General features: G+C 41.7%; 6 protein-coding genes across 11 annotated transcripts; all 6 read right to left on the bottom strand.

Annotated features, from left to right (window-relative positions):
• Positions 1-164,899: 164,899 nt before the first annotated feature.
• On the bottom strand, positions 164,900-207,927 carry arhgef12a (Rho guanine nucleotide exchange factor (GEF) 12a). 2 transcript variants are annotated; one of them, XM_083985470.1, is made up of 42 exons: positions 206,983-207,927; positions 206,573-206,792; positions 191,741-191,761; positions 190,812-190,903; positions 188,780-188,845; positions 184,283-184,381; positions 182,927-182,976; positions 182,655-182,712; positions 182,382-182,548; positions 182,109-182,186; positions 181,613-181,732; positions 181,008-181,115; positions 180,114-180,248; positions 179,823-179,924; positions 179,557-179,667; positions 179,347-179,445; positions 178,941-178,983; positions 178,600-178,705; positions 178,326-178,463; positions 178,200-178,232; positions 177,488-177,602; positions 177,282-177,393; positions 176,990-177,193; positions 176,765-176,903; positions 176,646-176,678; positions 174,777-174,928; positions 174,382-174,528; positions 174,045-174,130; positions 173,108-173,233; positions 172,676-172,790; positions 170,473-170,573; positions 170,154-170,231; positions 169,900-169,975; positions 169,609-169,776; positions 168,932-169,019; positions 168,751-168,828; positions 168,560-168,654; positions 167,598-167,804; positions 167,271-167,507; positions 166,889-167,115; positions 166,312-166,387; positions 164,900-166,201 (listed from the first exon to the last, which is right to left on the bottom strand). In XM_083985470.1, the coding sequence occupies exons 2-42, from the start codon at positions 206,602-206,604 to the stop codon at positions 166,191-166,193; spliced, it is 4,329 nt and encodes a 1,442-aa protein (XP_083841596.1). In that variant the 5' UTR covers positions 206,605-206,792; positions 206,983-207,927; the 3' UTR covers positions 164,900-166,190. The 2 variants fall into 2 exon arrangements, with proteins under 2 accessions (XP_083841596.1, XP_083841597.1); XM_083985471.1 differs by lacking the exon at positions 188,780-188,845 and having other exon boundaries at positions 166,889-167,118.
• A 2,876-nt stretch (positions 207,928-210,803) lies between these two features.
• Positions 210,804-215,098, bottom strand: tlcd5a (TLC domain containing 5a). Of its 3 annotated transcripts, none has more exons than XM_083984405.1 (3): positions 214,893-215,098; positions 213,270-213,473; positions 210,804-212,976 (listed from the first exon to the last, which is right to left on the bottom strand). In XM_083984405.1, exons 2-3 carry the CDS (start codon positions 213,463-213,465, stop codon positions 212,444-212,446), a joined length of 729 nt encoding a protein of 242 aa, XP_083840531.1. In that variant the 5' UTR covers positions 213,466-213,473; positions 214,893-215,098; the 3' UTR covers positions 210,804-212,443. The 3 variants fall into 3 exon arrangements, with proteins under 3 accessions (XP_083840531.1, XP_083840532.1, XP_083840530.1); XM_083984406.1 differs by lacking the exon at positions 214,893-215,098 and adding an exon at positions 213,641-213,749; XM_083984404.1 differs by lacking the exon at positions 214,893-215,098 and having other exon boundaries at positions 213,270-213,705.
• A 548-nt stretch (positions 215,099-215,646) lies between these two features.
• oafa (OAF homolog a) lies at positions 215,647-234,662 on the bottom strand. Its single transcript, XM_083985481.1, is given in 5 exon segments — positions 215,647-217,617; positions 218,451-218,631; positions 218,742-218,876; positions 233,268-233,551; positions 233,554-234,662. Coding segments are annotated over 5 exon segments (888 nt in total). The 5' UTR covers positions 233,567-234,662; the 3' UTR covers positions 215,647-217,342.
• A 13,857-nt stretch (positions 234,663-248,519) lies between these two features.
• pde9ac (phosphodiesterase 9ac) lies at positions 248,520-258,102 on the bottom strand (the record flags this gene model as incomplete). Of its 3 annotated transcripts, none has more annotated exons than XM_083984569.1 (18): positions 248,520-248,573; positions 249,652-249,747; positions 250,019-250,147; positions 250,260-250,364; positions 250,644-250,757; positions 250,935-251,091; positions 251,389-251,471; positions 251,684-251,788; positions 252,592-252,678; positions 252,763-252,837; positions 252,920-252,998; positions 253,108-253,195; positions 253,315-253,385; positions 253,623-253,677; positions 253,819-253,862; positions 254,147-254,224; positions 254,970-255,040; positions 257,998-258,102. In XM_083984569.1, 18 exons carry the CDS (start codon positions 258,064-258,066, stop codon positions 248,520-248,522), a joined length of 1,560 nt encoding a protein of 519 aa, XP_083840695.1. The 3 variants fall into 3 exon arrangements, with proteins under 3 accessions (XP_083840695.1, XP_083840696.1, XP_083840694.1); XM_083984570.1 differs by having other exon boundaries at positions 248,520-248,570; XM_083984568.1 differs by having other exon boundaries at positions 248,520-248,570; positions 254,147-254,216; positions 254,962-255,040; positions 257,998-258,066.
• A 4,498-nt stretch (positions 258,103-262,600) lies between these two features.
• Positions 262,601-274,039, bottom strand: hepacama (hepatic and glial cell adhesion molecule a; the record flags this gene model as incomplete). The annotated part of the gene is made up of 7 exons (XM_083985758.1): positions 273,893-274,039; positions 268,781-269,128; positions 267,219-267,500; positions 265,269-265,359; positions 264,930-264,997; positions 264,406-264,476; positions 262,601-262,963 (listed from the first exon to the last, which is right to left on the bottom strand). The coding sequence occupies exons 1-7, from the start codon at positions 273,987-273,989 to the stop codon at positions 262,601-262,603; spliced, it is 1,320 nt and encodes a 439-aa protein (XP_083841884.1). The 5' UTR covers positions 273,990-274,039.
• Positions 274,040-278,268: 4,229 nt separating this feature from the next.
• nrgnb (neurogranin (protein kinase C substrate, RC3) b) lies at positions 278,269-281,637 on the bottom strand (the record flags this gene model as incomplete). Its single annotated transcript, XM_083984697.1, has 3 exons — positions 281,462-281,637; positions 279,829-280,030; positions 278,269-278,324 (listed from the first exon to the last, which is right to left on the bottom strand). The coding sequence occupies exons 1-3, from the start codon at positions 281,474-281,476 to the stop codon at positions 278,269-278,271; spliced, it is 273 nt and encodes a 90-aa protein (XP_083840823.1). The 5' UTR covers positions 281,477-281,637.
• Between the last annotated feature and the right edge of the window lie 6,721 nt (positions 281,638-288,358).

The raw sequence follows: 288,358 nt of genomic DNA, 5'->3' as shown, positions 1-288,358 counted from the left end.
ATATCTTTAATATTGGGTCTATGTCTGGCAAGAAGAAATGTGATTTTTTTTTTTCATTTGATCCTAGATCAGGGTCTCAGGACACTGAAGATCCTTCTGATGTGATTCAGGATCATGTTTATCTGAATGGCTGTGGGCTCGGCGGTTGGTTAAAATGACTGCTGGTCAGAGGACACTTCTTTCTTCTTTTTAGTTTGTTTTGTTTTTATGAGTTGTTGCTATGTGACATTGTTTCCCCCTAAGGTGTGTTTACATGAAGGTCCGCTAACCAATACCAACTTATGGAGCGCCTCTGGGCTTTAATTTGAAGCTGGCTGCCCTGTTCGGCGTCGTGTAATAAATCACATCTAACGATCTCGCCAAGTGTGGTGCTGGGAATTGTTTATGAAGCCTGTCAGTCATACTCAGAAATCATTAGTGGAAATGAGACGATATTTGGCACCGACTGCAGGTTGGTGGACAAGTTTGGGGAAAATAGATTGTAGGAGGAGGAGGAGTGGGGGGTGGGGAGGTGAGGGGGGCAGCGGCCTCCCAGTTGTAAATAGTTGTGGCACTGTTCAACTACATGATTCATTGTGACTGCAAACTGTTTTTGAGATCATATTAATTTAATATTTTTGCAACAATAAACATGTTAGGGTGGCTAATGTGAGCGATATTTCGTAAATTGCAAAAATGCAAATCAGATACTATATCATATTATTGGGTATACTTTAAATAGAAGCTATTTGCTGCTGCAACATGACTGATAACTATTGCCCATTAGTGCTTTTGATTAACCACTTGTGCCGTGTAAGCCAAGTAATTTGTCTATAATAAGACCAAAGAGGGAACTCAGTGGGGGTGAAAGGCAGAGAACATACTCAAGCATGATTGTGCCGAAAAAGGAGACAGAAGGTTGAAGCTTGCTGTGCTCTACATTTTAATTGAGAACAAGCTGCTGATTTAATCTCTCTGTCCCCTGTCTGCAATAAGAGGTAGCCATGTGTAAAACGCCTGTATCTTTACTATTATGTAATGCTCTTTCTTTGCAGATAGTGTTTACTAAGATGGGATTTATGCGACGTACGACAGTGTGTATATCAGCGTGGTTTGCTCGCACATATATCTGTCTGTTCTCCTTTTCCCGAGCTCTCCGGGGGTGAACTTGCTTTGTCTACCGGTGTCTTTTTCCCCAGAGGTACTATACGGTTGCATTGTAGCGTAGGAGGCGACGGGGGAATTCACAGCAGCTGCAGCCCCTTTATTAGATATCACTCTGCAGAAAAAAAAAGCAACTTGACATAACAGTTCCCTACAAGACACTTTCTTTTGTCTGAAGAACAAAGCCATTGGATAGATGGTGTTCTACTCTCTCTGGGACTTTGGATATTATGTCACACAGAAAAAGACCATACACAGCAGGAGAATAGGAGTTCAAGTCAAATACAGTGTTGTTGCAATGGCATCTGCAGAAAAAGAGTCGTCTGTGTGTGGGCTGGAGCCCTCTGTGATGTATTAGATTGTCATAACAATACCAAATTTTGCCAATTAAAATCCAATTAATCACTACAAGTAGGCAAACTCATCCATGACAAAGTCCTTGGCAACGTGTCCCCCCCTCTGTGTGTATTAGATTTATCGGTTATTTTGACAATATCAAAGGCTGTGCCAAGAGAGGGACAAAGGGCTTGGATAATGAGATCTCCACTTCAAGGCCAAGTGGCCTGTCCAACAACCCTGACTGTCGCGCAGCCCCCGAAACAACCACTAAAAGCTCTTTTACGCTGCACTGTACCAGCTCGACTTGACTCAACTCCACTTTACTCACCTTTAATGGTTTTCTATTGGGCAGAAAGAAGAAGCAATAAGGCCCTAGGTGCATAATAAGGTGACATGAAAACACTTCAGGCTACTGATTGGTGAGAAGGATCCGGTCAGAACAAGATGTTCTGGACAAACGTACCAATGACTGTAGCCTGCAGTGCTTGCTGCAGCCTGTCACATTTCTGTAAAGGAGAATTCCGGTGATTTTCTAAATAACGCTCCACAGCTCTAGGTCCCCGAGTGCTATCATAGCAAAAGACCCGAGAAAAATATGTGCAGCCCGGACCTACAGTTGCTCTCCTCCTGCTAGCTGCACAACACTGCAGTTAAACAGCTAAGTAATGGGGGCAGAACTTTAAAACCGTAACTTTGGCCTCTATTATGCTCAAAATATCACTACACATGCTTTGCAACATCCACCAGTTCCTTACCACACAACATTGACTGTGTATAAACTCCATTAATATGAGAGAGCAGCAGTGCTACATGTGTGTTTTTGTCACGTAGCTCTGTTCATGCTGGCTTCCTTGGTAGACCTGACTAGTCGACTGTCGAGCTCCGGACTGTTTCCATATCAATGAAGAAAGACTGGTCCTCATCTGTATATTCTTCGAATAAACACACATGACAATCAAATCAAAAATGTTCCTCCATCTCTTCAACATCGGATCCGGACATATTCTCCTTCTTCTACTTTCTGCACCGATGCAGACTGGGCATGCACTTGACAGTCGACTAGTCAGGTCTACCAAGCCAGCATGAACAGAGCTACGTGACAAAAACACACGTAATGTAGCACTGCTCTCTCATATTAACGGAGTTTATGCACAGTCAGTGTTGTGTGGTAAGGAACTGGTGGCTGTTGCAAAGCATGTGTAGTGATACTTTGAGCATAATAGAGGTCAAGGTCACGGTTTTAAAGTTCTGCCCCATTACTTTGCTGTTTAACTGCAGTGTAGCTCAGCTAGCAGGAGGAGAGCTACTGTAGGTCCTGGCTGCACATATTTTTCTCGGGTCTTTTCCTATGGTAGCACTCGGACCTAGAGCTGTAGAGCATCATTCAGAAAATGACTGGAATTCTCCTTGTGCTACACTTATCCTCCATTTTCATCTAGTATGTGTCATGCATAAGTTCTGTGTGTTGCATAGTAATGACGTGGAAAAAAGTACTTGGTACCAAAAGCAAAAAGTGGAGTCGAGTGGAGTGGAGTCGAGTTGAACTGGGAAAAAAACACTACTCAGGTTCATATCAAAGTGTGTGTGTGAGAGAGAGAAAGAGGGAGCGAGAGAGCGCAACCGAGAAAAACAGAGATATGTGTTTCCGAGGATCCATCTGTGCAACTGTCTGCATTAGAATGGGAAATGATCAATTTAAGCAAAGGTTTGCACAGAGGGGGGAAACCAGACCCAGTCTTGGCTCGGTTACAGATTGAGTCAATATGAAAATCAGTAAGCTGCTGGGAAAAAGCTACCCCTCTGAATATTTTTTCATCCAACTGAAAAAAAAAAAAAATGCAGCTGCGGCATTTTCTGAATATATCAGGCCTTCTTTTCACCAGGATTCAGCACATCCATAATGCACTTAAAGCAAGGACGTAACCGGTGATGGCAAAGCCTTCAACGGGCCACACTAACTTTGTCAAAAGGTAGGGAATATTAAGCGAGCGCTCGTCTAAGAGACTATTAAAACTTAGCACAATCCAAACGCTAAAATGTGACTGGGGGAATGTCACCATCTCTTCTAGGACATGTGGAATTCTTCCAAAGAGAAGAGATGAAGGGACTGTGGTTCACCACAGCGCTGTTAAGACTTGAGTGCACGTTGAATCTTATTTATAGTTGTTTAGAGCCCTTTAGGCCAAACATCATACTGAATCCCGGAGTATACACCCCCCCCCCAAAAAAAACCCACCTCTGCACATCAAAACAAAGATCGTATCTCTAGATGTGGAAGCATCTGCAAAAATTATACGTGTGTACTATAGGCTACACTCATTATAGAAGACAGGCATCTTGGATATCCCATGGGGCAGTGCTGCACAAAAGAGGTGAGAGAATGGTGCTCCTAGTGATCTTGCCATCTGTTACACTGGGATTGATTTCTGCAGCATCTGGCTGAATGCTTGTCTACATTTCAATGACCTGCATCCCTCCATGCCTCTCAGTCTCAGTCTCTCTCACCCACACGCACAATATGCTCTCACACAGAGTCCTGTCCGTATACGGACCTATACACCCCCACGCTTTTTATTCATCTATTTATTCTTTATCAGATAATGTTTTAGAGAAGATGCAAAGGATATCGCTCATTATATTCATTAGGGCACAAATAATTAACAAACAATACATGTATTAGTGGCCACATTTACTACGCTTCCATTAATCTAATGAATCACTCATGAAACAATTGCAGAAATAACAAATCCCAACAGTTATAAATTCTTCAGTCGATACAGAAATATGAATCAATTTGACTGTTCACCCAAGCTGTTGAAATGCCAGGCCAAATGACAGTTACAACAACACTTCGGGACGAGTGACACAGATGCCTGTACAGTACTGTATGTGTGAGCTCTGCCAGGCAACAACGAACTAAGTAGGAGCCACTGAAGATGAGAGAAGAAAAAAAAAAAACAAAGAGAGGGAGTCGTAGTGCCTCAGTGATACGGAAACAATTTGGTTTCTCAAGGTTGCACGCAGCGCAGACCGCCGCGCTGTGTAAAGTTTGTAAGAAACCACATTAGAGCTAAAAGTGGGAGCACAAACAAACCTGTTTCAGCACCTGAAACAAAAAGCACACTATGTGTCTCTTTTACCGCCGAGATAGGTTGTTGTTGTTACTGCGGTTTGTGGATACTGCACATGTAATTATTTTTGAATCATGTTTCGTCTACAGGAAATGTAGAGAGAGAAATACATCTCCATCATTTATATAATACATGTACTATTATATAGATGATGATGATGCCTTTCTGTGCAAGTCACACAATATTAAAGCAGAAGTGAGTGATATATTTGTGTTAATATAAGTCTTAAATAGTTATATCTTCCGACAGCAATCACTTACATAGAGTGTTTGGACTGAAACACGGGTCTGTCAGTCCCTCTGCTCTGCTCTGAGCCGAAGAGAAAACATTTATCGTATCCTACAGTTTTTATCCAATGAGGAGAGAGAACGGCATGCAGGGCTGTGTGTGCAGCCAAGGAACGCCGTGAATGTGGTGACGTAGTGACGAGGACTGTTATGGTGCGTTCAAGGAAACTCGTATTTTTCCGACCGTGAAGTGGTACCAGTTCGATCTGGTACGAGTTCACCGGTCGGAAGTTACGAGTGGCCGTTATAGTGACTTTCACCGGTAAAACAGGTCGGAAAAACACGAGTGGGTTGCCTGGAACGCTACAAAGTCGTAAGTTGTGACTTGAAGCTGTAATTTACGATTTCAAAAGCCTGCCTGGAACGCAGCATTAGCGAAAACGACCGGATCACTCACTTCTGCTTTAACACAAATGAAGACCTCTGGGTCATCCTGTCTATCAGTGCAAATTGATTTCTAACATGACTCACTTCAGGATAACATGATAAATATCTCTTTTAGGGAAAATTAAAACAAAACTGTGAGGAAATCAGGGTATTTATGGAACAATCCCAAGGCTTTACAAATACCAGGGGATTAAGAGAGTCTTCCTCTGTGATAAACCCCGTTTTGACAGCCAAATGGTTAGCGTTGCCCCCATCTGCACAGATACACCACTGCTCTGCGTCGGTTCCAAGCTTTGGCCGCATGGGAGAGCGTTTGAATGCCGATCTGAAGGAGCAGGAATGTGCTGTGTGGGATATCGAGTTGCACATTGTTCAGGGGCGTCCAATTGAAGTCCTACTTCAAACACCATGTTACCACATTATGTGGGAGTGTTTGCACATGGACTCCTCTGCATGTAGAGCTATTTATTTGTTTGCTACATTTTTTTTTCCAAGCCTATCTCATCTGAAAAGGAACACACAGGAGTGCAAGCAAAACAATCACTGCTCTCAGAGTTGGGACGGGGCTGAGGGAGAGAAAGGTAGCTTCAAGTGGTAAACAATCCTTGACCTGACATCAATCTAGAAGAAGAGCCTGCAATCAGCCCCGAGCCTGTGAAAACAAAATGATTGGGATAACGGGGTGTAGAGAAAGTTGAACAGGATGTTTCACAACAGGCTACAATGGAGAAAAAAAACGAAAACATTGACATTTTAACACAAGGGACATAACAAAAAGGACTTAGCAGTTATTCTCACACTTGCATGCGCAGTGCCCCTCACTTGCCAGTCAACCAACTGTAAGAGTGCTCTTGCCTAGAGCACCGCCTTGGGCCAGAGCCAGCAGTGGGGGTACAAACCACCAGGGGAGGATCATGGCTGCTCATTCATTTGAGTAAAATGAAGGCAATCAAACATAAATGAATTTAAACAGTCCAAAGAAATTAGACACTCTAGTCCTGCAACTTGATAGTGTCCTTTTCTACTCTACTCCCATTTGGCCTTTGTCATAGAAAAAAACAGGATTGAGAAAAAATAGACAAAGACTAAATTCACAGTGTCAATACAGAGCCATGGCATTTTGCCCAAGTCAACATTTCCCGAGCATGGCATTTAGATGTGCAGAGAACACTCTCACCCGTTCTTCTCCTCCTCATCATTGCTATTACCTTGCATGAGATGAAACTACACTGGCTGCACAAGTATTTCGTTTTTTTTTTTTTTTATGTTTTGGATGTTGATTTATTTTTAATGACTGATGCTAAGCACCTGTTCAAAACCAGGGATAATAATATGAGATCCACCCAAGAGTAAGCCTGAGACAGCGAGGATTAAGACACATTCAATATTGATGTTTGAATTGGAGCTACGATGAGTAGTCACTGCTGGTACAAAAGTTTGTGCTCTTTCCTTTCTCTTTGATTGAAATATATTAGATAAATGAGATGAAGCTTTCAGGGCATGATACCACTATAATCCCACGTAAATATCAAAAGGTGGCTTGTGAACTGTGTGTAAGGCCATGGTGCTGTCTTCTCTACTCAAGGTGCTGCATATTTCACACATGCCAGGTGACGTGGGAAGTTGGAGGGGAAATTGGTGAAGTGAAGTGCTGTAAGTGTCCAGTTCAGAGTCAGTACAACTCTGACCAAACAACCAAAACAATGGATGGTCACCCTCCATTTCCCCGCAGCTGTCAGATAATCTGCCATCTAAAGTGACATCTTGTCATGTCACTTTAAATTTGTATCCATCTGTGTTTTCTGTTTCCTGTTTTATTTTGATAGTCTTATTCTCACCATGTTTACTTCCTCCCTTGTTCTTTTCCCACCTCTGTGATTACCTCTATATTTCCTAATGTGTTGGAAACTGTGTCTCATTGATTGTGTTTACATGGACTTGAGTGTCCCCGGTTATGATTCAGGTTTTTGAGTATCCCCTTTTTGTGTTTGTGCACGTAAACATCCCATCCCCAATTCAGGTTTTGTGAAACCCGGTTCTGCTACCTAGAGAACTACAGAAGAAAACTGGATGGTTGCGAGTATCTGCGCAAGTGCAAGCGATATATAAAAAAAACAAAACACATCTCATATGTGATATTTGTCACACAGTCAACTACAGATGCCCCAAAAGTTTTCTCTCCACTCGAAATCCATAACTGCATTAACACAATCCTGTCCCACCGTTCACGGCTGCGTATTTTCATCCACCTCTCCCTCGCCCTACGCGGTGGCAGTGACAGCCAATCAACGGTCTGAGGTGAGGATTTGCGTTGTCGCTCTGTACCTCTGTTGCTAAACTGACTAGATGCCGCCTTCTGCTTCTCAGCGTACGTCAATAGCGCCGCCATCTTGGTCCGGGGTTTCTGACCATAGACATAATATACGTCTGACCAGCAGTCAGACCCGGTCAGACCCTTGTAGAACACATTTCAGTGTATTTATGCATGTGGGTGTGTGATTGAGTATGTAAGTATATGTTTAATACATTAAAAACGAAATTATAAAAAAAATTCAAAAAAATATTTTTTGTTGTTGTATCATAAATATATGTCTGACATTTATAATAAACCAAACGGCTTGAAAATTGGTTGAATATTCGGTGAATTATGGCGATTTTAATGGTTGATAGACCTCTGCCTCTGTTGACTAGTGCAGTAAGTAGACGCGGCTTCCCCCAGACCAAGATGGCGGCCGCCTTGACGCATTCCACTCAATAGAGTTGCCTGACGCGGCATCTAGTCAGTATATATATATCTATGGCTAAATATAAGATGAATAAGCTGTATTTACGATGCAATCAGCGTTTAACAGTACCAGACCTGCTAAACCAGATTTCAAAATTGCCACAATTTGCGTTGTAAAAAATAAACATGCGCCTGCACTAATACTGTAAGATACAGTAATCAGAAAGCGGGATGCTGGTGTGGCAAGGTGAAGAGGGCCCAGGCGGGGATTGAACCCACACCTCCCGGGTAAGAGTCATGCGCGCTTGCCAGTCACCCAAAGGGACATCCCCTTGGCCAAGTAGCCAGGGCACATGATCAATTGGAGGCATAGTGACAGGACCACCACTGTCACACTGGTATGATGTAAACAGTGATATTATGAATAGACTATTCTCACAGTGGCTGTTTTGACATGTCATTGCAGGGTAAACACAGGTGTAATTAATAACATTAATTATGTTCCAGCCCCAGGGCCTCGTAGTGTGTCTGCTGTCTCACAGGAGTAACTGTGACACACCTAAATGGAATACAACCACAATTAATGTTATTGGGTACACCTGTGTTTATCCTGCAATGACAAGACAAGATGGCTGCTGGGAAAAAATGTCTATAATCAGGGGCCTGTTGTTCGGAAGTAGAATAAACATATCCAGGATAAGTGGAAAAGCCAGGTTGGACAAAGTCTCATAAGTCCATCCTGGTTGAATGGGCTCTATGCACAGCTCCACTACTTCCTGAACTTAATGCTGCTCCTTTGTTTCCTGTCTTACATTGCTGGACAAACTGATTAATCAGTTTGTCCAATAATGAAGGACAGGAAACAAAGGAGCAGCATTAAGTTCAGGAAGTATTGGAGCTGTGCATAAAGCCCATTGGTTGTTCGAACGCCGAGCCAGGCTGAGGAGGGGCGGCTTTGTCAAGCCAGGTGTAACTTATTCTCTCGTCAGTAGACCACAGAGATTGATCACAGATTCACCGATGAGAGGACAGGTGTGGCTACTTTCCTCCAATCAACAGCGGATCTTGACGTAAGGTGACACACCTCTTAAAAAAAAAAAAACCTCCGCTGTCGTAAAGCTCAGAGAGAGCGCGGCAGACAACTGTGGACTCACTGAATAATCTAAAACTATGATCACAACACAAGTTCTTTTCACAAATTAGGCTAACAGTTGTGCACTTTGCCTTAATGAGCAGTGGTTGATACATTGCACAAAGCTAAAGTAAAATTCATACAGCACAAATAGAAGTGGGCAAAAGTGCAACAGGTGAAAATTAATTAATTAAGAACATTATGCAGTCTGCTGATTCAATACATTTCTGATAACAATCGAGTGTATAAATTATTATTAAGGTGCCTGCCACACTCAATTTTATTCTTGTTTTCTTACCTCAACCAATATAGGCCAATATATTTTATATATATAAAGATTCAGTGTGAGAAACACATGAATAGTCCTAATTATGAAAAAAATAGCCTAATAGATATTCTAAATGTTTCATGATTTTTGATATTTGTAAATGTATTTTGTTTGTTTAGAAATCAGGCCAATATGTACATAAGAACATGGAAGAACTGTATAAAACACTGATTTCTGATCAGAGTGACTGCTGACTTCACAGATCAAGGCAACAGAATCAACTAAGCCTGGCTGTTAGCCTGGTCTGGAGCAGGCTAGCTGCAGAGAATAAATCACCATAGTAACTTGACCAGGACAAAGGTATCCAGCTTTTGAACAACCGACTTGAGGCTAAATTCAGCCAGGATAACCAACATATCCCTTATCTAGGTTTCGAACAACAGGCCCCAGGTTTCTCTGTGTGCATGTAAACGCAGTATCCCAAATATGATCATAAACGGGATATTGCTCATAACCAGGATACTCAAGTCCATGTGAACACACTCATTGTCTCCCCGTCCTCTTGTCCCCCTTTCCCTCCTCTTGTTGCCACAACATCTTTGTCCAAGTCTTCCTACATCATTTCTGTGTTAGTGTTTTTTAAAGCTTTCCCAGCGTTTTTGGAAACCTCTGCCTTGTCTGAATGCCTTACCGTGTACCAACCTCTGTTAAGCCGGTGCATATTCTCATTTGCCCAGGTCATAGTATTTCAAAGGAGGTTAAATCGAAAGCAACTGGACTTAGTTATTTGTCTAGGAAGACGTTTCACCTCTCATCCAAGAGGCTTCATCAGTTCATGTAGCATCTGACCAGGCTGGGACTGGTCCAACTATCTGGTGTGGAGACTCACTATTTAACCTCTTGTGTGGGCGTTCACAAGGGTGATGATGTCACTGTTGTGCTCCAAGTGCCAACGACAGTCGTTAAAATGACTGTCTTTGATGGAAAGTGGTTTCGACTTCGTTAGTGCCCTATGTTGTTATAACGACAGTCGTTGGAGTCACTTACCACTTGTGAACAGTGGTTGTTCTTTGAGGCTAGATCTAGCCTCAAAGAACAACCACTGTTCACATGAAGCCTCTTGGATGAGAGGTGAAACGTCTTCCTAGACAAATAACTAAGTCCAGTTGCTTTCGATTTAACCTCCTTTGAAACAACCTCTGTTAAATAAACCACCTGAACTTTTCGTCCTGTGCAAGTCTGCTTCAGTCCTCCCTGCCTTAACTCTGACACATCTCCAATTAGGTATTGAAAGCCTCTGATATATAGGTTTGTGTGAAGGTATGGAATTCTAACTGTGAAATACAGCTACTACGTACAAGACTGCACATACACAGGGCTGTTATTTTATTCCATAATAGGTAAGACTAGGTTGAAATTGTACCATTGACGATCCAACGTGTGCAGCATACAAACCCACACACCACAGCCCTTTAAACGAAAAATTTATGTGACTGGGGGAGCAGCCTTAAAGGGGTGGGTATAATTCATATTTTATTATGATATTGGACGGTTCCATCAATGTATAGAGCAGGCAGAATTTAAGGCACGCTTGTTCGGCGGGGAAAAAATGATAATAAATTGTAAAAAGGCCATAGAGATGCAGAGTAATTTCTCATTTTGTCATGTGTTTCCACTTCTTATTAACTAATGTTGATTTGTGTGTGAGACAGCAGAGCTCATTTTCCTTTTTTATACGGAAGTCAATGCTACTTACATTATAAAATGCAAGAAATTATTACATTTTCATTAAAAAAGTATTTCCTTCAATCCCTCATCCATCCTTCATGGCAGAAATTGATACTAACCATTTATTTTAACACACACATTACATTGGGGTGGTTGTAGGTTGTAACTTTATGTTTAACATAATGTATATGATCTCAGGGTTACACGGTTTGTAAGCAACACGAGTTGTGTGGGCAGGACATGCGTTTAATTGTGTGCTGTGCTGCAAAGCAAAAGATAAAGAGACAAAAAGCCATAACATAGGCATGTGCAGGGAGAGGAGGTCCCAACAAGCTCATTAACATTCTGACCACATGGCACATTGGGCCCAGGTTTGTTCAATACATCTGTCCGGCCTTTGGGCTCTGCAGACACAACTCAGAACGGCAAGCAGGGCAAGTGAAGCAAGAGCAGTGATCATACTTGAACCAAACTGCAGGTTTAAGGGATAGCCTCAGGCCAAAAAGTATTCATTAACACTAACACTATAAACTGGTGTAAGCTGCAAATGAAACCAAAATCAATACTTCACAAAGAATACAGAGAAACCATAAAGAATAACAACAAGTTTTGGGCGAAATTGGTTATTGAAATTAAATAAAAGGAAGCCACTCAGGCTAAATCACTATACACATGAGGCCATTAAATATCAGGGCCCGTAGAATTAAGCCTCAGACTAAAAGTAGCTTTTATGCTGCGTTCACATGGAGTCTGGCAGACGGTAAATGGCCATTGCCCTGGATGGGACGGTAAAAACAAACAAACAGTCCAACGGGATGGCACAACGGCAAGATGCGTCACCGTACGTGTGTTGCTATGGCAAAGTCATACTCATACCATGTTCGGTTGAGGATACCGTCGCGGCAGGCGGCAAAAGTTAAAATATTTGAATTCGGGACGACATTAGTGTTTGCCGTTGCTGTCCACGGTATTTTTTGCCGACCTTGTGGTGGCATTTTTTATGAGAAATGACAGATGGTCCTGACAACAGCAAGACCAATGAAAAGAAAGTTATGCCACCTTTAAAGACTGAATGTGAACTGTGTTATTATGTCATTAATAATCACATTTATGTTACTATGTGTTGATTTAAATAATTAGAATACACTTATTTCTTGTGTTTTATGATGTTTCACTCCACCATAGCTTTATCATCACTGATGGGCCTAAAATCACCCCACCATGGCTTTACCTTCACCGATTGGCTTACAAAAATCATACCATGCCCTTTTGGAGTGAAAGTCAAAAGTGCAAAGTCATGAGACAAGAGTGAACTATGTATGACCCTACCATCTGGTGTTTTGCTGAAAGTTGTTATGCTAATGCTAACGTGGCAAGGCTAACCATGCTAAACGGGATTGCAAAATCCCATGTATGTGTATGGGAAGCCTCTCCGAATGCATTGGGAGAAGGGCTTCATTTGGAAAGGATGTTAGCAAAAATCACGGATTTAGCTGAAGATAAGGTCGAGCCATGGGAAAGTACCCGACACACACTCACACACACCAGTATATAAGCCACACTCAGATGATATGAAAACCAGTCACTTCTACGCTCCTGTCGACACTTTTTCTTTTTCATATACTTTGTATCTTGTAGAGTGACTCGGGGCGTTAACTTGTATCTACTTTGTCTGAGAACGAATAAAAGACAACCCTGCTTCGGATCCATTCCTTTCCAGCGTTTTATTCGAGTCTTCAAACCTATTACAATAGAGTGATGCCAAGTAAGTTTAAGGCCCAAAAGATATAAACTTATTTGCTTCATTATTTGGCGAGAATCCAGCCAGGAGGAATCTGAGACGAGGACAACTGGGAGTGGGACCACGCTTTCTCCAAAATTACACAAAAAGGTAAGCCCGGCCGGCTGTTTTATTTGATTGATATTTGAAAACATGAGAAATGCGTGCCTGCTCTCAGGTAATCCTCTATACCTCACTTCCAAAAGTACCTAGAAATGATTAATGTGAAGCTGTTAAGGTGGATCTGATGTAGTGTCTTGTTAACGCCTCTCTTTTCCTACTAATCTCTTATTTCTAATCTATTAAGTACTAGTCTTGCAAGTAAATTAAACTGGTACAAATTTTCACTTGAGTTGATGGGTGAAAATCTATAGGCATTTTGTAGCCTTCGTTGAGTAGAAGACGATTAAATACAAATTTCACTTGAATTGATGGGTGAAAATCTATAGGCATTTTGTAGCCTTCGTTGAGTAGAAGACGATTAAATACAAATTTCACTTGAGTTGATGGGTGAAAATCTATATGCATTTGCAGCCTTTGTCGAGTAGATGACAAGTAACATAACAAACTAATCCTTGTTGAGTTGATGACAAGTGATAATTGTGGCCATACTGTACATACATGTAAAAGTAGATAATTAGTTAACCGTATATTGTGTGAATTCAAATAATCTCTGTATATAGTGTGGCAAATGTGTGTGCGCTACTGGGTGAGAACGAATGGTCGACATGTGTGTGTGTGGTGTGTGAAACCTGAGAGGATGACAGAGGAGTGAAAGGAGGCGAGTGACGGATGATAAGGATAAAGCATAAGACTATAGTATAAATTCGATTGAGAAAAATAACAACATCAAATGTAATAAATAACTTTGGATGTGGCATAATTGGTGTATTATATAATTATAGGATCTACGAGAAGCTGTGTGAAACTTGCGAGTGCATGGATATCTGTGTGTCATGAATGGGTGTATTGTCTCAAAAGGCTTAGAAAAGATAAATGAAAAGAGAATCTTTGGGAATTTGTTACTTCCTTTTTTAGGATACATTAGCACAGATACTGTTGGCGGGGATTGGATGGTGTTTTTGGGTTTTTTGTGAAGAAAAGTACACAGGCTGCTGAGCGGATAAGGCTGTCTGCCGTCTGCCAGTAGTGGCTACTTAAAGGTCATTGTTGAAAAATAAGTGGCAAAACTCACAATAGTTGAGTCGAGATGCAAAAACAATAGATTAAACTCAGTCATAACAAAATTAAAGTAAACTAATTATTTGCATTTGTTGAATTTTGATTAGTGGCATTCATATGGATTATTAAGATAAAAAGTGTAATGTATTTAATGGTTTTATTTTGAAGAAGTGAATAATAAATAGTCAAAGTTTCCATGATTAATAAACAAAAATCCAGTAATGAAACGTTAAATATTTGAGGCGATGATATAGAAACTCGAGGGATAATAACTCATTTTTGTTCTAGAGACCTATAAAGATAAAGACGGGATCATACACGGACAGACTGAGCAGCAAGCAATAAATCAGAAGCTGTGGCAACTAACAGCATTTAAAAACTTACATTATTATCTGGACTTGTAAGAATTTTTCTTACTTGTTGGACCAACTCTGCAGAAATCCTAAATCTAAGGCGTATGTGTGTGTTTGACTCCTCGCTTGGGTATTCCGGAGGAGTTAACAGATAGTGGCATAAAAAAGGAGTGGAGCTATAAATCCAAGTTTGAGTATATCCATTGTTCCCAGGCAGTTTGGAATCCTTAATAAAAATCTAATATCTATTAATGATAAATCAGCAGACAAACAAACTTTATTTACGTACAATAAAATAATAAAATACTGCACTACAGCTGGAAAGATTATTGTTTTAATAAAAAAACCTAAAAAACACATAGCATCTTGATTTGAATTTAAAAACTGAATCACAGGTTATCATGGGTGATGAAGTGGCAAAGGAAGATAAGGTGTTAACGCCGCTACAGTTGGTAATAAATCAACAGCCAGATCATGCAGGTCAGATACGTCTCTGTATGAAAAAATGGCACAAACATGTTAACGGGACATTACCGTGGCCAAAAGAAGGGACCTTTAACACTGCCTGTTGCAATGAGGTAGAAGTCGATATTAAAAAGAGGGAAAGCGAGTGGGAGAAAGAAAGAGAGGTTTTGCGATGGTTTAGACAAGCGGGCAGACAACATGTTTTGAACACTACACAACTACCTGTTATCACAAAAGATGCCAACAGGAAAGCAAGGGAGAGATGCAGAGTGGAGCTGTCTGTTCCATCAGCTCCGCCTCTGTGCTCAGAGCCCCCACCCTACCTGACCAGTCCAAAGGAAACACCCACTGGACAACTACCGGTAACAAGAGCAAGGGAAGATGAGAGGAGTGGACGTAATGGAAAATTTACAGTGTCATGGGCGGAGCTACTCTCTGACGAAGGAAAGGCGGATGCCACTGAGTCAGATGACGAAAGCATCATGCAACAACACCGCCTCTCCACACAAGCAGCTGTACGGAAGAAGAAAGGTGACAAGCCTAAGCAACAAGCATTCAATACAAGTTCAGAAGATGAAATTCAAAAGGACATTAAAATGTATCACCAAGCAAAGACACCACAAGAACAAAAACAAGCAGCAAGAGAAGTCAAATGGTCACCTGTGACACAACAAAGAAATTATCTTCAAAGATTACAAACATATGAAGCTGCTGTTGACAACACTGATCAATTAAATGGAATAAGGAAATCAACTGATGAACAATTGAAAAGAATAAAAGAAGAAGACAACATCATGAGAGAAACTCAACGAACTAAATTAAATGAAATTCAACGTTTGAGAAGCCTTCAAATGGATGAATTACAAGAAACTCTCAACGCTTTAAGATACGGCTGTCTGCGACCTTGGACGGCCGAGCCACAGACTTGTATTGACGCTGAACAAGAATGCTTGAATATGGAGTGTGAACAACTGCAAGCAGCTGCACCTCAAGACTACCCTGACACCACCAGTAAAGAATTATACGGAACCAACAGCCCAAAGATACTGGAAGCCACAGCACAGAGTTGTCCTGAAGACAATAGTCTCAGAAGACAGCCCGCTCGTAGAGCGGGGCCACCTCGTCATGGAAGAAGAAAAATGGCCCCAATACAGCGATACCAACCCCGCCAAAATGAAGGAGCAATCTCCTTCAGGTGCTGGGGCTGTGGTTCAAATGAACATATGAGAAGAAACTGCCCGATAAAGCCATGGCCTGTGGACATTCACCAATAGGGGGGCCCAGAGAAACCAGAGAGGAACTTAATGACACCAAATTATATCAAAACGATCCCAAGATGAACCAATCATAATAGTAAAAATATTTAGCGAAGATCACACCTTTATGATAGACACGGGTGCAGGATTTTCGTGCGTGGGAAAAGCCGGCATAGACTTTCCTCTCTCGGATTCATCGGTTAAAACTATAGGTTTCTCTGGGAAAAATCAAATAATACCATTAACTCAGCCGGTTTCAATGATAATTGAAGGGAAAACAGTATCTGTACCATTATTGTATAAAAAATCAAAACAAACTCCAATCAATTTTTTAGAAAGAGACATATTATGTTGTCTAAAAACCCCTGATGGGTTGAGAATGGACTTTCCAAATGACACTATGACATGTAAAATGATTGCGCAACTTCAACAAACACATAATCCTTTGCAAACCCTGCACAAACCATCTGCTGTGTATTGGCTGCAATTAGACTCTGATTCAAATCTAGAAAAAAAAGGGGAAATATGGAAAAGTTCATTTAGGAATAAAAAACGAAGCTCAGTTACCACTTCATTGTACGTTGTTATATGATCAAGAACAAAATAATGTGGACTATGAGGCCTGCTGGAAAGCACTTATTAATAACAGAACATTTTGTCTCATTAGCCATGTTATTCATGTGGGAAAGGAGGGAGTAGCAGCCGTGAAACTTCCAGCAGACCTTTTGCAGTGGTTTCAGGTTACAAACGCACCACCTCACATATTTCTATTAGTGGGAGAAAACCATGAATCTTATCAGCTGGGAGAGATGGTGAAGGTCACATCACAGATAACTGAATGGGAGCCGACTGGGGAAGGAAATATGCATGTTACACCTAATAAACAATATCTAAAAATAACTATAGATGCTTGTGATGTGAGTTTTACGCAGAATATGGATACATAACAACACAATTAAACAAATGATACTCACAACAGAGCACAAATAATATTAACACAGGTTCCACAAACATTGTAGTCAAAACACAAAACTGATGTAGGTTTAGTGAAGTCAGCAAAACCAACACGTGTAGTGCTTAGGACAGATGTTGTATTGCCATACAAACGACAATATCCTCTTAAGCACCAGGCAGTGGAAGGCATCCGACCCACAATTACAGGTCTGATGGAAACTGGAGTATTAATAACTAATAATTAAGAGTCCCTGTAATACTCCAATCTTCCCCATTAAAAAGCCACATTCTAAATGATTAGCAATTAATGCCATTGTGAACGCCGAGACACCTGTTGTTCCTGACCCACATACATTACTCTCTAACATACCTGCTGATTCTAGGTACACTGTCATTGATTTATGTTCTGCATTTTTCAGTGTTCCAGTATATTCTGACTTTCAGTTTCTATTTGCCTTCACTTACTGTATGAAGGACAACAGTACACCTACACACGACTACCCCAAGGGTTTGTGGATAGTCCCACAATTTTAATAGGGTGCTGTTTAATTATCTAAATCATCTGGATCTTGATAGCACTTTGATACAATATTCCATAGCAGTACTGACTGCCCTTGCAAAGGGAGGTCATAAGGTCAGCAAAGAGAAACTACAATTTGCAAAGAGGAGGTTGAGTATCTTGGCAGGAGATTGTGTGGAAATAAAAGACTTATTACTCCTTCTCGATTATGAGTGATAGTTAAATCGCCCAAACCGCAAACGGTGGGGCAAATGTTGTCATTCCTGGGCACAACGGGTATGGCAGACCTAGGATCTTTGAATATGCTCTTAAAGCAGCTCCATTACAAGCACTCATTTGTGCTGCAGGGCAAAAAGATCGCTCTGCTCAATCACAATGGACTGAAGACGCTGAGGCGGCATTTGAGGCCTTGAAAAAGGGATCTGCGGAGCTGCTCCACCATTAGGAAAACCCAAACTATTCTAAAACCATTTCATATGTTGCAAAGAGAGCTGGATCATCCAGTCACACTGTATACATCACACCAATTACATGCTCTGCTTACAAATCCAAGATTTGTTTTGACACAGACTAGAAAGACAGGATATGATGGTATCTTGTTTGCACCTGAATTTTCAATCCAACATTGTAACACATTTTTGAAACTACGTGATGACCCATATAACGAACTAATTGTTGCTGACCTCACTCTGTTTGTGGATGGATTCTGTCTTAGAGATGCAATGGGAAAACATGCGGGCTATGAACTTAAAATTTATACTCAGTTAAAGTACCGCAGCATGTGCATTACAAATAAAATGTATTATTATTATTATTATTATTATTTATCAGTCTTGTTCAGCACAGCTGGCAGAAATTAAAGCTCCGATAGCTGCATGTGTATTAGTCCAGAATAAGCATCAACATACCGACTCACAGACAGGACAAGGCTGAACCATATGAACTGTCTATTTGAATTAATCGTGGAGCAATTAATATTACTCACAACGGTCCCGATAAAGGTTTGTGGAGAAGTGTTCATAGACATTTTTTGTTACCAAGTGCACTGTTGAAAATTGCTATTTCAAGATGCGCATGGTGATTGACCATTGCGCAAGGAGGGAGAGGATAAATAGCAAAATTAGCAAAAATCATAGCAAACAGTCAGTACAAACTAACTTGGATGGACTCTTTGTCTCTAGCACTAATGTTTATGTGAATGCAGACTAACAGACTAACGCATTTAACACCGCATGAAATGCTCATAGGGAGACCGATGCCGGTCCCCTTCTTCGCCCCATTTGAACAATGTAAAAAAGAATTGACATGTTACTTACAACAACTAATTCGAACCTATGAAGTTATATCTCAACAGGTCAAAGGCGCAGTGGAAAACAGAGAAGCAGTCATTCCAGAACTGCTTCGAAACACTGAACCAGGAGACTGGGTGTATTTGAAAATTTTCAAACGCAAATGGAATCAGCCAAGAAAGGAGGGTCCTTACAAAGTTACCATAGTTACATCTACTGCTTTGAAAGTGAAAGGTAAGACCGTCTGGTACCACCTTAATAACTGCTGTAAAACAGCAGGGACAGAACCAATCACAAAGAAATCGAAGGGAAGGCCACGCCTCCCTGCAGGACATCAAACAGTCCAAAAAACTACAGAAAAACTATGTTCTCAGAGATTGGCACAGAAAAAACTCACTGGGAGCAATGCAAAACCAAAACAAAATGAAACAAATAGTCAAAGGAACAGACTGTCGTACTGTTGTACCTTTACATACAGGCGAGAATGGTAATTCGACCCGAATATTGAAAATAATGAAAAGACTTAGAGACGAACATGTTGTAAATTCTAATTGGAACACAAAACCTGTCATTATAGAAGAAGATTTGTTAGACAAATTGTCCTGAAAAAGATCTTGCAGATATCAGGAATAATAAATGGAATCTTGATGATTGATAACTGCCATCGTATTGTGTTGTGCACTTCCAATAGTCAACATTACGGTAAATAAGAAAACTAAGGCAATTACGAGAACATTTCTAATAAGAATTGTTAATCAAGATTATGAAGACATGGAAGTGAATCTGCAAAATGTATAAATATGAAACAAACCAGATGAAGAAATAAAACAAAATCAGAAAAGAAACATAATACAATTTGTAGCCCATCTTGAATCAATTGCCCCTATAGGACCGATTCTAGTAAACAAACGAATAAAAATCCTCATACAGTATAGTCGTAGATCAGTACATTTTGAAGGCTATCCTTTCATATTACAGCCGTATGAAATTTACCTGAAAGATATGAAATGTGAAAATTGGAGTACTAACATTCATAAAATAAATGAAGACTTTACTGTACATTATAATCGGCTTGTTAGATATAATCTTGTCAACCTAGAGAAAAAAACATTGCAATGACTTTGTTCACTAGAGGTAAAGTAGAAATAATATTAATACGCTATAAAGAAGCACCAATATTTAGCATTCACAAAGTTGTGTCTAAACATGGAACAGAAGCATTTAAAAGATATTGACGAATATAAAGAAAGATCAGACTCTATAAGAAGGAAAAAAGTATGTCGTACAAAAAGGAGGATTATGCAAATAATCCTAGAAGGTGGAGTGATGTCTTAAGCAATCTTTTTGTGTCATCCATATAGATTGACGTGGCTGATAGAGTATCCAGTGCGATGCAGTCCATCAAATGCATCAGAGTGGCCAAACCAACTACCATTGGACGGATGCGTGTACAATGAGGGTCCACCCGCATATGACCAACCGGAGTCTTCAACTGGCTGGGATCAAGCGAGACCTTCAACCTCCCATGCCGAGGAGAACCACCTATGCCAGGGGAACGCTGGACCAAAATATGCACGGAAAAAGGTTACTGGATGAAGCAGCCTACGGAGAGACATCATCCACACTGTTTGATAACAACAGCAGTGTGGGATCTGAAGGGCCATGCCCATCAACTCTATCAATTCATGAGGAAGTCGCTGAATTTACAACTCAGAAGATGACTGCTTGCGAGAAGGCAAACCGTGGAGAGAGTGAGAATCAAGAAGCAAATTAACATCACCAAAAAGGAGGGCCGACAGGCTCCAAAGAAGCAATAGAGTTCTTCAGTGAGGGTTGATATTCTCAAAATTGAATGCAAGGCATGTTTAGAGACGTATTTTGTAATGTTGCTCGTGCTTTTATTTTGTCTATACTTTTCTATACAGATTTCAACTACTATATTGTGCTTGCTTTTATTGAAGGATTATAATCTTGTAACTAAATTTTGAGAGCCCTGAGGAGAAACATGGAAATGACATCATGCATCATGTTTTGATGAGTCTTGTATTTTTTGCATGTTTGACGTGTTAGAATTTCACACTTATGTTTCAATTTTTAGTGTGCACTTTTAGTATTACCTGTGTGATTATATGTAGCAGGAGTAGCAATGGTTACATTTTACTGATTTAGGGAAGAATCCATGTCTACACTTAGACTGACATGTCTGACTCAACTCTGGTCAATCATGTATTATTAGATGTGACTTATCCAGTCACAAAGGAGGGAATGTGGTGGCATTTTTTATGAGAAATGACAGATGGTCCTGACAACAGCAAGACCAATGAAAAGAAAGTTATGCCACCTTTAAAGACTGAATGTGAACTGTGTTATTATGTCATTAATAATCACATTTATGTTACTATGTGTTGATTTAAATAATTAGAATACACTTATTTCTTGTGTTTTATGATGTTTCACTCCACCATAGCTTTATCATCACTGATGGGCCTAAAATCACCCCACCATGGCTTTACCTTCACCGATTGGCTTACAAAAATCATACCATGCCCTTTTGGAGTGAAAGTCAAAAGTGCAAAGTCATGAGACAAGAGTGAACTATGTATGACCCTACCATCTGGTGTTTTGCTGAAAGTTGTTATGCTAATGCTAACGTGGCAAGGCTAACCATGCTAAACGGGATTGCAAAATCCCATGTATGTGTATGGGAAGCCTCTCCGAATGCATTGGGAGAAGGGCTTCATTTGGAAAGGATGTTAGCAAAAATCACGGATTTAGCTGAAGATAAGGTCGAGCCATGGGAAAGTACCCGACACACACTCACACACACCAGTATATAAGCCACACTCAGATGATATGAAAACCAGTCACTTCTACGCTCCTGTCGACACTTTTTCTTTTTCATATACTTTGTATCTTGTAGAGTGACTCGGGGCGTTAACTTGTATCTACTTTGTCTGAGAACGAATAAAAGACAACCCTGCTTCAGATCCATCCCTTTCCAGCGTTTTATTCGAGTCTTCAAACCTATTACAATAGAGTGATGCCAAGTAAGTTTAAGGCCCAAAAGATATAAACTTATTTGCTTCATTAACCTCGCCCAAGTTTTACCATCGTTTTCTCGTCCACTAGAATGACATCCGGTCGGCCGCCTGCTGTCTGCCAGACTCCATGTCAACGCAGCATTAGTGACGTAATTCTAAGAAAAATCTTGGAAATCCTTGAATTCTAAGATTTTTCTTAAGCTGCGTTCACACCGGACCTTTTGTTTTTCGAACGAGCGACGAGTTTACATGTTAAGGTGCGTTCACACCGGAGCTTTTATTTTCGTCGCTGTCGCTCGTATCGCTCCGAAAAAAACGCTCCGTCGCTCAGCTGCAGCCGCTCGTCAATTTGGCACAGAGCCACAGACTCGCATTTTCGCTTTGATGACGTCATGCCCACTGCCATGTGTCTCTGTTTACACCGGCACCACCGGGATCACGGCAGCCAATCAGCACTGAGCGACGAGCGACTGATGGCCGGAGAGTTGGGATTTCTCATCTCGAGCGACGGGAGCGACTCGAGCGGAAAAACGCTCCGACGCTCCGTCGCTGTCGCTCCAAGCCCCAGCGTTTTTTCGCCTGGGCGATTAAACGCTCAATCGCTCGTTTGCATTGACTTAACATGTAAACACGTCGCTCGTTCTAAAAACAAAAGGTCCGGTGTGAACGCAGCTTTAGGCGAATGCAAACGAGCGATAGAGCGTTTAATCGCCCAGGCGAAAAAACGCTGGGGCTCGGAGCGACAGCGACAGAGCTACTGAGCGTTTTTTCGCTCTGTCGCTCGAGATGAGAAATCCCAACTCTCCGGCCGTCAGTCGCTCGTCGCTCAGCGCTGATTGGCTGCCGTGATCCCGGTGGTGCCGGTGTAAACAGAGACACATGGCAGCGGGCATGATGTCATCAAAGCGAAAGTCTGTGGCTCTGTGCCAAATTGACGAGCGAATGCAGCTGAGCGACGGAGCGTTGTTTTCGGAGCGATACGAGCAACAGGGACAAAAATAAAAGGGGCAAAGAGAGTACTCTGAGAATCTTTGTGAATACGGGCCCTGGTCTTTACAGTTTTATTACAAAACAGGGAAAAGTGCTTAGCTGGTAAAATGCAACACATTAAGTATTGGACTATGACAGGCAGAAAAACCAACTCATTAAAACTGTGCTCTCATCTAATCTTACGATATGAATCCATCCTTTTGTTTCACTGAGCCTGAGAAACGGGCTCCTTGCTACATTGCCAAAAGGAAACTTCATTCTTTGACGTATCCATTAAAATGCAGCGGTGCACCACAGCTAATAAAAGGAGACAGAGGACAACACCATGACCACCTAACGGCATCATAAAGTTAGTGAGGGGAGCATAAATAATGGAATACTCATTTTCTCAAACCGTCTTGGTCTTGCTGCTAGTGCTTTCTCTGTAGCACGGGTTTCTGCCGGGCAGCATGGAAATCAGTTTAGAATATTGGTAGAGACTCAGATGGAAAATGTACGAACCCCCGTGCCACTGACTATATAAATTAGGTGCATTGGAGCTGTAAAGTATTTCTGTCAGAAGGAAAGATAAAGTATAGAACTAACAGCGAAAAGACATGTGGGAATGGACTACAGTCACAGTGTGATGCAGGTTAGTTTCACCCAAACGGACACTCAGACAGATGATATAAATTTCATAAAATCAGACTTCTCTTCAGTAGACGGTCCTTCTCACGTTCACTGAGGCCAAAAGAGATGTTAATATTGCAGTGAGTGTGACATTAATATTCTTCTATCCCAATGGTTAAATGCCATTGTATGTGTTTTAAATAATACCTGTGAATGCTTATGACCTCAGTCACTCTGTATTTGTATCATGTAGAGTTAAATCCAGTTGTAGTGTGGCTTTGTGACATCTATCCAGGGACTACAGAGGAAAATATAATAGGCATCAGACATGGATGTACCAAATTTCACAGCAATCCATCCCACAGTTATTGAGATCAAATATTTTAGGGGATCAGAGTATGAAAGTCAGTGGGATTTATCCTCAGGGGATTACGAATGTCTGTGCTAAATGTCAGGGCAATCCATCACAAAGCTGCAGACATGTCTCGGTCTGGACGGAAGGTGGTGGATCCAACCGACAGACAGACACAGAGCCATGCCGCTAGCATGCCTAAAAAAAACTAAACACTGAATCAGTTTGTTGAGATGATAGATTTCAAAGCATCTGTGTACCGCTTGTCAGTCGATCTCCTGCAGTGCAGCGGCTGCTGGGTTCCCACAGCCCTAACTCTGTCAACTATTCAACACAAGTAAACAAGACACTGTGCAGGGACCAGCGCATCCTCTCACTACAGCCTCCATCCCAGCACACACACACCATAGTACCCAGGTTTTCCATTTCCAACCCCACCCACTGATCCAATCCCATACAACATGAGCCACAAAGTCACATGGCTGGTCAATGACCATCAGCCCAAGCTACAGTACTGTACAGCCATAAAAACCCATTAGAGAACTAAAGTCATAATAATAAAGTCTAATATCTGCCTTATACCTTTTTTTTCTGTGTGTTGGAGCTGAGGTTGTTCCCCCACAGTGGAGTGCCACTGGCACACTGATTGGAGGAGGGAGGGGTGGTGAGGGGGGTCAGGGGAGTTGGTGAGGCTAGTGAATGGTGTTGCATTGGCGAAAGTAACAGCCGGGATACATCTGGTCTGTGTGAAAACGAAGCAGGGGTGCAATTGCACAGAGATACGAGGGACAAAGAGATGGGAGTTTATTTGCCACAGCATGGACACTGCGGCTCAGCCAGAGTGAGAATGGAATCTATTTGCCACAGAGAAAGGAGACCTCTCTCGCCTTTTTCTGTCCCTTTGTCTCTCAACATGTCCCTGTGCTGCGCCGCCCCGCAGGCTCCCACACTCCACTGTTATGGCCTCATTTCCTTCCAGGACACTTCTATCCTCTTATAAATGACGAACCCACCGTACAATCTTTCATGTAGTTCTTCATGTCTGAAGGTCAGCGGTGGGCTGACATGCACTCAGAGGAGAGATAACCCGGCTCAGACAGATGACAAATGCTGATTCACGTGTAGAGGAGGAGAAAGCCCAATCAATTTCTAAATTGGTTCTATATTGGAAACACCAATTAATCGAATCTGAAGGTAATGGCCATATGTAATGTTCATGAAACACTCCCTGGATGTCTTCATTTAGACTTTATGATTCAACCTGCAGTACAACATTGTCTTCTTTCTAATTTTACAAGGTGTAAATGAAATGAAAATTTAATCTGCTCTTAGTCGAACAAGGAAAATGGTTTCATTTGTGGGGAAAAATTCATAGAAGGGATGTACAGTAGAAATTCATATGTATTTAGATTTAAAAAAATGTATATATACAGAGTGACATGAGGCACAGTGTTAACATTAAATGGCAACAGTGACACATTTAAAAACTGTCATGAACAAATTAAATGACAGAGAGGTCTTCTCATTGTGAGTGATGACACTATTAAGCTTTTCACTGTAGCCTAGATTTTCTCTAATGTCATTTGGTGAAAGGTCAATTAACTTTCTTTAGGGCTGACCGATTCATCTTATTTTCGTCATTGTGATATCAACATGCAGGATAAACACATTACAAATATTGCCTGAAATGCAATGAGTAAATTTTATTTACGGGCAACACGCCCTCACACTCACTTCACACTTCCCACAGAAACGCGTCCACGCGGCATCGATCTGCAAATTGTTCTGGCACTACTTCTTGTGTTAAGTCGACTTATTTAGTTCATTAGTTTATTATTATTCAATGTCATTGCAGTACTGAACAGTGTCAGCGCACATCAGATATTTTGCCGATATCATGCAGGCCTACTTTCTTGTGAAGTTTTAAAGGAGCATTATCGCAAATCCAAATTCTTAATTCGGCCACTAGATGGAGCCAGGCGGAGCTTATCAGATATAAACAAGTGGGCAGCTGTCAGAGATTGAGAGGAGCCTCGTTTAGTCCTCCCCTTCTCCCCCTCCTCCTCCCTCCTCCCCCCTCCCCCCTCCTCCCTCACCAGGCTGAATGAACGTGCAATCGCGGGAAAGGAAAAAGAAAACTCGCTAGTGGAAGCGGCAGCTCTACTCGCGCACAACCACAACAACGGCAACAACAGCAACTGCAACTTCCTCCTACAAATGTATGATCGTTGGTGTGACGTGCAGACCGCAGTGGGACGATTCAGTGACTGTGAGCACCCTAACACTGCTACATTACAATTTACTGTTGCATTTTTCCGGTTCGGAGGTCGGATTTGCGAGTTCCGAGTGCAATTGAACGCAGCAAGCGCCAGGCCGGCTTGGATCATAACAAAGACAAATGCTGCATTTGCCCCACGGACACTATACTGTTGGCGATTTTTTTTGTAAATTTAGTTATGGCTCCCCCCGACCTATCTTTTGCATATTTCAGCTTGTTTTATGCTATTACTGCTGTATTTGCGATAATGCTCCTTTAAACTCACGATTTACTGTATGTTTGAGCTTTTTTTTTTTTTTTTCAAAAATACCATCAACCTTACCTTGAACGTCTATCTCATGATTCAGTTTGTGTCCTTACATGTGTTTTTTGTTTTTGTTTTTTTTGTTTCGTTTTTTATCCACTTTTTGCTTTTGCAAATAAACGGCTTTGATAATTGGACTGAACAGGGGATTTGTTTAAAACCTGCCTGGTTGTTTGGATCCTTGCTCTCCGGGGGGAAATCCAAAATTAAAGCCGAGTGTCGTGTCGTCGCCACATCCTCAGATCTCTGCAATATTTGATGGGTGTCGTGTTACAATAACCAATAGAAATGACGCCCAGAGCTATGAGAATCAGACAAACATTGTGCACAACACATTTCTCTCTTGATGTGTAAGGGTAGAGGTGCAGCTAAAGCAACACAGTGCTCTTCTCTTTTAATGTACAAAGAATATTGCTATTTTTAGGCAGAACAGATTGTTGTAATATTTTAGAGCTCTCTAAAATTGGATTAAAAAAAAAAAAAGTTCATTTGCAGTGCAGTTGCCATCAGCTGGAGTGGAGGCACTCACCTTCCTGCTACTATTACAGAGTGCTTAATGCAGATATCTCAATATATTTCATGTATCTTCATTTAGTGATGTGACCAGACCGCCATGAATAATCATCAATGATCACCCACAGCAGAGAAGAGCTGGTTGTTATGGAGACAAATGTGCTTTTCGGGCCTCTTTATTTTATTATGAAAACAAAATGTGGTTAAAGCAGTGTTCCTTTGGCATGTTGTGAATGTGTGGTCGTAAAAATAAATTAAGTGTCTTACTAAATAAATGCAGATACTCCATAATAAAGGATTAGGAATCCTCTCAGAGCTCTGAATTAATGGCAGGGTCTTTGTGCCAATGTAGCGTGTGGTGATCGGAGTGCCAATTCCCTAATGTTTAGATACTGAACGCTAAAGAAGCGGTGTGACAAATGTAATGGTCCTAATTCATTCTGTCAGCTTAATACTGTAGACACAGTACGCTGTGGATAGCGCTGAAAAGCACCTTTTCAAATTCTGTCATCCAAGGTACATTGTAATTGTAATTATGCAGTTGTGTTACTGATGAATAGATTTACTGCATCTAAAATGTGTAGAAAGGTATGAGATTTTGGAAGCTCAAGGTGCTGCCGGTTATTAGCTGGATATAATAATAATAATAATAATAAATTTTATTTGTAAAGCACTTTTCATAAAGTAATCTCAAAGTGCTACAGAAACCAAAAAACTAAATAAACAAAGGACTAAGAGAAAAATCAGACACGATTAAAAGCAGACACGATTAAAATCAGCAGAAGGAAGAATAGCTAAAGGAGGAGAAGAAAGTGCAGAAAGAGAATAAAAACATCTAGGAACGACCTAGGAAAGCCTGTCTGAACAGAAAAGTTTTAAGCCCTTTTTTAAAGGCATCGACAGACTGGGGTTGTCGTAGGTGTTCAGGGAGGGAGTTCCAGATGTGGGGGGCAGTGGAGCAGAAGGCTCGGTCTCCCATGGTGCGGAGTCGTGTGCGGGGCTGATGGAGGAGGTTGGTACTTTGGGACCGGAGGTTACGGGTGGATGAGTGAGGGGTAAGGAGGTCTTTGAGGTATTGCGGGGCGTTGCTGTAGATGCAAAGGTGGGTGATGAGGGCGATTTTGTATTGGATTCTTGAGGTTATGGGAAGCCAGTGTAGGTTCTGAAGAATGGGGGTGATGTGGTCGTATTTGCGGGTTTTCATCAGAGTTCGGGCAGCACAGTTCTGAATGAATTGAAGTTTCTGAAGGTGTTTGTTGGGTATACCGATGAGCAGGCTGTTACAGTAATCAAGCCTGGAGGAGATCAGGGCGTGGACGAGTTTTTCAGCATCAGAGAAGGTGAGGAATGGGCGGAGTTTAGAAATGTTCTTGATATGGAAAAAGCAGGTTTTGTACAGATGTTTGATGTGGTTTACAAAGGTAAGTTGTGGGTCCAGCTTCACACCGAGGTTGGTAACTGAGGTAGAGAGGGGGATGTCTTGACCAGAGAAGGAGATGGTGGTTATGGGTGATGACTGGACCTGATGAGGGGTACCAATTTGTATGGCTTCGGTTTTGGAGCTGTTCAGCTGGAGGAAGTTGTGACTCATCCACGCCCTGATCTCCTCCAGGCAGTTGGAGAGGGCTAGAGTAGGTGATGATGAGTGGACCGGGGTTGAACGTAGGTTGGGGTCAGTTCGGAGGTACAACTGAGTGTCATCGGCGTAGCAGTGAAAAGAGATGCCGTGCCGGCTGATGACACGACCCAGTGGCAGCATGTACAGGATAAAGAGGAGGGGTCCTAGGACAGATCCTTGGGGGACACCGCATGTAACAGGGGCTGTTTGGGACCTGGCAGAGCCCAGGCTGATGTACTCTGTCCTGTTGGCGAGGTAAGAGGTGAACCAGTCCAGTGTGGAATGATGGAGACCAATGTCAGTGTGGAGGCGGCTTAGGAGGATATGGTGGTCGACAGTGTCAAAAGCCGCTGAAAGGTCCAGAAGGATGAGCAGGGAGGGGGATCCAGAATCGGCAGAGATGAGAAGGTCGTTGGTAACTCTCAACAATGCTGTCTCTGTACTATGGGCAGTGCGGAAACCAGATTGGAATATTTCAAACAGTGAGTGGAGTTGTAGATGTTCCTGTAGCTGTGCGGCAACAGCTTTTTCAAGCACTTTAGACAGGAATGGAAGATGGGAAATGGGCCGGTAGTTTGAGAGACATTCTGGGTCGAGGTTGGGTTTCTTCAGGAGAGGCTTGATAACGGCAGTTTTGAGTGAGGGCGGGACATGGCCGGAGTTTAACGAGTGGTTTATTATTTGTGTGATAAGAGGGCTTATGACAGACAGGTTTGATTTGATGAGTGTTGTAGGGATGGGGTCCAGGGGGGAGGTGGAAGGCTTCATCTTTTTGATGAAACCCTCAACTTCGGTCTGTGTGACTGTAGCAAAGGTGCTGAAAAGTGCAGGTTGAGGGCAGGCAGATGGCAGAAATGGAGCTGGGGAGCCTGAGAGCTGGGACCGGATGGAATTTATCTTGTCTTTGAAAAATGCAAGAAACCTGTTGCAGTGTTCTACTGTGGGTTCTGTATGGGTTTGGTTTTTGGGATTAAGGAGATAGTTTATGGTGGAAAACAGCTGTTTTGAATTTCCTGGACTGTTATTGATGATGTTGGAGTAATAGATGGACCGGGCTTCTTTAAGGGCTGCTGCATAGGCCTTCTGGTGGTTTTTGTAGGCCAGCTTGTGTACCACCAGGCCAGATGATTTGACACGCCTCTCAATGGCACGGCCAGCAGCCTTCATCTTGCGCAGTTCTTTCGTGAACCAGGGGGCAGTGCGGGAGAAAGACACAGTTCTTGTTTTGAGAGGGGCATGTATATCCAGGAGGCAGCGAAGAGAATGGTTGTAGTGATCGACCGATTTGTTGACTGATGGAAGGTTGACTGAGGCCAGCAGTTGGAGGTCAGAGTGCAAGATGGCAGGGTTGATGTTTTTTATGTTGCGAAAATGAATATCGCGTTTAGGCTGGGGGAGGAGAGATGGGCAGGAAATGTCCATGGAAATGATGCTGTGATCAGAGACGCCCAGGTCATATACTGACAGATCTTTGATGGAAGGAGAGTCTGTGATGACCAGGTCTAAAGTGCGCCCTCTGGTGTGTGTAGGTGCATCAACGTGCTGTGTGAGGTTGAGACAGTCCAGTACATGAAGGAAATCAGCTGCCAGGGGGGAGGAGGGATTATCAATGTGAATGTTCATATCACCAAGTATGATGTTATTGGAGGATAGAGAGCAGAGCGAGGTGAGAAGGTCGTGAATCTCTGTGATGAAGGATGGGTGTGGTTTGGGCGGCCGGTAGATCAGTACAGCATTGATCTTGGAAGGGGGTTTTGATTTGAAGGCCAGATATTCAAACGAGGACACATCAGGTAGAGACAGAGGAGACAGCTTGAGTGTGTCGCGGTAAATTACTGCCAGGCCACCACCTCGGCCAGTGCAGCGAGCCCTCTGCAGGTAACTGTATCCAGGGGGACAGGCTTCATTTAATGATGAAAAAACCTCAGGTTGGTGCCAGGTCTCAGTGAGGCACATCAGGTCTATATCTTTATCAAGAATGTGATCATGAACCAGGCTTGATTTATTTGACAGGGACTGGGCATTAAAAAGTTCAGTTTTTATGTGGGATTGATCAGTAGACCTCTGGATGGGACAGAGCAGGCTGGGATCCACACCTCTCTTACCATCACGCACAGCATGGCACAGTCTCGCGATGTTCCCGGCGATATTCCTTACCGCGGTGGCGGCACTCTGATGACGTATCCGCGATGCGACAGGAAGAGCGGCGAGCCAGGTGGATGAGATGGAGCCGGTGTCGGGAGGCTGGATGTAAATAAACTTTCTCCGCGAGCTTCCAGCTTTAAGCTGTGCCAGGGTGGCGGGTCCGTTTACCGGAGTAATGAGCGGCGCTGGCTCCGGGAAGATAGGACGGATCCATCGGCTGCATACGAACCGGGCAGGGGGAGAGGATCCTAGGTGCAACTCAGCCGAGGAAAAGACTCTCAGGTGAGCTTTGAGACGGGCAATCACACCGGCACGTTTCCCACGTCTTCTAGAGCGCTTTCTCTGGGGGAGAGGGCATGACAGCCGGCATCGGTGTTTGGAGCCGCAGGGTCCGTTGGAGCGGGACTTTTGGTCACGATCCCTCCGGGGAGAGACAGTAGGAAGTCGGCGCAGGTGATCGGGAATGTCCGCCAGCACCGGTGTTTCCTGATCGAAAAGTGGGCGATCAGATGGCAACAGGGACTCTGACCAAGCCCTGAGGTCGAGGAGGGTTTGGCGGTCGTATGCCAGCAGAGCAGAAACATATCCGAAAGCAAAAAGCAGTAGGAGCAGGAAAACAGACATAACAGCGAAGGAGCGAGGCGGATATGGGTTATACTCAAACTAACAGTGACACCTTTAAACGCTACAGGAGAAACTTTTTTTGGGGGGGAACACAAACTCTCTAAAAATAGCACTGGAATGTGAAAACAGAACAGGAGAGAACAAAAAAGAGACCTGACATGTCAGAGAGAGAGAGTGAAGGGAGAAAAAAGGCTAAATGTATCAGAGGGATCTCTCTTGCCTTTGTTCACCTGAGAATCTTTTGGAGTTTAAGGACATTGTATGTGCGTTGTTTGGCAGGAAACACACTGATGGGAATGAAAAACTACTTTTAAGAGACGACTCGTCTCTTGTTTCTGGAAACACTCCAATGTCGAAGGAAAAAAAAAAAAACCGCGAAATGGGCTCCGGCGCTAATCTGACTCTTCATTCGGAGAACCAGGGTGAGAATGCTCCATCAATTATGTACACAATGTGCAGCTGATGGAAGTGGTAGAAATTTGGGAAATGATGGACGTTTGCGAGTTGTCTCTCTCTGAACAGCAACTTTTAAATCATTTCTGATGTAACTAACAGAAACGTACAACTGGAAGAGCACAATTTCTTCCCTGACTGCTCCTTTTATTACTTCTTATAAGCCACAGCTCATGTATACAATCCATTCATACACTTTGCTATTTCTCGCTCTCATACTATCAGTTCAAATCTGAGAAGTAACTCTGCCCTCACTCCAGAATATATACTGTACATAACTAACTGAGAAAATCAAATGTCTAATTGTACCATGCTGTTTCATTATTCAAGCTATAACCACTCCCTGTCTGAAAAGAGAGGCATACTAAAGAGTTTGCAAAAGTAAAACTCCACATACAACAAAAAACATGTTTTTTCTCTCATATTACGCTGAAACACATGCAGGTGAGTAGTGTTCACTTTTGCATTGCAATATCTGTGACTGGGTTTTCATAAAAAGTGATGCTACCTGCGTGAAAGATTTACTTTCAACAAAAAAAGTAACACCAGTAAAAGCTGTTATCAGATATATAGTCAGAACCTGGGAAGATGAGTCATATATTATGGATTACTTCACCTCTGAGCTAATGTGGATATGAATATATGAAAAAGAGCATGGTAGCTGATGCATTAGCACATTTCTTTGATAAGGATGTTGACACTAATAAGGGCCTCGAGCAGAGCCTTTCAGAACATATAGTGTATGAAGTATCAATAGAGAGTGGGTACACCCGAGAGAGGGTGAAGCATCAAATCCCAGAGTTAAGCCTTGGCCTCAAAGCGCTGCCTCCCGTCTCCCTGAGGATCGGCTCCCCGAGCTGGATCAGCATGCTGAGTGAGAACCTGTACAGTCAGAGTAGAACCCACAAGAGCCCCGGCAGCTCGAGTGTCCACTCCTGTGTGAATAGTCAACAGCAGCAGTGTAACTCCAACACTCAGCCACTAATGGGTCAGAGGGAAAAAAAAACACACAAAAAAAACAAGCAGAGCACTAAGTTCTCTGAAGGCATAAATGAAAGCTCTGTTGTGCACAAATAATCATCCAATTTGAATTATAGATAATAAATAAATCAGCATTAAGCATTTTATTCAATTCATTATCAGAAAATTGGTAATTGAAATAAATAATGTAGTTTAATTCTGTTTCATTCAAGCGGTGTCCATGTTGATGCATTGAATACCCTGTTTAAACTGTGAGTGCTGCAGCAGGACAACACTTCATTAGCCTGAAGCTCATCCAGTTGATAAACTCCACCGTGGTCACACAGTGGTCCACAGGGTCCTTCTGTTCCTCAGTAACAGATGTGAGCAGCTTTGTTGATGCTCCGGTGGAAAATACACTGAGCTCAGTAGAAATCAGTCCTGAAGAGAACTTCATTCATCACTTCCTTATCCACTTAGCCTATATACTGTACATGGTGTATATCAATTAATTAGAATATCATGGAGGACAGCAGCTTTCTCCATGATGGCGTATTCAGACCTGGCTTGTTTGGAGCAGTTGTTTCAAAATAGCGGGCGTTTAACCAAAGATATTCAATATACGGAAAGATACTCCAAGAGAGGCTGCTCCAATGATAGAAATGGTTTCACTTCCTGTCTCTCTAAATGGGCGTGGCCAACCGTCACCCCACCTCGTCTGTGAACGTGTGTGTGGATTTATACAATTTGTAGGTAGATGAAAGTGAGATATTTATATGTTCTTATGATAACATTAAATATTTACACTACTAACAGTCATATTTAGCATGACAAAAATAATTTAAATCATTTTCACGGGAGTTCGCGGCCGTTTGTTTGACGTTGCCTAGGAGATCTGTGCCAAATCTGGCGAGAGTGTGTCGTAGAGACAGAGACAGGTCTGGAACAAAGTGGATTTTCTCCTGATGTGTCCGTCTGACAATCGCCATTTTCGTGTCAAACTGTTCAGAAGAGATGCGGCTTGTGAAAAATGAGTCCAAAATTTACTTCAGTGACTGTGGGGAGAAAGAATCGACCATAATCTGTGTTCACGTTAAATTGTCCCATTGAGTCAATACACTCTATGCTGCCTCTGGTCTCCCTAAAGGGGCGTGGCCTTGCAGAAGCCCACGTGACATCATACAGGAAGCTGACTCGTCATGGAAGGTCTTGGTTTATAAACCGTCTTTGGTTTAACCACAGAGATCATTTCTTTTAGGCAGATGTGAACACAGCAATCGTGCACAGATGTGGGATGAAACAAGTGGGCCAAGATCACCAAGAGGGGGTGGTCTCAGTAGCTGACTAAAAAAAACAGAGCAAAACAAACTATCCACTTCCATTGTGGTTGTCTTTCCCTCCTTCCAGGTAAGATTTCTGACCAATGAGAGAACAGTTGGTTTGGCATTTGTTCTCAACTTTGTAGCGATTGGGACTGTTACCTTGTAAACACAACACACTGAAAAAAGTGATACTTTGGATCAACTTAAAAAAATTGCTGTAATTTGTTACACCTAAATTTATTAGTTCTTCACAAATTAAATCTTTGATTTGGTTGAAAACATAAATTTTGATTTAATGTAAATACATTTTCTACTTTGAGAAAAAGCCAAAATTTTGTTTTCATACAAAGTAAAAACATAATTCATTACAAATACCATAAACTATTTTTATTCTTTATTACAACTTATTTTTTCAATTTGAGAAAAACTAATATTTACCATTATATCTAATTAAAGATTTTACTTTGGATAAAACTAATTAAATTGCTGTAATCCTGTTACATGCAATTTTTTTAAGTTTTCTCAACTTAAATTTCTGATTCAGCACAAAGTTAATTTTTTACTTATACCTTAATCAATATATTCCCTTAAATCACAAGCCAAAATATTATTTTGGTCAATATAATGACATTTTTCACTTTGTACAACTGGAATTTTACCATAAACAAAATATATTTCCCTATAATATAAGACTAGGATTAACTGAACTGATTCACTTAAGATAAAACTAAAAACAGGAAAATTCTCTTCAAAAGACCATTTATTTTTGATTACTCTCAAATAGGCATGTATTAACACTTGAGAAAAACAAACAAACAAAGTTGCATGTAAAACAAAATACACTGTGGTCTTTTCATTGTGTTTTTCTTTAAACCTTATGGAACTGTAAACGCATCAATTGAGAGATTCAAGGTAACAGCATAAAGTATAAAAATAGAGCATCTAACAGTGTTAAATCTTTGCTATCCTTTGACAAAATTATCAGAATGTATATCATTATTTTTGATCCATTAGAAAAGCAAGGGACCACCCAAAAAAAACAATTATGAACACAGTTGCTATGGAGTCAATGATGAACAAGGGCAGTTCAAGAAAAAAAAGGAACTATTCGTGCTCTCACTGATCATTCAGAATTTTAGCATTGTTCACATTTTGTTAATATCAGCGCTACTGAAAGAATATCAATACAGAATATCAGAAATGAAAGCCTGTTTTGAATCAAAGCAGTTTTTTCTCTTATTTACAAAGACCCTTAACATTATCCTGGAATGTATTTGAACACAAGCAATTAAAACAGATCAACATGCTGTATCCAAATGTCTTTCCACATATCTAGAGCTTGACAGTCAGAGCCAAAGAAAATGACACTCAGAGTGTGCAGTCCATCTCCATGAATATTTCCTGCTGTGCATCAAAAGTGTGTTTGAGCTCACCTGGACAGCTCAGGTTTAGAGCATAGATGAGGCCAAATACGAGGGTACATCCATGTGCAATTGATGACAGTTCATTTTTGAAGGTGTGGAGGTGCTCATGTCATATGGTGGCTTTAATGGATCCTCCTGATGACAAACACTGCCATTGTCCACTGCTGAAGCTCTCTTTCGGCACCATCCTTCTCACCAACCTGACAAAAGACAAGACATTTATTGTTTAGAAGGCTGTTACTCTGTAAAAGCGCATAAGTCACTCTCTACTTTGTGTAGCAGGAAGTGATGTAATCATGCAGCAGAAGACCAGAAGACTACCCTCTCAGTTGTAGTAAACTTGTAGCAGACAGTTAATCAGTTTCTAGCTGTGATTTTAGTTATTTTCCTTTGGAATGGTGCTCTTGTGATACTCCGAGTGTCAAGAGAAGAAAAGTAAGTGTCATTTCTGTTGTATTGTACTTATATTGTGTTTTTTGTGTTGTATCTCATTAAATTCCATACTTGTATTTCTTCACTGATTGATAAAAGATATTAGTTATCATTCCATAGTCTTATGAGATTATGATAAGTGGCTTGTGTGTTTGGTAGGATGAAAATGTTACTGTTTGTGATGTCGGCGAGTTTTGCAGTATTGAGCTGTACATACCTGACCAAGAACTTTTCAGCACCTAACCGGTCTTCTCTCTGACAGCTCCTCCCTTGTTCCTGATGATCTCTGATCAGCTTGCTGTGGTGCTTATCCAAGGAAGCCAGGAATCGTGGTTGAAGTGGAACAGTAGTCATTCTCATCAACTCAGCACTGATCTTTATGAAACAAAATATCACAATCAAATGTTATTACATTACATATCGCATTAAAACTCTGTGGTGTAAAAGATCTGCTTCATGAGATTTTTGTGACCTGAAATTACTTACTTTATCCACTGTGAACAATGTAGGCCATCACTCTTTCACCTCTTCCACTCCTGGTGACTGTAGAAGATCCTACTACTGCCAAACTCAGGTGAAGGGCATCAGACATGCTGAACTCTTGGAATGCTTTGGCTATCATCACTTAGTGAGATCATCTTGATTGTTGTGCCAAATCTTCAAGTTCAGCAGTGCATCACACTGTCTCTGGAATTCCACCAGGCAGAATTAGCTTCTGTCTTCAGGACACAGGATAACCCTCAGCTCAGCTGGTCTTCTCTCCGCCATGTCGGTCCATCAAAAAGTATCTACGGTAGTAAAAACATGAATACAATAGTGTTAGTTGTAGTACATAATTGGCCATAGCAAAGATTCACTCATATTCACATTTCTGGTGAAAATAATAGGATATTCTTGGCAAACTGTGTGTTGTTTTTTTCTTCTCACAATTAAATAGTCTGATAAAACAAAAGCTACTTTTGAAAAAGTTTTCAATTTCCTAGAGTACACACATTAATATACAACCTTACCTTATGCATCTCTTCAGAGAGATGATGTGGCAGCACCCAACGATGTAGTAAGCCAGAGGGTAGGGATCGGTCAGTTCTTGCATCCCAACAAATCTACAGACACTGCAATAATTCAAAAGCTGTAGTAAGTGTAGTGTATGAGATACAAAAAAACCTATGATTATTTCTGCTTTAATATTTGGCTACTTTTAACATTATTTAAAACTGCATGAAATTATTTGAATGAATCATGAATCGTATTGTTATTGTCTGATACATTTTAGATTATATCTGGTTGCAATTAATGAAATATAAAAAATGTCAATGACACTTATGTCACTTAAAACGAACATGTAGATAACTTCCACAGTTGTTCATTTAGGGACTTACCAACTGTGACCTTTTCAGGAGCAAACCTGTAAACAGAAAAAAGATTTCACATTTAGTTTTTGTTGGGACAAATAGCATTATCCATGATTGTCACTGCAGAGTGCAGACTCCAATTTATTAGACCTTCTACATTCTGGTATTGTATTATACTGAGATGAGAGAATGGATCTTTATTACTGGATTGCACTAAATGAATAAAACATTAATTGCCTGCGATTTATATACAATTACTCTGCATGGTATTTTATTTTAGAAAAAATGGCTTAAAATATGCCTGCTCATAAACTGCCTATCACACCCTTTGACAATTGAGTGACACTCAAACTGCCAATAATCTGAGATAGTCCCACGTGTGCTCCCTGCCTTGGTTCATTGACGGGCTAAAGGCCAATCATCTAACAGCTGTGAAATTTGGTTGTAGCACCAAGCCATGTGAGTTTGTTTACAACAGAAAAGTGCGTAACAAGAACATGAGCGCTGACTGAGAGTAAACAAAAACGACATGTGGTATTAACGGGTAGAGTAACTATTTTCATTCTGCCCCAGGACTGTAATAACCTAATAAGTGCCAAACACTGCGTCCTGCAACTACCTGCCTTCACACACCTCCACAGTAACTCAACGTCCCCCTAACCCACCGCGGAGTTTCACCGTCTTCCCCTCACTCTGCTGCAGAGACAGCCGTGTGTGTCCGTCTGTCCGTCCGTGCGTGTGTGTCCGTGCGTGTGTCTGTGACGGGGACCTGCCTGCAGCCCATCTGGAGGGAAAAAAAAACGGTGGCCAGGCAGACCCGTTTCCCGTTTCTACTTTACTGTATTCAAGCCGTATCACAATAACTTACGCACATTGTTTCATAATACCACTGTACAACAACATCGGCAACATTAACGTTGCACAATAAACAGAGGCAACGGACACTTTGTTGTTAAGGAACGGTTTAGCTAGCGCTAGCGTTAGCACCGTTAGCACACAGAATACCAAGCCGGCCGTGACGATAATGTCAGTTGTCCATTCTGCCACTAGCATTAATGTGCACGGAGAGCCAATGTTGCATTAAAACGGTACAATTTTGAATTCTTACCTTGTTTAAAAGAGTTTCCAGACAGAACAGACGGTCCACACCCGAGGTCGGCACTTGATGCGAGGAAACAACATGGCGGATTTCAATTTTGGAAAACAGCGCTCTGAGGTGACGTCACATGGTCACGTGACAGGAAAATCTCTGGTTTAAAGTGAAAATACCATTTAAGTTGAAGCGTTTCTTTTAATTTAGTTCACAGGGAGTGACATTTGCTTTGAAGCAAACAAAAAAAATCAGGTTTAAAGAGGAAACCATAATTTTTCATTAGACCAATTTAAAAATACACTTTAAAGGAATGACACACTGGTTTCACTTTTTTCAGTGCAGAAAAATGCAACAATTGTGTAATTTTAGCCCCTGAATCAGAACAGAACGAATGAGCTACGTGTCTGAATTCACCCTGAGAGACCATTTAAAGGCTCAGGAAACCTTTACAGGTTTTTGGAGTTCATTAGCTGATCAGAGTGAGACATCATTAAGTTACAATAGTGAACTTTTTCCACAATATTCAAATTTTGGGTTTCCATTAAATGTGAGCCATAATCATTACAATTAAAAGAAATAAAGATATTCACACTCCAGTCTGTATGTAATGAATCTATATAATGTATGAGTTTCACTATTTGAATTGAACTACTGAAATAAATTAACTTTCCCGTGATATTCTCATTTGCACCCGCACTTCCCTGCTTCGTCCAGTTATCCCGTCACTTTCAAATAGAAAAGGCAACACCTAATAGCTTCACTTCACACCACCGAGGCTGACAGGTTGTTGACGTCGTTGTTACAGATTAAGATCATAAATGACGCTGGACTGCTGCGTATATGAGAATGAGTTAAGTTTTATTTCTTCAAAACTCCTCATTATCTTCTCTCTTTTCAAGTTTTTCCACCGGCTTTGCCATTTGTTGCTGTCGTGCTGCTTATCTGACTCAAAACTTAGCACACAAGTGTAGCGTGCTACGTGATTTATGATACAAATTGGAAAGAAACATGACTAATCTGCGCTTTATATAAATTATACCTAATGTCACAGGTCATATAGGAGCTTCACCCTCCATGCAGCCCGTCAGTTCCCTCGCCATCTGCGATCTCATCCAGCTCCGACGCAGGCCATTCACAACTTGAAATAGAAAATGACAGCGAGGCGGAGACGACGCTTCTCTCAATCACTAACCACAATCCCTTGTTATCAGCGCAATTACTGTAGCTGCTTCTATTGAGCTCTGCTCGCAGCTGCTGAAGGTGATGCCAGCCTCAGACCTCCACCCACTCCACCATCGTCAGACTGCATCTAGAAACAGAGTGGTGATGAAGTCTTGAGGGTAATGTTACCGACTATCAGCCTCCTGCACCAAACAATCTACAAATCTACATTAGTACATGATTTTCATTGTTTTATACGCGCTAACTGAATATAAAACAGCCACAGGCCAGAACTGGGTGTCCAGGCTTTAAAAAAAATGTATAAATAGACTGAAATATGAAAATGAAAATCGGAAATGTCACAGTCTGCGTGCATTGACTGCATTCAGATAAGTGCTCCAGAGCTGCACGCATGCACTACTATTACATCTGATGTAATCTGCTGGCTCTGTGGCTTGTCCACTGTGAGCTATTAAACTGCTGCTGCCTTCACCTCCAGGAGCTTCACCCCCCCCCCCTCACATCACTGCTGACCTGAGAAGCGATCAACCAAGTCCTGATTAATGGGTCTCTAAGCCTCCTTGGAGGCAATCGCACTCAGAAGGCTGGGCCAAACAGTAACAAATGGAACATTCAGCAATCATCCTTTATGGCATCAATAACCTCGGTTATCGATTAATCAGCATTAAAATTTTAGAGGTGAAACATGGCTTAATTGCCGTCGCGTGGCACATCTTCATTTGTACTCCCGGCTTGCATTTTCAGAAAAGAGAAAAAAAAAAAAACCAACAACAACGTTTTAATACGTTTTTAGACAACTGGGCTCAGAGGAGGAAGATGTGCACAGATTTTACCCCAGTAGTCCGGGGTACTGTAGCATTGGGTTGCCGTGGTGATCAGCATGTGCAGAGGCAAGCAGTGACTGATGACATTAAGAATTTGAACTTTTAGGTGAGCAGCACAATACTTAAATTGATTTTGTCACTTAAAGCTGAGGTGGTGGGGAACAGATTTCCTCCCACTCTTCTTTTTCCCCCTCTCTCTCCTTAAAGCTCTCCAAGGAAGTGACATGGGTCATTTGGGCTGAGAGGGAGTGACTTGTCTCTGTCTAAACGGTGCGGTGGTTGGTGGAGGCACTGGTGTAGCTCAGGGACACAGGCAAAAAAGATTGCCCTCATCAATCTAATGCCTCTCCTCCTGAGGTAATCATTTCCACAGAGCAACATGGCATCTCATTAGGCTGATTCGCTCTCGGTGTCAGTCAGCCTCAGACACCTTCACCACTAAAACTCCAGCGTGAAAGAACACACACACTTAGATTATTAGACAACCTGATGGCACAGGCTCTCACACCTAGACTTCATCGGAATTATTAGTTGAGTGTTATTTTCTATTTTTGAGCGCTACTTCGTGGAAGTTCAACATCCTCTTCATCACTATACTGAATGACAAAGGATTGGAAATTTATTTCTAAAGACAACAACTTAATTTGAAGCCTCTACAACAGTGTTTTTCAACCTTGGGGTCGGGGCCCCATGTGGGGTCGCATGGAATTCAAATGTCTAATTGGAAAAAAAAAATCTGATAAAAATATTTTTTTAACTAATTATTATTCTTTTTAAAACACGACCCACAATTCTATACTTCTATACTTTCACGTTCTCAAATATAAATCGAGTTCAAATAAAATGCAGCATATAAAATATCTGAGCTGGTGCATCTTGATTGACATGACTGCACATGAACGCGGGGTCGCCAGAAATATGTGATGTCAAAATGGGGTCACAAGCCAAAAAAAGGTTGGGAACCACTGCTCTACAAAATGGAAATCATAATATGAATATTGCAATGTTTTCACTTGGCTTCCAAGACTAAAAACAGGATAAAAGCCACAGACCACAGAGATATTTCATATCTCATTCTAGCAGAGTCAGTAATACCCTTTAGCTTAGATTTTTCCTGACTTGTATGTGAATGCATCACTTGGTTCCAAAACGCCCAGAGTGCCAACTGTGTCCTGAGAGACTATAGCGGATGTACGCGGTGGGGTCTACACAGTAGATCTTATCGTGACCTTTGCACTACCCAAGAAAACCGCCTTAATTCTCTTCGCTCACACACAAACACGTGAAAACATACACCATCAACCCCAGGGACTCTGTTCTCCAACAGGCTGTGAAAATGGGAGCTTTGAAAAAGGCCATGCCACAGAGACAAAGTGAGAGCAGGCTGAAAACAGAAAAGGCCTTTTATGAATGTCCCATTACATGCTTTGCTTCCTCGCCTGGGGCCCGGTTCTATCCATCTAAAGCAATCTGCTCACAGGTGAACACACTGCTACCGAGCCCATGCCAAAACCATGTACTCACATCACATGCAGGTGGGGCTTTTAAACCGAGATATCACACACACACACACACACAACAGCACATCTTTGATTGAGACACTGTTAAATAATCTATCCCCTGGTATCAGATACAGTTCCAATTGTAGGATAGCGCACATTTGATTCTTTTTCCTAGCTTCTCGCACATCTCACCTCTCTCTCTGTGTCTCTCCAACTGCGCTCAAGGAGATAAATGAAATGAGGGCTGGCATGTTCCCTGGACATTTTAATTAGCTAGTCTTTAATTCATCCTGACCCCCTTTCAACTTTGATCAGCCAGCGGGGGCTGTGATAAGGACCCGTCACTCACATGCAAACACCGGGGTTACTCAACAGCAAATTGTCTCTTTGCCACTCGCCGATGCTCTCTACCTGCGCTGTCACGGGAGAGCCGTTCACGCCTCAGTGAAAGCTAAAAGCCCAACGAGAATGGAAAATATGGCGCGGGAGCTGTGCTCGTTCATCCCGGCTCTCTATTCACGACGGCGTGGACGGTGACGGAGTTGAATGCAAATTCGCTCCTTGATTATTAGGAGTCGAGAGATTTCTGGGGGCAAAAAAGGAACGTGTAACAGTTTTCAGCTTGCAGTTCCATTGACATATGCTTTGTGTTTCATTTAGTCCTGAAGTGGCATGAAACCTGGGCTTTATGAGAGTTACCTGGAAGTGAAAGCCATGATAAAACTAGAGATATAAAACTTTCTGCGGGTCCTGAATGAAGTAATCTAAATAGTTCAGTATGCCCTGTCAAATCAGAACGATAATAAATCAAAGCTGTTACTGTCGATTAAGAAGTATGCTGCACTTTTTTTTTTTTTTACTTGCAGAGGTCTTCAACAGGGTTTTTTTTTAAAATTATTATTTACCCTCATAATTTCTTTTTCACAGATTTGAATGTCTTTTAATACACGTTAACATGAATCCAACATATTATAGTGAAGGCAGAAGACGCTATCTCTCAATCTCTGTGTATTATTTGAATAGCTTATTTATAAAACATAATATCTGAATGCATGGCATTATGTCCAGTTTAATATAACACAATTTTATAGAATATATATAGTAGGGGGACCCTGCTCCATCTCTCCATCAGTTTCGGGGTCCTTGGCCTGAAAAACAATAAAGACGCCTGATATAGAGTATTTCCAATGTGTTTATAGTACTTACTGGCATTATGCCTGTGTAGAAACCAGTAGTAAAGTGTGCATTGTGTTACAACCAGCGATTAGAAAAAGGCAATTACATCAGACATCTTGAATCATGTTGGGATCCCAGTGTCGTCTTACACCAGACTTAGGGCCTTTGGAGTACCTGCTCCCTATAATACCAGAGGAATCAGCAGTGTAGCTCTAGATCAGCTCTAGTTATAACAGTATGCATCCTCCGACATAATCAAAGTCACAAGACAAATCCCCCCGCTGCTTTGTGTGCACTAAGCTGTGCCTGGCTACTCTGCATCCTCCTTTTTCCCTTTACGGCGCGGAGCACAGCCGACCGAAATCCCCTGTTCGCTGTTGTCTCGTCGTATAAGAGAGACTGCTTTAAATGGTGCTTTAGCAAAATGTGTTATTTAGGAAAATAATTATAAATCATGCAGTGATTTCCTAAACATGCAGCTCCGTCGTTATGTGACAAGTACAGATGATATTCTCTACTAAAGCAGCAATTTTCTGGCTGGAACCTGAATAAGTTTAACCTAGTGTTAAATAGGCATTATTGCATATAAAGCATACTCAGTGTCCCCTTTGGACATTTCAGAATAGGCCTGGGCTTAGGATGTGTATCCAATTTTTGGATCCATTAATACCCCTAACCAGCCTTAACCAGTCAATTATCTATCAGCAGAGTGAAATGAAACCCAGTGGTTTTATAATGTGGAGGCCGGCATACTGTCAGAACCACTGTCACAATCCAGCCCCGACCTCCTCTGCCCCATTATCATTAGATCTGCCAAGCGATGTGGTCCCATCCATCAGACAGCTTACCCAGTGACAGCAGCCAGTTTCTGTGCGACTGGCGGCCCTTCCAATTTGTAAATGGGATCGGAGAGAGCGTCGACAAAGACTGAAACAATACCACCCCTCGCCACACACGGCTGGACCCAGCTGTTGCGTCTGGCCTCTCTTCCCGCCCGCTGCCCTTCATCCTTGCTCTGATCCTATCCGGAGACGCCACGGTGACTTTGCCCGGTTTCACTCACTCAACTCACTTCCTGTCTCCTCCTCACACACCGTTTCTAATATCTGAGCTACCGTGTCCCTCACGATGCCTCGGCTCCTCTCTCTCCTCTTATTATCTCTTATTCTCCTCCGCCGTGCACATACCGTCTTTAATTTTTCTCCCACTCGGTTATTCCTTTCTTCTCTATCTCTTATCGTACCTCTCCTTGAAACTCCCCCCATCGCTGCCCTTCTCTCTGCCTGTGATCCCAGCGTACCTGTAGAGGATATCCAACCGCCATTCAACAGGCCGTACGGTGGCCGACAGTGAGAAGCTGAGAGACGCTGCTATCGACTCGACTTTGCAGAAATACGACCCTTTAGAAAACTAACAAAGCCAGTGAATTACGACAGCAGATTTAACCCACAGAGTTTAACAGTGAATCTTTTATATACTTCCGAGAGCAGATAACAGAAATTACAGAGCACATTCATAAATAACAGCCATGCAGGTGGTGAAGAAGACGGTATGGAGGGTTATGTTTCATGGGTCTGGATTTTCCAATTATGCACTGCAGTGCCCAGATAAAACCCAACAGCAGTTAATAATGCTGACAAAAATCACTGCTCCATGTTTGCAGGCTGCACAGCAGGATATACAGTGAATTACCCAAAGGTGAATCTTGAAGAAACACAGTTTTGCCCCCTCCTTTTTTTTTTCTTTTAACGAAAAGTACTATATGTGTGACTGAATGCAATGAAAAGCCTCTATCATCACAGTCTAGGACGAGTAACCTGCTGCATTTGCTGTTTTTCCAGCCGCGACTTCTGTAGTAAAACAAAAACAAACCCAACTCAGATTTTTTGGGGGCTAAGCTCGCTTCAATTAGAATATATTCACAGCATCCATCTCTTACAAGTAGCCTATCCACTGAATAGCTCATCTCATTCCCATTAGAGAACAGTCTATTGAAACACTTGCAGCTCCACACTGTGCTACTTCTGACTACTGTTCACTGGCCAGATGCTTCCAACCGACTGCAAGCTGCCCCCAGCCCTCACCCATATGTTACTTAAGTCTATCTGAGACGGCTTGTTATTAATACTCACATTAGATCGCAAATAAAACCGATATCCTTACATCAAGTGTACAGTACTGTATGTCAGTACTGTCATCCATACTGAGCGTTTCATGGTCGAAGGTGGAGGTTAGCTGGTTTTTTTTTCATATCCAGAATCCTATACGACTTCAAAATGCAAAATACTTCAGAGCCGTTTTTTTTTTTTTTTTTTTTTACATAAATCATTCATCAGTCATTCTGCTGATCTGTCAGTCAGAGGTTCTCAGTAGTTGTTACACTGTCTAATTCACTCTGAGCTCCCCTCATAAGCTATACTTCACCTTGTAAAAGTCTGCCTCTTAACTCTTTCTAAACCCTTAGATCCCTCTCCACGCTAACTCCTGCATGTATATTCGATGTGTTACACAGCCAAGGCTTACTGCATGTGAATCATGTATCATCCCTTGTCCTCTGCTCCTGCTCCGTGTTGTCTCTGCTTTCCCTCTAATTTCATTTTCCAGTAGAGCTGTCAAGACACGTGGAAGGACCTGTCTACCGCATGGCGCGGCGGTGAGCAATGAACAATTTATATCCGGCATCTTCACAATTGGCCACATAAATATTGAGACAACTATTTAAACAGCTCTGATCAAACACGCGAGTCACTCAGACTGAAACAACGCGAACAAAGAGTAAAAACTGTGCACGTGTGAGAGAGGTGCACAGAGCTGAGCATGACAGCACTTATCAGCCAACTCTGGAGTTTTTAAATAACATCAGCAGCCGCAGTTGGCCACTTTGTTATGAGCTTATGTCTGAAGTACTTATTTAGGTAACAGACCATCAAAAAAGCCTATGATCCATTTATAATCCCTGTTTCACACTCTAACCTCCTCTCTTCATTCTCATTCTCACCTAACTCACCTGCTACATTATCTCTCTCTTTTTATGATCCATGCCCCGACGCACATCAACCAGTCTATGATGTTTTTTAACACTCTCAAACACCTTATTATTTTCTTTCGAAACACAGTTTTGTGGTTAAAGGTTATAGCTACAACTTTTTCATCAAAACAATTAATTTTTCAAAAATAATACATCCATGGAACGTCTAGAGGGGTGCAGAATAAAAGTATTAATTTTACAGATTTTTTTTAATAGTAAGCTATATAAATAATTGTTTTATAAATTTTGACGGGTCCAAAATATACAAATATGGGGGGGCAGATCCTGATAGCTCTGTGGAGAAATGGCATCGTGCTAATGCTAATGCTAACTAACAATTCAATTCAGTTTTATTTGTCACTTTCATGAGAAACCATTTGTTTAACATGGGAGCGAGAAGCTGTTCTCCCTGTAATGTTGTATGCAAAGATAAAGGAAAGATAAAAGAGATTAAAAAAAAGAGGCATAAGACAATAATTCTAAAACTAACGGTCAGCTGGTACTGTAACGTTTCCGGTGCAGGCGTGATGCTGCGGGTTTGTCGGGTTCGTCTGCAGACCTGTGAGTTAGTGTGAAATGATTCAGATGTGTTTCCAGTCCGCTGTCAACATCAGAGCTGCTGCTCGTTAAATACAGTTAGCGTTAGCTTAGCTGTAGCTACTGGCCGCTCCCTATAGGCGTACCTGGCAACCCATAGATATATATAAGAACTAGATGACTCACCCACAGCTGTTTCCCAATGACACGGCGTAGCCAGTACGGCGGCCATCTTGGAACGGGCAACTCTCTCCTTCAGAGCATTGAGCCTCTGCTGCATGTTCTGCTATAATGCTCACAACTTGCTCAGTTTTTGTCCGATTTCAAAACGGTTTGATTTTTTATGAACGTCTATGCAGTTATGATGCAGCATACTTAAAATCACGGATCATTTTAATCATGTACTTTTTTTGGTAAAAGTAACATTACAGTGACATTATGCAAATAGTTAAAGTAATAGCTACATACTGATTTATTTTTCACAGAGTTATGAATCGTTTTTTTAATGAAGATGAGTGGATCACCTATCTACTGCACTGTAACTGCAGCCAGAGTCAGAGTAATTTGCCCGTTCAAATATGGCCGACTGTGAGCTGCGCCTGCGTGTAGTGCGATCTACCCCCTTGTGGCAACCAGTACAATTAAAGGTTGGAGTGAGAGTGGGCGAGTGTGAGTGCGACACCTACTGGCCGGGAGGAATTAAACTTATAGCTAACACCTTTAAGAAAACACAGTGCAACATTGTTCAGAGGCATACAGTAGATGTACGATGCATGATCTCGTTAGCAACCAGACCAGGCTTCCCATTGAAACCGTTTTAGCTCTCTTCACTCTCTTAGCCTCTCTGCCCCCTCTGCCTCAGTGGATAAAGTGAGGGGAACAATAACATTCTCTCCAAGAGGCCTCTGAAATGTTTTTCACAGAAGCAGAAAAGGTCTAATTAGCCACTTCTCCACTGACCATATGCTTTAATCATGCGCTCACAGCCTGCTGCTGTAAAGGAAAACATACAAAAGGCGGCCGCACACACTCACACACACACACAAACATAAACACACCTCATCAACACCTCAGAAAGCTTCTGCTAATTGATCACCCTCCCACATGCTACTGAACTACCTCCTTCTTTATTTTTTAAATGCCTACTCATGACCATCAATTAAAGATGCCACAGCGAGAAACCCCAGCCAGATTCCATTAGTAATGTTTAAACACAAATGAGCATCCAGTGTGGCGATTAGCTACAAAATTAAAGCTTTTAACTGTGACTTAAACAACACTGTACGCCTTCATTCTAATCATTTCAGTGCAATGAAGCGCTGGCAACAACAACGACAACAACAAAAAAGAAGAAATGTTTAATCTTCATGGGTCATTTAGTCAATTGTTCATTCCGTTTGTCTTTTATTAAAACAAACAAACTGTATCTACTCAAGGAAATCAAAAACCACTGTGATGATTACCATTATCAACTGAAAACGTCTATAATGTGTTATAAACAGTAAAATAAAAGATGAAATTAACATTTAACGTCTCATACGAAGAAGGTCAATAGAGGAAATATCATTATTCAGCTCTGTTTTTCCAGTGTACTGTATTTATTGCCGTTCCTGTACTGTGTATCTCTGGAATATCTCTGATGACCCTTTGGCTTTAATTACATTCATCATTTACGCAATTATGGTTTACTGATTGCATTTCAGTGATTATCAATTAACGGGAAATCGCTGAGATTATGCTCACTTATCCGATATCACTTATGGATCCTAGATCAAAGAAAGCGTGCGGATACTTCCCTCCTTGACTTGCGTGTTTCTCTTTGAACAGTAATTAGCAGCAGCAGCAGCAGCAGCAGCAGCAGCAGCAGCAGCTCATACAAAGCAGCCAGATGGCAATGAGAGCTATGGTCAGCTTAGGCATCCCAAGCAAGTTCTCCTTTGGCCTCCAGTATACTGTAGCTGTCTGCCAGAGTCCTTGTACCTGTCTGCCTCAGTAATCTGCCAGGGAGCAGACAAACATCAGTGGGCCTTATCTCTACTTCTCAGGAGCAGCTGGGGGAGGAGGCAGGAGAAAAAAAAAAAAAAGGCAGGTGGCCCAGCGGCAACATAGACAGACGCATACTGAGTCAGACTCATGAATACAGTCAACACACAAATACAAACAGTTCATTAAACACATGCATGCACAACTCCACAAAACCCACATCAAACTTCCTCTGTAAAGAAAAGGAGTTCATCAGATATGCGCTGTGTTTTTTTGTTTTTTTTTTGCTAAGCAGGTAAAGAATTAGCCACGGGCTGCGGCGAGAGCATCAACGATGCAGTCAACAAAGCGCGCCGGCACGGATGATTCTTAAAGGGATAGTTCACCCAAAATTCAAATTTCACTCATTATCTACTCACCCTCATGTCGACTAAGGGCTGGGAGAAGTTTCAGAGTCCTCCGTGGCTTCTCTGAGTTACAGGGGGTCTCGGCGTAGCAGTGCATGTCCATATAACGATTGCAAATGGATACCAACCGTCTTCGTAAAAAAAAGACACACCAAAAAACATCAAAATACCTCCATGCTGCTCGTATGTAATGTCCGTCTTGTATTGAAGCCCCGAAATGCGAAATTGTCCCCCCCCCCAAAAAAAAAAAAATATTTCAAGCTTGTTTGTAGCTGAAGCTTCTCTTCCCGGTTCGTCAAATTTGGACGAACCAGGGTCTGTCCTCAACCCAGTTCGTCCAAATTTGACGAACCGGGAAGAGGAGCTTCGAGAAGCTTCCGCTACAAAACAAGCTTGAAAAATAGACTTATTTAATTTTTGGGGGGACAATTTCTCATTTCGGGGCTTCAATACAAGACAGACATTACATACGAGCAGCATGGAGGTATTTGGATGTTTTTTGGTGTGTCTTTTTGTTACGAAGACGGTTGGTATCCATGTGCAACCGTTATATGGACATGCACTGCTACGCTGAGACCCCCTGTAACTCAGAGAAGCCACGGAGGACTCTGAAACTTCTCCCAGCCCTTATCAACATGAGGGAGAGTAGATAATGAGTGAAATTTCGATTTTGGGTGAACTATCCCTTTAATGAGTGTGGCTCACCAGAACCAGTTCATCATTTCCAGTATAAGGCTGAAACGGAGGAATTTACCCAGTGGCGATACCGACTGCTGCGGGTTGACACATACCGAGAGGCCATAATACAGCATCTGCACCAAAGTGATATCCAATACTTGCATCCCATGCAAGATTGCACATGTGGGCAATGAATTTGAAACCATGTCCTCGAACCACTTTCCTTGAGCCGAAAAGTCAGTAAAAAACGCAAATTCTGTCAGTAGTAGATTTCACAGGGCACTGGTGCCTCAGAGAAATCCAATGTCTTTACAGCAAAGTGTGTGTTCTAGTATTTGTATTCACAGCATACTGGAGCCGCCTGTGGGGGAATGTGGTGGCTTAAAAAATATGAAAAGCGTGTTATCCCGGATATGAATATGAATTGGGGTTTTTCCATCACTGGCACACTTAGACTTCGTAATATGACGAAATAAGTAGGGCTAAATAAGAAGTGTTATGTTATTTATTTCTGTGTGTGTGTGTGTTCATACATGTATGTGTGTGTGTGGGTGTGTGTCACGGTAATTGAAAAGTTCCTGGTGGAGATCCATCACTCTTTGTCCATGCTGAACATTTCTATCACACATGCAATACAATCAATTTAATATGGATTTAAAGGAGAATTCAACAGCGCCGTGGAAAAGACAAGAATTCACAAGGAAAATCTGAGCTCTGGGAAAAACTAGGGTATGCATAAAACCCTGCTCAATCCAACACCCTGTTTGATTCTATAAAAACATGCTGAGCTGAATGTGGACGGTTTGGGAAAATCCATATACTCTCGACATTCAACCGTAAGCCTCCCCATGACGCTTGCTGTTTGTGTTTTTTGCGGTTGGGAGCACAGCAGGTGGCAGGCGGAGGGAAGCCTCCAGATGACAACGCATCCTGTCCTTTAAATAAAAGGCACTAAATAAACAACTGTGGCACACTCTGCCATTTGCTATAGGATCTAGTCTGGCGCCTTTTTGTCTAAAAATACAACATTTCTGCAGCTTTTGTGAGCTCAGAAAACAAATACATGTACTGTAAGCTAGGTCACAGAGGAAGTAGAGAGGTGGCCGTGGGAGCGCTGCTCCACTTCTCAGTCTGTTTTCATGCTGTAGATAAAATAAAAGGTTACATCCAAGTCAGCGGGACATTGTCATCTGGAACTTTGTTGTTTTGTCGGCTATAGTCAGGGTCTGAATGTCTGAACTACAGCCAGTCACATGCCCACAGTGCACACACACACGCACATTATCATCACATCCTGGAAGAAAAACTGAAATAGCTGTTTTTAAATCTCTATTGATTGCTTGAACTAGAAGATTAGCCTGAGAGAAGCAGAGCTCTGACGTTCTGCTCAGACGCTTCTACAAATTCATTCTATTCATCAAAGTCTGAACATGAAATACTTCAAACTTTTTAAAAACTACACGTAGTTTTAGCCTAATGTGCAGTCGTACCCATAGCCCAGGCAGGTTTTATTAGTCATCTATCAGCCGCCTTTTCTTTTCAACTGAAGTCTATTGATTATGTTTCATGCACATAATAATAAAATGCTGATTTTTTTTTTTTGACAAAAAAAATGAAGGTATGACTACAACAAGTCTGTCCTCATTGAGAAATATTATTTATGTAAGCTAACTACTGTATAATGCTGCAGAGGAAGAGAAGAAGAGAAGCTCTGCAAAATGATTGACACTCACAATGGCTGTCAGGAAAATAAGCAATCAAGGAATTGTGCTCATTTAAAGAGAAGAAGGAAACTTGTGCTTAACATGAGTCATCTTGAAAATTGCCGGGTAGAAAATGGAAGAAGGTAACTGGAGGTAAAAGTTCATCCTCCAGGCTTGTTGAGACCACTTAACAGAGAGAGGCTGTAAAGAAAAGAGGAAATGCATTTTCCATGGAGCCGTTTTACACGGACTGACAAAAACCTCTCAGAAGAAATCGCAATAATATAATCCCCTTTTCACACAAATAGCGCTGAATTATAGTCTGAGAAGCATCTTTTGTTGTCATAAGGAAAGTGCTGTAAAAACGACTGGCGACGACGGAAGAAGTCAGCTTTTCCTTTTACGCATCATAGTGGTCAGAAAAATGAAGGATTGTGTGTCAGTGTGAGGTTGCAGTAAGCAGTGTGTCTCTTTTTGTTGTTGTTGTATTTTCAAACAAAGGGACATAGTAATTTGGCCTTGCAGAAAAGAGCTTTTTATCCCCTTGATTACATCAACCATAATCATTACCGCTCCAGCTCCTACGTCTCAAGCAGCTCAAAAGGAAAACTGGACCGCTGGAATTCTTATTAAAATGTTTTTTAACACAACATTATCAACAGTCCGCGATGTTAAATGTTTTCTATTAAACCGTCAACCTGTCTCATCTGCTTCTGATTCAGTTAACGTTTTCCTGCATTTCCCAGCATTACTTTCAACAACTCCCAGAGAAATTGCTTGGACTTGTTGCCTTCACCAGTGCTTTTATTTATAGATGGAGCGAGCAATACAGCATACTAATCACAATGGTAGATGTGTGTGTGTGTGTGTGTTTTTTTTTTCCTGGCTCGGTTGTTTCTCTCGACTCTAAAGAGCAGCACCAGACCTGCCGGAATTGCTGACAAAATTGGAGACGTGGGCAGCAATTCAGAGATCTATCCTGATGTTTACGAGTGATGCTTCTGGACCGCTGCTGGTGTTTTTCCACTCACATTAACCTCTTGAACCTAGATATTCCCCTTAAGTAGCATCACCATTTTAAAACTGTTTTCCTACTAAAGCAGTGTCAAGACTAGATGTTCTCTCCGCTGCTTGGTTTCAATGGTGCTACAGTTTTGTATAAAAGGCTCACTTTTAATGGAGTATCTAAACTTATGGTGCCATGTTTTCATGAACGTACATTTGTATTGTCTGTATTGTGCTGTGTATCATTTGATATGTGTCTCCATCAGTCTCATTGTGATATACTCTACAATCGGGTATCTTTCACTCACTGCACACAACACAAAGGAAGTTACAGAATGTCAAGGAGTTTTAATTCTAGGTGTTACATAAAAGTATTGAAAGTAGTTTACATATTAAAAGGACTACGATGAGTTTTGGAAATCAAAGTGTTTTCACACTACATTTCCCATGAGCCTCCGCGCTCACAGTGAAATTATTGGACCGGCGCAAGATGGACGAAAGCAAAAACATTTGCCAAGTTTTCATTAATCAAGAATGAAAGTCAGAGATTCGAAGGCGATCAGATAACGCTATAGTTCCAACCATAAACAACGATCCGGCGGCGTTATTCCTGAATGGAATTAATCAAACTGAATGAAATAGAAATGGAAATGAAATTAATTGAATATAGCTTAGCAGCTGATCTACTGTACAGACAATGCAATGCACATCTTATTTATATTATTTAATATTATATATTATAAAGTGGATTAACTTGAAACTTCTCGAAGATAATTCATCTGCAGGGATAGTTAATCGTGCTTTACTCCCATTCGTGCGACTAATAGCTGCGTCGAGCCTCAGCGTCTGAGACTATAGCACACAGGAGGCAGAGAGACTTTAGCCTAAACTCATTGTCATTCATTATTTTCTCTCTCTCTCCTTCACTCTCTGCATGCGTCATTGAACAGGGCAGGTGAGTGGCGGCTGATTACCAAGCATCTTCCCCCTACCTTTGATCTCCTGAGGTGCGGGGCTCTAATCCATCTTGCAGCACAGGAGGCTGTCTGATCTGGGTGGTTGTGGTAGCCACTTAGCTTCTCCTCATCTCACAAACACATATAGCATGTGCCCCTGGCTCTCGCAGGAGTGTGTATGCACACACACACACACCACACCACACCACACACGGTGTTTCGGCTCTGCACGCTGCGTGGCTCTGTGCTGTAAGAAGAAAAGAAACAAGAGAAAACCTGAGTTAGAAAAAACACAAAAGTTGATGAAAATGATTTTACAAGGCACTGACATACTGTTTTATCAAGTACAATCGTTGTCTCGATGTGCATTGTTTTAGTAATCAAAGACATAAAGGTATTCTCTTTGTGGATCTCTTTATATGAGCACAGAGGAAATCAAAAGATACGGTATATAAAAGCCTGTTTTTTCCCTGCTTACTACCCTGAGAATAAAATACAATTTTTCAATATCAACTCCACAACAGTGGTACTGCATTATAAATAGCAAACCTCTGATCTGGGGTCAGCAGCCCTACTACAAACACAGAGGACAGCCATTTGTCCAACATATCGTAAGTTTGGAATCTGCACCGTAAATCAAAGTTCCCAAAGTTTTGCTGATGGTCTTGGTTTTTATTATTTGTCCCTTACTCAGCTAGATACCCTTCCTCTTCGTGCAGCAAAACTCAGCATCCAACTTTCATACTGTCCCCGTGTGTACCTCTGAAACTCATCAGCATTCAAAACAAGGTCCGGTGCACAATACTGTGAGACAATTTCCACAGTAAATGAGAAAGTAAATGTCACTTACAAGATGAGCATTAATCTCATGTCATTGCATTTTAATGGCATCCTTACTCAGAGGAGAATTAAACTTCTCCCCAGAGATCGACCTAATCACTTAGCACCACGGTGAAAGCACCGTCCGGGCCCTCCGCACTGCAGACGCACACGCACGACCTCATATGTGGCATCTGAACTACAAACACACAGCATGTTTATGTGAACACACAAGCGTGCACGTACACAAGTGACCTTGTTAAATGCTAATTTCCTCGAATCTAAGCTGTTACATCATCGAAAATTAATACTCAGCTTATAACTCAGCTATTAAGATAAGTTCAGACCGTATGACTTCAAAGGCATCGGATCACTGTACAGTTCACGCTACACAACTTTCTGACATGTGACCCGGCAGCCTTAAAAGTCATCAGGAGTTCATCGTACACAACTGAGCCGTGACACAGAGCCACATACCACACACTTTCACCCCAACTGGTCTGTCTGCTCACCAGAACAACTTGGTCACGGAAAGATCCACAAGAGGTGCAAGATATGTCAGAGGAAGAACAAGCACTTGTGAAAAAATAAAGTTGTATTTATCCTCCTTAATAATACCAGATGGTGTTATATGATAGTATGTTTGGATAGTCTCATTAGTCACCTTTACAATCAGGTACAACTTGTACAGCACACCCAAGCTGATCCCACAAGTGTTCAGTTGGGTTGAGGTCTGGACTCAGGGCAGGCCAGTCATACACCTGTGACTGGCAATGATGAATAAAATGAACAAATGGTAAATACCAAAACAGGGGAATATTGTAGGGGATTTTGGCACTTTTTTTGGATGGCGCTGACCACATGTTTATCTGTGCTGCTCATTTCAGGAGTGCACCATCCAATGCACCAAGTTGTACCTCATTGTAAAGGTGACTAATCAGGCTTGCCAACGATATAAAATACAACACCAACTGGTATTATTAAGAGGTAAGGGACAAATGATTGACTGAAAAAATGTTTCCAAACTTTTTTTTTTAGGTGTTTATATAGTAGAACTACGGATTGTTTGTTCTAAAAGGAAGAGTTGAAGGTAAGTGATCTGATTTCTTTTAATCATGAAAAACATAGATATTGTAGCTGCTTGAATAGGTAGTATCCTGCGATTTTATTTGCTATAGTTATAGTGACTCAGCCAGATATTTAGTCTGTGTGATTTATTGTATGACAGCTGTCATACAGGAGCCTGCTCCAATTTTTTACTTAATAGGTCACAACTGGACACATTTAAGATAACAACCCCCCAAGCCAGCATCTGTCGGAAATGAGTGACTCTAACCAGTTTGGAAAACCCACCACACACAGTGACTAGCCAGGTGGTGTATGTGGGCAAGAGAGAAAACACTTTGAACCTCTCTCTTGTTCTTTGTACACATATTTTTGACACTGGTCATAGGAAGTGGGGCTGCACAATTTATCACAATGTAACCGGATTTGCAATACTGTATAGCCAAGAGCAATATCCAAATTGCAGTGGCAGCAACTCTTCTGATAAAAAGGTAAAATGTGTCACAACATTGTTGTGCATTGTCAGCACTACAAGTGTTGTACTGCTACAGACACCCCCTGGCCAACAAATCATATTCTCAAGACTTACTGTAAAGGGATGTGTTTGTTTGGTACAAGACCCAACAGAAATCACATCAATCTTATAATTTCTCATATGAAAATTGAAAGCAAAAATGACCATTACGACTGAAATCACATCGCAATATCTGCCCGTGTAATTGATATGATTATTGCCGCTCATCCCATGAAATATTACCCACCTTTTTATCCTAGACCCCCCATTGTTCAGAGAGCCTTTAACTTTCCAGCCTGGTTGGATGTGCTGTACATTCAAGGCCTTTTCTAGCAGACCTCCACCCTACTATGCACACTGATATGGTGACTTGGATCAAGCCTGTCTGAATGAATACACTAACTTCAGTGAACCGGCATGTCTATCAGGAAACGAAGGTAATTAGTTATTCTGTTTAAACATCATTTAACTAACTCAGCAGAAGGGGAAGGAAGACGAAAAGAAAGAGAACTCAAAGATGAAAACGGTTTTGAAGAATTTTTAGACAATTTAAAGTAGGCAGAGAATAAAAGGTTAGATCAAATGAATATTTGACGTTCTTGGAGGGGTTGTGAGATAAATAATAATGGGGAAACTTTTGAAGTGCTGACATATGTAAAGTTTCAGCAAAAAGGATATTGTTGCTGAATGCTCCTTCTGCCCGCTTTCCTCTCAAACTCATTTCCTCCCCTCGTTCTCCTTCCTTCCCTACATCTCTCCAGGCTCCTGTATATAAGCCAAAGGTAGAGATTCTATTTCCTGTCAAACACTGGCCAGATGACTAAAATTCCTATTGTATTGCTCGGCTGTACCATTAAAAATACACCACATTCACATCTTCTAAGCAGTGACATTGCATGGCAAGCCTCAAGGGCAGCCCCGACACATCAAATAAATTGCACTGTTGCTCTTAAATGTCATCATGTGGATCTATTTCATATCATGTAAGACTCTGATTGGGATTTTACAGTTGTAGAACTGCAATAAAGAGGATCACATTATGGAAACTGTAGTCATGAAAGTAAAAATGTCAGACCATATGCTGCTTAGTTTCCCGACAGTCAATCTGTTTAAAAACAAGACATTCCCATTTGGTTTTTAATCCACTGATTATCCCATAGGTGCTGAACAGCTTCCAGTAGCTATACTACTGTATTACTATATTGTACAGAAATAGCCCATTATGCTTTGGTTGAAAAATATCTACTATTGGTATGTGTTTGATGCTGTTAGAAAGAAAGAAAGAAAGAAAGAAAGAAAGAAAGAAAGAAAGAAAGAAAGAAAGAAAGAAAGAAAGAAAGAAAGAAATTGTTTCATGTGTTTTGGACCATCAATATGGAGAAATATTTCATTTGTATTATTTATCATTATCATTATTATTACATGGTTTGCCTCGAGCTTAAATTTTTCCTGTAAACCCTTAAACATTCTCAACAGGAGTTTAGCTTGTAATTGCAAAGCCACTGGCCACGGTGGGAAATAAATCAAATCAACCATGGCTGAATTCCATTTAGCTGGTTCGGTTTCAGGGTCATCATTGGGTTTTGTCACAGTGTTAAAACTGTTATGAAGCTACTTGGAAGGTTTTTCATTGTCGTTCCTATTACAGTATATCCTTATATCATGTTATTCTGAATGAAAGTGTTACCATTAACTGAAAATGTATTAAGAAATATGAATCATTTCATTGATACTGCAACACTCATCTGAAAAACTCATTGCTGATTTTCTTTTTTTCTTTACATCAACCCTCTTCAGAGTAGAGTATCAAAGTAAGGGTGTATTCACACCTGTTTAGTGCACCCTGCTGCGCACCAAATGTTAAAATGATACATTGTTTCATTTTTCAGTTAGTGCGGTTGCGTTCACACCTGCTTTTTGTCACTCGGGACCAAACTTGGAGAGCGTCGTGTCTCCGTGACTACCGGTTGGAATCTGGAAGCGCTGATTGATAAAACTTTCATGATGGAGACTCAAGAGCCGGTTGTTAGTAGCTCTGGTCATTTATTGTTTGTATGTATAACTCTTGGCAAACGATAGTTCCGATCTACTTTTCTAGTTTGGTACTTCCGGCTGGTTTCCGGTTGCGTTCACCCAGCTCGGTCCCGTTAGTTCCCGGTTAAACGCTAAACACGGGCGGACCTCTGCTGCTCGGTAACCAGCTGCTCCGCGGACCCGAGGGACGGACCCTCCGACCTGTCCAGTGTCTGAGCGGACTCAGTGGACACGCACCGACCGGCTGCTGCTGCTGCTGCTGCTTCTGCTGCTGCTGCTTCGTTTGTGGGGACAGAGCTGCGTAGGACCGGAGGAGGACCGAAGCACCGGGCGGTCTCCCTGTCAGTGCCCGATCCGTACCCGGAACACGATCCGTTCCAGCGCTTCTGCGCATGCGCCGTTTTACGGCATTAGCTTCAAAGCTATGCTAAATGATAGCCTAGCAGTAGAGCAGCTAAAAGTCCGCGTTGTTAAAACGTCACTTTATTAATTTTAAATATTTTTTCATGCGAGAAAGTCACAGTTTAGAGTCCTAATCTGTGGTCAGTTTATCCAACTGACGTCTGTTTGGAAGTTTGCTCCGGTTTTGGGGGAAGTGCAGAGCTAGCTGGGAGCAGAGCTGGGAGCAGCCACCGGGAGCTAACGTTAGCTCGCTGCTCGGCTCATCTCAGAGGCAGCAGCCGGCCGGCTGAGGTGATCGACCGGTCACCCAGACGTCGTCATGCCGGTGGAGAAAGCGAGCAGATTAATTTATGGTCTCATTGATTAGTTTGTGTAAATGAAAAGTGAAGCTTCAGGAGGAGCTGGTCAGAGGAGCAGCGCTGACTTGCTGCTGTCTGTATGTGCAGAAATCACCACATTTACATCAATAAATAAATGTTTTACAATTAACTGATCGGTCTACATTACATTTAATTTAATCAGAAATAGAACAGAGGGAAATTCGTTGCGACGTGTTTTTCCTCATAGAACGTCTCTGTTTTCATGCATATCCGCGGTGTCTGCCGTAAACTAAAAGAAGGGGGAAGTGCGCATGTGCGTGCGCATGTGCGTGCGCATGCGCAGAAGCGTCCTGGAACGGATCGTGTTCCGGGTACGGATCGGGCACTGACACTCCCCACTGCATTAACCCGTTGTCAACGACTACGGGAGCCCTTTTAGCTCAAACTTGTTGAGTTCGCCTGGCAGTTCGGCTGGAGCCGAACCGAGACCACCTCTTCAGGCCGCACTAGTTTTGGTGCATTAGAGTGCGATGTGCTTTCACACTGACCCAAATGGGACCAAATTTAGTGCGCTATAAATTTAGTGCACACTAACACCGCAGGTGTGAATACACCCTAAGACTGGGCAACGAGGACATGGTGGTTCAAGGAGTACATCTAAAGGATACACTGTAAAATGTAATTGTATACCTTACTAAAAAAGAAAAGTGACCTTAACTCATTTCATCTTACTTTGTTGACTACCCTCACCTAAACTTAGTAAAGACAACTTTCTACTGAGGCAAGTAATCAAACTCATCAGCTGCAAGTAACCTGTACTTAGAGGTATAAGTGAGCAAGACGCATCTGCATCACCAGCAGCAACTCGGCAGCATTCGGCAGCTCTCGTCGAACGCACATGCGCAGTTGCCCACTGACGAGTGACGACGTGCTTTGAATGAAGCGCCCGGTAAACCGTCAACAACAACAAGGCGGCTGCTGCAGCTAGAGACACGGTAAGTTTCACTGGTTTTGTATGTTGCAAAGCCGTTTTTTGCCATATACTTTATCCGTTAGGTCTGGAGTTTTGTTGTTGTTGTTGCTGCAAGTCGGTCCTTTGCCGACATGTGAAAGCTAAAGCTAAAGCTAACTCAATGTAAAACTGTAAGGATAGTGTAACATTTAGGGATTTACTGGAGTTTCAGCAAACACGGCGTGCTTATTGACGGTTGAAAAAGCAACCCCCCCCCCCCGGTCGGACGGTGAGATGGGGGGGGGGGCGATAGCAATTTGAACACATTAGCACATTTAGCATTGTTTAGTACTGTCACAACGCCACCCGTCCATGTGCCCGTGTTTGTGTGTTTGTGTGTGTAAGTGCGTGCGTGCGTGTGTGTGCGTGTAAGTGTGTGTGTGTGCACCATCGCCAGAGAGAGAGCCACTCGTTTATTGTTGGGAAATGCTGGATGCTCTGGTTGATAAGTTTAGTTTTTTATATCCTGTACAGCCCTAATCTATGTTTGTGCTATGATTAAAGTTTAACTGATTGATTTTGTCGTTTCTTTTGTAGGTTTTGATTTCTGAAGACAGAAACCAGCTATGCATTGGAATTGTAAGTACTGTTTGTTTTCTTCTGAAAAAAGGGTTAATATAAAGTATTAAAAAATTAAAATATTAATTTGTCATACTTTTCCTTTTCAGGAGCAAGGGGGGAAGTGTTGGCCAGAAACTTCAGAAGTATGCAACAAGTCACACCAGAGGTAAGTTTCTCGGATACAAAGTAACAGTTTTTTTTATGTGGGGAACAAAATACACAACCCCATTGTGTGTGCAGAGCTATTAATTGATTGTCCTTTAACACAGTCTGATGTGTGTTTGACATGATTTTTCAGAGTACAGATATTACTGCGAAGTCAACAGCAGTCCTCCGTGGCCTTCCTGTGATCCTTGGAGATGAGAACACAGACTTCTTCAAGACATGCTTTGTAAGTCGTCTTTATTACTATTTTTCTAATTCCACACCACATGATGTCCACTCTATTTAATTCTGCTTCTTATGTTACTTTGATAGCTTTAGTTTTAGTTACTTTTCTTCCACTCAGCCTGAATCAGTATTTCTTACGTAATGCACTGATGACCTATCCCCAATCAGAACACTTTTAGTGGTATCTGCTGACTTTCAGGAAGGATTTAGTCGCAGTTCCCTAGTGTCACCCCATGTGAAACCCAAATGTCTTCAAGAACAAAAGAAGTACAATGAATTTCACTTAGCTGATTTTAAGTAGAAGGGTTCTACTGATATCTCTTATCACTGTATGAAGTGCAACATGTAGTTAGTTAAAGCAGATATCAGTGGAATGTTTTTGTTAATATAAGTCCTAAATAGTCCTATTTTCCGTCAGCAATCACTTACATGAAGTATTTCAGCCTAAACACGAGTCTCTCCGTCACTCTGCTCTGCTGTAACCCGAGGAGAAAATTTTCCTTGTGGGATACAAGTGTTATCCAATGAGGAGAGAGAACGGCATGAAGGGCTGTGTGTGCAGCCAAGGGATGCGCGTGAATGTGGTGACGTAGCACGAGGACCAATTGATGCCTGACAAGGGCGGGGGCTGCTAACTCATGGTGCGTTCAAAGAAACTCGTACTTTGTGTTTTTCCTTCCTGTGAAGTCATACCAGTTCGATCTGGTACGAGTTCACGGGTCGGAAGTTACGAGTGGCCGTTATAGGGAACTTTCACAGACAACAGGATGGTAAAAACACGAGCTACGGGTTACCTGGAACGCTACCAAGTCGTAGTTGTGACTTGAAGCTGTAACTTACGGTTTCAAAAGCCTGCCTTGAACGCAGCATTAGCCGAAACGGCCGTGAAGCTGATATCTGCTTTAAACACAAAAATGTTATGAACTTTCCCTTGCAACAACATCAACACTTATTTATCGCTGATGCTCTTGGGAAATGTGCTCGCTATACTGTCACAGGAGGCTGTGTGGACTGTCATACAGTAGGTGTGACAGCTGCAAACTGTAAGACTTTCACATTCCTGTACTACACTGGAAGTTTACTCATCAGCCTCCTGTGGTAGTAGCGAGTACATTGCCCAGAAGCCGCAGTGATGAAGAAGTGTTACATTATAATTTTAGTGTCTGTGTTGTGTTTTCTGCCATATAAATTCAAATCTTATATGTAATTTTGGTGTTATTGCTGCTATTGTTGTTAGGACTGCGAAGAACCAGACATGTCTCACACCCCCATTGGGATCCTGACCATCGTTCCTGAGGACAGACAGGCCTCCCCTGACTCACTGCACCTTCAGTCTTCAGGTACTTTTTGGAAGGAAGAATTGTCATGGATGACCTTGGAAATCTTCCACATGCCAACAACTGAAGTACACCTTCGACTTCAACCAAAAGGTGCTTCTCTCACTTGGACATAAATCCCTAAAACCAAAAATACAATCACTCAAAAATCTTCTGATGCAATGTGCTCACGATGTGAATGTGACGTGACATTATAACCACACTTGAGCCTGGACCCTATTTTTACATGTATTTGTGTTCAGAACAAAAAAGTTTAATTATTAAACTTTGTTTTCCATTCAAACTGTTGTCTGTTGTCTCTTCGTTTCAATAGCTTATCACTTTTAGTTCAGCTTACTTGAACATATCAAGGCAATCGGTTTCCTGATATTTTGCTAGTAATGTGAACTTGTAAAACTTGTAAGGATAACTTATTTTTACGAGTACTGCTTAATTAACATAACTCACAAGTTTAAGTAGTCATAATTGACATTTTATAGTCAACCTAACTAATGATTTTGAGTTAACTTCACTCAAGTTTACTGCCATTATCTGAGTTGTGTAAACACAGTTATTTTCAGCTATATCGCCTTAAAATGAATTAGCTACTTTACTTGGGAATTTTGAGGCAATCGGTTTCCTGACTTTTTTTAAGTAAAGTGAACTTATTACAATTTACAGTGTACGGTTCAGCTTATGAACTGCATGATGATGAACTAAAGCAGATTAACTTTTCATCTGCTTTCGTTTTTTCATATTATTTGTTTTGTAGTTCAACATTTTCACAGTGGAAAGTTCAAAATCATCAATCAACAGATTTCAGTGTTATATGGTGGAATATTATTATAGTTCACTGAGCTAGACAAATACAATGATAGTTTTTGGTACAGATCTGAAATGATGATGAATGATGAAGACCTGGGATAACTACCCCATGATTGTCTATCATGTGCAGTTTGATGAAGATCCAGATCCAGAATAGGATGTCGTAAACATTTTTAGGGCTTGAGCACTGAGCGATGCCAGGTACCTACGTATTATAATTCATTCATCCACTATTAGGATTCTTCCTCTCTTTGCACATGGGTAAGGAAAATTGGCTCGATAGTACATCCTAGAAAATTTTAACAATGCACCACATGGCATTTCTTTCACCTAGATGTACAAACCTGGGCATATGTCCAAGAACAACTGAGTACAGTATGCATCTTAATACAAAGTTGTTGTAACTCCAATGTACACTGCCCAATCTGCCACCAAATGGAACATGTTTGATAACAGTCCCTAAGCAAAGATGCCTAACATGACATCACTGTCTGTCAGCCCAAGTAGTAACAGGAAGTAACAGGAAGTAACCCTTGAGATACAATCACCATCATTTGATTTATTCATGTTCTCGCTGTGGTCTACCCTTGAGGTATGTGTTTGTCAGTTTTTGAAACTCCAAATGTTAACTCAAGAGCGTGAATCTGATTAATTTACACAGATATATAACTTTTATATTTACAAGTGTTGAAGTTGATTTGACTTCAGTCCTCCAGGATGGGCCTATACTGATACCACCTGAAGCTGTTTACTGCCAAACAGGAAAGCCGGCATCCTAAAGGTCATAGTAAAATGTGCTGTCTTACTGATGTGCCTCTGCTGGCAATTAAAGACATTTCCTAATTATCAGATGAAAACACGAAGTGAGTGTTGACTCTCATGAGTTCTGTTTTACATAGTTGTCAGCACAGCACTGACTAATTTCATGAGCTTGTGTGTGTGTATAATGTAATATGCATGTGCTTGTCCTGTATGTATGTTTACGCTTGTATATGTGTGTGCATGTGTGCGTGCAAATTGAAGTGCACTCATAAAGTTTGCTTTTACTTTATGAATGAAATCCGATCAGTACTTGGGCTGGATGGATTTTTCATTTGACTTTTTCTCTTTAATTGCCTCTGCAAAAGAGAACAGGAGAAAAAAAAGGCAGGTCTGCTAAAGCAACTTGATAAAAATGTCCTGGAGCAGCTTTATGTTGATTTACTTCTGAACATGTGTTGTACTATTGTAAGCGCAGAAACTGTACATGACATATGCAGATTGATATTTCACCATGAAATCAATGTAATATAAAAAGGGCAGGAGAGCGGTATGGATTTTTTCAGTTTTTGCTTTGGCGTGGCTATCAATCCCTATAGGTAATCTGGGAAAAGGGACAAACAGGGGAGAATGGGGCGAGACAGCCGCTGAGAGCTGCTGCTGCAGAGGTGACGGGTAAGGAAGGCTTTGATTTATTTGCCCTTTACAATGCGGTACAGACGCCCACCACTTCCTTTAAAGAAATATTTGTCATTACTGCAACTACCAGTGGGGAAAGAAAAAAAAAAATCTAATTGAAAGATTTTACGACTCACTCATGCAGTAGAACCCTTAAGTGTCTTCTTTGGGGAATCTAAATATATTGCATCTGACAGACACACATTACCACTGGTTCATAAATTAGAGTTGAGATGTTCCCAATTTGAGCCTTGAAGCTACACATCATCATCACCATGTGTCCAACATGTCAGACACATAACTGTCCAATGCTGCATTTACAGTAAAGCCTAATCCAGTATGATGGTTTGTTAATATGATAAAGTAACACATACTTATTGCTATTTAGCTTTTCTTTTTTTTTTTTTTTGGCTTGTCTAATCTTTACTTAATTACATTTGACTTGATTCTCTTGATACAAACCAGATCAGGCATTTAATCCAGTGTGAGCAATTATTGCAGTGGTTATGAAGAAGGAACACTGCAGAGGGAAAACAGTGGGGAAACTGTTATTTTACTCTAGGAGACACAATAGCTCCTCAAACGATTAGACAATTGATCAATTATTCAACCGACAGGGGATTCTGCTTTTTTTTTTTTTCTTTGACATTGATTCAGGTGTTCTTTGAGCAAAAATACCAAACAAGCAGTGTGAGGACATATCAAACTGGTGATGATTTTACACAGTTTACGGACCAAACGAGAACACTGTCTGAAAGTTCATGCAAAGAGCAAAAGTTGAAGAAAGACACTGACTGAACTCAAACTCAAACTCAGTTATACTGTATCAGATCATCAACTTATCTGATATAACTGAGAGCCTAAGGAGCTACTGAACAGCTCTGGTCAACTTGAGAGATGATTTCACACAGTTAGCTGGAAATACTGTGATGAACTGAAACAAAATGGAAAAGTGGATTGCTAATCTTCTGTTTAGTACCTATCAAAGTTAAAGGGTGAGCTCAGTTCGGGGGGGAGTTTGGTCCACTGGAGGGCATTCCTCTAAAACTGGAACATGATAGATTCAGTTTAAAGAGGGAAAACCTGAGGACGATGCATCCCGCCACTGCAACTCTTGTTTTCTAACATTTATATCCGACGGCCTCTTGGTCTGTCAGTCAGCTTGTGTTCAGACCTGCCATCCCTCTCTGCTGCTGTTCTTAATGCTGAACTCTGTAGCTCTGCCTCCAGTTATGAGGGAATATAGCTTCCTATCAGTCTGTGCCGTGACCCCAATTGGAAAGCCATATTCAATGCAACACACAGGAGAGATGAGAGGCAGCAGTGAGCTGCCCGGCCAGGCTGCAGGGGACCGATAAAGCTTTTAGAATTCACAAGCTGTCATCACACCGTCCCTGATACTAACCCACCCCGCTCCCCCCTTCATCAACCCCCAGGTGGCAAAGGGACATTAGGTGGAAAGTTGTGTACAGTTAACACCACAAATATGCAGCAACACAAATCCTCACCATTTTCTCCAACCAACCCACACACACAGAGGAGAGTGGACATTAAACTTTACATTCAGAAAGGCTAGCAGATTGAATCAAAACAAAGCCGTAATCCCTCTATTGTTTATTAATCTAGCTGCAGAACCTTTTTCCTTTGTTACCATGTTCACTGACAATTTTATTTTTGCTATAAACCAGCACCAAAAAAAATAAAAAATTGTCACGCCCACATCTGCAAGGGACAGCAAATGTGCAGACAATGGGAGATCATGGAGAGGTAAGGAAAGAGAAAGCCGTGGAAAATAATGCGACACAGAACAAATACAAAGTGGGTGAAAGACGGTGAGCAAAACTAAAAATGAAAGCATTTTTCAGATGGTCTCAAGGAAACTGGGTTGGACGAGAAACTAGTTTTGTGAGGTTTTCACGATCGTAGCGTACACACTGTAAGTGCTACATTTTCATTTCAGCAAGACACACTTGAATTGATTCATTTTATGGTTTATGACCCTCTGTAAGTGGCCAGTCAGTGGCAGATATTATGATTGACAAGTATGATCTTAATAAGTCACAGTCATGCAGTGGTGGGTGAAGATTTTAATGGGCTGAAAATCATGCATGAGGCCCGCCCACACACACACACACACACACACTAAGTTTCTGACTATATTAAAAAGCACCAAAACACCAAGAAGAGCGAAGCCAACAGAGCGACCTACAGAGGTTCAGTGCCAACATTTCCTGCTTATACGTAGCTGCCACTGTTACCTGGAAGGCTGCACATCTGTGGGCTTTTTGACAGATTCTCATCATAAGAGCTTGACACATGTCTGGCTCCTTTTAATGGAAGAACAACAGAAAAAACACATGAACTTCACATGTGATTCACATGTGAAAAATTTTGCTCATGGGAATTATGTCCACCATGTCCATCTACTATGTTCTGATGGTTACCCTTATAGAAAAACCACATGAACTTCTCATGCGATTTTTCACATAGGAAATCATGTTATTTGCACATGGGAAACATGTGGTTGGTCCAATTTTATGTGAATCACATGTGAATTTCCATGTGAACCCATTTAATACGTGGTAACATGTTTTCCACATGTGCACTACATGGTAACACATGTTACCACATGTGTTACCATGTAGTGCACATATGTAAATGTGCACTACATGGTAACACATGTGGTAACGTGACGTTATGTGATTACGTGTCACACAAGTGTAAATATGAACATGGAAATTAGCATGTGATTCACGAAAAATTGGGCCAAAACGGCAAAACCACATGTTTCCCATGTGCAAATAACATGATTCCTGTTTGCACATATGAAAAATCACATGTGAAGTTCATGTGGTTTTTCTATAAGGGTAACCATCTGAACATAGTAGATGGACATGGTGGACGGCCAGCGTAAAGATAAGGTGACAGAAAGATAAAGTGCATGGACGGACAAGGGATGGATTAAAGTGGGGGAGAGAAAGACAGTAAGATTGAAGGTGGAGATGAGAGCGGGACTGAATGAAAGAGGCAAAGGAGAGAAGGGGAAAAAAAGGATGAAGTGGAAGAGAGAATAGGGAAGTAGCAGCAGGAGGGGGGGGAGGGCATATTAGGAGCTGGAGAAGTTGAGTTAGTGGCAGACTGCCACGTTGGCCATTGCAGGACAGAACAGACTCATTTAGGCGTCTGCAGTCGAGGCTGCTGAATGGCAATAGTGCTTCCTCTGCTGCTGGTTTCAGGGACGTGCCTAGAGTGTAGAGCAGCCTCCTTCCTGTGGCCTGGGGCCTTAAATCAGTTCTGCACTAGACACCAACGAGCAGCTGCACACACACTCTCTCCTACTGTCTCTCTCTCTCTCTCTCTCATGGCCAGCAGAGACGCCCCATTTGCTCACTGTGACCCCAGGGTGAGACTTAAGAGGACGGTATTGACCTTGAACTCGACAAAAATCCAAGAGAGAAGAACAGATTTGGTAATGGAGCCGAGCGGAGTGGGCACCAGCCAATGGGGAGCCCTTAAACGACATCTAGATATGACAGCGCTGAAGATGAGTTAGGAGGCTTCTCACAAAGCTCTCCAACTGATGCAATGCTACGGACATTGAAGAAAGTGATGAGGTATAGGCCTGGGGTTGTACTGTCCCGCCAGAAGGGGAAGGATTTCAGAAAGAGCTCTTTGATCCAGGCGGCCTGTGAGCGATGCTGAGCAATAACAGGAGGCGGTCCTCCTCCTCCACCGCCGGCGTGTCCTTCCCACTCTCCCCTGGGTGGCCGGAATTACGAAAGCAACACGACTTTGAATCCTGTAGGGCTTTAACCTTACCTGAGGACGCCAGGTGTTCATGTATCCTACAGTTGTCCATGTTCATTTATAATGTATGACCCCGAGTACAATATTCTTCCCTGAGGGTACACACAGGTATATATATGCATAATTTACCACCGATTCCATGAAAGCAGGTGGCAAACAGCACTGCCTCTGGAGGAAGGCGTATTTGTCAGGAAAATGCTGCTGATAACAAAAACTGCTGACAAATGGCATTCTAGTTATTTGTAAAGAAAAAATAAAAAACGGATATATCAATATTTCAACAAGACTCAAGTTTCATCCTTATATCCATCACTGAGAGGGGAGCACGGACAGATGAGTTATGACCACCATACCAAAACCAATTTTATTCTTACAAACCAGAAAATGACCTATATTCAGTTCAGACACACAAAGGTCCTGTTTTTGTAGAAATGGAATGACAGTCTCTCTCCTATCATGTCATGTAAGTTTAACATTTATCTAGCATTTCTTTTCTTTTTTTTCTTACTGTCCTTTGCAGGCAAAATGGTTTTTTTTTGACCGAGGAATATGACTATGTCTATTCCTCTAAATCTCCCTGGGACAACACGTCTGCAGATCTAAACCAATTTTTTTCCACACCCGTGAGTGAAATCGTCAATATCTCACTTAACATGTATCATGCACTGTTTTTTGTTGTTGTTTTTTCCTCTCCAAAAAGAGACAGTTGCCATGGTTTTATTCTGGAGAAATCAGCACCTCATTCGCACCGCAAGAACAAGGTGTCTTATCACTCCATTTAGAGCTGCATGAACCATGATCAAGTTTTTTTGTTTTTTTTCCATAGTTCCATCAATGTCAGCCATGTATTTGTGACCTAGAACATCAGTGGGATTGCTTCATGTCTGTCTAAGAGTGGGTGCCATGCAGCTAAAAATGAATTGTGCTTTTTACTATGCACATTGTGGAAATATTATATTCATTCAATTACGTTTCTAATATTCAGAGACTGTTTTTTATAGTCAAATATGCTCAGATAATAAAACTATTTCAGTTGTGACTGAAGTTCATTTCAATTGTTATGGTGAATATATTTCATTATGTTGCTCCTGTCTCTCCCCCCTAGTCCCATCTCTCCTCTCATAAGCAGTGAGCCGCGTGCCCTCAGCGCTTCATAAACTATCCATCGCCTCTATTGATCCGAGTCTGCGTCTCGTATTCCAGTCTCCAGGTGCTTCCAGTTTTATTCTGCAGTCTGTTTCCTACCCGCCAGCCGCAGTCTGCCACGCGCAGACAACACAACGCGCGTTAATGACACTTTGATGAGACGCTTGACCATGAGGACGAGCCGACATTGAGTTAGAGTCTTGAGAGACAAACACAACACAACACAACACGCACGCCGGTGTGTACAAGCGGCTGCGGTGATTTCAGTGTTTAATTTATGAATACATAAAAACTTTTAATGCCAAATAGCCCTTGCATTCGCTTGAGCGTTAGGTTGTAAATAAACCCAACACGTGTGTGTTTATGTGGATGCATACACACATTTACGCACACACCTGCATGTACACGGACACGTGCCATGTGGCTGCTCAAGGACAGAGCGGTGCCCAGATGCTCGCCAGGAGCAGTAATAACTGCATACTTCTAAATACATGAACAGAGATAGTTTACACATTATACAGTTCATTTTATATCACACCTATAAAATATATAATTAGGTGATACATAGTGATACGGAACATTTGCGGGGAAATCATTGATCATGGTGAATAAGGGCAATATCATAGAGGCTTTAGGGTGCAATATTTCATCTACTCATTTAATTTCATTAAATTTTCATGGGCCTTATCTTTTTGGTGAAATTATCTTCTTACCAACATGAACTATCATCTTAATTAAGAGTTCAACACACTTGCTGAAACTGTGTGACCTAAAATAAATAGCGTTGATGATGAGTGTTGTTAAAGAAGTGTGTTTTTAAGCGCAATTATGCATCTGTTGTTCCGTTCTACTGACCTATTAGATCACGCGCTCACAAATGACAGAATATTTTCGATTTATCCTTCGGACTGTTGGGAACTTGAGATCTTTTGATTGGTGGAAAGCAGAGAGAGAGAGTTTGTTTCTCCTTGCATCATGTTAGTGTAATAGTCTAACTACAGGTAAACAGACACCAAGATCCAAACTTATTGATCCATGACCTCAAAGTGGTGTACTTGCAGGCTCTGTAGGAAGTGTTACACTGCAGATAAAATTACAAATGAGCTGGTCAGTAGGCTGCAGTATGACTGCGTTTCTCTCCTTCAACTTCAACATCAAAAACGACCTCCTGCTGACTGGTTATTGCAGTAAAATGAGATGGACCAATGACTCCAACGTAGGCTGAACAGTACACTGTAAAAAGACCAAGTAACATGGTGTCAGGCTTCTGGTTAAAGGTTTGTGAGTAGAGATAAGATGTTTTCTTTGCTCTGTCTGGACCTCACCTTGTTAATTCCATTTAACCCCAACCCATTAACCTCCACCCTGACCCCTGACCTGCTCATTGACTCTACATCAGCATACTGTATCGTGCATTTTACTGTATATGTCAAGAGACCTTACTTTTTAATGTTCACACATTGTCAGTTCAAACTATTCATTTGTTTCCCTCCAGTGATGTAATGAAGCAATCACTGGTTCTTTGTTATTGAGGTTGCCCTGGTGAGGACAAATGGATAATTCAGTAAAATGAAGTCCATATATTTTCCTTCATAGCACAGCTGCACAGTGCACACTTTGCCCAAAGCAGTCACACAACACATTAATAAAGAGGAGAACAGCACATCATTCTAGAAAATGTGTTTTTGTCACGTTTTGGCCGAGCCTTTGTCCCTGTGTGTTTCCCCTCCCTTCATGTTACTGTAGGTGTTTGTGTTGTTACCGGGTCTACTACACACCTGCAACGCATCAGCCTGATTACCACTCATCTACACCTCCTTGCAGTTCACAGCTCTAGGCCTCTTTACTTTACTATTCTGTGTTTTGGTGCTCTAGTGGTTTTGGCTTTTGACTGTTTCTGGATTTCCGCCCATTTTTGGATTGTGTTTTGTTTACCGTTGCCTTGGACTAACTGTATATTTTTGGTTCCCAGCCCTGCCACTTGCCTGGCCCCAGCATTACCCAGCCTCATCCTGTTTACCCCCCTCACCCGGGGGGGGTATCCCGTCAAAGTCGCTAACAACACCCTGACTGATGCTGCGTTCGCGACAAGTCGGAACTCGGATCTTTCCGACCTCTGACTTGAATAAGCTCAACTGAACGCCACCTAAAGTCAGAAAAAAAATCTACCCCAACTTCGCCGGGCATCAGTTGTCTGACGTCACACATAAATCTGCACCTGAGTAGAACCACACGGTCAACGGTAAAACATCAATTAAATGCATTTAAATGCCAAAATATATTAAAACGTTCTTTTTAAAATTGTTTTTGTGCCCTTTGTAATGTTTTTATGCCTGACGTGAAGCACTTTGAATGCAAAGTTTGTTCCTGTCCACCATGTTTTGGGTTATTCTGACCTGGTGCGTCTCGAACGCTTTGAAATCGGAACTCACAGTTTTCAACTGGAAAAGACCCGAGTTCCGACTTACCTCGAACGCAGCATAAAGTATAATTTTGAAGCTTGAATTATCACAAACTCAGCTGGCTCCACTTGACTAATGCTAAGAGCCTCACCTCTACAAGCCCACACCAGTCGAGTGCTGGAAATACCATACAATGGCCCGAAACAAAGCAAACGCACTAAAGCTATTCTGCAGCGGAGCAAAAGCCTAATGGAGATTCATGAGGAATATAAGGAATGTACAACAAGAAAACTGCTGCCACTAACAAGGTGACGGAGGAGGTCTGGTACAATACGACTGACAGGCTCAATGCACAAGTGACACAAAGTTCCTTCATTTCAGCATCATATATTAACTCATTGAGTGCCAACCACGTAATTTCTCGTTTTTCGTTCCCATGCGTTGAGTGCCAACAACGTAATTTTACGTTTTTTGCTTTTTTTTTTAATTATGAAAATAGACACTTTAATACACATTATATGTAAATTTGGGGACTCTACGACGAGGAGAACTGAAATAGATGACGATCAAAGTCACATGACAGCTCATGATCTGGAAGTTTTTATCATAACTCGGCTTCTGCAAACGGAGTTCTGCATGCAGATGCAGCGCAGCTGCTCCGCAGCTGCTCTGCTCTCACCCGCGCTGCTGCTCCAGCTGCTCGAGCTGCTCGGAGCAGAAACAGGAAGCTCTCAGCCGACAGTCCGCCCGGTCTTCAGCTGGAGCAACACCGTGTCCTCCCCAAAGTCCTCCCGCGGTAAAATCTGATGGTCTCTGGGCCAAAGCAGACCGGCATCACCGACCCGTACCACAGAAGGACCGCGACCACCGGCGAGACCGGTCTTCCCGAGCCGCGGTGGCCGACTGACCCTCACGCTCCGCGGGGAGAAGCTGTGACACGGCACGGTGCGTCTGTGTTATTGTTGTTTAGTGGCGCCCCCCCCCCCCCGCCCCCGATGGTGGTTTTGTGAATAGAACAACCATTGTTGTATATATTTATCTTATACGAGCCCTTTGATCCAGAAATGCGAGTGTGAGAAGAGCGACAGACACAAACAGCGCACCTTTCATAAAAGACGCTCTATCTCCTTTTCTAGAAAAAAAGGAGGGATTTTGGTGAAACCCAGCCATGTTTAGCTTGACTTTTCTCAGGAACGGAGGCACGTAGAAACAAACGGTTTGTGGCCACTTGAAGCATTAAGTTAAACCTTTCAATTGAGCCACAGTATGTGTTGGTGGCAATAATATAGAATACACTGTGGCTCTACATAAAAAGTCAAAAATGGTCTAAATTGCCGGTACACTTGACTAAAACTTTGGAAAGGAGCGCGGCACTCAATGAGTTAAGTGAACCCTTCATCGAGGAGTGTCACATAGCTCAGTTCACTGAGTAGAGCAGATGGCCCATCAACAGTGGCTGTTGTCCTCGCTGCAGTGGTCCCAGGTTTGATTCCACCCGGTGGTCCTTTTCTGCGTGTCATTCCCCCACTCTCTCCCCAGTTCCTGTCTCTCTCCACCTGTCCTCTTGAAATAAAGGCGTAAAAGACTCCATCAAACGGACAAAATAAATGTGGATGGTGACACCTATTAACATTTAATTCATTTAATAAGCCTAAAGAAATTCACCAAATGTACTAATTTATTTTATGTGATATTTATCACATTTATCACACAATTGACAGTAAAAAAAAAAAAAAAATCCATCAATTCAAGGAGATGAGGACTTAATATTAAGTGAAGCAGGTGACAGTAAAATCTACCAATCTTTAGTTTTAAATGTCGCAGTCTCAATTTGTTATTTTTAATTGGATTGATTTTATCTTTATTGGTGATTTTATTTATTTTTTAATAGTTGAGCTAATGTTTTTAAATGAATTTTATTATTTTATGTCTTATCATTTTGTCATTACATGACAGTCATGAGTGTGTCAATGCACCGAACATAAATGAAGCTGATCTTCACCTCAATCCTTAAGTCACCGTGGTTACAAAGCTGGCATTGGTGTTAACCACTTTGACGAAATGGAGTTGAGGCTCAGGTCTGAGTTTATAGTTTGAAGTGTCAGGCTTAGCCAGGACCGCGGTTTCCATGGTTACCAAGGTGGAGCTCATCTCAGCCACATTGATGACGTAGAACTCACATTAATATAAGCGAGACAAGGCCATTCGAGACAGCCTGGATGCCTGTTGTCTGTGTTGACTGTTAGTCACCTGTCCCTATTTCTAGAGCACGCACTTTTTGTAAATAAAGCACCACTTAATATTCACTGAGCTGTAGCTACTGTGGGTCAGGTCCACTTTTGTTCTGGTATTTAAATCCTGACAGTTGTAAGATTTCTCAACCCAATAAGCGTCTCAATAAAATATGCTTTCCGTAACTGTATCAGAAAAAACAATCTGGTGCCCGACCTCTGAACAACTGCCGACGACTCAGATTTGTTAAGTAATTCAAAAAGGTCTGAAACTATGCTCATTAACATTTTGAGTGCTGCATGAGAGCTTAGGAGACGAGATTAAGAACGTGGATGTCATCTCCCTACATGGCCCGATAACTATCTTGCTGCATTCATGAAAAATATGAGAGTAGATGACACTGGAGCAGCTGTACAAATTGTTGTAAGCTGCTTTACAGAAATAAGTCTTTTTGTGGCTACTTCATGCATTTATTAGATAGCGGCAGTAAAGTGATGACAGAACGGGGGGGGGGGGGGAGAGAGAGAGAGAGAGAGAGATACAACAGAGGGGTTAGGTTAGGTTAACAGCTCTTTGAGACTGCTACCACAATTTCTACGTTGATTGGAAAATGGCTTTGTAGGCGGGAAACAAAACAAAATACCACCTGCTTTCAAAGAGGAATCAGTTAACACACAAACACTAGATTAAATTAAATGAAGTGGTTTGAGATGAAATGCAGGTTCGGGCTATAGCTGATGCTCCTGATACCTGGATATCCCTTCCTACATTTCAAAGTCACCTGCGTCCTGTTTCATCTCCTCCCGTATCTCTTCCTCCTCTCCCGCCCACCTCTTCATGACACCCATCCTCCCACAGCGTCCCCGCTAATTTGATCATCTCAATTGCGTATTGTCTGCCAGTAATTGATTTACCTCCTGCAAAATGAAGTCTGAAATCACAAGAGAAGCGAGGGGGAATCTGCGGCTCAGAGTCGACCGAGTGCATGTTGATGCCTATGATGAGAGCTAAAAACTGAAAATTACACAGTAGATTTTCTGAGCTCATTTCCTATTTTGTCTACTTATACCTAACACCCTTTTTATTGATGCGCCCAGAAAACAAATGAGAGCTATGGGCCAGGAAATTTGTATGGAGAAACCATGAACCAGGAAATTAGTGTTGGACTAACGGATAAAACACAACACAGAGTTAATGAATGTTTCATTTTACACTACAAACACTTCTTAACATCTCTTAAAGGAACACGGGCTGATTCAATCGGGAATGTAATGGCTGTGTTTAATATCCACAGTCAAACAGACAACCGACAGAGGCAGACAGAACAAGATCAATAACATGGTACAAGGCATGAATGATGAATTTGATGAACAAGTGCTGATAACGGATGTGCATAACGGATGCTCGCTGAATTCTAAAGCTGGTGGATTATATACAAGAGCCCAATTTGAAATAATAAAGTTGGAGGAAAATACAGAAATTGGACAGGGCTATTTAAAGCTTATGATTAAAATCTATCTAGCAGTAGTGATAAACAATGAGTGGACTGATAAGTCTGCTCGAGGCAGGACTTCATGCTGCTCCTGACACCCCCATGTGTGATTATTCGTGCCGTCAAAACTGTCAACCAAATAGAGATCTGCAAAACTGATTCTGAAATAAGTCTGCCTGGTTGTCTTGAGTATGTCCACATCAAAGATTGTGGCAGCTTTAATATGTTTTTTCAGGTTTATTTTTTTCTTTTCTTGTTTTTCAGGTTTATTTTTTTCACAGCAACAGGAATCCAGAAACCAAAAAAAAACACAAACTATTAAAGTCACTCTCAGCTGCCGGTGCCTGTGGCCGGCCGGCTCGCGCGGCTCTTTCTGTGCAGTCTGGCATGAGAGCACTACGCTTTTTTTTTTTTTTCATTTGCTTTCCAAGTGTGGCCGTCTCCATCGATCACCTTCTCGCTGAGATAGGCAGTCATCTCTGCCTCCACACTCCAGGCTAGGGGCTGATCTAGGGCTTCAAATAGATCAGCCACACACTGGGCCACCCAGTGATTTCACCCCAGGCCGCGCAGTGATTTTGCCATCATGGGCTGCTGAGCTGCTTTCCTCTCCTCATGCTCATCTTACCCCCCGCTATGCACCTTTTTTTTCCCTTTTTTTTCCTTTTTTCCCCCCAACCCAAATCTCTGCAAACTACTGGAGGTGAGGTTTTACACGCTCATGTTTACAAGGTGGTCACGTCGACTCAGAGACGATTCTGTTCCCTCACATTTTAACATTCTAATAATTTCTTTAATGATACTTGTTGAGATCTTCATTCACTACGCTACGTGCACCCTCTAATCCCAAAGGCACTGGTAAGCACAGGATCAGTGATGATACACACCATCTTGTGTGCAATAAACCTTAGTTGATTGATTTAACTGATGCAATTAGTAATCTTACTAACTAGAGGCTTATACTGTATTTCCATTAATTCACTTCTGTTGCCAGATCCAGTGATATTTCTAGAGGAACATTTTTGACACGATTCATACTTGTGAATAAAAGCAGAGCGATTTAAAGCTTCGTCAGCTCAGATAAGTGTTTTCCTCAATCGTAATCAAAACAAAGATTCTACTTGACGCCCAGGGTCTTGACCCATGAGGAGCAGCATCATTATGAAATTCAAACTGAACTCTGCGTCGGTCTAGATTATAACACATGTGACTGTGAGTTGTTGTTTTTTTCTTTGGACAATTTCACAAGAAACAGACTACCTCAGCGGTAAAAAAAAAAAAAAACAACCCCAAAAAACACATCTGTGTGCCTCTGGCATCTTTCCTCCTCCTCGCCAGAGTGGCAGCTGTTACAGGCTGTGACGTCTAGTTTGCGCCCTCAATACAGCAGGACATCTGAAAACACCTGCCATTACTCAAACACATGGAACGGGCACAGCGCCCGAGGGCACCGCTCGTCGTCACCTCCTCAAACGTCACCCCCCCCCCCCCCCCCGTGCACTTTGTAAACAGCATAAAATAAATAAAATAAAACAGCGCAAAATACAAATCCAGTCCCTTCTTCCTTCCTCCGCGGAGTGAGACAGCAGTGTCCTTCCTCAGAGCTCCAGTGTAGTGATTAAAGGGGATGACACCCAAAGAGAGACAGCCATCACACTCCGAGCCACCGTCCTCCAAGCAACAACGCCCCCCCCCTCCCTCCCTCCCTCTCTCCCTCTCTCTCGTCTCCTCTGCTCTTTTTTTTCCTTTCCTCTGTTTCAGCCGTTGCGACTGCTCAGTGACTTGAATTTAATCAGCCTTCATCCAAACAGAGAGGTGGCCTCAAGCAACAGCGGCTGAGTGGGGAGCATGGTCTGATTTCTAATTATGAAAGCAGGGCGAGACAGACACTGCTAACATTGTCGTAATGGTCAACTTCACCCAGGGTGTAGGCGCATTTGAGAGAGAGAGAGAGAGAAAGAAAGAAAGAAAGAAAGAAAGAAAGAAAGAAAGAAAGAAAGAAAGAAAGAAAGAAAGAAAGAAAGAAAGAAAGAAAGAAAGAAAGAAAGAAAGAAAGAAAACCTGGGGTGAGGCCAAGGCCAGTCCTTCCTCAAATCAAAGTGCTGATGAGGGGAGAAATCAAACCAAGTGACTGGAACTGTTATCATCTCTACCGTTTAATGGACTTTTATCTCGCGCTCCGACGCAACAAAACTGCTGCTCGTCATCGTACACAAGCAAATCAATGCTCCGGTCTCCATCACGTTCATTGCTTTGGACGGTTTGCAACATCACAGAGCGCCTCTCTGTCTCATTTCTGCTCTTCGGGGCTTATCATAATGATCAACGCTCCATTTCTTTTATACCATCATGTTTATGTGTACACGGCGCATTTAACTCGGTTCATCTCACCGTTAAACGTGTTCTATATATATATGTTTTTACGGAGGATTAGACGCGTGGGAATTCATACGAGAGCTTTCAAAAATCAATCGCTAACTACAACATCCATTTTCTCTTTTTAACTCGTCTGCATTCTTTAACTGTAGGCTACACCCACGCAGAACAACATCGACAAAAACCAAAAAAACGAGAGCAACCTGCACGCTTAAACCAAGAAAGAAAAAAAATAAATAAAATAAAATAAACATTTGAATAAACATGATAAAAGCAAATCTTCCCTGAGCAAATCCACCACAGTAATTGCATTGAACGAGATAATGGCGCTCCTCCTTTCCCATTCCTGTTTGAAATTTAAAAACCGTCTGTAGAAAATTTCTCAACCTCGGATGTGAAGGCGTTCTCGCTGACTACCCCACAAATGAAATTCATTGGAATCTCCACCTCTCCAAGTCTTTCACAGCCACTCCATCATGTTTTATGTGATAAATGGTCCAGCTCTCCAGAACAAATAATTCTTTTGCCTGAAATGTCCCTGTGTTTCATTTCCCTTCATTTGCATAAGCTCAAGTAGATGGATGCCATTATTGAAATGGGTCCATCACGGCCGCCCGCTATCGAAGTATAGGGGGATGAGACTGCACGGTAACTTTTATCTCTCTCCGACGTGCTTATTTGCAGAGTTGGCCGTGATCAGCCACGCCCGCGTCCCTCAAAAGCTCTATCCCCCCAAATACGCACATACACACACACAGATCTCCCCACCCACCTGCTGTTGTCCCCATCCAGATCACAAGGGCAGCATAATGTGTTTTAGCTTAAAGCTATGTCGCCATTAAAGCACCATTTATTATTTTACAAGGATGACCCATGGTGTACGCAATGAATCTTAAGCATGATGAGCTATAGCGTATTTACAGTCTGTTTTCTCCCACTGTTTTTAAGGGCGAGCTCTTCCAAGTCCTAAACGTGCTTTATAAATCAGCATATAAATGGGAATTTTTATGTCACTTTGCTTTTGATGATATCCACAAATTTTGTCTGGAGTTACTGTCACTCCGATACGATCCAGCATACGTGAGGGTTTCTCTAGAAACTGCAATCAGATCTCCAACATTTTCCTCACAGAGATAATATGGGGATATTTAATGAGCCAATGATTTAAATGCTATGGCCTAGTATATCAGGAAAAGAGGGGCGAGAGGCTGCGTGCGTTAGCTTTTACGCAACTCATTCACATCCTCCTGACTGATATAATCCTGACCTCTGCCCAACCTCTGAGCAGCTCAAGCTCCTGTTGCCATTCAGTTGTTAAACTGCAGATAGTGTTTCACTGTTGTTTAGAGTCTTCTGCATTTTGACCTTCATGAATGAACTCTACATACATACATACTGTCTATTGATATGTTGTAAAGTGTCGGTGCTGTGCGTCTCCTATAGCCTGGCTGCAAATCAATTTCCCTTTAAGGAACAATAAAGACACTTTGAACATGAACTTTAAGTCTTTGACAGTTTTAATTCTCTGAGCACTAACATTATGGGACATGTTTTACAGCATTTGTGTCTGATTTGAGCATTAATTCTGTCTCGTAAATTCAATACAAGATAATCTGGGCTCAAGAGAAAATCTGACACGAGACAGGCTGTGGACACAGCGCTTTTATTCCACTGTGTGTATGTGTGTGGGTGGGTGTGTGACTGTGTGTGTGTGTGGGTGGGGATATGTCACTTCAAGCTATTGTGACTGTTTATGTACATGTGAACAGCGTTAGAATTTTTAGCATGTAGATAAAATTAATCCCCACGCTTGTCCTTGTATCCTGGCCAACACAGCACTGCAGGGGTTAACCTCTAATTACTATTGTACTTCCTGTTTGAAGGCTAATATCCATTAGAGAAGCTTAAAATAATACAACGCTATGGAGGAAGCCAAGAAGTCCTTCCATAATCGCATGTAAGGGATGACCGTTAGATTTCCTACTCCTCTGTATTTACATGGTGTGTGAACATTAAGCCCTTTAATGTTCACAAGCAGGTCAGATATTGCATTCAAAGCGGTCATAGCAACCCATTGTCTCTCTCTCTCTCTCTCTCTCTACACTCTCCTCACTTTCATCCTGTCATTCTTACTCTCTGTGTGCCCATTAATGTCTCTGGTACTGGACACTGTCCAATCTGCTGCCACTGGTCCAGGATTGAACTGTGGAACGCAGCAGCACTGCACTTATATTAAAAGAGAACGTAGTAATATTTTCCATTACCGGAGAGGAGCTGGCTGCCATCTTGAGATTAAAAGTTATGGCATCATAAACAAGGCATGGGCAATATTTTGGCTATGATCTTAGTGTTATTCAATCCAACTAATGACTTCTTGATGATAATCTTTACTAAGCCGTATAGCTGACAGACTGTGAGTACAAATGTGAGAAATGGCGTCCCCTCTTTAACGTCCTTTTTAATTACTGACAATTAAAAATGCATTAGATGTCTGTGGGTAGAGGTCTTGTTTTACTAGATTTAACTGCTGAAAATACAAAATAAAAGATGGCATACGTTTATCTTGTCATAGATACAGCAGCAGGTTCGCGGTGTCTCCCCAATTCCAAAAAGACATTTAACACTCTTTACAGTGTTAAATGGGAGAGATGACCAGCAGTGATAACATACAAGATCTGTAGCTGTTTCTCAACGAATGAAGATTAACGACAAAGCGGAGTGACAAGTTGATTAAGGGGAAAGTAGATGAAATAACCTCCAGGTTGATGTGCCAGCTGTAATGAAATCTTTTTTTTTGCAGGAAGGCAATGCTGACTCAGAGGCAGACAGTCACAGATGCACGTCACAGGAGGAACACGACACATGCATGAGCGTTGAGGGGAGGAATAAGTTATTATCTCCATACGCTGTAGTGCATTACTGATAAGACGGCAATTCCCCGAAAGAGGAAGGGTCGAGGCTCGGTGGGTGGGTCGGCCTGGTCTACTGGTCTTGAGAAACATTGACTACGTTTACATGCAGTCAATATTCGGGTTAAAAGGTCAATATTCTGCTTTCTGAAACATTGGGAATAACCCGCCATGTTTACAACAAGTAGTTCCTGTACTCAAAAGATCAAGATTCATTGCGAATACAACATACGCAGAACACAAATTAATGTTTCTTTCAATGGGGATATCCCAATAGGTGTATACGAGACCAAATATTCGGGTTAGAAAAGGAGTAACCCAGGGAGTAACCCATTCCGATTTTTCAAAAGGGTTATTGGTGTTAACATGGCCGCACGCAACCAGGTTATTGCTAATATTCTGGTTATGAAAGAGTTAGTGACTGTATGTAAATGTAGTCATTGTGTTGTGCCAGTTCTCGCTGTTGGTTGGTCGGCCAGTGAAGAGAGGGATTAACATGTTACAGTTACTAGCTGCCAAGTGTTATAATTTTTCCACAGTTTAGATTTCTTGGCCCCTGTTTTTCACCATCACATAATGAAAATAATATGTGTTTGTGAAGCAATCTTTGTTCTTGTACGTTTCTGTAATTTTAAAACTTTGAAATCCAGATGACAACGGGCCACAGGAAACTTTTAGTTCATGAACTTTTGGTCGAAAAGCGCCTGCTGTGGCCCAACGAGGTAAGCTTGGGGGTGAAGCTGGTAAAACTACAACACCCAGGACAGCCACAGAGAGCCCTGGGCCAGGTACGCGCCAATCAGTGTTCTCAATCAACCTGAACTGATCCCACCTATGTCTGATTACACAGCCGGGCCTGAGGCTATGAATAGCTTCTCCTCAGAACAGCTCACTCTTTCCTCGGGACCGTCGCTGTCGGGTGGCAGTGTAACAGGAGAAGTGGTTACCTCGGAGAAGGAAAATACCACGGACCAGAAAGAAGATCTGTTCATGTTATGTCTCTGAATTGAGCTTGACATTTCCCCCCCGTTTCTGGAACTAACCCCTTATTAATAAAAACAGACTTTTTTTTAATTGCATTCCCTGACTCTGCCTCGTGTGTGTTGGAAACTCAGTTTTGGCTGACGATCATAATCACAGCGTGTACAGACAGTCAGTCATCAGTCCACAGACTCAATACAGCTTTATCATCCTCCAAACCAAATATTTTATCACAGCAAATGCTTCACTACGAAGTGCACCTCGCTAATTACAACAACAGGCAGGAGACGAGAGCTACAGCAGACATCAAACCTCTCATCTCTCTTATTTCACGTCCCGTTCTGTTTACCCACGAGTCTCATTTCACACTTTGCGGAGCCATTATCTGACGTCACAGTGGAGAGAACGACAGCTGTCCCAGTCTGTCAGAAACGAAGGTGGCTTGTAATGCAGATGAAACTCATTCTCTTACACTGCTGCAAAATGCATGCAAATGTACAATAAATCATACATTAATGAATACAAGTAGTGACTTAACTGGGAGCACAAGTCAACTCAGTGAATAATAGCGTAATTATACCCATTTGTGATCCTTCTTTATTGAGAGTCGGACAAAATCTCAAATATACCTGGAACTATTGTCTGTCATGCTGTGCTGTTCCTCCACACCTCTTCACTCCTGAATCATCTATTCAAGTTCCATATGTCCTTGGCGGGCCTGTAATATTTTTCTATGACTGTTTGAAAGGAGTGCTGTTGCACAGACTTCAGCAGAAAAGAAGATGATGTCTTATGTACAGTAGCGCGCACAAAAGTCACCTTGGAGCCAAATCCAGGAGCGCTCTAATTGAGATGTTTGCACCCAAATGAAAAGAAATTTACCCGATGAGTTCCTATCAGAGCTGCAGTGACGTATTCTGCATCATAATGTGCATACCTGTATTCAACATCTTTTCTTCCCATTATCATTTACTTGTTTTATTACAAAACTGCGTGCAGCGTGACTAATACCAAGACTTTGTGGGTAAACCTCGTATGCAGACAGTGTATTACAGCTTGATTTATGCCTTTGTTTGTGTTTGCCAATGACGAATGAGGTTTATTTAACAAACCCCTTGTGCTTTCAAACAGAGGTTTTAAATGATCCAGTTTACTTTGATGCTAACAGGGCCTCTGCAGTCATAAGCAAATCTGGGTATAAGATGTTCCAAACATAACTTGAAGGAAGCTCTTACGGGGAATAAACAATATGAGAATCTATAAATGTAAACTAGAGCTCAGCTACAACTACTGTGCAACCGAACAGAGAAATATCAATTAACTCCAAATTCAAATGACTCCATCTCCCCCGTTCTTTTCATATTGTCAACCAACGAACTCAGGATGTAGCTTAAGCTCAGTGTGATATGATTGACAGGTGAAGCAAAACAGTGACCTGAATATTGAGCAAGTCAAAATGAAATTTTGACTTGCTACAGAAATCCAGACAACAAAACCCACACATGCCTGCCTGCCTGCTAGAGAATTAATGCCTATTTGCACTATATACGTCAGGAGGATGATTAGTTTAATGCAGCTTTAAAATTTCACAACGAATACATTTTTTTTTATCTTTTGACAGACGAGGAGGCGTTCAAGGATTCTGAACATGTGCCCATAATCATGACAGGTGCTGCAGTACAAATCAACCTAGCTCATTTATCTAAGACAATACCTTGTAATCTCTTAACCATTAAAAAACGGCATCTTCTTAAACAATTTCTAATGAAAAAAATTGATCCGTTAGTTTTGCGCATTTTGAAACACAAGATGAAACTGGCACCATTGCCACTGTTGGCCACGCTGGCCAAACTCTGCTAAAAGATGATGTGTTCATCGATTTGCACCTGTCCGGGTTGACATTGCCAAATAACTCTTCAAGACAGAGTGAGCGCACTGAAAGTGATGTTTCACTCCAAGTTTGTAGCTTAACACACTGAAACTGACAGCAGGAGCTCAGCTGTACTGTATCACTGCTTCCTGTGGCGGAGATGGTGACAGGACTTTCACGTTTCAGCTCTAGCTCTAGATTAGTAGTTTTTTGGTATAGATGCCGTATGCTGGAAAGTCTGTTTGGACTCACTAAAGCTTCTGGAATATGACTATTAAATGCTTTTCTTCATGAGGCAGTTGAGGACTTCATTTCACAGCTAAGTAGGTCCCCAGGAGCTTTATCCGAGTCTATATCCAACTGGATTTAGTGTGAGCTCAAGATCTACCGTGTTGTACTGTATGGACATTCACAATGTCTGTGGTGTGGAAAATGCTCTAGTTCCCGAGAGAAAGGAAGTATTTAAATGGACGGGCTTACACTCCCACTGCTACAACTGGTCAAAATCAATAAACACTTTCATCTACTAAACCCAGCATTTCACCTTAAAGCAGCAGGTAACACAGTAACACAGAAAGACAAAGGCAAGACAGAAAGAGAAGACCGTGGGGTTGCCGGGATGAAAACGTAAGTGCTAATCTAACAAGTAATATCTTCTTTGTCTCGGTGTTTGCCACGTTGTTCATCTTTCATTTGCCGATCACAAGAACCGACGACGTGTGAAGGACTAAATCGCTACAATCACACATCGCCGGAAAAAGTCACCTTTTTTTTTCATTTTCCCATGTTTGTGTGGCATTGTAGTTTGACGAGAGAATATGGAGTTCATGCAAATTAAACACAACAGAGAAACTAAATCAAAGCAGTCAAACTCCTTGAAAAAATAATCCCCAAATGATGAGATTTCACAAGTGAATCTTATCTGGGACTCTTGTTATAATTTCATGAGAGCCACAGTCCAATAACTGCTCACAGATAAAGAAGTGTTATTTGGACTGTAAATGTCTTTTTATATTTACAGCACTCAGAATGGAGAAGAGGAAAAGATGATGGCTTGTAATGAGTAAAGTCTGGTGCACTTTAATGTAGGATTAGAAGAGAACATAATATAACAATCAGCCACATCATTAACTGATTCTGAAGTTGTGGCTAATCGGCGTATAACATAAAAATATCTGTGTTTCCTTTATAGGCTCCCTTTGTTTGAAACGCATTATTGATGTAAGACTGAATCTCTTCATTTATCCACTAGAATAAAGCTTCTTTGGATGACCAATTATCCTGTTTGTTTTTTACTGTAATTACTTTTCCAGTGTTCTGCTATTTGCTTGGATGCTAATGTCACAAGTTGAGAGTTTGACGTCAAAGAAAGGAGTAACCTCTGGATCTTTTCACTTTGCGGTGAAAAATAAGGTCCTTTATTTTCCCCCCAACTGCACAAAACTGTGAGTAGTAAACACTGAAAAATAACAATTTTCCTCACACACTAAGTTGGCACGACAGGATGAAGTTTACAGAGAGTAAACAACAAAACAGAGCCAGGCTCTTTCACACCATTCGTTCAAGTTGATCCAAGCATTTCTCCTTCCTTCTACCTCCAACTTCCTTCCATTCGTCAAAAACGCTTCTAGATCAGATCGTTTCACATTCATAAACTTCCCATTCACTGCTTAGCTTTTCACAGCGCTCACCACCTCTGTTGCATGGCAGGTCTGGATCTACTACAACCTCAGTCATGCCATCCGCAATCTGCGACAAATTGATAAATCAAGGACATGTCCTATTCATGGTTCATGTGTTGCTGCAGTTGAATTTTCAACCACACGTAATGGCCATGTGAATACCGCCAGGGATAGGAGAAGAGGCTCAAATACAAGGCCTCAATACTCTGTACATATTATGTTTGTCCGTATTGTGGCTGCATTTGGTCCTAACAAAAGACACATTCACTGAAAAGCTGGACAAGGTTTCTCCATGCTCTGCTTTTTCATTTAGGTTTCGTACACCTTCAAAAACAGAATGACAGTCCAAGGTTTAGAGGGAAAAGATAGAGGCGTCACTATCCAATATGTTTGTGGCGTTAAAAATGATTGAATGGTGTTTTTAGAGGATTGTCTGTTCCACAGGTGACTGACATTTTTCATTTTTGTGAAAAAGCATGTAATTAATTGGTTGCAATTGGGGTGTGAAGAGGATGTCAAGCAATATACAGTAGTAAAAAAACGATCCAGAAAAAGATCTCCTCCCCCACCTTTAACGACATCTGTAATGCGTTCTGTGTGTTGATTAAACCAAGGCTTCTGATTGTGTTCACCATGAATTAGCCTACTGCTTGATAGACTCAAAGATATTGACATTTCTGATCTGGCTGTTCAGTGGTTCAGGAATTATCTTACAGACAGGACCTAGTGTGTTGCTACAGACACCAATCAGACTTTATGACAATTTCTAACGGGGTCCCTCAAGGTTCTGTTTTGGGCCCTGTTTTATTTGCTATTTTTATTAAAGACATCTGGCGAAACCTGAACAGTGCAAAAATCCATCTTTACGCAGATGACACAGTTATTTATTCAATCGCCCCCTCTCTTTCCCAAGCTGTCAGTGAGCTCCAGTCTGCTTATCACTGACTAAACTGAACTAATGTAACACCAAAAACAACACCAAAAAGGCCAAATCTGGGACTTTCATCAGAGCTCGTTCAACCAACATCAACCATCCTGGACTACAAACTACAGGAAGAGAAACTATTGAAAAAGTACCATCACACAAGTACTTGGGTATCTGGTTGGATGACAAACTGTCATTTTCTGCTGAAGAAACCGTAGCCTCTGCTGGGATTTATTACAGAAACAAAACCTGTTTTAACCTTGTCGGGAAACAAACTGGTACAGACAACCCTTTTAAGTACTTTGAACTAAGGGGACATTATTTATATGTATGCTGCCTCCTCAACACTCCATTGCCTCGACACAGTATATCACAGCGCTTTACGCTTCATCACCACCTCAGCCTTCAGGACCCATTACTGTGTTCTCTACTCTTTGGTCTTCTGGCCTTCACTGACCCCGAGGACACCTTTGGATTATTTTTATTTACAAAGCCACCCTGGATAGACTCCCCTTATATCTATGTAACCTGTTGTCTCCAGCTCACAGTGTGTATAGGCCTACAGCTCCCAGTCTTCTACATGGAAGCTGCACAGAGTCCCCGGGATTCACTAGAAAACTTGGCAGAGCAGCTTTCTCCTTCGCCGCTCACTGGTCCTGGAACCACATTCAGACCTTTCTACAACTTCCTGGACTCATGTCCTCGGGTGAATTCAAAGCTCTTTTAAGAAATAACAGAAACAGAACACATTTCTGTTTCTGTTATTTCACCTGCTACTCTCGACTGAAAATTGTAACGTAGTTTGTATTGTTATGGCCAGTTGCTTTTTTGGTATTGTTGCACCAGTTCAGCCTCTTCATCAGGTCTCCCTCGCAAAAAGAGATCCAATCTCAAGGGGCATCCTGGTAAAATAAAATAAACTGATGTGCAAATTGTCTGCTATGTGCCAAACAATGCTTTCTTTGAGTTCACAAACTTAAAATTCACAAACAAAAGCTTTGTTGTTGCATTATTACAGGATATTGTAATCAGCTCAGACAGGGGTGGGGGGGGGGGGCAACATTATGCTTTTCTAACGCAGGTGGCCATGTTAAAGAAGAAAAAGATTGCAGGAATACAGAGGTCAAAGCCTCTGCAGGTTTATCACAGATGGTGCCATTACTGCCTGTAAGCACTTCTGTGCCGTCACCCCCTGGGATCTAGTTACTACACCTCTACGACTGGCTTAGCAATGATTCAAATCTATTCCCAACTCAGATGCTGGTGAGTCAACAGCAGAGCAATGTTTATTTATCATTATTTACTTTCAATTAACTTTTTTTATAGCACTTTGGGAATTGAAAATCTTTGCAGCAACATATCTTAGTGTGGACAGGTTGCATTAAAACTACAATTTAACCTAGAAATAGACCCCATTATACACTGGCCTTGGGAGCTTGAAGAATATATATGCAAATAAACAGACACGTTGCATCTTCAGTGTTTCCAGCAGACACTAGAAAGTGCTGAAGCAGGTTTGGACTTGTTCAGTTGAACCTTTCTGAAGTTAAAATTGCGTCCAAGCAGGGTCACCACTTTTCTTTTCTTTCTTTCTTTTGCCTTGATTTCCTTTCATTATTCTGCTGATGTTTTAAACTAGTCTGCAGCAGATTAATAAAGACAGAGACAGAGTGGAGTAGCATTTCGAGAGCGAGGGATCATAGTTGAGGAGTTTCTGAAACGGGTAGTGTGACAGGTTAAATGAAGAGGAAAAAAAGACTTTGTGAAGTGCATACATTACAAGTGAGTTGACCTTTGAGGGTCACTGCAATAAATTTAAACAAACCCAGGAAGTATTCTCATACCTATACATGATGATCTGTGTCTTACCTCAAGAGGCCACCACTGGTTTAGCGTAAAGAGGATCCTCTTGTGGCTACTGTATATGCTTCCAACTATGAAAGTGGAGAGGAAAATGGGCAGGAGGCTGCTAGTTATACTGCAGATTTCTCCATCCAAGTAATTAAAATGGGAGAAAAATGGATAAAATATAGAAAAGTGAATGAAAAATAATGAGCTCTAACTATATTCTATTTTCTTATGAGTAATACAAACAATAAAACTGTGTAAAGAGTCTCGTTTGAAAGGGCTAGAGAGGATCCAGCTCATAGTGCAGTGATAAAGTGTCCATCACGTGGGTTCGCAGCCGCAACTGCTATTATATGTACATGCGTGTGCCTTCTGTAGTCAGTGCTCTGTACCTGCATGTTTCTGCCCCTCCCCTGGGTGCCGTCGCAATGATCCAGTAACAAGCCATCTGTCATTGTCATTGTAATTAATCTGGTGCTATTTAGTGGATAATGAGATGCTGTCGTGGGTTTTGTGCAGCTTCACTTCCCAGAGACTTGTTTCTTGTCTCCGTCAGAGCAAGGAGGAGGAGGAGGAGGAGGAAGGAGGAAGGAGGGTGTGAGAGAAAGGATGCAATAGAGCCGTACTGCAGCACGGTGTCGGTGTACAGATGGTCGGGATATTTACTCACCGGCGTTCACCTGCTCTGAGAACATAGCACATCGCTCGAAACTCAGGCACTCATGACATGAGCACTGAAAAGCAATCAACAAGAGAGCAGGTTTACGTCTTACGGTGTGTGTGTGTGTGTGTGTGTGTGTGTGTGTGTGTGTGTGCCTGTGTGTGTGCCTGCTTGTCTTCCGCCCACGTAGGAGGTGGTTTTAAACGACGTGGGGAAGGCATTAAACGTAACATAAGTATGATCGCGGTGACTGTTCCATATTTACCAGATTATTGATGGCGAAAGGTGGCGGTTCCACTGAAGCTAATCTGACAGAGTGCGAGCGCCAGCCAGCTCTCGGAAGAAAAAAATAAAAAAAAGAAAAAATCTTTTGCAATCACATGTGAAAATTAAATGCTGGACTAGAAGGGCTGCTCCTGTTTGGGATGGAAATTGCCCTGCCAGATGTAATACCTCACGCTATAAGGCATCGCTCTCAAACATTCACATCATTTGCCTCCTTCACTCTAAACAGAATTCACGGTGGAATTGTGTCGCCGGGGAGATTAATACATTTTCGCCTCCTGACAGGGACGGACAGTGTCGGGGGCCTGCGAAATTTCACAGGTAAACACTCCTCAATACCGGTGATCCTCTTCAATCTTCCCTCCGTGAGTTTTGTGTATTACCTGCCAGTGGCTTTATTATTACAGCTCACAGGTTTTATATCACCTCACCACAGATCTGTGAATTGATCACACTGACTGAATATATATAAAACAGGGCAGTGAAGGCAGAGAGGAGGGATTTGATGGACATAAAAATGGGTCTACTGCCCATACACCCCCCCACACCCTTTTTTTTTTTTTTAAATATAGCATAAAAATTGATCAATGGTGTCATAGAAATAGAGCTCAGTAATAGTACCAACAGAGCCGTGAAAATGAAATGATGAAGAGAACGCACGCGGTTTGACAGTCAAAGGAATGAAGTTATTAAACACAATTTACTTTATTCAGTATGAACGGCTGCATCACTTTACTCCTCAATCATGTCAGCTGCTGACAGCCACCCGCGACCACCGTGATCCAATCAACTCCAAGGAAATGAGGTGAGGACATGACTAAGCAGAATCTGAGCAGAATTTAGAGGGGGATGAATAAATGATCTTTTTCAGCCCTGCTGGTCTCTTCATTTTCCACTTATTTACTGCCAAGGGCTTCCATTATCAGCATTTGTTACCAAACTCATTCCAGTGATAGATCTCACCCACTCTCTCTCTCTCACTCTCTTTCTCTCTCACTCTCTCTCTCTGTTTACCAACAGCGAGGTGAGTCAGCTACCCACTGTCGAATCAACAACCATTTTGCACATGCAGCGAATGTAGCAGACATTCAAAAAACCAAACACATCAAATAGAGTATAATTTAACAAAAGAGCCATCAGATCCAGGGTGATGAGTAGAGGACTCAGCAGTGTGTCTACAAGGGCTGTGGCTGCGCTCTCGTTGGGCAGATTGATGGTTGACACTGGAAGGTAGTCGGTGGGTACTGGAGTCAAGCATCATTACTGTGGCCAAGCACCCCAGGTATGTGGTTAATGGCAGTAAAGAGAGCAGTGTGCATGTGTGCCAGTTGCTCAACGAGGCTCTGCAGTGTGTTTGGGGATGGAAGGGGGGAAAAGAAGAAAAAAAAAAAAAAGAAAACAAGTGGCGAGGTAAAATATAAAGTGATCATCCAAAGTCATTCAAGGCACCATTCAAACCTTTTGAGATGAATTCAATTATATCATTAGGGACCCAAGATTCTCATTAGTTTCACATTACGATGTTCGGAGATTCCACAAAGGGACCCAATTCCATTGGCCCTCATAAACCCAATTTCTAAGTGTAGCTTTCTGCAGACTTTTTGGATGACGATTAGCAGTCAGAAAAGACTCCGAGATCAAGGCAGACTGAAAATGTGCTCTACAGTTCCAATGTGTGTTCTCATTAAACTTGTATGGGAATAAAAGCCTGGAGGGGGCTTGGTAGTGTGAGAAAGCGCTCCTGATAAGATTGAGTACAAACTATTCATAATAACCCCCAAACAGCGCTGTTTCCTTTAAAAAAATAACAATGCTGCTGGGAAACAGGTGAAATGTGGTCCGAGTGGGGGGGCTGAGACTGCTTGACATTTTACGGTGATAAAGTGATATGACACTTCTCGCTGTTTGTTAAATAGACTCCGTGCATTGCGCCTGCCTCGCATTGGCAGCTTGCTGATTGTCTGGACACATTATTCAGAGTGTCACCACAGCAGAGGAGTTATGAATGAGCTACAGTGCTGTTGGTGATGGGGGGCCACTGGGACTAGTACAGACCTGCTGCTACCATCTTGTACAGTGACGGGGGAGGGACGCTGCCACTGCTGCTGAAAATATTGTGTTAGCCTATCTGCTGTGATACATTGGATAGCAACACAAGGTAGGTAATCTTGATCAAATACATCATTCATCTAGATGCCTGCCCCTGTGCTAGAAAGGCAATTATCCTACAACATTTTCAGTGTCTGCACACACTTAATAAAAAATCCACTGTGAAAAGTGAGGAAATCTTTACATTTCACCATGAGCGTATCTCACATATCACACTTCCTTGCTCATATCACACTCAGAGCTTGTGAATCCAACCAATGCAACTTTCACTTCATGAACAAAAGGCCCACCATCTGCCGGACCAATCACTCATAAAATGCCTCTTCATACAGAATTATCACCACAGCAGATTTTGACACAGATGAAATTTGTGACACTCGTTTTTTTTTTAGCTGTGACACAGAATGCGACGTGTGTGTGATTTGAATGTCGGCAAAGTGGGGATGTGATTAATCACGATGAAAATGAGTGCTTTTCTGTGATGTCATGTCACCCACCTCTACTGTTCATGCACAAACACAGAGGGAGAGGGAGGGAGAATGAAATAATGAAGACGGACGATCTGCCTGGAAGACAATTCTGAATCTTGCAAACCCTTACAAGGTTCATTCATTTTAAAGCAGCGGCTCCAGGTGAATGACGAACAGAAAGGCTGCCAGAGGAACTGCTACAGCTAAGTCAAACGGCGGTGAGAGCTGCGTGTTTTTCAAAGTGAAATGCAATATGTGGACCAGGTATCAAGACTGTAATTTCATCGTTGATGATTTGACTGGACCACTCAGAAGTAAGTGTGGCTCATCAAGAGCTTCAGGAGAATCACAGCTATCTGTACCTAAGGAGATAATGGACTTCAAACACACCCCATGTTTCTCCTAAGTAGAACTGACCAATTTATCTTATTTTTATCATCACTGCGAAATCAAGATGCATGATAAACACATTGCAAAAGGTTGGTTGAAATGCAAGTGAGTAAGTTTTATCTACTACAGGCACAGTGACGGACTGGCACCAAAAAGAGGCCCTGGCATTTTTGACAGAGGGGCCACACATTACATAAACAATATGTGACCCACTCTGGCGGAATGAGTCAGAAGTCGCAATGTTCTTTTTTTAGATAATCAGTACAGCTGATAATGCGAAAATTAGCAAATTTCAGAGATTTCTAAAACAATCTCCCAAAGTTTCATAGTCCAGATAATTGAGGAAAGGCACGTAAATGATGATTAAAGGTGACTTGCAACTATTAACCGTCTAAAGACGAGCACACCGTTTATGATGAATCTGAATCGTGAGATTCTCCGCTTTCCGAGGGTCCTTGAATGGTGTCTCTATGACAACAAAGGACCGGGCCGTGGAATCACGTAGTACGGGAACAGATGCTAAGATGAGCGTAACGTCGATGCTAAACCAAGCGTAGCATCGATGCACATGGTTTACAAAACATGAAATAACTTCTGAACCGTTTATGATACATTTATGAAACTGCATCTAAATGTCGGGATTCCCCACTTTCCGAGGGAATGGTGCCTCTATGACAAGAAGGGACGATATAAGGTCAGTGTAATCACGTGGTACGGAAACAGACACTAAACTGAGCGTAAGCCGGTGCATATTCTCATTTTTCCAGGTCATAGTATTTCAAAGGAGGTTAAATCGAAAGCAACTGGACTTAGTTATTTGTCTAGGAAGACGTTTCACCTTCATCCAAGAGGCTTCATCAGTTCATGTACGCAACTGACCAGGCTGGGACTGGTCCAACTACGACAGTCGTTGGAGTCACTTACCACTTGTGAACAGTAGTTGTTAAGTGACTCCAACAACTGTCATTATAACAACATAGGGCACTAACGAAGTCGAAACCAACTTTCCATCAAAGACAGTCTTTTAAACGACTGTCGTTGGCACTTGGAGCACAAAAGGGAACCAGTGACATCATCACCCTTGTGAACGCCCACACAAGAGGTTAAATAGTGAGTCTCCACACCAGATAGTTGGACCAGTCCCAGCCTGGTCAGCTGCGTACATGAACTGATGAAGCCTCTTGGATGAAGGTGAAACGTCTTCCTAGACAAATAACTAAGTCCAGTTGCTTTCGATTTAACCTCCTTTGAAATAAACTGAGCGTAGCATCAATGCTAATGTAGCATCGACGCAATGCTTGCACATGTTTTACAAAACATCATTGTGTGGCAGTGTTACAGCGCCACTACGGGCCTGGTGTATGGAATTGTACGGTTAAATGCACACTTGATTATTTGCTAATTTTTCGCAAGTCATATCGTCATCGCATATTGGACATTTTGTTGATATTGTGCAGGCCTACTCCTAACTGAAATGACTTATGTTACTCTGTTAGCTACTGAGCTGTTACTGCCAATGACCTAAGAGTTGTAAATCCAAACATACACTATATAACATTTCTGTCATACACAAAGTTATAATCCAACAATTTACAAACAGAAACTTGTAAATGTAATTTCACTTTTTTCTTTAAAGTGCAGTTTCCCATAGAGACAGTACCTATACTTTTTTAATAGTATTCATGCACATATTATTCTGCAGATGTAAAAAGGTCAAATATCTCAATTAACACACTGTTTTCTTGTTACGCCCTCAGCTATCTTGGGCAAATCAGCTTGACCTTTCAGCTTGAACACAAAAGTGGTGTTTTGGAAGTCTACAAAAGCATCTTATCGAGGTGCGGTGGGTCCAATATGTGAAAGCAAAGATTTCTACCACCAAGGTCTGTGTGAGAAAAGTGTTCTATCTAATCAGGCTCTTAAGAAAGAGGACAGGGTTGCAAGGTGAGAGCAGCCAATACCACAACCTGCAATCTATTCTTTCCCTGTCCACTGCAGTTATCCCTGTTTTCATGGGACGAGATGGATGAAGTGAATTACGTTTAATCGATCAATATGTTATGCCACTGCTGTTCTGCTGTACTTAACATAGCAATTACATGCTAGCGACAATTAGCTCATTAATGCAGGCCAACACGAGGGGAGAGATAATGCACTGGTGCCCATTTAACACACGGTCACACACATTCACGTGAGCGCACACACCTTCACTGCTCTGTGAGTTAACATATCTACATCTCATATCCTGAAGCCTCGGCTGAATTCCTGCTACAGCCGCCTGGTTGAATAGTCACGTCTCAATTGGATTTACGTGACTGCGTGAATGTCAACAAGCTCCATGGCAACAATTAGCACCAAACTCTAATTGTGCGCATGTATGTGTTGTCTGTGTGCAGTTCCGTAGAGGAGACAAATAAGTCGGCGTGTTCCGTGTGAAACGTGTGTGCTCAAGCAAAACAAACGGCATATTTAAAGGATCACAATGAGGAAGCAGCATAATGTTTCTGTAATCTGTGCTCCACGCAGACAGCATTTATTAGCACATTCTTCTTCTGTTTTAAAAAGGTCAAAAGATCTTAATTAACATGTTAAAAGAAAATCTGTAACATTATCCGTTGTTGTTTATCCTTGGCAAATCTGATTGACCTTTTTAACTAGAATGCAAGGGCATTAAACTGATTACAAAACACAACACAGGCCCAGATTTCACACAGCTACTCTACTATGAAAAGTATGTCCGTTCCCACTAGAATTCCTCCTGTTGAAAACTACTACAACCCATAATTATAAACAGCTGGCACGGTGCCAGCATGGCAGATAAGCACAAGATAACGTTGTGTGAATGTGTTTTGTGTGTAAACCCTGAACCGCTTTTGGGTCAAAGCAAAATTTCACATCCCCAGATGGAGTCTACATGAATGAAGTCTGCTACACAGTGAGTATGTGTGATTATGCTGCTATGAACTTTGTGTGCTCAAGTCTCCATCATTGTACTTGAAAGTAAAAAGTCTGGATGTTTGATGTGTTTGTGAGTGTAAGAACTCAGTTCAGACTACATTTACCTAATGAGCATATTCCAGCCTTGGCTACTGAAATGATTGCAGGTCAATTAATCGTTCAAAGCTTCTAAAATACAACATGCACTCACTTGTTTGAATCAATGCTTATTACCCTAACTGTTAAATTTCCTCGACTCCACTTCTGCACAACGTAAAACCATTAATGGAGAGCAGTTAGAGCAACGCTCATCCCATTGTTGTAACAAAGACAAGTGGATAACTGTTCAAGTTAAAGGGTAAATATGCAAGTCTGGTTGCTTTTTCACTGAGTTGGTCCCTTTTTTTCTCTACAGAGCTCCCACCACAGTTCCATAGTAGCAATGTCTTCTGAGGTGGGTAACGTTAACAAGAGATTACAGATTAGCTGTGTGTTTATGTAGTAGTACTGTAAAGCAGTACATGTTGGAGACGAGATCTGGGACACCGGTTCGGAGGTGCTGATCTTACAAGCTTGGTTTTCAGCCAAGAGACCCAAGGTGGAAGGCAGAGGGCCTCCATTCTCCCTGTAATAAGTCATTTATCCATCACAATTACTCCAAAGCTGTTTAATTAATCTTGCATGGTTCCTCTTTAAAGTTGGGTTGCCCCAACCTCTTGAAAACTGGCCTGAGAATGAGAACATATCAGTAATCATTGACTTAGTGAGTTGTCTTACAGCAGGAACTACAGAATGAATAGACTGTGTCCATGGCTGCTGGTGCTAGATCACAATAGATGGTGAAATACAAAACGGTGTTGTGTCTATTCTCAATCGATCAAATTCCTAACAGTGATTTAAGTGTCCAAATCAACTTCATTTTATGATACAAACATTTAGTATGAAATTACTGAAAATGAAAGATTTGGGCTGGAAAATGTTGCATAAAGGTTTCAAATAATTGTTTGTCTTTACAAAATGTATTTATTATTTAATACAGTTACTATTGTGGTTAATTTCCCCCCTTTTTATAAAGATTAAAAAAAAAAAAAAAAAAAAACATGCACCTTTGTTTTTAGACAAAGCTGGGGAAAATATTCTGCCAAAGCAGATCGCTCCAATGAATTCTCCAACAAAAGAGGAAAGTGGTGCCATGTCTGCATTTGGGTAAAAGCGACTGCTGTCAGACAGAGTCCAAGAGGATTTATTCATTCGACTATACAAGAATTCCTATGTTGCTCAGCAGGCTGAAGCATCATAAAGCGATCTGCTCGTCCTGGGCTGAGATCCAGAGTACACTATAAAACCAGAGTCATGCAAAATTAATTGTAACAAGGGCTCTGAAAAATGAGTTCTCTGCAAACTACATGGTAGACTATACTGTCCCCCACCTATATTTGTAGAAACAGAGTATGCCCAAAATAAGTCAAGACCAACAAATTAAAACTAATGATGATGAGGGAGACTTCTGCGCCTAGACAAAGCAGCTCAATTTATATTTCTTGACATCCATTAATTAGATTTGGAGAATGAGTTTGTGCCCGGCAGCCCATCCTGGATAAACAGGTTTTAACCAGATAACTAAAGGGATTCTAGAAATTCTTAGAAAAACAGAGTTTTGCGCAAACATATTTGATACCACTGGGCATGAAATGCACAAACATTGGCACTGAGACAAATGGAATGAGTGGAGTCACCGAAAACTAACACACAAATGTGTAAAATGAAGTGAATTTCATTGCATTTCCACATGCAGATCCAAGGAGTTTTACTCAGATCGACCTGCTTTCGACACATCTCTCTAGGTAGCACTTACAACATGCAAACAAGAATGATTGGCTAGGATCCCCATATGGAGATAAGGCGAGGCTCTGTGTTAAATAGGATTTAGGGGGAAATGTCAGCTGGACTCATTTGGGTGATAGAAGCAGAGCGAAGTGGCCATTAAACGGTAAAACAGCTCTCTTTATTTAGAGGCTGATAGATGAGCCAGTCATCTTTATTCACAGCCCTGCTTGTCACATGGAATTCTTTCTTTCTTTCTTTCTTTCTTTCTTTCTTTCTTTCTTTCTTTCTTTCTTTCTTTCTTTCTTTCTTTCTTTTCCTCACACACATGTGCCTCATTATGCACTGTGGAACAGATGAAGCCTCTCCAGACTTTGTAATTAATAACAAAGATGTAATCAAATTAAGAACCATCTTTTCCTCTTGTGTGTGTGTGTGTTTTTTAATAGTGTAGCAAATTTTCTGCCCTAATGAGTTTGCTCCATAACCTGCACCCCGTGTTGATCTCTTTAAGCCCCCCGGGACATCCAGGAAATTTTTTTGATAATGAGGTTACAGTGAGAGGGGCTGGAGAGAGGCATCAAATAGGTTGAGGATGACAGTGCAGCTGGAAAGATCAGTCTCTCTGCAAGGGTACAGCGACATGGGTGCAGCGGGGGGCCATTCAGAGACACTGAGGCAAGACAGGACGAGGGAGGGAGTGAGGTTCAAATGACACAGGAAGGAGTGAGGACTGAGGGACTTAAGTAATTAAGATGAGACTGCAGCACTGGGGAGAGCTGGAGGGTCGAGGCAAAGGCCAAGACAGCACAGAACATCACACGGGATGACTCAGACGGGTGAGGATAGATGGCACCGAGAGGTAAAAAGCAATACAAAAAGGACACAACACAGAAGGATGAAAGGCTGTGGCACAGCAAAAGGAGAATCGCGCTCGGCTAAATTTAGTTTTCATATCGCGGCGCCAGTCAAAGTTGTTAAGACAGACCCAAAAAAATCCCCCCAAAAAACAAACAGGACAATCATGTAACCTGCTTACTGGTGCACACTGCTTCAAAACCAAACTCAATTCAGATTTAAGGATCATCATTAGGGCTGGGTAAAAAAAATTGATTTAATCGGTTCTGGATCGATTTCATTTAAATTTTGTAATATCGATTCACAACGCGTGAGATCGATTTTTTCCTCCGGTAGTCTCGTGCCTGATGAAGCAGCGGCGCGGTTACGTCTGACGCTCTGACTCACAGTAACTACCAGCGGAGTTTCTTTCTTCTGTTTGATATGAATAAAAACCAAACCAAACCAAACTACGAGCGGAGTTCACGTCAGCTCAGGTGATCTGCAGGTTTTTGTTTCACTTGAGTGCTCCGACTCGTCACAGGAACCACTCCACACATTCACCGTCACTTTATTTAGCCTACCATGGGCTCCGTTTCTACACATTTCCTTGAAAAGAGGGAGGGAGGGAGCTTTAGCTGCTGCAGACTTTTTTTTTTTTTACCATTAATATTATTTTTGCACTTAAAGAAACAATGCCTTAAAGGTTGAATATGTAGAATATTTATTAAAAGCTATATTTTTTCAAAAATAATACATCCATGGGGCCTTTAGAGGGGTACAGAATGAAAGTATTGCTTTTCCATAAAAAAAATTTTTTTAGTCTGAATTATTATTTTTAATTTTTTTGACGGGCTCGACAATGACTTTCTGTCAACGTTCTGTTTACATTCGTACCTGCCTGTAGCCGACATGTGGCTCAGTTCTCCGCTGTTTTCCTGCCTCCTCCCGGTCGGATGCGTTTGTTTCCAACCAAGCCTTTTTAATAATCAATCAGTGGATCAATGGATTATCATATACTTGTTAGGATGGGTGTATTTGTGTAGTCTTATCTGTCATTATCGTCGCGGACTTTCGGTGCCACGGAGCTCCTTTTTTTTTTTTTTTTTCCAACTTGAGGAGAGCAGTGACAGCGGAGGCTCTGAGCAGCAGCGGTGTGGAAGGCAGAGAGCCTCCACTGTCCTTGTAACAAGCTACAAGTCATTTATTATGCTGTTAATGACGGTAAAAATGAAAGAATGTAAATATCCTGCTTAGCTCTCCTCCTCTGTGTCCTCTGTTCAGAGCGGAGTCCCTAGCAACGGCCCGTTTTACCTAGCAACGGTCTGGCAATCGACTGCTGGAATTCTTTTTCTGTTGTTGTTCTTGTAATTCTACATAGTCAACCTTTAATTATAAATTAATTAATTAATGCAATTTGCAGTGATGGAATGTTGCAGTTCAAGTTCACTTTCACCTGCAATTCCTTTCTAATTTCAAAATTGCCCTTTTGAGAATTGGAACAGTTTTATTTAGGGGAGAGTGGGGTCAAGTGTAACACTTTTGACTATTTTCTAAATTTCTCTGGGACTGATTCAACTAGATAAGTCATTTTTTGCTATGTTGTAGTTACACAAGTCTACTACTGTCTCATAAATTTATTCAGCCCAATATATTACACAAAGAGTACAATGTTGATTTATTTCAGAGAAGTCAAATGTTACTGTTGAGCCGCAGGGTGGGGTCAAGTGTAACACCATGGAGGGTCATGTGTAACACACTACAAAACAACCACAAATAAGAAAATAACTAAAGTTTTATTACATAAAGTATTAATTTAAAACATTTTCTTATCTTAAGTAATCATATTAGTTCATGTAAATTTGATAATATAACGGTGTAATGAATTCTAGCTAGTGAGTTCGAAGGCTAGCAATGAATTCTAGCCAACGTTAGCAGTGAAGCCCATGTTGTTGTCCCTGAGTTATCCTAAACCTCTGCTAGCTACTCCATAGAGTATATAAGTAGTACTAAAACATTGAGTAGGTTTGCTTGATTAAAACAAGTAAAAACTGCATTGTGATGCAAATTGTCATTGCTGAAAACAGGGTTGTCAAGGTGTTACACTTGACCCCACCCTTGTCAGATAGCATAAACCCCAATTTGCTAGCTCGTAAAAGGCAATGAATCAGATGGCACTCATTTAGGCTGTTAACTAAGACATCAGGCATCAAAATGATATAACTTGAGGTTCATTGCCTCAAGAACTCAGGACACCAGTTAAAATTTACAGCGATTTTGAAAAATTACTTTCATACCCCAAAAACAGTATTTTCCTGATAAAACCTGATGGGGATCAGAAAATGGGCTGATTTCTCCCAGGTAGGCAGACAACCATAGTGAGCATGTGCAGAGTGAATATCATGACTCTAGCTTGTTTCTGACTGGGTGAAAGTGAGGTGTTACATTTGACCCTCCGTTACACTTGACCCCACTCTCCCCGTATTTTTCATGCTGCATTCACCTGAAATTGGGCAGACGTCAGACGGACGACAGCCGCTGCACGTAACGGCATAAACAAGCCTCTATGTAAACCCTACAGTTCAAGTTTAAACTGTCACATTTACAAGTTTGCACTTAAAAGCTGTTGTTTATGGTGAAAAAAATAAATAAAATAAAGAACAGTGTATTTTGTAACACAGAGTTGAGCCATTTTCATTTTTCAAGAGGAGATTGAATCGATTCTAATGAAATCGAATCGAATCGTGATTAATCGATTTAGAACCTTAGGAATCGAAATCGAATCGATTCAGGAAATTGGCCACAATAGCCAGCCCTAATCATCATTCACATCACTGCATGATTAGATAAGGATCACATATCTGGAGCCCAGTGACCCCAGAAGTCCCTAACTCTTCTTGCATGCTGGATTCAAAGACAAGGAGACAGAGTCAGTAGACATGTCTAATTCAGAGTGCTGCTGCGTTCGGTCGTGGCACTCCGCTGACCGGCCAGACAGGTGATGGATTTGATCGTCTGACAGGTTTTCACCAACCCAAGCGGCCCTCCATGTCACGCTCGCCCCTTGAAAGCATTCATCTTAAGAAGGTTCCAGTCATTCAATGCCAGACTAGACTAGTCCACATCTTCCACTAGTCCACAACGGTCAGCGCTGTTTGACATGCTGATGCGTCGCGGGTCGGCAAAACCGATGCAGAGACGTTGGCAGACCTGACAGACTGTCGAAAAGGGGGATCTCTCTCTCTCTCTCTCTCTCTCTCTCTCTGTGTTTTTTGGGAACGAAGCGGTGTCACACGCAAAGATGAGATCTGAAATGACCTTCATCTTAGACGACGTCTTTCTGTATTTGATCACGCAAAGCAGCGACTGATTATACTCAGATCGGACAGAAATGCTTCACATGTGATTACAAAATACTCCCTTTTACAGCGGCACATGTTTTCCAGCTGTCTCTGCATATTGTGCTCATCACGGTAGCACAAAGTAAAAAGACTATCACCGATTCCAAGCAGTAACATCAATAACCTTAAAGGGTTTAACATCAGTATGTTACCAACAATAAAATCTGTTTGCGTCATATCAAAAATCTTTTTTTCTTCTTTTTTATCTTAGACACTACAGGTGAATAGGGTAAACATTTTAACTATCAGATATCACCATGAAACTTCCCAAGTAAATTTTTTACATTAAGACAATTTTTTTTTGTATTACAAGTTTTGTCAAATTTTATGTTTAAATATGTAAATGAGGCAATATCTTAGGAAATGTGCTAATTTGCATACATTTCCAGTACCGAAATCTTTTCATTTCAAAATTCTTGTTTAATTTTGTTGGCATATTAGAGTCATAAGTTTTTACAAAGGAGATTTTGGATATCTCATTTTATCACTCTTGTGAAACTGCAAGGTTTTGTATTCTTTCAGAAAAGTGGAAAGAAATGGTAGAAAATCCACATTAGGGTGGTTATTCTACTTCATTTTGTCTCTATCGTCAGTAGATTTCTCCTAATTTCACCAAAAGTTAGCATGTTATTGTGACATACTGTGCTGTACCTGTTGTCTAATCCCATGTCATGCCAGGTATCATTGTAAAACTCTCTTTCTCCTGAACAATTATGTAGGCTCAAAAAATTGTCATTTCCTCCGTATCTGCAAACAATGGAATTTTACAGTACAAGTCTTAAAGGTTGTTTTCTCAAAATGAGTTTTTCCTCAGACTCTGAGCCCGAAATCTCCACTTCAGCAGCACATGTTAAGGAAGAAAAATAGTCAAAAATCTCAAAATTGATCAGTGCATGAAAAAACTGTGTTTTTGCCTGTAGTGTCTCGCCTTAACTTTTAACATCTTCGACCATAAATTGGGTAAATCTATCTTCAGAATCTCTCCTCAACCCCTTCTGTGTTTTCTCTGGGTAATTTCAGTCATAGTAGATTTGAGATGCTGCGTCCCAGGAGGGTGGCTGTAATTGGAGCTCTTTTGTTCAATCTGTATATGATCACCTGACTGCACCGCTTCATGTCAGCTACGTCCTGATAACGCGGGCGTTTTTGATTCAACTGTTCAGTTGCTTTAATTACATCAATGTTGGGCTTGGAGGCAGCAGATCTGTGCCACTTCAGAGTCTCGTCCCTTCAGGACCTTTACTACTAAATTTGTTCTGCAATCTGAAATGTGAGTATTATCAGTCTTCTGTTCGTTCCTTCAGCAATTAATCTCTGACATGAATCATTTATCATCTTCCTGTTCTTTTTCTTCTAAAAATAAATTACAGGAATACTTTCTTTTTGTGTTTACATTGAACATAATGAACTGACAGTAATGTATTATTGCACCCAAGTGGTGAGTACAAAGTTGAGCCAAAATGCGATACTTTCAGAGTTGTTCAAGGTTTTCTTACAGTCTATTCACCGCACGTTAAAAGTCAGTGGTTGCTGGGGCACAGTTGAATTTTACAGGTCATGACTAAGGGAGTACTTTACATTTTACCAAGGGTATATGTGCGTGTCAGTGTGAGTTTATTTTCATTCCCTCCAGTACTCAATTAAAAGTGACACTGACGGAGACTTGAACCCAATCAACATCACTCCCTGTGCTTTTTTTAAACAAGTGTGTGTGTCTGATGAATACACACCCTCATTATGAACACCACAGTAATTATCCTGGCCAGGAATCTATCTGAGTGAAGATAATGAAAAGATCAGTTGCAACTAATGATCTCACTTTTACTTCAGTCACTGACCTTAACTCTGATCCTTTAACATTTCACCTCTACGACGCCCCGTACATATTATTGTACCCGTAACAATTTCCAGGTTTCATTTTAGCCTTTAGTGCTAGTGGGCTTAGAATGTAATGTAATCATATCTAAGACAATGGTTGATTGAACAACTCACCATGAGAAGAATAAGGATCATCTTTTACCTGTGTGAGGTAAAGGAAGAGAGGAAAAACTATGGGACAACTTACAAGCAAATTATTGCTCTGTTGACATCTTAAACTGCGACAGAGCAATTTACATGTAATCATAACACCGCTTCAGAAAGGAATCTGCTGCGGAAGATACGGGGCTGATCAAAGGCCATCAGTGCAACAAGCTTAGGTGGCCTGATTGAAGTTGGTTTTGGAATTGCCGTCTGCTACAGAAAGTCGCGAAAGCAGAGACGAGCAGTCAAATTAGCCGACGGGGACCAACACACTTAGCGGGGCTGAGACACAGCGCCCTAAACCGAACACCTATGTACTCCTACAGCTAAGCATGCTGCTCCTAATTAAAGAAGCTGTCACGTCCCATTGAGCAGATTGCAATTCTCCAGTCGGCCTCCGTAGGCCCGAGAAGCAGCACATGTGAGAAGATTTACCTTAACCCTGAGACGCATGCACTTATCTTTCGTGCAGAGTGGGAAAACAAGAGAGAGGGAGGCAGCAAGGTCAGGAGAAAGAGAGTCGGGGAGAAAAGAGAGTGAGAGAGAGAGCAACATGGGAAGAGAGATGAATGGGAATGCAAGGCAAGGGAAGAATTGCAAATTCTCAGACAGGAAAAGGAAGAAACAAAGCGAGAGCATAAAAACAGTGGGAGGTGGAGGTGCAGCGGTGAAGGGAGATGGCAGAGGAGGAGTGAGATGTTTTGCTCCCTTTATTTTTTTGGGATATGAGCAAAGCCCCAGGATTAATCAGGCAGTCATGGTGCCACAGGGGGCATCTGTTCTGTTTAGCCCTGTTCAGATTGTTGCACTTGCCAGCAGGCTAAAAGATCCACTCACATTCACCCAAAAGCCTAATTGCAATCTGCAGAATGGCCTCACCCAAATGTGCTTCTTATGAGGGAACATGTAAGACATAATTAAGGCTTTGCTGTTCAAGCACCCACTCATATGAAATGCTTGCATATTTGGGAGAAAACAAGATTTTTTTCTGAATGCAGTAATATGCAGTGCTGTGTTGCAACAATGGTTCATCAAGGACATCAATAGCAATTACAACATGATAGGCCTACTTGGGCATGGCGTACTCCATTTGAGCATTATTTGTCATCTCACCCTTAATTAACTGGTAGGTGGATTATTAAGGACCTTAAAGTATACAATTACCAATGTAACTCACACAAGTGTACATATGAGTGGGTGTTGTGGGTTTACATGGCGTTTCCTGGGTTTAATGGTGGTCCACATCAATCACAGGAGGAAATAACCTGAATGATTTTAAGTCTATACGGTTTTGTTTCCTTCAGGTTTCTGAAAAACTAAGCCAGCCTCCACATTCCGTTAAAGCAGTGTTTATGAAGCAAGCAGACTAATTAAGTGCCTCACTCTGCTTCTCTTTTGTAGTTTCTTCCAGGATCCCACAGTAAATGGCCTCCCCCAGGCTAAAGAATACCCCTTTGACAGTAAAATATAGGCTACTAAAAACTGTCTGATAACACTGCTCAGGATTTATACCACAAAACCTTGAACTATGTTCTCATCCAAGCTAGCACTGGCTCTCAAAGCCAAAGTAAAGAGCTCGATGCAAAGCTCGTTATCTCATTGAATACCTTGTCAAGACAGTGCTGCCTACATGTGTGGATTTTCAGTGTTCACCTATTTTCAATAAAGTTGGGTATCATGTTTGTAGAAGATCATTGCTTACTGTACCAAGTAGCACTGAAAAGATGACATTCAAAGTGAAAGTGTAAGACAATATGACTTCTTATTCCAAGCAAAGAGGGGCTTTTTCAGCATCAAATCAGGGGAAAACAAAAGGTCTCTAAGGGAGCAAGGCATGGGCCTCTAGAAATACTCTACAAACTGGATTAGTTGTATCCAAAGCACGATCGGGCAGACCAAAAGTGACTACACCATCAGAAGATCAATACATCAAGCTCAGTTCCCTAAAAGATAGAAAAGCAACTTCATCACAGATAAAGACTTTGATAAATAAAGAATGCAAGCCTCCAATCAGTAAATGTACTTTCACAAGAAGGTTGTCATGTGGTGGTCTTGGAGGACAAGGTGCAGTACCTAAACCACTTTCAGTGCCACACAGGCTAGATACAGGTATTTCATAGTGGATCAGGCGTCACAACCATAAAATTGAAGTGAATACATCGTTGTCAAGGATCAGCCTTAATATCCAATAACCGATCTAGCTATTTATTGAATATCTGGGCAGATACCCGATCTTAATATTGGATCGGTGCATAGTTGTATCTAAGGAGATGAACAGGAGAGACTGGTATTGTGTATGAAAAATCTTTACTCTGAAGTGGACACCTGCATCTAATTGATCACCCAAATCAAGAAGTATCACTCCGCTCTTCAGACACGTGCTACATCCGGTTTGTAGTATGCTTGTAGAGAAGAAGTCATGCTGGACAATGACTCAGCATCTCAACAAACATCAAAGCTTTGTATGGCCTAATGTACTTGAGGACCAAAGAAGGCCAAGGAATACTTAATGCCATGGACTTCCTGCCACATTCACCTTATCTCATTACTAAAGAACATTATGGAAACTTGGAGACTGACAGTCCTTTACAAGAAGCTTATTGGAACACTGTCAAATCATGTTGGGATGACATGTGTCATTAGATTTTGCTTGTCTATGCCAACTCAAATGCTTGCTGTCATTGAAGCAGCGAATATGAGAAGTTCTGAAATGTACATTTAACTCTATATAGTATAGAGTTCAGTATAATATAGAGTCTATATTAATCTCATATGATCATTTGTGAGGAAATAGTAGAATTGCGTTCTAAACAAAAGCAAAAACAGAAGTACTGTATCTTGGATAGAGGTCTTTGGACCCCATATGACATTTGCACCTTTCACAATGTTTCGTCATGGATGGTTTAATATAATTCATTTCTGTTTTCATACAGAGTGGCATATAATCAATTCTATCAATTAACGAACAACATTTTAAGCTAGTATTCAAACTGCAACAGACCATCCTCATAACAGAGGGCTTCAGAAAACAATAACCCCAGCATGGGATAAGTAATATAAGGAAGCTCTGAATAAGCTTAGAAAAACCAATAGGATAAAAAAATCTATGTCTGAAGAAAATGTTCCCTGGACTGTTGAAATTACATTAAATCACTTTGGTGAAGCAAAATGACCCTTCATTTTCACAGAACAAAATAATACTAAAAAGTGCTGGATGAGATGCTAAGTCTGTGAGCACTTTAAGACAGTCGTAAAATCTATGAACTATCAGGGCATTTTGGCACAAAATGCCAGTAAAATTACTCTCAGTCAAAGATCATAATTTCACAGTAAGACGACAACCCAAAGACCAATAAAATGTTTAATGGGTGGTGACAATAGAAGAGAAAAGAGAAGAGTCTAATCATTTTTTTTTCTGCAAACCCTGCAACAAAACCTTCACTTTCCAGCAACAAATAAAAGTCCTACCGTTGTCTCAAGACTGTTTGACATCTTTACGTTCTCTCCACAGTCCGTGTGAACTTGACAGCACTGGTTACATAAAGTTCAGTGAGAAGAAGAGCGGTATTGAAGCAACATTAACTAGCTAAAATCAATCATGTGAACCAGGCTGGAGTCATTAACCCGGACTCGACCCCTGTTCATGTTGATACACACTATACAATGGCTTCCTACGGGACAATGAACAGGGATCAGAAAGAACACTCACAGGTTAAAGCAGCCGATGGCCACCACTCTCAAAATGTCCTTTTGGTGTTTCAAAGAAACAGGTGGCGGGGTACAAGTGACTGCAATAGTCTTCCTCAGTGTACAAAGAACCAGGAAATGCTTGAAATGCTTCAAAAATAAAATTTGCACAAATGTGTACAAATTAACAAAATACAAATCAAATCACACAGTGAAGTAAATATATGAAAATACGAAAGGCCATAAAGCCCAGTGACGTAGATAAAGTGCATATGCTAAATAAGAAAAAGAAAAACCATGGGACAAAACATCACCACAGAGCTCGTCATGTCATGGTATGCTGATCATAACTTATTTCATTCTGTGTGAATTTAAACTGTATGTTTTGTCTGTGCTTTCATGGATGTAAAGAGTCTGTGTGTAATAATGAGTCTCAGCAGAATCCGCCACCCCAGGCTCCAAAAGCCACATTCTGCTTCACACACAGACAGCTGGCAGATGTTTAAATACTCTGGTGCCTAACTTCTGCATAAGGGCTTACACATTTTCAGTAGGAGACAACCAAGGGGAAAAAAAAAATAGAATTAATTGCCTTTCTTTACTCTTCCCTACACAAAAAAAAGAAAATCAATCTCAATGTTTAGAGCAAGACACCCTGTGATCAAACATCAATATCTTCACAGCAGGCGTCGTGTGGTGCCGCTGAACTCCTAAGCAAAAGACCCACGCAACATTTCGCATCAGAACAAATGTGCAACTGGAAAATTTTCACCGATGTCAATATACGAATTAGGGGTTTTGATGCCCCCCCTGGGCACGGCTCCTCAGGCACCACGCGCCAATATAATTACACACATGCACAGACCAACGCCGAGGTGGGAGGAAGTGTTAAATCTCTGAGCCTACGTCTCCTTCCTCCCCACCCTCGCTCTTGGGTTTTGTTATCAATCGTGCCCAGCTCTCCCAGGGCTCTGTAATTTCCAAATAAATAAATCATTAGCGGCTGCAGCGTGAGGATTAATCAGTGGCTGCCGCGGCTGCTTCTGCCTCTCCGTGGGAGTGTACAGTCACTCCCACCACATTCACATCGAGCCCCATCAGCAGCCACTGGCTGGGCTGCGTCGATTGGCAGCGCTGACTGTGGGGGATTAGAAGTGGCAGCCGGAAACGTCCACATAATGCTCATTTCAGCTCCCTCTTTTCTCTATCAGAAGCTCATTCTATCGCTTTTTGATCATTCTGCCTCTCAGATTAATTCAGGCTTTATTAAGGAGCAAGTGTAGCAGAACCTTACGATATTTACAGTATTTTATATATGGGGTTTATCTATAATGAAAATCTGGGATTTGTGGATGATCTAACTTGGAGGGAGACATGTTGATAGCCGTTTTTAAGAGCTCTGTATAATTGATTCGCAGAGTAACGGGGATTGGTGGGGTGAGGAAGGACTGATGCGGTGACAGAGAGAGGAGAGACAAGAAAGGGTGAGGGGGTGGGGGTGGGGGTTGGGGGGGCAGGTTAGAGAAAGCTGGGAAAGAAGAACTGCTCGGCTGGATGAAAGCAGAGAGAAACAAGCCCAACTAATGGCTCAAAGAACATTCAGGCCACTAGAACAGCTAATGGATTGTTTGATTTCTGGAAATCAAATGGTTCTTTGATGCACCATGGATTTATTACATGGGGGGGGGGGGGGGGGGGGTGAATAATAATATTGAAGCAGGACTTATCAAAAACAGCACACAAGATGATTTGTAAAAAGCAGAATAAAACAGGCCAGACTGAATGCAGTATCGACAACATTTGGACCAGAACTACACGGTAGAAAGAAAGAGAGATCTGTCCCTATATGCTTCCTGTCACCAATCCACCTGTTGATACTTTGTCTGAATTCCTTCTCCTTCTTCTTCTTTACATTTGATGTCTGACTTGGACTCTCGCATGGTTAATATGCTGCCGTCGTGGATCCCAGAAGAATCCCATCTCTGCTACCCAGGAAACTTACAATACCTTTTGCTGCTTTAAGAATTGTGCCATTGACTTGGTAAAATACTGCCTTTCATTACATCTTTGACATAGTCTGCATTTAGAAAATCTGAAATCAATGGCAACTGTTCTACTGCGGATTACTTCCAATCAATTATATAGAACACTTGTGTTATTTCTCAGTTCAAACAATATAGATTTAATAGTGAATGTCACAGCAACCAGATAAGGTCTTCAGTCCACCAAAGAAAAGGAACAACTGGCTGTAGCAATACAATCACACCAGCTTTTTTTTTTTTTTTTTTACTTAGGAATCCACTTTGGAAATGTTACAGCCCAACTTAAAACAGCAGAGCAGATGCTTTTGTTGTTCATGTAAAACATTTACAACTCCACAAGTCATATTAATCTGGCCACACTTCCACATGTGTCCACATGTGCTGGGGTGCAACATTACACACATCACTATCATGCATCCAGCAGTGGTGAGGGATACAGAACTCCATCTTCATCTGTTTTCTACTCTCAGTAGTGGTGGTGTCCCACCAAGAAATTGCTATGTCAACCTCACCTTTATCTCCTCATGCACGACTAATGTCACATAAAACAGAGTTGTAATGTATTATTTCCTACAAAAACATTAACACTGCGCATAGTGCTGCATTCGTCTATCTGATGTCACCTTAAAAAAATACACTAAAAATGAGTTACAAGTAGAAACACCATCATAAAAAATGATAACTATTATACAATATACAAATTATGATTCGTATCTACTTAATCTTACAGTGACAATATCAGTGTATTGCAATACATGACATTGTGACGCGTTTCTGTCTTTTGCATCTTACCCAAACTGGTATTGTTGATGTCTGTTGTGTGAGTCAACTTCCATTTATAACTCTGTACCCAAGTGTGGCTGAGAGCAAACAAGGATTATTAAGTGTGTGATGTGAAAGATACCATGATTCTGCGCTCAGGTGCGACTTCTCTTTTGTGAATTAACGACCCGAATATACACGGCTCTCTGACAAGCAAAGAAAGTGGATTTGGGTTGCTGTGTTGGACTGATACAGGGTGAAGATGTTCAAAACCAGACCGAGGCACAACATTGGTCAAACACAGTCCCCACCATTAACTACTATGTATCTCACACCCTGTATATTTTCAGTATTGACTGGTAACAGGTGATAATGAACCATACTTTTCCCCCTGACTTTCCCCCTGTATCCTCCTGTACACTTCTCTTGCATCTTCTTTGGTCTTGCAGCTATTATAACGGAACAAGAGAAACTTATTTCAGAGGTGTAAAAACATCCAGGCCTCTGTGAATCATAGTCCCACCACTGTAAAAAAAAAAAAAATAACATGAACAGTAGCTAGATGTATAGTGTTTTCTGCTTAGAAAAAAATAACAAACTACTTCTGGTTCCAGGGCAGTGCTCTAAATTTAGTTTTATATGCTAAATATAATGCTGTGCTGTCCTGTTCCTATGATGTAAGGTATGCCGGGGTGGTGGTGCGTTGGTGTGTTTTGGATTTCAAATTATAATCGTTTGGCTCATGCATTAGTGTGAGGTTTGTGACACTGGATGGTGACTGCAAGGTGATCTGGAATAGTTTATTGTATTATCCAACTAGAACTGTCTCCAGGCTATGAGCCCCACCTGGCACCGTTTTCTCTTTGCACACTTGAGCCATAATTGAGACTCATTTTCAACAATTGAGGGATAGCCAAATGCTCAATGAGAGAGTCTGCCTATGGTATGGATGGAGCCAGCCAGAAAGGCACACATAAAATATATTCACAGTCTGGCAGTTCCAGGCCAGTAACTAGGAATAAATGAATGACAGGTGAGTCCTTTCAGATGCCACTCCAAAACAAAATGAAACTTTGTGTAGCTTTAAATGGCTACTATATTTCATTCAACAATAACTCGACTTGACTCCTACCACTATATCTTCCCTCTGGACTGGGCAGACTGGCTGATTTATGTAGTTATCCGCTATAAATATCAGACTGCATAGGTTAAAGGGATAGTTCACCCAATATTGAAATTTCATTATCCATGTCGACTAAGGGCTGGGAGAAGTTTCAGAGTCCTCCGTGGCTTCTCTGAGTTACAGGGGGTCTCGGCGTAGCAGTGCATGTCCATATAACAGTTGCAAATGGATACCAATTGTCTTCGTAACAAAAAGACACACCAAAAAACATCCAAATACCTCCATGCTGCACGTATGTAATGTCCGTCTTGTATTGAAGCCCCGAAATGCAAAATTGTCCCCGAAAAAAATTTAATAAGTCTATATTTCAAGTTTGTTTTGTAGCGGAAGCTTCTCAAATTTGACGAACCGGGAAGAGGAGCTTCCGCTACAAAACAAGCTTGAAATATAGACTTATTTAATTCTTTTTCGGAACAATTACATACGAGCAGCATGGAGGTATATGGATGTTTTTTGGTGTGTCTTTTTGTTACGAAGACAGTTGGTATCCATTTGCAACCGTTATATGGACATGCACTGCTACGCCGAGACCCCCTGTAACTCAGAGAAGCCACGGAGGACTCTGAAACTTCTCCCAGCAGTAGATAATGAGTGAAATTTCAATTTTGGGTGAACTATCCCTTTAACCTGTGTGGAGAACATAATTTCCCAGTTCATGCAGGTTTGGCAACATGTCAACAATCGCACTGTGCTGTGGTTTACTCAAGCTAACCTTAGTTTAACACAAGAAGCTGAAGCTTGGTTGGAGCAGGCCACTGAGCCCAGTATTAGAACACAAATGCAGCACACGCTCATGCAACCCTGAATGACAGGTAGACAGAGAGGGCCAGTAAAAACGTTATGGATTTTTTTGAGTGCCCACCTGGTGTGGCTGCCAACCAGGATTTGTCTTAGTTTACAGGACAGGCAGTTTAACTACCGCATGGCGGAAGGGGAGGGGCAGAGGGGTCCATGAGATTGCATTTCTTCGTTTGTTTTGTGTTTTCAGTAAGGGTGGACGGACGCCCCAATGTTCTGCTTATCTGCTGCCGTCTGTTTGTTTGTATGATATTGACAGATGGTCAATTCATACACGTCAACCCTTTAAAGTGAACGAAATGAGTCTGACAGACAAAAATACTACATGCATGCACTTTCATCTTTGAAATCCAAGATGGTAGAAACTGAGATTTGATTTTTTTAAAGAGTTAAAGCCAATGAGTATATTGTCTTTTGTCATGACTTCAGGGTTTTCATCAGCGAAGTGTGTTAACTATAACCAAGGGTGAAGGAAAGTGGGTTTGGCCATGTACTGTGTACGACTAAAAGATTTAGTGGTGGTATGCAGTAGCAGCTGCCTGCTAAAGCCCAAATTCAGAATCAGTCAGGACTGAACTTTAGGCCAGAAAATAGATCTGGTGTGTGCAGAATGATACATTGTTTAATTTTTTTCAGCTTGTACATTTTGCGTTTAGACACATTTGTTTTCCAAACTGACTGGCAGAGTGTCATGTTTCCATGACGACTGACCGGAAGAAGACGCGTGGTATGTCATGTTTACATGACTCCCGATTGTAAACAGGGACGTTTCTGGGTGGAGAGCAAGAGAGTCTGTGTTTTCTCTCCAGCCAACAGAGCTCAGGTGAAGCTACGTGCAGCAGAGTAGGAGGGTCAGGGCTGCTAGCCGCTCTAGCTGTCCCAGATGTTAGCAAGTGTTAGCATGTCTCTCTCTCAGCAGCAGCAGCAGCAGGACCGCAAAGAAAAATAAATACAGTCTGAGGGAGCCGCGGACGGATACCCGGACATCACCAACAACTAAAGCCTCGACTGGTATGTATGAGGGCTGTTGTGGTGAGCTAGCTCGAAGCTTACTTTGTCTAGCGGTAGCGGTTAGCATCCGCCGCTAACACCCTCTTCCCAGCTCACCACAATGGCCCTCCTGCTCGTTACAACATAACACTGGAGGCTCTCGTCGTCGGTGACGGCCGGCTATCGGCCCACGTCTCCAGCGCTTCACTCGAAACGTATTTCCTTTCCTTTGCGGTCTTGACAACAGCTGCTGTCAGGGGCAGGAGGCTACACAGTCGAGCCCCAGGGGAGGGGCCCAGTTTGAATGTTTTGTTTACAAACTGCAACAACCTAAACTCCAGACTCTACCTTTAAATGTCATTCTCACCTTTTTCACGATGTGTAGCAGGGTCTGAATAATATAAATCTTCTGGTTATTACGGGAAACAATATGCTGCTCCCCGGTTTTAAGCTGGAACGTAACTTGCTGAAGCGCCTTTACACTGTAAAAATCTAAATCTTTCCAAGAATATTTGTCTTATTCCTTGTCAAAATGTCTCATTTCTAGTCAAAACTAATCTCTTTCCATTTAAAATAAGACTCATACCTACAAATTAACTTGTTTTTAGATCATTTTCACTTGTTTCAAACAAATTTTCACTTGAAATAAGTAGAAAAGTCTGCCAGTGAAAGCAGGTTTTTTTGTGCTTGTAATAAGAAAGAAAAACTTGCTCCACTGTCAGATTTTTCTACTTATTTCAAAAGTTACTTATTCGAAAATCTGCTTGAAAGAAGTAAAAAGTGTCTAAAACAAACTACTCTACTCTACTTATTTTAAGTACAATGAGATTAGTTTAGACTAGAAATGACATTTTGACTAGAAATAATAGTACTTGGTAAGATTTTGAGTTTTTGCAGTGTAGGTGAATGAAAAAGCCAGGGAGAGGAGTAGCCTATGCTGCTCGGCTAGAATTGAAAGTTGCACTGCATTTGAGTGATACCCAGCATTGTCTAGGGTTTGGCAGGTAGGTGTTCATCACAACACACATCAAATACCCCAATTAAAATCAGTAGCAGAATAAAAGTTTGAATACATGCCAGCACTCCAAACACTAAAACAAATAGTTTTCTATACACGTTGTCAAGTGTTTCTAATTTCTGTCTAGTCCACACAGGTGCAATTTATTTGTTTATTTGGTCTTTGGCTTTGCTTTTCAAAAATGCATGGAAGTCAGGAGAGGTGAGCAATATGAAGCGATGAAGGTTTTTGAAATGGTACCAGCAAGAATTTGAAATTACTTTCATCCTTGACTATAACAGGATTGATTCAAAAAACGGACAAAGTGCTGCTTAGGGCTTCCGCTGAAGAAAACACATTTTGTCATGTCAGTATACTGTTAATGCAAGCTCAACACTTTCCCCTGTTGTTTTACAATTAAAGCCTAACAGGAGAGACAATTATTTATGGGTGTTGTTGTGATGTTGCCAGGAAGTGCTGAGTGATTATCACTGAGCGCTGCTGAGGTCGCCCCCCCTCGTGGCCCAATTGTTGAAAAACGCGTGCTAAAGTGCCCCCTGGGAGCCAAAACGCGCGTTAAAGTGCCCTCTTGGAAGCCAAAACACGTGCTAAAGTGTCCTCATGGGGGGCAAAACGTGTGTTAAAGTGCCCTCTAGGAGCTAAAACATGTGCTCAAGTGCCCTCATGGGGGCCAAAACGTGTGCTAAAGTGCCCTCTAGGAACCAAAACGTGTGCTAAAGTGCCCTCTAGGAGCCAAAACGTGTGCTAAAGTGCCCTCTAGGAGCTGAAACGCGTGCTTAAGTGCCCTCTTGGGAGCCAAAACGCGTGCTTAAGTGCCCTCTAGGAGCCAAAACTTGTGCTAAAGTGCCCTCTAGGAGCCAAAACACATGTTAAAGTGCCCTTGGAAGCCAAAACGTGTGCTAAAGTGCCCTCTTGGGAGCCAAAACACGTGTTAAAACAGGCCACATCGATGTTTTTTAGTCTTAAGGTATTGATATTATAAAACAGGCCAAATCAACGTTTAAAAAGGCCAAATTTTTTTCGCCGCCGACCTGTGGTCGCCGGCCAAACGCACCATGTCGCTACAGTCTCACTCTTGTCATTTTCTGAAACTTGGCAGCCCTGAAAGTGCCCTCTAGGAGCCACATCTAGGAGCCAAAACATGTGCTAAAGTGGCCTCTTGGGAGCTAAAACACGTGTTAAAGTGCCTTCAGGGAAGCCAAAACGCGTGCTAAAGTGCCCTCTTCAGTGGCGAGGACGCGCTATTAGGTGCCCCTTTTTTTCCTTTTCGCCCCTGCCCTTCAAAAAGTCTGTGCACGCCACTGTTCAGTATCATGTGTGCTTGGATATTTTTGCACTAAAACGTACTGGAAATTGACAGGTCTGAAAATGAGAATTTTACATGAGTACACAAAGTATGCAAAATAGAAAACCAACAAGTTATTGTCTGTTTGTTTAGTATCTACAACTACAAGTAATGTTAAAGATTATGAATCAGTCGCTAATTGAGTTTTCTCTGTGCTGTGAAAAATCATGTTATTTTGATCACTTGTGCTGGCTTACTTAAATGCAGTTGTTCTATCAAAAGCTTGTATTATCAAAGCAGAGAGCGGCAGACAGATTTCAAATTTACTCTGAGTCCCTCGAGCCAGAAGCTGTGCTTTGGTTGTCTGTTTGCCAAACGTGATCCAGCAACACTTAAGGATTAGAATTCTTCTGGAGTAGAGGAGCTTGAAGTTGGCGTAAAGTCTTGTTGACGAGAAAAGACACTGACAAGGACATGACACACACATCAGACTATATTTGATCACTGAATAAAGGATTATGTATGTACTGTGTATGTGCATGTGTGTGTATTTGTGTTTTCGTGAGAAAGGCCCAGACAGTGGTCAAAAAGAGGAACAGTAAGTATATAAGTGTGCTCACAGACACACAGACTTTCAGAACTGACACGCTCTGCTCCTACAAATCTACTTCTTCAGTCTTCTTCAGTCGGCCTGTTTATCGTCAAAGTCCTTAAATAAATCATGTCATGTTCTGGATATCAGAAACTATCAGGCTTCCATTTTCTTTTCCTCTGGCCAAGTTGTGTTCTGCTCCTCGCAGGTCTCCTTCCCTCCCTTGTCCTCTTTCTAGGTTTCTGTCTATATCTTTTAATCCTCTCTCTCTCTCTTTCCTTTTGTTTCTCTTTGTGCCTGTGCAGACGTCAGAATGTCAAATGATAGGGGAGGAGAGGGGACAAAAACGATAGCCTCCATGTTAAGGGGAAGAACAACAGTGAGAGAACATCTAATTACTCTTATGAGCTCATGCCAGGCACACTGTGCAGATGCTGAACACAGCTACCGAGCAGCATTGACATTCTGCTCAGAGACAGAAGCCAAAAAAACAAGAAAACTAAAACAAAAAACAGGGAATAGATAGAGGAGAAAGGAGGAAGTGGTGAATGAAGAGCATCTCAGTCGGGGGGAAAGGGCAGGGGTGGTGGCAGAGGAGGGAGTGGTGGAGGGAGGGGGCTATAACTGCAGGGAGCACACGGGGGGGGGGGGGGGGGGGGGGTGAGAGATTAAGAAAAAAAAACAGGCGCTAGCTTGGAGTGAAGAGAAGAAATTTCAATTATCATCAGCTAAGATATCACAACCAAGTGTGTACCAAAGTCACTCTGCTTGACTTGAATGGCAGAGCAACTCCAGCACTCTTTGATCTTGTGATAGAGCACGCATCGCAATCACTCAGGGGACGTCACTCAAGTGGGGGGGGGGGGCAGCGGCACTGGGGTGGGGTTTTCCACTTCTCTGTTGTTATCGCTGTGCGCCTTCTGAGTCACAGATATTGTACAAATGAGTGTGTACACAAACATGGAACAGGCCCAAACCTTACCTCACCCATCCCATCCTATTCCATCCTACCCACCACACACACACACACACACACACAAACACACGCTCCACTCCTCCTCCGCAGTGTGTTGGGAGAGCGTGCGCAATGTTTCTCGATGGAGCTCTGGCTAAATTGTCTATTCAGGCAATGTTCCCACAAGGCCAGGCACATTCAACAGATAACAAGAGGGCTCAGTGTGTCTGACACACACACACACAAACACAAACATACAGAAACACATTGATAGTGTGAGCTGGTTCACTTTTGCTTGTGTTACCATGTGGGGAAAAAAAAAAAAAGTTAGAGTTTTACCATTTGAGTCACAAAGCAACAGGCGAAACCCTCCTGTCAGGGAGAGTGAAAGTTGTTTTTGAGTGTTGTAGGGTTTCAAAACATTCTCTTATTTCAAGATGAGTGAAAAAATACCACAACTGCAAAACGGATTAACATCTGTCACACATACACTACTACAGTACTGTAGCTGCTACTAAATCAGTTCATCTCCACACATTTACAAGACTCTTGACATCAGATCCGCCAACTTAACTTTGTTATTCACACAGCAGCCATTTACCACTCTTTTTCAGATTATTCTATTTTCACGTTTTAAAGGGAACAAAATATACAGAACACGCACAAACCTCTCACACCCATCCTACCCGCCCCTCTGTTTTTTTGTTGTTTTTTTTACCAGGAAACAGCAAAATGATGAATTCTTGTATCATTCCAGAGCAGAGAAGATTCTTTTTTGGATGTTGAAAGAAATGAGCATGGAATAAGGTCATTTTTCATTATGCTGTATAAAAAGCCATCGAGGCTACATGGGTAAAATGCTTTGAAAAGAAAGTTGTTCTTAAAAGCCCCTTTACTGTAGGAAATATGAGCTCACATGACATCCATCTTCCTTTGCTAAGGAGCAGATTTTACTTAGATTCAATCAACAGTGTTTGTCATGATCACAGAAACAATTAGCAGTTAAAGAAATATAAAATGTTGGATTTTAGTCCACACAGGTGACATGATCCATAATGACACGTTATTAAAGCACTTTAATCTTTTTAATTAGTGATTCTTTAGACAATTGTGAAAATGCTCTTCACTGGCATGCTGAAGCCTTGAGGCTCTTGAACTTGGACGACCTCATGTTGCTCACCCACACATTAACTCGTATGATTCACTCCTCACAGAAGTCATTAACTGTGTGCACATGTGTGTGTGCGTGTGTGTGTGTGCATATTTCTAGCTGGCTGGACACAGCGTCGTGGGCTGCTGCTGAGGAGACTCTGTCATGCTGAGCTAAAAACCAGTCAGGGCTAATAATAATAATAATAATACTGGAGTCATGCTGCAGGTAACACACAGTGACTGGATCCATTTAGTTTTATGCTACATATTAGTTAAGTATGAAATCCACCATATTTCTTTGAAAAGGTTAGATGAAGAAAACTTACAGCTTAACCTTTAAAAGGGACGTGAGGTGCTATTTTTCAATAAAACAGATTGAGCAGGGAGTACTTTTCTTTTCTTTCTTTTTTTTAGAGAGACTCTGTTATGGTGGTGCTTTCACACACTGCCCTTTGAACCGTGCTGCAATGCCTGTAGTTCTTGATAGTCCAGGCAGGCTGCCTTGGCAGCAGCTACAGTCTGGGCTGACAAACGAATATTTTGTTGCATATAATGAGTCTACTTGAATTCCAAATTTGAATACAGTAATTAGGAGCAGCTTCTCCACATCAGAATAAGAAGCACTTTGAGGGCTGTGGAGAATAGTCCAAAAACTTCAATCCATTGTCCATCACTCTGTGGTTCATTTTCTACTTTCTTTGCTAATTGTTGCATTAATTTTGTTGTGTGGTCTAAGAAAGAGATAGAGGCATGAACACTGGAGGTCAGTGTAAACTGGACCGCAATCAATGGGTGGATGTGTGTTGTTTGTGTGGGTGCCACTGCGTTTTACTGTAAGATTTAGCTTAATTTTAATTTTATTTCACTTCTGCTTGTTAGCGGAGCACTTTTTTAACTGAGTGTTATATATTTCTGTTGTATATGTATTTTTCTCTGTGGTATGTATACAATGAAAATTTAAAAAAACTTGAATTGTGAACCATACAACACATCTCATCCATCAACTAACACCACTGCTGCAGCAAACACAGGTCTATATTATCCTGTCTGTGTGTTCTGGTACCCACAAGAGGAGGGTAAGGTATAGTACACATCAATGTGTTTTATTGACAGATAAAAGTATAAAGGGACCATCTCTTCACATAGGCAGCCTTTGTTGCAGCAAAGAAAATAGGATAAAAACATTTTCTACTTTATGCTTTTCATAACCGAAGAACTACAATCAATATGAACTACAATAGCGCTGATGTTTCTACAATGAGCAAGGAAACAACAAGCTAAACTTGACCCCTCTGAAAAAAAGAAAAAAAACAACAACCCAACAACACTTGAAACGTGAGATTTAGAGTCCTTTCAAGCCAAAAGAGAAGTGGTGTAAATCTGTTGACTCCTGTTGTTAATGACAGAGCCATGTGAGCGAAAACACGGCTCTATCCCAGCGGAACCATGAGCATTCATGTGGACGACCACCCTATCACAGGTGTGAGGTTGGGCTAAATGGAGAAAAATGATGTCCAGTCAGGCGGGCAGGACCCTGTCCCCAAGCAGTTGTTCGGCAGTGTGATCTACGGCGCGGGTCACCTTGTCCGCCCACTTACAACAAAGCTACAGCACATCCAAACCCGATTCGCAAAAATATCAGGGGAAGGGAAGATGAATCATCAGGTCAATATGACCAGGCGGCCTTTCCTCACCTCTGTGCAGCATCCTCAAAACATTTAACCTTCAGTCCTGGGGAAAAAAAAAAAAAAAGTCCTGAAATGTGCCATGGAGGAACCAAGCCATGAGCCAAATGCTGTGTTCACTAACCCTCGGGTATTGCAACTGCATTACACACAATTATCTTTGTATGCAGAGACTCTGGCTAATTAAAAGCATTCTACGCTGTTTGGCTGGGAGCCTGTGGAAGTGTAAAAGAGTAAAGAGCAGCTTTAAGAAACACCGCTGGGAAGAAAGCTAGGAAACATAAACACTAAGACTCAAAGACCTGAGCTTTTAAAAAAACAACACATTCATCAGCAGATAAATGTAGCTGGGCCAGCTACCTCCGAAGTGCTGCCTTGGGTTTTACAGTCCTACGGCACCGATGAGGTAGCATCATAACCCCCCCGTCAAAACATAACTATAGTATACAGAAACTATATACAAAATGGAGTAGAGCATCATGAGTAAATCACCCTGGCCCAGATAACGGCCAGTGTTAGCTTACTGCAGATACTGCATCGTTGTATATTACACAAAACTTGCCCTTGAGTTTGATAAATTTGTTTTATAACTGTACATTTACATAGAAAAAAAAGCATTGGAAAAAAAACACTAACACCAGCAGATAATTTGGACTATAAATATAGTATATTACATACTTTTATGATATTGTACTTTTTAAAAAATTAATATGCTTGATCCACAGGAGCAGCGGGGCAGCAAATTAAAAACTGATGCTGGTCAGGTAACGATCCGGTGTACAGTCAAGCAAAAGGGTGAACTGAATTGTTTCAGGTGCTGGCAGTTGGCTGCAGGGGGGTTGGTGGATCAAAGCCGGCTCTCCGCTGGTCAGTGCCATTCACTGGCCAAGAGATTCAGAGGAGTTGTTATCATGCTGGTGGGTATGTCCAAGATACCTGGAGACAGAAGGCCTGGCTGTTTTCACCAGTATGTTATTGATCAGAGCTACTGGGTCTCTTTGAAAGAAGCACTGAGAATGGAGGAATGTCAACAGAGAGCTGGGCAATATCTTCCCTAATGAGAAGTTAATACCTAGCGTTGTTGGAAGCATCAATCATTGTCTGATTATCAGCCTGGTCAAGTATTGGATCCAATATTCCGCATTTTATGATTATCAGAGCAGTTTTTTTTTTGGTATATATAGCCTATCAACACTGAGGTCCAAATGTGAATACAACCCACCTTTATTTATATGCATAGAGAAAATCCCTCCTTTTTAAAATCTTATTTTAGACTTTGCATGATGCATGATGCATGTTTGTGGTCTTGTGTTGTCTTCCGCTGCTGGTAACATTGTAATTTCCTGCAAAGGATTAATAAAGTATCTTTAACTTAATAAAAACCAACCAGTTGCAGTAGTTTAGTGTTGATATTGTGTATCCAAATATCATTTATCTGTCTTTTTTGATTTCTAGTAACCCGATGTCAGAGCATCCCTGAAAAAAAAAAAAAGAAACACATCTGTCAACCTTCTAGTGAAAATATGCAGAAGAATTTCTGTATCCGTCTCTCACTGGACCCTTTGTTAAAGTTGATAGGGTTTGCTACTGATGGCGAGTTGCATTTGACAACTACTATTTTCCAAGCCTTATGAGGTTTTTGATCCTTCTGTACTGACGCCACAATTAACCCCAATGGTCATATCATTGCGTATGATGCGAGCAGAAGGCAGCTGGGAGCTTTCCCTCCCTTCTCCCTCCATCACTGTGAACCATACCATCCCTGCAGTATAATAACTGTAACATTGTGCGAAGGGACTTGACATGCCTCTAATGAGATGTCAGCAAAAGGAGGCAAAGAAAGATGCTGGCTGTACACTTGCCTCAGTACCTGTACTGAATGAAGTGCTACCCAGATAAAAAGCCATACTTCATACAGACAACCTCATCATCGCCCATTTTAATTATTTTGTCAAGATGTTCGATTGCATTTATCATAGGAACTGAACCTTTGAGAACTTAAAACTTTATCTATTTTTTTTCTTTTACTTTTATTTGCTCTTGCTTTTAACTCTGTTTTTAGTGTTTTGTTTGTTTTTATTCTGTCTTATGCTTCTTTTTTTTTAATGTTTTGTCTTTATGTAAAGCACAGTGAGTTGCCTTGGTATGAAATGCGCTATATAAATAAAGATGCCTTGCCTTTATAATGTTGAGAATGTGGGCAGAAAATTGTTTGATGTCAACCTGTACTGTATGTTTGTGTAAGTGCGTTAACAAGTGCACATGCATGTTTGTGCAAGCGTACGAGACTCTAAGGGTTATCCTAAATGTCGATGGGTGAAGGGTCCGTGTCTCCGGGGAGACATTGTCCAATGCACCTGGCCCGTAATGCGCTCATGCTTCATTGAGTGCGCTCTCTATCTTAGCACAACTTGAACAGATGCCCTCTGAACAACGCACTACCTTTCCCAGAAGGCCCACAGGCAATCACACTCAAAAGTGCTTCATTATGGCATCGCTAATAAACCTCTGCACTGTGATGAAAAGCTAGGAATGTAAAACACAGGCCTAATCTCTTCAGAAGAAGGAGAATCCGGTGCAGAGACTTCAGGAGCCTCAGGCAACAGACAATACAATATATCTGATATAGGCTACTGATTAAAAAAATAAAATAGATTATACAAATGCAAATTTCATTAGATCACTGATTCTGGAACAGCTGGGCAAATGTCAATCAGGTATTGAAAAAAAAAAAGTTGTGGAGTAAAACAAGTCAAACTCACAAGACAATGAAAGAGCTTTTTAAAAAATATATATAAGTAGGCGATAAGCTTCCCATTGATGAATTAACATCAATTTTACTAATAACACCGATGATGCTTGTTGCTATGGATACCCTAGCATTGAATTGGTATATTATTATTCATGGGGACAGTTTTACTGTTGCTAGGAGACATGAAAACACTGGGACATAAAAGGAGCAAAAATAGTATGTAATAGTTTTAGATGTAAATCAAGAACAGACTGAAGAGCGACAGGTATTGGAACTGTGTGTTATATATTGATTACAAGATGAAACATAATTTATACAATGAACAACGTATAACAGTTCCTGTCAGTCAATGCTGCTCATAACTTGAGGATAACCTTCATGCTTGACATGCTCAAGTGTAAATATAAGTCACATGGTTATCAATCAACAATACGACCTGCTTGTTCATTTTGAACCGTTTCCTTTAATGTTATTATAGTGCCATATTGATTTTATGTACACTGTGTTTATTAAACCAAATAATTAATCTGCCATATTCTTTCTTTTCCTGCCTGCACAGATGCCAAGTCTCCTTTAGATGTTTTGCCTTATCTCAAAATGCTTCTTGGAAACTTATGCATAATTCTATTAACTGAAGTCTCATAAAACATTACTGTGTCTAAAAAAAACAAACTTCACTTCCTTCTCCCTTGCTCCCCTGGCTGTCTACACGGTTGACACTTTCATTGACTTGTCAATAATAAGTTAAACATTTGGCTCATAACGCCTGTTCTCATTTGTTTGATGAACACAATTGTCAATAGTGGTGAAAAAAAAAAAAAGTTCAAAATTATGAGCTCTGTAATTTTGAAGCAGGGCTGCTTCATGCACAGTGTGCACTCAAATAGACCTTTTTCATAGCAGGCATTTTATATTCATAGCAGAAAAGGCACAGATGTGATTTGACAACATTAAAAGTGACTACAGTCCATTTAAAGGAGTCAGTGATATTGTGTGATATTTGCAGGCTGCATCTCTGCCATAACTTACTGTGACACTTGACGGAAACAAATCATTGTTAAGAAAATGTGTTTTACCTGTGCCTTTCATGTTTTGACAGGTCAAAAAGCCTGCAGTGTCAAAAACTCTAGGAACACTTCATACTTAAGGTGACTCATAACTCAGGGCTGCTGTGATGTGAATGACTGTAGCTGAATCACAATACAACCTAATGATAATGTCAAAGAAAATGTGGTTATTGTGAATCAGTCACATTACAACCAATATAAAAACCCACCATGGCATCAGGAATAATCAGGGTTATACCAGCTCTATATAGTACTACATCATGTCAAATGCATCCTTGATAGCAATTATGCATTAGGCTAGATGTTGTCTATATTTTACAGCAGGTCTGTGATGGACAAGGTACAAGAGCGATAAATAATCAAACAGAAATTGACGGAAAAGTCATAAAAATATTATTAACAGGCAACCTGCAGCAAAATACTGTGTAATTCAATGTCTCCACTTCACAGCATTCACTGTATATTGGTTTACTGTTTGTTGCTTGTATTTGTCCTCTGTTGCTGTTGTTGTTGTTGTCAAGCGACCTTGGTTTCCTTGAGAGGCGTTATATACACTATTGCCCATAAAGTTGGAATAAATTTGTTTTCATAGACACATTTCTCTTTTTATTTTTATTATAAAGGTTAATTAATTCATTTTCACAGTGAAATGTTTGAAAGAGATTGATCAATAAAGTTTTTAGAAGATATACACTTTATCTGTCAAGAATACGGTAAATCACACTGTCGCAATCATTTCATGAGAAGAGGTTAAAAAATATATATTCCAACTAGGGCTGCAACTAACGATTATTTTCATTATCGATTAGGCTAATCGATTAGTTGTTTGGTCAACAAAATGTTAGAAAATGTTGAAAAATGTCAATCAGTGTTTCCCAAACCACAAGATGACGTCCTCAAATGTCCTGTTTTGTCCACAAACCAAAGAGAGACTCAGTATATTGTCATAAATGAACAAAGACACCAGAAATATTCACATTTAAGAAGCTGGAAGCAAAGAATTTGGACTTTTTTTCTTATTCGATTATCAAAATAGTTGACAATTAGTTTAAAAAAAACATTGTTTGATTCATTGATTATTTGATGTGGCTCTAATTCCAACTTTATGGGTAACAGTGTAAATTAAAGTTATTATTATAATGTATGTTCTTACAGCTACTATAACTCCCAAATGCACAGTGGATTAGCATCCGGCCCTCAAGCCTCAGATGTTGGCACTTGGTCATGTCAACACTGAGCAAATCTGTAGTTCACTGAGATGAGCATTAAGCGCAGTTCTAGTGGTAAAGAAAAGAAAAGTCAAAATTCAAAGGTGCCTTAAAGTTTTTTTTTTTTTAAGTTTCATCTGCTGACATGCAGGATAAGAGGGATATAAAGGTTCAACTTTCCAGCAGCAAGATTCACCTGTCGCTGGTGAGTGTGCACACTGTCATCTGAAGAAAATATGCAGGTTTGGCTGCGGTGGAATTAGATTTCTGTAGCTGATGTAAGTTCTGATAAGTCAGTATCTGCCTATGTAAAATGCATAATGCAAAGGTCATGCTGAGGTATACAGCTACCTGCAAATTCACAAATAAACAAAGATGTCACAAAAGGCTCTATTGTTTGTTTACTGTATCTTTCATCTCTGACATTGAGACTGTTGCTGTGAACGGTACCGTCTATATATAAACTGTCAGCCACACCAACATGGCGGGGGTGTGAGAAGAAGAAACAGACTAAATGTAAGCGCAAGGCGTGTGTGCCAAGGACTTGTATCAAATCGGCTGCCACACATCAGTTTAGATCTAAGCAACGAGCAATGTGCTTTGGTGACATACATGCATTGACATTAAAGTAATACGGCGTTTCCCTTTGATGTAAGCCTGGTAATTTGCAACAGTAAACCAGCATGACTGCTGCCAGACAAAGGCCACATAGTGTGCGCATTTACAAAGAAAAAGACGCTGTGAACGAGCCAAAGCTGAATGAGTGTTTTTCCCCAACGTCAGACAGGCTAACAGTGATGTGGCCCTCAGCCTATGCCTGCACAGAAACATTCACCTGATATAGAAACCAACAGTGGCGGTGGCTGCGAGCATCCCACAAGCAAAGAACATCAAGATTCACTAATCTCTGTCTGCAGCCTCCTCCTCCTCCTCCTCCTCCTCCTGCTCCTCCTCCGCTCCTCTAATCGATACCAGACTCGGGGTTCGAAGAGGCTGCTAGTCCGCTGATCGCAATCTCTGCCCTTCAGCAGATAAGGCCGGTACAGGAAGGACAGTACAATAATTGGCTGCAACAAACGCGTCAGCTTTCGACACTTTTTTCTCCCGGCTCAACTCATTAGGCTAATTAAGTAATAGGGAGAAGGGTTAGGGATCTGAGGAAACCTGCAAAGTGTGGCAAAACCCAGACCCTATAGCAGCTACTGCGAGCCCACAGAAGACCAGATAAAAACGCCCCCGGACACCATTCACTCGCAATTATCTTCCTCTGTCACATAAATACTCTTCAACCTAGAATCTGCCACTCGCTCCTGCAAGTGTCTTCTCCTCTCAGCTGCCTAGGGTTTTTTCCCTCTGTCGCCTGGGCCTCCTCAAGGCCAGTGCTTACTCTCCACAGGTGTTTTGGGATGGAAAACCCAATGCTGCCGACTCTTCTGCGAGGATGAAATTATAAATCATGGTAGCAGCAGCTTGCATTTCTGGAGGTGAAGATGCAGGTGATTTCTGCGGGAGATAAAGACAGCACAGCGACAGATGTAGCCTTGTAACTTGTGCACAAGGCAGGTGTCAAAGCTGAGTGTTTGCTCCAAGCAGAAGTGAATAAAGCGGGCCCATGCTGTGAGAGGAGTGGTAGAACTTGTCCGTCAGGAACGGCGGCAAGTCGCATCTCTCTAAACAGCCATGTAATCAAGCTAAAACAAGATGTAATCCTGCACTTGCCAGCCCGCATTAGCCCACTTTTTTTTACAAACGTCTTACTGAAGAGGGAAAATGAAGAGAGACGGGGAAGGTGAGGAAGGGAGGGAGAGCTACGACTGAATGTGCTTTCAGGTGGACTTGTAAAAACAAGTTTGGTAGGGATTTACCCCCAAACATTGTGTGTGATGATTAACTGCGTAACTATGTAAATATTACAGAAAAATCACATGAATTTAACATGTGAAAAATGGGAATCATGTTATTTGCACATGGGAAACATGTGGTTTTGACCCAATTTTATGTGAATCACATGTGAATTCCCATGTGAACCCATTTTCCACATGTGGTAACATGGTAACACATATTAGCCTACCACACCCATTTGGTTCGCATGGGAATTCACATGTGATTCACATAAAATTGGGTCAAAACCACATGTTTCCCATATAACATGATTCCCATGTGCAATTTTTTTCACATGTGAAGTTCATGTGTTTTTTTTCTGTAAGGGAAAAAAAAACTCATCTTTATATTATTCAGCTAATTTATCAGTCAAGGTCACATTTTCTAGTTTCTAGTTATATTATAGTTAAGTAATTATTATCATATCTGCATTGTATTTGGCAAAAACAGTGGAGATCAAATGCCTCACTGATGATAAGCAAAGATTAATTTAACTAGGTGCCCTCTGTAAGTAGTTTAGCTCCCTTGAGACCTTCTCATGTGGCTCCATGCAGCTGTACACTACTTTCTATTTTCCCTGCAAACATCACCAACACCGTATGGCGGTAATGACTGCATTTAACTGAGAAAAACATTATACAAATATATAGCGCAGTAATTAGGTGTGAAGAGGAGATCAGAGGTGACCAAACTTCGGACAATTTCGCTCAGTGTGGAAATGTTTTTTGAAAATTATGTATTATGACCAGTGGTAATGTGTGGGTGTAATGCTCATGATGCACTGAAAACTAAAAATGAAAACTAAAGGAGACAACTTTTAAAAGTTTTTCAACATGATCTAATTAAAATGAGAGATAGTCAGTGAACAATGTGCTCCTTTAGCCATCTCTGCATAGTGCAGCACATTAAGTTGCAGCAGCTAAAAGAGTCTACTTAGGGATAGGGCTGGGAGTTCTGAAGCTGGGTCAGGACAATTGCATGCTGAAGTGGACATTTGAAAGACAATTGAAATGGTGGTGCAAGGCGGTCTACTAGGTATAAAACGCAGTGACATTTGGAGTTTGAAACAAGATAAGGCCTGAAAGCCCCAGTGTACCCAGATAAGAACGGTGTGATAATTTGCCTGTGTTTTTTTTTTCCTTCAGTATCTCTCCCCTAAGCTCACTCTAACCTAAAAATCACAGCAGCTGTCCAACTTCTGACTAATTCATCCCAATGAAGCATCTAATGGAGATACATTATGACGTGATGTTGAGCGAGGTATTTTCTTCTTACATGGATTTACGTATACAATAGCTAGATAAAGACTGTGCACATTATACATACATTAAACATAAACACAGCTGTAAAGTGCATGGCATTTCTTATAGCGTCTAATGTCTAATTATAACCAACTGTTGGAAAGAATTAGCACTTCAACACACATCTGTATGACAGCAACTTAGGAAAAATGTGTTAAATGTATTAGAAACGTATTCCACATGTTTCTAGTTAGCGCTCAATCCACCCAATCTGACAAGCAAAAGCTTCAGCCATGAAATGAAAGGGTCTTACATAAAGAAAGTATTTAATGAAGTCCTGCAGGCACGTCTTACTCAAACCTCCAACACATATCATCACAAAATGAACTTCTGCTCTAAATCACCCTGCATTGCCAGTGCGAATAAATTACTACTTTCTTTTGGAGTCTTGTTGACCATTAAGTTGATTTACTGGTCTACATCTTTCCAATCAAGGTGTCGTTCTAAAGGTTGTAAATACTGTAATATTATAATGTTTGAAAAAGAATGAGTTCCCAATTAAACAGATGAGCTGCCAAGAATACAGAGCTGAATCCTGTCTTGCAACTCTACCCTTTTCTTTTCTTTTTTTCAAGTATATTTTTTCGGTATTTTTATATTTCTATCTAGTATTTCTTTATTTGATAGAATATAACTAGAAGAAGAGATTCTGATGAATAAAAGGAAACTACTCAACTCAACTCAACTAGTATAGTTGAGAGAGAGGAAATGGGGAGGCAGAGAGAGGGGGAGAGAGATGACCTGCAGTAAAGGATTCAGGAGTTGGAGTTGTTGGATTGTGTATTTGATGAGTTTGATGAGGGAAACCAAGAAATCCCATGAGCCTCCGTAGCGTAGCTCTGGAGCAGCTCATGGCTCTGCTCCGCCGTTCTAAAAATATCTTGCACCGACAATTAAAGGTAACGAACCTACTGCTATGACTATAGGGATTATGGCAGTGGGCCAATTTGCCAAACGTAATGGAGCTATGGAGAAAAATGAGCCATGCATTCATGAGTAACATGCCGGAAAAGATGGTTCTGCAATGATGAGGCGTCTGGTGGAGCAGAAGAGGAAAGTATGTACTGTATGTGTGTGTATGTAAGGGTATGGGGATGGCGGCGTGGACCGGGTGTGCATACTGTGGTGCTAAATGAGAGGCTTCAGGCAGCAGGGACTCCAATTTGCCAGTCTCCTCCCCTCGCAGGTTACATACTGTGATCAGTGTGAGCATACAGGTAATTATAGCCAATCTGCTCTGTAGCTTTTTACCTCTCCCTGCATCTCTGACTATGAAAGACATGCATGTAATGAAGGGGCCAATCCAGACAGGTAAGGCTGAAAGGGCAGTTTAAAAATACAACAACTTTTGAATGGAAGTGCATTCACGGCTGTATGTAGGCGTGAGTTCTTTAGTAGATTGGCTGCGGCGTATTTACTAATGTCTCGCTCATACATCTAGGCACGGATTACAGATCTCAATGAAAGCTTTGTTATTGTGTGGCAAGAAAGAGTGGTTTAAGGTCTGTTGAGGTAATGACACCTACACTCCTACCGGCTTCCACTCCTTTGTTTTATCTTGTTATTAACTGAACACAGATGACAGTCACATCAGCTGGAGGAACTGCTGCCTCTCCCCGTCACTGAAACATAAGCAATGCCAAAGAGTATGCAACGTCTAATTCTCCAGTACGTAAATCAGTCAGATATTCAAAAGGCAGACCTTGCTGATTCTACATAAAACAAAAATACATCTGCACTTTATGCATAGTGATGTGTCACTACGCGCTGTATAAAATACACCTCAACAAGTAAATGTATGCATAGTAATGAAACCCAGTGCAATCTGCAGAGGCAATATAAACCTCCCATGTAACATATTTATCGAAAAACAGATGCAAAGGAGATTACAGTCATAAATAAATGGGCCCGTCAGCCACTGGGCACCATTAAGACAAGTGTTGCTGACCAGCTCCTGATTTACTGATTATTCAGCCCAGTTAATCAGTGATTTTAACTTCTTTCTTTTTTTTAAAACCTTTCCTCATTTTCACTCTTGCCTCCTCCACTCTTCTTCCTCGAGCAAAACAAACACAGACCAACAACACAACATCAACTATTCTCATTTTAAATTCCAAGCACATCACCAAACTAGCAATCTGAGTCACAGTTGCGTGAGAACGGCCCGCTAGTTTGTTTTGTTTGTCTCTTCACATCGAGTGCAAATACCGACAGCTATCTGTTTATTTGCCATCAGAAATGACGCAAAACATTAGTGTGTGTGTGTGTGTGTGTGTGTGTGTGGTTAGCTGGCTGTCAGCTGTGGTCTTTGCAGAGGGTTCATGAGTAACTGGCACCCTGAGGTGACCTGAGCCGATGCTTCGGTCCAGCTTGGGACGTCAGAGCTTTATAATGTGAACACTTTGTGACGGGAAGACAACAACATGACCATTTGTTGTGTTTTCAAACTGCGTCGTTGGTCAGTGCAGTGTAGGTTTTCAAGTACAGCGGTTTGCAGAATCTTGTAGTATGTTCTCTTTGTACATCAAGATGACTGACCCCTGGTTCTCTGGGATTTTTAGGGGGTCTTTTTGGATCCGATCCCATTTAGAAGAAATTTTCTGGAAATCTGGCAGACGCTATCAGAGAAGGGCACAAAGTGACTTCTCTTCACACCTTTTTACTCAGGTGCTTTGCCTGGATTCCTATCTGCGCTATTCATATATTGAAAATGAAGTGAGAACAGAGTTTTGAGGTCAACTCAGCTTATCACATCTAAAATGCTATTAACACCCATACTGTCATCTGCTGTGCTCATCAGAATGGAATGAGTTCACAGATTACACACGATCCTAGGGCGTTCGATTCAAGTTCCCTGACGAAGTGGGTATCTCTTCTCTGTTCCAAATCTCTTCAGTAACTCTCTAACCCCTAAGGAGGCTGCCGTCTGAATACTGATGTATTCATTCCCCCAGTCAGAACACAGTGAAGAGTCATAATCCCAAGGCCCCCGCGCAAGGACGTCCTCCTTGAACCATAATCACCCTTACATCTCTTATCAGCCCCAGCCTAGAGAACATGATTAAAAAGTGGCCAGGACATACTGCCTCCGCACCTGGGATATGACTAGTCCCTGCCGCTGCATGTCAATCAAGCTCCGAGTGCAGATGTGCGTTGACTCACGACCCCCACTAGCCAATTAGAATGACCGGGAAGCCGCATAGCGTATGCTGTACATTAAGGGGTCTCGGCAGAAAGAGCTGGGGTCTCGTGTGGAGCAACAAGTGTATGCTGATGAGGACTGTGGGGACGGAGGACGGCTTTGCTGAGGGATGACAAGGAGAAAGGAGAGTCAGTGGCAACTGATCTCTATGGCCGGCTATAGGCCAAACCACTGAAAGTCAAATGTCCCGTTAAGAGAGATGGATCGGACAGAGGAGAGGAAGCAAGAAGAAGAAAAGCAATAAGTGAAAGTAGCGGGGTGCAGGGAGGAAAAAGCTAGGTGCAGTTGACTCTACCATGCAAGCAGATAAATCTAGGGCTTGGAAAGCATAGTGTGATGAGTGGGACTGCATTCCTCCCGGAGTATGAATGGATGGATGCTGGATGGTTCCCATGGCTAATCAGAATGAAGAAGTAAAGGCAGACAGAAAAAGGGAGCATGGAAAGGAATGAGCAATGCAGAACGGCATGCCATTGGCAAAAGGGTTGCTGGGAAATAAGTAAGACGACCTACGAACCACCATGTTTAAACATTTGTGATTTTTCTTCGGCGATGGATTAAACTCTGGGGACTGATGAACTTCATTTGCAAGTCTGCCTCAGTAAGTATGAAGCATCCTACTCAATTGTGAACTGCTTCCAAAACAATAATGGGCGAAGGTCCTGGTCTGAGGCAGCAAGGTTGCACTTAAAAACCACAATCCGTAGAAATATAAAGTCTACTACTACACACAGACGGTCTTGTCGTGGCTAAGTGAAGGCAAGCAGAGTTCTAATTTCCATCTAAAGGAACTGGCGAGGGAATAAGAGGTGGTCTGGCAATGCAAGGGAAGGCACAGTATTGAGCAGAGAGCTCATTTCTTGCCCGCAGCACCATAAAATGCCCATTTGGATATGATTCAAAAGAGAATATTGATGTTTGATAAAATTCACATTCACAAATCAAAGTGAAGTGCAAGGCTGCCAGTCGAGCTGGCAGGCATACAGGCCGGCAAAGGGGGAATTGGGACGGTACGCCGGGCTGCTTTACAAGATGGGGAGCTTTAGGAGCGATATACCAGGATCAATTCTAACAATGTTCATTTTCTGCACGCACTAATGGGAGAAGTAGTCAAACAGAGATAGATTAATATGATAGTCTTCAGATCTACAACCTGAGGAAGGATGCCTGAGGTTTAGCTAAATGAATATTCATGGAAAACACAATTTCACAACTGACCTCTTAAATACATCTCAGAAAGTTGGTGAATACATCCAAATGCACTGCACTACACTTTGTTATGTCCATGCAAGTTAGCACACGTGGATCCAAATAAAGTATTTGAGGCCTTAAAAGGGATAGTTCAACATTTTTGGCAAATTGGCCCATTGCCATAATCCCTATAGTCATAGGAGTAGGTTCGTTACCTTTACATGTCAGTGTAAGCTATTTTTAGAATGGTGGAGCAGAGCCGCAAGCTGCATGAGATGCAATAAGTCTTCTCAAAACGAATAACAAGTTAATGTTGTGTGTGCGTTGTTTTTCATCTCTATGGTTTCTTCTATAGTTTCTCCGTGCCATTATTTCCCGTTTTCATGTTTCGGATTACTGGCACGAGACTAGCGCCACCCGACGTTAAGGAGACTTATTGCATCTCATGAAAGCGCAGAACGTAGGCTGCTGTGTAGACGGCAGTGGTCGAGGCGTTTGTGTTTCAATGCTTCCTTTCTGCCTAAAGGCAGTCGGCCGTCAGGGTGTTGTGTGGGAGCCTTTAGATGACCAGCATCCTTCAGAACAGCCTCAGTTCATCTTAATCTAGTGTCCTTAAGTCTTGGAACCTCTACTGAAAGGATGAACACAATTTGTCCACCCCAAAAATTAAAAAAAAAAAATCAAAACCCCTCATTTCGTGTTTTAATTATGGCTGTTTGGGCACGCTCTCTAGCACATTACTCTCAATTCTCCCTCAGGTATTTGATTGGGTTGTGGCTGCCAAGGCTATCAGAACAATCATTCACACTCTCATCATACTCATCACACTACTCAGTGACACCTTGTGCCCTGTATAGCATCCACATTTGTTATGCTTCACTCGTTTATTCAGCCTTTCCCTTTGATTTGCCACAATCTTATAATTTTTATAACTTTCTGGCTACTGGGACTAAAAGATCAGTGGATTAAATTATTTTTTTTCTGGTCTGGTACCAGATATGCTGCAAAACATGTCCAAAAAACTGTTTACCTAGCGTTTCTGCACTACGTGTTGTTTGGGCTGTTAAATCAGGAATGGAAATATCAGCATGCCGAGACTTGCTTGCAGGTTCTTAAGAAATTGTCTGATTTCACAGTGGCTGATCATAAACAGCCCGTACTGCCGCTGCCTGAGTTACTGTAGTTTGTCTTGAAGCCACTGGAGTTTCTAAAAAGCCATCTATTTCTATCTGAATTAATTCATAGCTCTACACGCTGAAGAAACATCCGGGCCCTGACATAACGATGCTGGAAGGAAAATAATGCATTGCAAAAGGAGAATGAACTCGGATCGTTTAACCATGCAGTTGATTTTCAGATATCATATCTCGTGTCTCTTTCCTCTCTTTAACACCATTTCCACATATAACTAAACAACAGCCACAGTGTGACAACATGGGAAGGCCTAATTGCACTGTGCTCCTGCATCGACGGCCTCCTACATTAACATACATTTTAAAGCTCATCACCACAATGACACACAAAGTGGTAGGTAGGTAGGGGACTGGCTGCTATGGCAACAAGTATTGTGCAGCCAGGATAGCACCGGGTGAAAGAAAGCTATGGAAAGTTCCTCTCCTTTTGCAAACTAAATTACACATCCTTTAGCTATAACACAGTGTGGTCAAAACTGAGCTTCCCAGGAAGATGGCGTAATAACACGGAGCGTCGTCATTCACTGTATTCATCTCCAAAAAGACACGGCTGGCAGTTCAAGCCGTCTGTGAAATTAGAGGATAATCATGGATGATTACCTCAGAAAGTGAGCAAGAGCTGCCCAGTCTACTTGCATATCCTTTATTAGTTTACAACTTTAATGTGGTATTGATTTGCAGTGGGGAATATCTAACCTCACTTGCAGCATAATAATGAGGGCGAGGCTACAGCAAGGAGACCATTTATCTGTGTCATCTCTCTCCTTGCTTATGGTTGAGACTGAGATGCAGGCCATTTCAGAGTCCATTATATAGGCCATCGTCCAAAATATACCCTAATATACAGTGACCTGAGGGGATCTTGTGAAACGGCATGAATGAATAGCTTCCAAGTGTCTGAGTCAGACACCAGAGCTTTAGTCTCTGGAGAAAACAATCAATATGCACTCTCATTGGTAAATTGCATGTCACTGTATGAGCTGCATGGAAATAAACTTTTCCTTTCACCTAAACCCAGGATAATGTCCTTTATTCAACATTTCAAGCATGTACTGCTGTGAATAATAACATACTTGATATTGTAACTTAATCTCTACACATTTCTAAGTGTGAGTTGTAATTTAACATGCAGTTATTTCCCAAAGTAGCCCCAGGCTGCCTGCATTCTGGCAAAGCTGGTGAATTTTCTGCTAAAAAGTTGAGGTGAGATTTAAGTGCGGTATCGCGTCAACTTTACACTCATCAGAGTGAGAGAGAGAGAGGTGTTTTTCTCTTGACAAAATGATCTTTGGCTAAGCTTAACTAGACATGCTGATAGCACACAAACTAGACAGCCAATTTGTAATTTGGCCAACTCCAGAAATTAACATTTTTCGAGCTGCAACTGACTGAATTTGCTGCCGACAGTAGTCATTAATTATGCCTCATGAAATCAGTGGTCATCAAATCCTTCTTTTATCTCATTTAACTTGTTAAGACACCGAGCCCTATAGCCTAATTAAAACCCTGACTCTTCCAACATGAAAACGAGACCCTTAAATCTAAATTTTGAGTTAAAGTAATAATATCCGCCCCACAATGAGAGAAAAATCAGCTTAAGGATCTTTATACTGACAGAGACGGAGAGTCTGTGGTATTACTTGCCTATTCATGAAGATAAAGAATGCATATATCCGTGGTGTGTCCATCCAGGTTTTCTCTTTTCTCTTGACCACAGGTAGGTCAGAATCCCAGCAGGTGCTTTATCTATGGCACCCTGCCTTGCACATATTCTCCTCCTCGTTTATCACTGTCTAAACAGTTGACAAGTGGTGCAGTGGAGATGTATCATCTCAGACAGTCAGATGAACCACTCCCAAACGGCACACTGTGCACACATACGCAGGGCACACATACTGTCATGAGAAAAATGAGGGGAGAAACAAGCCCAAGAGGAATCACGTACATACTGTGGGTCACTGATTCTCGCCGACCAGGCCGTGACCTGGTGCTGGTCTGTTCTGTTCTGTGCTGTGCTAGCAGCTAAGCAAATGTTATGTGACAAAATCAGACGATCTTTGCATAAACTATAATTCTCTGCAAGTAGTTCAGCTCTTATCTTCAGGGATCAGTGTTTTAAGATCGGGGCTCCTGCAGTCACTCTCTCTCTCTCTCCCTCAGTTTTGAAAAGTGCTTCTAAAAAGTGTCTCTGAAAGAGGATTTGTCTTGTGTGTGTACTTCTAGGTTGTCAAATGTCCTGTACAAATGCTGCCTGAAGCATACCAGCATCCGAGTAGATGACATGTCCTCGCCTCGCATTGTCACTAGTTGCTGTGTGTATGGCTTCACAGGCGAAAGGATGGATGTGTGGAGGCTGGTTAACCTTCACAACTTTGGGGACTGGGGCTCCCATGTCCAATCCATCAATTGATCAAGAACGCAATGAGACCATGAATCTTCGCTTCACTTTTCTTGTCAGCACATTGCAAATGGCCCTTGCAGAAGTAATATCATGTTTGCTCGGCCTAGCATTTATTCAAAATAGAAGCAAAAAACTCTGTCGCTTTCCACGTCTTTGACGTTTTCCCCTCTTGACTGAACTTTTAGCTTTTATTCACTCTTAGCACTGAAGTTGGAGCAATCTTTTCATTGGGTAGGACAGTATATTTGAAAGCTTCATTTAAGTAAGTGCTTACAATTTAATGCACTCCTTGTGCACCTATACAATTTTATAGCGCTTTACAAAGTTTACAAAAGCTGTTTTTGTTAAAACCGTACAGTAGTTTGTAGTTAGTGATGGTGCTGGACTGGACTACATTATTTTGCGAAATGTGTGTCTAATATTCTTTCCCCATGTGGTTGTAAATAGTCTTAGCAAAACATTAAAGACCCTCAATACAATGTTGTCCAGTTTAACATTGCTACAAACTACAACCTCAATAATAAACCTGTAGTTAAAGGAGCTATACGTAACTTTATGCTATTGTTACATATAACTACAGCTGTGTTTCCACAAGGAAGTTCCTGGTAACATTTAGGAGGCAGGAAATTCATAGGGACGTCCTCTCTTGGCCGCTGTGTCTTCACTGCAGAGTAGGACCTGTATAAAACCCACTGGACTCTTTTTTTTAATAAAAACATTTTTTTTTAGATTGTCACATAAAAATTTCGATCATTGCGTAAATATTGTGCAACAGTCCAGATCGTTGCAGTGTGGACACTTTTTAATAATAATAATAATAATAATGCTGGGTTTTTAAAATGCCACTTATTTTGGGGCTTTCTCTTGGCATTTTTTTTATTTTTATTTAACCTTTATTTATCCAGCAAGGATCCACTGAGATTTGGCAATCTCTTTTCCAAGGATGTCCTGGGCATCACATCCCACTCTGAGTATGCCCAATCAGCACAGAGTACATCTGAAGCCCCACCTGGGAGTTTTTCTGGACCGCTCGGAGTAGCTACCCTGAGGCAGGGACTCACTTAGCTCCATAAAAGTTCTGGCAGATGGTCCTTCAAGGGCGTTTCCTGCTATGGAGACACACGCTAACGGCCCCGGCCCCATAAAATTACAGTGGAAATGTCCCTTTACAATGTCTGTTTACTCATCATCAGCCTTGAAGGAACATTTTATGTTCATATTTAAACCTTTCTTTACTCACCAAGAGCTGCTTCCAGTGTTGTGGAGGAAGGCCAATGTTAACTTGTGTTTTGCCTCTATTTCTATCACTTCTTTTTTAGCACTTTACTTCATTCTCTGGTGTTAAGGTACAGTGGCCCTGAGAGCTCAATACACTGCCAATAATGAAAACACTTGCAAATACACAAACATGCGGCAAACTTAGAAACTTTTATCAATTTGACAACACCTCTGCAAATAAACAAATGCTGTACAAATTCAGTCCTAAAAGTATTTCCAGTAGTCACTAAAAACTGACAAACCTGGTTGGGACTTATTGGTCGATGCACTACTGTGACTTTTAAAGTTGAAAGCCAGAGACAAAAGAGAGAGAGGATGATGTGGCACAAACCTGGGGCTGTTGCAGTTAGGATTACGCATTCAGTTGATGTCATGTTGTGAGACAGAGTAATAAAAAAGCTCCATTGCTCTTTCTAGTTTTTTTCAAAAGTCCAGTTACTGCAGCAAATGCTTGCAGTATGTAACTATATGAAGTCTCACTGATCCTTGGAAGGCCTTTACAAACTGGACTGCCCTACAGCGTCTGAACAGTAAGATTTTTCTCTTGTTTTATTTTTGCAACACAGCTCCCATTGTTACTGCCACGGTGAACCTGATTTAGTTTTGACTTCATGTGCATCAGTTTGACTGAATATGAATCAGTGTGGCTCAACGTGAGTCAATTTTGACTTTCTGGATTGTGTTTTATGATAACTACATCAATGCTGACCTATGGGAGCCTGGAAGACAAAGTAATATCACCTCATTCATCTGAGTCAAAACACTGTGCACACAAAATGCCAGGGGCAGTGAGAAATATCATCTCTTACAATATGTCCCAGAGAGGAAAGTGGATCTGATGGTCTGAAGTTGGGTTTAAAAATAAGTAACATAGTGGGAAAGCTTGCTGTGCAGACCCAATGCCAATGATCTTACCCTACAGGTAGGCAAGCTGCACCAGCCAACAACTACAAAGTAATGGAAGCCTCTGAGGTTCATGTTTGGGAGGAACAACTAAACTTCATGGTCAACTGTGAAACTAGACACTCAGGTCAACTTTAAAAAGCGCAATTTGTTTGTTTAGGTGACTATGTTCAACAACCGCCCTTTTGAACACTGCATGCTCAATCAGAACAGGATAGTTGAGCTAAAATGTGAGAGACGACTCATGATTCAATTGGAGCTTTCAAACCCGAACCTGACCTAGCCCAGCCCATAGGTCGGACAGAATGAGTTTGAATGTTGGCGCCGTTGCTATCAACCCATTAACTAACAGTTTTTTATAAACCTATAATAGAATTTGCAGTTTGCTCTCACATTAGTTGCAATAGCAAAGAATACATTTGTTTTCTTCATGTCTCCAGTACAGAGAGCATTTTATCAATACAACAGTAACCTACTACCTCCCTGATTTACCACATTCACAACAACGTGAAGTCACAACCTCCACCTTTGGTCTATGCTTACCAAAAATCTAATTAGCCAATGTCTGCGTTCAAGTGAATGTTTGTGCAAAATCTGAAAGATTTCCCTTGAGGAGTTCCTGAGATATTGCATTCACAAGGCCAAAATCATATTTTCTGAGTTTTTTTCTTAACCTTTGACCACCAAAATCCAATCAAGACAGACAGCCCACATCAGTCTGTGAGTGAGCTGGTACTGCTGACCACTTCTCCGGACTGGAAGCACGCTGATGCGAGCTGACGGCAGGTAATACACTTGACTATCTATGCATACGTCATACAAGCCCCCATCAGATTACCCGAACTGTCCCTTTATAATTTCACTTAACCTTGACAGCTCTTACACTGGCTTACAGATGTTGAAGTTTAGTGTTTTAAGAAACCACGACCACAGTCTCTGTCTGTGTCAATTGAGAATGTGGTTAGGAAAAAACAAAATATACCCCCCCTCAAACAGAAATCAGCTAACATGAATACTCTGTCAGACTTAATAAAAATCAAATGGCTAGTCAATCTCATTATCATTCTAGTATGAACTCATTAAATGGATTGGAGGGGGAAATAAGGGAAGAATGGTTGGAAAATGTACCCATAGATAAAAGATAATAAGTAAGTGGCCGTTTTTCCACTTCGGTAAACATTTGTGGTGCTTCATGTGTCACTGCTTTACTGCAGCCCCCCCCCAAGGATGTGCCCTATACACTCAACCTTGAAGACTGTCAGGTAATGTATCGTACAAGTGGAAATCACGGAGGTAGAGAGGCATACCTGAGTGCCATTAGGATGCTGTGTTTATCATGTAAAGGACATTGTTAGTGTAACCTTGAGCAAATGCCTCGACCATCTATATTAGCAGAATGAATATGCTAAATGTGACCTATGCAACCAAGGATGAAAACAGGACGCCTACTCAGCACACACATAGAAAAAATAGCCCCGACATTTTTGAAAAAAAAAAAAAAAAAATTACATATTTACTGTATGCTTAAGTATGCGTGTGAGCATGCTGCGTGTGACTGCTGGTTACACGGAGGAGGACAGATGCAGGACATGACAGCACTTTCCCACTCACAGAGTAAAAAGAGACTTCGTTAAGGACTAGCGACTGTCGCTCCGTCCCTCACTGTGAGGCAGAGAGCGGCTAATGATAATTAACCTTCAACACGATCAGCCAAGACCTCAGAAAGCAATGTCACACAATCCCTGAGCAGGGCCGTGTAGTCACTCATGTAACACGGCTATAATTAAAGCAAATGTAACACCAAAGTTTCATTTGCTATTCATGCAAAAAACAAAGCTCAATTCCATTTCATTTTCACTAGTAAAATGAAGCCAATGTCGTCATGGTAAAATAACAATGGAACATAAACTGGGTTGATAATGGTTTGCACAAAACCCATATCAGAAGAAAATAAACCTGTGACTTATTACGAGATAGCCCTAATCTAAATGCACAGGACACATACTGCTACCTCGTTTTGTTTAACATGTGCTTATGTTTAATAAAGCTTATAATTGTCATAGCTTGTTCAGCATGTGGCAAACTGACTTTTCTAAATTGCCATAATTAGTCTAGTGCACCTGACTGAAATGGCTTAATTATTTTGTGCAATTGAGATATATGTACCTTAGTCAAGCTAATAATGGATGCATCACTGAAGGCAGGAAAAAAACAAAAAACACTGGCTGCATTGCTTGTTAAAGCAGGCAGTTGAAGGTGCCAGCCGAGGAAGGCAGAGTAACAGATTAAAACACTGTTCATATTGACTCTAACTGACCTGAGAGTGAAATGCCGCAAGGATGGAAACACGCCGTGACAACAGGAGAAAATTAAAACGCTCTCATCAAATATCATATTTGCCTCATCCCTCGAACCTTTCACTTATCCGAATCATTGTAATTTCTCACAGGACTGTGGCTCAGACCCATGTTTCTCTGTTACAACAAGGAGCAGTTGAATAAATACCTTGTTTCTGTTGCTGAAAATTAGATGTTCACACTTCACATCATCATAATTTGTTTTGCTTGTAATCATATAACCTTTAACAAAAAAATGGCACTGCAGTTACGATAATCATACATTTCATCATCGTAAAATCTATGCATCTTCAATTAGGGATGTTTGGATCCAACAAAATCAGCAAGGGACAAGTTGCTGTTTTGTTTTTTGCTTTTTTATTCTGTATGTGTGGGTTTTGAATAGCTGGTATCTGTGTTAAGTATAATGAAATAATAAAATTGACGTTGGCAACAGCTTGTGGGTCAAATCTGGTCTGTGACATAGCTGTAAATATATGCAGATTACAGAGGCTACACATCTTAGAGGGAAAATGTGTTGCCTTACTAATACCTGGATTTACACCTCCATCAAGTGCAGCAACAAAATAGACCCATAAGGCTTTACTAGTGGCTCTAAAAGAAGAAAACTAGTTATTTGTGTCACAGATATTTTACCTGTGGGCCATTTCTGTTAACTGAGCCACTGTCTTGCTTGACAACAGGTCTGCTGCTGGTCTTGAACTTGAGCTAACCCTGCCTGCGGCATCTTGATGTCGAGGTAGGTTGGGTCAACCTGGGCTGAACTGAAGCTCCATCCTCTCTTATACTGTTCCCTATTAAAAGCCAGTTACACATTAACAACAGAAAATAGCTATTCACAAGGTCTCATCTAGGCAACGCTCATTGTTCACAGTGTTGCATTTGGTATAATCGCATGCATAAGAGTACACGTCATTTTATCCAAAGTAGTGACTCCACGCAAACCCACCCTGAAAACTAAGACAATATGTTTATTGTGTATTTTATGTGTATGGATAATTTTGTTTAGTGAAATGCATAACAGTGAAAGCATTTACTCTAACAAATATCAATTTGATTGATGCTACAATTAAGATCCCTCAGAAAAGCGTCTCATTCTCCTGCCTGTTTTTTGAAAACTAGTATGTTAACTTTGACTAGAATGACAACCTTAGACCAAACGAGCTTACATTATCACGCTGACAGAAGACAGAACACTTTTATACCAACACATCGGGACATTTACCTGTGTCACAGCTGTTGGTAACCCTGTATACTTAATCCACTTTTGGCTTAAAAGCTGTTGTGTTACGCCATTCAATCTACAATTGTTAGCTAACAAGTCCGACGAAACTCATCTTCACAACCCAACTGACCTATGACCAAAAAGCTGAAGTTGAAAGTTGAAAAACAAAGTGACACCTGGTTAACACAGGAATGCATGGGACACTTGGTGAACTACTAAATTAACGCCATAAGGGAAAAATGCACAGACACAGTAGAAAAGCTAGCCAGAATACAGTCAAATGAAAAAAAAATCCTCTAACTGAGGTGGGAATTAGCTATTTGTTGGCTTATTCTTACCACATTCTGGAAACTAAATTAAAGCAAACATAAATGTATAGAAATTCTCTACAACTGGCTGTCAGTCACTAGCTGTTTCCCCATTCAGGTGCTGGATCCTTCAGAGCCTTCAGCCTTTGCGGTCTACAGGTAAATGGGACGGTCTAGCCTTCGGAGCATTTCCTGATTGTCTCCGAATGCAATCCTTACGTGAAACATTTGAAAGTGGCAGCTCTTTTACACTTCCAACGACAGATCAGCTCCTCCTCGCCTGCTCAGCAAGTGACCACCCTCCAAGCCGGCCACAAAGCTACTACCATGGCTGCAGCGCGGAGCCTCAACATTGCGATAGCTAGCATGATATTAGGTAGCTAATAATTAACGGCGCACAAATAATCTTGGGATACGGGAGGCTACAAAGGAAAGGTGCGGTGTGTCCTCCTAGAACAGGCAAGAGAAGGCCAGATTTGGAGGGGCCTTCGAATTGGGACAAGCCTTGTTGCGACGCTGTGACGTAATCGGCCTATGAATGCATCATCCGAAAGACGCAACTGTCGTTTCACTGTTGCGTCCCCAAACTGACAGCAGTGTGAAACTTTAGTGATGTGTTTTTAGGGCCTCAGAAATTCTTAAACAACAATCAGTATGATAGCATAAGTTAAACAGTAATATATAACAGGTATTGTACTGTATAGCCTCAGAAATTGAATCTTATAATAGGCTAGAGTTGTCTCTTGTATGTGTAAATTTTCTAGTTTGAGGTTAGAGCGGTTAGATTATAAATAAAAATAAAAAACACACATCTTATAGTCTTCACCATTATCATTACAATGCGTTTTACTTTATTGCATATTTAAACCTATACTTTGTCTTTTATACAGCAATTTGGAGCAATCTCTGGGAACAATGGGCCTCATTCACCAATATCTTCTTAAGAACCTTCTTAGATTCTTTCTTAAGTTGTTCTTAAGAAGTTCCTTAAGAAAACCCTACGTCAGATTCATCAACGCGTTCGTAAGCCTCAGAATTGTTCGCAGCTGTGTTCTTATGCCAACTCCTCGTAAGTTGAGGGCGTGTGCCAGGTGAGTCTAATTAACATAGGATTAGCATAGGTAACTGCCCCATCAATGCCCATAAAAGGGCATGAGACTGCAGGGCCGTGTGCACACAGAGACCACAGGCGCTGAGCAGAGAAGGTGAAGTGAGAAGAAAAGTTGAAATGCTCAAATGAAAATCTGGGAGGGAGCACCAGACTCCTAACGTAAAAAGAACTTAAGTAGTGAAGTGGTGCTACTGCGGCAGGAATGAAACAAAGAAACAAACAAAAGGCTTATATTTAGTTTATATTTTTATATTTATATTTAGGCTATATTTAGTTGCGTCAGCAGTAGATGCAGCTCTTCGGTTTGTTATCAGAGAGACCACACTCTCACGTGTGCCATCATAAATATCATCATATTATCACATATGAAAAAAAAACAGTTGTGTGTAGTGTGCACTGTTGCAGCCCACAATTAGGAAAAAAAAATCATATCGGCAGCTGCCCCCCCCCCCCCCCCCAAAAAAAAAGAGAGAAAAAAACAACTGATATGAATTAAGTGTCTATAATGTTTTTTAAGAGACTGCAATGATTTGTCAATTATTATTATTAATATATATGATTATTAAAAACATCATAAAAGATAAGAAAATAATTCTTATTCAAATCATATAATGTCATACAACTGCAGAACAAAAGAAAACGCTATAATCGGTTATTTTTGCAGAAGTCTCAGCACCTAAAAGTGCTTAAGTATACTCCTGACTGTTCGTAGATTTTGTTCTTAGTTAAGAACAAATTCTGGATAAGAAAACATTCATGAATGCCACAATCTTCGTAAAAACTTCGTAAGTAGGATTTAAGAACAAATTTGTTCCTAAGAATGGTTCGTGAATGAGGCCCAATGTCCTTGAGGATTAATAAAGTTTGTCTGATTCTGATTGGATGGAGTTTGTCCAGCTGCCTTAGAAGTGTTATCTCAGTTGTTACATCCCATTTCTCATACTTTTACGATTTTATAGCACAAACCTGTAATTTGTGTAAATATTTGTTCCACACACACACACACAAACCCACACCACGGTGCCTTTCAGAACTCTCAGGTTTGGCACAAAACTGGATATGCAGGACAGTAAATTGTTGATATGAGCCCAGTTGATAATTGCATATAACCAAACATTATCATCATTCCCAATTACTGAGCTGACAGACTTTAAGTGTTCCTCTGAGGCATCAGCTGTAGCACTTGGCATCAAACACTGTGTGAACCTGAACTGCCAAGCTGCAGATAAACTTAAAACGTGAAATTGATTATGTGGAGCGAGTATCTGACTTATAACGAGACACAGCCAGCAAAGCAGTTTGTGTTTATGGATGCAGCATTTATTCATTTTGGGATCAACACAAAGCACTTGAGCTTGCAGAAACGCTAGCCTCACCTGGCACCAATAGCAATAAACAGGTGGTCACTACGCAGCTGCCAATAAAGTTCTCAGTATCTATTAAGTCAACAAAATGGGAAATGTGCAAAGTGCAAGCAGAGAAAGAAGGGTTTTGTTAAATATATACTATTTCATGTTATATGATATTTATGAAATTGATTTGTGGGAACATGGAGGCAAAAAGCCAAGCCCTCAACCCCTCATAGGCTACACATCACACACTCAACATCTGTAAAGTCTTATTTGCACATGTAGGCTTCCGTTTAATGGACAGAGGCATTTGGTGTAAATATAGCTGCCTTCTGTGGTTGTGTTCACTGCCTCGGGTCAAAATCAACCCAAGTCTAAGTTTATCACTGCACCAGTGCACATCACGTTTATTATTTGTGACGATAAAGAAGTAGACTGTGTGATTCTAGCAACATGCTATAAATAATACCAGCAAAAAAAAAAAAAAAACCTGTAGATGCCGACTGGAGCCAAAAAAAAAGACTCTAAATTGGACCACAAGGTGGTGCCAAAAATGCGCTCGTGTTTCGCCACCATCCTCTCCCTCTCCCCCCCCCTCTCTCTCTCTCTCTCTCTCTCCCTCCCCCAACATCTGAATCTCATTACAACATCACGTTCAATCATCCCTCCTTTCTTTCTTTTAAATGGAAAAATCCAAAGAGTAAAAGTCTAAACTCTGAGTCTGTAATGAGTGCGAAATCAACACTTAACAACGAAAGCAATCGATCACCCCCCCCCCCCCCCCCCCCCCCCCTAATGAATTTACACTTGATCCGTATCACTCCTCTTAAAGTGAATACTTTATCTGTGCCTGCCCTCTGTCATCCGTCACCACGGAGACGTCCTCGGCCTCTGCCTCCCACCAATTAATGACCGGTGAGTCCTTATTGAGACTCTGGGAGTCGTGTTCTCCAGTCGCTGCTGCTGCTGCTGCTGCTGCACAAGGGCAGTTTCACATCAGCCCAGCATGCAACAATTAGGCTACAGCAAGAGTTTACCAACAAACTGACATCCAACCCAGCGAAATATATTACTGATCAACTGGTACCGAGCAGGTTAATGCACCGCTTTTACCAGAGACCATGAGGATTTCTGATCAACTTGTGCTGCATGAAGAACCAACAGCCTGATGTTACAACAGAACAGAGGGGAATCATTCGTGCAGCTTAGTGTTTATATATTCAGTGTGTGCATGCAGATGCAGTATTTCCACACTTTGAAAAACTAAAATTGTCTTACCTGGTTATCTGTGCTGCGCCTTGTGCGGGTTTAAATTTAATTCTCAGTTAGTTGGGCTCAGTGTGTGTGTGTGTGTGTGTGTGTGTGTGTGTGTGTGTGTGTGTGTGTGTGTGTGTGTGTGTGTGTGTGTGTGTGTGTGTGTGTGTGTGTCCGCTGCCCGCAGAAATACGTCGTTTTTCGAAAGGAAAAGGCGTCAGGCTATTGCAATGTAACTCAATTTCCTCTCCGTATAGTTCTGTGGATGTTGCTCCGCGCCTCCCTCCACCGCCGACACTCTCTCAGGGCAGATAGCCGGGCAGATAGTAATAATAATAATACTAAAATAAATATAAAAAATAAAAAAGACGGGTATCCAATAAGATCAACAGCAGTCCGCGTTAAATCTGATCTTTAGATGACCAGATCATTTCCTGATCTGTGGGATATCAGTGCGCCCGGTGAATTAAAATGATAGTAATAAAAAAAATCCACATCCCAAATAGTTGGAAGAATATCCCTCCTCACTTTATCCCCCCGAAGAGAAGCACCGGCGGAGAGTTTTTCTTTCTTTCTTTCTTTATGTATCCTCTTTATCTTCACACCTCGGACTGCCTTCAGATGTGATAGGGCCGACTGAACTGGAGGGGTCTATCAATTAGGTTTCTTCTAACGACACCGGCGGTGGTGATGCTGCGTATCCTGCATCCCACTTCCCAGAGAGAGGGGAAGAGCGCAAAGAGAAACGGGGAGGAAAAAGGCAGTGGATTCGCTTTTTGTGCTGTGTGCTCCTCCAAAACGAAACACGCTCAGTCCAGCAATACGAAAAAAGAGAAGCAGAATAAGAAGAAGAAGAGGAGAGCTCCCTCACATCTTTGTGGTGTTGTAGAGAAGGCTGTGGAGGTATAGTCCTGTACAGGCGGGCTGTATCCACTGCGGTCCGGTGGAAAGATGCAGAGCAGATTGAGGTGCAGGCGAAGTCTCGTCCCTTTCTCTAGCGCGCACACACTCATAGTCAGAAGGGATTTTTTTTTTCTTTTTTTGGTGCCTTCCTCTGACCAGGCGTGAAGAGGAAGACGCTCTTGATACCTTTGTGGCAGCGTTGAAAACTCCACAGCTGCGTTTTATTCAACATATGAAAGCAAGAAAACTGACATATTAATGTGGATAAGTCTATTGTGTTTAATGTTGGATGCGGACTGGAAGGTGCAGTGGGTAAAAATAGATGGATAAGATTAGGCTACATGACCTCTATCTTAAGGGTGTGGATCACTAAAATAAAACTGCATGTGCAAAAAAAAGAAGAATGATCTTGCACAAGTGCATGCAAGTTGCCATAAGCAATTTTTTTTTCCCTGTGTGTTTACTGCACCCCTAGGGCAGGTTACAATGTAAACACGTCTTTACACCGATCCACAGGGAGATGAAGCAGCAACACAGAGGGCACATACAGCAGCAACAAGGTGCTCTCCCTCCTGAGCAGGTGAAAAGTAGCACTGGGAGCTCTGGAGAAGAGTTCCCCCTGACCTTCTTGCCTATATCAGCAAACAGCCTATAAGCCAGGGTTTGCACTTTTACACCTGTCAAGATCCGCGGGGGTTTTAATGGGCGGACAATAAGGTCACACAGCTGCCCCATCTCGCCCTTTGACTGGGTGTCGGTTACATATTCCCTTCAGTCATCAAGGCTCCAGTCGTGGTCGCCCTATTCATTACAGTAGAGGAAATATAGCGAGCAGTGGTTCATTCACACACACACGCAGATGAATCACAGGCTCAGCAGCATTGGACTTAAATGTCTGTTTAAACACCAAACACTGTAGTAAAAGGTGAAGGTTGATGTAGCTGCTCACGAGCGCCGTGGAGGGACATGGGAGAATAATGTCTTGACATTTTCACCCGAGCCCACATCCCCCACCCTCGATATAACACCCACCAATCATACCATACCTGTCATTACGGCGGAGAGGCTGCAGAGGAATACTCAAGAGCATCCCATTCCCACCCAACCGTAGTCCTCCAAAGAGAATTACTTAGGTGGATCCAGGAATCATGTCACGCGCAGGCAGATGGGAGGGAAATACACCCGAGTGTTCGATTCCTTACAAATCTCCTGGAGGGCAGAATCCATGGTCATGTTTATACAGCCTCAGGAATAGCAGTGAATGAATTAATCTACTGTATAATGCACAAAACACAGTGGGAGATTTGCTATATCCTGAAGTGCATAATGTGATTTACATACCATATACGGTCAATCCTGTGCTGAGTAATTCATGATCTATTATTGATATTTTAAAAAGAAAATCTAAAAATTGAAATCAGCGTGCTTCAAGTGGGACTCAATGAAGTGGTACCCATCATCCACATTCCATTATATGTGGCCAAAATGGAGATGTAATGGGATATTTGTGTCTGGTAATGCAGGCCGAGAGCTGATATTAATTTTTCATAAGCCCCCTGGGACAAACACAAACCTTTGGCAGATTCGCTATTTTCTGTTCTCTAAACTTAACAGATAAATCCCCATTAATATCTCCCATGAGTTTGTCCCCGCGGACACAAAATGCAATCATAACAGGTGGAGTTATCAACAACATCCTGTCACTCAATAGTCATCTCCACAGAGATGGAAAAGATGCAGAAGAACTGGAAATGCCTTCTTAATTTTTTCGTATTCCGTGGTTTCGTCTTGCTTGTCAAAAGCGGAGCTATTACCCACAGTTCAACTCCACTCTCAGTCAGATCCAGGTGGACTCTGCTTGAAGCAACATTGATCCCCTAACCTCAAGCAGAGACGAGGAGCAGCGCGTAAAGGTCTGGTAGGCTCGGTCCTGTCTGACTACAGAGTTTTTTTGGTCGTTCTCATGCATTAGTCTTCAGCCCCGACTGACGCCGACTCCAGTGACATAACTAAAGCTAGTTTATCAGACTATGTGCAGCTCCCTCTGGAGTCTCGAGAAGCTTTATACAACCTTTTTCTCCCCGACGTACAACACCTGTGACACAGTTTGACTTTGAATTTCTCAGAAACAATGTGAAAATTACATTTGTGCTAGTATTTCATTTGTTTTTCTCAGAGTCCTCCCATATATTGAGAAAAAAAATCAATGTTCTAGCCATTTTATGTCATTTTCAGTAAGAAATCGTTTCAGAGGAGCGGAATAAAAACAAATCAGGGGAAAAGAGACTTAAAGCAGAAGTAAGCGGAATATTTGTGTTATAAGTCTTAAATAGTTATATCTTCCGACAGCAATCACTTCTATAGAGTGTTTGGTCTGAAACACGGGTCTGTCAGTCACTCTGCTCTGCTGTAAGCCGAGGAGAAAACTTCTTGTATACTTCCTTGTATCCTACAACCTTTATCCAATGAGGAGAGAGAATGGCATAAAGGGCTGTGTGTGCAGCCAAGGGATGCGCGTGAATGTGGTGACGTAGGGACGAGGACCAATAGATCCATGACGAGGGCGGGGGCTGCTAACTCCATCGGGTGACAAGGAGTTGCCAAAACGACCGGATCGCTTACTTCTGCTTTAAAGGATGCTCCCCTGCTAAAAAGCATAACCACTTCTCTCTTTCATCTCCCCATGCCCCTAATAATTTTGAAAATGGAAAGTATGTATTCTGAAATTACAATACTGAGCAGGAGGGAACAATGGAATCATAAGAAAATATAGAAATCAAATTACTGTCAATCAATACTGTGCCCCTCCCCCAGCTCCACCCACTACAGGTCTAATGTTTTAATGGCTCATTTCAAAACTGCTCCTCTGATCAAAAGCTTCAGGAAAATTAGCTGAAATGAACCGTAGCGGTTTAGAGCGAAATTTCAATCAGAATATTCACGTGCTGTCAGGACTAATTTTATTATTTTATTGATCATTTAGAATGTATGGCTCGCTCTGGTTCCGCTACAACTCAGACCTTTGAACCCCACACAAGGCAGCCTGTCATCTTTGCAGCTAATCTTCCCCGGGCTACACTTAAAACACAAGGAGAGCCAGCATGTCTTTAATTTAACATTACTGCTTTTTATTGTTACATTGAATATGTATTATGTATTGTGCCTCGAGTTTCACGTTCTCCTTTAATTGCTGAAAACCATGTTTGGAAAAAGAAAATGTTTTGTAAATTAAATGAACTAGTATTAGTTTATAATAATTGGCTGTGTATCAAATCCAGTGCTAACAAAGCGCCTATGAGACAGTCGTTTGTACAGAATTTGTTTAAGAGTTTAATTGTTTATTCAGTAAACAATCCAAACACTTCAAAAATGTAATAAGCACTGTAAAACTGTAAATACACCAGAAAATCGTTTGCCCAGTCACTGGAAGTGTTTCTACTTCTCTGCCATTGAATGCAGAGTGCCCTCACAACTACTTGATGTATGGCTATCGACATGGATCAGAATTATAATCTCCCTCCCACTGCTCTGAGAAAACATGACCTGAAATCTAACTATGCTTTTTCTTTGCAACAAGACCTCCAGCCTAATTCTCAACACCTGAATCAACAGCTGCAAACTAAATAAGCTGTAAAAAGCATTTTCTGTTTATCTAATACCACGGCGTTTCGGATATATTTTCTGTAAATGCTGTAGGTGCTGAACCTGTCATTCAATTTTCTAGTTTCTCAGTGGAACATACACACCCTGAGAACATATTCACACTATCACACGCACACACATAGACCCTGTCCGGAGATATGAAGAGAAACAATTCCTACATTATTGACACAGTCGCACTCTGAAGAAATAAATGCACCATCAATGTTCCCAAAGCTCTGTGCAGTGCAGTGGTAGTTGGGCTGTCCAAATAGCCAGTGAACAGGATTGATTTGCTGTGCAGCGTTGCAGCTTAAGAGTGCCTAGAATATGAACGAGCATATCTGATGTCCCATTTCAGGAACAGTCATAGAAGTGTGCATCTCTTGATGTGAAATAGGTTGTTAATGGGGCATGGAAGAAAAAAATCTTAACTGTGGCTGAGAATCTGACTTGTGGAACTGGCACATTGACAGCTGCATAGCATTTACACAGTGCAGTATATATACCAGCACCCTAGTACTAGAGTTGCACAGAATCTGCGAAAACAAGTCACTGAAGCAAGAAGGAAAATCCACTATATAAAAATGTCCATAAATATGTTGCATTCAAGCCATGACTGCCATCAGTAAGAGTGAACCGCCTTGATTTATGCTTGCGTGACCACGTCTTGCTTGAAACAAACTATATTTGAGCAGGAGCCATTTTGTAATTAGGCGGCACACTGACAGTGCAATAGGCGTTATTGGCAAAGGCTTGAAGCCCCAATGAGCTACAGCGATGTGGGGGCGGGATGGATGTGAATAAGGCTGCTGATGCTGAAATGGCAGGACAAGGGTACAGTCACCTCACTATGATGCGAACAAGGGATGACACATTTATGCTGAAGTCAGAGAAGGAAGGGGGGGTGTGCATCACTACTGGCGTATTGATTGAAGAAAGCTGCCAGGTGCACTAACAGGGAATAAAATTCACTGACAAATCAGAACATGGATTGTCAGCAATTTCCCTCATTAGCATTCAAAGCATTATTCTATTGACAGCTGTATTGGCATTGACTTCTATATATACTTGTCAAACCGCGAGGTTCCTCTTCTCTGAGGGCTCAGGTGTGAGACGAACTTCGCAAACTAGATTTGAAACCGTCACTCATTACGGTTGATCTGATTCTGACAGTTAAAGGGATAGTTCAACAGTCATAGCAGTAGGTTTGTTCCTTTATTTGTCGGTGTAGCCGCGAGCTGCTCAGAGCTACGCTACGGAGGCTAATGGGATTTCTTGGTTTCCCTCATACTCATCAAATACACAATCCAACAACTCCAAAACGCTCTGGTGGACAAGTTGTGACCTGCACATTCACCACGCTATGAGATAATAACAGAACGTTATGAGACAGAGTTGTTTTGATCTTTTGTTCTGTTATTATCTCATAGCATGGTGAATGTGCAGGTCACAACGTTTTGGAGTTTTTGGATTGTGTATTGTTGAGTTTGATGAGGGAAACCAAGAAATCCCATTAGCCTCCGTAGCGTAGCTCTGAGCAGCTCGTGGCTCTGCTCCGCCGATCTAAAAACAGCTTGCACCGACAATTAAAGGTAACGAACCTACTGTGACTATAGGGATTATGGCAATGGGCCAATTTGCCAAAATGTTGAACTATCCCTTTAAAGCCTACTCTTTCCAAGCAGCTTCGAGGTCATGTGGTTCAGAAAGTCCGAGTTGCATCAAGTGAAAAACTTTAATTTTGCTGTTTTCATTGGAAAACTGAAGTGTAGGCCTACATCATTTCGCATCAATCAAAATGTGATGCTTGTTGTGAGGTGGACTCAAACCACACTTGCACAACCTTGCTCAAGCAGATAAGCTGCAAAGTAATAATGAATAATAAGAAACCGTGTTTTTTTCTTCTAACTCTGACTGTTGTATAGCGATTAATATTTAATCTGAGATGCGTCCGAATTGAAACCACATTTCCAGAAAATTTTTCTGCACTGTAAAAGTTTCATGCCGCTATACTTTTTCCAGAAAGGCACTGGAGTTGTTCCTTTTGATGTTTGTAAAACTGCCTGTCTCTCTGGTGCAAATAATTCTGAAATGAGATTGCATAATTCACATAGAAGATCCTGACACACGATGAGCGGCCGCTCCTATAGTGGATTACATTTTCGGCAGCAGGCGAGCCGAGCATCGCCGTGTGAGATGGTGCGTTAGTGAAGCTACTTTTTTATAATGTAATCTTGGTATATGATCAAACGATGTGGTAGAATGAAACCAAACAGCATCATATACAGCGCAGATGGCCGGTGTTGATTTCACAGTCCTTGGGGATGAGCAGCTTTCAATCACACTCCACCTTGTCAGAGCCTGTTGGGGATAAAAGGGAGAGTGTGTTCCTGATCCCAAACACATATGGACATGCTCATAAATATATGGACATATATGTTAACTCCTCAGCACGCACTGATGCATGACCACACACGCACATGACGACCAAACCCTTCACCTTGGCAGCTGCTTGTATTACAGCATTGATTTAGAACCGACAGCCACTAGTGGTCCGACACTTCAGTTTCCCCCCTGTGAGCCGGTGCAGTTTCAGACACAGCACAGCCTCTCTTGGTAAATATTCATTAGCTGTGAATCAGGCTGCTACTGCACTGTTGCAGCACTGTTGTGTGGCGCGGTGTCCATACAATATATGCATTCACCGTCTCTAACGCCTCACCCTCTGTCCCCAAAGGTCCTCCTGTATTGTGCACAGTGTGACCAAGTGGAGGTGCTCATTTTTGCTCCGGCTAACAGGATAGATCCCCGTCCGCTCCCAGACAGACAGCCGGCTAATGGCTCTGGCTTTCATCCAGTGGTCAGAGAGCGATGGGCAGACATAACATGAGGGATGAGGGGAAAAAGAGAGAGTGGTTTATAAGGAATAAGACAGTGAAGAAGAGTTGAGTAACATAAATTTGGAACAGCAGACCAAGAACTCGCGTTGTTTTTCCTGTCAAAGCCAGGCCAAGCCCAAAGACTAACTGTACATGACAAGTTTGAAAGCAATCATGCAATTAGACGGCGTCCGGATATGACTTGCATGTGCCACAATGGATATGTCTCTTTGTAGACAATCTGCTGTTGAGCATGATGAGTGCCTGATGGGGACACCTAGGGTTGTGAGCGTTGTTTGCTCTGTCACTCGTAGTAAAACCCTTAGCCAGGCACTAAAGAAGAGCTGCACTACACTCAGCTTAGGAGAATGGGCAGTTAAGTGTTTCTCTTATTCATTCGAAAGGCAGAAGAAATGAGCAATGAGGACAGGTAGGAGCATTTAAGTGACAGTAATGGTTTGAGGAAGGACTTGAATTACTCTTTTTCGAAGCATCCTGCTGGCAAGCAGGAGGCCGTACTTGAGTTGGTATACAAGCACAAAGACTCTTAGAGCCGCTCTTGTGTCTAAGTAAGATCAAATACTGATCTCCGGGAAAATGGTGCAGCCGCTGAAGCGTGCAGATTCCTGTTCACCTTCTATCGCCAAAACGTAGCATGCGTTGCCTTAGCTGCCCTTTCAGGAACAAACCATCAGTCACAGCATGACTCACGCTGATGCATCTTTGACCCCAAATGAAGAAAGTCAGTCTGAATTTGGGAAGATTCACTTGCAGACAAAGACACACAGACACACATACACACACAACATCCTCTCTTATCTCCATTTCCCATGGCTCTAGAGTAATCTGGCCCAGTTGTCAATCACCGGTCCTGACTTTATTAGGGGTTAAATAGCACAGATCTAAATTCCCCCTCCTCAGGAACCGACTATACATTTGCAGAGTGTATTGTAGTAATCAGGTGACTACATCACAGCTACTGGCACGCAGCTGTCGGTGCGTGACCTCTATAAACAGGTGGGGAATGAAAAGACCATTCCAGTTCAGTTATTAGTTAAATGAGCCTTCCCCCCCGAGAGCAGGTGCTCCTACTCCGCGAGAGAGGAGTGAAGTGAAAGGTATTATTTCAATAGGTCAAAATACCACAACATTTAACAAAAGCCCATATGCTGTAAAAGCTGTTTTGAGAGGCGGAAGCACCTTTTATCCCATTTTCAAGGTGAAGATGTTAATGCAGGAGCGTCGACATGTCTCTGTGGGCCACCACTTAATAGGTGCCCTTCCCTTCCTTCCCCCCTCTGCCAAATAGCGCCCTTGTGAACCAGTTTAGCGGGATTAGCGGGGCCCTTGACTTGAGTCATTCTTTGCAGAACCCCTCGGTGAACTTCTGCTTCAGTAGGTCTGGAGAGACAGCTCACCTTCAGGCCTTACCAGGGATTATTAGCGTCCACTGAATTCGTGCCCTTTTCAAAAGCCAGCAGGAGGCTGTCAGATGAGTTAAAGCGGACGGCAGGAGACCCTCTTGGATGTTCCAAATGACTAGTTTAGCCTGTGGAGGGGAGTAGCAACAGACGACCAAACAAAAGAGTCATATTTAATTCCAGTCAGGTTTTGTTGTTATTCTCTTTCCGTCTTTGCTCACTCTTGGCTTCTGTTTTTTTTTTTTCCCCCTTCAAGTGGTTTCCTTCCCTCCTGATGTTGACATTAGCATTGGAACAATATTGATCAGCACTCTGCAGGAGCATGTCAGGTAGATTAAATCACCTGACCCCGGCTCGCTCTCCTAGCATCAATTCAGGACTTTCAGACAGGCCTGCATTACTGCTCCTTATCTTATGTTGAGATGTAGCTGGAGCTGTGGAGGCTGAGTGAGGCTGGCCCTCACTCCCGACACCTCACTGGACAATAGACACACACTGCTGCAGCACCTGAATGCACCAAGTACCCACATTTTTTAATGCCTTCTCTAGAATAGTTTAATTTTGAAAAAAAAAGATAAGAATAACTGTTTCCATTTGTTTTGAATGATGTAATGCAATCTGAGTAAGAGAATAAGAATAAAGTGGGAGTAAATCGTAGTCGGGTGAAGCTCTCTGAAGGCCTGCCATTTTTAAAACCCCTCCCCCGGATTAATTTAGCGTTAGAGATTAGATTCTGGCCCTTTGAAGAGCTTCACCTTTACTTGGAAAATATGCATACTGTTCCCTTACATCTCAAGACTGAAGTCTTTTTTTTTTTTAAATTCCCTGCTTACAAATACTGTCAATGTAAAACAAACCTGTTCAGCTTCAAAGCTCATGAAAAATTCATGCTCATGCTTAAAACATAAACTCAGCCGGCGGTGGGACATCAGTGACGCATAAGAAGATAGCATGTTGTAATTATGGATTTGGCCTTTCGTACTGCAAAAGTCTATACATGTTCACCAAGAATGATCAGACAATTACGGACGCTGTGCGCGCTCCATGCAAGAGAGGAAGAGTCATGATTACTAAATGACTCACTCTTACTGAGTCATGACTGTGGCTGTACTAGGAGGAATTAAAAATGAGAGGATGCCACAAACAGCTTTCGGTACAGTCAGATTTATGCAACAGTTATCTAATCTTTCAGCCATAGGTCTCAATCAGGTATGTTTAATCCAGTATGAGCTGTTATACACCAGTAGCTGTTCAGACATGTGGATGTGTGGGTGTGTGTGCCTCATCTGCTTTGTACCAGCATGTTCCTTTGATAACTGGGGAAAAAAGTGAGATCTCCACAGTCCCAAATGTAGCCCTTTATAAAACAGTGCATGCTAACCTTCTGACCCTGCAGGGGCTAGGGAAAATCAATTCATGTATTTATTCTCAGATACATATTTGAAAAGACTCCCTCCTATTCATATGAACATGTTAATTAGTTTGCTTCAGAGGTGCTGGTTGGCAGATGTTTATCTGGTGACAGAGGTTTCCCGCTGCCTCCGGTCTAAGTTCAGCCGCAGTTACATATTTACCATATAATCATGAGGGAAGCATAATTATTCTCATTTTTGTCTCAGCATGAAGGAAAATAGAGTAGATGATAATGAGGCTGAAGGAGTAGAAAGACCACTAAAAAGGTAACGAACTACTGTACTAGCTACAACTGACAGTGGGACCAAAGTGTCCCCACTCCCTCCAGACTAACTCTTTCCACTGGCTGCACTGGTGCTCCTTACTGAAAAATGCAGGAGCTACAACACAAAATTTAGGAGCACCAACTAATGGCCCTTTTCCACTGGCGCTACTCAGCTCGACTCGACATGACTACACTTTTGTTTTTTGTTTTTTAACTAGGGATGGTACCTGGTGCTGTTTTTGGTAACGCCTCAGCTGAGGTTCCAAGCGAGCTGAGCCTATAGTGAAACGTGATGTCAACCGACTGCCGGCCACTGATTGGCCAAAGTGTCAGTGAGCACAATAATCAGATCTGCTATTTTTAAAAACACAGCTGCAAGTAGCAACCACTGATCTGCACTGAGACTGTTGTTATTCTTTCATGCAAGTTAAAGAGGAACTACACAGGATTTGTAGCTTAACTATGCAAATTCTTTACCAAAGGGACAACGTGGAGTTTTGGAAAACAAAGTGTTTTCACACTACATTTCCCATGAGCCTCTGCGCGCACGGTGAAATTCTTGGACAAGCGCAAGACGGACGAAAGCGAGAATGTTTTCATTCATCAAGAATTAAAGTCGGAGGCGATCAGATATTGTCGTAGTTCCGACCATAAACGGCGATTCGGTGGCGTTATTCCCATGACCCGCCGGGCAGCGTCCGCGAAACCGAAACTAGGAAATGCTGGGCGAGTCGACCACTAAATAATAATATCAAAACTACTATGAAGACAAAACGTTATATTTATTGTAAATTGACCCATTGACAAGTGTGGGTAACGTAGATTTATCCACATTAAAGAGACTTTCTTATAACACAAAAAAAAAAAAAATCTCCTCAGTGTCCGTTTAATTAAACAGCTTAAATAAAATAATTTAAAAAATCATACTGATCGATATCAATAATTATCAAAACAAAAATGTAAGTGTTGCTAAGTTAAGTTTTATGCTATTGCTTAAGAAAACACAAACACTGAAGTCAAATTTAACTCTTTATTTAACCACCATAACTGAAAGTTGTAAAAAAAAAAAAAAAAAAAAAAAAAAAAACATAAGAAAAAGAAATCAACTTAAAGCAGAAGTGAGTGATATATTTGTGTTAATATAAGTCTTAAATAGTTATATCTTCCGACAGCAATCACTTACATAGAGTGTTTGGACTGAAACACGGGTCTCTCAGTCCCTCTGCTCTGCTCTGAGCCGAAGAGAAAACATTTATCGTATCCTACAGTTTTTATCCAATGAGGAGAGAGAACGGCATGCAGGGCTGTGTGTGCAGCCAAGGAACGCCGTGAATGTGGTGACGTAGCGACGAGGACTGTTATGGTGCGTTCAAGGAAACTCGTATTTTTCCGACCGTGAAGTGGTACCAGTTCGATCTGGTACGAGTTCACCGGTCGGAAGTTACGAGTGGCCGTTATAGTGACTTTCACAGGTAAAACAGGTCGGAAAAACACGAGTGGGTTGCCTGGAACGCTACAAAGTCGTAAGTTGTGACTTGAAGCTGTAATTTACGATTTCAAAAGCCTGCCTGGAACGCAGCATTAGCGAAAACGACCGGACCACTCACTTCTGCTTTAAGTAACCTGACGTCAGCAAATTGGCAAATATAAAGAATAGACTAAAGTGACCTGACACCAGAAAATCTAAAAAAATAAACATTTAAATAATTTCTTGATGAAAATCTATAAAAAAAATAAATAAATTCCGTATTTCCTCAAATAATAGCTGGTATTCAATGAATAGCTGGGTGTCATATAATGGCCATCGGCACTTACAGGTCGGCCCCAAGCACAGACTGGATCAGCAAAGTGCTACGGTGTGCGCAACTGAGACCCAGGTCCGACAGCGCAGCGAGAACAAAAGCACGTGATGAAGATGAAGATGAGCTACTGAACGATTAGCTTAGTCGCTAATGTGTAAAAATAAACAGAGGGATTTAGAAATAAAGAGAGCGTCTCATCATTTATTTAAACACCGCTCCCTGCTGGGGAGCGGTGTTTAAATAAATGAAGAGACTTTCTATCTAACTGTATATCGACCCTTTTTTTTTCCTATTGCACCACGCGACTAGTGATCAATATTGTTATCGTCCAGGCCTAAAAAATAAGAGCATCATAACAACATCCTCTGCCCTTAGACCCTCACAACGACTGAGGAAAAACTCCCAGAAAAACACTTTTAACAGGGGAAAAATTGGAGAAGCCTCAGGGTGAAAAATAGAGGAGGGATCCCTCACCCAGGACCGGTAGACGTGCAATAGATGTTGTAAGAAAACAGTTTACAACACAGAATATGTAAAAACATGGGAATGGTTAACAAGACCCACATTTGTGCCTGTGTTTCTTTTCGGCAACAAGTTTCAGCAAGTCTGCACCACATCCACGGGGGTGTTTTTGGCAGCAATTACGGTTGGCCATGATGGTTGGGGTAGCTTCGCAGAGAGGAGTCATCCATTGGTCGAGTGCTTCTCACAAGGGGAGTGCAGGGTGAGGTCTTGTTCCCCAGCCAGCAGACAGTGATAGATGGTCTCACGGGCCTGCCTTTTGAACGACTGCAGGAGGTGGGCCTGTAGCTGGTGCTGATTAAGACTGTATCCCTGCTTGCACTCGCCTTTGTCTAAGAGGGCTGGAGATCTCTGTGCTCTGTCGGTGCTCCCCACATGCACAACTGTTAACAAGAACAGGAGCACAGTGGAAAAGCAACTAACCCCATCCTTTCAGCACCAGTGAATCATTCCCTCCTTCGGATTCAGAGTCATTCGGATTTGCGATTCAATCCCGCTGTAGCCGGGAGGCCGTGCACCGACCCACCCACATCGGGCCACGGGGGGCATTCCACTAGTGCAGTCGCAGCTTTGTGTGTCAGTGGATGATGCCTGCTTGTTTGCACCCGGGTCTTCCACTTCCACCTTCTATACCTCGGAGACATGCTGTCCATTAACCACTCTTTCTACTACTGTTGTGTTCTGTTTTGAATTACCTCCTCTCCTTATGTGTCCCGACATATACGCAGACGTATATTAAGGATGATAAATACCTAATCAATTTTTCCTCTCAACCAAATCCAGCATCAGGAGGGGAGAGGCAGCCTCCATTCAACGCTGTCACATACTGTAACTGAGGACCCATCACATGCCAAGAAGACGACACAGAGCAGCTGACTCCAGCTGTCTGTCATCCCACATAAGCCTTCAACATCTTGCTTTGTTTTCATTTCTGATTTTTTTTTTTTTTTTCCCCCCCTCTCAGTTTGTGAATGCCAACACACACAAAACCAGACACCCACTCTCTGCCCAACCAACCTGGCAAGACAGAAGCGGCAGCTGTGTACCTTGCCAACGCCGGTAACCAAAATCATCAGAAGCATGGCTGCCAACAGTGTCATCGATTTCTGCTCCGGCTCTGAGGTGCGTTAAGCCTGGGTGCAGTCCCAGGTCACAGCTCAACAGCTCAACGCCTGTGCGGCGCTCTCTCTGGTTTCTCTTTCACAGCAGACTGAACCGGGGAGCCCAATGCCAGCTGGCCTGCCTGAGGCTTTTTACCCAGATACTTCATCACAGTGCCGTGTGGTAATTAGACAGGGTTAACGCCAAGCCACGGTTGCCTATTTATTACTGGGTAGGTTGATGATAAAGTGTCCCATACCAACGGCCAGTGAACAGGATCAGGTATCCTTTTTGTTTGCTGGACAAACATAACTCTGTGCTCTCTGTCAGTGGCACACTTTTTAGCATATTCTTCCCATTTGGAGGAGTCGGTTCATTCATCTCTCCGCATCAGCTTAACACATCCTCCCCACGTCTCGCCTGGCTCATTGTTGTGCCTGGGACAGTGATTACTCCGGAGAAGCTATGGATTATTCAGACTGTGGAGAGCACATTGATCTTCAGTCCAATCCATCTGATATTGGCTTCTGCTCGATGAAGGGGGAGAAGTGCAGCATGAAAATCAATCCTATAAGGTCAGGGGTTCCCATTTGGGAAACAGGTTATAAGAGAGGTGACAATGTTACATGGAAACATCAAATGGTGTTGACTGAATATGACACGGATCTGACAAGCATGCAGATGTAGGATCTGATTAGAATCGAGTTTCTTCCAAAGTAATTTTTCTTTTAATGGAGGGAGTTCATAATTTAATTTCTTCCATAAAAAAAAAAAATTTTTAAAAACATTAAATATTTGAAAGCATACAGAGAGGAGAGGAAACAAACACTTCATTCTTGTTGACAACAAAATACCGTGTCTTTCTCTACTCAAAAAAAGAGAGAATTTCAACAGCCATAAATCACCATCTCAATAGCTGATTTATTTTAATCCAATTTTAACTTTTTAGGAGTGGTCCACTGTTTTTTTAATTATTTTCTCCACGCAGTTTGAAAATAAAAGTCTTTGATGAACACCACACAACTAGACAGTGATTTATTGCATTGGAAAACAACTCTGCTGTGACTCTGCTAGGAAAGCAATGCACATGCAATGGCAGAATGTAACCAATTACTTTGTTGACCGATCACAAGCTTCCCCCCTTCGCAGGACGCTGCTGATCAGACTGGTTAAACGACCGGCGAGTCCAGCGGCATCTCGGGGTTGTGGAGCATCCTGCTGCGAACACACGGATGAATATTGATGCGCGGCGCCCGACACTAAAACGGTAAAGCGTCGCCCACAGAATGGAGAATGAGGCCCATTCTGTCCACGATGAGCCGAGTGACAATTTCAAGTTGTATCATGGGTGGTGACACTGAATACTTGTCGATGTGACAACAGCAGCTGTGGCAACCAGTCGTGCGGCAACAATGGAGTTTTATTAAATTCTACACAGAGATGGAGGATGAACAGTGGCAGCAGACAGGCAAGCTGCTGAGTAAATACATAAGAATAGCTATAGATGCATTAGAATACTGATGGGGAGCTCTTTCCGGGAGGAAACATGCACACATATAGGGATGAATGTGTATACATCATGTATGGGAATCTGAGTCCTGTAAGCAGTTTAGCTCAATTTGATGATTGCGAGGCTGTTTGGAAAGACGTGGGTGAAAAAAAAAGCCCATATTCTGCAGAAAATTCCCCTTGTTTGTTTCCTGTCACAGGTGAGTTATTTAGTCAAGCATCCTTATCTTGGAATTAAGCCCCATGGCAACAACCATAATGATGCGCTCCACCATAATCATCCGCAGCAGTTCTTTGTGGTACGGAGCATCAGGTAAACACATCAAATCCTCAACTTGATTTTCAGCTTTGAATATGTATCTGAAATTTATGCAAATCACTATCTGGAAACATGTGGGTGAACGTTTTCTGTTCTGTTTTTAGACTACATTTAAAAGGATGACACAACTTGAAAGGTTTAGTGGGTGAAAATAAGAAGACGAACAATGGAGGTGTTGGATTTTTGGTCGAACATGAGGCTAATTTTGGACTCTTTCAAAAGGGCTGAAAAAAAAAAAACTTCATTTTCCAGGCTGACTCACAGCACTGTTGCGTACCTAAGGTCGGGAGGGTGGGAGGGAGGTTGGTCTCATCAGAGCTTGTCATGAACTGGCCTCCTGAAAGGCTCTGATGTGACTGACACCTCTCTCCTCTTTGTCTTCGCCACTCCAATTAGCTCGGTGACAGGCGCATGTGGAGAAACGAGACAATCAATTACCGTCCCCTCTCTTCTCCCTCTGTCCTCTCTTCATCTTCCCCTGTGTCTTTATCACACTCTGTCCCCTCACCTCTTCCTTTCTATTACTCTTAATTTATCGCCTTTTCTCACTCTTTTTTTTCCCTCCCCGTCTTAACCGTTTTCACATTCATACCTTGTCGGGCTTCTCATTGTCTCCTCATAACATATCCTCTCCCTCCCTCTCTTTCTCTCTCCATATCCCTCTCCTCCCTCTGTTTCACTGCAGCATGCCTACACTCGAGCGATGGGGAATAGAAAAAGAAGGGAACATGTCATTCAGACTGTGAGGCTTCCTCCTGCTTTCCACACAAGACACAGACACACAGAAAGCAAAATCATCGGCAAGCATGACACTGATGTGACTCCAACTACGTCAGGTAGCAGTAAAACCTGGATAAAAGTTACAAGAAATACAGCACAGTCCCCTGTGGGATCCTCCTGACCATGACTTTGTCTCATTGAAAAGGCAAATGCACAAATTTCTTAGTCCATTTACTTATCAGACACCAGAGTAAAATGTATCAGGAGAATCAGTGGGTACCCTGGGTTATTTAAAACACTGATGTCACTGCAGGTTTCAGGGTGGGTCTTCTCAGCATGATTTTTAATGGTGGAAGTTTGCCACCTACTGGCAATTGACATCACTTTTTTCCAGTGTCCTTGATCAAACCTCGCTAATGGTTCCTTTAAATATACCCCCCTGACATTTGGTGCTGCCAAATGTCTACAAAAAAAACGACTTCATTTGTTAAGGTCAAAAGAAAAATCCATGCGTTTCACTGCTAGAATCAAATTCAAATTCTGCCAAAATGTCTTTGTTGTCCAAATATCCAATTGTGTTGTAAATTTTGAAATGGCATCGTAAGATTTCATGTATCATTCTCTTATACAAGCAGTCACCTTTCAGATGCCAAGAGTTCAAGCTCAGTACAGCACCCATGAACAATAGGAAACTGAATCCCTGCCAGCTGCAATGCAAGAGGCAGTCACACATTTCTTTCTATGAAATTGTTCCTGTACATCACTGAAAAGCTACTGTAACTCATTCGCTGGCACAGTATACCTTCAAGCAATTGTAGCCTTCAAGTTTTCAATTATTCAACAAAAATGTAAACCACCTTTCCTTTGCTGTGCACTCAAAATGCAATTCAAGCTTATTCCACTACTGTTCAACTTGTATGACTAAAATTGTACTTGAAAATCAAGCACACCCAAAAATTAAAAAAAGAAAACAATAAAGGACTACAGGAAAGCACCTTCAGAAGCCAAACCAAAGCCCATACCTGGCTAAAGCCTCTGTAAGCAGTCATTGCCACTAGACCTCAATATCTCAGACTAAAACCAGTCCTGGTCCTCATTGCAACCATAGACTGTAAAAATAAGATTGCAACACACTAGAGTCCAATAATAGCAACTAAACACAACTAACACAACCGAGTAAGGTATATGTGAGAGCAAACAAAAACAACCAAGCTACAGCTATTAGCTCACACAAGCATTGCTATGATGTGTGACCACATGGGGCCAAATTGGCGGTTTTAAGCGAACAAGACTGATGGACGGTGCGGCTAACAGCAAGCTAGCTGACGAAAACACACCTGCGGCAGGTAACTAATCAAAACAAAAATGTAATATTATTTCGGCTACTTACCCGTGGAGAAGAAAAGCCAGTTCCAGAGTGAAGCTGTAGCACTTGGAGGGCTCTCCGACCCGGTAAAGTCAGGTTCATCAGGACTGTCAGCTCAGCCAGTGGCTCCAGGTCTGTGACTGTCCGAGCTCTGCTCTCCTCTCCTGTCCTGTTGGGGGCCATGTTCAGACCTCAAAACTAGCGGCTAGCTAGTTGATTAACTGTGGTATCGCAGCAATGTATTGTTTGTGCTTCACATAGTAACAGCAAAATATTCAATCCAATATATTGGAAAGATTCTCCATGAGCGGCTGCTCCAATGATAGAAATGGTTTCACTTCCTGTCTCTCTAAATGGGCGTGGCCAACCGTCACCCCACCTCGTCTGTGATCGTGTGTGTGGATTTATACAATTTGTAGGTAGATGAAAGTGAGATATTTATATTTTCTTGTGATAACATTAAATATTTACACTACTAACAGTCATATTTAGCATAACAAAAATAATTTAAATCATTTTCACGGGAGTTCGCGGCCGTTTGTTTGACGTTGCCAAGGAGATCTGTGCCAAATCTCGCGAGAGTGTGTCACGGGTCTTGAACATAACATAGAGGTCTTGAACAAAGTGGATTTTCTCCATTTTCTCCTGATGTTTTTTTTTTTTTTTGTTTTCTCCTGATGTTTATAAACCGTCTTTGGTAACAGCAAAGACGGTTTATATTATATGTATATTTATTTATTATACATTTATTGAATATCTTTGGTAACAGTTGCCGTTTCTGTTTACATGTAGTTCACCGTTTGGGGCTGTAGTGCCTGGGTGTCCGGTAGGGGGCGTCTGTTGACTGTAGCGAGGATCGGTGTTGAAGAAAGAAATGTCACGTAGCTGCTGCAGTCTGTTGGTTATCCTGATTCCTGCCCAGAGCGATTGGCTCTGATCCTCCTGCCCACGGACCTGATTAATCCAGGTGTGTCAGTGACCATTGTGATTACTTAGACACACCTGGATTAATCAGTTTGTCCAATAATGTAGGACAGGAAACAAACGTGCAGCATTAAGTTCAGGAAGTAGCGGAGCTGTGCATAGAGCCCATTATATCAAAATTATATAATCATAATATTATATTTTAATAATTTTAATAAATGTATATATTATAAGTTCATATAGCTAATACATTCATGATCTTGTCATGCTGTTTATGGTCCAGACGCACTGAAACACTTTCCTACTGTGGACATTAACGTTACATTCTTTTTTCTTTCTTTTTGTTGAAGATGCTGCAGATCATTAAGCACGTAAAGAGGAAGACATCTGACACAGACAGATAACAACAGTGAGATGCTAAATGCTCATGTAATTAGCCGAGTTATGGTTGCCAACAAGTTCCCCACTTCAACAGTGTTGGCCAGTGTCCACATCTTGCTTTATCTGCTCCCAGGTAGTTAACTAAATTATATTTTATTGAATAGAAAACATTCAATCAAGTAAAGTAACTATTTTGTGTTTTTTCTTTTTAGCTAAAATGAAAAAACAAACAAACACAGAACCTCTTATTATAACACCCACAAGATAAAAAGGAGATTAAATTGACAGGAACACAAACATTACACAACATTGTAAAGTCTGTATAGACGTGACATTTCATCTGCTGGACATAACACACGATGTGATACCGACATCTGATATATGGAGGGACAGGAGGTGCTACTGATATGTTATGACATGTTGACATGGTAGGTTTGAACACACTGACCAATATGAGTGACTCTCTTCAACAGGAATCAGAAGGAGAGAAAAAATGAGCATGGAGCTAACAGATATGATTTGGTGTCTTAGTTACTATAAGTTTAGATTAATGGAATAACTGAATGTGTTTTTTTTCTTTTTGTCATGGGGTCATTGCGCGTACAAAAAACTCAAGGGTAAGTTAGTGATTTAGCTGGTCCATTTTGACAAATGCTCACGTCTTTGATCTTTCTAATCATACTTTTATGAAAAAAAATGACTTCAATGAACTCTCCATTACTCAAACTATCATTAAAAATTGACATGGCAGCCTGACACTGTGGTCATTTGATGAGATTTAATATGTTTTTACCGTCACATATTAAAGCCAATTAATAAAAAATAAAAAAACAGGCAAGGTTTTCATTTTTGAATGTGTCATGGCACCATTTATTTATTAAACTTATGCATAACCTTCCAACTTGATCATTGTACAGTATATGTTGAACTTCATGACATTATTTGAATATCAGGCAGTCAGATCAGCATCGCCAACAGTAGCAGAAAGAAGCAGCATTTCTGTCAGGAGCTAATACAGAAAGAGCATGAATACTCCTTGTAGAAGAGAGGGGGGGGGTGGAAACGGGGCAAGATACCCAAAGGCAGATGATAAAGCATGACATATAGAGTGTAGGAAGGGGATAAATAAGCATGAAAGCCACTGGGCTGTGAGGAAAAAAAAAAAAAAGAGGATGACACCTGCAAGTGTTCACGAGGAAAAGAGGGGGGAGAATCACACGCAAAGGAAGTAGAGGAGCAGACGAGAGGCAAAGCACTCCTCCTGCAGTGAAGAGGAGGAGGAAGGAGGAGGCAGTACAGAAATGCAACAGGACCAGATCAGAGCCTTCAGACTCTTCATTCTAGTTAACACCACACCTAGAACTTATCTGAAATTCTAGACTTTAACACAATTCAAGAGTTTTTAACACAATGGGATCTATCCGTCACCAGTGCAACTCTGGCCTCTATCAGTCTGAATAATATTCCTGCCATTTCAATAGGGTTACGTTAGGCTAGCGTGCTTGTATGCTAGCCTTCACTCAACACTCACACTAACCCTGTGTGACTGAAGCAGGAAAAGCAGCCAAACGATAACACCATGGCCAAAAAAAGCATGGAAGCAATGTGGGAAACACTTTTTTAAAAAATGAAAAGAAAGAAAATAAATACATCTTGGGATAAAAAAAAAAATCTTAATACATTATCTTAAAATTTTCCTTTTCTTGTTTTGTGTTTCATATATATATATTCTAAACACACATCTTTGTACATTTTGGTATAAGTTCTCTTTCTTGCAGGGAGTTCAAGGGAAAACGGGTGTTAGATGGTAGAGGGGGGTCGGGGGGGGGGTGAGGTTCTGGGGCAATCCCACTTCCCTGATTGCCTTGTGCTGATGGAAGGTGGGGAGAGGGGGGTCGGAGGGGGTCGGAGGGGTTCGCGGCATCGCAAAGATGACTCCACCCATCAAACGTTCCTGCTCACACTCAAGTCTCTCATTTTCTGTGGCAACCGCGGGTAACAGCGATGGAGAAATAAATGGGGGGGGGGGGGGGGCTCAGCAGTGAGAGGACAAGCTTATAGGACGTCCAGAAAAGTCCAGGACATGAGAAGTAGGAGCAGACCACAAGTCGGTACTTCCTCTTTGGGACCAGAGCCTGCAGAGGCTGCGGCGTGAACTCCCACTATCTCTTATCTGGGGGGGGGGGGGACGAAACGACAAGATTAGAAGAAGGACAGATACAGGAAGTGGCTTATATATTAAGTTCTAAGTCCAATGTTGACACCGAGTATGAAGTGACATACCTTTGTTTCCATCCGTGTCTGCTGCTGACCTCTCTGGCCTTTGGCGTATTAGATTATTGTACTTGGCCTCAACCTCCTGCAAGACAAAATTAATTCAACATCGGGTCAAGGAATAAAAATGAATCAAAAAAATCATCATTATTATTATTATTATTATTATTATTATTATTATTATTATTATTATTATTATTATTATTATTATTATTATTATTATATAAATATAATAATATATTAGAATAAATCCAGTTAAATAACTCATAAATCAATTAACTGTATAGACTATAATGACTAGATAACTTGATAGATAATTTATGAATAAGGGGTGGGAGTAAATAAGTTTTACTTCTTCTCACTCCTTTTCGGATATGAAATGAGCAAAAAATCAAATTACCTTTATTTTCAATTATTTTATTTTATTTTGTTCATATGTTGTCTTTGCAAAGTTTTTATTTGTTATGTCTGTCCATTTCTGTATTATGTTTTATTTCTTTTAACATGTCCGAAATAAACTTAAACTAAAAACTAAAACTAAACTAAATTATTATATGTTTGTGCTGAGGTGCTAAATGTTAGGTACCTTCAGATAGTTGAGGTTGGACTGAAGGTTTCTCAGGTGAGAAAGGACCTGTCTGCTGAAAGAGGAGAGGCTGCCGGCCTGTGACGCCGAAGAAAACCTCAGATTGATGCCAGAGTCGGCGGCACAGCCTTGTGAGGTGCTCAGCTGCTTCCCTGTCGTCGACGCCAAAATGTCATCATCTGTGCTGCTCTCCCCTGGGCCACCGTAACCCTCCAGGACCAAGTATCCTGCTGAGAGAATCATAACAAATCATTTAATACTAATTCCGTGGAAGAGCGAAAGAGCACGGATCAAAGCGAGCCCGCCCGACGGCTACTTAAATGAACAATTTTCCTTTATGTACGATCCATCTCAACCTTAAAATCTAATGCCCGGGGCTCACCATAATCTTCAGGAGTGTCAAAGAAGCCGGTGTCCCCGGAGCCCAGGTCTTGAGCGGGGTCCTCTGTCTGAGTGCTGTTCTTCTCCGAGCCGTTGTGGACCATCACGCGCGCGCGGCTGTCGACGGGGGTCCGCAGAGAGGTGGTCCTGAGGAGACGGGCCCCTGTGGAGCGTTTGGTTTGCTCTGCAGCCTCCTGGGACATCAGCTGGGTCACCAACACCTGCTTTAATGCTGCCACTGAAAGACAAGATGCAGGGATGAGGATCCTCATGCTTAATTCAGTGACTATGTAGAAGATACATAGAGATATTTGTTGTCCCTGCTCACATGTTTTCAGTGCTTCGTCTGCTTTGGAGGGAAACATGTTGAACGAGTCTCCTTCTCTGCCGTCCTCGGCCACTTGGTAAGGAAGCTCTGGGTCCACGAAACCTTCCTCCTCCTCCTCTTCCTCTGCCTTCACTGCCTCGAATGGATTATTACCAGGTAGTGAGCTCTGCATGGCGCTCCTTGTGGCTGGACTGCTGCTTTCTTTATCTAAGGAGGAACAAGCACAGTAGGAGGTAGAATTACAGAAACGGTTGTTTGCACAGTTGAGATGTAACATTTTTCTCCCATTTAAGGGATAGTTCAACATTTTTGGCAAATTGGCCCTTGCCATAATCCCTATAGTTTTAGGAGTAGGTTTGTTACCTTTAATTGTCGGTGCAAGCTGTTTTTAGAACGGTGGAGCAGAGCCGTGAGCTGCTCAGAGCTACACTATGGAGGCTCATGGGATTTCTTGGTTTCCCTCATCAAACTAATCAAATACACAATCCAACAACTCCAAAACGCTCTGGTGGACAAGTTGTGACCTGCACATTCACCACGCTATGAGATAATAACGGAACGTTACAAGAGTAGACAAGAGTTTTTTGAGGCAAATTCATGCAAAACCGATGCACATTCCTGTCAGGGGCAGTTTTTCGGCAAGCAGTCCTTGTATTTGCCTCAAAAACAACTCCATCTCGTAAAGTTCCTTTATTTTCTCATAGCGTGGTGAATGTGCAGGTCACAACTTGTCCACCAGTTTTGTTTTGGAGTTGTTGGATTGTGTATTTGATGAGTTTGATGAGGGAAACCAAGAAATCCCTTTAGCTTCCGTAGTGGAGCTCTGAGCAGCTCGCGGCTCTGCTCTGCCGTTCCAAAATTAGCTTGCACCGACAATTAAAGGTAACGAACCTACTCGCCAATTTGCCAAAATGTTGAACTATCCTTTTAATAACAAAAAAAAACGACATGGCTCCAGTTACCTGTGGACTGGGTGCTGGTGGAGGACGTATGGTCGGTGTCTCTACTCTGCCTGGAAACGCTCGCTGTAATGATCCCCACGCCTTCTCTCTCCCCACTGGCACACAAGCAATATCTTACGTTAGTGACAAGTTCAAACCCCCGGAAAAAACAACTCATCTGTTTAAATTACAAACATGAAGAAGCCACATACTCTGTCTGAGGTAACGGTATGACGCTGTGAGATTTGACTTTCATGGCATCGGCCCTCTGGGTGATTAGACGCTGCCAGCTTTGGTACGGGAGAAAGAAGAAAAAAAAAAACGTCATAAGCCCACTTAACATCTGGAGCGAGATAAAATAAACCAATCAATCAAAAAGGTATTTAGTCTCACGTTCTCTGATCTGAGACTGTGGGCGCCATCAGCTCATAGATCTGGGCTCCGTTGTCTGACATGGAGAGGACGAAGAAGGACTTGTTGTCTGGGGGGAGAGAGGAGTGGACATAGGGTGGACAGAGAGGGGTTAGGTCGATCAATATTATCCTTTCCTTTCCCTGAATCCAGCTGCAGATTTCCTGATAGCTTATTCCAGGGTTCCTACACATTTGAAATTTCCAAATTCCATACTTTTTCCAGACCCTAATTTCCAGATTTCTCAGTAAAAAATTCAAATAATTTGTGATATTTGAGTAAATAGTTGTGCATTATATAAAAAAAATCATGCAATTAATCATTTGTTTTCATTTGTATTCTGAATGTGAATGCCATTATGTAACCAAATAATTTCCAGGAGATTTTAGCTATAGGTAGCACATACAAAAATAATTAACCCAGATAACTTCAGATAAGACCAAACCCAGATAAGATATTAAGATAAATATATTTCCATACAATAATTTCTATTTTCCATACTTTTCCAGACCTGGAAATGTATAAAATCAAATTCCATACTTTCCATACTTGCGTAGGAACCCTGTTATTCATTTCATCGGGTTCACAATGCAAAAAAAAAAAAAGTGATGCTTTTCACTTTTCATTCTGTTCTCGTTACAGACGGAGTGTGAACTGACCTGTGGCCACCGAGCGCACCAGGACAGTGTTGAGTTTGATAATAGGGCTGAAGATATGTTTGGTGTCTGCGGTGCCCGCCAGGTTTTTGCTGTGACACTTGAGGATCAGACGCTCGTCTTGTTTCTGTAGCAGAACCAGGATGTCCTCCAGGAGCAGCGTGTACAGCTCTGAAAGGGAGACAAGAGAGCAGAATTGTATAGTCAACTCCAGTCACGTAACTGTGCTGTCCGTCCAAGCTGCTTGTCAGGAATCAAACTCTTGAAAAAAAAAAAAAAAAAACGTTTACGAACCGATAGTCTTGTCTTTGTTCACTTTCCATGACAGTGGTCCCTCGTGCACCATCGTTTTCTTGGTTAGATCCAGGTTCTGATGGACGAGAATCAGGGAATTAAGTTAAAACAGGATCTTTAAAGTGCTCGCTCCTGGCTGTTTCCACACAGAGCTACTATTTTTATCTCGGCGAGATATTTCAAGCAGCTTGTGTGGGTATGAAACAAGTGAGTGAGCTTTAACCGAAGCTAAACGGGTCGTGTAGATAACTCACCTTTAGCTCCAGGATCACGGGGTTGTCCGTCTGCTTTAAAGAGGAGAGGTCCAGTCTTCTTTGATAGTCCTCCAACCTCTAGAGGAAGGATGGAGAGAAACACAGACAGAGGGGATGGGGATAAGTAAGTGCTCTTTAAAAAGGAAGCCACTGCCTGGGGAGCAAATAAGGTAGTGGAGAAATAAATTTGAGCAGAGCAGGAAAAGAAGAAAGGACTTAGGATGAGACTGAAGGGGCGAAAGAGAACAAGTCTAGGGAATGGCATAAAATGGAAAGGAGATTTTGAAAAAAAAGAAGAGAAAAAAGAAAAACACCACACCTGCTTGTCCTCAGATTCCTTCACAGCCTGGTTGACATGATTTAGGATCTTCCTACAGCAGTCTGCCGCCTGCTTCACTTTGTCCTTCTCCACCGTGTTGTCTGAAAGGATATTACGGCACCAAATGAGAAGCAAGGCCTCCTTAGTTCTGCAGGGGGCTGTCCGGCAAATTGATATTTCTTCCATTCATTAACACACCATCGTTCTCAAAAATTATGACAAAGCAGGGGGGCATTATGATCCTATAATAGCCAGTTATACTTTATCATTAGTGTGTTCTCTCCGTGAGAGACCCGAACCGCGGCCAAGACTAAAAAGATGGACCAAATAATGGCTGAGACATTTCCCAATGTGTGCTCCACCACTCCAGGACCATTAGAATAATAATAACCCCATTTGTCTCTGTAATTCTTTTAATATTTGGCGTGCTGCCACACACAACCTTGCTCAAGACTTTACCCAGTTAATTTCCCATCCCCTTGTCTTCTAACTCAAGAGTTGATTTCCATTTTCATTAATTGTATTACATCGGATTCAGATTATAAAATGCAAACTAGGTATTCCTGTGTTACGCGTTTCCATGGTTACTCGCAACATGAGAAAATTAATTTCCATATTCAATTAAATGCCTCCCAGGATCTCATTGATTTGAGGACCGCAGGAGAGAGAGGCTGGATACAGTAAATGAACTTTACTAAAAAAAGGAGGTCAGATGTGCGGTGCGACAGCAGGGCACAAACTAAGACCGACTTTTCTTGTCACGGCAACAATCACAATCACAATCACACCAGTTAAGTTACACAACGTCACCGGTGGAGTGAGATTTACAACTATACAAAGTGTGTGAAGTGGACTGCAGGCAGCCAACAGTGTCACTAAAGTCAGTAGCCATGTTTCCATCCAAAGTGATTCAAATTACTGGGAAATGCGCACTAAAAGAAATTCGAATCGTGTGTGTTTCCATCTACGGACTTTGCACTCCCTCCCCCCTGCCCGGACGGACTGATTTGAACACATTAGCGCGATTTAGCGCATATGTTTATTACCTTCATAACGCGACCTGTCCGTGTGTGTGTGTGTGTGTGTGAGAGAGAGAGAAAGAGAGAGAGAGAGAGAAGCGGCCGCCACATACTTTATTAATGATAAACGCTGGATTCGCTGGTTGATAAGTTTGGTTTTTACTGAGGAGGAACTAGAACTGTGCAGTAACATCATTATGAAGGTGTGTGGGGGCTTTTATTTTGCCGTGGCGGTGCAGAAACCCTGATGTTGTCTTGTGAATGAACTGCAACACGGGAGCAGATGGGGTGAAAGTGCTCTACGTCACACTTAATTTGCATACAGCTGTTTCCATCCCATTCGAATCAACCAAAACCCGGCCATAGCGAGCGTATTTCAGTTTGTGCGAATCAGGGGATTTTAATTCGAATCACGGCGTTTCCATCATCATTTTCCGATGCGATACATCTCGATGCGCATCTAAACAGCTGATGGAAACGCACCTAGTGACAGCCGGTATAATAGTCGTTTGAAACAGTCTTTTTTAAAAAGCCGATCACAGTTTCTCTCTCAACGAGTCGGCGTTTGGTCGAGTGTTTGTGGCAGACTCTGAAGTGGATCGATTTTAGTACCAGTATGAACTTTTTCTTTAATGAACGCACAAATCAGTTCTGCAGCTGTGCCTACACACTGATGTTATTAATGCTTCATGTGCATCCACTAGCTGTGTCCACAGTCCAAATGAAAAACTGCTGATTATACATTAGTGGAAACATATTTTCTTGAACAAATACAGCCGTCTTGATACAGATCCCTAAGAACTGTGGCCCTGACACATACCCTAATGGAAATTTTACAGCTGAACAATGATTGTTAGTGCTCTCTAGTGAACACAATATGTAATGGTGACACAATTTCAATATTACTACAAAACCACTTTAGGCTCTTTGTACTGTAATGTCTTGTTTAGCCCGACCAATACACTGACATACTGTATTCTACTACTAATATGCTGTATTACCTCAATTTGGGTCTTTTGTTTTCATTTGGGATCTCATGCACAGCTCATATATTGTGATATACTGTATATACACATATATAATATATTGGAATTGCATTTAATGACCTTGGGAACATTAGCTGATTAGAGCATCAACAAACCACTGCCAACTGTGGAGTGAGAGGAAAAGCAACACTACTGCACCTGTGTACTTGGCGATGTTGTCTAGCAGCAGAGGATACTTGGTGAGCCGCAGCATCTCTACAGGAATGATGTCTTTGAGCTGCAGCCGGCGACACAGCCTGTTACTCTCTGCCTCCTGCAAAGCAATCAAAATCAAGTTACACCTCCACGCTGCTAAAAAAAAAAAAAAAAAAAAAAAAAGTATAATTTGACAAGTAAAGCCACACTAACTGCAGCACGTCTTTTCAATGAGAAAAGTGACATTTTTAGTTGAACTTTTTGAATAAGACTGATCCACAGATCACTTGTACGTAGTAAGTCTTCTGTCTGACACGGTGTGAGCTTTGCTTTTCAGTGCAATAGCTAACTAGGCAATTGGAAGATTAAACAGATTCTCTCTTAATGCTTACAGCTCAGGTGAATAATGATATTTTTTTGTAATAAAGTCGGTACCTGGATGAAGGAAATGAACCTGGAGTCTTTTTTCTGCTTGGTCTTGATGATCTCCAGAGCAAAAGGCTGGTTGCTGCAGAACGTCCCCACCGCCTGTTTGATCTTCTCCTCCTCTCCGCTGCTGAACTGTAACCGGCCGACCCCAAGACGGGACGGAGCAGAGGGAGAGAGACATCAATCACTTAAGTCCATGTGGGTCAGGGGGTGGTTGCTATGGAAATGCTTAGTGTCTAAAACCCACTAGAATGAGCAGCGACTCCCATAAGGGGCGAGGGAAGGAGGGGGGGGGGCTTGTATAAGTCCTCACAGCAAAGACAGCTTAAGTTTAAACGCAGACTAGATCAATGCTCAGACCCTCGGGGGAGCGTTTACCCCACTTCTCCCCCGCAGAGACGCTCCAGCTGATACGGAGCAACCTCGCCCCTAATGTATCACGTGACGTCGAGATGCCGAGATGCCGAGATGTCAGCCAAATCTGGGGCATTGTGTGACATGACCATTTACTGAGGAATTGCCTCTTATTTCATTCGCACGCTTGCGCTGTGATAATGCTGCTGGATGGCGTTGATGAGGTTCAGCGGGCCATGTTTAAGGTTTTGTTGTTCAGGATTTTGGTGCAGGACTCAGCGATTTCGAAATTGAATGTGAAAAAAAAATGAACCGTAACCCATTCTCTATCAAAACAGTGCATTTTCTTGTTCATATAACATCAAAAACAAACACATGTGAGGCTGAGGGAAGCAATCACAAGCTAACATCAACATTTCTTTTTTTTTTTTTTTGTACCGCAATATAGCAATTTCGGGCAACAGTTCAATTTCTTTGTGCACAATAAGTTTTTTTTTCCCCCCGACCTCATCAGTCGTCTTGAAATTTATTCAATATAAGGAAATGTTTGAAAGAGGAAATACAATTTCAGCCTGAGAATTGTACTCACCCAAGAGAGCAAGTCGTCTCCTATCTGATCAATTACTGAAGACTCATTTCTTTTCCGAATGGCTGCCATTTGCTCCAGTATTGAAACTGAAATTCAAAGGGAGAGGCAGCGATGGACAGTCAGTGTGTGTTTGTGTGCGCATAGTATAAAACAGAAAAATATAAGGTTGCTATACGCATGCATTTATCTGTGTGTTATTTGCTACATTTCACTCCCTCACTTCTGAGAGGGTTGCTGCTGTTGGAGAGCAGGCATGCAGAGATTATAATTTCTGATAAATGTCACCAGGTATATATATATATATATATTTTTTTTTTTTTCTTTTGAGAATGTGTACCGTGCAGCTGCAGAATCTCTTCCAGGTTGGTGAAGATGTTCTTGATATCAGCGGGAGGCAGGATGGCCTCTTTGGACAACTTCTGGAAGAAAACGTGGTCCAAAACTCTCAGCATCCGCACATGTGCTCGCTCCGTGTAAAACAGCTCTGGAGACACAATGAGAGGTTTTAATTGAAGATGCCGGATCATTAACGCAGCTCAACATGATGCATGTTTGACAGCAACTCGGACTGCAGGAGCCAAGAGAAAGCTCTGCAGCATCTCTTCTTTCCCCCCTGTACCCAGTATATACTGCATCATGAAAGTAATTGAATGCATGTGGAGGGTGAACTTCAAATGTTCTTTGAAAAATAGAAATGCAGTATTAATGAGCTGAATGATGACATGCTCTGACCATTGATGACTTCCTGTCTTTTGATTTCATGAGGCCGGAGACCCGCTAGAACTTCTCGCCCCACCAGCTGCTGCCAGTTCGGGGGGTCGTGCTCGGAGTCGGTTCCCTGGTCGTCCTCACTCTGGACATCAGCGACGCCGAGTCCCTCCAGCCTGGGCCAAGACAGAGAAGTTAGCTTTTCATCTGGCTACAACAAAATCTCCATTACACAAAACAATTGTATGTTTTTTTTCCAGGGGGGGTCCGGCTGGCAACGGATTCTTCATATAATGGCGGCGGATAGAGTTCACTTTTGAATCGTCCAAAACACACACTACGAAACATCCAAATACCTCCATACCGCTCGTCCTTACCGACCCAAGTGTCCTGAAGCCGCCACATGAAGAAGTTGTTCGGAAAACAATAATTTGATCTCTGTTTTTAGCCTTGTTGTAGCAGTAGTAGAGATTTGCTGCGAGATGTTCGTTCGTCGTTGTAAACCAGTGATCATCAACTGGCGGCCCGCGGGCCGAATCCGGCCCGCCGAACCTTCCAATCCGGCCCGCGACTGAGTTCTAATAGTTAAAAAGTAGCTATTATATTTCTCGGTCTCTGTTTGTGTGTGCCTGTAAGTCAATGCGCTGGGACACGGAGACACGCAGACACGCTCAAAGTGTGCGCCTGTAAGTCAATGTGCTGGGATAAGGAAACGCCGCGGTAACCAAAGCCCCGTGCATGAAAGTTTAGGGAGCTGGCTGGACTGCAGGGTTTCCCAGCCTGCAGAGGCGAGCTGCCGCCGCCTTGGTTAAACCGGGTGCACGGGCGGGCCATGTAGCGTCTTTTGCGCACTCAAACCCATTCATTGTAGATGCGTGTCATGCACGTTCACAACCCAAAAAGGATGCGGTAGCAGCGCGTGTTTGATGCCACTCTGTTATTGTTTTTTTGTGCACGTCCGTGGCGCACAGCTGCACGGACCTGCTTCTCCCTCCGGTGTTCAATTCAATTCAAAAAACTTTATTTATCCCCGAGGGGCAATTGTCCCGGTTCCCCCTCGGCCTGTGTCTCTCCTACTGTTTCCCACTGAGCTCTGTCCATGTGTGGAAAAACGTCGCCTCCGAGATGTAGAATGTGTATTATAGAAGAGAAACACTACTGACTACTCAGGACTACTGACTTGTATCATCAGAACCAATTGTCAGCCTCCTTTCATATTTAGGCGGAAAATCACAGGGCAAGTCAGCAGTGTAAAGCTCCAGCATGGGAGTATCTGAAAGTCCAGCTGTCAAGATTTTTCATTTTATATCATACCAAACACCATAGATATATATCAATAAATATTATGAGTTTACAGGTAAAATAGAATATAAACAAATACATTATTAGGCAAAAGGGTGAATTTAATTTCAATCTCGGCCTATTTGAATGTCCGGCCCCCAAGGTGTCTGTTGAGAAAGATTCTGGCCCTTCAACAAATATAGTTGATGACCCCTGTTGTAAACCATTGGATGTATGATGTAAACATGGAAGAACATCTCGCAGCAAATCTCACGTATGTGCACAAACATCAACAGAGCCACTGGGAGCTACTGCTACAACAAGGCTGAAAACAGAGATCAAAACATTTTTTTCCTAACAACTTTTCCATGTGGCGGCTTGAGGACACTTGGGTCAGTACGGACGAGCAGTATGGAGGTATCTGGATGTTTCATAGTGTGTGTTTTGGACGTGTGCCGGACCCCCCACTGGAACTCCAAAAGGGTTTTGATAACTCCGTAAGTTCTCCAAACCCTTCCGTGGCATGATGGTGAGTAGAAAATTGGTGAATTATCGATTTTGGGTGAAGTATCCCTTTAAGTGAGAAAAGGCAGATTGTTCATGTGTCCTCACCTTCTTATGGCCTTTGGTGTTCCCTCATGAGCTCTACAAACACATTAAGGGGAAGAATCAGTACAAAGTCACTTTGCAAAGAAGCAAACGTGTGGCTGAAAATGCAACTGTAAACGCACCTGTCGCTTTCTCTGTCGTCCTCCTGCAGCTGGTCCAGGCTGTAGAGATCAAAGTGCGAAGCTGGGTACGACAACCCATCCAGAGGGTCGGACTGAAGACCATCACTCAGCCTGGAGGAGCCTGAGGTCAGAGTCCCACCTGAAAGACGAGAAATAGGGTTAGAACCCATCACTTTCTCTTTGTTATTCTCGTCCTGAAGCGTTTAGGTCAGTGCATCGGCTCACCCATATCAGCATCTCGGCTGCTGTCTGAGCTGTAGGTGGCGCTGTTGGGGGATGAGGTGTTGACGGACATGGAGTGCGTGAGTTCGGAGCCCTCGCTCGACTGGCTGCCTCTGAGACGACCGGCATCCGTGTGCTCACTCGCCCCCAGTGTCGGCTGAGACAACTGTTTCTGAGGCCGGGGGCGACCATCCAAGGCTTTGCCCACTGGATACAGAGAAAAGTGTCAACGTTTCAAAAAAAGGGTTTTAGACGTAGACTCATAATTTTGGCTCCTTTGTGCGTCCCAGCTCACCTGGTCCTGCTTCGATGCGGCTGGGCCGACGCTGAGGTCCGAGAATACTGGGGAATCTGGGTTTCTTCACCTTCTCCTTCTCCTCTCCTTCCTTTTCTGTCTTAATGCTTTTCTGTATTTCATTGAAAGCAAATGAAGACAATGTATCAGGGAGGTGATAAAGAGAAACAGAGAAAGCCAACAGTGCAGAGCTCAAATTAAAGTACCTTGATCTTGGGGAGAAAGTTGATCCGGACCCGTTTGGATTCCAGACTGCGAGGTTCCTTGACCCTCACACCAAGGTGCTTCATGTATGTATAGATGACATACTGGATTGTAGTGCTAAATGGCAACAAATGTCTCTGAGTTAGAACCAAGTGCTGAAATTTGAATAAAAAAAGTGTCCATATTGTGAGTGGTACCATATGTCCTACCAGTCGTTCTCATACAATTTCTACACAAACCATCTGGGCTGTGCTGAGACCATATGGTATTTCAAACTAGACTGTATCAATCAGTCACACTTTGAATTATTAAATATAAACATACTGCATAAATTACATGTTTCCTTTAAGAGACTGCCCGAGTGCTTCATTTGTAAACTGTGGGAGGATGTAGAATGGGGCTCGGATGACACCAATATGTTGTTATGTGTTCTTAGTTAAAACAGACAAAGAACTCGCTGAAAAGACTCAAAGATTATTATTCATTTGGCATGAATAATTATTCAATCGAGCCACTAAGTCTAAAACGTGTGACATAGTTATTCTTTTTGAAAAACATAAAACACATTATAAACTGTGAATTAGATAAACACACAGATGGTTCAAGGGGCCATGAGGGCCCTCGCAGGCTTGTTTATCCTCTCCGTACGCTTCGAGAGACGCTCTTCATCACCACATCAATCAACCGAGAGCTCTACAACGTAACTTCACTCACCATTTCTCTTCCTCTGTTGTCTGGGTTGTTAACCTGTAAACAATACAGAGAAGAGTGTTGTAGTGGCTGGGGATGAATACTGACATGAGACTCAGAGTATGTAAGTTAAGTGACTGTGCTACTCACAGGATATCTTCGATCTTTGTGATGATGTTCTCGGCGTACGAGCGCTCTCGCTCCAGAGTGACGCGGTCTCTGACTCGCTCTTGGTCCAGTCTGGCCAACTCTCCCTCAGCCACCGTGAGGCCCATACTGCGCTTCTGCCTACACGTGCCAACATAAGGTTGATGATGCCTCAGTAAAAAAATGACTAAACACATGGTATCATACTGAGTAAGAGATTTTTTTTTTTTTTTTTTTGCTTGGTGTGAAAAATACACACACACACACAAAAGTTTACCTGAAATCCTCAAGGTTCTTCTGGATGTCAGGGAGCAGAGAGTCCTGCAGTGTTTGAACATGTTGTCTGTTTATTTCCTCTGGGATCAGTTCTGTTCTCCGCCGGTCTGCAAACACAAGCACACACACTCACATACACTGTACACCAAGTATCAAGGGACTGTAGCAACTAGCTGGTGTTAGGACTAAACATGAAAAACCATTGGTTCCAAACCAATGATTAGTCAGGCCCAGAAATGTATCATCTTACAGGGACTGTATGACAAAAATGTAGTGCAAAAACTCGAAAATGAAATTGTGCGGACAACCAAATGAAGCATCATTGTAGCATGAAATACTTACCAAGATCAGCAGAGATGGATTCAGGAACAGCAACTTTCAAATTCTGCGACAAAATGTAAAGTGAAAATTGATTAACACATCGATAACAAATCAGAACAGAAATGAGCGTAGATAATAAAACAAAGCACTCATGAGCCTGTCAATGTGTCATTACTGATGTATAATGTGACAGCCAATTAGTAAAACATGTATCAACTTTTTCTCATCTGTAAATTTAACAATTTTACGTCAACTGTGAAAAAAAACTTTTTGGGCTCATTCCGAGCCTTGTCAAAAATCTCATTATCAGTGTTACAGCTGAGCTGCGTTCAGGTGTTGAGATATCCAGACAATAACAACAGATACTGAAGTCTGCTGTGTTCTTCCTATTTCCCCACTAGGCAACAAACAAGTGTACTGTACTCACTGCTCCCCGGTCAATGAAGAAGGTGTGGAGGTCCATGAACACCCGTCTGGTCTCTTTGGAGTTGGTCTGCTTGTAGAGGTCAGCATAGAGGTAGCACAGCTGGGGACACAAAGTACGGAGTCAAGGTCTGTAGAGTCGTCCAGGAGATTAAAACAAGCTATTTAATTTGTAAAAAGGGTTGATCAAGGTTTTAAAGGAACGGGGTCTTACCACAGGAGCAGGGTCAAACTGAGAGATGACATGGTGGAGGAAGGCTGAGAGGTGGGCAGGGCGAGACTTGAGCTGCTCGATGCTGTTAAAGCTGTTACACTGGCCATTTGTCTGAAACACATTCAGGGCAACAGTACGTCAGTCTCAAAATAGTAAATCTTTTGATACTAAAAAGAGAGACAGGCTGCCTTAGAGGATACTGTGTATTTTATTAGTTGTATTTCCTGATATATTTGAAAAAATATTGCCCCGCGGCAGTAAAATACCTGTTCCTGGTCTGAATCAAAATAGTCGTCCTCAGCTCCAATAATTTGTGAGATGAGGCGGGAAGAAGAGGGACTGCTGACAGTGGTAGGGGACAGAGAGTCCTGTGGAGAAGACATTCATACGATGTGAAATTACTTGTAGTCTCATAAATAAAAAAGATCAGTTTGAGCAAGCACGATTCCCTGATCTGGCAGAGGTGCTTTTAGACTTTTTATCAACCAACCAAAGGCAGCGAAGAAGTAAATATTTTGAGGAAAACTTGCGCCAAAGTCAAAGTAACATATAACTACCAGGTCAGTGGCGTCCTCTGCGTCGGGGGAGTGGCAGGAGTTGAAGCTGTTCCTGGGTGTGCTCTTTGGGCTGGGGCACGATGACTCTCTTTGACACAAGCTGTCTGGAGACCCAGGCCCGAATCTGTGAGATATCTGGAGGAGGGATGGAACAAAACATGACATTGATTATCACTTTTTAACTGACAAAATTATCTTTATTATCTTTTAATTTAAAGGGATAATAGTTCAACATTTTGGCAAATTGGAGCCATTGGCATAATCCCTATAGTCATAGCAGTAGGTTTGTTACCTTTAATTGTCGGTGCAAGAGATAATAACGGATCATTACGAGACAGAGTTGTTTTCGAGGCAAATGCAGAGACTTCTTGCCGAAAAACTGCCCCCGACGGGAACGCGCATCAGTGGTTTTGCATGAATTCACCTCGAAAACATCTCTGTCTCGTAACGTTCCGTTATTATCTCATAGCGTGGTGAATGTGCAGGTCACAACTTGTTCATGAGAGCATTTTGGAGTTGTTGGATTGTGTATTTGATGAGTTTGATGAGGGAAACCAAGAAATCCCATTAGCCTCCGTAGCGTAGCTCTGAGCAGCTCACGGCTCTGCTCCGCCGTTCTAAAAATAGCTTGCACTGACAATTAAAGGTAACGAACCTACTCCTAAAACTATAGGGATTATGGCAATGGGCCAATTTGCCAAAATGTTCTACTATCCCTTTAACACAAGATAATATGTGACCAAGACTAATTTGAATGCCGAATCAATACATACACAAATAGCTCTAGCACAGGACTAATTAAATCTAACTAAATCTAGCACTATGGCAGGAATCTACCACCTTACCACCTGGAATTGGTAAAACAATTTATATTGTGTTGTTGCGGTAACTTACAGGAGTGCTGCTCCAGGACAGGTCTGTACTGTTGTCTCCCTTAGAGGTGGGAGTGTGCTCTGTCTCAAACGTGCTACCATCCTCTGCATCTCCGCCTGGAACAGCCTCCTAACGATTTATACAGAAAAATGACATTTGTTACTAATAATGAACAACCTTATTACGTATCAATGACATTCACAAAGTCCAGAATGGAGCGTGTTTTAACGCAGACAAAGGCTAAGAGCAAACCAAAAGGCTACAATGGGAATATTTAATGCATATATGAATTAATCAGTATTTTGGGAGTGTTAGCTCATAAAATATACAATATAATTCTTTTAAAATTCAGACAGCAGGCTTCTACGTAGATGCACATAACATAAGGCTCAGTGAAGCGATGGGTATAAAATAAGCTGTCACACAGACACAAAAGAGTGGCTTCCCACAGAGAAAGCTAAATCCTTTGATAAGATTAGGCTTAATGTTTGTCTAGAACCATGCCTAAATGCTCTACACAAATCACACACTGGCTGGTTGGGTATTGGTGGTAGATCTGTGTCCCTCGTTGCCCTTTTCTGTGGGATACATTTGCAAGTTAGTTAACGGGGTGTTGTTTGCTTTACCTGTGTTGCCCCAGTGGCCCTGAAGAGCTGACCCTGCAGCTGAGGAATGTGTTTTTTAGCTTCCTGGATGTCTTTCAGTAGTTTGGGGGAGGGGTTCTTACTGTACTCCTCCTTCATAGCCTAAACAGCAACAGAGGGGTGAAATCAAAACAAGGATTGAGGATTAGAAGTGTTTCTTTCTGTGCATTCAAACGGGACAGTGGAGAACTACTTGTGGATGCTCTGGTGTGAAGCACAGAAAAATGAAAATAGCTGCATGAAAAACAGTCAGTTGAACTGTACACATTTGATATCTGCCTCCTACACAAACACAATGTTCTATTAGAAGAGGTTATTCATCCATACTCAGTACAGATAATAACAAAACATAAGGGTTTACATGTACACGACTGCTCGAGTCAAGTGTGCAGATCACCTAGTTATTTCCAACACCATAAAAGGAGAGCAGTGTTACTAAAGACTGGCGGCAGTAAGTGACAGTGACTGTTCTGCTAACCTGCAGCTCCTGATGCTCTTTTGTGAGCATCTTTTGCAAGATATCAACCTTCGGGGTGCAGACACTGCTATTCTCATCCTGTGGGAAACAAGAAAGGGAAGTTGAAAAAGCAAATGAGGAACTGTGAATCATAAGAGCTACACAACCAAGATGCAGATTTAACATATATTTAAGCATGCAGAATATTTATTTTAAAATAAATGTGTAACCATATCAGGACGGAAACAGAAGACAAGGGAAATAAACGCTGAAGAAACAGCTGTCATTTAGTACCCATGGTGCGGATGGGTTGCGGTCCTGAGGACTGTAGGGGCGTTCTGTTGCTGGAGAGTTTGGAGAGGAAATGCTAACGCCCGGCATTTCAGACTCTGCCTCAGACAAAGGGATTTGGGCGAGCCCTGGAGGGCGCCCCAAGACTGTGAGGGCCACATAGGAGCCCGCTAGAAAAGAGAAGAGAAAAAGAATGTAAAGTTTTACTTTATTTTGACCCAGATCAACCTTTAAAAAGTGGATTTTGCTTGAAAACAGACAGACACACAAACTTACATTTGATGAGCTTCACCACCTCGATGTGGTTAGAATGTGTAACGAGCGTTCCGTTAACCTGCAAAACAGCAAATGACGCTATGATGAGAATTAAAAGGCAGAAACATATAAAAATATCTGATTCAGGGTTTGCATGCCATTCCCACATACAGCAAACAGCGTAGAGACACAGACTGACCAGAAGGTGGCAGCCTACAGCCACTGCAGCAGCCTTGGACTAGAAAACAGTGACATTGGCAGTTTAAAGACATGGAGGCAAATGAACACAATACCTTGATGATCCTGTCTCCTGTCTGAACACCTGCCCGCATAGCAGCCCCATCTGGCAAACAGAGGAGACAAAAGGCATTAAAGCAACAGCAGGAGAGGAAAGAAATAAAACAAACGCATGAATGGAGTGAATGGTGTCGAAATCTAATGGAAAACGCAAAATGTGCAGCTCCAGGGTGCAAATGTTGATATTTCTGCACCATGAATCCACCACGTAGCCTCGACAGAGCAGATGTTGCAAAGTGACTATTTGCGTGCTATTTTGAAAAGACCATAACAGTTGTTATATTACGAGAAAGACCTGTTTTACAGCTCCACCCCAAACAAAGGGATTTAGGCACGAGACAGGTTATTATGAGATCCAGGTCTGCCCCTATAGTCAGCAGCACACACAGCTGAAGTATTTTGTAAACTGAAATGCAGCTTCTGATTATGCAGTTTGGCTCTCCAGTTTCATGTTAGTGTGGCAATTTCAACCAGTGTTAACTTAACCAAGGACATAATCTGATCAGTCTGTCCAAAAGCAGAACACCAGGCGTGATTGGTAACCTGTGGTTAAATAGTACGTGTATATCTGATTAGTTTTTTGGATTTTATCTGTTTCCCAACAATCAAAACATTACATTTCATCACCGTGGGTTAAGAGCCACTGGCTTCATGTTGCTTGTGTTAAGCCTAAAAAGACAAGTGTGAACGAATGGAGGAAATGAAACATACAGCAAGACACAAGACACATTTTATCTGCTAGTCAATATACAATGAAATTAATAAGAAGTTGTTTAAATTATTCATATGATACTAAACAGATTGCACTTTGTGTTGACTCTGTGATGAAAGCACAAGTGGAGAGCCGTACAAGGAGCGTGCAAGGCTGCCAAGCACTGATGACAGTGCAACAAAAGTCCTTGATCAGTTCCTTCCTTTTCTGTCTCTTTCCACCACTGCACAGACAGTGTCATGTTTTCTGTGGCCTGATAACGGCCCACGTCATCCTCTATGTCGTTGAGCGGCTGCCCGGGACCACGCAAAGAATCCTGTCAAAGTCCCTTCTTCTTTTAAAAGACAAGATGATAAAGCACACGCTGCAGCAGCTATGGTGAAACTACTGAGGAGGACATGTACAGCAAATGGTTTCACTACTCTAAGTAAGTGGTTGTTGTAGTCGTGGTGGTGGTGGTGGTGGTTGCTGAGTCCCAATTACCCCTCCTATCTGTGAGCTCAGAGCAAAGTACCCTGACAGTTGTATGTCAGTGAATGCAAGAAGGAATAAATATCTTTATCACAATGGCTTCGACCAAAAGAAATCATTGCTGTTGCGTCTATTTGCTCTTTCTTTTAAGTTTGAGGCCCCATCTTACCTTCTTTGACAAGCTGCACAAACACTGGATTGTCACCACTGACGGTGAGGCCAAAGCCATTTTCATCTTTCTGGATGATTACACATCGCTGGACCAGACCTGCAAGTTGAGACAGCAAGGAGAGAAAAACATGACGTGACGACCAGAGAGTCAATTAAGCCACAAGGTAAAAAAAAAAAAAAAAAAAGAGTAATCTCAAAGGTTAAAGGGATACTTCACCCTCATGCCAAGGAAGAGTTTGGAGAACTGTCAGACTTGTCAAGCCTTGTTGTAGCAGTAGCAAAGACGGTTATCTTTGGTAGTAGCTCCCAGTGGCTGCGCAAGATTTGCTGCGAGATGTTCTTCAGTGTTTACATCATACATCCAATGGTTTACAACGACGAACAAACATCTCACAGCAAATCTCGCGCACTACTGCTACAACAAGGCTAAAATCTGTTGCCAGCCGGACCCCCTGGACTCCAAAAGCGTTTTGATGACTATGACAGTTCTCCAAACCCTTCCTTGGCATGACGGTGAATAGAAAATTGGTGAATTATCTATTTTGGGTGAAGTATCCCTTTTTGTTTTTACATCAACTACAAACTTAAAAACAACATTAAACTATACTCTGTGCTCAACGGCAAAGTACGCTCTATAAAAAATTTGAACTGAATGACAATAATTACATTTTGCTGTTTACAGGAAACACAAAATGAACATTCCTTCGATTTTTTTTTTTTTTTTTGTGAGCGAGTCGAGGTATGGAGGTATGGACTGCACAAAAACGGGGTTTCACAAAGGAATGAGGGAGCAAACCTCGTTTGAAAAAAGGACAGGCTGCATTTTATCATGTTTATCTTAAAACAACACTCACACATTGGTATGTGTATGAAAAAAAAAAACATTATGACCATGGACATAATTTGTCTGCCATTACTTTTACCAAATTGCTTTAAAAGCGGATTTCTTTACATATATTGATTGGGAGAATGGTCTATAATGCAGCATGCTGTGTGTGTACATTTGGCCATGTGAGTATTGTCTTGAGACACACATGTGAATCTATCCTTCACGTGTCAACAGAGTACTCATCTGCAGTAGTCTGGACACTGTTGTGAGGATAACAAGCGTCATGTAAAGAAAGTTTGTTAGAATGTTGCCCAGAAAACAATTAAAAGTTGCTGTTTTTTTAGGGAGATGTCCTGTATTTTTGGCATAATATTAATAGTCCAACACGTTTTTGCTTGTTGTCCCGCAGGTCAGAAAGAGGAACGTTACTTTTCAGGTTCTTTATGCAGTATTTCAAATAGCGTGTCCAGCAGAGATTAGAGCTTATCTAATGTCTGGCTGACACGGACAAGACAGAGGACAGTACGCACAAAAGGAAACACAATAGGAGGAATGCAAAATGCTTAAACAGAGGTTTAAGAGAGAAGTTATCTCATGTTAATAAAAATGAGAAGTGAGGAGATTTTCTCAATATTAGCAAGCCAGCCCAAAACATCTGTATAGGACACCCCGACTGAGTGAGGTGACTATTGAACTGGGTTTTTTTTTGGTGTGTTGAGAGCTCCTAATCAGTGCAGCATCAACTAGAGAGGTGAGTGGATCGATATGGACAGTGGGGAGGGTGGGGGTTGGAGGAACGGGAGCTAATACACAGAGAGCAGTTAGGAAGGGCCAAAAGCCCCAGGCTGGGGGGAGGGGAGCAGAGAGGGGGTTAGGTAGAGCTCAGGGAGCAGGGGGGGAAGGGAAAGGGAGAGAGGGCAGGGGTGTCAAGAAAACAGATGAAGCCATATGGGTTAAAGGGCTGGTGTGAATTTGCCTCTAGATGTTGATCTTTTGCCTCTCCCTACACTTAACTGAATTTTAGAGATCTTTGGCTGGTACTTATAAACCGTGAGGAGTGGGAGTGCTGACATGATCGCTGATCAGGTTAATCCATCTGAGCTAATGTATTATTCAGAGGGTCTACTGATGTGTAATCAGCACCTTTTGCTGACACAAGGCAAATGTTCTCTAGAGACTAAAAGCAAGTTTTAATACTGAGTACCTTTAGACGCACAAATCACAAAGAGGAAGAAACCCTAGTGATTAGAAAACCATTTGCAAAGGTCAGACTATTGCTGTTAAATATAAAAGTCAGAGTACTCAAAGCTTAAACTGTGATAAAGGCTTTCCTACTGTGTGTGAACTGAGAACTTTTCCTCAGTTCCTAATTGGTACAAGACCAGACACAATCAAAATAACTGGTTGGTACAGCAAGAACACAAATATGCTTTGTTGAATATGACAGTAGAGGCTTATCTTAATCAACTGTGTCCTAGATAGAGACTAGACTGTCATCAGCGGAAACCGGCATCCCTGACAGCTGCCTTAAGAGTTTGTTTTGTCAATTTGCTGCTTCACTTCACTGCTCATTTGGTATGAAATCTCACATTATCTGACCATTTTTTCTGTCGCAACAAAGTCCCCCCCCCAATGCCATTTTGGCCGACAAGAGTGAAACTGCTGTCCCGGGTGATGTAAGAAGCACGAGAGAGTAGTTGGACAAGCGTTATAATGACACTCTCACGCCACAGGGGCGAAGATGTGGATTCTGAACAACAACTCACTCACCCATTGTTCAATAAGCATTTAGTTTTCCTCTGAGTAAGTCCCTGTGAGCATGAATGTATCACTCTGCAATCTTTTTTTTATTTTTTTAAATCATATTTAGATAATGACTTAAGTGAAAATTTACATGAATATTTGGAGCTGACCTCCAGTGTGGGATTACAGTTCAAACTAAACAGTGCAACTGCATCCTGATAATCTCTTAAAGGTCCAGTGTGTAAAATGAGGGGACATCTAGCATTCTGATTCTATTATTTATCTATTAAATAATTCTATTGTGTTTTATGAACGTGAAACTCTTGAAACGTGCTCTCTGGTTGGCTGGATTTTCCATTCCGTACAAACATGGCGGCGCAAGATGCCGACACTCTCCAAGCAAGACCCTTGCTATAAGTATTATAAGACTATGAAAACCAAACAGATTTTATTTTATAGCAATTATTCACATATACAAATATATTGATTGGTGGTATATTCAGATATTGCCAGTAAACCTTGATAAATATTACACACTGGACCTTTAAGTAGAATGAATGTATGCATCTGCAAAGTCTTACTCTGTGGATTTCAGTGGTGGTCACTTTTTAGTTACTATAAAATCCATGGATTAGGATGGAGGTGATATATTGAACTGTATTTCCACAGAAAATATTATTTGAAATGAGTGCGCTCCCAGATAAAGAGCAGATAATAAGGATACATTTTGAAGCAACCAAGCTGTACCGATCAAAAACAAACTACTCAAACGAAACATCTGGTCATGTACATAATCATAGGAATGTATGTTTTGCACTGGCCTGAACTACTGTCATCCCTACCGCCTGAAGAATGATGATGCCAAACCTTGTAACAGGTCCACACTAGCACTGCACTCTGATCAGATTTTAACACTCTGGTGCTCTATGGAGTTGACCAACAAATCACAAACATGTGGAATAAACCCATTGCAAAACACTGACTGAAATTTGATGTATGAGAAACAGGAAAAAGAGGGTTTGTCTATACATTCGCTCACTGAAGTCAAATCTGAGCCAATTGCCTTGAGAGAATTAAAAAAAAAAAAAGAACTCGAGAGCAGCAAAGACGTGTGTTCAACTGCTCCCATCCACCGCAGTTTATTTCACACAAACGCAGTGTGCTAATGTTAATAGTGAACTGTTATGAAAGAGCTAAATGGAAAGCTTTCTGTGTGTAGACTAGAGTTTGCGGCTGCCCCTTCCCCCCCCTCTCAGCACTGATGACTAATGGTGACCTTTGTCTGTGTTCTTCATTCACTTCCACTCAAGTTGTTTTCACGCCAGGAATATTATTAAGTTTATTCGACATGTTTCATTTGTTTCCATAGAGATACTATTGACTATAAATCCAGTGACTCTGCGGCTGTAAACATCATTGTTGCTGCTTTAGAAACTAATTTAGTCAATAACGAGCCACATGAGCTGCACTGTGTTGACGAGAATTCATATAACGTCATATCACTACCACTGCTTCATCATCGCTGCAACATCTAGGGGAAAACCCTGCATTCACACTTAGCATGTGATTGAACATTTGACCGGTGAGATGGAGCCTGGATTCAGGGGTTGTTTATTTATCTCCGGTCATATCGTCATAGCAATATTGAACACTGTTATCACACATGGCAGTGCCAAGTGCATGTTAATCATATGTTGATGATCTCCTGACACTGGTTTGGACTTGTCACCCGACTCAGAGAGGTATGCGACTCGCACCTCTGACTGCGCAACTTAATATGACAATAATTTTAAAGAAATAATAAATAGAATTCTTTTGCTATCGCTCCGTTTAAAACAAACACTGAGTGGCAATTTCACACCAGGGTCTGAAGCATGTATAGATGCAGCTGTCACACCAGCCATTCCAGTTGGAGCATCTTACCACAGGACTCAGGCTTCCCCTCTGCTAGCACACTGCTGCTGCCACTCTTCTGCACCACCAGAGCTTCTGCTCACAGCCCCCACCACGCAGACAGCACAGCAGCAAACAGACACACACATACACACACACACACGCACACACACACACACAAACAAAACAAAACAAGAACCAACACAAGGAAAAGGAAACACAAAACAGGAAAGAGAAAATCATGAAGGAGAAATAATCATGGGAGAAGAAAAAATTAAATGAACAAATAGGTAGTTTAATAAAAACATGATGGTTGGGACAGGCAGGAGTGCAGTCACTAGAATTTAGCTTGCTTAGGTACATTTTTATATACCTCAAATCCTGATGACACTCCACTAGCCCATTGACTTCAGTTTTAAGGATGTGTAAATATAAATCATGCTTGTAAACTGAATTTTATGAGACCAAATGGGCATGTCTTGTCTTTGACACATGTGTCCTGCACTTAAAACTTTAAGTTGTTTACGAACACTTTACAGCTAAACTATAAAACACATACAAGAGAATTCTACATTAAAATTGTGCTAATACTAGAACAGCCATGGGCCACTGAAATTCAATGGTGCAACTGAAGTTATAATCAATGCAATTTCATGTAAGTCTGTCAGCCCCACATTATTATATTTGTTTTATAATTAGAATAAAGGGTGCCACGCCATACCTCCTAGCAAAGGACCAACTGTTCTTTGGTCATTTATCAAAATAATTAGTCTAAAGAATTCTAAAAAATGGTAACATACGACTTAATTGCTGCACACAACACATTCATCTAGCTGAGTATGTGACTGCTCCTGCCCACCCCTAACAAACCCAAACCATTTTGAAATTATGACAGGAAAGGTGCAACCAGGAGAAAATCTGGGAAGAGAAGCATGCAACTGGCAGATAAGTAAAAGACACAAACAGAAATATTGATTAACATCATGCAGGCATGCAAAAGGTCATAACATAAATCCAAATGTGAGACATACATAGAAAAAAATGATAATCTAACGAGGACAGAAAGATCTGGGCTTCAATGGAATAAAAGCGTCCTTTGGTTCCCTGTGGCTGTTTTGCATGTAATTACAACATCGTTCCAAAACCAATAGAGAAATACATGGAAAAAGGTTTTAGCGTGGTGCTACAGCTACACACACGGACAGTGCATGACTTGTGTAACCACCGGTGGAACACATCTTCTCTATGCTGTGTTGCATCACACTAGAGATAAGCCACCATGTGGTGCGGAGGATTTTCTGTTTTGTTATGAATACAGCCGTCATATCTCAAATCACGATGCCCTCGCTGCTGACAAACACAACAAGCAGTGTCACCATATCAAACTAGTTTGTTTTTGAAGCTTAACAGTTGTACCCTGCAATGAAACTTGCAAACTGGAGTCCATAACAGGCTTATTGGCTTTTACCGTCCCCACAAGTGTGCTTTGAGACCACCCAACAACTCTGAGCATGCAAAACGCATAGTGCACTGATTTATGTAAATCTACAAGAACCGATGTAGACATTAAACATGCGAAAGCGGAGCTTAGGTCTTGCAATCAAACGTTTCTGCTCTTATCAGCTTAAAAATCTGCAGCATATGGAGATTGTGCTCAACTGTTGCAGAGTAACACATCTCAGATTCAGGCAGTTAGAGACACATCACAATGTCCATGAGTTAATGCAATAAAAAAAAAAATCAATAAATCAAAATAAGTTATTAGATTCCCCCGTTATGTCAGATCAAATCACACAAGCAAAGGTGAAGATACGACACAGAGAATAGAAAATACACACACAGTCACACGCACACACACACACCACCTTTCACCATCCCAGCATGCCTTGTCCAAACCATCAGGAACACACTTGTTTTATGCAACTGTTTGTGTGTATGTCTGTGTGTGTGAGTTAGTGACAGTGAGAAATGAGTGTGAGAGAGGGACAGATAGGCAGAGTGAATAAGAAAAACAGAACTGAAGTATGAGCCTGGAGGAAAAAAAATGAAAGTGGGAAGTTACCTGTAGGGTCAAACTCATTGGAATGAAGTGAGGTTTTGTCACTTTTGGGTTTCTTGTCCGGGGGATGGTCTTTACTGAGAATGCTGCTGGTTCTAGAAAGAGGAACACCCGTAAGGAAAAGGGCAGGTAGGCTCAAAAATATTGAACAAAAATGTCACATACAACACTGTAGTCTTTTATACATAACATTCTTTGCTCTTTCATTGCCGTGCATGCATCTTGCTGCACCACTCTGCACATGAGCTGCTGCAAGACAAGTGAAGGTTCAGGGGGGGGGGGGAAGCGACGCACACAGAACCAACAATTGTTCGCTTCAGCTTTGAGAATAGTGAGGCTGAGGGTGGGGGGGTGGGGGGGAGAGAGACCTCCTAGTGTATGAATCACGCCGAGTGTGTCTACTGTATAATATGACGGCCCGGAGAGGATGTGGAGCGGCTCTGCTGTGCCCGGGGAGCGAGAGGGCCAGAAGAGAAAGGACGGAGGAGGTGCCACAAGGCCAGACTCCAGGCTTGAACCTCGGGGGGGGGGGTTGGGGGCTATGTATGGCTGCCTCTGCCTCTGCCTCTGCCTATACCAGCCCCAACTGTGAAAGGCCACTGTTCTGTTCACAGTGAAAGGCAGTGATGGGCCGCCCTTAGAAGAGGGACCCCTTTGTCCGTCACTGTGTGTGTGTATGTGTGTGTACATGAGTAAGGGGGGTGGGTTGGGGGGGTATGTTTGGTCCTAACTCTGAGGGCTTCTGTGTTGCAAGCACACCAGAACTAGTAAAACCTGCCTCATTTCCCTCATCTGGAGCCGTGCGTACGTATAAACCGCTGGTGTGTGTGCGTGCGTGCATGTGTGTGTGCCGCCGCAGGATTACCTTCCCGTAAGCATGCATGCATGCACGTCTCTGCGATTAAATATGAGAAAATGAAAAAGATTCGTACCTGTTTGCTTTCTTGGGAAACCTGTAAGATAAAAAAAAAAAAAAAGAAAACAGAATTGACCATCAGTATCAGGAATTACCTGACAGACAACTCGTGTAATAAGGGGAAACAAAAGCAAAGCTGCTTATGCATGTATGTATGGAGGGTGAAAAAACAAGACAGCAAGCTGACAGTTTCTCCTGAGACCCACATAGTGGTAAACATGATAATCCTGATCAAATACCAGAGTTCTTGAGCTGCAGATTAAAGCCTTTTCCAGGTCAAATGTCCTCAGATCTCCGCTGTGCATCAGCAGTGATTTAGTTCCTCACAGACATCCCGACTTTACTGTAATAATCATATCGTAATTACATCCATAGCGCCGTTTCCTCCGAGGCAGCCTGACCCGAGACCGATTACAGCCGCAAAAGTGATGAGACAATTTAAGGAATAATGGTCAGCAGCACCACGCAATGTTTCCAGGAAGTAAGAGATTTGTGTGCGTGTTAACATTTCTGTTTGGCAGATGGGCCATGAATAAAAAATTACTTAGAGATACTACACTCTTAATGTTCAAAGGCAGCTCAGAATAAAAATCTAGGACTAAAAGTCTCTGTGCATTGAACTGAAAAGAGCACACATTAGCATCTGACCTGGCTGGAAATGGTTAATTCTTACACAAGAACATTTTCTTCAGTGCTCTGGGAAAGATGAATAAAGACGTAATGTAAGCAACATTTTAAAATGAGAGAAATTCCCATTTTATGTTTTGGCTCTCTGAAAGTCATTAGCAATTTAAAGAGTAATATTAATCATAGATTGTATTTGTAGTGCTCTTTCCACTGAATGGAAAATCTCCAGAACACATGAAGTTTATGCCAATTATCTGGGTGGCCCCTCAGCTCTACAATATTCCTGGTTGGGGTCTGCGCAGTCAGCATGGCTCATTTTTCTACAGTCAGAAGGAGCCATGTTTTGCCAGTCTCCATGCAGTATGAGAAGAAAAAAAAACACTTCCACTGGGTTCAAAGTTATATTGTTACATAGTTACCATAAAGTCTAAATTTAGAACATTTTATTTTTCTTTATTGTGGTGAGGTGGAAAACATGGGAGAGACTTGATGTGTCAGCCAGGAAATAATCCAATAAAAGTGAATCCATTTTCAAACTTTATTCTAACGCCCACATCTTTGTATTCACGGCAACTTTCCTCAGTGAAACGCTGTACACCATATATGCTTAGTAACGTGTAGAAATGAAAACTATTGAGACAATGGGACCTGGTGACTGAAGCAGGGTTGCAGCACGAGTAACTACAAATTTCAGAACACCAGTGTCCCGTAATTGGGAGGTCTCACGACTAACTAGCCCACATTAACTCTCTTTCTCCTGGCGACAGTGTGTCCCATTCAGACCCGTGCAGGGGCAGCTGAATGGCCCGTTTATGAAAATGCCTCAGACTGTAATAAGTTCCAGAGCCTCCAGCCGAAAAAAAAAAAAAAAAAAACTAGCTTTAAGTAGCCCACTCCCTAAGAAACCTCTGAATTGGAGAGACGGAAAAGTCAGCACATAAACACACACAGCGAACTGGGACACACGTATGCACAAGCTCGGGGATGGCAAAAGTGAGTGGGCGGATGTTGTTCTTGGTCGAACGTACGGGAACAAATGAAAACATGACAGTCAAAGCGAGTTCTACGGAGCTGTATCAGACTGTCTATAATGCTTCTACTGAACTAGACTAATGAGTCACGCTTTCAGACATAATGATGCACCTCTACAACACACAAAGTCTTAACAGTGTCCACACATGTGACGCCTTGCTGGAAACGACCTGCCTAAGACATAACTGGGCTAAGCAGAAGACCTATAGGCAGATGAAGAAGAGAGATCATCCCAACAGACAGAAGGAAAAGTGAAAAAAAAACTTGAATGTTTATGCAAGTTTAGCTAAAAAGAGAAAATCGGGAAACAAATTGTGGCAGGCTGGGGTGAAGAAATCATTTTTCACTAGCAAACCTAACCGGCCGCTGTGCTTTCTACAACCAGTCAGACTGAATGCTTTCTCACAGTTACTGTACTCAATGATAACAGCTATTGTAAATAGAGACGGGCAGTCACTTTCATTCAGGAAGCCAAAGTGTCCCTCTCTGTCTCTGAAAATGAGGAATTGACAAATACAGATCAGATCAGACCTATTTCAAGGCGCTGACACAAACCGCAAACTTAAGTTCCATCTTGACTCATTACAGAGAGTGTTGCATGTATGTTAGCAAAGCGGCTGATAACAACAGTCAACCTGATTCTATGTTATGTTATGAGGAGACAAATAATTTCATATGCCATTTTCTTCTCTGTAACATGAGCAAAAAGATGGTTTATAAATAAACACTTAAACAAGCCTGATCAATGTCGACATGTTAACTCATGCTGGTAACACAGAGAGAATAGAACACAGTTATCACATCGGCTGCATTTCCCTGTTGTTTACCTTGTGATGCACTGTTCTATCTGCACTATTGAATTTCATGGAAACCAAAGATTGGAAAGAGATATGTTGCTGAGCCAGAATAAAATCAATAGTGAAGTTTATACATGGTAAATGCCACATCAGCAAGGGCACTTGCTATGCTAAAATTTCAAGAATGAAAATAATGCAATGGGTGAGTGAGTGTGAGAAGAGGAAGTTGTACTTCTTATGACTTCTTTCTGTAAGACATAGAGTACTGAAAAGTCAAAAGTAACCTCCAAAACAGAACATAAAAATGTCTAAAAGGAATGACATGATTGAAATAAAGGTCAGAAAGCTGCAGCATTACAGTCTCAAATTGAACATTGACTACATATTCATATTTATTCCAGTTGATCAGCTGTGGTCATAGTGACAGATGTTAAGGTTTGTGGTCTGGACTTTAGGGGGATTTCCCTTATACAAAACACAGCCACATAACCTACATTTTGCAACAGCATTTTGTGTGCTATTTTAAAGTGTTTGAGCTCAAACACAGCTAATCACATGTTAAATAAACTGAAAATAAGTCTGAGAGCAAATACTACTTTTAAGATGATGCACAATAATTATTTTTCATTTGTTATACGCAAATAAACATAGAGCAATAGCACGCTGGCCTCAGAGCGACGTATCAGTTTTTAGTTACACATGAGTGACGCACAATAACGTCATTTAGCTTTTAGTGCAGCTACACAGCTTGACAGGCTAAACAGTGAGTATTTAAAATACTCAGAGGTAGTCATAAGAGCCTCCAGAGCAGAAGTCTGTGTAGTGTGTATACAGTTATAGCAGCCACCGAGAAATGAAACTGTAGCTGTGACAAAGCTAAATTCTGAGGAGATGTTTGCCGCTCTAGCCCTTTATCTTCATCGTTACAGACTCCTCTTCACTGCAAGGTTGACTGGTCCCATTAAAGGGTCTTCCGGTGCAACGTTTCTCTTGAATTACCATAAAAAGTATCGCTGGCACACAGTCACAGCTCAGATAACTTCACAGTAAATCTCTAGTGAGCCATCACAATGGTTTCACATCAGCAGTGAGTTCTTTGTCTGGTGGACAACAGTAGTTTATTGTTCTACTGTATGTCCTAATGGTACTTTTAGCACTCGACTTCACTACACACTCAGATATTATGTGATAACTGAGAAAGTACTAGTGTAGGAAACAAATAGTCAACCAATCAATTAGCTGACTAAACTATTCTGATATTATATTAATTGTTTGTTTACATTAAAGCAAAAATGGCAATGATTTTTGGCACCTGCCTCTCAAGTGTGCTGTTTTCTCTCTTTTTTAGTTATTTATAAAAATAAAAATAAACTATTGATTGGCCAAAACAACCACCTTTCTCTTTTATATGAAAATATTTAATATGGGAAGAATCTACAGAGTAGGGCTGGGCCTGTTATTTGAATATGTAGTTTATGTTGACTTGTTTCAATAGGCTTATTTTTATACATACAAAGTATTTATCACAAATCTTTCCATTGCCGTTCACAGGAGAGAACCAGCCAAGCGCCCGTGTGAGCTGCAGGTGAGAGAGCGCAGCAGCGTCCTTTTTATTTTTCTTTAGCGGCACCTTTCTTATGAGGTGACGCACACGCAGATGTCTGTGTAAGTTTGTCATCTGACCATCTTTCACATGGACAAGTCTTTTAAGTTTGTTAAGTTTTCAGGTGCGTGGTATCAGAGTGTGTGTGGCGCCTTTTTGCCTTGTTGTTTCGGAACAAAACAAAACAAAAAGTTGAAACTTGTTTTAAACAATTTCTTTGTCATCTGCAAATTGATTTTAAATACTGGGGGAAATTTTGGGAAATTGTGATTTAAATAGGGATTAGGATTTGTTGCGAAAAAAGATTATAATTTTTTTAGGTCATATCGCCAAAGCCCTACAACAGAGATTAATAATGAAAACAAACATTAGGAGCAGCCCTAGAAAGTACACACTTACACTGTAACATAAAATGTGGACAGTAGGCATGGTGCGATGTAACATCTGCAAGTATATGAGTACCGTATATCTTCTGAAATAATATTGCTAATTAATTATATGCTGTATGAGAAAAGCTGAAAACAAAATGCTAGAGCAGAAGCAGTATTTCACAGACATAGACACAGCGCTGAAGAGCCAGTTTCCCTCAGTCCATTCGGTGCCTTCAGGATCTAGCTGTAAAAGTCTTCCTGGACGCAGCCATTAAATGTGCAGGGAGTGAGAGAGAGGGAGAGGGAGAGAGAAGGCAGAGTCAGAACAGGGTGGGATGGGAGGGAGGGGCAGCAGTGGAGCGGGCCTGGGCTTGAATGCTCCATTGAGGTTTGGTGTTTTGATGGAAAACTGTGGCAGAGCTGGGCCAACTGCAGCAACAGTGGCAGCAAGAGAGGCCAGGACCAGACCAGACCATGGAGAGAGAGAGAGAAAAAGTAGTGAAAAAGAGGGAGGGACGAAACAAACAGCCCTGAGGGAGCGGGACTCTGACACACAGCCATTTCTGTGAAAGGGTTTCCCAAACGAAAAGAGGAAAGAAAACAGTGAACAATAAGGAACTAGAGGCAACTCATGCAAGATTCAGGGGAAGTCCTTCAGGTTATTCTCAGTTCCTCCTGGAATAGGCCTATATGCTAATTTACACTCCAGTTTAAATCAGAGTTGAACTACAACCAACTGATTGGAAACTTTTAAAAGGATCAACACGGTGAAAAAGGCCGCCGCTCATCTGTAGGAAAAATACTTGGAAGAGGTGCTGGAGCTGAACTTAGAAAACAACAAAATAGCAACTACACACTCAAAACAATCAATTTGATGCCTGAAGAAGGTCACAATGACTGAAAGTTTGCAATAAACTGATATATGCACAGTGTTTTGAGTGTGTGGTTGCTATTTTGTCGTATTAACAGGATCAACACAAAAACATTGGAGTCAAAACTAAAAACAGGATACCTGTGAAGTCGCACATAAAAGTTGGTGGAGCAACAGCCGCTATTCTCAAATGTGCTTGACAGACTTAAAAACCACACAGCTTCACTACAGCAAAGTTGGGGGGAAAATCTCAACTTTATGAGTATATTCCCTGATACACAGGCTCTGTAGCTATCTATCACACCAACTTGATCTTCTCGATTCCAGTGAAATGGTATTACCTCTCCTCTCTTTTATGCCCATGAAATGTAAACTAAAAATGGAAAAAAAGGTGATGGTGCTAGCCTGGCTTTGACTGCCACTAGTTTGTATCCCTGTGTGTGCAAAAGCTCTATAAAAGTAGGCATGGCACACACGCTAAGTAGGGATGTGTAAACTGTGCAATGCTTTCCGTTTAAACGTGTACACGGTAGCGTCCGTCGGCTTCTCCCGCTTTGATTGGCCAAAGCGTCACAAGTGGAAGAATTGTGAGCGTGACGTCCCGACACGAAAATCAAATCCTAAAAACACAGCAGCAGCGCAGCAGCGATCACTGATCTGTACTGAGAGTGTTGCTGCTGTGTGGAAAACCAGGCTGTGGTCCGTAATCGTAATGGAGGCCCTCCTCTCTCAGGGCGAACCCATTCCAGGGCGCCCTGTAAAAAAATATATATTAAAAATTGCGTGTATCATTTAGGGATTTTTATTAAATGTTTACTGTTTCATTCCGTGTAAACACTGCTAATAATAATAATACCGGCTTAAAACCTGTCTTAAAGGGATAGTTCACTCAAAATTGAAATTTCACTCATTATCTACTCACCCTCATCGCACTGACGCCGGCGCAAATCGCGCAAGATTTGGACGGACCAGGAAGAGGCGCTTCCGCTGCAAACCAGCTTGAAATATAGACTTATTTTATTTTTTCGGAACAATTTCGCATTTCGGGGCTTCAATACAAGACGGACATTACATACGAGCAGCATGGAGGTATTTGGATGTTTTTTGGTGTGTCTTTTTGTTACGAAGACAGTTGGTATCCATTCGCAACCGTTATAAGGACATGCACTGCTATGCCGAGACCCCCTGTAACTCAGAGAAGCCACGGAGGACTCTGAAACTTCTCCCAGCCCTTAGTCCACATGAGGGTGGGTAGATAATGAGTGCAATTTGAATTTTGTGGTGAACTATCCCTTTAATAAATGAAGGTCTTCTATTCATTCTTTTCAAACTATCGCCACATCAGGCTACGTAATGGTTTACTAGCTGCTGGCGCTGTCACACTTACTCACAAAAAATTAAAATTAAAATAAATAAATTGCGTGTATCGTTTAGGGATTCTTATTAAACAAGTTTCATTCCGTGTAAACGTTTACACGTGTACACTGACGCACCCCTAATGCTAAGACAATAAAGTAGGCGGTTGCTTGATAAACTAAAGCTCTATCCTCACCGTCCTGTGTCAGACAATGCTGCGTTTGAGTCTCCAAGCCGAGGCAGAGCCACACACACACACACACACACATCACAGCACAGGTGTTGTTGTTGGGGTTGGGGAGAAAGGCGGGGCCTGCAGTCTGAGGATTGGACAGTTTTGGGAGTTGCCTGCAGGCTGCGGAGATCAGACCGAGGTGTGTTCCATTCCAGAGGGTGAAACGTTGCACGCTGCTGCAGCAACATCTTTAAAACGGTACATTACACTGCAAAACTTGGCAGGGCCGGAGAGTAGCTCTGTGGTGACGGCACAAAAGTCCTCAGCTGTTTTGTTTTTGCGCTGACTCATGCAACCCCGGGCCTGCCAGCCAAGTACCCTATGGAACTGGCAAGTCACCTTTTTTTTTTTCAGCCGGGCCAGCCAGCCAGCCAGCCATTCACGCCACCTCTTTAAAAAAAAAAAACCTGGCCTGTGATTCTATCTCAATGGTGTGTAGTGATACAGTCTCTTCAACCGCCTGATTCATGCCTGCAGCCAGTCAGTAGGAAATAACACACACACACACACACACACACTGCTTGTTATCTAATCTATACACCTGAGTCACACAATGTGGGTGCTCTCACAACACAGAGCCTGCATGACGTTGTCCGCTTTCCACTCCCTGCTACTAAGAAAGCAGCAGTCTACTCCCACGCACTGATACGTCTTCCATACAGTCTGTTAACGACAAACACGCAGCTGTGACCTTCGGCGTGTGGCTCGAGCGGTGTATCCAGGTAGACGTCGTATACTATGTGGGGTTTTAAAAGAAGGAGAGCGGTGAAATTAGCGTACGAGACGGACAGAGACACAAAGAGAGAGAAAGAGAGGTGTGGTGGTGTGGTGGTGTGCGTTAGAGAGACAAGAGCAATAGCTGTGGAGCTCAAGCCACAGCCTCAGGGGGAAAACGGTGCCCTTTCTGCCCCAATAAACCTCATCAGGATTCCTGACATGAGGGCCGGGGGATAGACATTTCTTCACGCTATGCTGTCTGCTGTCCTCCAGCACTGGGAAAGCAAAGGAGGTGGTTCAACATGCTACACTGTCCACACTGCTGCTGCTGCTGCTGCTGCTGCTGCTGCTGCTGCTGGTCGCCAGCACAGGCCAGGCCACAAAACCACCAGAGAACTTTTTTTTCTTTTTAAATCAATGACTAACTTCTCTGAATCAGAAAATCTTGTTAATGCATCACTTTCCTTTTCTTTTCTTTTCTTTTCTTTTTTAAGTTCAGGTTGGGGTAGTAGACTGTCCCTGTATTGCTGCTGAAGTGTCAGCCAGGAGCACATTAACACCTGAAAGCGACTCGCTGTTTTGCGTCTGATTTGGTATCCTGTGGCGATCTAAAAAGATTTACCAACAGCTGTTAGACCGACGCAGACCTATGATGACATTTAAGCTGATGCAACCTGAAGTAAAAAAGCGCATGACTGACACCTCATTCTCCCCCCAAAGCTATAAAATTTTCCATCTATTACACTATACTTACTACGAAAAAAAGTAGCTCGGTGGAAGCGAGACGATACTTTATACCGAGTGATTCATCACGAAGGGAAACAGCCTGTCATTAAGACATTCCTGGGACAACAAGAATACCTACACCGAAGATTCTTGTTGCAAAGGGATGATAATTTCTTTTTCCTTTTTGCCTTTCCTTGTCTTCCACCCATCAAAGGGACTGAACTTCAGAAGGCAGCGTCTTCCACGCGACACGACTGCAGGTTGATGAGAGAGAGACTTTGTGTTCTGACCCTGTTTCTTGTGAAGACAGAGAGTAGGGCTTTTAGTCTAGTCACCTCTGAATCAGCTGAAAGAGTCGGGGTTAACGTTGATCACAGCGCAGCGGCCTCTCCCTCTCCTCGCACACAGCGACGACATTCAATTACAGCATCCTCATTCTGCGTCCCGAGGGAGGGGAGTCTCAACATGCCACATAAATCACATCCCGTCGACAAACAGCGTTTTTTTTATAACATCTACCGTCCATTTCCTAGTATATTAAAGATTCAGCGGACATACATGTGCTCTTTGTGTGTTCTTGTTTAAGGAATCAATGTGATTTAAAATGAAGACTCTAACAGCAGATAAACTACCACCATCGTAGCTCTTAAACCACTGCAGTTAGCTCGGAGGCATGAGCCTAGTTCATGGCTACAAAACCCTTACATGGACATGTGAGGACATGACACTTGGGCAAGACAGCTCTCTTTCCTTGTCCCCTTTTTTTTTCCTCCATTGTTGTGATCCTGTCTTTTGTGGAGTGAAACTAATGTTTTGGCCCCGGAGCGCTCTCAGCCAACAGGGCCGGATTGTAGAGGGTGTCCACAAGCATCAGCATCACGGGGCTGGGTGATAAACCCCCCCAACTCCCCCAGCAAGCACTCACAGCCCCAGCTAATGTCCAGACTCCAAGCTACTCTGCAACATCGCTACCCCTGGGACGTTTCCTCTTCCTCTCTGCCGTCTCCTTCCGATTTTCTATCTCAGTGTCCATTTCTTCTCTGTCAGCGAGGCCGGACTTTGACTTTGAAGCAAGGAAAAATGAAAGATACCCCTCCAAAACATGCAAAAATTACAGAGGCCAAACCACAGGATTATTATTTTGAATAATTTGTCCACTCTTCATTTATGCATGCTTAATGGCTGAAGGCAATAGTGATGCAACAACACTTCCTTCCTTGGGGGCATGCAGTAATGAAAACTGCAGGGACTGACTGATGCTGAGAATGAAATAAAAGATGTACGCAATGCAGTGTGCAAAAAAAAAAAAGAAAAAAAAAAGAGTGAAATGGGACCTGGCAAGAAATGACTATGGTGAGAGTTGGTGTGTGCGTGCCAAAGTGACATCCAAGTGTGAGTCTTCCTACGGTCTTCATTTACATTCTATAAATAAACAAGACTAAGAAGCTGGCCAGTCATTCAGCGTAGACTTTCAGGTTTGAGATGTTTAGGTTTGAATACCGACTATTCACCTGGTGAAAACAACACAGCTTTTCTAACCATCTTGTGTAAAACTCTGGACGATATTACACTGAAAATATGTAGCTGTCCATCTCAACCAAAGTGCAGCCCATGTCATCAATAACATAACCTGCTCCCAGCACTTTGTGTCCAATGCATCACTGACAGTTCAAGTTGTAGCAGGGCAAAGACAGCCAAAGGTGAAATCACAACATAAGATGTCATGCACGTGATTAGTTTATAGTTTCCTTTAAAACCAAAATTCACATCACTACTGAGACAGAAGGATTAACTTATTCTATGCAGAAAGCCTGACTTATTCTAGTCAGAAAGCTTGACTTATTCTCCTTTTATGACATATGATTCAATGTACTTGTGTCTGTACTTGGAAATGCCATTATTGTCCTCCTTCTGAAATTAAAAAAATACCATCATTTACATGGATCAACAAGATGACAGCAACCCATAAGCGAAGGTAAGACCAAACTGTTGGAGAAAATGCTTACTTTACTACTTGGTCAATGCAGTTCACCATTCATCAGGCTGCTTCTACTTTTCTGCTGTGAACATGCATGTCCTACAGTCACGCCTCATGTACCATAACATAGCAAGATCAGTTTGAGTGTTTTCAATGTTTTTTTTTTCTTGCCCACATTAGAAAGACTCTGTAGCAGGAGGCTAACCGGACCACTGTCTCTGACACAATCTGCTTGTTTGTTGTTTATAAAGACAGAATTTATTGCCAATTGTTTGATTTAATAAGAGTGTGCAGGTGTTCCCGTTGCTTTGGGATTTCCATATACACGTGCTGCTACATTGAACCATGTTGTAAAACATCTCTGCTATTGGTGCCATTTGTTTTACAGATGATGTGTGCTGTAAAGCTGTTCTTTTTTGACAGAACCACCACCTTGTAAACAGAGGATCTTGATTATTTAAGCTAAAACATGTTTAACAGCATATAAATTCAATTAGAGTCTTTAAGACCCTGCTGGGTGGCTGGTGCTTCCTACAAGCAGTGAACAAAGATGTAGTCTTGCACACATGCTCACAGCCTGGAGTATGTTTAAAATTATTCTCCATTAAAAAAAAAAACATAGTTAAACTTTGCTCCATTTTGAAGCAAGAAAATCTCTGATTAAATAATCAAAAAGCATATTAAAGCTGACACGAACTTGCTGTGACCTAAAAGAAAACGCTGTTACTAAGATGTTAATGAAGTAGAAAGGCCCATGGGCTATCAAACTAGGATTAAGGTAAGGTTGGAAATTATTCAGAAAATTTCATGTCTGCTCTTGACTTGAGCTCAAGAAAGAAAGTGAAATCCTTCACAGTCTTCAAGCATCACTGCCATAGGAGAAAATCATACAAATTCAACAGCAGTGGGACAGGGCATAATACTAGTAGCCTATTTGTTTTGTTTTTTTAAAGGTTCTCAACCCAAAGACGTTCAGTTTACCATAACTGTCTTCAATAAATCTAAAGTAAATCCTCATATTAGAGAAGCTGGAAATGTTTTGGTCTTTTTGCTTTAAAAAAATGACTGTAACAATTCATTAATTATCGATAAAAAGGTTATTTATTTTCTGCCATGTGACTAACCCATTAATCTTCTCATCATTGCATCATCAAGTGACAGTATTCAAGAGTTATCTTTCTCAGCAACTGGCTCTTCTCATTTTCTCATGAGCTACATGCAATTGTGCAGCCGGCTCTCTCACTGCCCTACTGCGCAGCAACGCATCATCTTATAGCTATAATCATGTAAACTGCTAAATTAAGTGTTTGCAGATGTCAATGTTCTCATACGTTTTGAACTGAAGTGGTGTTGTATTAAAACTTCTCCACCCTGCAAATGTTTATTTTCATCCTTTCACTGGCAGAGGTAAGACGCATAACTAGTTTAGAAATATCACCATCCTGCATTACACGCTGAGCCGGTGCCTTGGTTCCACCGATCAGCGCTCTAAATGACTTGTTGATATACTCCTTTTAATTCACAGTTCGTCTTAGCTTGACAGCGCGCGGCCGTCCAGTATCAGTGCAGAGTAGACTAGATGGAGGACAAGCAGCATACTGCATTATCAGAGAGCGATGCCAAATGCAGGAGAGGCATACAAGCAGACCAAGCTGTCAAAACGGCTCATGAAAACATTTCTCATGAGGAAACAAATTCCACTGCAGTAAGGCAAATATCAACTGCAGTGGTATGTTATCATCAGCTGCTGTTTACACAATTATGATACTGGTTAACGGACTTAAAGGTCCAGTGTGTAATATTTGTCAAGGTTCAAAATCTGAATATACTACCGATCAATATATTTGTATAAGTGAATAATCGCTATAAAATCAAATCTGTTTGGTTTTCGTAGCCTTATAATTCTTCTTTTATACATTATAGCAAGGGTCTTGCTTAGAGAGTGTCGCCATCTTGCGCCGCCATGTTTCTACGGAATGGAAAATCCAGCCAACCAGAGAGCACGTTTCAAGAGTTTCTCATTCATAAATAAATAATAGAATTATTTAATAAATAAACAATAGAATCGAAATGCTGCATGTCACTGTTTTCCCCTCTTTTCTGTTTAATTGAATGGTGATAATCAATTAACCTGTTTAATTAGCTATTGAGTACAATGCTATTTTGCATTTAGGACTGGTGGCTAGGCAAACTATGCAATCTAAAAAAAATCACCTTAGGCTGTAGTAAATTGTGACTGGTATTATAATTGACAGTATTATGGGTGAATGAGTAACTGTCGAGTCATGTAAAATTACTGTGGAGGAATAATAATGGATCAATTCATGACAAAACTGTTATTTGCAACCCTATTATCATTAAATAATCACAGGAATAACTGCAAACGCTTTCCCCTGCAGGGCCACGATGAAGACACACACTAACCAGCCCGGCCTGGTGTACCTGAGCGACGCCGACAGACCTGGAGAGGAGCATACAGTGGACAGCCAGTTTGCTCCCCCTGAAAGCTATTGTTTACTATTAGTGATGTCACCAGCACCACTTCCCGGGAGGGCCTCAGAGGGGGGGTGGGAAAAACGTGGAGATCAGCAGAACTCTATGACAAAGAGCTAACAGCACACTAAACTGACCCATCGGCTGGCGGCCCAACCCCAATGGATGCTGGGTGCATACTCCCACCGTGGCCAACTGAGCGAAAACAAAATGCAAAACACCACACGCCGCAGGAGCCAGAGCAAAGGACAGGGGAACACAGACAGACTTAAGGGACGAGGGAGAGCCACAATAGCATTAATCAATTAAGTCATTATCATCGGCCATGATGGAAAACAACGTTTAGCAGCTGTTGCATCCTGATAATGATTCACATCACAGGCAAAAAACTCTTAGTTTATGCACAACAGAGGTGGCTCTTTGCTTGCACATTCTACAAACTGCTGTCACACTGTTTTGCATGAACATGGCATGAATCATGCTGGACTGGCGAGAGTAACGAACGACTGCGTCTTTGAGGAATCAGAGTCTGCAAAACCAAAACAAACAGATTCACTATGAAAAAGGGAAGTCTGCACACCGACAACAGCTCCAGAGAAATAATTTATTATTACCTTAACAATAAATTATTGCTCTGGAGCTGTTGTTGGTGTGCAGACTTTCCTTTTTCCAATGATTTACTTGTGTTGTCCAGCACCCAGCATTTAGACTTGGGGATGTGCGTGTTTTTTCTCTCTATCTATTCTATTTTTTCAAACTCACTATGAAAGCATCAACACACAAAGCCGAAAATGAAAAGACAATAAATTTGTGCAGCTCCGTCACATGCAACAGCAAATCTGAAACCCTGCTGAGAGAAATAGCAACATAACATAAGGTGCTTCAGGAATCAGGAATATCTCCCTGTGCTCATCATCTGTAGTTTTAATGTCATTACAGGTCGACTGAAGTGACAATTTGTAAATGCTACAGATAATAATGAGCAGAGACATAATAATATCTAGAAAAAAGCGAAACAAAACCATAACAGCATCACATTAGTGGTTGGTGCCAGCCACTGTTGCCATCATTGCAGTGGGGGGAGGGGGTCATGTAAAAATGGGGTTGGGCTTCGCCTCTGGCTCTAGCCATGAGGATATTTCATATCCCAACCTGTGCTATAAGCTTCCCTTAGGTCTGAATCTACAGACCACATTCCTCTGTATTAACCTGCTCTCCTAGCAGGTATGTGGGATTCAGGGAGGAAGAACTGACGTAATGCAACAGCTTCATTTCACATCCAGGGTGCAATCACATTGAGAATGAAAACTTCTTTATTCTCCAGGTACGAAAAACAAAGAGGAAATTGTTCCTGTGACGATGACGCAGAGAATACTGACGTACAGTATAATGTCAATGGATTAGGATGCTACACGGTGATCCCTCTCCACCTTTTAGTGAGCTCCTCAGGCCTTGACACATTATTTAGCCTGTTGGTCTTAGCAACAGCGTCCAACCTTTGTGTTTAAGCTGACAGATGCCTCAGATAAGGTGATTACTTGACGGGAGCTAAGGTTTTGTCTAAATCCAGAGATTGTTTTAATAGGTGTAGGAGAAGGTCAGCTTTAAAGGCTTAGAGGTAATAGTGAGGTTGAAAGGTGTAAGAGAGATCATCGATGACTGTTCCCTGGCACACAAACAGTGGCAGGCCTTCTCAGTCTTTGGACAAGTAGTACTTTACTTTCTGCAGAGAACTCCATTACCCATGCTGAGATCAGCAGTGTTTCCATTAAGATCTGATGTGCTTCCCTTAGTAATTAGATTGTATAACACAGTTATTACCCAGCACATCACCACAGAGAAAAGCTTCACTCAAACCATGCATTTATATATTTTTTTTTTCTTGCCAGATTGTGGATTGTATTTCAGATAAGCAGCAACATAACTAAATCAAGAAACTTTAACAAAATCTTCTGTTTGGCTACTGTGAGGATTCAATTTGTGACTGTGGAGTGCAAGACAGTGCATTAATAGACCCAATAAAGACTCGTTGTGTCGCATACCTGTCAGTGAAGCTGGACTGTGTGTCACTCATTGGGCTTCCGGTTCTAGATTTGCAGCAAATTATATCCGATTAACATTTTCCAGAGTGTGATGAGGCGATTTCCTGGAGCGTCCTTCTCTGGCATCCGTCTCAAGTAGGCAAGGAAGGAGTTTGGAAACGGTGCTGGGAATAAATTAATGAGGAAACTGCTGGGTTGTTGCAAGGCCCCCGTCCAAACACTAGAGGAAATAAAGATATGACCTATACGTTATCTGTCAATCACAGCAGCAGGGGGATCTACAGTGCAAAACCTTTAAAAAAAAAATAATAATAATAATCGGGGCCTCTGTCGTATTATAGCTGTGTAAATTACAGTCAGATGATATTCTATCCGAACAATAAGCAATATTTTAGGACGAGTTGTCGTACATGTATGAACTCCTCCTTGTATGAATCCTTTTTGCATTCACATCCCAGATTCAGATTTCCGCCCGATGTTGAGACGTGTAAACAACAATCCGTAAATCCAAATGAAACAGGCACCGTGGCCCTGCGATGTAATAATCCGTCCACCACCACCACCCCCAGCTCGGCTTGGCTTGGCTTGGCTCGGCTCGGCTCGGCTCGGCTTGAATGGCCTCCGTTTTGTGCCTAAACGATGTCTGAAGATGCTAGAAATTCCTCCAGTCCAGTCACATTTGGTATTCCCTGCTCCCAGAAATGCCTGCTGTCTCTGTGTGTGTGTGTGTGTGTGACCACGAGAAGAGCTCGACACCGAGTTTAACGTTACTAAATGAGCGAAAACAACGGCAGCTACTAATGATTCACCGGCTAAAACGGGTCAAGTAGTCGGTTTAAAAGCACATTGCCTTTCTTCTTTAGCCAAAAAAAAAACCCTATTTCTCACGGTGAACTAACTGGCTGGTTTGCTGTTGAATCTCAGCAGCTAACGTTACCAGCTAACAAAACAGATGAGCTCTTTCAGCAGAAAAAACTTTGCTTCGTGTGCAAACTAGCAGCAGCAAAAGCAAACTCCCCGTTCACAACAATGAGCCGCCGCCGGCCGACCGACCGAAGCGACCGAAGCGACCGACCACCGAGAGAAATATTTATACAACACAACAACCGCATCAACGTTGACTGTGTCGTGTTGTGTCGTGTTTTGTCTCTGCGTTGTGTCCTTCTCCACAAAAAAAAACGTCTCTTCGGGTTAAAAAAGAGAGAAATCCCCTCCGGTGGGTGAGGTGTGTTGAGTTGGGTTAAGTGTTAGCAGCACAGCGCAGCGACGCTCCGTGACTCCATGTTAGCAGGACGCAGCCGTGTCTCGGGAGGAGGATCTCCGTCCGTGGATGTGGAGCTGTGTGTGGAGCAGCAGGCAGGAAGCTAACTCTGTGGAGCTAACTTAACGGGACACACCGTAACAACCAGTCACTCTGGGCAACAACGACCAGGAAAGAAGGGGAAAAAACCGCATAGGCACCTAAGTTAAAACTTTAAGCGAACACCAAACGCTGTTTTTTTTTTCTTCCAACTTAAAACGCTGTTTGTTCGGGAATATAAATTGCGGAAAGGTAGTAACAAAAAAATCCCACTTTCTGCCGCTAGCAACGCCCTAGCCAGCTAGCTGCTGCTGCTGCTGCTGCTGCTTGAGTCCAGTCAGTAGCGCTTCTTCTTCCACTAACCACTTCCGCCGGGAGATGGGAAAACTGGAAAACTCACTTTGTTTCAGCAGCAGCAGCAGCACAGCCCGAGAGTGGGAGAAAGACTCTTAAACAATAACAAGATAACTAACTAACTAACAACACAGCATTTAAAATCCTTATGGTAAACGTCTTTGAATAAAAACAATAGTTCAAGTTTAAACAGCAGATGTTTGATGTGAACAGTAGGGAAGACGGATTGGTTAAATTAAATTAAATTAAATTAAATGGATTAAATAAATACATAAATAATATAGGACAAATGTAGGACTGTTGAGGGAGCTCGCAATGCTTTTTGTTTGTTTGTTTGCTTGCTTGTTTTGTTTTTTGTTGTTGTTGTTTTTTGTTTTTTTTTACTTATTTGTTGTTATGTATGTCTTGATGGTGTCTTTATGTGGGGGATGGAAATTTAAAAGCTATGCTTCCTCCATCCCCTTTTCAGACCAGGTGTTGTTGTTTTCTAACTGTGCTGTTGCTGTATTGGTATGTTGGTGTCTGTAGTTTGTTCTGTTTGGTTGCTGTGGTCTGGTGTGAAATAAACACTACAAAAAACAAAACAAAAAATAAAGTTTCAGCAAAACTTGTGTGCGAGTTTTACATTCTTCAATTAGTTGCTTGACAGGAACATATTAGGCTCATTGTTTACCATAAATACAAAATAATACATCACCTGTGACTGTCAGACTCCTCATATTCAGACTAGACTGCTTATTGGAATTTGAATTGAAAAAGTAATTGATATGATCCATAATGGAAATAAATATATAAACTTTATTTCAGACACAGGTCCATATCACAATCAAACAATATAAATAGTAGGCTACAAAAATAAAAAATAAAGTACAAAAATACATTTCATAAAATATACAGACTATTGCACCAATGCCACCTTAGCCTAGAAGTGAATCGGTAGCAGCTTTTCAATGGGCTTACTAGAGCCTCAATTATGTGATTCTCTGATTTGTCGAGGCGACACATAAAACTAAACATCAACTGTCTTAAAAGTGCCTCACATAACTGTTAGTTGCAGCAATTAGACTATTAATGAATTAGAGTAGACAGTCAACCAACTGATTGCTCAACTATTTCTCTAATAGAAAGTGATAGAATAAGATAGAGGTGTTATTAGTCAATTACGATAATCAATCAGGTGCACATCAGAAAATGAATCAACAACAGTTTCTGCAAACATGTTGGAAATTTATCAAGCACAAACCCCAAAATCTGTCTTTTTTCCCCAGTGACAGATCTATTCAAGTCACTGGTTTCACTGGTTTTCTCTTTGTTATATCAATCTATTAAACATCTATGGGTTTTAGACAATCATCACACAAAAGGTCCAACTGACAAGCATTTTTCACTTTGTTAACAATGCAACCAATAGACAAACTGATAATAAAATAATCATTAGGTTACAGGTTGTAACTTAGGCTACAGCTCTCCATCTTTTTTTACTGTTTGCTTTTTTTGCTTTTCCATGGTACGTAAACCTCTCCTGAGAATATTCCAGTAAGGATGCACTTTCCTTTAGGTGGCTGATTAACTTGATAATTATATGTGTTGTATGATTATTTTGTGGTTTCCATGGCTTTCTGTCTGTCTGTGGTAGGTCTGGGACTGGGCGACCAGTCATTATGTTCATTATTTACGGCTTACAGGCCAGGCTTTGTCCACAATTCACATGAAGACACTCCTCTCCCATTCTGATGAAACTTTCTTAACTCATCCTCAATGAAAGCTTGAAAGACAAAGAGGTAAAGAGGGAAAACACACTCAAGCAGCAGCGTGTGTGTGTGTGCATGCGAGCAACAGTGAAAATGCAAGATGATCTGGAGACTTTCATTCGTCTCTTCATGTTTATTCATTTTGATAATGAGAATCAAATTCAGGTTTATTAACACATACATTTATCAACTTTATGAGAAACTGCTGCAAACAAAGATGCACATTTGTTTTTGTAATAATTTGTAATTTTAGTGATGGTAGGTGCAAAGCCAGGGTATGTGTTCATGACGTGTCATGCAACCTTTCCATGATCCATTTTGTGTTTGTTTTTGTTGGTCATCTAGCACACTGCATGTATGAGGCAGTGTATTGTATATGATTATCATTTCTACTGTTGTACATTGCTGTCATTTTTATTGTAGCCATCTGATAACCTCCTGTTCAATGCTACATTATATGAAATATACATAATATTCCATGCGGTATCACACATTGTGTGCCACAATGCATGAAAACATGATGGAACTGTTGTATTTTAGGTATAATCTGACATTGCTCTCAAATTGCAATGCTGTGAAAGTGTTTATTCTCCCTTTGAATGTCTTCATATCAGCATTACCAAAAGACTGTTTTCACATTTTCTCACTGATCACTCAACACCATCATGTGGACGGTTTAGGTAACTTCAATGTCAGTGCAGTCAATGCAACATGCAGCTTGTCCTTTGGTTTTAGTTGGAGTTTTGTGGTTTGAAATGCATTCAGAAACATACAAACAATATAACAAGAGCTTTATTTTATTTAACACAGGGATTACAAAGGCAAGTAATGAAACCCAAAACTGAAACAACCAAAACATTAAGAAAGTACATTCAAATTACTAAGGCACACACCAGATTTTTTTACTTCCTTGGATGTAAATGGTAACGCTCACATGATTTGTAAAAGTAGCAGCCATGTAAACAGGCCTTGTATAAGAGCAACGCATCAAATCAATCCAATGTGAATGGGAAAACAAAGGGATGAATGGTGACTCTGATTTAGCATTACTGCAGAAATCCATGTCAACTAAGATAAACAAGATAAGGTCACAGTAATAATGAAACTGATTTGAAATCTGAGCATAAAGATGGCAGCTAGAAGGTGGGTAGCTTTTGTGAACTGGAGCAAAGGAAATGCAGTCTATGAGTGGGACAGGTCGTAATATTCTCTTAAAACAAGTCATCCGTCTTCATCGCATGATGCACTTTTGTGTTGTATTTGATATGGTCGGAAATAGATGTCACAACATAAAGGTTATTATTTTCCCAGTAATTAAAAATCACAATATGACAAATGTATGCAAAATAACACAAGATACTAGAACAGACATTCACTCAAATAAAAATATTTCACCTATGTAAATTTAAAAATGAAACAAATCGAATTATTTATGTATTGTAGTATGTTTCAAATTATTTAATAGGACAGAAGAATTCTCACAAATGATAACTCAATAACATTATTATCATCATCTGAGCACTACTAGGTCAAATGTGCAATACTGCCCTGTGTAAAGGCAACGTGTAAATAGTGATGTAAAAATGGATCAGGGTTATCAGAGTGCAAATCTTTTGTCAGGCTTTTGTCTAATAGATTTAAATGGTGCATGTTCACACAGCTGGTGAAAATAGACATACAAATTCTGATTAAACTTCACCAATTATTTGAATATACTCATAGTTTATATATTAAAATGGACTGCAAAATAAATAGCATTAACAGTGTAGAACTATGTCATTGAGAGGTGTCTCTCTATGTATCCGTGTACATGAGGGAAGTAGAAATGAACATTTTTAGGCAGGCTCTGGAATAAGGTTTCAGGCAAACACTTAAAGGAATTACTATAAACTATATTAAACAAAGTAATCAAACACATGACACACATTTCTCTGGAATTCGCTGCAACTTTCCAGTATGACTTCATCTCCCTGAGAATACCTTTCACATCTGCTCAAAGCTATAAAAATGCAAAAAAAAAAAGAAAGAAAAAAAAAAAGGAAACTAGTCCAACCTCTTTGATAAGTGTTTCACAAGGATTATGGCCATTTCATGTAAACTATTCTTTCCTAACAGTGAACCTTCCACTACCAGATATGACTAGGCAACAGTTCACGCCAACTGAAAGCAACATCTGCTCATGTGTTTATAGAAAGTGCTTTGGTTTTCAGGTTTTTCAATAACACGAACTACATCTATGTTGTTTCTGCACCAGAGTCGTTTACATAATATAATCTAGCATGTGTTCAGCAGCAAAGACTGCATTCAAAATGAGGACCTCACAGACAGATGTCACAGGATATTTCTCACCACAGAGAGTTATGCCTTTGAAATATCCTTTTGTTAATCTCAGTTTAATATACAAAAAGTTGATCTTTTTTTTTTTGTCATTTCCCTTGCGTGTCCAAAAACATAACCAGAGGCGAATCAGTCCTTCTTCCCTTCATGACCATTAGCTGCTACTGTCCCTAGATGGTCTACGTTGGGTTTGTGCCAGTTCTTGCTTTTTCGTATGGTGAATCGAACAATATCCACCATGAACACCCAGGAGAGAGCGTACATGGCCACTCCCCCACACTTGATGAAGAATCTGGGTCTCGGGGAGATCAGCTCACAGTACAGCATTGTGCCTCCCACGAAGACTCGCATCAACACAAACAGCAGCACAAAAACGACATCCACGACGTCCCCCAGCAGCGACCTGTAACGTCCTGTCTGTTTGAGGAACCAGCGTGCCTGCAGGAGTGGGTTGGTGATCTCGCTGCCAAAGAGTACCGCGCAAGACTCGATGCCAGACTCCCCCAACCACAGGGTCAACAGGATTCCCAAGATGCTCATGGTGTGGTGGGCCAGCATAACGGGTCCTTCTGTGCGGAAGTATACGCACCAGGCCATATCAAAAATGAAGTAGCCCAGGCTGAAAACCATGGCACTTATCTGCAGAGGGGTGTTTTTTGTACCTAGTAGTACCCACAAAACAGAAACAGTAAAGTTTTAGCTGACAAACTTGTACAGAAGAATCACTAACTACAACTAACAGGAACTGTATGTTGATATCAACAGGCAGAAACACATTTCTGATGAATAACCTATAGGTCAAATTATACTCTATTATTGTGGCAGCCCTGATCATTTGTGACTTATCTTATTAGTGCAAACATATCCATTTTTAAAAAGTAATTAATTGTATTAATAATATACATACATATGTCATAATTCCATAATTTGAATGCACAGAAAATAAGCATTTTACCTGGATAGGTGAAGGGCCATGGTCCATCCACATAGCCTATGTATCCTGTTATGCAGACTACCAGGATGCCATGCACCAGAGTGACGAGACGACAGTTCCATTCAAAGCTCCTGGACCCGTTCACATGACACAATGTAAAGTAGAAAGAGCCCCAACAGCACAGGCACAGAAATGAACAAGCCACAAGCAGCACCATCTTCTTTTCTGAGGACAACAAACAAAAGAAGAAAAGAAAAGCAGCTAAATCCAACTCACAGTTCCTTTTCAAAAAGCCTGCAAGCCAGGAGTCATCAAGCCAACTCTGAATCATATATCACGGTGAGAGAAAAATACATGATGGGAGGCACATCTTGCTCTTTCATATCGCTTACAGTAGAAAGACACAGCATTACCGTCCCAAGACTTGGACTGTGCAATCCTTTGTAAGTGACCAACAATTAGCCTTTGCTTGAACTATAATAGCACTATAGTTGGCAGGCTGAGGGTCTGGTGGGGTGAGGGGGACGTCTCTTCTTCTTCTGTGACGTTTGTACTAGGAGGTGAGACCATGCAGATGGACAGTCCCACCCTCACTGGGTTGGAGCAAGATGTACACTTGGTTTTCAAAGAGACTCCAAACAAGTTTCAAAACTAGATGAGAGGTTACTGGGTGCTAGGCCTCAGACAGCTCCCACAGGATGACTGGTTTGGTTGTCATATGACATGTGCCCTTTGAAGACTAAATAAGCCTAAAAGAGATGTGTTGTTGTTGTCTTGGTTGCAGTGTGTGTGCAGCCAAGTTAATAGTTTTATGGATATATGAATGTCAGGATGGTATTAGGAGATAAAGCGGTGATAGTGGAACCACTCTATCCGCGCCTTTAACACACTTAACAAAAAGGTTTAGCATGAACATGAACAGAAGTAGACATGTAGTTTGGATTATGACCATTCCCAAAAGCTGTTTCTTCAGATAGCAGCATACAAGCAATACAATAAATAAATTATAGATTTTATGTAAGGTATTATGAATCAAACATGTTGTTTTAAACCTGTGTAAGGTACTAGGTAATGCTGCCATCTAGGTTATGCTTATTTAGGCTAATTTTTGTTTGTTTAAATAAAGTTAACAGATGAGACACTTAGTTTGTGTGTGGACAGACTGTGTGCTGTCTATATTGTTTGTCTATGTTTCTTTGTTTGTGTCAATTGTCAACAGCTGATGTTTTTGAATGGGTAAAGTAAAGTGATGAAAGTGTAAATAGATTTTAAGCTTTTCAACTTGCACAAAACGAAAGTTGGCTATCTTCATATAAGACTTGAACTGCGTTCCCATGGAAACCTACATATGGAAAGCAGTGGGCGACTATAAATCCGTCCACTTAAAAGGCTTTTAAAAGTCCATTACTGCTGTAGCAGCCTACATACAGCATGATAACACCGAGAGTAGCTTAAATGTTTGTGAACTGAGAGTGGGCAGCACGGCCACAGCTTATCCAGTCCGTTTAACGGGATACATTACCACCCTGTTAGCCCCGGCGATAGCAGCTAGCATCAGATGGCTAACAAAGCCGTTTTCCTATGGAAGTGTAGGCTACCCTAACGCAGTAAAAAAATAAAAAATAAAAAAATAAACATAATTACCTGATAGGTGCACATCTGTGGCAGCTTCTTCACTCACATCCCGGGTGTGCTGTGCCCCGTGAAGCCGCTGTCTTTGGGAGGAAAACTGTCCATGGTTTTGTTTGCAGACAATACTGGCTACTGTTTGGTTTGTTGTCCTTTATCTGAGCTCCGCCGGCGGTGCCAGCTGCCTATCTCCCTATCTCAGCATCCCTGTATTATTTCCCTACCTCCTTATCTGCCGCCGCGTTCACGCAAATGAAGCAACTGTGTTAACGACAGCAGCTGTGCCCTGCTGCAGGTACCACCCCTTACTACGCCGCAGGTAAGACGTTACAGCTGGTTTGTGTAGTATTTAACACAAGGCAAGGCATGTTTCACCCTCCTTGGTGTCTTCTTGAACGATGGGGCTGTTGCCTGGTGTCTTTTTTGTTGGCATTGGCGACACCTAGTGGTCAACAGCAGGTATTACACTTTTTTTTTTTTTTTTTTTTTTTTTTTTCTCCAGCAGGGGGACAAAATGGAAGAGCTTATATCCTAACATAGCTAGTGCATGACCCGGGTATGAACCGCAGGAGAGTTGGAGCGAGTCAATAAAAAGCTATTTCCCTCATGAGCATGATGAAATGAAATATTAGATTAACATTAGAGGCGAACATTAAAGAGCATAATGGCACCGAGGGGTTTTAAATGCTGATGCAGTTGCAATTCTCTACTCTCAGCTGTCGATAAAAGGCACATAAATAAATACTTAGGCTATAATTGTAAATGCAGTGCAAAGAAAGACTTTATTGAAACAAATAATGTAAAACAACTCTTAATGGTTCATTACCTAATTGCTTCATTTTCTCCTTATGGCAACTTACAGCATATCAACGACTCTTTCATAGAAAAAATATGTTTAAGAACTTAATCTACAATTACATAGAAAAGATATCAGTGGAAATGTTAAGGCACTTGATCACCAGAGAAGGCCACATATAGAAATGTTTCACTCATTTGGTTCTTTAGTTAGCAAGACATATTGACGCACAAAACACACAAAAGAACATTTGACACATGGCAGTAAAGTCTGAAATGGAGATGGAGGTAAGGCAGACCAAAAATCATACTTCAACCTAAGGAACAGACAGAAGAAGAAAAAAAATGAAATTTGGTCCCATGAGTTCAAGAAGTGCTCCTTAAATTATATATGTAAATGATCAGGGATTTGAGATGCATAAATTAATAACATTTAACTGTTGACATAAACAGACAAAAACAGGGAAACACAGAATTCTGGCATTGGGGATAAAAAAAGAAAACACAAGAAACTGAAACACTGCATAACCAGAAGGTGGCAGCATAGATTATTAGCAAGCTACACTGCAGTTTTATTCAATCCTATCATGGAAAAACACAGTACTAAAGGGCCTGTTTCTAGAAGTGTGAAACTTTACACCATCCTTTGACTTTGGTTTACTTGACACTGAGAATGTGAGTGATGACCATGATGGGGTGACGCTGAGCTAAAACGGACCTACCAAATATGGAAATAAACATGTTGATCCACGAAGGGTGCAGTGCAACCATCACAACAAAAGTAGCATGAAATGTGGATGAAACTTGAATTCTTGAGGTTGAATCCAAGAGGTTAAAATGTTCTGACATTTGTTTGAATACGTCTTGGTACTGTGAATCTGGGGTTCGGACATGTAAATGTAAGAGCCTTGTTTAATCCAAAAAGGAGAGAAAATTGATGAGGTTATTTTTTTTTAAAAACAATATCATACATAAATCATCCACATCCATAATATCACTTTGCAACTAGAATAAATAAAGCCAGCATTGGAGAAGCATTTCCTTTGTCAGTCAGCTTACACGGTGTTTAGCTGGCTGGTTTCACAGACCTTAAGAAGAAATACAGTAAATCCACCATCCAAATTTTCCTTCACCAGGATGGAGGATTATGTTTATATGACTCCTCTGATCAGAGCAGGACTCTGTTTTTTCCTCTGCTCGTGTTTAGTTGAGCAGAAATGCACTGTCCAGCTTTGTGCATAACTTAGCTTGTTTGAGAGGTTATTGTTGTTGGTCTCTGTCGTATGCTCCAATCATTTCTCCAAAAACAAACACAAAAAAAGGCACAAAAGTGACAGTTTCTTGACAAAGTCACATTACAGCTGACAACGATATGTCATTTTCCCAGGGGAAAAAAAGGCTTTTAAAGTTGTGGGTCTTCTTTTATTGCTGCATCTCTCCTTCCTTAAAGGTTTTGGTCTCATTTGGAACCTGAATTTGTTTCTGTTTCAGCATGAACATCTGGATCTCACCACTCCCCACCTGAGACAGCTTCACTCGTCATCATATAAACTGAGGTCCAGTGTTACTGTGTTTACTTTGAATAGCATGGGTGGAGAAGCATTGGACTGGCTGGGGAAAAAAAAAATAGCCCATGCATTTCTCTATTCCTAACCATCCGGAACAAAATGCTAGGTCTCCTCATCCCATAGACACAGCTGTTTTTGGGGAACATAGTAGGTGAAATGGTAGCCCTTGCTGCAGCTCTTTATGCCACACTTGTATGTAGAGCCTTTGCCTGTGGTGTCCCTACTGCGACAGTACTTTAGCAGGCACGGGTACCACTCCAGACGTAGGCTGTATGTGCAGAGACAGGGCTGCCACAAGTCTTTTGTTGAGTGACAGGCCTGAAAACTGGGCACTTCTGTTGTTTGCGGCAGGACCTCAAAAATGGAGCCGTCCACTCCTATAACACAGGGAGGACAGGGAGAGGGGCATTATTGTCAAGAGCATGTGGTATTAAAAACAAAAGCATGCTATTACACACTTGTGTGAATCATTCTCTTTCTAATTTCACTCAATTAAATACCATATTGAACTGGAGAGAGCGAACAAAGTGGCTAAAAAGGGGAGCGATGGGGCAGTAAAATGGGGGCTTTGTTATGCAAAGGAGGTGCTACTGTGATTGCCTCTGCAGATAACGGCGCAGAGCTAGTTTAATGCAAAAGAGTGCCCGGTGAACCGTGACGATCAACATTGTTTCCTGTTTAACAGTGCTGTCAGTGCACAATAGTGCTGTCATATGGATTCTCCTCAGCCTGGACAATTTGGACTTCATTGCTACTGAGATACTGGTTCCCACTGTAAAGGCCTTTAAAAAAAAAAGTTAAATAAGTCTTTAATAACATGTTTTCAATTTGGGAAACAGGACAGTACAGTATCTCAGACTGTTAGGAGAAATGTTCTACTCTACTCTTTCAAGGCTGAAGTGAGGAATGTTCAGGGAAAATTGAACATGGTAAATATAGATAGTAAGAACAGTAACTTATTCTTATCGCCAAAAGGGAAGAGATAATGTATGGGTTCATATCATTAAAATGGAGTGGGAAGAGGTGTTTAGGAGATAGAAACAGGGAAGGCAGGGAGTGTTGGGGAGATAACGCACATCAGAACAGAGACAATACAAGTTTAGAGACAATCAGGAGGGACGGGAGAGAAGTAAAGCGATAGGAGGACGCCGGCCAGATATTTACACAATGTATCCCCAGTTTGATAAACAAAGATAAGATGACCGCTGACCTTTGTCCAGCCAGTGTTTGACGTCCGACTCCCTGGTGTAGACGGCCTCTCTGGCCTCGCTGCACATGTTGTGGATATGGGAGCTGAGCTGCAAGGCCCGACTTAAGTTGACGGCCACGCTCATCGTCAGCTGCTCCAGTCCTCTCCGCTCCTCCGCCAAACGAATGGCCTGGGGATTTTTCTAAACGGAGAACACAAATAATCAGTGTTAAAAACCACGAGGTGCTCCGAGCTGTGTTCGTTTTTTTCGGAGCTGTAAACACTCACAATTAAACAGAGGCCATGTCATACCTGTCTGAGGCGAGCCATCGACTCACTCGGGATGATCTCATTGCGGCTGAGGCGAGAGATGAAGCACAGGGCCTGGTACTGGTTCTGCCCTCTTTCCAGCTCGCCCAGGATCAGCGCTCGAAATATCTTCACATCCTGCAAGACACAAGGGGATGAGAGATGACCGGCTGAACGGATAAACAGACGATTCCCAGAAAACGTTGATGTGGTGCATGAGGCGAGGTTATAATAACTTAATGTTTATATGTGCAGGCTCATACGGAGCAGAACAAATACTCTTTCCATTTCGGTACTTAATGTAGCACTTTTCCAGACACTCCAAGTAATTCAATATGTGGAGTTCAAAGATGTTCAAACAGCTGTCTGCCAAAAGTAAAGAGGGGTTTATGTTGACTACATAGTCTCATCTGACAGTTTGTTGATACTTTTTATTGTCTCTAAGCCTGTGTAATGTTGCTCCAGTCATGCTCTGGTTATTTTTGCTGTCAAATTAAAGCTGCAGGGTCTTTTTTTCCCCCAAACTTATCAGAGATTCTCGAACAGTGAAGCATTTTACCATGCTGGTTTATGTGGAACTGCAGAAGTAGAAAAAAATGGTGATAGCGGAGAATTAGCACAAAAAAAAACTTGTTGCTGTTGGCAAGTGCGTGAGAGATCTGGCGCCAAACCCAAGGCCATAAAGAGTTCTGTGAGAGGGCATGCAAAGCATGATGGGAAGCTCCAGCAGTAGGGAGTGCAGAGCGGCAGACCTGTCTCCCTATTCATCAGACACCCTCCCCCCTCCTTGGCTTCGGCTTCAAGACAGACACACAGTCCCAAACACCCCTCCTCCGCTTTTCACACACCCCTCTGAAGTAAACAGGCCGAAGAAGAAGAGTAGCAGTTTGAAGGCTTTCACTCTGTGAGCAGGAGGGACCGGAGGACAGATAAACTACCCACTGATAACCCCATTGAGTCCTCCTTAATCTCTGGTCCCACTTCCTGTATGCAAACAGACAGCAATACAACCCTTCTCAAAGGTGTTAGTGCTCTGTGGGTCTTTGTAGACTACTTTGCATGATCATTGGTTTCATAAGAACCACTTTTGTCTGTAAAAAGGGTTTCTGGCAGGCATACAGTACAAGCAGTGGTATTACACAAGACAATCATGCGATACTATTTGACCTTTGGAAGGCAAATTACTGAGCAAATATTGATTCACAGGGTTTATGTGATATTAACCCCAGATTTTTCACATCTGAGCTGCTCACAGTGTGGACTTGGGGACTGTAGAAACAAAGAAAGTCAAAATAAAATGTTCTCATACTGTGATAATTGCCTAGGCCTTATTATTATTATTTTTATTTTTTAGAGAAAGTCTGAATGATTAAAGAGAATGTCAAGACTGGAGGAGGCATGGATTTATCACACTGAACAGAGTGAGATGTAAAAATGACGGGGTAAAATCCAGATGGAGAGACGGGCAACAGTGCCATTTCCCCTCAAGTGTGGGGAGACGCAGAGGCCACGATTCACAGACCTCCCATATTGCAGACACATGGCGCTACACTAGGACACTGTGTGTGTACGTGTGTGTGTGTGTGTGTGTGTGTGTGTGTGTGTACGTGTAAGTAGGCAGAGAGAGAGAGAAAGAAGGGGGAAGGCATTCGCGTCAGCCACAAGGATCTGCCCCAGGGCCCTCTGGGTAATTATAGAGAAGCAGCAACCCTGCCTTTTTGGAACTTAGTTAATGCCAAAGTGTGGACGCTGAGATCTCCTCCTCCTCTTGTGTCATTATGTCTCCAGATTAATGATTGTCTACTTCTGCTGCCCTGTATTTGAATTTAGGCCAAAAGGGCAACGTGGGGTCACCAGTGTTCGCCACCATGGCAACGTCTTCTGATGCAACTCATATTTTTTAGGATACGGTGCCGACTAATTTGCATTCTTGCAGAAATTTAGATGATAAAATCAAAACTACTATGTTTGCATGCTGAGTATGAAGCTTCTACAGCCAGCGGGCGATTAGCTTATCGCTTATCATGAGGAGTGGGAAGAGGCGGAACAAGCTAGCTTGGCAACAAACTCCGTCCAACCCAATCTTACAATCTTAAAAGTTTAATGATTAACATAATATACATTGTATTTGATTCACAGAAATAAAATGTTAAGGGACAATTTGTCATCATATGAAGGCTTGCATCTTGGGCAGGTGCAGGAACGTTCAGGAAACCCTGTCAAATAACTGCTCTCTGCCTAGAAATTAACATAAGGTATAATAGCTTAGCTTACACCCCAGAAAAAAACACTATTATTATTATTATTATTATTATTACAATTTGATTGTTTGCAAGTGAAAAGATGACATAGAATATGCTAATAGATGGGGTGGGGGGGTCTTGGTAGGCTACCTGTTGCCCCCTGTTGCTCTCCATGTTCAGATAAACTAAACTAAGCTAAGCTAAACTAATCAACTGCTGACAGTACCTTTATTTTTTGGTGTACAGACATTAGAGCAAGTATCAATTTATTATTTTATTCATACTGGTAATGAGTAGAGGACACTGCAAAATTGTCCTCAAAAGATTACAGTTAATTGTGACCTTCAAATGGCAATAATAAACCAGCCTGCCATTTAGGTGCGGCTGAGATAATAATCAGCGTGGCTTCTACCAGCAAATAGAATAATAACAATGACATCATCTCCCCATCACCATCCAGACAGAAGCTGTTGGATTCAACTGTTTGTTTGGACAAGACTCGACTCACTTCTGCCTGCCTGAAAACCGGCACTGGCACATTCACATGCTCACACTGACTCTTCTGTGCAGGCACACTCAAAGTACGATTAAAAAAAAAAAAGAGGGCGGCAAGAGAGTAAAATGTGCAGCGGTATGATGAAAGGAGCGTTTACACCTGTTGTTATGATGACAGGTAGTATCCAAACACCAGGGGAGAGTGAGCTGTGAAAATGACTGATCAAACAACAGCTTGGTCTTTTTTAAAAGTCAGATTTATGTTGCACAAATACCCCCAGATTACCAAACAGACGATAAAGTTAATACTGGTGATGCATCCAAATACCGAAACACTAATGCAACTTTAGGACCATTCAGGCAAGTGGACCTGCCAGAGCTTGAAAAAGAGGAGTGAGGCAACTTCTACAAAACTTCTCCTGAAAGAAGTGCAGCCTATATCAGGAAAATGAGTCACTCCCCTAAAACTTGCATTTCCAGAAGCCTACACAAAATTAAAGGTCTCCAGACCAACATTTAGAGAAAATAACCATGTATGGACATTAAGAATTAAAAGATTGACATTTCCACATCATGAAAAAAGAGGGGTAATACCATAATCAAAGGACAGTGCAGCCTTGAGTTTTTCCCCACCAGAGCAGTGTAAATGTCAGCATGGCTATAAATAATCCACACAAGTACAGATTCCTCAGCATCGCTCCCTGACACCCGGGACTTAGTCCATTTGCAGACAAACTACCTCTGGCCAAGGGCCAAACACATGTCTGTATTCATGCAGCTTGACTAGTGGGTCATACTAAGACCTGTTAAACAGGAGAGTGGTGGGGGGCTGTGGTGGCGGGCAACCTTTGGTGGGCCAGATTATTTAAGAGGTGCACAAAAGCCTATTCAGACACTCAAAGGGTGCCATTTACAGTGAACATTCTCCGTCACTGTAGTCGTAACCCACCTTGCCAAAGACTCTCTTCGCAGAGCGTGTACCTGGTTTACTGGCTCTGAAAACCAGAGCTGTCTCAAGTCCTGTAGTGAATGAAGAACATGGATATTTTCTGCAAGGGCTCTATAGCTTTTAAAAGCCATTCAAATACCACAGCGAAGTAGCGCAAGACATATAAATCTCACTTTGGATGTCATACTAACTGCGCCAAATCACGCTTGCATGCATGAATGGATGGACTTCAAAACCCACAAAAGTGCACGCGCACACACACACACGCACAGACCCGCACACAAACACAATCAGTGTGCCAGTAGCTATCCCCTGTGCAGTCGTTTCTTCCTGTTTTCCAATCCCCTCTAAGACCCCCTGTCTGTTGATAAGGCTGATGGCTGGCTGGCTCGGGAGGACCGCTGGTGAGCCACGCTCTCTGATGAGTCATTTGGGATCACTGTGGGTTTGTGTGGGTTCTGAGCCTGAAATTTAGAAGAAAAAAAAATCTGACCAACAACTAGATTTTCTTTTTTTTCTTTTAAGGCAGTGGGTAATAATCCTGCATTGTGACATAAATCTAACATAAAAGCTCCTAAAGTCAGCAATGTACAGCCTTCCAGTTGAGACATGTGGCTTCTATTTGTACACACATAGGTGATGAGACACTGTATTGACTTTTTTTTTTTTTACTTTTAGACCCCCAACTTGCCTAAATGGCCCTTTTTCAGTTTATAAAAACAACATGTGGATCAACCATGTTTGGTGATGGGGAGGATATTTGCCTTGGTGCATGAGTGGAGCCCGGTCAAAAAAGCACAGGTGTAGGCAGGGATTAAAGATCATGTTGGGAGACGGAGCGAGAAAGGGGGAGACGGACTCACACAGACAAAAGGAGTGGGAGAAAAGCTGCGGCGCTAAGAAATGCTTGAGTTGAAACTAATTACAGAGGCTCCAAAGGCAGGAATGTGGAGTCACATTCGTGGGCTGGTCACACCTGGCTGTCCAAAGAGTGAACCAATTAGTAAACAGTGGCAGTGAATGGACAATAAAAACACTAGGGGCTACAGAAAGGAAACAGGTTCCCTTTGGCTATTTTCTTGACAACAATGAAAAGGTAACGTACATTCCCTCCCGCTGGAGTTTACACACTTACGTTTTTAACATTAACTCAGAAATGCAGCTGTTAAAAAACGGCACCAACGGCTCCTCATTTATACTTTAAAGGGCTTCGAAACCTGTGCAAAATATGTGCAGGCCACAATGAGGGAACTATTCGCTCACACAGAGCCTGGATACAATTATCCAGACACCCAAAACTGTTTATGGAGACTTTGCATTCAGGAAATGAGAGGGAGACAAACAGTGAGTGCTAACAGGGAAGGAAATGAGGCAGATAGATAAAGCATAAACAATAGAGACAGCTACAGCCCTATTCAGCCTCTAGCCGTTGTCCTGCAGCTTTCATATCCTGTAGCAGGACATGTACCAAACAGCTATTTTATGGGAAGGCATTGAAAAAATGATGTAATAATTCATTACTGTATGATTATTCTAAAAACTGTTTTGTAACTGGTGTTGTAATAAATCCCCAGGTGTTTTTTTTTTTTTTTTTTTTAACTTTTGCAAGAGAACTGAGGGAATTGTTGCTAGTGCCACATTGTGATATATAATAAAATAAATTACTTTGAATGTAACCAGGCATGAGCGAACAAAAGGGACACAGCCACGAATTTGACAAAAGGCCATTTCAGGACACCGTGTGGAGAACAGACAAGCTTTGGCAGAGTGAACCATTTGTTAGCTCTTCTGTTGCCAACTATCTTTAAACATCTGAGGTAGATAAAACATGACAACTATGCACAACACAAGCCAAAACTACAGCCTCTTTGTCCATCAAAGAGACAGCAGGTTGTTACTGCAGCGCCACGCACCCCGCCCCAACCCACTGTCCCCGATCGGTGGGAAAAAAAAAAAAAAAAAATCAGAAAGGGTGGATGATAACTGACTCTTCTCTCCCTGCACTTCTATGGGAATGGAAAAGCTTTTTCTTTATCAGCAGCATTACAGATGAACATCTGTCCTGCTGGTGGGTGGGAGGTTGGGTGGGGTGGGGGGGGGGGGGTAAAGGATAAAGACATCAACAGGGGCAGAGGGGCCATGAGAGGCCAAAGGGGGCCCATGTGGGGCCTTGGAGGGCCACAGAAGAAGCTTTTTCTTCTTTTTTTTCCTGAGATTCAGAGTCAACAGGGAACAAAGGGTGGCCAGGAGAAAGACTTAAGTGGGCTCATCCGTGGAAACGTCCACGGCCTGCACACACTGCATTGAAAGATGCAGAGGGAGTGGAAACAGAGACAACGTTACATGAGAACCTACAGAAATCTGCAATAACTACAAATAAATGAATGTTCATTTATATTCCAGGTGATATGACAAGACAATTAAAGGGACAACGAGGAGTTTCTATTTGGTTATAAAAAAAAGTCTCACGTTAATGTGGATGAATCTACGTTACCCACACTTGTTAATGGGCCCATTTTCCATAAATATATCGTTTTGTCTCTATCATTATTTTGTTATTATTAGTGGTGGCGGAAATGCTGGTCGAGCCGACCAGCGTTTCTTTACTTTCGGTTTTGTGGCGAGTCATGAGAATAACGCCGCCGAATCGCCGTTTATGGTCGGAACTACGACGGTATGTATGTATAAAACACTTCGCTTTTCCAAAACTCCTCGTTGTCCCTTTAAAGTGATAGTTCAACATTTTTGGATCCCTATAGTTTTAGGAGTAGGTTTGTTACCTTTAATTGCTCAGAGCTATGCTACGGAGGCTCATGGAATTTCTTGGTTTCCCTCATCAAACTCATCAAATACGCAATCCAACTACTCCAAAACGCTCTTGTGGACAAGTTGTGACCTGTACATTCACTACGCTATGAGATAATAACAGAACGTTACGAGACGGAGTCGTTTTTGAGGTAAATTCATGCAAAACCCCTGATGCACATTCCTCTCAGGGGCAGTTTTTCGGGAAACCAGTCCCTGCATTTGCCTCAAAAACAACTCTGTCTCGTAACGTTCTGTTATTATCTCATAGCGTGGTGAATGTGCAGGTCACAACTTGTCCACGAGAGCGTTTTGGAGTTGTTATATTGTGTATTTGATGAGTTTGATGAGGGAAACCAAGAAAATTCCATGAGCCTCCGTAGCGTAGCTCTGAGCAGCTCACGGCTCTGCTCCGCCGTTCTAAAAATAGCTTGCACCGACAATTAAAGGTTAACAAACCTACTCCTAAGACTTTATGGATTATGGCAATGGGCCAATTTGCCAAAATGTTGAACTATCCCTTTAAGCTCAAGCAGTGATTACTTTCTTGAGCAGTGCAGTCCCTCTGAATTGCAATCATGTTTAGGTTTCGCAACGCACTGACTTATCTGAGGAGTTTCTCCCTCCCACACGGAAAAGCGCCACAGCTTAATGAGGGGAAATGAGTAGGAGTGCAGGTCTTCTGTGGTGCTGGTCAATGTAAACAGCAGCTTGAATATCACAGGGTTTGTTGTGGTCAAGGAGGAGGAACTGAATGAGTTGTTTCACTCACTCTGGGAAAAGTTTATCACATGCATTGTTTCACTGACTGGTGACTCGCTGATGACTCACAGTGAACTTTCCTCATGGTAGAGAATAAGACTCATGTGCCTCTAAGCAGTAGGCCTATGTGAAATTGACAACATTTCCTGGTGACACTTCTCTGTAAAAAAGACTTTACAAGTTTGTGCAAGTGACAGCGTGGGATGGTGTTTCAGGTTTGAGTGAGAAACGAGGTGTGGCAACAACAAAAAAAAGGGCACAAAACATTCGAACTGCAACGACTTGTAACTGATGTACAGTACCTGCAATTAGGGGAAAACAAAACTGACGGTTGCTTCGTTTGGCAAACGTTAGTATTTCCCACCAAAAGAAACGAACATTCCCACGCAGGAGAGATTGCCTAATGTCTAAGATAGGCTACGCTCCAAATCCATTTCAACAACCTTCATGAATGATGCAGTGTGTGAAGGCTAATGGTCACCTGACAAAATGGGTCACAGATACTGTGTATCCCAATGGGAGGGCAACACAGACGAGCTAACCAACCTGCCTCCCCGCCCCCGCCATTCACTCTGCTTTTGACATAGCGCACGAGGGTGTGTGAAGAATCTCTCGATTCATTCTTACAGCGAGCTTACTGTTGGGCGTATCCATAAAGCCTCTGTACTTTGAAGACAATCAGAATATACACTAGGGTGAACTGACCTGCGGGCAACACAGCCCCAGGCTGAAACACAATCCTGCTTATAAGGCAGAAACAACATGAGAATGAATTAAAAACTTTCAAAAAAAAATCTCATTCACACGATAGTGATACAAAACTCAAGCCAATTTAACATGACAATGTGAGTGTCAAGTGACTTCCCAACATCTGTTGCTCCCTTGACCTATCTGCACAGCATGGGCTCATGCCATGTCTGCGCTGATGCAGACATATTAACATCTTTCCTTAACGGTGGATAACTTTGAAAATAGTGAACAGTTATGTGATCATGTGATTAAAAACCTATTGGCTTGAATGTGTAAAAGCTTTTCCACTGTTCTGGCATGTGTGGGGGACAGCAGACTACTTGAAAATGATCTGAAAACACTAGTGTGGGAGGAAAGCTTTTTCGTATTTTACAGCCTTTTTCAAATTATTCCGCACAAGATGTTGAATAAATCAAAACAGACAGGAAAAAGGTTTAAAAAATGCTCTCAGATGTTGTATTACAAAAGCCAGTGTGCATGTAACTGTAGATGTAGAACGGCCTTCTGTGGTGTGGTGTGGTCCAAACTGTCTGAGTAACCACAAAGACTAATAGTTAGTATTGTATATGTGTTGTTTCGACTCGTGTAAATTTAAACATTATTTAAATTCACTGTTTTACAGTAGTTGTAGTTGTATTTGACTTTTACCACACTGCCACTCAGGAAGCTTTCAGTTAATGTTTCAACCTTAAGTCAAACAAGGTCAGTGTGACATTAGAATGGATATGTGGATGAAATGGGTTTTTCTTTTCTACCCTGGGACTGTGCTAAATGTCCCCAGTTATCAGCAGCATGTTACCTTCCAAACAAAAACAGCTGACAAGATCACGGACCAGAGGATTAAGACCAGATCAGTGAAAAGAAAAAAAATCAAGTGAAACCTCAGGCATAACAGACAACTGCTAAGCTGTTCAAGTAATGAAGTAACTGCAACTGAGACTCTGGTGCATTTGATGACATCCAGCCACCGTTCAGATGTATGTGATGAATTTAATGCTACATAAATTGCATCACATGTAGTGGCATGCAGTGTGATGTGTTTAAACACTGTCCTGAATCTGAATGATTAGAGTCAGTGCCACGGTACCTGGTTTGAATCCCTGTGTACAGACATATCATGGCCGTAGCCAGTTAAATTTCTGTGAGAAAAAAATAGAAGAAGCCACAGGGCATAAATAGCATGATAAACATATCGGTCAGCTTTTATTTTGAAACGACACGCGGGAAATTGATGTATCGGCGGAACGCAGAAAACTGAAGTTGAGATGACAGGTGCCTTGGTTAAAACGTGTGTGTGTGTGTGTGTGTGTGTGCATGATGTTAAAAGGCTGAAAACCACAGGACAAGTCTGTCCTGTTAGTCAGCGGTGTAAGGCTCAATCAGCCTCCTTTCATGATAAAAAGTCTAAGTCTACTTTATATAATTGTGGGTCATTTTGATGTCATTATGTATAGCTAGAGGGGTCCAAAGTGATGCATTGTTAAATCATGTGTGATTGTATTTTATTTGAGTCTTGTGTGATGTGCAACTGAGCTGTTGTGTGCTGCCGTCTTAGCCAGGTCACTCTTGGAAAAGAAGTTTTTTTTTTACCTGGTTAAATAAAGGATATTGATTGATTGATTGATCATGAACTAACTGTGATAATTAATGTTTTTTGCATGGGGTGAAAGAAATTCAAGAACAGATGAAAAAACTAATAATTGACACCTACTGTACCGGTCTGAAAAGTGTTACAAAGACATTTCTAAAGCTTTGGGACGCCAGTGAACCACGGTGAGAGGCGCCTTTATCCACTAAAGGAGAACACTAAGCTTAGAAACAGTGGTGAAAACCTTCCCTAGATGGCTGCCATACAATAAAATAAAATAAAAAAATTAACTTAATTGTGACAAATCTGCAAGAAAGTAAGACATCCGGAAGAGGGCAAATACTTTTTCACTGCACTGTATTTAATGGAGAGGGAACAAATACCTGATGGCTGAAAAAGGCTGAAAACCACAGGACAAGTCTGTCCTGCTGGTCAGCGGTGTAAGGCTCAATCAGCCTCCTTTCATAATAAAAAGTCTAAGTCTACTTTATATAATTCTGGGTCATTTTGATGTAATTATGTATAGCTAGAGGGGTCCAAAGTGAGGAAAATTTCCTCTTTTTTTTTTTTTTTTTCCAGCGCCGTTGTTACAGGTGATGCACATCTATGTCCGTGTAGGTTACATTTATTGTCTGATCTTCCTTCATGGGGGCTGCTGCACATACTGTCAGTCCTCCTGTGTAACTTTTTGCTGCGAAATATGACTGAAGGCACGTGAACTCTGCACGTGTCGACACGCCCCCATGAGTTGACGACATAAGGACCTAATAAAATAAATAAATAACCGAAGTTCTTGTTATCGGTTAACGGTTAAACGGTTAATCATGTGCATCCCTAGTTGTGAGCTTTCAAACTATGTGGGTTTGATTGAACATCTTTGATGTTTAAATATTGCCGCTTAATATATTGCTTTACTCCTCTTTTTATTTTGTATACCATTTTTACTGTAGGACAGGCTAGGACACCGTTTGTTTACTGTGGTCACTTCCGTCCCTCCCACACACCGCGCTGATTCGCTTAGGGCACCGCCAATCAGAATCGCCATAGCTAGCAAACAGCCAATCAGAGTACCCGACGAGTCTACTCTCCCGACGGCCGACGAGTCCCGACTGAGCATGTTCAATCGGCCCCGACGAGACCCGACAAGACCCGACACTCCCCGACGGAGAGGAACACACCAAACAGACGAGCTCCCAACGCCGTCCGACGAGGCCCGACGCCCGACTGTCGGGCCGGTGTGTCCCTGGCTTAAGCCCCCCCCCTGTAAGTACAGGTACTTGCTAACTACTAGCTAGAGGGGTCTAAAGTGATGCATAGTTTTTTGTCAATAAAAAAACATGTTCACATACACCCCCCCCTCTGGACTTCACCAATTTGAAAACCCTGGCTACGGCCCTGCTCCCTATCCATGTGTGCCCCCTCTCTGTTCGCTGCCCAATCAAAACAAAAAAGTAAAAACTAGTACTGAAATAGTATCCCTTTTGGTTTTGGGGATGTTGGAGAGGTTATGAGTGTAGCCATGTAGGGCTGTCACAATCATGAAATTTAGACGATTAATTGCCATACGAATAATTGTAATTAACAATTTAATGTTTCTTTAGTGTTTCTGATCATTTTATGCCATTATTATAGTATAAGCCTAAACATAGTTTAATAATAGACCATACACCTAAGATGAAGAGCCACTTATTGGCTTTGCAGCTAAATCCGTGATGCTAATGTAAATAGATCCTCATCACAATGTGATTGTCAAATATTGGAAATTAAGCACCTCCAGATAAACAGTTTGTGGCTCCACTCATGTGCCATAGCAGAATAATCATCACCATTAAAAGAGGACCAGTCAAACCTCAAACGGTGGAAAACAAGGAGGGAATAGTGATGAAATATGTCATTTCTGTTAGTTTCATCCAGCTGTTCTATATAGATGAAGGGAAACCATTTTAATGATTATACACAAAATAATTGCAGTCAGCTCAAATAAATGCGATCAGGCGATTATGTAATAATTATGACAGGCCTAGCTCTGTGAGGTTTATTTTAGTAGTTAAGTGGTCCTCTTCTCTGAAAACATTTGAGAAGTGCTTTTGCGGAAGGATGTAGATAACTGGATCCTAAAAATGAAACCTTCCTCAGCTGCTAAATGGGCAGAGAGGCCTGTGAGGCCACTTACATTCCTGCATTGATCAAACCCACTAGTTAGACATGAAAGCAATACACACAGAGTACAAACTGATTAGCCTCTCCGACAGAGTTTTAACATCTGGAAAGAGCCAGAACTGCCTCTCAGATATGTGAGACATTTCCCTTGGATTAATCTCCAAGAAGTGGTTTGTGTTCAAGCTCAAGGTCTCAGACTGTGCGAGACTGTAAATCGCTGCAGCGGTTGCTGAAGGAAAAAAGAAAAAGAAAAGAAAAAAAGCAGCTCTGCATTGAATCTGCGACTTACAAATGACTTCAGGGGAACTGTCATTTCTAGGCTACAACAACACATCTGTGCTCCGATTTGTCTTGGGTTGCAAAACTGTACATTGACGTTGCGCATGTGGTCAGGATATGACCCGAATACTGACAGATCACTGCAATTTGACATAATTGGGAGTAGATCCGGCTGTGAATACTTGACTGTGAGATAAGAAGGGAATGATGAAGGCACTCGGCTACACAGGGAAGACTTCTGAGAAACTTCAGCCAGCTACAAAAACACTCTAATACTGGATGATTCCCTCTCTCCCACGATGCCCTTCTTTTCATAAAAACGATCAGATTTCTGACGTTCAAAGGTTTGAAACTTAACTGACAGTCCCGTCCGACATGTAGACATTTATTCAACATGACAAAGAGGTGTCATGACCAAGCTCAACCCACATCATCTTTTCCACATGTCCACATGCCTTCGGAGCGAACGTAACCCCCGCTGAAATCACAACACGGCTGATTTTCACAGTGATTCATTGCTTGGATAAGGTTGACTAAACTTCCTACTCACATCCAGCAGACCACTCCACCAGTGTCTAATGGTTTTAACATTTAGCATCACATCTCTGCCACGTATTCACAATAGCAAGCAGAGAGAGAGCGAGGAGCCAGCAGCAGGCCTGGGGATTATTTTTGTAAAGAGCTTCCAAATGAAGTTCATGAGACTTTCAGATTCGACTTCACCGGGAAACGCCCACTCACTGATAAGTAGCACGAACACACCTTCCGAGGAGGGTGTGTATACCCGTAAAGAGCCTAACCACCTTTAGCTGTGTAGTTCATTATACCTCTCCGGTGTTTAACAGCCCTGTTAAAACACTCTTCTTCCCACATGCGTTCATCTGGACTGTATATCCATGGCAGCTGGAAGTGACAGCTCATCCAACTTTCCATAAATCTTGGAGATACTGCACAAGAGCTGAATAAAAAACACATGTAGGAGAGATGAGGTAGGGGGCTGCAGGAAGGAGAGAATGGGAGACCGAAAGAAGGGGGGAGAAAGAGACACAGAAAGAGGGGAAATTTGGGGCGGGGGGGGAATGGAGGGGCAAGGAGGCCGACCTACAACTGGAACAGATAAATCAGGCAGCGGAAAAGTAAAGTGATCTAAGAGGTCCTGTTGGCTTTATCCGAGTAAACAAAACCATATGTGCATGTAAGTGTGTACGCACGGCAACGTGGGGGCGCCTTCCCCGCACATCCCAGGCCAACAAGCCGATTCTCCCCTCTGCTTTGCTGATCAGTGTATGTCTCTTTTCTGTTGGTGTGTCACCACCACCACCAGTGACTCTGAGGGGGGGGGGGGGGGGGGGTTGGGGACACTGCCTCCTCTCTTTCAACTCTAAATTAGCTGTTTTGGTTAGTGAAGCAGACGTGCAGATCAAAAAGGTCAGACATGCCCACTTAATCCTGGTAAATCTCCCCCTTCACATCTCGCAAGCCTGTCAGCTTCTGTGTGACAGCAACCATCACAGACACATGCCTTTGCTCTGTGCATCCCCCCCACCACCACCACCACCGCCACCCACCCTCCCTGTGTCCCTCCTTTACGCTCAGCAGTTGTAGTTTTCCTTCCAGTGACTGACATTTATGCGTCTCAGAGTAGTGATTGTTAAAAAATGAAACAGGGTCGTCTTTCTCCCCACCAAATTTTTTTTTGCAAATGCAGTGCCGGTCACTGGAGGGACACTCGATCGGCTTGTCTACTTTTAGAAGAATGCTAAATAAGGCTGCTGGAGATCGGCTCTACGCTGCTGGACCCTGTGAGCGGCGGAGGGCGGGTGGGGGGTGTGTTTTGAGGCTATTGGGGTCTGTGGGCATCCACATCTAAGGAGCAGCAGCTGTCTTGACCTCTGCAGGACTCACGCTGGGATGGGAAAAAAACGATGAATGGGACTCCAAGTTTGTGAGATATCAAATTCTGTCCTGGCAGGAACCAATTAAGTGAAAGTGAAACAGACTGTGGCCCGTCAGTGGTCCCTGAGACGCTCCAAGGCCCCCCCCCCCAAAGCAAACAAGGAACAAAGTAATTTGGGTTTTTATTAAATTGTAACAATGACTGGCACTGAGGGTGACTGATCTCATTGAAATAACTGTCTACTCACATCTTCATTAGTGCCAGTTTTGTATGAATGTGTTTATTTGATGTCCTTGTTTACCTTGGGGACCTGCTGCAGAACTGAACTGAACTGAACGGCCACTGATGGGACCCCAGACTTTATTTTGGAAAACCATGAAGTGGGCTCAGTTGCAACAAGTTCTAGTTCAGGCAAACTGTACAGTTACAGAGTAATTTGAGAGTTTCTACCAGCACCTTCCAGGTCTCATACCATATGTGTGTGTGTGTGTAAGTGTGTGTGTGGTGGGGGGGGGGGGGCGTCCCCTGAAGGCACCGCAGCGTTTAGTCAAAGCGGTAAACAGGACAGACCACCACCACCACCACCACCACCTCTTCTCACCTGTTTGAAGTCCGCCACAAAGGTGATGAGTGTCCCATCTCCCTGCTTGAACTCCAGCGATATCGAGTCTTTCTCACTGTCCGCCTCCAAAACCTCCTCGGTCACCAGTCCGTCAGAGAGCCGGACCCGGACCCGCAACTCCGAACCGAGTCCCGCAGCGACCACCAGCACCAGGGCGCAGAGACGGGTCAGCGTCCGAACAGAAGCCGCACGGACGCAACTCGCAAACATCCCCAAAGACGCAGAACTGAACCCGGCAGAGGAAAAACTCGTGGTGAAGTCCAAAGATCTGCGTTCATATCCCCCGTATAACTAGTTATCTCGGACTTGTCGTAAAGTCTTTCTTCTCCTTCATATTATTAAAAAAGCGTGGTGGTTTGTGGTTTGCGGGTCTCAGTCCCATATGGACCCTTGTTGTCCCTGCGCTTTCCGCAGTTATGGAAATCAAAGACGACAATCCAAGTCTTTAGTTTAAAAAAAAATCTCTGCTTTTCACTCCTGGGATCCTGGTTCACCTCCACTCAAACTCTCTCTCTCTTTCTCTTTCTCTCTCCGGTGATCAGATCATGCGCAATCCAGTTCTCCTCTCGTTACGTTGCGGCCAACAGTCCGGTGATCGCACGTTGCTTCTCATTCTGCTTTGTGTTGATATTCCCGTCTTCTTCTTTTTTTTTCTCTCTCTCTCTCCTCCTCTGCAATTCATGCAGCCCCGTCACTTCCTACCCGTCGGTATCCCACTGCTCCAAACTTTCTGTGGCGTGTGTGTATGTGTGTGTGTGTGTGTGTGAGAGAGTGCGGTGATGGCAGTAAACTCTTAAAGCCATACCACCCTCTGAAAACTCTGCCCATCCCCCTAAAGGCCTCATGTGATCCCCTGCACTCCGGCGAGTAGGCTGGGACTGATAATACCCCCCAACAATTATAACAAAGGTGTTGTAAGGATTTAAGTAAATCACAGCTCTGTGTGGATGTTGTTCTCACCGTGTAGGGATAAATAAAAGGCACTGGGTAAACTATAACCTGCAGCTGCTGGGGATCAAAAAGCAAACAGGCTGTTGCTTTAAAAAAGAAAATAAGAAAAATATCCACAACCAAAAACTATAACAGTTTTGAAAAAGCGGTTTCAAACTATGTATTAAGTCAGCTGGGTACTTTTATGAAACTCTTATAACTTGAAGATAAAATGATTTTAAAAGCCACATATTTAATGTAATAACTTTGGGATCTTATTAAAATAAGACTGGAAACGTTCTTATAATAAATCTTGGCATATCAAGTATTAGTGTGGCATATTCAGATCACTCAAGTGTGAAATTAATAATTTAATTGCTGCTGAAAGGAGCACTACAGTTTACCGCCAACCGCATCATGAGCGAAGCAACAAAAAAAAATAGTTCTATTAATTTGCAATATTCTTCTCTTCTTCGTCCATGACAAGCAGTTTGAAGAACAAAAGCTTTGTCTTTTTTGATCACACTGTTGTCGCTTATGCAGTTTGTCTAATGTAGACCTGTCTATCTGGTTCAGGGTTTGTTTGGCTGCACTTGCGATGCATCCATCAGGTAATTGCTACCTTTGAAAATAACATACGGTTGATTCACTGGCCCCAGCTGAAGGGGAAAAAATGCAGCCACTGTTTTATTCTCCTGATATATGTTATTTAATTTTATGATGTCCTCCAGGGAGAGCCTGAGGTGAGAGCTGCCAAACAGAGAAAAGCTGCCTATCTGAAGATCTCAGCAGAGCCACATTAAATGGTAGATTACCTCTTTGTGTGTGTGTGTGGTGGAAACAGGAAGGTGACATCCTCACTGCTGTAAACCACCTGAGCAAGTTGTGTGTGTGTTATCTCTTTTGCTTGACGCACTGCATTCTGGGTGGGCCAAGCACCCGGGGCTGGTGACCCCCCGAATGTGGCGGCACTTGAGTGCTGCTGCTGAGACCAAGAGGTGGTCGATTCAGTGAAGGGGAAAACAAACAGAGAGGCCATAAAAGCAGAGCAAACATTGTTAGCTGGGCCCATGCAAACCAAACTGGGCTCTGGACCCTGATAGACTGGAGGAGCGGAGGTCAGGCAAACACGCCTCTTTGTGATGGAGTTCAGTCCTCCAGTATTCTCCGGCTACATCTTCGTCAGAGCATTTTAAATAGCTGCATGCGGGCCAACCTTGGAAACAAGAGCGGGTCATGGGATGGGATGCATGTCCCCATCTATAAACCTAACAAAGTCAACAATTGTAAATCTAACCGCACGACTCATTTATATAATCAGGAGTGACAACAATTTTGGAGCTAAGTCTGAATTGTCATACTTTATCCATATACACTCAGCAGTCCAAAGTGCAGTGGCTCTCCGGGGACTGGTTGCATGCAGTCGCATTTCCATGAACAGTGAATGACAGACTGTGCAAAGCTGCTGCATGTGTACTGAGGGTGTTTATGATTAACTAGCAATTGGGGCTGTCCTGTAGTAATTACAGTCACAATGAGGAGTGTTCTGTCGAGCTGGTCAGTGCTTCACCTCATTGATCTGCCATAAAACAAACGAACAATGGACACAAAAGCAGATAGGAAACAACAGGGAGTACATTTCCTTGAAATCTGCTTCATTCTTTTACACCGTCATATACCGCTCAGGCATAGTGGAGTTAGAGTACTCTCTGGGAATGGAGCGAAGGTGTTTGCATTCCTAAAGGCAAAAACCTGTGAAATAGACACCGTATACGTCTTGTCTGGTCCGTCTCCAGTAGACTTCTCTGTGTGTTTGCTTTTTCATCTGAACAACACAGCTGTGAAAGTTTCCTTAGTTAAACACATGTAATATTGGCTTCACCCTTCTAGCTGTGAAAAATGAAAAGAGATGCACTGACTCTTGAGTGTTGATATGAAAGAATACATAAGGAATTGCAATTGAGTCTGCCCTTAACAGCTGAGGACAGTAATGAATATTATATAAGGCGAACAATGTGGGACGGTTGTGAAATAAGCCTCAACTGCTTCAAAGGCACAACTTTTTTTTACTGTTAGAAACTAGAAGTATTTCCACCCTTTGATGAGGGACAATTGTGCTTATTTGTGTGGTATTCGGCTTTGACTGCAGCCAGGGTGCTAATACTGCATTCCATACAGCATGTGTGCGTGTGTTTCTGTGTGTGCATAAGCGTGGACTTGCGCAAACTCTGACTTAAAACAGTTTGCGCTTGACAGGGGGGATTTGTGCCACCCAGATAGAGGTTTTCACCAAAACAGCAATTTTTTTTTTGCCTGTGATTTGAACAAAAGAGCAGACCAACTCTCCTGCACCTCATCAGGTTTGTCAAATTTGAAATAAATACAGTAGCATGGCTTAAGAGAGCGTATCCCCCACCAGCCGGAACACTTTGCTTTTATAGTTAGGGTTGTAAACTCCAGATAAAGAAAGGCAATATTTGCAGTGTGGGTTGATCGCCATCACATGCAGCCGCACAGTAAATACCCCTAATACTCCCTGAATGGCTGTGTAATATTTTCCTCCATAATGGTTTGCTTGAACAAAAATATTCAGGGGTAATCAGAAATCCTCCAAGACCAACAAGCTGATGGTGTTTCATCTCTACAGCACTGCAGAATGAGGACAGCCAGTTGGGCTCCGTGATTGATCTGTAGTTGATCTCTCCTCCAGAAGTGTGTATGTGTGTGTGTGTGTGTGTGTGTGTGTGTGCACGCGCACTGTTTGAGAATGTGAACAGTATTTATATAAGGATTGTAGGGGCTGAAATCAAGCTGCTTTCCAGTCCTCTGATGGTATTTTCATATCTTTGCACCCCCCTCTTTTTTTTTTTTTCTTCCCTCGGTTTAACTGTTTTGCCTACAGTGTGCTGGGGGAGCAGCCAGGCGCTTGGTGAGCTCCCCGCTGTAGGCTGACGGAGGATATCCCCTTACACATGTGGGGCTCTGGGGCCACAGCAACCCTCCTGGAACACAGGCTCACATGGAGGAGAAGAGAGTAAAGAGAGAAGAGAGGAGGAGGAGGAGGAGGAGGAAAGTTGGATGACAGAGGGCAGACAAATAGAGGTAAGGGGAGAGTAGCTAGCTTTCATACTGAAAAGCCAATGTGCTCTACACGAGGATTAAGTTGGGAAATAACAAGAAAGGAGGAAGAAACTATGACAGCAACAACGGAAGCAAATATGACAGTCATTTATACTGTACAACAAATATATACACAGACAGACTCACATGCACATTATTAAATTACAAATGATGTTTTACACATGACTGAAAGAAAACAGAGAGTAAGCTTTCAAAAAAAAAAGACATTAACAACTAGAGTTTGAATGCAACTCAATACATTTTCACAAATGTTAAAGTTTGTATTACTTCCTTTTCATGCTGGTTTATACATCATGTCACTACAGGTTTTATAGCAGCCTTACTTCCCAAACAGGAGCCTACACAAAACATTTCACATAGGTTGATAACTTGAAAACTATTTATTGATGCATTAATGCAATACAATGTAAAGTTATAGCACTCATCAGTTTGCTTCATACGGATCTGATAATAATAACATACAGTGAGTCCTATTTTCAAAGCAGGAGCCTACATGATGTGTACTACTGGATTTATGCTGGCATAATTAATTTCATAAGGTTTGAAATTAATTTACGTAATCACAAGTACACAAATATTTGGATACTGTTTAATGATTCACATTATTTCAATTTCCTCAAAGGCAGGGACACAATTTACAGGAAAAAAAACATGGTGAAATAACAGAGGAGGGATCCCTTAATCCCTACATCACACACCCCCTCCACAATGGGTATCCCATCCCACATAAGCACTTACACTTTGAAAGAATTCCATGGAAATTCCCATAAAGTTAATGACAGAGAGAAAGCGGGGGAGGGGAGAAAGAGCGGGAGAGATACAGGTTTCTTTTGAATTGTGAAAATAAATAAACATGTTTGGGCTCATAGCTCAGAGCATTAAACCTCACAGTGAGAATCTGTCCTGGCAGAGTCCCAGCAGGAGATGAAAGACAATCTCACTTTAAACACAGTTGTAGGAACATATCATTTATCTTTCCCTATTATGGCAGGTCAAAGCTGTTATGATCTAAGCTGAGGTGGAGCTACCTGTCTCCCTCTTGCTAGAAAATACATATAGTCTGAGCATCTACTGTATCGCATCAAGGGTTATTACAGAAGAGAGTCTATATGCTATGGTCTTGTGTGTACACATCAAACCAAGTTGGCCAACCCGAACCATTTTTACAAACATGAATGCATCTGTCCTCCACAGCTTACAAATCAGAGCCGTACCCATATTGTGGTGGTAAATATGTGGAGCCTCAAGGTAGATGATGCTTGGCCAAGAATCTCCAGCAACTCTGCTTTCATCAGATTGTGCTGATTTAAGTCTCTACGGAAACACATGACTCAAAAACATCTGTTCAAGATTCAGGGAAGAGCTCCTGGGTATTTAATTAATCAAACTCTTGGCCTGCTCGGGTTAAAGTAGAAAACACCGCTAATTCTCAGTGAGAGGGGGTTTTTTAATAAGGTTTCTGGGAGTCATTCAGAGGTGAATGACTAAGCACAGTTTCCCATGTGCGAAGCAGTGGTTACTAAATGCTCTGCAACTGTGTTCATGTTCACTCACTGTATGGATGGATTAATGTAGGCTACTTGGGTCAGGCCATAGGCATAATCAGTATGCTCTGTCAGGTAAGAACTTTTACTCTAAAGAAGAGAATGTCAACCATTGTAGAAAATACACCGTGCGACTAAAATTCAAAATGGCACACAAAAATATTGCCAATAGGAGTGCTGCTCCAACCCTGAGAGGTCCCATAGCTTTCCAGCACTGACATCCAACACAATCATCATACCAAGATCACACAAATACTGAGCCAGAGTCAGTGAAGCTTGTTTCCGCCAAAATATTAACATGGTTGACAAAAAAAAATCACAGCATACAGTAGCTTCATACCAATGGTTCATATTTTGGACCTCTGTTTTTTGTGGTGTCCCAGCTAAGCAGCTTTACAACTAGGCTATAGGCTAGAAAAGGGGCTATAGAGGGGATCTGTAAGGCAACAGAGAGTTAGCATTGAGAAGGATTTCAGGCAAAGGATAGAGAAATAACGCCAGAAACATGAGCATTTGGCTACGTAGCAGTTCCTCTCAGCTCCACATAGCATTTTAGTGCCACTTTACTGTTTTGTTTAATTCGTACTGCCCACAATGTTGTTTCCAAATGCAGCAAACAGCTTTGAAGCAGTGAAAAAGTTAACTACTGCCTGCTCAGCACCAAATGGCGGTCATGGACAAACTTAGCAACTAGCTGACATAGCAGAGCGTTTAGCAGCTAATGAGCCAGATATTTCCCTCATGAGTTGGCAGAGATCAAAATGGAGCTACATGGAGAGTCGACATTGTCAAGTGGCCAGAAACACAACTCTGAAATTAACAATATTGTTCTGTATGTGCTTTTCAGGCAACCAACACCCAAGGTGATACCATGCTGCTTTACAGTTTTTTTTTCTGCTGCCCCCAAGTGGCCAAACCAACATGTTATTACATGTTTTGATAAGCTACATATGGTTCAGGTTTGTATTATTGTAGATTTTATAATGCATTATTGCAGATCTATTAAACAAATCACCACTAATTACAATCATTTTAAAATAAGAATTTTACTTTGAGAGTAACAAGCATTTCAATAACCAAAGGATGCTCTGCCACAGTTTTCATCTCCATTAGAAAAATGGAAAACTCAGAAAACCATTATGCTAATAGTGATTAGCATAAACATTACCCTGCTCACTTTAACCCAATTCCTGCCCCATGCCATTACCCTGACTGAGATTACAGAGGGAAGACTTTACTTTCTGCTAGTGGCTTTTTACTCCATATGTCCATCTGTCATTAGGCCTGCTCCACTGCAGTAACAGGCCTGCTATTCATACAGATAAGAGGCCAGTGTAATTGCCGTGTGGCCCCACAGCCACAGCATGGCTGCTGATGTTCTGCCAACACACAATCAAGATGCCTGCTCCAGATTATCACGCTGTAAACAACCCTCTGCAAACTGTCAGGCCTCTTTTCATGCACTGGGATTAGCATTTCCAACTGTCAGCTGCCAGACTGGGCTCGCTGAGTCTCTCTTGACGTAATGAGTAAATATGTGTGGAACAAAACAAAAGAATTAAAACAAATACACACATTGTGACCACTCAGTGCTCCGTGAGAGTATTAATTGATTTAGCATATTTTCTACAATAACATAGGCTACTATACAACATTCATTTGTGCTATTTTTGAATCCATATAATTCATTTCTGGTTCTCTGGTGCTCTGCTTGACTGAGCTTAACTATTAATCTAACTACTTCTCCCAAGAACAGCACTAAACCAGTAAAATGTCTGTTTTTGGATGGCTGTAAATTGTAAATGAGGGAAAACATTAAGTCTGTGTTTTATGGCTGAGCCCTTGTTTTTTATGTGTGCAGACTTCACCTCAACTGAAGAAACACAACACTGTAAATGGTAAAAATAATTGCTTCTGTTGCGACAGAATATACAAAATGTTTAAATGTGAAAGAGAAAAACCACATGCACTGTGACTGCAAGACTTTGTAGCCTACTGCTTTCATGGACAGTTTCACAACAGCTCTGACAGTCTGTGGAAAGCAAATTTCACTTTTTCTTCACTAGTTTTATAGTTTACCTAGAGCATATGAAGTTCAGCTCAGCCAAGCAACATGATACAAAACATGAAGACAAAAGGACTGACAGAGCATGCAGGCTTAGGTAAAAGACATGTATAACAAAATGTTCCTCCATTCTTGATGTAGCTGTGCAGCCTGCATGAGGCAGCTGAGAAAGTAACAATAGTAGCCTAACTAAAAGATGCTGGTGTGTTGAGCAGAGATAGCCGCATTATCCACCAGTCAGATCTCACCATATTTACCTGAAGCCATGCAGTGCTGACGTTGATAGCAAAACCAATTTGTTGTCAAAGAGAGCAAAAATGAATGGACTGACGTTGATGTGTGATAATGTAGTCAGTAGATAAATACAATTTGGGCAAAGATGCAAAATACGTCATGTAGAGTAAATCCTTAGTCAAATTACAGCTTCATTGTGTTGGTTTTGACCAATTGCTGTGAAGATATCTGAAGAACGTTTGATGAGCACCGGGTGACGTAACACAACCTGAATAGCAGGCCCTCATGTGCTACAGTGAAAGAAATGTTTAAGTGACAAGGCAGGAGAAGAAGAAAATTTAAAGTACACAAAATTGATCTATTAAATGAAAACAGGTGTCAAATAGTGATTGTAATCAATATTTATTTAGAGTGAAACTTTTCGGTTCCGCTGTACAAACTTGACAGCAAAATTTCTCAAAATATTTTCCCCTAAATGAGTTATTTGCTGACAACAGCCCAAGTGTTAAGTTTAAGACCTGTTTTGTCAGGATGTTGTGCAGATGTCTCCCAGACTCATGTGTGAGGCCCTTCTGCCTTGTAAAAAAAAAAAATGTAGCTGTTAGGCAGACTTGTCAGTTTTTGGACTGGGTTATTCCATTAACTGGCCTAGAGGTGCATTCAGCAAGAAGCTAAATTACAGAAACACAGATTTTCTGTTCATTGAAAGAAAGAAATGAAAAACAATTTTGTTTTGGTGCCCGGATTTACACCGTTTGACACTGCTCTTTGTTTCCCCTGCCTCCGAGTCTTTAACCGCTGACACAAGAATGCGGGACCAGAATTTGAGGTTTGCTCTCACTTCTGACCTTTGACCTCTCGCCATTCTTGCCAGGGATGTAACTGTCTTCAGTAAATCTAGCTTATGTCCTCACAGCCCAGTGCTCAAACAAGGAATTGGGCATTCTTGTGAATGTGTGGGAGTCAGGGGAACGAGACATCCATGATCATTTAACTGCCTTCTCCCACAAGCGTGGCTTTGTCTATGTGTGATGTGTTTGCTCAGATGAAACAGGTCTGGGCCATGCACTCGTCTGGTTGGTCAGCAGAGTAAAAGCCTGCATGTGTGACTGACTCATTTCCCCTGACCCATGCCTCAGTCAGGTCTGTGCTTTACATGGACTGGGGCAGAGGTTCCTACAGCTCACACGGTTCATTCTGGGGAAACTGCAGGAAAATCACTATCAGAAAAGTACGTGAAAAAGTACATGAAGAACAGATTAATAGACAGTAAGGTAATAAAACAGCCAGGTAGTACAACAACAGACAGAATTTATCTTTCACCATGTGTTTTCTATTTTACCCAGTTTCCCATGAAAGTAGGCCATGGATCATCCACGGCTTCCTGCTGCAAGACTTCAATTTTGGAGAGCCTGTTGACAGCACGCGCACACACACACACACATACACACACACAGCCCTTTTACCTCAACCCCTGGAAGAGCACACATGCTGGGAGGAATTCTCCACAGTGCGATCTGGCCTGGGACAGTGAGGAGAAAAAAAACGGGAGGACAGGAGGAAAGAGAAAAAGACATATTTCTTGGTTATGGCCAAAAGTGCTAACTGTAACCTGTAAATCTAAATCTTTTAATGAGAATTTTGCAGAACACACAGTGGGGTGGAAAGAGCTTTTGCAGAAACAGCTCTATGATCGAGTAAAGAGGAGAAAAAAATTTGCATGAGGCTCTGTCCATTTTTCTTCCCATTACTGTATAAGACGACAGTTGTCAAGTCAAAACAGGCTCGGAGCCCATGCACAAACATTCACAGCAGAGTTACATCACAGACAAAACTTTGTGTCCTCTGTGCAGCTGTGCAGACTGAATATTTTTTTATCACTTCTGATCAGCATTCCAGTATACCTCTTTTTCACATGCTTTTCACCTGATAATAAAGCCGCGATAAGACAAGATAGAAAGACTTAAGTTGGATCAAATTACCTCTCAGTCGCTTGAGGCATTCAGATTTGTCAGACCACCAATGTAGATCCATGATTTGAAGCATATTTAATTATAAGGATGTGGGAGATAACAGAACAATATTTTCATAGATAATATGTATTTGACAATTGTAATAACTTTTTATTGCCTCTAATGAGGATGCATAGGATGTTATGAATTTAATAAATCTATCACACATAATGAAATCTCTAAAGTGTAAAAAAAAAAGATAGAAAAAAAAAGTAATTTAACAATTAATCAAAATGAAGCAGATATGGGTGGGATTTGAACATTTCCTGGTTAGTCACCTCTCTGTTGTAGAGTCAAAGATAAACCCTATGGAGCTGACTTGGAAAGTACAACACAAACTGTGCTATCTGTGACCAGCTCATGATACGTTTTCTACAAACAGTAATTAATGAGTTGAAAGTAATTTGGAAAAATAGTACAGACTCACACTCCTGACAGCTGAATAGCTTCCTGTGGGGTTGGGTGGGTGGAGGTTTAGCAGATTGAAAATATCTGGCTTAAAAAGTATAAGTAAGAGTGAAAGGAGAGCTTAGTCTTTGATTCAGGTTGAAAAATTCACCTAATCTCATGAGATACTAAATCATGTGAGCGCCTCTTTTTACCAGAAGATCAGAGAACATGGAGTTTCTTTGAGAGGTGGCATGTTGTTGTCAGTGCTCAACCACACTTCAATGGCAATGTCAAGGTGTGCACACAAGTATGTTCAATACCCAACTGTGAGCAAAATAATATAATAAAGAATAATACCTACTTATTTGTTTAAAAGTCCAAACATTCAGAAAAGTGCCAGAGAATTCTAGTGTGAGCATTTTATCAAAGAAAGAAACTCTGGTAACACTTTACAATAAGGGTCCCTTATAATTAACATTAGTTAGTACATTATTAAGCATTAATTAACTGTTAACAGATATATTAACAATCATTATTATGTATTACTTAATCTAGCCTATTAGTAAGCAGTTAATTAATGTTTACTACTCAAAGTTAGTTAATAAATGTAAAAGTTGAATAATGTAATTAGTTATCATTATGTATGCATTAACTCTTTAGTTTATATATTAATGCTTAATAATGTACTAACTAACGTTAATTAAGGGACCCTTATTGTAAAGTGTTACCGTTACCAAAACTCTAAATCCAAGAAGCATCTCTACACAGGAAACACTCTGTCATAGATAAACATGTGTCAATGGACAACTCGTACACTGACTGTAAAATGAGTTATTATGTACAAAGGCCCTGATCAAATGTCACTGCAAAGCTGTCACACCTTCTGCTGCATGCAGAGGTCAGATATCATGCAGGCATCTATAGTGACAGAAAAAACACTTGTTCATTTAACCGCCATCGAGGTGCCTTTGTAATAGATACAGTATTCACTTTCTTTCACATTACAACAAACCGGTCCATTGAAGGATTTGTGGCAGTTCAACATGATGTGACACCCAGCCTGGAGGCGAGGAGAATGACTAAAGGCTTTTATAGATCAGTTACTTTAATTAAAGTTGGACTCATGGAAACATCCAACACTGACACGTTGGGGGGCGCTGGGAAGAAAATCTGCGCCGTGACCTACAGTATGTGTTATCAGTCACAATGAGGATTTTACATAACAAACAAGGACAGCAGTGAGACATACAGTATACTACAATACGCTGTGCTGCGCGCATTGTCTCAACTTGTCAGTGAGAAACTCCTTTCATTTCTGTGTCGCTGCGCTTTAATCAGCGGCCGTGCAGCAGAACGCACCGCAGCATCCCTTTTTTATGATAAGAGCCAGTGTTGTTTGATGGGAGCATTCCTGTCGGTCAATGTCAACACACACTGTCACGCCATGTGGGGAAGGTGACGGGCAATTACATTCCTACAGACAACACACACACACACACTCCTCTGTGTTTACTCAATTTCTCTCATGTCATCTGTGAAAATAACATGTGGTCTACATTTTCCCTTTTTCCCCATTACTTTGAGATCATCGGCGTGAGAGAAGAATTGCAGAATGCATGCAGAAGATCAGATTAATCTAAAATAAATACATAAATAAATAAAAGCCAGAGCAGCTCAGTTCTCCTAACTGATTTCTCAACATGCAAATGAACCTAAACAGAAAGACTCTGTGTGAATAATGCCTTCGGTGATACTGTTTATGACTCTGTGTTATCAGTACGACTTCTTCAGAACTCTGTAGGTGGTATTTACCGGGTGTGAGATGAGGCCAGCAGGTGAGGCAATAACTGCTCTGGAGTAATCAGCGAGTTGCTGCCAAAAAAACACAGTAATAAAAACTCTGTAGTGTAGCTGCAGGAAAACCACCCAGATCTCATATGGCTCAAAGGGAAACTGTGGCGAGAGAGAGAGAAACTGTGGGGGGGCGTGCTGCAGGCTGAGATAAGTGGCACCTCTGAGTGGTACATATCCAGATAACCACTCATTAATGGACATGTGTTGATTGTATTTAGCCCCCAAGTCCAAAACAGGACAATAAACTGTATTTCAATCAGTAGGATGAGCTGAGAAGTCACAACAATTCATGAGCCATGCAGCCCTAATGGGGTCAAAGGGAACTTCAAGTTAGACTTTTTATGTGAAACAACAGGAATATATGATAACGTGGTGTTGATGTGACATCCACTTTACTCATATAAACATCCTCCATTGACTTAAAAGTGTTCAGGGGTACGAATAAGTCGATCGATTTCGAGGGACAACAGATGATACTTGCATTTACATGTTTGACATAAGCTTAAAAATATGTGAAAAATAAAATATGTGGTTCTGAACTAAATCCAATAACTCAAAGATGTGTTACAACAGTTAACTTGCTGCAGCGTGTTACAGGTCTCTAGGCAATAGCAGTGTGTCGGTAATCAACAAAACAACAGGAGCAACCAGCTTTTTCTGGATCTGGAAATTCATCATTAGCTAGAATTTGTAATGGAGAGCTATTGACAAGGGAAGCTCAGCAGCTGTTATGAACATTTCAGACTTACAGAGAATCACAGAAGGCACAGACTCAGATACACCTAACGTGGCAAATAGTTGATGAAGAAGTTAGTATTGTTGACAGCTTCAGAAAAAACTGGACATGTAATTGTGAAATTGCTATTTGTGATCGGTAAGTAACTTTCAATCTTCATGTATAACATGGAAATATCCATTTATGTAGCATATGCGGAAATGTTCTTTTGTTTATTGTTCTTTATTACTTATCTTGTGTCTTGTAAACCCATGCCGGATCTTTGGTGTATCATTGCACCGTGAAAATAAAAAAACTAAAATAATACAATAAAATAAAATAAAACATTCTTCATCCATCCTACCACTTATCCACACAGGGTCATGGGGTCTTGGAGCTGATATTTGGTGAAGGCGGTTGGTTACACCCTGGACAGGTCACAGAAATATGTTCATGATAATACGTTTTATTATTTGTATCGTATTCACTATTTCTTCTGGTATAGTCCCTTTATCCTCGGGATAACTTGCTTCACTTCACTGTGTCATTGTCTATTTTCAACTTCTTTAACTTTCTTAAACTTTGGCATTATCAGTTATTATTCAATCTGTTTATATTACACAAAGTGACTCAACTTAGCTCTGGACGCACAGATATCTCTTCTGAAGACAGACGACACTCTGACATGTGCATTGTCTAACCTTTATATATTAGGACTCACAATATGTGACAGAGGAACAGAAAGCACAGTTTTACATGAAATGTGAGATTAAAACGTTTTTACAGGACAAATTGTGTCACACCTTGGACAATTCAAGCCCCTAGATGGCTTTTATTTCATTATATTAAAAAGTGTCAAAAAATAGAGCTACAAAAAAAGTAAAAGGTGCAAAGCTGCAATATTCTTTGTAAAACACTTAGTGCACCATGTCTATCAAAATATAATGCCACACTGGCAACTGTAAAAAGATATGATCACTTATTGTTTGTAGGAAACATTTTCCTGAACCTTTGTCCATGAGGTCGATGGGGCCAATTCTGCAGCCACTGTATATTTTCAAAATGTAGAGTAATAAATCACAAAAATACAAAAAAAATAATGTTAAACTTAATTGTTTTTGGAGAAATTGGTCCTTCAAACTCTTACATGAAAAAAAAAGAGATTAGAGAGAACAACATAAACGCCATAAATACACAGAGAGGTCAGCAGGTCCCTCTCTGTTACATCCAGTGCAAAAGTCTAAGTCAAAGTTCAAGATATGCCACCTTGATGCCTAAGTTTAGTTCAGTACGTAGCCAAGCAGTCTGTCTGTGGACTCTCTCCTCTCCCTCCTGCTCCATCTGTCGTCCTCGGGGTGCAGTGCAGAACGTCTTGGGCAAGGCCTCGCTCATGTTTTTTTAAAGTCTTTCCTGAATTTGAGCACAAAAGAAGACCCCTGCAATAAAAGCAAAAACACAAAACATGAGCTGGAATCAGGCAGAGTCGAGGCGCGGCTGAAGGGGGAAGAGCTGAAACTAGATCTATAGGTTTTGAACAAGAAGTCATGTGCCTATTAGGTCAGCGTAAACCATCCACCTCAGTGTTCAGAGGAAACAGCAACAACAAAAAGTTGAAGTCGCCACAGAGCTGTGAGTGAGGATTGACCTTCTCTCTGTGGAAAGTCAAGACTTACTCTGACTCTAGTGGGGACTTCACTTTACCTCTCTGGAAAGGTTCAGTGTAAAAAAAGAAAGACAACGAAGAGGGTATAGTTCGTTAATTCACGAGCAGAAAGTGTTGTATCTTGTCACTGCAAAAGAAAGGCAATATGGTGTTTAGGAGGTAAATAAATGAGCAACATTTTCACCACTTTGTTTTCAGCATCTCAGTCATGACATGGTCAAATTGTCGCAGGAATGAAAGGAATATCAAAATCCCATTATCTTTTAATGTAAAATTGCTTCATTCTTGACTTTTTACAACTTTAATACAATTTGAGGATGGGATTTCTTTCTGTCTGTCTTTATTTTTCTTTGCAGACCACTGATCTTAAACAGCGGCCAAACATTTTGCCAAGACTTTCTTGTGTGAGCCATGAACAGGATAACTCCCTTTCTTTCCTTTTTGTTATTAGCTAACTGATATAAAGAGAACCCAAAGTAATGAAAGTGCTGCACATTCCTAAAGGTCTGGCTTTTGTGCAGAGAGAGTTGTTGTGGAGAGGCCAGAGAGAGGCAGAGACAGAGAGCACTCGTCACACTAACACTAAACAAAAAAAAAGAAAAGAAAAGAAAAGAAAAAAGCACAACCAAGGAGTCAGTCACTTTTACTTACACAGATACCACTGCACTCACTCACTGCAGAGCTTACTTCTTCTTCCCGCCTAATGACATACTTTCAGTTTTTTTCTTCTGTGCCTCATTGAACAAAAGACACACCTTGATGTTAGCAAGTGGTTTGATGCTCCCATGTTTGTGTGCATGTGTGTGTGTGTGCGTGTGTGTGACCCCACCCATGTGAAACAAATTGCACAACATTCCAGGTGAAAAGCTTAAATGACAGTGTGTGAGTCAACTTGGATTATTATTATTATTATTATTTTACCTTTTTCTCACTGCAGGACGCATGCAATACTGCCATTGTTTTAACTCTTTACATTCTGGTCTCGCTTTACTGTTACTCTTCTCATAGCTTTGTTGTTGAATGTGTACCTGTCTTGCCCCGAGGTCACATCATTGTCACTATTGTCACTATTTTCACTGTATCAGTGTTGACACAAAAGATAACAACAATATGGAAATCATTTTAGATCCAAAAGGGAATAATTTAATTCAAAGGCCACTTCCTACATTGATTAAGGTGCTTAAAGCGTTACATCTCCATATTCAAAAGTACAATTTTAAAGCAAACGTCTACATTTTGGGAAATATACTAATGGAATATAATTGTAAAAAATGTCAATGTGTAGTCTTATATAGGACTATCTACAGGACTATTTCTTGGCTGGGACCAGGAACTTCCTGGAGTCTCTCCTGGTTGCCTCAGGGGTCTAAGGATAGAAAATGAATAAAAATGAATGACCTGACTTTCCTGTAACTGGTTGGAGCCAAGAAATAGTCTGGCACAAAAAACCCCCTTAACAACAAACTGTCAATTTTAAACTTCAGTTTTTGTACAGATTACATTACATATAATGTTACAATGATTAGTTATTACAGTATTACTGTATTAGTTGCTGGGTTTTCTTTCCCTTTGACAAAGCCTGGCTTGCTGTTTCCCCCTCTCTCCAGTCTTAATGCTAAGATAAGCCACCCCCAAATAGATAGATAGATAGATAGATAGATAGATAGATAGATAGATAGATAGATAGATAGATAGATAGATAGATAGATAGATAGATAGATAGATAGATAGATAGATAGATAGATAGATAGATAGATAGATAGATAGATAGATAGATAGATAGATAGATAGATAGATAGATGGAATAGGTTCTACCTCTGTCATGGCGTCATCAATCTGTTTCAGCTCCTCGTAGTGGTCACGAGAGTCTCTCAAAGGTTGAACCATGATCTCCTCAATCTGAGGGAAAAGCTGTGGAAAAAAACACCACAGTGTGAAAGTTACCTCACCGAAGACAGGGCGATAGATAGATAGATAGATAGATAGATAGATAGATAGATAGATAGATAGATAGATAGATAGATAGATAGATAGATAGATAGATAGATAGATAGATAGATAGATAGATAGATAGATAGATAGATAGATAGATAGATAGATAGATAGATTTGTCTTTGACTGGGCTCATCACTTTACATACACTCAATAAATATGGACACATCCCATAAATAAGCAGTCCTACCTTCATGACGGTCTCGAACATCGGGATGAGGACAAACTTGATGAAGCCAATTTGAGCGGTGGGTTTGGTGACTTTGTCTCTGTCCATGAAGGGAGCCACCGGGAGGCCCTCAGACTTCTCCCTGTCACTCTACAGCGGCGGAAACATTGTCATGTGATTACGTGTGCTGAGCCCTTTAGCCCTTTTCTTCAAGATGACAACATTAGATGATGATGATAATGGGTTGGAGGGGGTGGGTCACCTGCATGAAGTACTCCTCCAACAGACAGTCCACCCATGGCTCAGCCACCTCAGTTGGCCTGACCTCGTTGGAAATGTCACAGCACTTGATCAAAACCATCTTTAGCTGAAAAGACAAACACACACGTATAAACACGTGTACACAAACTGAGGACAAAGAAGCCTTATTGTAGTGAGTAGTGTGGTGGGTCTGTCTTATATCATCTACTTATATGTCTGTGACTGCTTCTCCAGTTCCACTAATACAATCCAACTGGCCTCCACTGATCACAGCACACACAGCGAATAAAGACCGGCTTGTTTTGAGGTCAGATATCATTTGTACAGCACAGTGAACAGCCGGGACACAATGTGATCTTGTATGACGTGATGTATATATACATACACATGTCACATGTTCTTCGTTGGTGAAGTCAAAGTTGTCCACTTTTTGCTTAAAGGAGTCTAGTATCTCCCCATGTCTGGCCATGTCAGTGGCCAGAATGAGGGTGATGATTGCCTGGAAATAGAAGATCAAAGCTTGGATGAGAGGTTTGCAAGACACATGCGTACATTATTAGTCATGAAATCAAAGCAGTGAACAGATTGGTCGACATGAAGCAATCCCTAGGCTACCTCTGTCTTTTTCATAAGTGCTACACTGCTCAGTAATCAGGGCTTTAGCTGCACATTTCACCTGTCGGATCTGTTTGAATGCCTCAGGATCCACATTTGCAAAGATATTGCACTCAGGAAGAGAAAGGATCTGGAAGGCCACAGCACAGTGATGGTTCTCCAGCGGAGATATGTCATTGTAGCGCACTGCCAGCTCTGTACGGGCATTGATTTGGTACCTGATAGATGGATGACAGATGATGAATGATGGATTGATGTTTTTTTTTGTTTTTTTACCATGAATTGTCCCTGATAGGAGAGGTCCTTTGCCTCGCCTGCCTGAACCTCCCGACCAAGAACAACATGATAATCTGAATCAGGGTGTTTTCATACCAGAACTCTCTCCATGCTGAACTAGTTTCACAGTTCATTGACAACAGTGTTGTGGCGAGGATGTCAAAACACGGGTGTGGGTCAGTGGGCATCTGCACTGGTCCATCTGTCAACACCCCTACAGACAGGATAGTGAGTCTTACGTGTTGTTGTAGCCGGGGTGGTCCAGGTCATGACACACTGCAGCTGTCATTAAAATGCCCATATCTGTGAGAGTCAACTTTTCCTGGATGACAATGGAAAAGAACAGTGTAATCAGAACATGCTAAAACATATCCAGCCAGTATATTGATGATTATTTCAGATTCAGACGATTTGATATTGAAGAATGTGACGTGATGTTCAGACATACACAACCTAATTTTGACTGATGGATTCAACTGAATGATGTCCTTGACATGCGTGAACATACACCACACTGACAAACATGCAGTTTACCTGAAGGTTGCAGAGGTGAATCATACCATACATCATCTGGCTAACACAGAAGCAGTGACGAAAGTTGTGGAAGGGGTTGTTGCGGTAGTTCTCCTGAATCGCCAACTAGAAGACAGAGATTCATTCATTCAGTTTGCTCACTGCAGAATCTTAAAAGGATAGTTCAACATTTTGGCAAATCGGCCCATTGCCATAATCCCTATAGTTTTAGGAGTAGGTTTGTTACCTTTAATTGTCGGTGCAAGCTGTTTTTAGAACAGCGGAGCAGAGCCGTGAGCTGCTCAGCGAACGCAATGGAGGCTAATGGTATTTCTATGCTTCCCTCATCAAACTCATCAAATACACAACCCAACAACTCCAAAACGCTTTCGTGGACAAGTTATGACCTGCACATTCACCACCCTATGAGATAATAACCGAATGTTATAAGACGGAGTTGTTTTCAAGGTAAATTCATGCAAAACAGCTGATGCGCGTTTCTGTCAGGGGCAGTTTTTCAGCAAGCAGTCTCTGCATTTACCTCGAAAACAACTCCGTCTCAAAATGTTCCGTTATTATCTCATAGCGTGGTGAATGTGCAGGTCACAACTCGTCCATGAGAGTGTTTGATGAGGAAAACCAAGAAATCCCATGAGCCTCCGTAGCGTAGCTCTGAGCAGCTCACGGCTCTGCTCCGCCGTTCTAAAAACAGCTTGCACCGACAATTAAAGGTAATGAACCTACTGCTAAAACTATAGGGATTATGGCAATGGGGCAAAATGTTGAACTCTCCCTTTAAATCATTGGAACAATCATTTCTAGCCTTATATGTCCTTTGATTATAAGTGTGTAATCTGTATGAGATTCAGTGACATCTTTGCTTTTTATGTGAAAGCCTGTTTGAAACTCCTCCATCGCTGTAACTTTACCAGCCAGCGCTTGAGTGTGATGGGGTTCATGTTGAATTCCTTCACTAGCCCCAAGTCATGGTACATGTACTCCAGACAGCTCAGCATCTGCGACAGGAAAGGAAGAAAGTCAGACACCAGTGACATGGAAACGGAGACCGACGATGGAGTCGAGCGATGATATCAACAAACCTCGTTGTGTTCCCAGTGCCACACATCGAACGTCGGCTTCTTCAGTGCCTCAATAGTCTCCTGAGACAATGTGTACTGCGTATGCCAAATAAGAAAACCACAATCAGATAATCAGAAGCTTTGTCTAATGGTGATCTAAAAAGGATCAACCAAATACCTTGGGGTAATTGGGGACATCTCGTCGAGGAGTGACCTTCTTCCCGTCATCAAAGTTATATTTGCATGGGCAGTTTACTCTGAGGGCAGAAGGGAAAAGATTTCTTTGGTTTGATATCCTTGAAGGTTAGTTTGTGTGGATGTGGTATTGACAGAAGTGCAGAAATCTGGTGTTTAACTTCTCTTCACCTGCCACCACCTCTTGAGGTCATCTCATCGCGAAGCTTCCTCAGATCGTTTTTACACTTCTCAATCTCCACCACCTTCAAGCCTTCCACTGAAACGAAACGATGGGTGACGCTCGAATGATTTCTCTTTTACATTCATATCAGAGGTTGGAGGATTTCTTGTAGAATCTTTACAGACACAGCATTTTAAATGAAATGTAGCACTCACATTCGACTCTCTTCTCCAGCATGGCTAGCCTGTTGGTGACCTCGGTCTTCAGCTCGTTGATGCGAAAGGCTCTGGAGAATCAAATTGTGACATTATGACATGTATGACATGACGAGGACAACATAAACTGGGATGAAACCTGCAAAATACGGGTGAAAGAACGCGCTGTCGGTTTTAACTGGCCTCCATGGGTTGCAGCTGGTATTAACACTGAAATGCACCAGTGCCAGTTATGTGTGTGAGCTATGTGTTAGGGCGGGGGAGGGCAGGCTTCAGCCATAACATAACATAAACAACAGAGGTGTTACCTGCTGAACTGCTCCGCCACCTGTGTTAACACGTTCTGAAACATGTCCTCCTTCTCTGCAGACATAAATACAGTCCTGATAAATCATTGTGAACAGACTTCCCGCTGTCAAGTCATTTGTGATTCAAACTATTACTGTATTAATTTCACAGCAGATGCATGAATGTAGCCCGTGTTATAATAAAGGACAAGCTTACCTCCGAGTTGTCCACTTGACAGAGGGACAATTTTGTACAAAGAGCTGTGGGAAGTTCAGATGTGAGATCAACAGTCAGATCATTTTGAGTTTTCAAACCCGTACAAAGAGTTGACTAAACAATCTCGCCACAGTTCAGTGAGCGAGCGATCTGCAGATACGATCTAAAGCTCCCCAACATCTGCTAAATAGACTTGTGGTGAGATTGTTTTTTTAATCTACTCTGTTTATAATGGTTGTGAATAAGAAGGGAAACTGCCTCTGTAATGGTGCAGATGATATTCAGTTTCCATACACATTTATTATCATTCAATATGCAGTTATGTTACCTAGGAGAGTTGGTGGGCATGGTGGGATCTATGGAGACCAAGGCACCTTCTGGATCCACCATCATGATGGCTGTGTTCCTGTCGTGAGAGGAAAAGAGTGAAAAGTGAGAAAAGCAGAATCAAAAGTAGAAGTCTCATCGCCCCACTGAGCCTCTGACATAATTTATCTTTATGCTTTGTATGTTATAAATGAAAACATATTGTTGTATTGTACATATAGTTTTCTTTTACTGAGCTATGTTACTTTTGCAGCATGCATCATTTTGTGTTTTACAAAGGGCAGTAGACAGAGATAATTAAATGCTACGTTTCCAGGAGCAGTGTATAACAACTTTGTCCTCCTCAGTAAAAGCAGATGACACATCTTGCTTCCATCGTTAAATATGTCAGTTCCTGTTTGAACAAATGATGGGAGTTTGGCTCATTTTTACTTACAGGTGTTCCTCGTTTTTCAGCCACTTTTGTATTTATTTATTTTTTTAAATCTTTTTATCATGGTGCACTATGTCTGCTTTCTGTGTTTTTAGGATACTTTCATGCAGCTTTATGCCATTTTTCTTAGTTTTTATTGAGAAAACAAATCAGGTAAACGCAACAGCACAGCCTGGGTTGGGAACACCCTAAGAAAAGCTGAACAGATGTGTGTGTCGTTGATGTGTGTGCTTCTTCAGTCGATGACGCACATCTGCTCAGATCAAAGAGCTGAAGAAGCCTCTTGCATGAGTCGTGAAACATTTTGATGTACATACAAACTCAGTCGCCCACGATCTAAACCCTTCTTCTTGTGCACGACCTGGGTGAGTGATAATCTTCACAGACAAACCTGGGAATGTTGGATGAGGAACACAGAAGCTCCTTGATGTCACATGGGCTGCAGTGCCGACTGAACACCACCTGAAAGACACACGAAAGCTCTTTTAATGAACTTGTTTAGGTCCAACCTTGTCTCCTGATGAGGGAAATGGTGGCAGGAGGTTGACTTGATTGTTTTTTAGGGAATTATATGACACAGCAGTGGTATAAATCACTATGGAGCACGCACGTCCATTTTTTATCTAGTTTTTTCTTATAATTGCTGGCTTTCTATGACGAGTAGGGTAGACCGAGTACGTTTGAGACACTTTTTGATTTTCCATTTTTGAATAGATATTGCAAAAAAACTATACACTGAAAATAAGTGATTTTTCATATGCTGTTTAATTTGTTTGTATACTAAGTTATTATTGAAGAATATAATTTATTGTTTGTTTATTTTTTCCACAATCAGGTCATAAACATGAGGTGCATTTTTACCATGGTCCCGTCTCAACCATATACCCCATACGTGTACAGTTGAGACGGTACCATGGTACAGTTGAGACACCATTGAAACCCATTGATGATGACTGAACATCAATTGTAAATGCAATAAACTTTTTTAAAAAATGACAATTTGACAAGATATTTCAATATAAATGTATTCCTCTTCATCAAAATTACAAACAATGGAATATTATTGTATTATTAATATAAATATTATTATATAACATAAAATTATAATATTAATAGTATATATTGATGTAACACTGTCCAGGTATCACAAATAATAGTTTTTTTTTATTATGACTTATAACATGTTATCGTAGCCTACACTGCACAACTTAACAGTGATGTGATGCAATAGAACTCTATCAGGGTACAGTTGAGACATTGTGTCTCAACTGTACCTCGCTGACCACTTTGTGTATTTCTCTAGATTGTGCAGTGACCTAACATACTAGGATAGCATGAAATATGTGAGTTTTTAGGGCACAAAATAACGTTTGCAATGATGTAAGTTATGTTTGATGGTCACAAAAGGATAATAAGCTATTCGTTGTGGAAGGGACATGGTAAAGTGAAATTCTTACCCTAGTAAAAAGACTTTTGCTGATATCTTTGGACTGGAGATGCTAAAACTCTTCAAATTTCCCACAACCAAAGAGGATGCTAATATGCATTTGCTGAGTAAAAATGGTGGCTCAGCCTTGCAGCGCGGGCAAGATATTAAGGGTGTTTCAACTGTACACATGTCTCAACTATACTCACTCCACCCTACAGCAAAGTAAGAATTTCATTGTCAGGGAAACTCACCTTTCCACTGTGAAAATGACAATAAACACTTTGACTTGACTTGACATCCAAAGTATTACAAGTGCAGGACTAACAAACAAACAGACTTTTAGAAAAAGGGTGAAGTGCGCAGCTCCTCAAATGTTTATTGTAGACTATAAGATCAACGTTTCGATCATTTCCTGATGTGATCGAAACGTCTTACAGCCTACGATAAACATTCGAGGAGCTGCAACAGTGTGTAGACTTCACTCTTTTTCTATAAATCACCATTATGTCATGCGGTTATTGAGAAAACCTCCTCTGTGGGTTTCAAATTCAACACAGAGCAGTCTGTGTCTCTGTGTTCTCCAAAGGCACACCTGCACTCAAACAGCTGCTGTGCTGTTTTGATATAAGGCCTCGGTGCTCTGACAGGGTCGGGCGGTTATCAGATTTCATGTGTTTTTTAGACAACGGCGTCACATGGGAGTGTAAAAAGCAAGGGTTGGTTTCTCTTGTGGCTGAATAAGGTCAAGTCGGCGGAGAGAGAGACCAACGAGGGAAAGAAAGGGACAGCTGGGAGTGTGAGAGTCCGTGGAGCTCTGGAAGATATAGCAACATTATCCACGCCTGTCACGCGAAAACAAATCAGCCCAGTTTACAAGACTCAAACACACTGCGTGACTTTGTGTACAGCGTAGAAAGAAAACGGATGGCTTCTTGCAAAGAGTGGGCAAAAATTCTCCCTGTGCAAAAGCTGTGATCTCACATGTAAAAAGCGAGAGCAGGTGTAGCAGACAAACATTCAGCCTCAGGACGTGGGCTCGGGGCTCTTGAACAGACATGTGTCATTGCCAGCTCTCTACTTGAAGCACTCCACATTCGGCAGATCAGCAAGTGTTTCATTTGTCTGTATCTCAGTATGTGAGGAATGCTGAAACATAAAACTGCAGCCTGGAAGCATCCATCACGACTGTTTGACCGATCACTAAACTGTCACTGTGCTGTAATTAAAAAGCTGACATAAGTTTTATTTTCCCACCACATCTCTTCTTTCCTGTATTTTTGATTAACTGCTTCTGTAAATTTAAACGTATAGGGAGTGACATATATCGAACCCATAATTTCACGCGTTTCCCAGAGCTATAGCAGCGGAAATTAAATGTGTTGAGTAAGCTGTTTGCAACAGGTGTGTGGTTCTGTCAGTAACACCTGTAAGGCTAACTGCTCTGCACCACCGTCTAATTTTAGCGCCTCCTTAGGTGAGTTCAGTCCCAGGAGAATACTTGTTAGGAGTCAGGAAGGTGAATTAAAATCTAAATGATGTAATTGCCATAGTGAACAAAATTGTGTTCAACTCCTTATTGAATTCTGATCCATGTCTTAAAATTACAAAAATAATTCAGATTTAATTCATGAACAGTTTGAACAGCGCCAATGTTTTTCCTATGTGACATGAATATCAAGAGTTTTAATTAGGCATCTGTGCATAGTCCTGATTTATATAGGGAATACTCAAATTATCTAAAATATTTGATTTTACATCAAGTTACAACATGTTTATAGTCCCATTAGTGAAATGCTGAATCTGTATATGTTTCTAGGTATATATTCAGTCAGTATATGCATTCATAATATGCAAAATGTCACATTTATTTGCAGTTTAGTTACATTTATTTTTGGTCAAACAAAACATCTAAGGATGAACATAGTATTATGAGTGAAAACAGTAAAAAAAGACCTAAGAATTAAAGCATTTCCACTGGAACTGGACCTACCTTTTGGACCTTCCCATCCACATCCAGGTAAATGCTTTTGGGGGCATAGGAGGAGGAGCTCGAGCCCATGTTGACCTCCCTCTCCTCTCTTACACACCCGCAGAGATTCTGGCTCAAAGCCCTGACTGACCAACCTGAAGAGAGCCAACAATCAAGTAAACAATGTTATATTATATACATATATAAAAAAAAAAAAGGGGTTTACACACTTTTTTTTCAGTAGAGTCATCCAGATATCGTTAAGTGTGGTGCTTAAACATAAAAACAAGACATAGGAAAGAAAGAAAACAGATAATAGCAAAACAGCAAAAATAAAATGACACAATGCATCTCCAGCTAAAAAGATAGAAAACAAAATACAGGAGTACAAATGCAAAAGGAAAAACAAGGACAATTTCAAGTCTATTTACAAATTCTAACATTCCCATAACACAAAGCTCCATAAAACACAACCAGTTAAACAATCACTTCCAAATAAAACCTACATATACACAGGCCTACTTACACATGCAATGCAGGTAGAAATGATTACAGCCAAATTAATTTACAAAAAGCAACAGCACATCTGCTAAACTCACAGTGTCAGAGATGCAGCTTCCCCTGTGGAGACCGGAGGTAATGTCCCAGGTGCGGAGGGAAGCAGCTGACTCGCATGCAGGCGCACTCAGACTCAAACACACATACTGAAACGGAGAACGATGGGGAAGAGAGAGAGAGAGAGAGAGAGAGAGAGAGAGAGGCTGTGGGTGATGGAGAAGGTGAGGAAGGGTATGTATGAGGGAGCCGGAGGGGTATGGAGTACTACAAATATAACTGGCACTCTTACTGGTTGCCAGGGGACTGTTGCTATGGGAGAAAAAGCCATCCTAACATCTTAAGTGGTGCAGGGCTTTTACCTGTGCTGGTCACAGATGTCTTATCTACATAGACTGATTCACCGTATCTCATAGGAAAAACACACTCAAGTGTTTGGGCTTTATCGTGCACCGACGTAACTTGTTTACTAAACAGCTATCTGATTGGAACTTGGCCAGACACTTTTAATATACCTGTGTTCTGTTGAAAATAGCAATTATAATTGTCCTAAAAGGCCCACAGTGCACAAACAAAACACTGATTAGAGCACTCAACAATACATGGAAAATTATATCTTACCAGGGGAGGGTGGGGGGGCACTTCTAACCAAGGGGGGCCCTAATTTTAAGTGGCTTTGTTCTTTCGTTCAGCCAGTAATCTGTCTGAGTGCTACATTTGTATGTACATGTGTGGAAGTGCGTTGATTTGATATGAATTTTTTGTTTATTTTCTATGTAAGTGTGTACGAGTGTGTGTATGTATGTGTGTGTGTGCGTGTGTTGCACTTCTCAATCCCCTCATCCACTTCATTATTGAGAACAGGACCAGCAGATGGTTTGGTCAGATGAGTTCAGCAGAGCTCTTGAGGAGATTTCAGAGTGCATTTTATTTTAGCATCAATTTATAATTGACCAAGGATAATAACATAAAAGCAACAAAAAACACAAATTTTAATGAAACGTTGTAATATAATTTATTGTTAAAGAAATTAGTATGTATGTATGTTTTGTTTTGGTTGTTACTGATGATAGTCCTGCAAATTTGAACAAAAGTATTACTTATTGCAAAATATGATTGAACAGAAAAGGTATAGGGTACACAACATGTTACTGATATATTATGATATATTTACAATATTAAGTCATTAATACTGGAGCATCATTGAAAAAGAAAAGGTAGGCTGCTAATTTTGCAAAAACAATGCTACTAATATAAAATAATATTAGCTCACTGGTTGAGTTGGAGCTTTAGTTTTTTACCTGCTTTACGTACAGTTGGATTATAATCCAGTGGTTCCTTGCACGGGTGTAATTTGTATATGTTTTGTAAAATATTTGACATATTTGTGGCTTAAGGAGTTATTAGTCCCCTAAATAAAATCATAAACATCATGACACTGTGTTTTTTTTTGTGTGTGTGTGTGTCATGAGCCCGACATTCTGGAAAGCACTGGTTCAGCCTTTCATTAAAGAATTATTTTGAAATACAAAATTATTATGTTAGATAAAACAAAATGAAAAGTATAGCCCGTATAGCTCTCAATGTACAGTATTTGCCTCTGTGACATTGTGGGGTTGTAACTGTTCAAGTAAAATACAATTGTACCCACTGAAATACAGTATTGTAGCGCATGTACTGTATAGACATGAGTAGCAGAAGTAACAAGACATTGGAAATCCAGATAGTAAATAACAATAGCAAAGTGTCAGAAATGATAGGAATTCCAGGTTACAGTAAGTGTAACAGGGTTTTTAGTGAAGACTATAGATCAGAGAAGATGTCAGGTAACTTCTTTTTGCAATGATGAAGATCTAGTAGGAAATTAGCCCAAAACAAACCCCTCTCTTCTACTTTTCTCTACTGACCTAAATTATGACAAAAGCCAGAACGCTACCAGGGAATTACCTGTTACAGACGACTGACAGGTCTTGGCCTAACAAAAAAAAAAAAGCACAGATGAAAGCTTCTCAATAATAAAGCCACCCCTCCTCTACTGGGAGTCTCACATCAACAGGCTGGTGTGAACAAGGGCATTAGTGCGAAAGCTCGACCAGGCAGGAGGGGGAGAAGGAGGTAATTAATTAGAGTTGGAGAGCATCATAGATCATCTCCATTCAACTCATAGGACACAGATACACAGACACATACACATACCATTTGCACACAGAAGTGATGCTAATCCCCACGAGTCTAATTATTACCCAGGCTCCTGTGCAACGCTGGAGGAGAGAGGTGGAACATGATGAGATGAGACTGTAAGGCTAAACAGACAGAATGTGAGATCAAAATACATTAAAAGCATCTTCTAAACTCAATAAAAAAAGGCTTGCTCTCATTATCTGAGGACATTTCATTTCCCACTTATACTGCAAGCCAAAAATGATTATGCACATGTTTGTGTGTGCTTGCGTACTGGTTGCTTGTGTGTCCCTATGATGCTGTATGTGTATTCATGAGTCGGTGTGGCGTGGAATAAATGGTGGTTCAAACAGAACAAAGACCACAAAGCCCAGATCAAAACAGGCGGATCTGATTTGCTTATGTAACCAGAAGACTCATAACACCTTCAGTAGCCGAAGACACGTTTCAGGATAAAAGCAAATAATAAAATCATGCAGATTTTTCATGACAAAAGATGTCCAGCTGGTCATCGGAAGGGAACACAATTATCCTGATAATAGTGACGGACCAGGCGTTTGCATGGATTACACTCTTTCACAACCTTGTACCTCATCTTACTGTAATATAGTTCAGCACATCCTTTAATCTTGCATCATTTTTTTTGTCTTTTTTATTCCTTGCTGCCTGTCAGTGTTTTTGCACGGTGGGAAAAAGAGCATGACATATTAAGAGGATTAATAAAATCCATATTTAGTAGCCTAATCGTTGTCACATATTATCAGGTATGATTTGTCAACAAACAATCAAGAAGAGTCTATTCATAGAAAATCATTTGGAGGACGCATGATTGAATTGAATGGCTTACATAAATTGTGAGTGCATGTACCAGCCTCCTCTTGTCATTCATTTTCTATATTTGGTTTAATTATGTTGATGATTAAGATATAACTGTGAGTTTGAGCACAACTTGATTTTCACTGACTCGCTAAAGTCAAGTGATTGAACATAATAATCAATAATATACTCAAAACAAAGTGTATCAGAAGCTGCACTTGTGGATTAAAGAAAGCGTATAAGTTATAAAGGTAGAGATACATTATACAAACCATACCCTGACCATGAGCACAGTGTTGAGCAATTATACAGGAAATGTATTGGTGACACCTAATGGACTAAACAAGAATTGCACACACTCATACACACACACACACACACACACACACACACACACACACACACACACACACACACACACACACACACACACACACACACACACACACACACACACACACACACACACACACACACACACACACACACACACACAGAAAGTAAAAAGATAAAAAAAAAAAGGAATATTTGCAGCACGTTGTGTGGTGTGCAAAAGTGATGACAAACTACATACTATTGCAACTGTTTTATTACCTCAGGTTACATAATGACCTAATAGAACAATAAGAATACTGTTTGTGGTTTAATAATTCAAAAGAAAAAGAGAAAAACAGAACGCCCACCCCTCCAAGTAATTAACTTACATATGTACAGGCACTTATCAAAAGTTCCCAGTATAATTCATAATGCAACAAGAAGCAAAATATATACCAGAGCTGGACATTCTTTACCAATTCAACTTCATATACATGATACTGTATACTACACAATGGTGAACATAATGTTTCATGTCATCAAAAAACTACAGACTTATTGTGCATAGCCATAAATAATGGAATATGAAGACAAATGGTTAGGTTAAAGGGAACTCATCTCTTATCCTAGTGCATCCGATCCTTTATCTTCGTTATCCTCAGGATGCAACGGAAGACCAACAAACTATACATGTACTTTACATATCACAGAATGAAAGCATACATCCCAGGAAACGTTGAGAAACGAGCAGCAGTCGTCACTGTTGGGGTGGACAGTTTATCTGCTCGCTGGGCTCCAGATGCTCTGCCTCTACAGGCAGGTGGCTGGCTGGGATGCCCACCGGAGGACGGATCTTTTTTATTGGGCTGAAACCACGTGGAGTCGGACCGGGGGAGTGAGCGGGTGAGCGGACGGGACGCAGGGGAGGACCTAGATGGGGATGTGGGATAGGTTGTGCAAGTGGAGATGGGCTACGGGAGTATCTGCGTGGGGCGGTCCAGATGGGCTGATCAGTTCTGTTAGTGGACTGGGGAGGGATCGGAGCGTAGATAGCAGGGATATTGATTTCTGATTGGCCGACAGCATTGCCAGAACATTCTTCCAAACGCTCCATAGTCTCCTGAAACAAGAAGAAGAAATATTTACCATCTCTGGTATTGCATCAATGAGTCCCATTTTCATGAAGTCGTATTTGTACCAAAATATCAACTAATGCATGGGTTTAGTCGTGCTGGCTAAATGGCCCTGTTGATGACAGACTATTGGCATGAAGTTGACATTTACAGATGTTGGATGGATTAGTGCAATATAGTATAGGGGAGAGTGGGGTAAGTTGAGCCACTTTTTGTATTCAGGATCACTACATCAAGACAATTATAGTTTTGTTGCTAACTAACACATCTGCATATATTTCAGGATGTTTTGCATCCCTACAAATTAACAGAATGAGTGTAAATATAACAGTTTTTAAAATATAGCATGTTCAAAAAAAGTGGTCTTGTGACTCAACTTGCCCCATGAATGGGGTAAATTGACCATAGGAGTGGGGTAAATTGATCAACCCCCCCTTCTTTCCTTCCATCCATCTCCTACCTCCCCCTTTACTTAATATTTCATCTGTCCAGGTTACAGGTGAACACAAACTGCAGGGACTTCCTGCTGAGCCACCAGCTCACTGAGATTTGGGGAGTTTTGCGATTACGTGGCACCTTGGGAAGAATCCCAGATATTTTTCTTTGAAAGTAAAGTTTGGCCTCACTATAAACAACTTTTCCTATAGGAACATGCTTACTGTAATCACAAACATACAGAATCTTGATTTAATCATTTGGACATATACAGCCAAAATACATTCATTAAGTGTATAGGATAGGTGGCTGAACTTACCCCTGGCCAAATGTATCAACTTACCCCACAGCTAACTTAGCTTGGGTTTATTGCTCCCACAGCTAAAATGGTGCAGTTTCATGCTAGGTTTACTACCTCATGTTGTAGCTCATAGATACCACAACCCATGTATAAAACAAATTTGGTCTAAACACAATTGTCATGAAACTTGTGATCGACAAAATTGACTCTCGAGAGTGAAAAATGATTTTTTGGTCATAAATGTTAAACCACTTTACTCACGTGGTTCTAATCTTCACAGACTCCATGAAATGATGCCTGCCTCCCAAATATGTGGTCACATTTTTTCCTATAGTTTCCTAGAAACAAGGGGTGGGTCAACTTACCCACTGGCTCATCTTACCCCACTCTCCCCTATATACTGTATATACTGTATATATATACTATATATTGCATAATATGCATATCAACCTCAGCTATAGCTACTGGGTTTAGTGCTAAGTAGCAAATGTTAGATGAAAACAGGCAAAACTAAGATTGACACGAGAGTGTTAAGATATAAGCTTTTTTAAAGGTAGCTTTCAGGACAAAGCCCATGCAGCTACAGGGATGCTAGCATAGTTGTAGATTCCTGTTGTTGTTGCCTGGTTACTATAAGTTGTCAATGGCTAGCTTTATATAAATTCTTTATGCAGTTACCAGTAGCCTACTTACATCTTCATTCAGAACATAAAGAGGCATGGGACTCCTTCGACCAAGTGTAGTTGGCTTGGGCACGACATCAACTGCAAATAGATAGACAGCAGATCTGGTTGACAATCTGTTGAGTTGAGTTGTTAAATTTATTGGTAAAATAAATGTTTTGGGTAACACTTTATAATAAGTACACACTATTAAGCATTAGTTAAACATTAAATGCTGGATTCATCATTTATAACACATGAATACTCATTAGTATGTGGTTTATAAACACAGTTAAACATGTTTTACTCATCATTGATAAGCACTAACTGTATAAACTACATACTAATGAATATTCATGTGTTATAAATGAAGAATTCAGTATTTATTAATGCTTAACTAATGCTTAATAGTGTGTGCTTATTATAAAGTGTTACCATGTTTTGTGACATGAGTCAATGGTTTTCTATTGTGCAATACATCATTGAACATGTTGGGGTCTATACCCCTATATTGAAACATTTTATGAGCTGGGACAATCTGTAACTCTTGCTCACCATCATGGCCATTGTCACTCTGCTCCAAATAGACAGGAGCTCTCTGGGGGACGGGGCGATGCTTCTTTCTACAACAAGAAAAAACGAACAAAACAACAACCTTGAAACACATCCAAAACTGTGAGTTATACAAGCAACAGGTTGTTCAATAATTGTCCACTAGCTGTACAAAGTAGTAGTGTGTGGCGTCACTGTGGAGCTACTTTAGATTCTGGTCACATCCTCAAGTGCAATATCAAAGCCAATGAGACACAGAGGGGGGGGGGGGGGGAGTGAGATAGGAAGAAAGAAAGGGGAGAGATAGAGAGAGGGGGGGAAAGAAGAAAGAGTTATTCTCACTTTGAAGGTTTCCAACAGGCACAGACTGTCACCAGGGTGATTAGAAGGAATATGCCCCCGGTGGACAGGATGATGTATAGCGAGCTCCTTCCTGAACCAGAGTGATACAGAGAGGTAGACATGAGCACAAAGAAAGAAAGAAAGAAAGAAAGAAAGAAAGAAAGAAAGAAAGAAAGAAAGAAAGAAAGAAAGAGAGGTTTGTGTCAATAACAGCAGGACAATGTAATCTCCCTAAAAGTGAAGTAGTATCTCAAAGGAAATTCATTGTTCGAACTTTGTGTCTTTCTTCGTACAGAACTACGCTCATGCTCATAATGAAACATGGCTGGGATGTGGAGCATGCAGAACATTTTTTTCCCCCAACTGCTTTGCCATGTCCTTTGAGTGTGCTGGCCTGAATAAAATGCACTGAAGTAGCACATTAGGGTAGTCACTTTGAGACTTTGTGCCATGCTGCTACCCATGCTGAGGGAATAGAGAGCAGTTCGAGGGGCCTGTAGCTGTCTCTTCATGCAGCACATCAGAGTACAGCAATAATGAAGTCAGGATTACTGGGGTCCACTGAGGCACGGCGTTCCCCCCCACCTGCCTTCATTTTCCTCTCCCTCCTCATAAATAACTGCCCATTCATTGGATTAGACTGCCTCTCCCTCTCTCTCTCGGCCTGACATGTGGCTCTATAGTGGCGCCTGGTAACAGCCACTCTGAGCCAACTCTGCTGCACTCACTGCCTGGATTCGCACTCGTAAACAACATTGTTAGAGAGGCGGGCATGCTTGTGTATGGGTCAGCATGAGAAGATAATTGCTTCTGCTAGCTCCTGAAAATGGAAGGTTGTTGAACAATGAGATAAAATATACAGTATGCAGGTTTCATAATTAGATTCTCTCTCAGACCGGTTGGTTATGTTGGAAGAAATAATTACAACAACAAACCATTAAATATACCGAAGATATTTTCATTTTATGCTACTTTATAATTGTGCTGCTGTCTGGAGGCATTTTATAAATAACACAATGCAACAATTATTACATTATTATATAACAATATAACACAGATAGAGGTAACTCTGCCCAATGAAATCTGTCTACTCAGCTAATACCATCCTCTCCACTTCCTTAAAGGGATACTTCACCCAAAATCAATAATTCACCAATTTCCTACTCACCGTCATGCCAAGGAAGGAGAACTTTCAGAGTTATCAAAACGCTTTTGGAGTTCCAGGGGGGGTCCGGCTGGCAACGGATTTTCATATAATGGCGGCGGATAGACGTTTGAATCGTCCAAAACACATACTATGAAACATCCAAATACCTTGATAACTCCGAAAGTTCTCCAAACCCTTCTTTGGCATGACGGTGAGTAGGAAATTGGTGAATTATTGATTTAAATTTCACTCATTATCTACTCACCCTGTCGACTAAGAGCTGTGAGAAGTTTCAGAGTCCTCCGTGCCTTCTCTGAGTTACGGGGGGGGGTCCGCGCAGCAGTATTTGTCCATATAATGGTTGTGAATGGATACCAACTTTCTTCGTCCAAAAAGACACACCAAAAAACATCCAAATACCTCCATACTGCTCGTCTGTAATGTCCCTCTTGTATTGAAGCCCCGACATGAGAAACTGTTCTGAAAAAAATTAAATAAGTCTATATTTTAAGCTTGTTTGTAGCGGAAGCTCCCAGTGTCTCAGTCCACTGCTCTTCCTGTGTCAGTGCAAATCTCTTGTGATTTGCACTGACCGGCGGAACAATTTCTCATGTCGGGGCTTCAATACAAGACGGACATTACAGACGAGCAGTCTTTTTGGACGAAGAAAGTTGGTATCCATTGATAAGCTCTTAGTCGACATGAGGGTGAGTAGATAATGAGTGAAATTTTAATTTTGGGTGAACTATCCCTTTAACATGAACTTCTAGAACTAGATCCTACCGGTGTGACATGCCACCTACTGTAGACGGTGAGATGGACAGGTATGCTCTTCATGCTGCTGATGGGGTTCTCCACGGTGCAGGTGTAAACGTCGTCGTCCGACATCAGAACGCGCGTGATGGTCAGCACCTTTTGGTCGTGTGAGAGCAGCAGGCGCGTCTCATTGGTCAGCACCTTGCCTCCCTTCAGCCAATTGTAGACGGGCTTTGTGCCGTTGTCGTGGGAGCAGTGCAGGTGGAAGTGGTCGCTGTACTCCAGGACGGACGAAGCCATCATCTGGATATAAGGTTTGGACACGGGAACTGAGGATGACAGGGCAGAGGTTTGACGGGCTTGAGATTGAAATTCACAAGACCTGCTGATAAGTTCACTCTGTATCATGCTTTGACAAAGTAAACTTTAATATTACAACACATCTTGGGTAAGGTAATGTATTTTGGACTCATATTGATTTTGTTTTAGCTCATAATTCCTCTTCTGTGTCCTGCTCTGACTACTCATGTGACCAATGTTGTTCTGGCCTGCCCTGAGTGGGTAACCGATGCTAACCGTTTCGCCAAGAGGTCAATGACCACTTGGCAAGTGTATTAACACGTTTTTTATGGGCGAGTGAGTTTAACTTCAGTACCGCTACCCGCCACACGCCGTCACTTCTCCTCACTGGTACCTCATGACTGTGGCTATACCTACCTACCTACCTGGGGAGCGTGCCTATGTTCCCTCAGCCCTATGTTCCCTCATTTGTAAGGTTTTTTTTTTCTTTCCAAAATTAGGCCCTATGTTCCCACATTTCCTTTATGATCAATTTGCATCAGATTTTATCCCCATTTCTCCCAATTTGGTAGTCAATTACACCCAACCTATTATCCAGTAGCAGTTGACTACAGATGTAATGTAGCTTTTAGCTAAATCTGGGAACATAGGGCCCTGGGAACATAGGGCTGACCCCTTCCAACACCGCTACTCCAACATAGGGTTGAGTGACGAACCCTTATACCGAAATTAAACTCACCTCCATGAGTTAGTGCAATTTAGACAACAAACTTCTACAGTAGTACAAATAGTGTTAGCAGTAGTAAACAAAGCATTAGAAAGTTTGTAGGTCATGGTGCAAAGGACCCTAGGTTGAAATTACTCCGAATCATCCCTTTAAAATAAAAATGACTTGACTTAGAGTTTCATTTTGAGAAAATTCTTAGAAATAAGAAAAATCTTAGGAATGATGCAACATCGGGGCGGTGCGTGGCGCAGTGGTTAAAGCGGCCGCCCCATGTAGAGGCTACAGTCCTCAACGCAGGCGTCCCCGGTTCGAATCCCGCGTCGGGCAGACCTTTCCTGCATGTCATTCCCCCTCTCTCTGCCTCCCCCTTTCCTGTCTATCTCACTGTGTGCTATCAGATAAAGGCAAAAAAGCCCAAAAAAATATACTTTAGAAATGAGGCAACATAAACCTGAGGGGGCCTAATTTTCAAAATTTTCTGTGAAAAATGTTTTCTTAGAAATGAGGGAACATAGGGCTGTGGGATCATTGGGCTGTGGGAACATAGGGCTTTTGAATGCAGAAGGCAGAAATCCTCCATACCATCCACAGTGAGCTCGATGTAGTGCTCTCCAGTGAAGCTGTCGTCCGTGATGGAGATCTCCACTTCGTACGCGCCTTCGTCCGACAGTCTAAGGTTGTGAAGCAGCAGTGACCCATTCTCAAACACCAGGATGCGGTTGCGGTACTCTGGTCTCAGGTTCCCTATGATGTCTGTTCCGATGGACTGCACCACGGTGATGGGTTTCTCCTTGCTCCTCTTTACTTGCCACTTAATCACAGGCTTGTCGGAGCTGCTGCTGGAGTAGCTGACTGACAGCAGGGCCTCTTTGCCCACCGTGCCCCTCACAGTCTGGGTTTGGCTGGTCACATTCACCGTCGACACCTCACCTGGATCGAAAAGCAAACAGACGGCGGTCAGGTCTCAAACAGGGACACAAGTGTAGGATGGCGGTTGTTTGGGAACAGTCACTATACTGCTGTTGATGCTCTGCCAGTGAGCAGAGATTAGAGGAATCAGCTCTTCACACACACTGAAGCAACAGAGGACTTACACAAAAGCACACTAATCGGTGTTAACACTAATTACTACAGTTACTATCGGTGCACACACAAAGAAAAAGTCAGAGCAGTGAATGGGTGTGGATGCAAAGGCCTTACAGGTAGAAAATAAACATATTTGCACAGGTTAAATGTAAGTAAACTATTATTGTCCCGCCACTTTACTCCAAAATCCCTGTTCATAAGTTTTTTTTGCCCATCACTGCATCTAATATTATATTATATCATTGTGTTGCATCTGAAATTATTGGACTTACTGTCATTACCAGTGTTGGGAACGTTACTTTTAAAAAGTAATTAGTTATAGTTACTAATTACTTCTCCCAAAAAGTAACTGAGTTAGTAACTCCACTACTTCACTATAATAGTAACTAGTTACCAGGGAGAGTAACTATTGCGTTACTTTTTCTTTCTTTTTTTTAAGTTTAAATATGTCGAAGAATTTGGATTTTTTTTCTCTCATTTTTAAATTGTATTTTATTGTTTTCATATATTTCACTGATCGCAATTATGGAATGCGAGTGTGTGTTTTATTGAAAGCGAGGCTGGTGTGCCTATGAAAATAGGTTACAGTGGGTTTTTTAAGTGCTGTGGCTACAAGCAAATCTCATATTGTCTCTGTACAAAGACAACAAAGACCTTTTTAAATGTGAAAACAGCGGAGACCTATTCAAGATTTGCGTTTAGTAACAGGCGAAACATCGAAATTAATTTATTCATGGCCACATTAAGTGAAATTATTAACTTTACCGATTATCCATCTGATTATCTGTCCTGCTGCGAGCGCACAACAGGGTATCTGCGGATCCTTAAAAAGTCTTAAATTCATGTATCTAAAATTAAGGCCTTAAAAAGTATTAAATTTATTAGAAAATTCTAAGATGGTCTTAAATATATAATACACAGCATCATAAAATATGTATGCACTTAAACTTTTATATGAAATAACAGGGTATGCGCGCGGGGTCTTAAAAAGTCTAAAATGTGAAAATCTAAATTTTAGGTCTTAAAATGTCTTAAATTTGTTGAATTATTGTGTTCAAGTCTTAAATAATTTTAGACAGGTCTTACATTTTCTTATGCCCACCATGGGCGAGCATTTCACTCGCATTTGCCCCTAAAAAAAACAAACATGTGTGAACCGGAAAAATCACAAAAAGAAAGAGCACAGGATTGGTCAAAAACTACAAATCCCACAATTCTCTGGCCTCAACAATAACAGTAGTTAGTGTAAGTAAGGGAGAGTGGAGCTGTAGGTGAAAAGAGGAAACAATGCCACGTCTGGTCCTGTTCTATGTTGTTCGTTCACACGTCACCGTTTATTCGTTACGTCCGCGGTGTAAAAGGCCGTGACGCAAAGGCGCGATTAGGCGCGAGACGCGATTAGGCGCGAGACGCGGTAGACGCGACTTTTTTTTTTTTTGCGACGCTACACCCGATTCTTTTATGGCGACGGGACCTTCGCGTCTTCGTCCTTTTCATCGTGTTTGGTGGGAAGACCCACGAGGGGCTTCCCACCAAACACGAGGAACGCTTTTTTTTCGCTCGAGTTTATACGCGCGACCAAACGCGAGATACGCGAGAAATGCGATTTATCGCTCGTTTTGACTTTGTGTAAATTCGCGTCTTCACGAGCCCGCCCATTTTCACTACAACAACAACATTTCTGCTCTCACCAACCATGGTTGAGGTCACAACGCTGCTGTAGCTGCTCTGGAAGAGTTCCAGCTGATGAGCTACAACTTTAGAGGCAAAGAGGAGTGCGTCGCTGTGTCGGACTGTTTGGATTTAATGAAGAAGCTGCACAGAGTCAGGTGAGCAGAAGCTCAGGACAAACACTTCGCTCCGGGACATAATGTAGCTACACCTCACATGTTCTTGTCTTTTACCTCAGGGAGATTAAAGTAGTGTCTGTTTCCACTTTCCCTCCGATCTCGGCAGCTTCCCTCTGCTAGTCTGTGTGTGTGAGGCTAAACTGCGTGCGTGTGTGGTTTGTGTACAAACTGAACACTGCCTCTGATTGGTTTAGCATGAAACCTTACTCTGCCTCAACCAATCATCATCACTTATGCGGTTGTCTCGTCCCTCCCTCCTCCCCCCTCCCCTCACCAAAGGAGAGGAGGAAAAAACAACAACAGTTTAGCAGCTTCTGTGTCTGAGATGAGATGAGCCAAGTCGGAGGACAATGGCTTCAAAGTAGTTTGTAACGCGCCTCATTTAATTGTCGGTAACGGTAACGGCGTTGTAACGGTGGAAATAGTAATTGGTTAGATCACTCGTTACTGAAAAAGATAACGCCGTTAGTAACGCCGTTTATTTTAACGCCGTTATTCCCATCACTGGTCATTACTATATTTATTAGATTTTTTTTGTCACTTTTCCAATTGTTTTGTGGCTATGACATACTGTGCATGTGAAGTATTTCGGTAACACTTGCATTCATTTCATTCATTTTTGATTTATTCCATTCATGGTATACATACTACACATGGTTGCACATATTTACATATTATGTAGCCTACACATTGTCACCATGAATGAAAAGGAGCGGGATGAAGAAAAACCTATAGTACCTGCCCCTCTCTGTTGTTATAATTACATTGGCTTACTATCAACACCAATATTATACTCTATTTAAAAAAATGAAAGATGATGAAACATATAATAGTGACAAGAAAACAAACAAAATAGCAGTGGACACCACTCGTCTATCTATCTTTTCTTTTTTCCCCTTCTTTTTCTCTTTCTCCTTCTTCTTTTTTGTAGGTGCTTATCTTTTCTTTTTTAAACATTTTCTTAAACTGAGATATACTTGTACAACTTTTCAATAAATGAATACTGCTCATTAGTAGTACAAACACAGTTAGTGCTTATCATTGATGAGTAAAACATTTTTTACTGTGTTTATAAACTACATAGGCTACTAATGAGTATTCATGTGTTATAAATGATGAATTCAGTATTTCATGCTTAACTAATGCTTAATAGTGTGTAGCCTACTTATTATAAAGTGTTACCAGAATTTCTTATCATGCAAAAGCCACTTGTTTTACTTTACATCACACAACCTCAAATGGTTTTGAATTTGTGAAAACTATTTTTCACAAACTCTTTGATTGAAACAATAGATTTGAACGAGTACACATTATATTTTCATATACCGAACTGCAAAATACTAGGCTACTCATTTTGGGGTCATGTAATAAAACAATACACTTCAGATTCCTTTTACGTTTTTTCTTTGTCGCAGAATAAATGAATAGAAATGTGGTGCATTTTTGCCTGAAAACAGCCATTAGCCACTCTATTCTATATTATACACACAAACAAACTTTTCTGCACACATGTTGCTTTGCTTCTACGCTGGCCCACGATGCCTTGTCATGTCTTGATCACGACTCTGTTTCTCAGAAAACACGCTCCAGGAATCCTCTCACAAGCCCTCGCAGTGAACAAGCAATGACTAATTTTGATTTGTGCTCCCTAATTATCTTCCATCTCCCACTGGGACACAGGGATAAGGTTTTACAGTGCGAGCCACATTTCATCCTTTATATAGCAGCCATGTCTTGGAAACCAAACACGGCAAAAGCTATTATGTTCACAGTGGAGGTTCCTATAACTCTGCTGTAGCTGGACACATGGAGGTCTGAATATTGGCTGTGGGCCTGAGAGGGGCATCCTACTGTTAGGCCTCAGTGATGGAAAAACTGACCTAGGAGAGAGAGAGAGAGAGAGAGAGAGAGGGAGAGAGGGAGAGGGGGACTCTGCACTGTTCACTATTCTTTGCAGTTAGGCAGTTAGCAGGGCATCGCCTCATTGCCGTGGTAACCATTTGGTCCGCCTGACAGGGGTTGCCAAGGCAATAAGACAAAGGGCACGATTGTTGGAACTAGTTTCCTCCACTGAAAAGAGTGAGAGAGGGTAAGAGAGGGAGAGAGAGGGAGAGAGGAACTCTTTGTCACTGGTGAAGTTGGAGATAGACACAGAACCCAGTGATTCTACCAAAACCGGCCCGGCTGGGTAAACTGGACCCTTGGTACGGGCCAGGAAATCAAACCACACACTCTCAAAATCAAAATCACCTATTTGACATCAGTTGACACGAACTTTACCTAAAGCTTCCCACGCACAAAGAGCCCTGCCCTGCCCTCTTCAACGGCTCTCCACAAAACTTGATATTGTCAACCCTTAACTTACACATCCCCTCCTTAACACACCTACAATAGCCACTCCAGGCTGCCTTTGAGGGGGACCAATATAGAGCACCACCCATGAGCAGATCCATTGTGCTGGAACACAAGGATAGGAAAAAACATCTTCGACTAACTTAACCTGGATTAACTTCACTTCCAAAAGACTGGGGATTAAGGGTTTGATCTGTTTTTTAAAGAGAGACAAAGAGGGTAAATACTGTAAAATAAGGCAGTAATTCAAAAGTTTTTACTTTTTTTAAAACCCGTGTTTGTTAATAATCTGTCAGAATTTCACAGTTGAAGAAAAATCCACATCTGAAACACAGTAGAAGTCTCCAGATAATTCCTCGTGCACTAATCTCTGGACAGCCCCAAGAAATGTTAGTGTAGGACTCACCTGTGAAGAGGAGGAGGAGGAGGCCACAGAGCGTCAGTAGCGCAGGAATGTCAGTGAAACTGTCGCCTGTAGAGGAGGTCTTCCTCTCCACCTTCATCTTGTGTCCTGGGCAGAGTCTTTCTCCCACTTAGTGAGCATGGTTTATCCACCCCAGGCACGTCTCTGTGGCTCAACACGCTCTCCTCTCCTCTCCTCTGCCTGCCTGCCTGCCCGCCTGCAACACTGGCCTCTGCCTGGTCACACTGAGCCCCACTCTCCTCACAGCACCCCGTTCACAGCCAACAACAGCCAACTGTGTGTGTGCGATTGTGTGTGTGTGTGTGTGTGTGCATGTGTGTTTGAGAGGGACAGAGACATAGTGTAGATGAGCTCCTCTCTTCCACTCCACACTGTCCTTTCAGAAAGAAACTGAAAGAAAATACTGTTTGCTCTTTAAGGTGGTTATTTATCTAAAAGCGTTTGTCATCTTTTTCTCTTTTTTTCTCCATCCAGTTAGTATTAAGTTGTGTGACTTTGCAGGAATTCCTAGAGGAGCTACTGTACCTCAGCCAAACCAGTGGCTCTAAAGAGGGAGTCCACTTAAAGCTCCCAAATGTCTCTGAAATGTTTGAAAAACAACTCACTTCCCCCTTCTTTGGCCCACTTTTATCACATTGAGCAAACTTCTCTTTGGGACGGAGCCTCACAATAAACTCACAATTTGTCACTTGGCAACCAGCCCTGTCGTTGACCCACACACATACAGGCACAGGCACAGACACACACACAGAGCCTCGAAGCGTTTTGTTGCCACAGTATCTGTCAGATCTGCAGTGTTTACCTGCCTGAAAGCAGCATGCATGACAACAAAGGTAAGAAAAAAGGGGAAACTACAGTAACATAAAGAACGACTTGTACCCGTTTTGTCCTCTGGGTGGTGTAGAAGCTACACTGAGGCGGTGAGGCGTTGGAGAAATCACAAGAAGGAGGCGATGCTTCAAGAGAAGTTGCCAACAGTAGTACAGGCCATGTTCTTACGTACAAGTTGTGACTTGTAATTCCTCTACTTTAGCTCCTTTTGTTTCCATTTCACCATTTCACTTCATTTTCACTATAGTGAAACACAAGGTGTGAACAAAACAAAAGGAAAACATGAAGTTTCCCTCAGCAAAAACAAGAAACAATGTACAAAACCTCAAAATAGAGCAGTTTTTAGAGCTCTGTCCTGACTGCCAATCTAATTTCTTAAGCTGCAAAGTTTCTACATGACTTTTTTTTTTTTTTTTAAGATTAAGGCATTTGTTTATATGCACTCACTGATGAGTCATTTGCTTCATATGTCCTCTCTCCGAGTACAGGAAAGTGGTCTTTTGTTGAGTTTTGTTGGAGCATTTTGTTTGACAACAAAGGGAGGTTTTATGCAGAGGAGGAGGCTCGGCTGATAGAAAGCAAAACCAGGACTGTGGGAACAGCTGCTGTTCGCCACCACTCTCCCAGGACTCAGACTCCTGTGTAGTCAGCCATCAAAGCCGAACCTCTTCCCCTCCACCTCTGCCCTCGCTAAAAGCAGCGCCTCCCTCCTCCTCTCATCTTCTGAAGCGCTTTAAATCAAGGGAGACACTTTCCAGTCAATAGAGTAAGACAGACGGGGCACAGACAGCGCCTGTGTGTGTCTCACTCAGTTTTGGGTGCATGTGTTATGGCAGAAACCATTGTTACATTTTAGTCCACAGCGAGACTGATGCCACCCTGTGTTGACTCACAGACATAGGCTACAGATGTGATATCACTACTTTTAAGAGAGAGTCCTCTGTTTTACACTTCTGCAGATGGTGATCCATTAGGTTTTGTTTATGCAGCTGTAGCAATACATCAGACTCACTTATATCCTTTTACTACAGCTAAGTCTGTAAAATTCTCCTCATCTCTGCAGATGCAGATGCCACGGGCATGACAACTGGAAAACAGAAAATTGCGCCCCCTGCTGTTCGCCCTGGCTTATTCATCTCTAATTATCACCCTGGAGACCACAGAGATCGTTTTCTCACTGTCAGGCTGTCTGCAAGAGACAGAACGAACCAGCCAAGCATTTTCGTTCATATGATCTACTCCTTAAAATAGTTCACTTAAGCTCACCACATTGTAAAAGGAAAGGGACAGAGCAGTTATTCTCTGGTAGATAAAGACACCATGTGCTTCACAAAGTCACTCAGTCATGAGGTTCCATTAAGATCCTCACTAACACAATTTTCAGGCTCTTTTTTTTTTTTTTTAACACCTCTTTCCTGTCACTCTCAGAATTCAATCTACAGCACCAAGTGGGTGTTGTGCTATGTTTGGAGGTGTGCAGAATATTGATTGTTCACCCACAGTCATTAAAGAGACAGCAGAACGTGGCCATGGCACCTCTGGGACTGAGTAGGAGAAAAGAGAGAATAGGTCCATATAAAACCCATAGAGGATGTTTTATGAGAGCGCGGCGGAGGAGGAATGTCAGCCCGAGAAGGAAGTGCTCTGCACTCTGGCTTTGCAAAACCGCTGAGAGTAAAGACTCATGTTGGTTGTCCTACCTCAACAGCTGGTGACACAACCAAGAACCCATGTTTGTGTGTATGTGTGTGTGTGTGTGTGAGAACAACTGACTTCAGTCGGATCTGCATACTAAAGTATGGGCTGTGTTTTTCCTGTGTGAGAATGCATGTGCAGTTAGAGTTTGGGCAGTGTGCTGTATGGCTCAGATGTGCGTGGGTGGGCTGAGTGGGAGCGCTGGGAGACTGAAGATGCTCAAGCTTGTTTCTCATAAAGCGAACAAGACTGCCTGGGCAAATGAAGCAAAAAAAAAAAAAAAGTGTTATTTTTTTGTGATTTGAACAGCCTTATTGCAATAAAGGTAGGCCACGTAGTGCTAAATATACGCGAACACACTCCAATCTGAAGTGTAGGTGTTTATAATAATGCACTATACCTGGCTAAAATCATTGTGTAGCTTATATAGAAACTACTACAGAGGCTCTGCAACTGTGCACAATCTAATTATCTGAATTGCTGTATTTAGTCGCCATTATAGAGTATAAACTCAAATAATATATCTAGTGTAAGTGGAATTCATAAACATTAGAAATGCAGTTTTATGCTATGAATTAATGATGAGATTTCTTGTGGAAGAGAGCCACACGGGAGACAAAACATTGTTCCAGCTTCACAGTAACCTGCTCTCTCCAATTATCAGCCTCGCTTATGTTGCAGCAACACACACACACATACAGAGAGAGAGAGAGGGAGAGAGAGAGAAAGAGAGAGAGGGAGAGAGAGACAGCACAGCTGTAGTGTTGTACAGAAATCTCAACTTGGCCACCCGAGATGGAGGTGACAGCAGCTGACATGTGTGAACGGATCCTCAACGTGTATCAATGAAGGTTAAAACAGGACATTTCATCGTATATTTAAGGTGGATTTATTAGTGTAATGCCATGACTCTACAGCAAAGATCAACAAGATACTATTCAATTGGTTTTAAAGCATGAAAGCTCTGCAAACTCTGACAATGAGATTTCACACACCTGATTTAACATAAGTCAAACAAGTCAAATCCACCAACACAACAACAGAGCATATTAAACCAGTGTCTCGTAAAGGTAAAGCTGTAAAATGATGCATCTGGAGAAAGAAAAAAAAGGTGTAATTACTGCATGCTTACTGTTCTGGAAGATCAGATTTATAGAAAATGCTCAAACAGGTGAAAAGAGAACTTACTTGTGATTAAAAGATAATCACAGCAAGTGCAATCTGAATTAAGTAACTTAGAATAATAGAACATACATAGCTACTTTTCTTTTGATTTTTTAAATGTTTTAATCATTTGTGTAAGCAAGTGAAACAGAAAAAATAATAGTCAAGATAGAAGCACATCAGAAAATTATGCAAATTAACGGATAACATAAGCCACTACTTACGCAAAGTCTAACGCTGATGCATACAAGGTTTATACACAGATGGTATGAACTGTTCCATCCAAAATAAGCCCTGTTTAGCATTTAGAGGACATTCATTTTCACATTCACAGATCATCATCTAAAAACTAGCACACTACCAGAAGTTTCACAAGTACATGCAGTGAGTTGCAAATTCTGGGTCAAAGACATCCGTACTGATGAGACTGCTGGAGAAGCAGAGAAGGAGTGTTGAAGTTCACAAAATTCACATAACACACCCTCTAAACTGTTCGTTTCCTACTGCTAATTTGTGTCGGAAAAAGAAAATGACTCCTGGGGTAAAAAGGTGTGTCTGAAAGCCAGCCCAGCCAGCTTATGCCGGCGCTCTCTCTCTCTCTCTCTCTCTCTCTCTCTCTCGCTACCTTCCTCCCCCTCTTCCTCTTCATCCAGGTCAGGACAGGGGTGTCACTGCTCTGGCACAGATGTGTCGTCTCCCTCTACTGCCCCCGATCCTCCTGCCTCTAAAAACAGAAATAGGCAAGGCGTAGTCAAGCACTGCAGAGTCTGAGAAAGAACAGTTTCTGTGCAAGCTCTTGTTGTCAAGGTTAAGCGCTGTGGTGCGTACTGTACTGTAGTTGCAAACTTATGTTACTGGTGGGTGGCTCTTTTGTTAAGACGAAAAACTTCAATAAATTGAGCTGCTACTTAAGGAGGACCCCTTTTCAAGCACATATATGAACTAGAATTTACATACAAGATGTAATGTATGGCTGAGAACTTGATTCCCTTTTTATGCTTGACATATCTGATGAGCTCAAAAATGCACTTCTGTTGTGAAAAGGGGGTCTCCTCCAATGGGAGGTGTTCGGGATGCTCGGTTTCAGTCCGACAGGCCCATTAATTCTGCTGTCCCTCTGAAACATATACTGTACCTAAAGCACCTGGAGCTATAAATATATCTCCTACATAAGCATGCAAGGCAGCCAGCAACTGGGTTAGGGAGTATCATTGACATAGATCCCTTCTACCAGCAACATTTTGGAATAAAATGCTGCTTTGTCTTACAGGAAAAGATGAAATTTCGAGGACCGGGCATCTAAAACCTTGTCTAATTTCTCGAAAGATGCCAAAAAAAATAGGATTTGAGTGGATATTTGATGTCAATGTATGGATATGGTTTTTAAAGCGTTTTATGTGGTACTATTGCCATTTGCAGAAAATGTTTGGCTTGGGTTTGCATAGGCACAAAAACAAATCTAAATGCAATCATTTCCTCGGTTGAAATAACAGACATCCACAGGGGAACACAGAAATTGGAGTAATTGAATTCTAAAACCATTTCCTCCTCCACAGTTGTCTAAAATAACAATTGGAAAAGAACTTAGTGTTTTGAGAATATAACTTGACATTTTCACCAACGACCTCTCGTAGAACACGTTTTCTCCCTCAGTGCTTAACAGCTCGCCTCAATGCAGATTCATTTCTTACCCCTTTAACAGAAGAATTAATTGAATGCTTCGATAATCTGTCGCTGGAGACCTCCTGGGGTAATTAAATGAGTCACTCAGTTATGTCCCGCATTAATTACAGTTGGTGTAACCCATAAGGATGTAATATATGTATTTAATTATGCATAGCCTTTAAATGGTTTCTTTAGCTAGTGAGTAAAATGGGAGATCAGTTTGTGTTCGTGTGATGTGTTTAGTGTTGATTATAGTCACTGGATTTTCACATTTATAATGGAATAAATAAAAGACACCCAACCAAAAACATCTTGGAGAAGACCATTGTTAACACTTTAGCAGCAATACCATGCAATACTAACTAGCTTATTCTATATAGACTATTGACTCAGTTTCACTCTATCACAAGACTCTATTTATTGTGCTCTCCATCACTTACCTTAAGTCACCTACTGTATTGACAGCTCCTGATGGGAGCCTCTGTTACCATCCTTATAGTCACTAGCCATAATGCCCTCTTTAACGGCATTATGTGACCTAGTCTTATCCCTACACCACTGACCTGTGTCCCCCTGGCTGCCGTTGAGCACATCCCCAGTGCTGCTCACCTCCTCCCCTTCCGCTTTGTCCTCCGGCTTCATCTTCTTACGGGTCATGTGGCCACGGAAGCCGGCCTGGATCTTGGCGGCAGCCCTGTTGGCCTCCGGGTCATCCAGGGGGATGTCCATGATGTCCTCCTCCTCCTGAGGCCGGCTGCACTCCTCCTGCTCAGAGGGACCCAAGAACTTGTGTGTTTTTTTTTTTTTCACAGCAGAACAACATATTACAATAGCATATGAGGATGCCCTGGTGGGAGAATCACATCCTTTTAACAGATCGCCTACATATTTTGTACAATTAACTGTATTTGCTACAACACTGTCTTCTTGGCACCAAATGATGCATCCTTGCTGCAAAGTGGCTCACCTTCATTACATGACTTCAGTGGGCCTCTTAATAACCCACATTAAGCAAGCTCAATTATTTATCCTACTGTCATATTACATAGAATACGACGCTGGAGAAAACATGCCTGAGTCAGACTGTTCTTTAATAAATTATAAGGGTCCATTGTGTTGTTGTTATGGATTTCCAAATTTAGCCAATAGACAACAATGAGATTTTTTATTTTTTATACACAAAATAGAGGAATCCACTGTTTAGTTCAGTAACAAAGTTGGTGTGAATAAGCTGCAGGTCTGACTATATAGCTAATAATTCAGATTTCCATTAAAAAGGAGTTATGGTTAAAAACAAATGGGGAGGTTTTAATTCATCTTTCAAGGGAGAGAAACATCTTTGGCTGAAAAAGATGACCCAGCGAAAATGCGACTGCAGTCATCCAGTGACTGAAAGTACAGCATCAACTGTCCCACAGGAAACATAGGGTGGGTGGAAGAGAAATTCTGGCTTGTCATGAAGTGTCAGTGGAATGGCGCCAAGGCTTTCGATGGGTTATGTAAACACAAAATCAAATTGTGCGGCGAACACATATCAGCTACACCCCGTGCTTTGCTTATAGAAACAGATTGACATTCCATACAAAGGCAGCCCACAGAATAAGCCCACTGTCATCCCACAACCTTAGTGAAGCAGTGCATCATGTCTCCAGTGAAACCCCTCCAGTGTAGGAGTGTGACCACCCACCTGTTCAGCCAGCATTCATTAGCCTCTGTGTCTGACTGTTCACTGAGCTGCCAGAATCCAGCTTTTTTTTTTTTTTTTTTTTTTTTTTCCAGCAGCAGAGATGCAGAGCTCCACTGGATTTTTTGCTGGCTCCACACCTTCTCATGGGTCTTATTGTTTTTATTGCCTCAGGGTCCATAGATTTGATCCACGATTTAATTCAGATTTTAGCATCAAAATGCAAATATCAGGTAACTTTATATTTACTTGTGATGAAAGTAGTTTAAAGCTTATTTTGTATAACAGGGATTTATGCAGGCACAAAATGTACCACCAGAGAGTCATAAATACATAAAATGTTGACACTCATTTTACTTTGTAAGTAAATAGACAAAAAACATCAACAAAAAACTAACAGTACGCAGTTTGAGTACATCCAAACACTGGTAAACATCATTAGTATCATTAGTAAGAAGTGGATTAAAAAAAAGAAAATCTGCTGAAAAGTTTAATCTGAAGCTTTTACTTACATTGTGACAGTCCATGTCTTACTCTTAAAGATGCCTTCAGTCTTCAGGTGAGCTGACTTAGTGTGACTTGTACGCTTCAATTTCTATGTGGACCCAAGCAAAGCTCTCTTTAAATGAGTCTCCGGTATAATACAGATGCCTCACTGGCTCTTACTAACAATCACTGTATGTTCAGTAACACCCGCTCACGCAGAGTGAGAGAGAGAGACATACAGTCAGAGAGAGAGGTAGCGAGAAAGAGGGAGGGAGGGAAAGAGAGACCTCCTACAAACATGACAGCATGTGCTCCATCTTTTCAGTCTCATTAAGGCTGCTGACCCACTGTGTTCACGTTATTGTTCCAGACCTTTAACAGAACGGCAACACTGACCTAGCACAGCCTACGTAACTTGGGAAAGGGTAACTGAAATAGGCTGAATGTGGAGGCAATGTCGGCTATTTAAAGTTTGACAGTATTGAAACAAACGAGAATGATGGAAGCATTTAGTCTGGGTATGAAAAAGAAACACGCCAAAGCGACAACCGCGTGCACTGACCATCACCAAAAACTTTGCAAGTTGCAATAATAAACTCCCCAAATAAAAACAGATGACCAACATAGAAATACTATGTAAAAGCCAGATGGTCTTGACAAAATAATAATTGCTTACTTCCAAATTATACAAATAGCGTGGAAATAAAAAAACTGTAAACATCTTGGACTGTTTTTACACTAGGAGGTGTTATAAATTTATTAGAGGCAGAGTGAGCTAACAGCCCTCTCCATCCCTCTGATCCCAGCTGGTACGGCCGCCCACACTCCTCTGCCAGCCTCAGAGACAAGACGGAGAGGGAGAGAAACAGAAAACATCCATTTATCTGAGTTATATCTCTGACTTTAACTCACTCCTCCTGGTTCGCTAACGATTCAAACAATATGTTAAGTTGTCTTCAAGCCTAATTTCACTGAGCTGACTCACTTTATCAATCGATTCACTTTGCTCATTTGTGGGAATGATAACCACTGTGCAATTAAAGTTACTACACTCAATCATAATAGTGGTTAGTCTGCTCACAGTACCATAATTATTAGTGGTTCTGACACAGTATTTATTCATATAAAATGATTAGAGCAAAGGAATGTCATTGTGGGAGCTTGCGAACAGGGAGTTTAATAATAATAATAATGATAATAATAAAAACTAAAATAGCAAAAAAAAAGTTCAAATAAAACAGACAAGACAGGCCACTTGAGATACTGCAGAACAGAACAGATGGCCTATATACTGTACAGTTTGGTGATAGTTTTGATTCAGCTGAAATAAAATCTGCCTCTGAAGCAAGAGTGGAAAACAGCACTGCACACAGAAATGCAAAAAGTGCTGTTTTACTGTTTAATCAGTCAGTTCGAAACTGCTATTAAAGGTAGACTACTGATACAGATGGTGCCTAGCAACTCTCAGCATCACCATCTCCTATTAATTCCATGACGACACTAAGAGAGAGCAGGATGGCGAGGGGTTACCATGGTAACAATCTTAGTGCCCCTTCCTACACTCCCTCCCTGCGTGTTTAGAGCCCTGTGTTGGTCCAGACAAATCAGACGGGGTGAACTGTGACAGCAGTAAAAATGTTAAAGACCTAATTCGCAAGACAAATCGTCCAGTTCGTCTTTTATGATGATGGATTATCGAGTCAAGTTTCAATCTGTGGAGGCTGTGGCGGATCCCATGAGGAGAGTGGATCTGGCACTAACACAGCAACTGTATTACAGTTTTATGAGCATGCGGCAGGGTAAAGGCCCCGAACAGCATCTCGAACACACCCATGTATGAAGAGGGAGACGGATTAGGCTGAATTTTCAGGCTGAAACTGTAATTTCTGTACGCTTCAATTCAGACTGTCATTGACATTCAAAGTTCATCAGCACGACTAGCAATACCTCATCCAGAAAAATTCACTATCTTGGAGATATTATCAATCACCTTGTCCCTGGAGAGCCTTGGAGAGAGGAAAAAAACGTGAGGGCTACTGTTGATCAGACTTGTCCTCGAAGAGTTTATTTATATAGGCTACCTGAGGCGGGAACTGGAGCACAGCAGACTGCAGCCTAGCTAAAGACACCTCTGTCTGAGAGTGTATGAACATGCATCCTCAGCCTGCTGATAAATAAGTGGAGGCATCATGGTGAGTTGCAAGTAACAGCCTTGTCATGGCAACAAATGATGAACCAACAGGGCCATGTTATTACGAGTGCAAAAACGTTGAAAAGTATGTGCATATCTGTCTGTGGAGTGAAACTTTGGAATAGCTTACCAGAAGATATTAAAGATAGTAAAAATGTTGCCCATTTAAAAACAATGTTTAAAAATAATATTTTTGAAAAGTACAGAAGTGAAAATGTTGAGAGCAACAAAGGGAAATAATTAACTTAATTTTGCAACAAACATGAAGTTTTCTTGTTTGTTTGATTCGGACTGTTTTTTAGCGTATAGGATTGATATGGGATGTGTAATGTAACCTAGGAAATTTAGACCTGTTTTGTTTTTGAGTTGTGAAGGTTTGTGGATATAGGATGGTCGGTGGTGGACGTACTGTGTAGGTATATGTATGTATGTGTGTGGGGTGTATGTATATGCGCCATTCCGATCAGACTGCTTATGGTTTTTTTATAATGAAATGAGAAATGAGGGTGCGGCAGCTATAAGCTTTGCTTCAGCCACAACCCTTTTCGACCAGCTGTATAGTATTTGTTACTACCTTGGATTTGTTTTGTTGAAATTTTGATGCTGTGATCGAAATAAACACTCATTCATTCATTCATTCAAAACGTTCATGTGTAATGCTAAGGCATCCAGAAAGTATGAAACCCATTACCTTGTCATTGCTCTTGTCTCCAGGCTCTGCAGCATCTTTTTCAGACCCAAGAGGCCTTTCATCTCCTTGGTGGCCAGCAGCCGTCCCATCTCCACTATGACTGAGGCTGGTGCTCTCCACTTCCTCCTCCTCCTCCTCACTCATTGCATCACTCTTTTCTTGGACTTCAGAATCAGCCGCTCCTTCCTCTACAACTTCCTCCGCTTCCTTTGATGTGACCTCTTTTTCTTCCACCGTATCCTCTGGCTGTGGCTCTACATGTGATTTTTGACTCTCCTCTGGTAGAAGTACACTCGCCTCTAAAGTTTCACTCTCTGCCTCCATTGCAGCAGCTGATGGATTTGACTGGGTTGCTTGAGATGAATGATTGTCTACACCGCCATCGTTAATGTCTTCTGCGTCCGTCTGACTATAACCTTCTGTCTGCGTGTCCTCTTTGTCTCCTCCAACTGCATCTGCATTCTCCCCATCTTTACAGTCGGGGTCTGACATTGTTTCTCCCTTAGTGTCTTCATTCTGGTGAAATTCTCCTTCTCCTATCTTCCTGTCATCTTGTTTTGTGTGATCGGTTTCATCCTCTGGATTCTCTTTGCCTTCCTTGGTGGTTTGCCGATGTGATGATGAGCTAACACTTTCCTCCTTCTCATCACCATCATCATTATCATCATCAGCTTCACTATCATTTAAGTTAGAGGCATTTGTTTCCACCTTCGCTTTCATTACATCATCTGCCCCATGCTGAATTTCCATTTCCTCCTCTTCGGAGTTAAGTTCTTTTTCAGCTCCCTCCATTTCGGGTCCCTCGTGGTGTTGTGGACCAGATATATTCTGATCTGTTTCCACTGCAGAAACATAGTTGGACTCTTCCTCCTGTTGCACTTCTAATATCTGAGTCTGTAAGACTTCTACTGATCCCTCTTCCTCTGGCTGTTTCTCCCCGACCTCAGTAATCTGCTGAGCCTCTGGAACATCTTCAAAGCTAATCTCAACCAAAGAATTCTCCTTTGGTATAGCATTACTATCTAAATCACCCTCAGTATGAACTAAACTTTGATGTGTTTCTCCAGAAGAAGCTTCGGTCTCTGCTCCTTCCTCCTCTTTTGTTTTGTCAGCTTGGTCGTCTGCTTCTTGTTGTTCACCCTCCGGAGTTTCAAATTGAGACGGTGACGATTGTGCGAGTGTTTCCTCGGGCTGGAGCTTTAAGCTTTCCTCTTCAACTACATGTGCGTCATTTTCCACGGCGACTATTACCATCGATCTCTCAGTTTCACTAAGCTCTGTAGCACAAACATCGACATCAGCCTGTCCAGGATTTGAAGAAACCTCCACTGGTTCTTCAGCTTCAGTATTTTCCTTTTTTTCTGAATCTCCAATCTCCTTATTTGCACCTACAGAGTCTTGTCCATCACCTACCTCATCCTCTGCCAATCCTAACCCCTGAGCACTCACATCTACATTAGTATCTCCACTGAGTGATAAATCAGTAGGCGCCAGCTCAGATTGACATATATCTTGGTTTGGAACAGAGCTGCTATCTTTTTCATTAGCTCCGCTGTCAACTGTATCAGGTGTATTTAATGTTGGATTGTCTTTCTCTTCCTCTGTCCCGCTCAGTTCATCGGCGCTAACATCTGTAGCTGACAGCCTGTTGATGGATTCCCCTTCTGAAAGTTCCTTTTCCACTGAAATAAAGTGTTTCTCTGTAATATCGTGTTTTACTTCTTCTTCTTCTGTAGTTTCAGTTAAATCGGTATCTTCTGATATGTTAGGTTGCGTAGCGGAAAGATTTGAAGCTTCTTCTAAAAGACTTGATTCATCTTCAGTGCATGATTGTTCTCTGAAAGTACAAAACACAAGATTGAAGGTGAGTAATCAGTTTCATGTGGGGGAAATTGATGCTTCTGTAAAACCATACAATGTCACAATGCCTGTTTCACACTCGCCTGGATCCTGTCACTGTGTTGCTGCCGCTGGTCGTCTCATGTTATGAGTCCTGCTCTTTCGGCTCTCATCTCACTGCAAATCTACCAGTGTTTTCAATACTGAAATGACATTCTGTTTTTGAGTCTCTATTCCACACTGTGTGCGTTTTTTAATAGACTTCTTAGTCTAAAAGTTGTATCAGGTTGAATCATTATCTATATTCTAAAAATAAATGTACTAACGTATTTGTTTATAAAATCTGGACACATACTTTTAACAAATGTGCAGGGAATATTTTCTATCTATGGCCAAACCTGGAGTGATGATAATACAGTGATAACCTTCTTCCATGTTGACTGTATCGAACTGTTTTAATTTCCTTATTTTTCTACTCATCGTGACTACAGAAAACCTCACACAACTCCCGACACAAACCATTTAGTAAAACACATGACAACATAGAAGCATGTCCACTGGTCACTATATCCTTTCCCTGTGTTCATCCTGTCCCTCTCTTCTTCCTGCTGGAGCGCATAAAGACGGACTCACTTGGAAATGGCGACCTGTGACGCAGAGTCTCTTCCGGGACTAACCTGTTGGGGTGAAAACAAACAGCAACACAGGTGGACAGGTGAATAAAGACTCGCTGACAGACAGAGAGAGGGTATTTATAGGCTTATATAGTAGTGATTTGGTACTTCAGTAGCCTTGAATGCTTGGTTGTTGTAAAATCTATCTTCCAGTCTGGCAGCCCACTCAGCAGGGTCCATGCCACTCTCTACACGCAAACAGAGAAAAAAAACAACACGTTGACAGCAGATATTGATAACGACATTTATCATCTCACCGAGAGGGAAACGTTTACTTCTCATTTGCACATAGAAAGTTGGTGTCACCTTCTCGTTGTTTGAGAAGAGCCTCCAAGTACTGTGCAGCATATCTGGGGATGTTCTCAGGCTGGTCTCGGAGGATTTCTCTGGCAAGTCCCTCCAGGATGGTACCAAAACCTCGCGGTACCCGCAGGTGAGTGTTGGAGAAGGGCACCGACATTTTCAGGATAAACTTTGGACGGTAACTTTCTGACCAGGAGAAGTTTTTCCTCGCTAGTTTATTCCCTGACTTAACTTAGTGCAGACAGAAGGGAGGAAAAGCTAATATCAGCTGGTAAGTTAGTTAACTTTCTAAAGAACATAACGTTAAGTTAACGTCTGCGGTTAAAATATGAGTCGTACACCGCCCATATATTTATTAATTGAGAGTTAATCTAAGCAGTTAGTAAGGTATTTTACCTGAAACGACTTGCAGTTCGTGTCCACGTCTACTTTTAAATGCAGCTAGAGCTAGCAAGAGAGGTGTTTTGTTGATAACCGTTTCTAGGCAACGACTCTGACTACGGAAAGTGATCAGGCTCAAACATCATTAAATTCACAAGAAATTATTTCTTTATTGGGTAGAATGCAGGTGGGTTCATAGCATATTTGAATCAAAAAATATATACAACAGGTGCGGATAATACAGCACTAATTACATATAAGCATGTACAACACAGTCAGCAGCGTGTCCCTGTCCCATCTCTCTCCTCAGGCATATGTGATGACTGCGTACTCCGAGTTGGTGCTCATCTTGCGGCTGACCTCTCTGGGCAGGGGCAGGGGGACGTGCAGCCTGTCAGCTGACCGTGAGGCCTGGAGGTAAGACCGTGATTCATCTCCCCTCCACTGGAGAGAAAGCAGAGGAAAACACTTGAAGCAGGTGGTTGATCTTGGAAACTGTCCGACTGAAGACGCTTGAGAGCCCCTCCTCTAGTGCACTTCAACAGTAGATAGATATAAAAAAAAAAATTGTGTAGGGCTAGGCTATAAAGTGACCCAAACACATTTATGTTCCTCTCTTGTGATAAAAACAATTTCCTGTCAGGTTTGCACATATGTAACATAACCTTGCAATCTGTAAATGTCCAAACAAACTTAAAATCAACAGCCTACTCCTACAGCTAATGCTGCTTTCATGACGTAGGGTGTGGTCAGATTTTATTTATTTTATTTTATTTTTTCAATGTTTAGGCAATTTGCTTTTGATTTGAATTACTGCAAACCCGAGAGCTATGTCTAAAATTTA

The sequence above is a fragment of the Trachurus trachurus genome, assembly GCF_905171665.1.
Source record: "Trachurus trachurus genome assembly, chromosome: 13".
Classification (NCBI taxonomy): Eukaryota; Metazoa; Chordata; class Actinopteri; order Carangiformes; family Carangidae; genus Trachurus; species Trachurus trachurus.
This window is presented reverse-complemented; position numbering and strand designations above follow the sequence as displayed.

What these genes read in the sequence shown, in the direction of transcription:
- arhgef12a (XM_083985470.1), bottom strand. Translation starts at nt 206,604, where the DNA reads ATGAGTGACACACAGTCCAGCTTCACTGACAG. An exon ending in GAGACGACTTGCTCTCTTGG is followed by an intron (nt 173,234 to 174,044) that starts GTGAGTACAATT and finishes GGCCGGTTACAG; the next exon opens with TTCAGCAGCGGAGAGGAGGA. An exon ending in CACCAGCACCCAGTCCACAG is followed by an intron (nt 167,805 to 168,559) that starts GTAACTGGAGCC and finishes GTTCCTCCTTAG; the next exon opens with ATAAAGAAAGCAGCAGTCCA.
- tlcd5a (XM_083984404.1), bottom strand. Translation starts at nt 213,579, where the DNA reads ATGATTCAGAGTTGGCTTGATGACTCCTGGCTTGCAGGCTTTTTGAAA. An exon ending in ATGGCCCTTCACCTATCCAG is followed by an intron (nt 212,977 to 213,269) that starts GTAAAATGCTTA and finishes GGGTACTACTAG; the next exon opens with GTACAAAAAACACCCCTCTG.